We start from the raw sequence: 242,026 nt of genomic DNA on the forward strand, positions 1-242,026 counted from the left end.
TGCAGTGTCGTGACACCAGCACCAGTGCCTAAGGCCCAATTTTTCAGCCCCTATTTAACAGGGGCATGTAATTACAATTCTTGATATAATAGTTCACAGGAGGGCCTGTTCCTGTGCCCACCCAGAGTAACTGTGAGGACTTATAGTGTCGTGGCACCAGCACAAGCAACACAACCACCAAAGGCCCAATTTTTCTACCACTGTTCAACAATGGCATGTAATTACAATTCTTGATATAATCATTTACAGCAGGGCGCTCCAGCACCCACCAAGAGTCACTTTGAGGGCTTACAATGTTGTGGCAACACCATGTTCCGCCATTTCTGCAGAGCATATAGGGCAGGCCCCTACTTTCAAACATCCAACTTACAAACGTCTCCTACTTGCAAATGGAAGGAGACAACAGGAAGTGAGACGAAAAAAGACGGACGACAAACCAAATTATACAGGGGTGATAACCCTTCCCTATGTTTTCCAAAAAGCTTAAAAATAGATTTTTTGACTGGAGCAACATTTTAAAAATTTACAAGTTGAAAATTACAAACAGATTCTACTTAACAAAACAAACCTACACAGTCCCTGTCTTGTTTGCACCGCCTGTACACTGCTGTTCTGAGTATATAGGGCCTGGGGGCCACACGTATTTCCTTCTTTTAATATGGGTACGGGTTTCCCCTTAATATCCGTACAAGACCCAAAGGGGTTGGTAATGGGCAGGGAGGGCTACCCATGCCATTTTTCTCAATGATTTTCATCCATATTGCCGGAACCAGATATAACATTAAAACCGCAAACAGTTTTAAATGACGTTATTTCCGTTATATGTCATTTTGTGCAGGGACTGTTCTAAACACGGGAAACACGTGGCACTTCACAGGCATACTATAGACACCCCCCAGGCATGATATTTAAAGGAATATTTCACTTTTTTTTCACTTTAATCGTCATTAAAATCAGTGCTCCCGCCAAAATGGCCATTTTTAAAAACATTTTAGGCATTGACCCATGTCCCCTGGGACAGGAGCCAGGTCCCCAAACCCTTTTTAGGACATTATCTTGCATATTAGTAGGGATGAGCCGAACACCCCCCTGTTCGGTTCGCACCAGAACCTGCGAACAGACCTAAACTTCGTGTGAACTTTAGAACCCTATTAAAGTCTATGGGACTCGAACGTTCACAATCTAAAGTGCTCATTTTAAAGGGTAATATGAAAGTTACTGTCCTAAAAAGTGTTTGGGGACCTGGGTCCTGCCCCAGGGGACATGGATCAATGCAAAAAAAAGTTTTAAAAACGGCCGTTTTTTCAGGAGCAGTGATTTTAATAATGATTAAAGTGAAACAATAAAAGTGTAATATTCCTTTAAATTTCGTAGCTGGGGGGTATCTATAGTATGCCTGTGAAGGGGCGCATTTTTCTGGTGCTTAGAACTGTCGCTGCAGAAAGTGTCATTTGTGCAGGAAAAAAAGTCTTTTAAAATCACTTGCGGCTAAATTGTCGGGTCTCCGTAATACAGAGAACACTCAATGAGTGTTCTCTGTATTAGCCGACAATTCATTCATTCATTGATAAAAATAAAAAAAAAGCGTGGGGGTTCCCCTAAATTCAATCAAAAGGCCCTTCAGGTCTGACATGGATATTAAGGGGAACCCCGTGTCAAATTAAAAAAAAAAATTGACGTGGGGGTCCCCCCAAATATCCATACCAGACCCTTCAGGTCTGATATGGATATTAAGGGGAACCCCGCATCAAATTTTAAAAAAAAATTGACGTGGGGGTCCCCCTAAATATCCATACCAGACCCTTTATCCGAGCACGCAACCTGGCAGGCCGCAGGAAAAGAGGGGGGGATGAGAGAGCGGCCCCCCCTCCCTCCTGAACCGTAACGGAAACCTGCGTTACATCAGAGGGGGCGGGGTCACCCACACGTCACTGGGGAACCCCTGGCTTCCCTCTCCTGCGTCAGAGGGGCGGGGTCAGGTGACGGGTGGCCCCGCCCTCCCAATATAAGAAATGTCAGCGCTCGGCTCTCTGCAGTGTCTCCACAGTGGAGACAGAAGAAGGAGGTATGGACAGCGCTGGACTGAGAGATCACCCGTCGCTGGATATGATCATCCATCGCTGGACCCCGGAGACCCGTCGCTGGATAGCAAGAGTGGATTAGCACCGCTGGAATTTTTTTTTTATTTTTTTTATTTTTAATAAAGGAATTTTTCAAAAGTGTGTTTGTCTTATTTAACCATTTTGACACTTTCTTTGTGAAATGGTAGGGGTACTTTTGTACCCCCTTACCATTTCAAACAGGGGGGGGGCCGGGATCTGGGGGTCCCCTTGTTAAAGGGGGCTTCCAGATTCTGATAAGCCCCCCGCCCGCAGACCCTCACAACCAACGGCCAGGGTTGTGAGGATGAGGCCCTTGTCCTTATCAACATGGGGACAAGGTGCTTTGAGGGGTCACAGACCCCCAAAGCATCCTCCCAATGTTGAGGGTATGTGGCCTGGTACGGTTCAGGAGGGAGGGGGGGCCGCTCTCTCGTCCCCCCCTCTTTTCCTGCGGCCTGCCAGGTTGCGTGCTCGGATAAAGGGTCTGGTATGGATATTTAGGGGGACCCCCACGTCAATTTTTTTTTTAAATTTGATGCGGGGTTCCCCTTAATATCCATATCAGACCTGAAGGGTCTGGTATGGATATTTGGGGGGACCCCCACGTCAATTTTTTTTTTAAATTTGACACGGGGTTCCCCTTAATATCCATGTCAGACCTGAAGGGCCTTTTGATTGAATTTAGGGGAACCCCCACGCTTTTTTTTTTTTTTTTTTTTTTTTAATCAATGAATGAATGAATTGTCGGCTAATACAGAGAACACTCATTGAGTGTTCTCTGTATTACGGAGACCCGACAATTTAGCCGCAAGTGATTTTAAAAGACTTTTTTTCCTGCACAAATGACACTTTGTGCAGCGACAGTTCTAAGCACCAGAAACATGCGCCCCTTCACAGGCATACTATAGATACCCCCCAGCTACGAAATTTAAAGGAATATTACACTTTTATTGTTTCACTTTAATCATTATTAAAATCACTGCTCCTGAAAAAACGGCAGTTTTTAAAACTTTTTTTTGCATTGATCCATGTCCCCTGGGGCAGGACCCAGGTCCCCAAACACTTTTTAGGACAGTAACCTGCATATTACCCTTTAAAATGAGCACTTTAGATTTCTCCCATAGACTTGTATAGGGTGTTCCGGCTTTTCGAATTTGCTGCGAACAGCCCAAATTGTTCACTGTTCGCTGAACAGGCGAACAGGCAATGTTCGAGTAGAACATGAGTTCGACTCGAACTCGAAGCTCATCCCTACATATTAGCCATTAAAATTAGCACTTTTAATTTAGAACGTTCGCGTCCCATAGACTTCAATGGGGTTCTAAAGTTCGTACGAATTTTCGGTCCGTTCGAAAGTTCTGGTGCGAAACGAACTGGGGGGTGTTCGGCTCATCCCTACTGAGACAGAAGTACAATCAAATCACACTTGTTTATTAATAAAAATTAAAGGTTAAAAGCGTAGTCAAGCATAGCCAGAGTCCAGTAGCCAGATCGGGTAGTCAGCCAGTCCAAAGTTCATTAACCAGATTGGGTAATTAGCCAGGCCAGAAGTCAGGGATCCAAGGAGAGCAACCGCAAGCAGGATAAGAAGCCAGGAGGAAAGTCAGCAAGCCAGTCTTTGAAACAAACAGCAGGAGATGGTTCCTTGTGATGTGACCAACGCGAAGGCAAAGGAAAAGTGAGCTGGAAGGCTTTAAATAGGCAGGTCAGACAAGCATCATCAAGAACAGCTGGTAACTGTGGAAAGAGAAGAGAGCTGGCAATTAGCCGACAGCTGAGCGGCCAGCCCAGAGGAGGAAGGGCTAAGGCAGCCCTGACAGCACCCCCCCTCAATGACCCCTCTCCCTCGGAGGGCCACCGGGCTTGAGGGGAAACCATCTATGGAACTCGCAGAGGAGGACAGGGGCATGTACGTCAGAGGATGAAACCCAGGAGCGTTCCTCCGGACCGTACCCCTTCCAGTGCACCAGGTACTGTGTGCGCCCACGGAACCTACGGGAGTCAACAATGGATTGTACCTCATACTCCTCATGGTTCTCAACCAGAATAAGGTGAGGATGTGGCACCGAGGTGGTAAATCGGTTACAGACCAACGGGTTCAATAAGGAGACATGAAACACATTAGAGATGCCCATACATGGAGGAAGGTCAAACACGTAGGCTACTGGGTTAATCCTGCGAAGGAAACACAAAGGCCCAATAAACCAAGGTGCAAACTTCAGTGAGGGAACACGAAGCCGGAGGATGCAAGATGACAGCCAGACCCTGTCCCCAACCTGGTAGGAAGGCGCAGGCAGGCGTCTGCGGTCAGCATGGAGTCTGTACCTATCATTAGCATGACGCAAAGCCTCCTGGACTTGTACCCAAGTGGAACGAAGACCACGGAGATGCTCCTCTAACGCAGGAATACCCTGCGGAACAAAACGAGTCAGGCAACATGGAAGGTTGGAAACCATAATTCACCATAAATGGAGACAATCGGGAGGCAGAATTCAAGGCACTGTTGTGAGCAAACTCTGCCCAAGGTAATAGGTCAGACCAGTTGTTATGATGATCAGAAATATAGAAACGTAGGAATTGCTCCAAAGACTGATTGGCTCATTCTGGGGCCCCATTAGACTGCGGGTGATACGCAGAAGAGAACGCTGGATAGCCAACTGTGTACAAAAGGCTCTCTAGAACCGGGAGACAAACTGACTGCCCCTATCCGAGACAATCACCTTGGGTAGCCCATGTAAGTGAAAGATCTCCCAAGCAAAAATGGAAGCCAGTTCCTTAGAGGTGGGCAACTTCTTAAGTGGAATACAATGACACTTCTTTGAGAACCGGTCAACCACCATAAGGATAACGGTGTTGCCTTGGGATTTGGGCAATTCCACAATGAAATTCAAAGACAGGTGAGTCCAGGGCCTCTCTCCATTGGGTATGGGTTTTAGGAGGCCCACTGGAGGGTGTCCTGGAGTCTTACTCTGAGCACACACAGGACAGGCAGCTACGAAAGCAGTAACATAAGCCCATAGACTAGGCCACCAGAATTGTTGGGAGATGGCCCAAATGAGTTGATTCTTCCCAGGATGACCAGCTGCCTTGAGAGAATGATAAGTCTGAAGCACTGCAGTACGGAGACTCTCTGGGACAAAGCAGCAGTCACAAGGTTTATCAGGAGGAGCATGGACCTGCGCAGCAAGAATTTTGTCACCCAAAAGAGGAGGAAGACTGGTGCGAACCGTAGCCAAGACACGATCAAGAGGAATCATAGGAACCGGAACCGACTCCGACTTGGAAGTAGAGGAAAATTGTCGTGACAAGGCATCAGTCCTTACATTCTTAGTACCGAGTAAGAATGAGACAATGTAATTAAAGCTTGACAAGAAAAGAGCCCATCGCGCGCTTCTGGGAGAGTGTCGCTTAGCCTCAGACAAGAATGTAAGATTCTTATGGTCAGTAAGAATAAGAACGGGCACAGTGGTACCTTCAAGGAGATGTCTCCATTCTTTCAGGGCTAAAATGATCGCCATCAGCTCTCTGTCACCAATCTCATAATTGCACTCAGCGGATGACAATTTCTTGGAAAAGTAGCCACACGGATGCATAGCGCTCTCAGAGTTAGGACGTTGAGACAGAAGGGTGCCAACTCCAGTCTCAGAAGCATCAACTTCTAGGATAAAAGGCAACGTAGGATCAGGATGTGCCAACACAGGAGCAGAAACAACGGCAGCCTTGAGAGTCTCAAAGGCCTTAATGGACTCCGGAGACCAACTCTGTGGGTAACCGTCCTTTCTGGTCATGTCAGTCAGAGGCTTGACCAGAGACGAGAAGTTATGAATAAACTTCCCACAGTAGTTGGCAAAGCCCAGGAAACGTTGCAGAGGACGTAAACCCACAGAGCGAGGCCACTGTAGGACTGCCGACAGTTTCTCTGGGTCCATCGAAAAACCAGCAGTGGAAATGACATAGCCCAGGAATGTAACCTGTTCACAATGGAACTCGCACTTCTCCAGTTTACAATAGAGATTGTTCTCTCTTAGTTTCTGAAGTACACGACAGACATCTGTGTGGTGGCTCTCCAGGGACTTGTAAAATATGAGGATATCATCGAGATAAACCACCACACACAATTGCAACAAATCTCGGAGGACATCGTTAATAAATTCCTGGAAAACTGCCGGGGCGTTACAAAGGCCAAAAGGCATTACCAGGTATTCATAATGGCCTGTTCTGGTATTAAACACAGTTTTCCACTTGTCGCCCTCCTTAATGCGAATGAGATTGTATGCCCCTCTCAGGTTAAGCTTTGTGAAAACCGTTGCTCCCTTGAGGCGGTCAAATAACTCAGTAATCAATGAAATCGGGTAAGCATTCTTAATCGTAACATGATTGAGACCCCTACAATCTATACAAGGTCTCAGTTCACCGCTCTTCTCTTTCACAAAGAAGAAACCAGCACCAGCAGGAGACAAGGACTTGTGGATGAAACCTCGAGAAAGTGCGCCAGCAACATACTCCTCCATGGCCTTATCCTCCAAGACCGACAAAGGGTAAACCCGGCCACGAGGAGGTATGGCACCAGGTTGAAGGTCAAATGCCCAATCATAAGGTCGGTGTGAAGGCAAACTACCGGCTTGACTTTTATCAAAGACATCGCCAAAATCATGGTACTCCTCCGGCAGGGAGGGGAGTGAAGAGGTCCACAGGACCTTGGATACCTTCAGGAAGCATGTCTCACTGCATTGTGGTGACCAGGAGAGAACCTCAGCATTGAGCCAATCAAAAGAGGGGTTGTGCCTCTGTAACCAAGGATAACCAATAACCAGCGGAAATCTGGGTGAGGAAATAACTTGGAATTGGATTATCGCATGGTGAAGAGCCCCTACGGCCATGGACAATGGAACCATCTCATGAGTCACATGGGCAGGCTGTAAAGGTCTCCCGTCAAGAGCCTCAATGGCAAGTGGAGTGTCACGCAGCTGCAGTGGAATCGAGTGCTTCAAAACAAATGCAGCATCAATGAACAGGCCTGCAGCCCCAGAGTTGATTAGAGCCTGTATCTCGATGGACTACTCAGCCCAAGAAAGGGTGACCAAAACCAGGGGCTTATCCTTCTGGATAACTGGGGACGAAACAACACCATCTAAGGTCTGTCCATGAAAGGACCTCAAGGTTCGGGCGTTCCCTGGACGAGTAGGACAAGACTTCAAAAAGTGACCTGCCTGGCCACAATAAAGGCACAATCTCTCCCTCCTCCTAAAGGCTCTCTCATCCACAGAGAAACGTGTGAAGCCCAGGTGCATGGGTTCATCTTCACTGACCAACTCGGTACCAGGAGGCATGGGAGGTGAGGGAGGCATGGGTGGGACTACAAAGCTCAGAGGCAAACGTACAGGAGGCTTCCGCAAGCGCTCCTTAAGAGAAAGTCTTTCTTTGAGTCTGGAGTCAATGAGGATGGCAAATGAGATCAAGCTCTCCAGCTCAGTGGGTATATCTTGGGCTTCTATCTCATCCTTGATGGAATCCGAGAGACCATGAGAAAAAGCAGCCACGAGGGCTTCATTGTTCCAAGCAACCTCTGCTGCCAGAGTACGGAATTCAATGGTGTAGTCGGCAACAGTTCTCGTACTCTGTTTGATGGACATGAGGCACTTGAGAGCAGAAGCGTAGCATGCGGGAAAGTCAAAAATCCTTTTAAAGGAGGCCACAAGCTAAGGGTAACTCAAGACAACAGGTTTTTGCGTCTCCCATAGAGGGTTAGCCCAGGCCGAGGCTCTCTCAGAAAGCAAAGATATCATGAAACCTACTTTGCTTCTGTCTGTGGGAGACGCCTGGGGCAGCATTTCGAAGTAAACCCTCTGCATTGAACTTGATCGCCCCCAAATCGCTGTGGAAGCGGAGCGGAACCAGACATACCTCTTATAGAGGTAATACTCAAGGCGGGTGCCTGCACAGAGACTAGTTGTAGCAGCAGGGACGGCCTGCGACTCAGGTTGTACCGGAGTAGCCACCGTGGGTGGATTCCAGGTGAGCCGCGCGATTCAGGAGCGTTCAATCCAATCTGGAAAAAATATTACCAACAAGTGGATTGACTGTATCTTCTGAATTCATGGCCTTCGCGTACTGTCAGAAACCATGAAACAGACAGAAGTACAATCAAATCACACTTGTTTATTAATAAAAATAATAGGTAAATAGAAAAAAGCTTAGTCAATCATAGCCAGATTCCAGTAGCCAGATTGGGTAGTCAGCCAGTCCAAAGTTCATTAACCAGATCGGGTAATCAGCCAGGCCAGAAGTCAGGGATCCAAGTAGAGCAACCGCAAGCAGATTAGGGAAGCCAGGAGGAATGTCAGCAAGCCAGTCTTTGAAACAAACAGCAGGAGATGGTTCCTTGTGATGTGACCAACGCGAAGGCAAAGGAAAAAGTGAGCTGGAAGGCTTTAAATAGGCAGGTCAGACGAGCATCAACGGGAACAGCTGGTAACTGTGGAAAGAGAAGAGAGCTGGCAATTAGCCGACAGCTGAGCGGCCAGCCCAGAGGAGGAAGGACTAAGCCAGCCCTGACAGGAAGCCAATATCGTGGCCTCCATGGTGAGATTGACACTTCACTAGCCCCGTCACCTGGTATGGACTTAAAGGGGAAGCCCTACACCGAATAAACGGAGTGGGGGTCCCCCCAAAGTCCATAGCAGGCACTTATCTGAACATGCAGCCCAAAACACTTTGTCCCCATGTTGATGAGGACAAGGGCCTCTTCCCGACAACCCTGGCCGTTGCTTGTCTAGGTCTGCGGGCGGGGGGCTTATCGGAATCCGGGAGCTCCCTTTATAAAAGGGGGCCCCCAGATAACGGTCCCCCACCCTATCTGAATGAGTATGGGGTATGATGTTCCCCTACCCATTCACCTGATGAAAAAAGTGTAAATAAAAGAAAAAAAATTACACAAGTTTTTAAAATAACTTATTAGACAGCTCCGGTGGTCTTCCATCTTGGGGGGTCTTCTTGCCGGACTCCTCTGCTATCTTCTGCTCTTTTGCTAGCTCTTTTACTAGTGGAGGAGCCCGGCTTTCTTCTTCGACACCGCCTCCGTCCAGGGGTCTTCTTCCGACTTTGGGGTCTTGTCCCGCTCTTCGGGGGTCTTGTCCTGTTCTTCGGTTCTTCTTGCCGGGCCTCCACTATCTTCTTCCAGCTTTTCGACTAGCGGTGGCCCGGTCTTCTGTCGCTGTTGCCGTGTAATGTACCTGGAGCCGTGTTCAAAATTAACAGACTTTTCTCTGTGTGTGGACAAGTCCATTCATTTCAAAAGTCCAGCGGGCTAGCACACAGATGGGCGGATTATTGGCAGTCCGGCGAGTCAAAACTTATTTCTATGTCTGCCAGACTTTTGGGAACAAAAAGTCCACCGGAGCCCACACACGGTTGGATTGTCCAGTGGACCATAGTCCAATTGTGTGTACGCGGCATAACAATCCCAGTAGCCTTGTATATTCTGTCTTGTGAAAAAGACGTCTAAACATTTTTTGAAGTATAGTTCTTTACTTACATGGCTCCTTTTATGTGACCTCAAATATCCTGATCAGAACAACTTGTAATACTATGCAGCTTCTGCCTGAAGACTAGACATGGGCGCCGTCAATAAATTAGTTTCGTTCTGTTCCGTTTCGATTCATAATAAAATTAATTCGTACTTCGTATTTCGTGTCTGAAATTCCGTTCTGTTTCTTACGAAATACGAATTGTTGTTAGGTTTGTTAACGTGTATGAACGTTCTTTACGATGAATTTAAAGGCAAAAACATTGCTCATTATGCTTATTATGACTTGCAAAAGACTTCTGTAATAGAAGTCAATGTAAGTTGCCTGAAGACATCAGTGAAGGACTTTCCTCCTCTCTGGGCAGGCTGCCAAGAAAAGATCAAAGTGATACAATGTTTCTTCTTCAATGGGCTGAACTCCCTGTGTAGAAGTTCTCAGTTTAACCATTTAAAGACTAAATATTTTCTGACACTTGTTGCTTACAAGTAAAAATCCAGTATTTTCTGCTAGAAAATCACTCAGAAGCCCCAAAAATTATATATATATATTTTTTTAGCAGAGACTCTAGGGAATAAAATAGCGGTTGTTGCAATATTTTATGTGACGTGGTATTTGCGCAGAGGTCTTTCAAATGCAAGTTAGCCCTTTTTTTTTTTCGGTCGACCTCTAGAGAGCACTGACATTAGCAGCGTGACATACAGCAATGACACCTGCACCATGATAGAGTGATCTGACACCAGCACCGTGATAGAGAGCACTGACATCAGCAGCGTGACATACAGCAATGACACCTGCACCGTGATAGAGTGATCTGACACCAGCACCGAGATAGAGATCACTGACATCAGCAGCGTGACATAAAGCACTAACACCAGCACCGTGATATACAGCACTGACACCAGCACCGTGATATACAGCACTGACACCTGAACCGTAAGCAGCCCCAGGAGGAAGTCAGCACATCACAGGCATGGTGAACTTTACAAACCTACAGGTCATATTTGCAGCCACAAAATAATTACTAGCTGTGCACACATAGTCCCACCACATGGCCAATGACATAACACATGTATGAGGTGAATCTGGGATCGACAACTACAAGCATTCTTTTTTATATGTGAAATTCTGAAAATTCAGGACTCTTGAGACAATGGAGGCGAGGGAAGGTGAGCGTAGGCAAAGAAGAGGGTGCAGGAGATGATCACCAGCAGCAGCACCGTGATATAGAGCACTGACACCTGCACCATGATAGAGTGATCTGACACCAGCACCGTGACATAACACATGTATGAGGTGAATCTGGGATCGACAACTACAAGCATTCTTTTTTTTATATGTGAAATTCTGAAAATTCAGGACTCTTGAGACAATGGAGGCGAGGGAAGGTCAGGGTAGGCAAAGAAGAGGGTGCAGGAGATGATCACCAGCACCAGCACCGTGATATAGAGCACTGACACCTGCACCGTGATAGAGTGATCTGACACCAGCACCGTGACATAACACATGTATGAGGTGAATCTAGGATCGACTTCCATTTCACTCTTCACTGAGGACACACACAGCTGTGGAGATTGCTTGCTGTGTCTCATTACTTTTATACTTAGGATATTCACCTTACTCAGCCTATACTTTTTATCGACCAACGAGGACCCTAGGGATACATCACTACATCTTTGCCATGCCTGATCTCTGTTTGGCCCTGGGTGGGGTCCCATTTGACTCTGCCCCCTCAGCTCCCTGGGGAGGCATCTGCTGCCGCCGTCTCGAGGCCGCACACCTGGAGCCATGGCCAAGCTCAGTGGTACATTGTTACACACATCCACCCCTGAAGAGCGAGCTGGATCTCACGAAACTAGTCGGGTAGTATGATGCCCGTGTACCATGTACTACTTCTACATTTATGTACCAATACTCCTTGTTTATATATATTTTTAATTGGCAACCGTTGGTGTTATCTATCCATGTAAACAATTGTATTTGAATAAACCATATACTATATTTACTACTGTTATGTTCACTGGCGGAAACAGGACCCACTTCATTTAAAGTCCCAGGGCGAATCCTTTGTTGTTAGAGATCATCAAAGATTTTGATTTTTTTATAACCTAACCCTGACTTGTACTTCTCAACAACATTGTCCCTTACTTGTTTGGAGAGTTCCTTGGTCTTCATGGCAGTGTTTGTTTAGTGGTGCCTTTTGCTTAAGTGTTGCAGCATCTGGGGCCTTTCAAAGAGGAGTGTATATGTAATGACAGATCATGTGACACTTAGATTGCACACAGGTGGATATCATTTCACTAATTATGTCACTTCTGAAGGTAATTGGTTGCACCAGAGCATTTTATGGGCTCCATAACAAAGGGTGTGAATATATACGCACATGCCAATTATCAGTTTTTTTATTCCTGAAAAATTGTTTTATGTATATATTTTTTGAATTTTACTTCACCAACTTAGACTATTGTTTTTTGATCCATCACGTAGAATTCAGATTTAAAAAAAACATTGAACTAAAGGCTGTAATAAAACAAATAGGTAAAAAGCCAAGGGGGTGAATAATTTTGCAAGGCACTGTATAAACATATTATAGAATCAAAAACATATAACTAAAGAAAGTCACCTTTTGTGATAATGTAAACATTTACTTTTTAGTTTCTATGATGTGTATATCTAATTAATATTTAAAGTCATTTATTTGGTATGCTCTTTACAAAACGTAGTTTATTTATTATATATACACTGTGATATTGGAGCCAGAGATCATCAGTCAAGCAAACAGTCACTTTTACGATCAAAAACAGGCCAACAGAAAAAAACAGCTGGTCCTCCAGAAGAAAAAAATGTTGATCAATTGTTGGTACAAAACATAAACGCTCGGCTCACTGCCAGTCACACTTTTACTTTAACAGGGTGATTGAAATCTCCTGGATGTCTAAGGGGTCCCAAAGAGAAGGTCATCAGAGTTCAGCAACCTTGTCTCAGCCATGCGCTAGCCCACATTGCTCATTTAGTTGTGTTTCTTCTCCACTTCACCTCACAGACGGGAGTGTTTCCTCCTCCTTTTCTGGGCTCTGATGCAAGCGGGTGAACCCTTTCAGGGTAAAAGTTCCTGTATTGAGGTATGGAAGTTCCTTTCTAACCTAAATATCTCTCTGAAACTCCAAATTTTGGGTCCCAAATGAGGACTTATCGATCCAGAGGGGACCATAAGTCAGTCCTCTTTTCTCCCTCGGGTTCAGACTCACTGATTACAGTTTGGGTTAGAGGGCCAATCACAGCGGTCCTTTACCATTTGATCATCTGTGCCCAATGACAGCTGGTCATGGATGTAAACACAAGCCGGTCATCTGTGTTTCTTTCCTCACACTGACAGCCCTAGGAGAGAAGAAGGAAGCCAAAAAATGGCTTGTGTTAAAGGGACATCAACACTGATAATCAGGGCACTGATTATCATTGTACTGATTATCAATACAGTCCCAACAGTGTCCACCAGTGCCTCATCATCAGTGCGACCTATCAGTGTTACCTACCAGGGCCCATCAGTGTCACCTATCAGTGCTGCCTATTAGTGCCACCTATCAGTGTTATCTACCAGTGCCAATCAGTGCTGCCTATCAGTGCCATCTAACAGTGCCACCTATCAGAGTCCATTAGTGCCACCTATCAGTGCCTATTAGTGCCACCTATCAGGGCAGCCTCATCAGTGCCCACCAGTTCTACCTATTAGTGCCCATCAGTACCACGTATCAGTGCCATCTATCAGTTCCCATAAGTGCCGCATCATCAGTCCCCATCAGTGCAACCTAATAAGTGAAGGAGAAAAATTACGTTTGGCAAATCCTATAACAAACTATGAAAAAAAAACCTTTTGAAAAATGTTCGTTCTTTTTTCGTTTGTTTCGAAAAAAAAATATAAAAACCCAGTGGTGATCAAATATCACCAAAAGACTCTATTTTAATGAAAAAAATGATAAAAATGTCATATGGGAAAAATGTAGCATGACCGTGCTGAATTGTCATTAAAATTGTTATTCAAAGTGTGACAGCGCAGAAAATTGGCCTGGGCAGGAAGAGGGTAAAAGCACCTAGTAAGCAAGTGGTTAAAGGGACCACAACCCAAAATAGTAAGGAAATATAACTGTCATCCTGGACCCATCCCTGTACAACACTTATCAATTTAATCTCTTCTGTACTTTTTTCTCCTCATAAACGTTTAATAATGTTTAGGTATTGAACCTGATAATGTTATTTTTTACATTTTCTAATATATTATCCATACACTGTATCTGATATTGTATTTTTATATAATCTTTATCCATATTCTGATGAAAGGCACACAGTAAATGTCCTCAAATGCATTGGTTATCAATAAATAGATATATTGTAAACATAAAAGGTTTACAATATTGCTCCAAGACAAGTCAACACACATTTATAATCTTAATGATCTTTATTAAGATAGTGATATTTTTTAACACAATTTAACACAGATTAATGCAAAATAACATTGCTTTAGTGCAACTTCTGTGATTTCTGACTGCCATTAGTAGGTCATTACATAATTTTTTTTGGCTCTATTTGGCTCCAATCATCTACTCCCCTTTGCGTCCTACAATGAATAGAACAGCTTTATAATCAGTGAGATTGCTGACATTGCGTCTCCTCTGCACTGCATAGTAATCAATGACTAAACCCACCTTACCAAAGGCGTTTTTCACAAACTCCTCATTACATTTAAAACTATGGAACCGTTCTGCTCCAGCAATCCAGTAAGTTGCATCTACTAGCGAAATAAGTAACAGTTGGCCTCCAGGTTTTAGCAGCTTTATGATCTTCTCCAGATTCTTCATGTATTCATCTTCATTTTTACTGATAATTTCCAATATCAACATACTGACAATGCAATCAGCAAGTGGTAGTAGCACCGGGGAAGTTATCTCTTCCTGTTCAAAATCACATTTCAAAATCTGCTTGACGGATGACCTTAGGTGCATTTCCTTTTCCTGAAGTTGATCTCTGAAAGAAAAAAAAATAGTATGGACATTACAGGAAATATTTCAATATACAGTGATGTGGTGTGATAAGCAATTCTGCCAACATTCAGTTAGTGTGTAAATTTGACAAGTTAAAATAAAATTGTCGTACAAATATTAAAATAATATTGTTAATTGTCATAGTGTAGCATTTCTCCCATAGGAGTTGCTAATGGCATTGTTCCCCACTACTGCACATCCGGTCACAGCATTTCCTTTTTGTATCCAAACAGTGTTCAGACCTGGCTTGTGTTTTTGTTGTTTTATTAGGGGATGATAACTTGAATGGGGGAAGGGCAGGGCCGTCTTAATAGCATCATGGGCCCCTGGGCAAAGTAATGCACTGGGGCCCCTATCAGCTTGCCTCAATTTATCACCTACTTTCAAGAAATAAAGTAGAAATAGTTAATAGAATTAAACATAGATTCATTGGTACTTTAAATATGCAAAAAACTAAAACATTCCATAAATCAAAGACTAATCAACACAAAGGGCACAGTACAGGGGGAATGCAGTAGACATGTGCACAGTGAAATATTTTACTTCGGAATTTCGTTTTCGTCCGAAAAACACATTTATTTAGTTACTCCCGAAATTCGTTTTTTTATTTATTTTGTTATTCGTCAAAAATTGCATTTGTCCGAAAATCCAAATAAATCTGTCATTGAAGGCTTATGCTAAACTGTATGACTCCGTATAGTTTAGTTGCTGCGTCGAATCTTCTTAGAACTTTCGACCGACACCATAAGCCAAAGATTCAACATTTGTATGTTTTTCGCTGCTTTGTCGAATCTTTGTCGTTCATGTTGAATGTATATATTTCAAACAGAAAATGGACTGGAGATAGTGATCACTGATCAGACAGGTAACAAGACAGGGTATATAGAATCTATATAGAATCTCAATCTATAATATAGAATCTATAATAAGAAATCCCCCCCCCCCCCCCACAACACGGGCAGCCTCTGAGGCTATCACAACACTAGCAACACTAATATCACTAATATCACTATCAGGTTCACAACACTAACACAATAGCAGCAGATTATTATGAAAAAGTTAAGTTGAACTGTAGCTTGCTTCACTATTGTTCTGCTGTTCTTATGCTTAATTACTAAACAATTTAGGTTCTCTGACAAACGGACCAGCTAAGATTGATTGACTTTGTTCTGAAATGATTCAGTGTGTGTGTCTCTCTCTGCTAGCAATCGTTAAGTGAAAGTAAGTTGGATGTACGAGTGTACTTAGTTCTAGCTATTTTACTGCTCCTCCTCTTTGGTTACAATCAGCCAATAACATTTATCATCATCATCATTTTTACTTTACTTCCCCCACCCAATTCCAGCAGTGATCTTTTCTCTCTGTGTCAAATCTTTTCTCTCTCTGTCGAATCTTTTCTCTCTCCGTCAAATCTTTTCTCTCTATGTAGAATAATCCTGGACTAATAGAGTTAAGGTTAGGCAAATTCGACCACAGGTTTGATAGAAATAGATTGTTATTGTCAGCGCCATGTCGAATCTCCTATCTGTATCAAACTGTTGTCACAACGAAAACGAAAATAATGCATTTATTGACGGATCTTTCGTTTTTCGGATTCTGCACTTTCGTTATTGTTTGTTAAAACGATAACGAAAATACCTGAAATTCGGACGAAAATGTATTCGGACGAAAACTAATGCACATGTCTAGAATGCAGAAGGGCACAGTACAGGAGGGGTCAGGAGGGCACAATGTTAGGATCCAGAGGGCACAGTATAGGTTCTGGGATGCTTCCTGGGACACAGCCATCTTGGGACAGTTTAGTAAAAAGCCAGACTGTCCCAGAAAATCCGGGACAGTTGGTAAGAATATTGGGGGGGCCCCATACACCTGGGGCCCCTGGGCAGTGTCCAGGAGCGCCCTTGCATTAAGATGGATATGGGATTATGGAATACTCAACTTGAAAATGTCCAACAACTTCATCCCTATTTACAGATTTATCTTCTTCCTTCTACCTGCACTAACTTGGTTCCCTTGTACAGCTCCCCTGCTGGTTCACTCCTGGAGGAACTAACAGTCTTCACTTAGTTCAGCAACAGACCGTTACAGGCTAGGAATAGGGATAAGCTTGATGTTCGGGTCAAACACAGTTTAACTTGAACATCGGGTTCACAGAAAAACAAACATTTTGGGGTGTTCACGGAAAATTTGAGTGCCGCGGAATGCCCCATATATATATATCTTGTGTGTGTGTGTGTGTATGTGTATATATATATATATATATATATATATATATATATATATATATATATATATATATATATATATATATATATATATATATATATATATATATATCGCCTGAAGTGTATTAGAAACAGTACACTACAGAATGTCTACAGTGCTTTTGGTGGTGTACTGTTTTTAATACACTTCAGGTGGTGTACACAGTATCTAATACAGTGTGTACAGTTTCTAATAAACTTCTGGTGGTGTACACAGTACATAATACATTGCAGCCATTGTACAGTTTCTATTACATTGCAAGTGATGTACACAGTATCTAATACAGTGTGTGCAGTTTCTACTACACTTCTGGTGGTGTACACAGTACACAATACAGTGCATCTGTAGTACAGTTTCTACTACTTTTCTGGTGGTGTACACAGTATCTAATACAATGTGTACAGCTTCTACTATACGTTTGGTGGTGTACACAATACAGTGCAGCCATAGCACACTTTCTAATACAGTGCAGGTGATGTACACAGTATCTAATACAGTGTGTACAGTTTCTACTAAATGTCTGGTGGGGTACATAATACAGTGCAGCCATAGTACAGTTTCTAATACAGTGCAGGCAGTGTACACAGTATCTAGTACAGTGAGTACAGTTTCTACTACACTTCTGGTGGAGTACATAGTACACAATACAGTGCAGCCATAGTACAGTGTCTAATACAGTGCAGGGGGTGTATACAGTATCTAGCACAATGTGTACAGTTTCTACTACGTCTGGTGGGGTACACAGTACACAATACAGTGCAGCCATAGTACAGTTTCTAATACAGTGCAGGCGGCGTACACAGTATCTATTACAGTGTGTACAGTTTCTACTACACTTCTGGTGGGGTACACAGTATCTAATACAATGTGTACAGTTTCTACTACACTTCTGGTGGTGTATATAGTATACAATGCAGTGCAGTCATAGTACAGTTTCTACTATTTTTCTGGTGGTGTACACAGTACACAATACAGTGCAGCCATAGTACATTTTTTACTACACGTTTCTAATACACTGCAGGCGGTTTACACAGTATCTAATACAGTGTGTACAGTTTATACTATACTTCTGGTGGTGTACACAGTACAGTGCAGCCATAGTACAGTTTCTACTACACTTCTGGTGGTGTACACAGTATCTATTACAGTGTGTACAGTTTCTACTACACTTCTGGTGGTGTAAACAGTATCTAATACAGTGTGTACAGTTTATACTATACTTCAGGCAGTGTACACAGTAACTAATACAGTGTAGGCCGAAAAGGCCACCAAGGAGAGGCAGAAGCTCACAGGCCACTAAAAGAGGGCAAGCAGCCTCTGTGTCTACAGTCAACAGTGGTGGTCGTGGACATGGTGCATCCTCTGCAGGTGGCCATGGGGCAAGCTTGTCCTTTGTTTCTGGTGCAGGCTGTGTTTTTGAGCCACAAGATGCAGAAGATTTGGTGGAGTAGATAACAAAGCTGTCCTTGATCTTCTGTCACCCAGGCTCAGAGTAGTTTGCCTTCCAATGCAGCTGCCAAAGCAGCCTATTCCACCGGCTCCTTGTCCACAGTCACACCTTCTGTAGCCCCACCATCATGCACGGAGGGGTACCCAGAATTATTTGACCACAGTGTCGGTACTTGCTGTTGGAGGATGTGCAGCGATTTGAAGGCTCTGATGATGATTCCCACGTTGAGGAAGGGAGTTACGTGATCCTAGAGAGAGGGGGTGTCACAGAAGGACAAGAAACTGACAGTCATGTTCCCCCAGCTGCAGAATACTGTCAAGTTTTCTCCAGTTATGAGGATGGAGGGGATGATGAGGTTACTGACTGTACTTGGGTGCCTGAGAGGAGGAGGCACAGCCCCAATGAGGCAGGATGTCCTCTAGGTTGCAGCTTAAGGACAGCTACCCTTTTGCATCACACCGCAGAGCTCCGTAGATGCGGGGATCTGCTGACTCCCCACTGACTTTTAAAAAGTCCTTGGTGTAGGCCTTTTTTGAAACTTATGCAGCAGATCCCACCGTTGCTGTTTCCAAACTATGCCTGAAGTGGATTAATTGTGGCAAGAACAGCAGCCGTTTGGGCACCACATGCTTAAGCAGACATAAGACGACCTGCCATTTAGTCCTCTGGTAACAGCACTTGAAAGACCCACATCAAAGAAAAAGGCAGACTTCTCCTTGCTCCTCATCTGGGATCTCCAACCCTACTATACCTCCATTCCTCTCAAAAACCTGTACTGAGAGGAATGAAGGTGTAGCAATAGGTGTCCCAAGTACTTACAGCCAATCTGCTAGCAGTCCACCACCATCTGATTTTATCTGGCAAATTTCCCTACCCCAGTTGCTGAACTATAAAAAGAAATTCAGTCTCAGCCATCTACATGCTCAGCATCTAAATTCTAGCTTGGCCAAATTGCTAGCACTGCAACTGCTGCCTTTTCAGCTGGTAGAATCTGTCCAATTTCATGAATTTGTGGAATGTGCTGTACCTCAGTGGCAGATTCCAAAAATCTTTCTTTTCACGGAAGGCCATTCTAGCTCTCTTCTGGTATGTAGAACGCAATGCTTTGGCCTCGTTGGACAGGGCAGTCATCAGTAAGGTTCAGATAACTGCTGATAAATGGTCCAGCAGGCATGGGTAGGGATGTTACCTTTCCTTCACGGTGCACTGGGTAACTCTGCTGGCAGCTGGGAAGGATGCAGGACAGGGTTCGGTGTTGTTGGAACTTGATCCCTCACCTTGCATCTAAAATGCTAGTGGTGATTCTGCCACAGCTCTCTCCTCCAACACCTCCTCTTTTTCTTCCTCTATGAACTCTTCTGCAGATTTGTCCTCTGAACCAGCGGTGCTCCGTAAGCGTTCAAGGGGCTACGCTAGGAGACAGGAGCCACACTGGTGCAGAGATTCTGTCAGCTCTGCAGGAGCAGGCTCAGAGGTGGTTGACACCACACCAGCTTCAGCCAGGAATGGTTGTATGTGACAATGGTACTAACCTTCTCTCCGCACTCCGACAGGGACACTTGACCCATGTTCCATGTTTGGCACACATCCTGAATTTGGTGGTGAATCATTTCTTGAGCAGGTACCCAGGCTTATAGGATCTCCTGAGGCAGGCCAGAAAAGTCTGTGGTCATTTTCCGCTGGTCATACAATGCCAGTGCTTGGCTGGCTGACATACAAATGGATTTCATTCATTCATTTGTGACACAAGATGAAACTCAATGTTGGCAATGCTGCAGTGGCTACACACACAGCAGAGGGCCATCAATGAGTATCTGTGTGGGTATGGCACCAGGACAGGGTCAGACGAGCATGGCTTCTTTTTGCCACGCCAGTGGCTACTGATCAAGGATGCATGCACTGTCCTGTTACCAGTGGAGGAGACCACAAGGATGGTGAGCAGCAACAATGCATGCATCAGTGACACTGTCCCTCTAGTCTTCCTGCTGGAGCACAAACTTCATGGAATCACGGACAGGGCACTGGAGGCATAAGAGCAGGAGGAAGAGGAAGGCTTCCTTTCCTCTCAAAGCCCCCTTTATCCAGATAGAATTCCTGCGGGCCTGCCAAACACACAGGAAGAAGAAGAAGAGGAGTATTGTGTCAGTATGGATGTAGAAGATAACACTCAGCAGCAGTCTTTAAGGGATGGTTTTCAGTCCCCAGAAACCCAAGGAGTTGTACGTGGCTGGGAGGAGGTAGTTACGGATCATGTGATCCTTAGTGACCCAGAGGACTTAGACTTGAATGCCTCTGCAAACTTATGCTGCATGGCCTCCCGGATTCTGCAAAGCCAGTGAAAGGATCCTTGAATTCATGATATCAAGGAGAGGGATAATTACTGACTGGCAACCCTTCTTGATTCACGTTACAAGGGTAAGGTTTCAGAACGCATGTTTCCTTCGCAGAGTGAGCAGAGGATGAAACATCTTCAGGAGGCCTTGAAAAAAGTTTTATGCAACGCATTTCCAGACCCTGGGAGGTTACAATTTCCTGGTACTGGACAACGTGTTGCTGAGGCTTCATTCAATCAGACGAAGAGTGGTAGAGAAGGTGGCCGGCTGATCGATGCCTTTAAACAATTTTTAAGTCCTCAGAGCCAAGGTCTGATTGGTTCAAGCAACCATTGCTAGATTCTGCATTACATGGTGCAGGAATATCTAGGGGCAAGATCAGACTTGGAGACCATTCCAACAGAGCATACACTGTGTTACTGGAACTTGCAGATGGACCACTGGTCAGAACTTGCTCAATATGCAATTGAGCTACTGGTCTACTGGCCTGTCCTGCATCCAGCGTGCTTTCTGAATGCACATGCAGTGCTGCTGTAGGATTTGTAATGGATCAAAGAGTGCACCTGTTCACAGACTCCGGTTCTAGGCTGACATTGATAAAAATGAATCAGTCTTGGATCAACAGCTATCAAGCACCTGATGCTGAAGTAACTGATTGAATTTGGTATGGATGTGTGATCACTTGAAGACTGCCTATGCTGACTATTCTATGCCTCCTGCATCTTAATGATGCTAGCTTCCAACAATATGTTTGGTTTAGGGCACCACCACCACCACCCAAGGCCTATTTTTTTGCCCCTGTTTAACAGTGACATGTAATTACAATTTATTTATATAATATTTCAATGCAGGGTCCATTCCTGCACCCAACAAGAGTAACTGTAAGGCTAACAGTGTTGTGGCACCACCCCCACCCAAGGCCCAATTTTTCTACCCTTGTTTAACAGGAGCATGTAATTACATTATTTTTTATCTAATATTTCACTGTAGGGCCCATTCCTGTGCCCATCAAAAGTATCTGTGAGGGTTTACAGTAGGGCCCAATTTTTCTGCTTCCATTTAACAGGGGCATGTAAATTAAAATTTTTGATATAATATTTCACAGCAAGGCCCATTCCTGCACCCAACAAGAGTATCTGTGAGGGGTTACAGTGCTGTGACACCACAGCACTGTAACTGTGAGGGCTTAGCCCTTGTACACACGGTCAGACATTCCAATGGAGAGTGTACGATCGGACCGTGTTGTTGGATAATCCAACAGTGTGTGGGCTCCATCGGACTGTTTCCGTCAGAATATCCGATGGACCAAGTTTGAGAGCTTGGCTATAAAACTTTCCGACAACACGATCGGATCGGACTTTGTCCGATCATGTGTAGAGAATTCCGATCGGACAAAGTGCCACGCATGTTCAGATCAAATTCCTAGACCAAAGCTATTGGCTACTAGCCTGAACGTAGTCCCGTCATAATGAAATAACCTCATCACGTTCTGAACGATTGGATTTTCCGACAACTTTGTCCGGCCGTGTGTATACAACACAAGTTTCGGACAAAATCCATCAGACAAAATCCGACGGATTTTGTTGTCGGAATGTCCGACCGTGTGTACAAGGGCTTAAAGTGTTCTGGTACCACCAAAACCTAAGGCCCAATTTTCTGCAGAGTATATAGGACAGGCCATATAGTATATATACTGCTGTTCAGAGTATATAGTGCCTGGGGCACTGGGGGACCCCCATGCCATTTGTTGAAAAATTTGGGTGCAGGGTTCCCCTTAATATCCATACTAGACCTGAAGGGCCTGGTATGGATTTTGGGGGTGACATCCATGTGATTTTTTTTTTTTGTATTTTTGGTATTTTTATCTATATTGCTGGGATCCGAAAATACATTACATCTGTGAGCAGTTTTAAATAAAAAAATTTTCCTTTAGAAATTTCATTTTACTGTGGCATTGTTAGTAGAGATGGACGAACTTCCGACAGGACGTTTCGTGAACGCGGCCGGAAGTTCGCGAACCGCAAAGTTTGCGGCAGGCCCCATTGACTTCAATGGCAGGCGAACTTTAAAAACCTACAGGTCATATTTTCAGCCACAAAACAATTACTAGCTGTGCACACATAGTCCCACCACCTAGCCACTGGCATAACACATGTATGAGGTGAATCTGGGATCGACAACTACAAGCATTCTTTTTTTATATGTGAAATTTTGACAATTCAGGACTCAAGAGCGCAGGAAGGCAATGGAGGAGAGGAAAGGTCAGGGTAGGCTATGAAGAAGGTTCAGTAGAGGATCACCACACAGTGATATAGAGCACTGACACCAGCACCCTGATGGAGTGCACTGACACCAGCACCGCGATAGAGTGCACTGACACCAGCACCGCGATAGAGTGCACTGACACCAGCACCGCGATAGAGTGCACTGACACCAGCACCGCGATAGAGTGCACTGACACCAGCACCGCGATAGAGTGCACTGACACCAGCACCGCGATAGAGAGCACTGACACCAGCACCGCGATAGAGAGCACTGACACCAGCACCGTGATAGAGAGCACTGACACCAGCACCGTGATAGAGAGCACTGACACCAGCACCGTGATATAGAGCACTGACACCAGCACCATGATAGAGTGCACTGACACCAGCACCGTGAGAGCACTGACACCAGCACCGTGATAGAGTGCACTGAAACCAACACCATGATAGAGAGCACTGACACCAGCACCGTGATAGAGAGCACTGACACCAGCACTGTGATAGAGTGCACTTACACCAGCACCGTGATATAGAGCACTGACACCATCACCGTGATATAGAGCACTGACACCATCACCGTGATATAGAGCACTGACACCATCACCATGATATAGAGTGCACTGACACCAGCACAGTGATATAGAGTGCACTGACACCAGCACCATGATATAGAGCACTGACACCATCACCGTGATAGAGTGCACTGACACCATCACCGTGATTTAGAGCACTGACACCAGCACCGTGATAGAATGCACTGACACCAGCACCGTGATAGAATGCACTGACATCAGCACCGTGATATAGAGCACTGACACCAGCACCGTGATACAGAGCACTGACACCAGCACCGTGATATAGAGCACTGACACCAGCACCATGAGAGCACTCTGACACCAGCACCGTGAGAGCACTCTGACACCAGCACCGTGATAGAGTTCACTGATACCAGCACCGTGATACAGTGCACTAACACCAGCACCATGATAGAGTACACTGACACCAGCACTGTGATATAGAGCACTGACACAAGCACAGTGACAGCACTGACACCAGCACTGATACCAGCAACTCGCTGCTGGGCCCCAAAAATATAACACCACTCAACCTCTTCAAACAGGAGGGTTGGGGCATATAGTACGGTGTGCTTTTTTTGTACAAGGAAGTGAGCCAAAGGTAGAAAAAAGGTCTGTGTGCTCGATTAAATAAATTGTTTATAGAGATATACATGGTCTTCTGGTCACATGTGTTTAATTCCTCCAAGATCCATGCCTCATTCATTTTTAGAAATGTGAGGTAGTCAACACTGTCGTGAGCTAGGCGAGTGCGCTTATCGGTCACGATCCCCCCTGCTGCGCTGAACGTCCTTTCGGACAGGACACTGAAGGAGGGGCAAGCCAACAGTTCCATTGCAAATTGGGCAAGCTCTGGCCAGAGGTCAAGCCTGCCCACCCAGTAGTCCAGGGGTTCATCACTCCTCAGAGTGTCCACATCAGCCATTAACCCGATGTAGTCGGACACCTGACGATCTAGGCGTTCCCTGATGCTGGATCCGGATGAGACCTGTCGATGGGTCGGCTGAAAGAATGACCTCATATCAGAAATCACCAACACATCTTCAAACTGCCCTCTTCTTGCAAGTGCTGTTGGATTGGTACCCGCAACTCTTTCCTTGCGAGTGGGAATTCCTCCTCTGCCAGCGCGCGCAAAAGCAGAATGCAGCATTTCTCGAAGCAAGGCCTGGAAATGCTCCATTCTGATAGCCCTCTGTGACTGTGGTAACATTTCATATGCGGTCAACGGCGATATGCCACGAGTGGCAGCTCCCATGCACATGCGCGGGAGTGACATAATCGCGGCTTTGCCGAATGACAGTGCGGAGCAGCGAGACCCACTGAGAAGATGGATGCGCCACACTACAGGGGACAGCGGTGACTTCGCTGGCTCCTGTGTCAGGTAAGTGACACATAATGGACTACTATGCATAGTAGTCCATTATGCTTTACCTTTGCAGGGAATGAAAGAGGAAGTAAACCCTCTTTAACAGCATATTAAATAAGGGCATTAGCCAATGCATCCCATTGGGTAATACATTTAATCACTTCAGCCCCGGACCAATAAACACCCTAAGGACCAGAGGTCTTTTTACAATTTCGCACTGCACTGCTTTAACTGGTAATTGCGCGGTCATGCAATGATGTACCCAAACGAAATTTGCGTCCTTTTCTTCCCACAAATAGAGCTTTCTTTTGATGGTATTTGATTGCCTCTGCGATTTTTATTTTTTGCGATATAAATGGAAAAAGACCGAAAATTTTGAGAAAAAATGATATTTTCTACTTTTATTAGAAAAATCGAATAAACTCAATTTTAGTCAAACATTTAGGGCAAAATTTATTCAGCCACATGTCTTTAGTAAAAAAAATGTCAATAAGCGTATATTTATTGGTTTGCGCAAAAGTTATAGCGTCTACGAACCAGAGTACATTTTCTGGAATTTACACAGCTTTTAATTTACGACTGCCTATCTCATTTCTTGAGGTGCTAAAATGGCAGGGCAGTACAAACCCCCCCAAATGACCCCATTTTGGAAAGTAGACACCCCAAGGAAGTTGTGGAGAGGCATGTTGAGCCCATTGAATATTTTTTTTTTGTCCCAAGTGATTGAATAATGACACAAAAAAAAAAAAAAAGTTTACAAAAAGTTGTCACTAAATGATATATTGCTCACACATGCCATAGTTATATGTGGAATTGCACCCCAAAATATATTCTGCTGCTTCTCCTGAGTACGAGGATACTACATATGTGGGACTTTTTAGGAGTCTAGCTGCGTACGGCACCCCGAAAACCAATCACTGCCTTCAGGGTTTCTAAGGGTGCAAATTTTTGATTTCACTCCTCACTACCTATCACAGTTTCGAAGGCCATAAAATGCCAAAATAACACAAAACCCCCCCAAATGATCCCATTTTGGAAAGTAAACACCCCAAGCTACTTAGGCCGCGTACACACGGGCAGATTGCCTGCCCAACTAAGTTCGTCAGACAATCCGACAGACAGTCCGTCCAACTTTTGAATGAACGGACTTGACCACACACGATGAACAGACAGTCCGCTGAAAGCTTGCGCGATGACGTGTACAGCACGTACGACGGGACTAGAAATACGACGTCCAATACACTGCAATGCAACCTTCAGCGTGTAAATCCTTTCTGAGCATGCGCCATACTTAGTCCGTCCAACTTGCCTACACACGAGCGGACTGTCCGCTGAAACCAAGTTTGGACGGACAAAATTACGGAAATTCCGAAAGACTGTCCGCTGAAAAAGTCCGCTGAAGCCCACACACGAGCGGATTGTCCGCTGAAACACGTTTCAGCGGACTAAGTTGGACAGACAATCCTCTCGTGTGTACGCGGCCTTACTGAGAGGCATGTTGAGTCCATGAAATATTTTATATTTTGCCACAAGTTGCAGGAATTTTACAATTTTTTTTTTTTTGGACAAAGTTGTCACTAAATGATATATTGCTCACACATGCTATGGGCATAAGTCAAATTACACCCCAAAATAAATTCTGCTGCTTCTCCCGAGTACGGGGATAGCACATGTGGGGGACTTTTTGGGAGCCTAGCCACGTACGGGACCCCAAAAACCAAGCACTGCCTTCCGGATTTAAATATAAAATGCTACCAAAAAAACTGTTAGCGATCGCAGGGATCAGGCCTGACTCTGCGATCGCTGCAGTTATGTGTTTAGTGTTTTGTAAGTGACAGTGATCGATCGATACTGCACTTGGGTGGGCTGGGCAGAGGGGCAAAATGCAGGTGCTAGCAGGTATCTGGGCTGATCCCGCTAACAATGCGTTTTTTTGTAACCCTAAACTGCTGGGGATGCTAGTATAGATCTGATCAGATCAGATATTGATCTGTTCAGATTCTATACCACTACGGGAGGTTTATGCTTTGCATGTGGGTGTTAGCGGTACTGGCACTAACCTAGCGCTGCCTGGGGCGACGCAGACCCTGACCCTAAAAATTGATATCACCCGCCGGGTGATCAGGGGGTTAAACCTTTATTGGGTAATAAATGGTGGGTGCCCTGATGCTATAAAAAGCAAACTAACCAGAGTCACCCATAACACTTATACGGTGATCACTGGTGAAAGGGTTAACTAGGGGCAATCAGGGGGTTCAAATTTTTATTAGGTAGTATATGGGGGTCCCTGGTGCTATATCAAAACCTGACGGGGAACCTAAATAACTTACTGGCTAACCAGCGTCACCAGTGACACTTATACTGTGATCGCTGGTGAAAGGGTTAACTAGGGGCAATCAGGGGGTTAAAACCATTATTGGGTAGTATATGGGGGTTTGTGTGCCTGTGTGTACCTACATGTCAGTGTAGTGTTGGTGCACACTTACTTTCTGTCTTCTCCTCGTAGTCCGGTCAAAAAAAAACCCAGAGGAGAATGACATCACTTCCTCCTTCCTGTGTATACAATACACAGTGGGAGGAAGCTTCTCATTGGCCAGGAGCGATCGAGAGGGGGTGGCCAGAAACCAACGGCCATCCCCTCATCACGGATCGCTCCTGCAGCGAACCGGACCGCCGTATCCAGCGGGAGGGGGTCCGATCGGACCCCCCAACCGCTGGAAGGCAGGCACGTACATGTACGTGCTTGTGCCTGCCTGTGCCATTGCGATGACGTACAATGGCAATACGGCGGTCCTTAAGTGGTTAAAAGAGAACAAAAGACCTGGATGGCTTAACTCCAATGTAAAAATGCATATAAGGACGGCTAAGATAAAACATGAAAGACACATAGCGGAGGAGAGCAAAAAAAAAAATCCCAAGAAAGAAAGAAAGCATGTAAACAGTAAAAAAGGGAGGACAGACCATATTGGCCCCATAAAGAATGAGGAAAGACATCTGGTTACAAAGGATGGGGAGATGGAAAAGGTATTGAATTAATTCTTCTCAGTCTTCATAAGGGAATCTGGGGACTTCAGTAACCAAAACTGCAGTGTTTATCCTGATGACACATCACAGGAAGCACCTCAGTGGTTAACAGAGGACAGAATTAAAATTAGACTTGGGAAACTTAACATTAATAAATCACCGGGACCATATGGCTTGCACACGAGGGTACTTAGGGAACTTGGTCAAGTAATTGCCAGACCATTGTTCCTAATTTTTACTGAAGTCTACTGACTGGAATGGTACCAGCTGATTGGAGAAAAGCCAATGTAGCACCAATATTTTAAAAGTGCCCAAAATACATCCCTGGGAATTACAGACCAGTTAGCCTGACATCAATAGTATGTAAACTCTTGGAGGGGATGATAAGGAACAATATACAAGATTTTAGTAATGAGAACGGTATCATTAGCCGTAATCAGCATGGATTCATGAAGAATCATTCTTGCTAAACCAATCTACTAATCTTCTATGAGGAGGTGAGTTTCCAGCTAGATAAAGGAAGGCCCGTAGATGTGGTGTATCTGGATTTTGCAAAAGCATTTGACACAGTTCCCTATAAACGTTTATTGTACATAATAAGGTCCGTTGGCATGGACCATAGGGTGAGTACATGGATTGAAAACTGGCTACAAGGACGAGTTCAGAGTCTGGTGATAAATGGGGTGTACTCGGAATGGTCAGGGGTGGGTAGTGGGGTCCGCCAGGGTTCTGTGCTAAGACCAGTCCTATTTAATTTGTTATTTGTTAATACTAAGCTAAGCAGGATGTGAGGGGTTAGCTCGGCAGCGGGTGTGTGTGACCCCCTGGATGGGTTCACAACACAAAGTCAGGCACAGCAGACAGCGGTGTAGGTTCAAAAAACAAAAGATCCGGTTTATTTATGCTCCATGCAGTGATACATATAACAGCCAAACAAAATAAAACAAGAAAATAAATCCTGGTCAGCTTGACCTCTAACTACACACATAGACTCCCTGTCTAACAACTGGGTACAGCCTTGTGCTGCCCCAGTCCCTGTCCCTATTGTAGGGGTTTGCCACACAGGCGTTAACTCACCGCACAGAACAGATCTCAGACTCCCCAGTCTATACACACAAAACTGGTTCCAGGATGGAGCATCTCCCTATGCATGCTGGGGTTTTTTGTAGAGGTCTTAATGAGCCCACTTACTTCAGCTGGGCTCATTAACTCTTCCCCTCTAATTGTAAAAGTCTGCATAAAGCCTGAATCTAGGACACACATATTTACCATCCTGGATACAACCAGGTGACTTTACCTGCCTGCTGCCACATACCCCCCCCTCTTGTTTCAACCTTGGGGTTGTAACACCAGCAGTCAGACACGCATGTATCCGAGACAAAGCATCCACATTCCCCATTTTAACACCAGGGCGATGCTTAACTGTAAAGTTAAATTCCTGTAGGGCTAGGAACCACCTATTTACCCTTCTATTGGTCTCCTTGTTCTGAGCCATCCACTTTAAAGGAGCGTGATCAGTCACCAGGTCAAAGTGCCTACCTAGCAGATAGTACCGAAGGGAATCTAGAGCCCACTTCACTGCTAAACATTCCTTCTCAATCGTGGAGTAATTTACCTCATGGGACTTTAACTTCCTGCTGAGGTAAATGACTGGGTGCTCTTCCCCGTTCCAGACCTGGGATAACACTGCTCCTAACCCAACGTCTGATGCATCAGTTTGTACAACAAAGTCCTTAGAGAAGTCTGGTGAGTACAACACTGGCTGGCTACATACGGCTGTTTTTAAGGACTGAAATGCTTCCTCAGCCTCTGGGGACCATTTAACCATAACCGACTCTTTCCCTTTTGTCAGGTTGGTGAGGGGCACAGCCTGAGAAGCAAAATGGGGAATGAATCGTCGATAATAGCCAGCGATTCCCAGAAAGGCTCGTACCTGTTTCTTGCTGTTGGGACGTGGCCAACTCTGTATGGCCTCGACTTTATTGACTTGGGGTTTTATCACCCCCCTCCCAATAGTGTACCCAAGATATTTGGCCTCCTCCTGTCCAATGGTACACTTCTTTGGATTGGCCGTAAACCCAGCTTCCCGGATAGAGTCTAGGACTGCTTGTACTTTTGGCAAATGTGAGACCCAGTCTGTGCTATGGATAATCACATCATCCAGGTAAGCTGCAGCATATTTCTGATGGGGCCTCAGAATCTTATCCATTTTCCGCTGGAATGTTGCCGGTGCATTCTGTAACCCAAACGGCATTCTCTTATATTGGAATGCCCCATCTGGGGTTACAAACGCAGTTTTCTCCTTGGCCGACTCGGCCAGGGGAATTTGCCAATACCCTTTGGTGAGATCAAGAGTTGTCATATATCGGGCTGTTCCCAGCCGGTCAATCAACTCATCTATACGTGGCATGGGGTAGGTGTCAAATTTTGTAACTTTATTTAATTGTCTAAAATCATTACAAAACCGCCAGCTCCCATCAGGTTTGGGCACTAGTACGATAGGACTGGACCAGTCACTCTGGGACTCCTCTATCACACCCAAATCCAACATCCTTTGAACCTCCCCACGTATTGCCTCCCGTCGGGCCTCTGGTATTCTATAAGGTTTTAGTTTTACCCTTTCTCCTGGCGGGGTGATAATGTCATGCTCTACGCCAGATGTTTGTCCCGGAAGCTCAGAGAAAATCTCTTTGTTACGAAGTACAAACTCTTTAACCTCCTGTTGTTGGGCTTTCGATAAGGTGTCTGCTATTCCAACCTCAGGAACTAAGCAATCAGGCTGTACTTGTGACAAAGTCTCTGCGACTAGGGATTCCCTATCCCTCCAGGCTTTCAGCAGATTGACGTGATAGATCTGCTCCGGCTTTCGCCTTCCTGGCTGTCTAACCCTGTAGTTCACCTCACTAATTTTTTCAATTACTTCATATGGACCTTGCCATTTGGCCAGAAATTTGCTTTCAACCGTAGGGACTAGCACCAAGACCCTATCCCCCGGGGAAAAAGTACGTGTCTTGGCCCCACGGTTGTACACTCTCTGCTGTGCTAACTGCGCTTGGGTTAAATGTTCCTTTACAATTGGCATTACCTGTGCAATTCTATCTTGCATCAGGGCAACATGCTCAATCACACTCCTGTGAGGAGAACTCTCATTTTCCCAAGTTTCCTTGGCGATATCCAGCAGCCCTCTTGGGTGTCTCCCATAGAGCAACTCGAAGGGTGAGAAACCCGTAGAGGATTGGGGTACCTCCCTAATGGCAAACATCAGATAGGGTATTAGACAATCCCAATTCTTTCCATCTCTATCCACCACCTTCTTTAACATTTGTTTTAGGGTTTTGTTGAATCTTTCAACCAACCCATCTGTTTGGGGGTGATACACAGATGTACGCAATTGCTTCACTTTGTACAACTTGCATAATTCTTTCATAACCCGGGACATAAAGGGTGTACCTTGGTCCGTAAGCAGTTCCTTATAAATACCCACGCGGCTAAAAACAAGAGATAGCTCTTTGGCTATGGTTTTGGCCGAGGTATTTCGAAGAGGAATTGCTTCCGGATAACGGGTGGCATAGTCCAATATAACCAAAATGTACTGATGCCCCCTAGCGGACTTCATTATCGGACCTACCAAATCCATTGCGATCCTTTCAAAGGGGACCTCAATGATAGGAAGAGGTACCAGCGGGTTACGGAAATGTGGCATAGGTGCCGACTTCTGACACACAGGGCAGGAGGAACAATAATTTTCTGTTTCCTTCATGACCCCAGGCCAATAGAATCTCTGCAGTACCCTCTCTCTGGTTTTTTCGGTCCCCAGATGACCTCCCAGAATGTGTCCATGAGCCAATTCTAACACCAACTTCCTGTAAGGTTTGGGCACTACAAGTTGCTCAATGGTTTCTTCTGCCCTTTGAGCCACTCGATATAGCAGGTCCCTTTCCATAGTGAAGTAAGGATAAGGGCAAGTCTTATCTGGGTTCACTAACTCGCCATCTATTTTCACCACATTTTCCCGTGCCTTTATTAGGGTGGGGTCTTTTAACTGTTCTGTGGCAAAATTTTCCCTGTGAACCTCAAGATCCGAAAACTCCACAGACGGCATGTTTTCATCTGAGGATGTTGGCTCCTCCCCAGTTTCTCGAGTTTCCCCCGCCAATACCGACAAGGGAAATTCAGGAGAGTCCTCACCACTCCCAGAGGAATTCTGGTCATCTTCCTGGTTTATAGGGGCACCAATGGGGGCCTCAGGACAATCCCAGAGTTCCCAGAATTTTGGAAAATCCCTTCCCACAATAGCATCATGTGGTAAGTGAGACACTAACCCCACCTGATGAGAGAGGTTACCTTTGGGGGTCTCAAAAAACACTGAAGTTACAGGATACTCTCGGGTGTCCCCATGCACACAAATAACAGCCACCCTGTTCTTCCCAGAGACCTCTGTAGTAACTAATTCAGCTTTTATCAATGTTACCAGGCTACCTGAATCTAGCAACACATCAACATGTCTACCATTAATACACATTTTACATAAATGTTTCTCAGGTCCCCGAATGGCAGTGCATGCAACTGTCGCAAACAGCGACTGACGTCTCTCCCTTATAAAGTCACATTGCATAGGCTCATCCACAACTGGGCAATTGGCTGCAATATGTCCCTCTTGCCGGCAGCGGTAGCAAATAATCTTTTTCGCTGCCTCTTGCAGCATGGGCTTCCTGGGCTGCTCCCGCCAGACCTTAGGTAGAACTCCCACCCTCTCACTCTCTCCACCCTCACCCCTTGGAGTCATCTTACCCGTCACTGGGGATGTTCTGGTCTTAGGGGGGAAAGTCCGTGAGTCCCTGGAAGAGGTGGTCAGGTTCTCTGTAGCCAAGTACCTCTCAACCAGATCCACAAGTTTATCTGCATTTTCTGGGTCTCCATGGCTTACCCATTTTTGGATGGCAGTAGGAAGAGCTCTCAGGAAACGATCCATAACCACACGTTCCACAATGTTTGGTGCAGTCAAAGTCTCTGGCTGCAGCCACTTCCTGCTCAGGTGAATGAGATCATACATTTGAGACCTGGGAGGTTTTCCAACCTGAAAAGTCCAGTTATGCACACGCTGAGCCCGGACGGCCAGGGTGACACCCAGCCGTGCCAATATTTCTGCTTTTAGCACCACATAGTCTTTTGCTTGGTCAGGCTCTAGGTCATAATAAGCTTTCTGCGATTCCCCAGTTAACAGAGGGGCCACCAGTCCAGCCCATTGCTCCTTAGGCCACTTTTCCCTTTCAGCAGTCCTTTCAAATGTGGTCAAAAACACCTCCGGATCATCCTCTCCAGTCATTTTTGTCAGTAAACGGCTCACACCAAAGGATGCGGTATTATTGTAACCACTTGCTTCATTGGTCTGCGGACGTTGCTGTATTAATGTCTCTATTTTCTGTTGAAAATTCTGCTCTTGCTTCTGCAACAGGTCTATGAAGCGGGCTTCAGATCGCTGCTGGGCTTGTTGCTGAGCTTCCAAACTCTGCTGGTGAGCCTTCTGCTGATTTTCCAAACTCTGCTGCAAAGTTGCATTTATCTGCTGCTGGGCTGCAAGGTTCTGTTGTTGAGCTGCAAGGCTCTTTTGTAAACCTGCATTTGTTTGCTGCTGATTTGCATTTGCTTGTTGCTGGTTTGCATTTGCTAGAGCCAGCTGTCTCAGTATCTCCTCCATGCTGGCCTTAACAAAAAAAAAAGTGCCAAAATTCTCCACCAACTGTGAGGGGTTAGCTCGGCAGCGGGTGTGTGTGACCCCCTGGATGGGTTCACAACACAAAGTCAGGCACAGCAGACAGCGGTGTAGGTTCAAAAAACAAAAGATCCGGTTTATTTATGCTCCATGCAGTGATACATATAACAGCCAAACAAAATAAAACAAGAAAATAAATCCTGGTCAGCTTGACCTCTAACTACACATGTAGACTCCCTGTCTAACAACTGGGTACAGCCTTGTGCTGCCCCAGTCCCTGTCCCTATTGTAGGGGTTTGCCACACAGGCGTTAACTCACCGCACAGAACAGATCTCAGACTCCCCAGTCTATACACACAAAACTGGTTCCAGGATGGAGCATCTCCCTATGCATGCTGGGGTTTTTTGTAGAGGTCTTAATGAGCCCACTTACTTCAGCTGGGTTCATTAACTCTTCCCCTCTAATTGTAAAAGTCTGCATAAAGCCTGAATCTAGGACACACATATTTACCATCCTGGATACAACCAGGTGACTTTACCTGCCTGCTGCCACAAGGACAATAACTTCTCCGCAAGATGTGGAAACCTTGCAAGAAGATCTGAACAAATGAATGGTATGGGCAACTACATGGCAAACGAGGTTGAATGTATAAACATGGAAAATAATGCATTTGGGTGGCAAAAATATGAATGTAATCTATACACTGGGGGGAGAACCTCTGAGGGAATCTAGGATGGAAAAGGACCTGCGGGTCCTAGTAGATGATAGGCTCAGTAATGGCGTGCAATGCCAAGCTGCTGCTACCAAAGCAAACAGAATACTGACATGCATTAAAAAGGGGATCGACTCCAGAGATAAAATGATAATTCTCCTGCTCTACAAGACTCTGGTCCAGGCGCACCTGGTGTATACTGTTCAGTTCTGGGCACCAGTCCTCAGGACGGATGTACTGGAAATGGAGCCAGTCTAAAGAAGGGCAACAAAGCTAATTAAGGGTTTGGAGGATGTTAGTTATGAGGAAAGGTTGTGAGCACTGAACTTATTCTCTCTGGAGAAGAGACGCTTGATAGGGGATATGATTTCAATATACAAATACCATACTAGTGACCCCACAATAAGGATTAACCTTTTTTTGCAAAAGGTAGTTTAGCAAGACTCGTGGCCACTCATTAAAATTAGAAGAAAAGAGGTTTAACCTTAAACTATGTAGAGGGTTCTTTACTGTAAGAGCAGCAAGGATGTGGAATCCCCTTCCACAGGTGGTGGTCGCAGCGGGGGGCATTGATAGTTTCAAGAAACTATTAGATAAGCACCTGAACGACCGCAACATACAGGGATATACAATGTAGTAATGACATATTATCACACACATAGGTTGGACTTGATGGACTTGTGTCTTTTTTCAACCTCACCTACTATGTACCTATGTAACTATGTATAAGGGATCGAGCGGCTGACCGAGACAGAACAAGGGGGTTTGTGCAGCCCTAACAGTACGGTAAGCATATTTATTCTTACCGCTGTACGACTTGTCTCTGTCTGGGCTGGCTGCTTGATCTTGGCTTTCTAAGACTGTTCAGAGGCAGCCAATATATTCCTCGCCTGGGGCCGTTTTAACGAACCTGTCATTGGGTCTCTGCTGACTGTGTATTATCTGTTTAGTAATAAAAACTAAAGAAAAATACTGCGCTAGCCTAAAAACCAATCACACAGAAAAAAGTTAGTTATTCTAAATACTTGGAAGCAGTGATTATTCTGATGTGATACACACCCATAAAATACATAAAATAAAAAGTATAACCGCACTCTCCCATAAACTAGTCCCTGGCGAGCATTCAAAGACTCCAACCAAATTCAGCCACGATCTATTGTGACTGCTATAATAAAAGTAAGCAAATGAAAAACAAAATCAATAGTGACATATATACGAAATTAATACATATACAGCGCTAAACAGTTTCACTGAAAATATCAAATAAATATTAAATATCGAATAAATAAATAAATAAACAAATTCAATGAAATATCAAATAAATAAATACATAATCAAATAAATATAAACGTTAATAAACTCATATAATTAATAAACTCATATAGTGCTTTACCGCTTCGCGCCCGCCCTATAGCCGAAAGACGGCCTCCTGTTTACTTCCACAATGCTCGCTCCCGCGAGCGCGCATCGGGGAAGTTATGTGCTGGCCGTGTCCCTCGGACACAGCCAGTCACAGATCGCTGTAAACGGCCAATCACAGCGGCCGTTTACAGCGCGATCGGCGTGTTCAATGAGAGATGATCTCATATGTAAACATATGAGATAATCTCTCATCGCCGCTCTCCCTCCTCACAGAGACAGCGTGTGAAAAGGGAGAGATCAACGGCTGCAGCAGCCGTAAGTAAAAAAAAAAAAAAAGGAAAAAAAGTGCCAGCCGCCCCAGTGCCATCCTCCCCCAGTGCCATCCACCCCAGTGCCATCCTCGCCCAGTGCCATCCACCCCAGTGCCATCCTCCCCAGTGCCATCCTTGCCCAGTGCCATCCTCGTCCAGTGCCATCCTACCCAGTGCCATCCTCCCCAGAGCCACCTGCCCCCAGTGCCACCCGTTAGTGCTATCTGTTCCCAGTGCCTCCTGTTAGTGCTATCTGTCTCCAGTGCCACCTGTTGTCAGTGCCATTTGTCCCCAGTGCCATCTGTCATCAGTGCCACGTATAAGTGCCATCTGTCATCAGTGCCATGTGTCATCAGTGCCACATAGTGCCATCTGTCATAAGTGCCACATATTAGTGCCATCTTTCATCAGTGCCACGTATCAGTGCCACCTGTCAGTGTTACGTGCCATCTGTTGTCAGTGTCACGTGTCATCAATGCCACTTATCAGTGCCATCTGTCATCAGTGTCATGCGTCATCGGTGCCACGTATTAGTACCATCTGTCATCGGTGCTACATATTAGTGCCATCTGCCATCAGTGCCATGTATTAGTGCCACATGTCATCAGTGCCACGTATTAGTGCCACGTGTCATCAGTGCCACGTATAAGTGCCATCTGTCATCAGTGCCACATATTAGTGCCATCTGTCATCAGTACCACGTGTCATCAGTGCCACGTATAAGTGTCATCAGTGCCACGTATCAGTGCCATCTGTCATCAGTGCCACATGTCATTGTCCTGGTGCTCCAGGGCCTTCAAAAGTGTAATAGGTAGTCAACAAGTTAGATGTGTAATTTATGCTCCTAAAACATGTGACGGCGCTCCCTGCATGTTGGGCCTCTCTATGTGGCCAGGCTGTGAAAAAGTCCCACACATGTGGTATTGTAATACTCAGGAGGAGTAGCAGAATTTTTTTGGGGGTGTAATTTGTGGTATATACATGCCACGTGAGAGAAATAACCTATTACAATGACAATTTTGTGGAAAAAAAAAATCTTAAAAAATGACAACATCAAAAAGCTCACTATGCCTCTTACTAAATACATTGGAATGTCTACTTTCCAAAAAGGGGTCATTTGGGGGGTATTTGTACTTTCCTGACTTGTTCGGGTCACAAGAAGTGAGATAGTCCACCAGTACGTCAGATGTGATCAATTTTGTATTACTCGCACCACAGCTTGTAGACTCTCTAACTTTCTCAAAGACCAAATAATATCCACTAATTTGGGTTATTTTTATCAAAGGTATGTAGCAGTATAAATTGTGGCCAAAATTTATGAATAAAAATTAATAATTTGCATAATTGTGTGTTGCATGACTGAGTAATTGTCATTCAATGTGTGAGAGCACCGAAAGCTGAAAATTGGTCTGGGCAGGAAGGGTGTTTAAGTGCCCAGTAGGCAAGTGGTTAAAAAGAGAAACGTGCAACCATCAATGAATAAAATAAACAAACGTGCCCAATAAAGTGCTCACAAAAAAAAAAGAAAGAAAAATAAATAAGTACGACAGTCCGTTGGATTGAAGATATTCCTCCAGCCAGAATCTTTATAAAATATAGGCTTCCTCCACCACCACTGTGTTGGTTAACAATCTGATTGCGCGCTTACCAAAAAGGAATCTGAGCATATATCATTAAGATTCCCAAGGGACCATCGGATCAGGACAGCATCAACCCCTTCCAAACGACCTTCAATAGCAGGATCGCTCATAGAATATAGATGAAAGAAACTCCCATAGCGTAAATCCACGTAAAAAGTGTTTTATTAGAACATAGAAAACATACTCACAAGTAAATCAATTACAACAGCGTTAAATGCCGGCCGGCAAAACAAGCGCCCAATAGTCACATGATGGCGTCAACACGTCGAGACCACCCTACGTCCGTTTCGTCATATGTGACGTCATCTGGGGTGTGGGCGACAAGCTGACGCATCACGTTAATATACACACATCAATATTAACCAAGCCTCGTTCTGAGCTGAGGGGAGGAAAACCGGAAATGCACCATATCGACATGGCGGCGCATGAAGCTACAGGCAGCATGTTAAATAAGGGCAAGAGACAACAGAAAACCACTAGCAAAAGCATAACGGCCTCAGATAGCATATTGAATGGTAACACAAGCAACAATAGACCACTAGCAGAATGTGACGCCCTCATAGGCACAAGGATATATATGGCATAAAAAACATATAATAAAACGAATCAAAATGATCACCATATGTAGAACAACATATTAAATTATAAAAAACAAAAATAAAATTAAAATTAAAAACAAAAGCAAGGACAGTCTGTCAAAACAGCCTGCTCACTGTTAATCTTCACATCTATAAAAAGGAGATTTTTTATTTATTGTTTATTATTTATGGTAAAGGAGATAAAAAAATAAAAATAAAATTAAATATAAATGAAAAATAAAAATAAATATAAAAATAAAAATAAATATAAAAATAAAAATAAAATTAAATTAAAAACAAAAACAGATATCATATTGGGAAAAAAAGGAAAAACTTCACATCCTCCCATCAATTCAAATCGAGTTAACAAACGGAAGGAACCCTCCACTGATACTATCATGTATTTCACATATTAACAGCAGGTGACAGGAAAAAATTTTTTTATGAGTTATCTATAAATGCATTAACATCAACATCTACATTAAGCCCAAAAGGGGCATAACACTTAATTTTATGGATCCAGGAGATTTCTAATCTCAATATACCCCTAACTACGGAGCCCCCTCTCCAAGGTAGATTCAATTTGTCTATACCCAAAAATATGGTTTTAGCTGGATTTTTGTTGTGGAATTCCAAATAGTGCCTAGATACAGAATGCTTCGGGAAGCCATTGATGATATTAGTTATATGCTCATTCAAACGTGCATTAAGTGCCCTTTTTGTCCTCCCAAAAAATTGAAGCCCACACGGGCATTGAAGTAGATAGACAACTCTTTTGGTGGTGCACGTAATAAATGGTCTAATATTATGTACACGTGACGTGCTAGATGATACAAATGAATGGGTGCGCCTCTGCGTGCACCCACTTGTAGAGCAAACTCGACATCTACGACATTGGTAGTAGCCCGTCAGATGCTCAAAGAAACTAGCTATAAAAATGGGGGGATTCAAAACATTGGGTGCTAACTTATTCCTAAGGGAAGGGGCACCCTTGTATACCACCCGTGGCCTAACTGGTATAACTTCATTTAAGATTGGATCGTTACCCAAAATATGCCAGTGCTTGCTAATAATCTTTTTTATAGCCTGATGTTGGACTGAAAATGTTGTTACAAAAGGGACAAGACCCATCTGCTCATCCAAATTCGTCTTTACTCTCTCCTTTAGTAATTCCCTTCTGTCAATAACTTTAGCAGCTTGTAAGGCTGGTCTAAGTACTTTATCCTCATAACCCTTATCTACAAAGCATTTAGAAAGGATATCGGCTTGTTTATCAAAAAGATCAGAATCTGTGCTGTTCCTTCTAATTTCTCAAATACTGACTCTTAAGCCGCGTACACACGTGGCGGACTGTCTGGCTAACTTAGTCCGTCAGACAATCCGACGGACAGTCCGTCATACTTTCGAATGAACGGACTTGCCCACACACAGCACTTTTTGAGCGGACTAATACGGCGGACTAAGTCCGCCATACTATCCGCCCTACTTTTGAAATGAACGGACTCGCCCACACACGCGGAGGAAAGTCCGCTCATTTTGAGCGCGTCTCCAGGTAGGCGGGGCCCGCGAGGGAGACGTCGCTGACCCCGCCGCCTGGTATGGACTTAAAGGGGAACCCCAACGCCGAAAAAAACGGCGTGGGGGTCCCCCCCAAGTCCACAACAGACCCTTGTCCGAGCACGCTACCCGGCCGGCCAGGAAAGGGGGGGCGAGCGAGCGCCCCCCCTCCTGAGCCGTACCAGGCCGCGTGCCCTCAACATGGGGGGGTGCCTTGGGGAAGGGGGGCCGCGCGGCCCCCCCACCCCAAAGCACCTTGTCCCCATGTTGATGAGGACAAGGGCCTCTTCCCGACAACCCTGGCCGTTGGTTGTCGGGGTCTGCGGGCGGGGGGCTTATCGGAATCCGGGAGCCCCCTTTAATAAGGGGGCCCCCAGATACCGGCCCCCCACCCTATGTGAATGAGTATGGGGTACAATGTACCCCTACCCATTCACCTGTGAAAAAAGTACAAAAAAAAACGCAACACAGGGTTAAAATATTTTATTGCACAGCTCCGGGGGTCTTCCGTCTTCGGGGGTCTTCTCGCCGGACTCCTCCGCTATCTTCTTGTAGCTCTTTTGCTAGCGGAGGAGTCCGGCTTTCTTCCTCGCCGCCGGCCTCTTCTCCCGACTTCGAGGGTCTTGTCCCCCTCTTCGGTTCTTCTGCCGGGCCACCGCGCCTTCTTCTAGCTCTTTTACAGGCGGTGGCCCGGTCTTCTGTCGCCGCCGCCGCCGCCCGTTCTTCTTCTTCTTCTTCTTCTTCTCCAGGAGATGTTGACACGACACTCTCTCCGGCCACAATGCCAGGGCCGCGCTCCGCTGCCACTTATATAGGGACAAGGGGCGGTGTCACATGGCTTTATGTCACATGGGTTGGTGTCACATGGTGACCCTGCCCCCTTACGATGTCATAGTCCCCATGTGACATCAACCCATGTGACCAACCCATGTGACATAAAGCCATGTGACACCGCCCCTTGTCCCTATATAAGTGGCCACGCAGCGCGGCCCTGGCATTCCGGCCAGAGAGATTGTCGTGTCAACATCTCCTGGAGAAGAAGAAGGAGAGAGGTTGAGGGCACGCGGCCTGGTACGGCTCAGGAGGGGGGGGGCGCTCGCTCGCCCCCCCTTTCCTGGCCGGCCGGGTAGCGTGCTCGGACAAGGGTCTGTTGTGGACTTGGGGGGGACCCCCACGCCGATTTTTTTCGGCGTTGGGGTTCCCCTTTAAGTCCATACCAGGCGGCGGGGCCAGCGATGTCTCCTTCACGGGCCCCGCCTACCTGGAGACCCGCTCGAAATGAGCGGACTTTTCTCCGGGCGGGAAAAGTCCGCTCATTTCAAAAGTACGGCGGACTGGCACACACACGGCCGGATTGTCCGCCGAAATGCGAGTCCAGCGGACAGTATTTCCAACATTCCGAAATACTTAGTCCGCCAGACTGCACGCTGAAAAAGTCCGCTGAAGCCCACACACGAGCGGACTGTCCGCTGAAATGTGTTTCGGCGGACTAAGTAGGCCAGACAGTCCACCTGTGTGTACGCGGCTTTAGGTATAGAATTCAGCCAAACTTGATGATGGCAGCTATCCTTTGGAATATATGAATTTCTATCTGTGCTTTTGAAAAAAGTGGAGGTGAAGAAATGCTCCTCAGATTTATGTATAGTCAAATCTAAGAAATTAATACTGGTTTGGCTAGCTTCAAAACTCAACTTAATTCCTCTCTGATTGGAATTCAGAGAATCCATGAAACTGTTCAAATCTTCACGGTCTCCATCCCACAGGAGGAGGATGTCATCAATGTACCGAACCCACAGCTTCAGCTGGGGCTTATGGTCAACATAGATGACATCCTCCTCCCACTGGGCCATAAAAAGGTTTGCCAAACTGGGGGCGCACTGTTCAGTGTCTGTCATCCTGAAGGATTGCAACTCAGCAGACAGAAAGTGCAGTTGCAAGAGTGTGTGTCTTGATCCCCAGATGAGCTGTCTGTCTCTGGGAAGAATTGGAACCTTGCAACAAATGTCTATGGACGGGTTACTCAGGTGAGCTGTTGGCCCCTGTTAGTTTTTTTCCCTCAGAGCGCTATGAGTCCCACCCTTTGGAATTCCTGTGTAGAACGGGGGTGTAGAACCCTCAAAGGGATAAAACAGAGCAGCGGAGGAGAAATATTAACCCATTAGTTGTCTGTAGTCTAGTCTGAAGCCGTCAGCTGAAACTGCTGTGGAGAAACAGAAGAAAGAGAGAGAGAGAGAGAGAGAAGGGAATGCTAACATGTGATATTGTGAAGAATGTGATATTGTGAACCGATTAAAAAGTTGTACAAAGTAGTGAAGGTTACGTTGCTAAAGAAACAGCGAGGAATCCTGTGTGATAAAGAGGGTTGCATGGAGGAAATTAAGAAAGATGGCAGTTGCATCATGTATGTGTACAACAAAGTTGATCTCTATGATAGAATCTAGAAGAAAGGAGGGGAGAGGCAACCCTGCCCTCCATCTAACGTCCACTCCCTTCTCACCACTCCAGCCCAAACACAACCCACTGTGACAACTTTTTTGGAAGCCATCTTAGTGCACCCAGGCCTTCACGTCCCACCCAGCTCAGTGCACTTTCTGCCAGTGGCCATCTTGGTACACCCGGAAAGGCTCAACCACGGCATATACCCAGTTCTCCCTGTTCTAAACCAGGATGGTTCCTACCACACACCTGTCTTTCCCAATACGGAAGCTCCACATGCACAGGCCAGATATGTTAATGATGAATAAGTGTCCAAGTGGGAAGACCAACAACAGGCAGCAAGGCCACCCATTGATTTAACCCCCAATCCGGCTCTGGACTCACAGTTCCGAGAGAATCTTAAACGTATGTTAGCAATCGTAAGGAACAGTGCCCCTTCTCAGCCCCCGCCCTAACACCAGTCTCAGTTACCAGAAGATGTATGTCACTTTTACCCCATCACAAGCAGCAGCCTTAGTGACAAGTCTTCCTGACCCAGAGAAACAGCCAATGCCCTTCTACCACAGGATAGTGCAGATACAAGAAACACACTCGGCTGCCTGGAGAAACTTGATCAGCCTATGCCAAATCAAAACAGGACATGTCTGTTGGCCAGTCAAGCAGGCAGCCTTTAATGATGTCTGCTTGACAAGTGCCACTTCCTATAGCTCAGGCATGGGGTTCTGTGCCCAACTACGTGACTCGGTAAAGGAGAAATTGGCAGATCAGACCACCACAATCCAAGATATTGCACAAGAAAAAGGGGCAGTCTGTGGAGAAGTATCATGCTAGACTCATACAGGCCTTTGATGATCTGGGCTTCTACCACTATGAAAAGGCACACACACGTTATCAACTGCTTTTTATCTCAGGGCTCAGGAAGGATACACAGGAAGTACTTGACAGAATCCCTGCGTGCCTATGGTCTACAGAACTGGAAGACATCGGTCACTTAAAGGTGCCACCAGTTTCAGTCAAGCTCAAAGAGGGCGCATCATTGCCCTGGAAACCACAATACCCTCTAAAGTTAATATAATCTGCAGCTATTTCAAAGCATGTCAAAGCCCTTGTGTCAAATGGAGCCCTTATATCCTGTACATCTCTATGCAACACACCTCTGTTCCTTGTGAAGAAGAGAAGCCTAAAAATGAACCAGCTACTTGTGAGGGGGTGCCTCTGACCGCAAAGTACCTCACAGTAATGGACCTTGCAAACTCTTTCTCCAGTGTCCACCCTCACCCCTCCTGCTGGTACCTTTTTTCATTCACCCACAAAAAGAAACAGCAACATACCTAGACAGTTATGCCACAAGAGGCACAGAGCTCTCCAAGCCAGTTTGCAAAAGCGATATCATCCTTGATACATGACAAGAGGATCACCCGGAAGTGATTCTCCTCCAATATGTTGATGACCTCAACCTCAAAAAGCCTGTTGTGCTATCTTGCCAACCAGGGTTGCAAACCCTCAAAACCCAAATTGCAGTGGTGCTCAACATCTGTAATTTTCCTTGAACTACCTTATTTATCGGGGGAAAATCGTGGGGGCATTTTATATGCTGATCCCCACTGTCTGTGAGCCAAAAAAGAGTGAGTGGTGCATAAAAATACTGAGCGGCGCCGAATAAGACCGGGCGCCACCGAAAAAGACTAACCTGAGTGCCCGGCTCCGCCGTCCCGCCTGCCTGCTGTCTCTGGAGCGTGCGCTTCTGAAAAAGAGTGAGCAGTGTGTACTCGGCTCACAGTCCTGCCCAGACTGGGTGGGACTGCGAGCCAAGACGAGTACAGCCGAGTACACAGGCTCTGTCTATCTCAGCGTTGGGAAATTTAAATGTGCCACAAAAGACACTGGGCAAGGCTGCAAACGGCGCTAGTCAAGGCTATTTACATAGAAATGACACTGGGCAAGGCTGAAAAAGGCGCTGGGCAAGGCTGCAAATGACACCGGGCAAGGCTGCAAATGACACCGGGCAAGGCTGCAAATGGACACTGATCATCCTGCAATGATGGACAAGGCTGCAGATGGACACTGATAAGGCTGCATTGATGAGCATTTAAATGTAAGTTTTTTCCTTAAACTTTCCTCCTAAAAGCTTTTTTCCTTAAAATGCCCTCCTAAACTTTGGGTGCGTGTTATACGCCGGGGCGTGTTATATCACGGTAAATACGGTAATTTCCTATTGAAGAGCATGGATTTCCAGAAGCCTCCCTACTGACACAACCTTTGTATGATGCTCTGAAATCAGACCCCTTCCAGATGTCTCCTGAAGCAATATCTAACTTTGAGGCCCTCAAGCGCACCATCTCCTCCACCCCGGTGCTAGGGCTCCCAGACTATGACAAAATGTTCAAGCTCTTTGTATCCGAACGTCTTAGCCCTTGTACACACGGTCGGAGATTCCGATGGAATGTCTCCATTGGACTGTTTCCGTCGAAGTATCCGACGGACCAATTTTTCCAACTTGTCCGTAAAATTTTCAGAAAAAAATGCTCTGATCGGACATACTCCGATCATGTGCAGCCTACTCCGATGGACAAAGTGCCAGGCATGCTCAGATCAAATTCCTAGATCAAAGCTATTGGCTACTAGCCTGAACGTAGTCCCGTCGTAAGAAAATAACGCCATCACGTTATGTACAATCGGATTTTCTGACAACTTTGTCCGACCGTGTGTATGCAACAGTTTCGGACAAAATCCGTTGGACAAAATCCAACGGATTTGGTTGTCAGAATGTCCGACCGTGTGTACAAGACATCCTGCAGGTGTGCTCACCCATTCATATGGCATCCACCTACTATACTCCATAGGATATTATTCTTGTCAACTGGATGCGGTAGCAAGAGGAGGCCCATCGTGTCTGCGAGCTGTCTTTGCTGCACAAGCCTTGCTTGACAAAACTTCAGACTTGGTCCTCGGACACTGTCAGACACTTGAGTGCTTGAGTGCTGACTTGTCACCTCATGTAACTGGAAACCAAGCATCTCCCCATCGTGAATGAAATACCCCTGCAGAATCCAGACAGTGAAACATAGTACAGCTATAAAAGACTTTGCTTCTCCCAACCCAAGTGGCTATTCTGAAAGTAAAAGTACACAACAAACTGAACTCGAAGGAAGTATGAGGCAATCATCAGATGCCAAAAAGACAGCCAGTGGTCCAAGGGAAGTGGACAGCAGGGTGGTAGAAGAAGACTACCCCGTGCTTGCCCTACAGACTCTCCCAGTGGACAGAGTTTATTTGAAACAACTACAGCAAGCAGCAAGTCCAGATGAGAAAGAAAGCTGGAAGCGGAGAGGAGCAACTCTCAGAGATGGACTTGTCTACCCAGGAGTATATACCCAGCCATGGTGCAGTGGGCACATGGAGCTGCCCACTTGACAAGTGTAAGGCTGACCCCAGGTATTTGTATTTGTAGGAGGAGTCAGGCTGCATAAAGCCTGCCCTCCTCTGCCTCCTCCTCTTGTGGACGCTGGCTCTCGTGTCTATGTTCTTTGTTGCTCTTTGTTCCTTTCCTTACTATCCACAGATTGACTCCGAGTACAAAGACTTTTATGAACTCTCTGATCAACAACTACTACTATACAGCACCAGGAGTTACTCCATTGACCAACAATTTCTGCAGCTCTGTGTCAAATGTAACCCAGGATGCACAGAAAAGGCACAGAAGAAGCACCTGGCAAAAGCCCTAGATGCCTTCACAAGTTGATCACATCCAAATGTCAAAAAAGTGTCAGATTTGAATACTCCCTAGTGGAAGTGGTCATGACTGCCAGGACCATGGCTAAAGCCACGTACACACGGGCGGACTGTCTGGCCAACTAAGTCCGTCAGACAATCCGACAGACAGTCCGTCCTACTTTTGAATGAACGGACTTGACCACACACGATGAACAGACAGTCCGTCCAACTTGCCTACTCACGAGCGGACTGTCCGCTGAAACCAAAGTTGGACGGACAATATTACGGAAATTCCGAAAGACTTAGTCCGTCAGACTGTCCGCTGAAAAAGTCAGCTGAAGCCCACACACGAGCGGACTGTCCGCTGAAATGTGTTTCAGCGGACTAAGTTGGACAGACAGTCCGCCCGTGTGTACGCGGCTTAAGAAACTAGGTGATAGAGAGCGAAGAGGGCCAGGCCTTCACAGCAACCCTTACAAAAGAGATTTGGGTAGCACTGGGAGTTAAGTTGGCTCTACACAACCCATACCACCCTAAAAGTAGCAGGAAGGTAGAAAGGATGAATGGGACACAAAAAAAACCAGGATGTTAAACATTGCCCAAGAGACTAACATGAGTTGGCCAGACAGTTTTCCCTTTGCCCTGTTCAGTATCAGACACACTCCCCAAGGGAAACATGCCCTATCCCCTTATGAAATATTGTTTGGTTCAGCCCCCAGACTTGGTTGTTACTTTCCACAACAGTTATAGTTGCAATCTGATGTGTTGACTAATTATGTAACCACATTATCACGAGAATTAACCAGAATGCATGTTCAGGTATTTTCTCCCATTCCAGAAACTGAATTAGATACAGGAAGCACCCCCTTGATCCAAGATATGATGGTCCCTATACAGGAAGCACACCCTTGATCCAAGATATGATGGTTCATTGCAGGTTTTGCTGAACACAGCCACCTCAGTCAAATTGGCTGGGAAGAACACCTGAATACACGCATCCCACTGCAAGAACACTCTAACCCCTGAGGACAAGATCCCGCCCCCACTTCATGACGACCATGCTGCATATCCTTTTTCTGTTTGGTCTGGGGGGGGGGGGGGGGGGCAGGAGGTGGCCATCACAAAAAATTATAACATAATCACACTTTGGTATAACTTTTCAGGTACACATGGCCACCTTTACCTTTGATTACTGTGACATAGTGCCTTATCCGTTTGACCGTTCATGGCAATGCCATTGGTACAGTGACATCCCTGATGGTATGGATATATAAGTGTGTATCACAGACAGTTGCTGGGGACAGAGTTGTGGTTCCTGGGGGCAGTGGGTTGGAACACAGGACCAGATTAGAGAGAATCTGGACCAGTAAATATGCCCTTGTGAAGGTCATTATGCCCCTCTATATCCTCACAAAAGATACCCCTGATACATACACTGACCCAGCACACAATCAGAGGAGGAAGTGAGCAGTTCTCTCCAGAAGCTTTGACCCTCATGTGTACATAGATGCCATAGGAGTTCCAAGGGGGGTCCCTAATGAATTCAAAGCCAAAGACCAGGTAAAACCTGATTTTGAGTCTTTGATCCCCATAATAACTGTCAACAAGAATGTAGATTGGATCAACTACATATATTATAACCAATAAAGATTTGTAAATTAGACTAAAGATGCCCTCCAGGGAATTGCTGACCAGTTAGCCCCCACTTCCTACCAGGGGCGGATCCAGGGGGGCAACGGGGAAATTGCACCCCCCCCCCCCCCCCCCCCGAGAAAACATTAAAGACTGAGGCTGAGCAGATCTGGTTACCCTTCCAGCGCACGGGCAACTCGCAGCCATTCTAAGCATGAATTGCTGCTCAGAAACCTTGGGACTGCACTCTCTGCCCCCTGTACCTCCCCCTGCAGTTTTTCAGCCTCTCTCCTGCAGGCTGTTGCTTGAGTGGGCGGGATGGGGATGTGCCTTTCTCCAAGATCACGCTTGTCTGGAAGAGGGAGATGTGTGCAGCTGCTGAGCAGAGAGATCCATGTGAAAGTTCCTGGAGGTGAGCTCTGCTGCTAGCACTACATTGTGGATTAGTTTCAGGCACCTCTATGCTCAGTCTGCTGAGTTACAGCAGCTTACCATAGAGGTGCTGTTAGGTGACAAATTAGATTTTCAATCTTCTTTTCATGACAAGTAAGGATGAGCCGAACACCCCCCTGTTCGGTTCGCACCAGAACCTGCGAACAGACCTAAACTTCGTGTGAACTTTAGAACCCTATCAAAGTCTATGGGACTCGAACGTTCAAAATCTAAAGTGCTAATTTTAAAGGCTAATATGCAAGTTACTGTCCTAAAAAGTGTTTGGGGACCTGGGTCCTGCCCCAGGGGACATGGATCAATGCAAAAAAAAGTTTTAAAAATGTCTGTTTTTTCAGGAGCAGTGATTTTAATAATGATTAAAGTGAAACAATAAAAGTGTAATATTCCTTTAAATTTCGTACCTGGGGGGTGTCTATAGTATGCCTGTGAAGGGGCGCATGTTTCCCGTGCTTAGAACTGTCCCTGCACAAAGTGTAATTTCTGCAGGAAAAAAAGTCTTTTAAAATCACTCGTGGCTATAATGAATTGTCGGCTCCGTAATACAGAATACACTCCATGAGTGTTCTCTGTATTACGGGAGACGACAATTCATTCATTGATAAAAAAAAAAAATTTTAAAGCGTGGGGTTCCCCTAAATTCAATTACCAGGCTCTTCAGGTCTGGTATGGATATTAAGGGGAACCCCGCGTCAAATTTAAAAAAAATTGACGTGGGGTCCCCCTAAAAATCCATACCAGACCCTTTATCCGAGCACGCAACCTGGCAGGTCGCAGGTCGCACCGTACCAGGCCACATGCCCTCAACATTGGTAGAATGCTTTGGGGGTCTGTGACCCCTCAAAGCACCATGTCCCCATGTTGATGGGGACAAGGGCCTCATCCCCACAACCCTGGCCGGTGGTTGTGCTGGTCTGCGGGTGGGGGGCTTATCAGAATCTGAAAGCCCACTTTAACAAGGGGACCCCCAGATCCCACCCCCCCTGTTCAAAATGGTAAGGTGGTACAAAAGTACCCTAACCATTTCACAAACAAAGTGTAAAAAATGGTTAAATAAGACAAACACACTTTTGAAAAATTCCTTTATTAAAAATAAAAAAAATAAAAAAAGATTCCAGTGGTGGTAATTTGCTCATTCCGGCCAAAAAGTTATATTTTAACCTCATCAGTCCACAGAACTTGTTTCTAAAATGCCTCAGGCTTGTCTATATGTTCATTTGCAAAGTTCAAATGCTGTGGTGAGGACGTAGAAGAGGTTTTCTTCTGATGACTCTTCCATGAAGACCATATTTGTACAAGTATCTCTTTATAGTGAAATAGTGTACCACAACTCCAGTGTCTGCCAGATCTATCTGGAGGGATCGTGCAGTCAAACGTGGGTTTTGAATTGCTTTTCTCACAATCCTGCAAGCTGTTCTGTCTGATATTTTTGTTGGTCTTCCAGATTTTGCTTTAACTTCCACTGTTCCTGATGACTGCCATTTCTTAATTACATTCCGAACAGAAGATATTGACATCTGAAAACGCTTTGCTATCTCCTTATAGCCTTCTCCAGCTTTGTGAGCGTCAACTATTTTCAGTTTCAGTTTTCTAGACAACTGCTTAGAAGAACCCATGGTGCTGATTGTTGGGGCAAGGTCAGATGAGTCTGGCCATTTAAAACCTTTGAGATTGACATCACCTGGTCTTCCCAGACGATGATTGAGAACAATTCATGACACTGGGAGGTCTCAGCTTTGCAAAGGGGGCAGTGCATGCTATAAATTCTGCAGGGTGCCCAAACTTTTGCAGATGCCATTTTTTTGTTTTCTGTCATTTTGAAAGTATAAATGATGGAAATAAAACCTAACTTTTTTTTGACATGTCTAATCTGTAATTTGATGCCATTTGGAGATTTTTCCATCTTTCCTTGTCTTCGTTGTGCACATTAACCACTTTCAGACCGGACCATTTTGCTGGTAAATGACCAGAGGTCTTTTTACACTTTGGCACTGCGCTGCTTTAACTGGTAATTGCGCGGTCATGCAATGTTGTACCCAAACAAAATTTGCGTCCTTTTCTTCCCACAAATAGAGCTTTCTTTTGATGGTATTTGATTGCCTCTGCGATTTTTATTTTTTGCGATATAAACGTAAAAAGACCGCAAATTTTGAAAAAAATGATATTTTCTACTTTTTGTTATTAGAAAAATCCAATAAACTCAATTTTAGTCATACATTTAGGCCAAAATGTATTCAGCCACATGTCTTTGGTAAAAAAAAAGTCAATAATTGTATATTTATTGGTTTGCGCAAAAGTTGTCACATCTACAAACTAAGGTACGTTTTCTGCAATTTACGCAGCTTTTAGTTTACGACTGCCTATCTCATTTCTTGAGGTGCTAAAATGGCAGGGCAGTACAAAACCCCCCCAAATGACCCCATTTTGGAAAGTAGACCCCCTAAGGAAATTGATAAGAGGCATGTTGAGCCCATTGAATATTTTATTTTTTTGCCTCAAGCGATTGAATAATGACAAAAAAAAAAATTTTTTTTTTTTTTTACACAAAGTTGTCACTAAATGATATATTGCTCACACATGCTATGGGCGTATGTGAAATGACACCCCAAAATAAATTCTGCTGCTTCTCCTGAGTACGGGGATACCACATATGTGGGACTTTTTGGGAGCCTAGCCGCGGGCTTTCTAAGGGCGTACATTTTTGAGTTCACTTCTCACTACCTATTACAGTTTTGAAGGCCATAAAATGCCAAGATGGCACAAAACCCCCACAAATGACCCCATTTTAGAAAGTAGACACCCCAAGCTATTTGCTGAGAGGCATGTTGAGTTCATGGAATATTTTATATTTTGCCACAAGTTGCGGGAAAATTACAAACTTTTTTTTTTTTTTTTTTTTTTTCACAAAGTTGTCACTAAATGATATATTGCTCACACATGCCATGGGCATATGTGAAATGACACCCCAAAATAAATTCTGCTGCTTCTCCTGAGTACGGGGATACCACATATGTGGGACTTTTTGGGAGCCTAGCCGCGTACGGGGCCCCGAAAACCAAGCACCGCCTTCAGGCTTTCTAAGGGCGTAAATTTTTGAGTTCACTTCTCACTACCTATTACAGTTTTGAAGGCCATAAAATGCCAAGATGGCACAAAACCCCCACAAATGACCCCATTTTAGAAAGTAGACACCCCAAGCTATTTGCTGAGAGGCATGTTGAGTCCATGGAATATTTTATATTTTGCCACAAGTTGCGGGAAAATTACAAACTTTTTTTTTTTTTTTTTTTTTTTTCACAAAGTTGTCACTAAATGATATATTGCTCACGCATGCCATGGGCATATGTGAAATGACACCCCAAAATAAATTCTGCTGCTTCTCCTGAGTACGGGGATACCACATATGTGGGACTTTTTGGGAGCCTAGCCGCGTACGGGGCCCCGAAAACCAAGCACCGCCTTCAGGCTTTCTAAGGGCGTTACAGTTTTGAAGGCCATAAAATGCCAAGATGGCACAAACCCCCCCCAAATGACCCCATTTTGGAAAGTAGACACCCCTAAATTTAGGGGTACACTAGTGAGACTAGGTAATAAATGGCGGGTGCCCTGAAACTATAAAAAAATAACTAACCAACCAGCGTCACCTGTAACAGTTATATGGTGATCACTGGTGAAAGGGTTAACTAGGGGGCAATCAGGGGGCTTTATGCGGTAGTATATGGGGGTCCCTGGCGCTATAAAAAGCTGCGGCGAACCTAAATACCTACCTGCCTAACTAGCGTCACCTGTGACACTAATACAGCGATCAGAAAAACGATCGCTTATTAGGCTGGGTTCACACTGGAGCGATGCGGGAACGCCACGAATGCGCGGCGGGTTCCCGCATCGCATGCCTCCCGGCGGCAGTTCACACTGCCCTATGCGAACTGCTGGGAGTGTCAGTGAAATGTTACTGACACCCCCAGATCAGTTCGCATATCGCAGTGCGATCTGCAAACTCGGATCGCATGGTGTGAACACCCATGCGATCCGATTCTGCTGCGGGCCAAAAAAAGGGTCCCGTGCGAATTTGCGGCGGGTGCGGCGGGTGTGGCGGGTGCGGCGGGTGCGGCGAATGGCTGAACTCGAATCGCACAGAGATCGGATGTGATTTGCACTGCAGTGCGGTGCGAATCACATCCGTTCTCATAAACCGCTGCAATGTGAACCCAGCCTTAGTGACACTGGCGACGGGGGGTGATCACGGGGTTAAACCTTTATTGGGGGGGTTAGGGGGGTACCTTAGAACTAAAGGGGGCTAACCCTAACTGCCCTAACAGTTATTAGTCACAAATGACACCCGCCGGGTGATCAGGGGGTTAAACCTTTATTAGGTAATAAATGGCGGGTGCCCTGAAACTATAAAAAATAACTAACCAACCAGCGTCACCTGTAACAGTTATATGGTGATCACTGGTGAAAGGGTTAACTAGGGGGCAATCAGGGGGCTTTATGCGGTAGTATATGGGGGTCCCTGGCGCTATAAAAAGCTGCGGCGAACCTAAATACCTACCTGCCTAACTAGCGTCACCTGTGACACTAATACGGCGATCAGAAAAATGATCGCTTATTAGGCTGGGTTCACACTGGAGCGATGCGGAAACGCCGCAAATCCGCGGCGGGTTCCCGCATCGCATGCCTCCCGGCGGCAGTTCACACTGCCCTATGCGAACTGCTGGGAGTGTCAGTGAAATGTTACTGACACCCCCAGATCAGTTCGCATATCGCAGTGCGATCTGCAAACTCGGATCGCATGGTGTGAACACCCATGCGATCCGATTCTGCTGCGGGCCAAAAAAAGGGTCCCGTGCGAATTTGCGGTGGGTGCGGCGGGTGTGGCGGGTGCGGCGGGTGCGGCGAATGGCTGAACTCGAATCGCACAGAGATCGGATGTGATTTGCACTGCAGTGCGGTGCGAATCACATTCGTTCTCATAAACCGCTGCAATGTGAACCCAGCCTTAGTGACACTGGCAACGGGGGGTGATCACGGGGTTAAACCTTTATTGGGGGGGTTAGGGGGGTACATTAGAACTAAAGGGGGCTAACTCTAACTGCCCTAACAGTTATTACAGTCACAAATGACACCAATGCAAAAAAAAAAAAAAAAAAATGACATTGGTGTCACTGTGACTGGGGGGCAGGGGTAATTGGGGGGGTGATCGGGGGGTAAAGGGGGGGTGTGAGTGTGCCTGGCATGTTCTACTGTGTGTGTAGAGTGTTGGTGCAACTCACCGATCCGCTCTCCTCCGTGTCGGAACGGAAAATACCGACACGGAGGAGAGAATACATCACTTCCTCTCCTGTGTTTACATTACAGGAGAGGAAGTGATGTCACGGGGGATTCCTATTCGTCGGGAGCGATCGCGAGGGGGTGGCCATGAACGAATGGCCGTCCCCTCGTCCGGGATCGCTCCCGCACGAATACCGACCGCCGCAGGCACCGGGCGGGGGCCCGATCGGGCCCCCGACCCGCGGGAGGCAAGGGACGTACATGTACGCCAATATGCCTGCCCGTGCCATGCTATCGACGTACATCGTCGTGCGGCGGTCGGCAACTGGTTAATACACATTTTTACCTGGGGTGCCCAAACTTTCGATCCCCACTGTAAATGTCAGTGTAGGTAGGTCAGTGTGTGTAAATGTCAGTGTAGGTAGGTCAGTGTGTGTTAATGTCAGTGTAGGTAGGTCCAGGGCCGTCTTTAAGGCAGAGCAAAAGGGTGCAGCTGCCCTGGGCCCCGTCATTGTTGTGGGGCCCAAAACAGCTGCCTCATACTTGCCAACTATCCAGGTTTAAATTCCCTTGTCACTTGAAGTTTTATTCCTGTGCTGTGTCCCAATATCTCAGTGTGAAGTGCTGGTACTAATGCTGCCCAGCTCTGCCCTATTGTTGTGTGCAGATGACTCACCTGCAGATCCTGTGTTTACATGTAAATAACCGGCATTCTTATGTAAATAGCGGCGACAATAATAAGTAAATAGCTGAGGCCGGCGGCATTGGTATGCAAATAAAGGCGGCATTCATATGTATATCATGCTCCCCTGCTGTGAGGAGGTGATGTGCTGTAACCTCTAGCAACTAATTAGTGAGCCGTAATGTGTGCTGTAACCTCTAGCAACTAGTTAGTAAGCAATAATATGTTGTAACTGCTGGCAACCAATCTCAATATCAATCTCAATCTCAGCTGCCCTATCTGATACAGAAAACTGATTTTAAGTCTAGCTGCTATTTATTGTATGTCTCAGAGTAGGTGGAGAGGAAAATTGCACGGGGGGCCCCAAGAAAATTTTTGCCCAGGGTCCAATCTATACTAAAGATGGCCCTGGGTAGGTCAGTGTGTGTAAATGTCAGTGTAGGTAGGTCAGCGTGTGTTAATGTCAGTGTAGGTATGTCAGTGTAGGTAGGTCAGTGTATGTTAATGTCAGTGTAGGTAGGTCAGTGTATGTTAAGGTCAGTGTAGGTATGTCAGTGTAGGTATGTCAGTGTAGGTATGTCAGTGTGTGTTAATGTCAGTGTGTGTTAATGTCAGTGTAGGTAGGTCAGTGTGTGTTAAGGTCAGTGTAGGTATGTCAGTGTAGGTATGTCAGTGTAGGTAGGTCAGTGTGTGTAAATGTCAGTGTAGGTAGGTCAGTGTGTGTATAGGTCAGTGTGTGTTAATGTCAGTGAAGGTAGGTCAGTGTGTGTTAATGTCAGTGTAGGTAGGTTAGTGTGTGGTAATGTCAGTGTAGGTAGGTCAGTGTATGTGTAGGCCAGTCAGTGTAGGTAGGTCACTACCATTAGTGTATGTGGGTCAGTGTATGTGTATGTCCAGTATATGTAGGTCAGGCAGGTGAGTGTAGGTAGGTCACTAGGACAGTAGTAGGACAGGTCAGTGTGTGTTAAGGTCAGTGTAGGTAGGTCAGAGTAGGTAGATCAGTGTATGTAAATGTCAGTGTAGGTAGGTCAGTGTGTGTTAATGTCAGTGTGTGTTAATGTCAGTGTAGGTAGGTCAGTGTAGGTAGGTCAGTGTATGTAAATGTCAGTGTAGGTAGGTCAGTGTGTGTTCATGTCAGTGTAGGTAGGTTAGTGTGTGTAAATGTCAGTGTAGGTAGGTTAGCGTGTTTAAATGTCAGTGTAGGTAGGTGAGTGTGTTTTAATGTCAGTGTAGGTAGGTCAGTGTAGGAAGGTCAGTGTGTGTTAATGTCAGTGTAGGTAGGTCAGTGTGTGGTAATGTCAGTGTAGGTAGGTCAGTGTTTGTGTAGGTCAGTCAGTGTAGGTAGGTCACTAACGTAAGTGTATGTAGGTCAGTGTATGTATATATCCAGTGTATGTAGGTCAGGCAGGTGAGTGTAGGTCACTATCGTCAGTGTAGGTAGGTTAGTGCATGTAAGTCACTACCGTCCGTGTCACAACCCAGCCCAAAAAAACGTTGCATACAACACCCCCCTCCGTTCAGGCCTTGGCTGAAGCCCCTGGTCCTTTTGCCACCTAGCAACGCCCCTGGTGTTTGCCCTCCTGAATCCCCCCCCCAGTGTATCAGTGTATGCCCTCCTGAATCCCACACCCCCAGTGTATGCCCTCCTTATCCCCCCGTGTATGCCCTCCTGATTCCGCCCGCAGTGTATGTCCTCCTGATTCCCCCCCCCCCCAGTGTATGTCCTCCTGATTCCCCCTCTCCCAGTGTGTGCCCTCTCAATCCCTCCCAGCGTGTGCCCTACTGTTCCCTGCACACTGCCCTACATTCTACTGACCTCTGTAAACTACCCTTCCTCCTAGTGACCTCTGTACACTACCTTACATACTATTTACCTCTTTACACTACCTTACATACTACTTACCTCTGTACACTGTATTACACAATATTATACATTAAATTCAGTTCAGTAAGCAACACCTTATTTTCTGGCAGTGCCCCTACTGAGACTAGACTCTGGATCCACCGCTGCTTCCTACATGACATTCCAGAACTGGATGGCCTTAGACATGGTGTTAGCTGAGAAAGGAGGTGTCTGTAAAATTATAGAAAAAACGGGAACCTGTTGCACCTACATTCCTGATAATAATGGCCCAAATTGTAAATAACTCTAGCTATAAATTTTTTTTTAGAAGATCTGTCATTGGAGTTGAAGAAAAAATCAGGTATTACAGACCCATGGGATCAATATTTTAGCTGGATAAGTGGGTGGCAAAAGGTGCTCACCCAGATAGGGGTAACGGTGTTAATAATCCTGGTGTCAGAAACCTTGAAACAGACTAAGACAGAAGTACAATCAAATCACACTTGTTTATTAATAAAAATAAAAAGTTAAATAGAAAAAATCATAGTCAAGCATAGCCAGAGTCCTGTAGCCAGATCGGGTAGTCAGCCAGTCCAAAGTTCATTAACCAGATCGGGTAATCAGCCAGGCCGGAAGTCGGGGATCCATGGAGAGCAACTGCAAGCAGGATAAGAAGCCAGGTGGGATGTCAGCAAGCCAGTCTTCAAACAAACAGCAGGAGATGGTTCCCTGTGATGTGACCAATGCAAAGGCAAATGAAAAAGTGAGCAGGAAGGCTTTAAATAGGCAGGTCAGATGAGCATCATCGGGAACAGCTGGTAACTGTGGAAAGAGAAGAGAGCTGGCAACTAGCCGACAGCTGAGCGGCCAGCCCAGAGGAGGAAGGGCTAAGCCAGCCCTGACAGTACCCCCCCTCAATGACCCCTCTCCCTTGGAGGGCCACCGGGCTTGAGAGGAACCGTCTATGGAACTCGTGGAGGAGAACAGGGGCATGTACATCAGAGGATGAAACCCAGGAGCGTTCCTCCGGACCGTACCCCTTCCAATGCACCAGGTACTTTATGCGCCCACGGAACCTACGGGAGTCAACAATGGATTGTATCTCATACTCTCCTCATGGTTCTCAACCAGAATAGGGTGAGGACGTGGCACCAAGGTGGTAAATCGGTTACAGACCAACGGTTTCAATAAGGAGACATGAAACACATTAGAGATGCGCATACTAGGAGGAAGGTCCAACGCATAAGCTACTGGGTTAATCCTGCAAAGGATACGGAACGGCCCAATAAACCGAGGTGCAAACTTCAGTGAGGGAACACGAAGCCGGAGGTTGCGAGATGACAGCCAGACCCTGTCCCCAACCTGGTAGGAAGGCGCAGGCAGGCGTCTGCGGTCAGCATGGAGTCTGTACCTATCATTAGAATGACGCAAAGCCTCCTGGACTTGTACCCAAGTGGAACGAAGACCACGGAGATGCTCCTCTAATGCAGGAATACTCTGCGGAACAAATGAGTCAGGCAACATGGAAGGTTGGAAACCATAATTCGCCATAAATGGAGACAATCGGGAGGCAGAATTCAAGGCACTGTTGTGAGCAAACTCTGCCCAAGGTAATAGGTCAGACCAGTTGTTATGATGGTCAGAAATATAGCAACGTAGGAATTGCTCCAAGGACTGATTGGCTCATTCTGCGGCCCCATTAGACTGCGGGTGATAGGCAGAAGAGAACGCAAGCTGGATTCCCAACCATGCACAAAAGGCTCGCCAGAACCGGGAGACAAACTGACTGCCCCTATCCGAGACAATCACCTTGGGTAGCCCATGTAAGCGAAAGATCTCCCGAGCAAAAATGGAAGCCAGTTCCTTAGAGGTGGGCAACTTCTTAAGTGGAATACAATGACACATCTTTGAGAACCGGTCAACCACCATAAGGATAACAGTGTTGCCTTGGGAGTTGGGTAATTCCACAATGAAATACATAGACAGGTGAGTCCAGGGCCTCTCTCCATTGGGTATGGGTTGTAGGAGGCCCACTGGAAGGTGTCATGGAGTCTTACTCTGAGCACACATGGGACAGGCAGCTACGAAGGCAGTAACATCAGCCTGTAGACTAGGCCACCAGAATTGTTGGGAGATGGCCCAAATGAGTTGATTCTTCCAAGGATGGCCAGCTGCCTTGGGAGAATGGCAAGTCTGGAGCACTGCAGTACGGAGACTCTCTGGGACAAAGCAGCGGTCACAAGGTTTATCAGGAGGAGCATGGACCTGAGCAGCAAGAATTTTGTCAACCAAAGGAGAAGTTAGACTGGTGCGAACCGTAGCCAAGATACGATCAGGAGGAATCGTAGGAACCGGAACCGACTCCGACTTGGAAGTGGAGGAAAATTGTCGTGACAAGGCATCAGCCCTTACATTCTTAGTACTGGGTAAGAATGAGACAATGTATTTAAAGCTCGACAAGAAAAGAGCCCATTGCGCCCTTCTGGGAGAGAGTCGCTTAGCCTCAGACAAGAATGTAAGATCCTTATGGTCAGTAAGAATAAGAACGGGCACAGTGGTACCTTCAAGGAGATGTCTCCATTCTTTCAGGGCTAAAATGATCGCCAACAGCTCTCTGTCACCAATCTCATAATTGCACTCAGCAGGTGACAATTTCTTGGAAAAGTAACCACATGGATGCATAGCGCTCTCAGAGTTAGGACGTTGAGACAGAAGGGCGCCAACTCCAGTCTCAGAAGCATCAACTTCTAGGATAAAAGGCAATGTAGGATCAGGATGTGCCAACACATGAGCAGAAACAAAGGCAGCCTTGAGAGTCTCAAATGCCTTAATGGACTCCGGAGACCAACTCTGTGGGTTACCGTCCTTTCTGGTCATATCAGTCAGAGGCTTGTACAGAGATGAGAAGTTACGAATAAACTTCCGATAGTAGTTGGCAAAGCCCAGGAAACGCTGCAGAGGACGTAAACCCACGGGTCGAGGCCACTGTAGGACTGCCGACAGTTTCTCTGGGTCCATCAAAAAAACAGCAGTGGAAATGACATAGCCCAGGAATGTAACCTGTTCACGATGGAACTCACACTTCTCCAGTTTACAATAGAGATTGTTCTCTCTTAGTTTCTGAGGCACACGACAGACATCTGTGTGGTGGCTCTCCAGGGACTTGGAAAATATGAGGATATCATCGAGATAAACCACCACACACAATTGCAACAAATCTCGGAGGACATCGTTAATAAATTCCTGGAAAACTGCCAGGGCGTTACAAAGGCCAAAAGGCATTACCAGGTATTCATAATGGCCTGTTCTGGTATTAAACGCAGTTTTCCACTCGTCGCCCTCCTTAATGCGCACAAGATTGTATGCCCCTCTCAGGTAAAGCTTTGTGAAACCGTTGCTCCCTTGAGGCAGTCAAATCATTCTTAATCGTGACACGACTGAGACCCCTATAATCTATACAAGGTCTCAGTTCACCGCTCTTTTTCACAAAAAAGAAACCAGCACCAGCAGGAGACGAGGACTTGCGGATGAAACCTTGAGAAAGTGCATCAGCAACATACTCCTCCATGGCCCTATCCTCCAAGACCGACAAAGGGTAAACCTGGCCACGAGGAGGTATGGCACCAGGTTGAAGGTCAATTGCGCAATCATAAGGCCGGTGTGGAGGCAAACTACCAGCATGACCTTTATCAAAGACATTGCCAAATTCACGGTACTCCTCCGGCAAGGAGGGGAGTGAAGCGGTGCACAGGACCTTGGAAACCTTCAGGAAGCATGTCTCACTGCATTGTAGTGGCCAAGAGAGAACCTCAGCACGGAGCCAATCAAAAGAGGGGTTGTACCTCTGTAACCAAGGATAACCAATAACCAGCGGAAATCTGGGTGGGGAAATAACTTGGAATTGGATTATCTCATGGTGAAGAGCCCCTACGGCCATGGACAATGGAACCATCTCATGAGTCACATGGGCAGGCTGTAAAGGTCTCCCATCAAGAGCCTCAATGGCAAGTGGAGTGTCACGCAGCTGCAGCAGAATCGAGTGCTGCGAAACAAATGCAGCATCAATGAACAGGCCTGCAGCCCCAGAGTCGATTAGAGCCTGTATCTCGATGGACGACTCAGCCCAAGAAAGGGTGACCAAAATCAGGGGCTTATCCTTCTGGATAACTGGGGATGAAACAACGCCACCTAAGGTCTGTCCATGACAGGACCTCAAGGTTCGGGCCTTCCCTGGACGGGTAGGAAAAGACTTCAAAAAGTGACCTACCTGGCCACAATAAAGGCACAATCTCTCCCTCCTCCTAAAGGCTCTCTCATCCGCAGAGAGAGACGCGTGAAGCCCAGGTGCATGGGTTCATCTTCACTGCTATCTCATCCTTGATGGAATCCGAGAGACCATGTGAAAAAGCAGCCACGAGGGCCTCATCGTTCCAAGCAACCTCTGCTGCCAGAGTACGGAATTCAATGGCGTAGTCTGCAACAGTTCTTGTACTCTGTTTGATGGACATGAGGCACTTGGCAGCAAAAGCGGAGCGTGCGGGAACGTCAAAAACCCTTTTAAAGGAGGCCACAAACTGAGGGTAACTCAAGACAACAGGTTTTTGTGCCTCCCATAGAGGGTTAGCCCAGGCCAAGGCTCTCTCAGAAAGCAAAGATATTACTAAACCTACTTTGATTCTGTCCGTGGGAAATTCTGTCCGTGGGCAGCATTTTGAAGTATATCTCAACCTCATTGAGAAACCCTCTGCATTGAACTGGATTGCTCCCAAATCGCTGGGGAAGCGGAGCAGAACCAGACATACCTCTTATAGAGGTAATACTCGAGGTGGGGGCCTGCACAGAGACTGGCGCAGCAGCAGGGACGGCCTGCTGGGACGGCCTACTCGGGTTGTACCGGAGCAGCCACCGTGGGGGACTCCAGGTGAGCCGTGCGATTCAGGAGCATTTGTAACACCAAGGCAAACTGATCCATGCGGTGATCTTGCTCATCCAATCTGGAAAAAATATTACCAACAAGCGGATTGACTGTATCCTCTGAATTCATGGCCTTCGCGTACTGTCAGAAACCATGAAACAGACTGAGACAGAAGTACAATCAAATCACACTTGTTTATTAATAAAAATAAAAAGGTAAATAGAAAAAAGCGTAGTCAAGCATAGCCAGAGTCCTGTAGCCAGATCAGGTAGTCAGCCAGTCCAAAGTTCATTAACTAGATCGGGTAATCAGCCAGGCCGGAAGTCGGGAATCCAAGGAGAGCAACCACAAGCGGGATAAGAAGCCAGGTGGGATGTCAGCAAGCCAGTCTTGAAACAAACAGCAGGAGATGGTTCCCTGTGATGTGACCAACACGAAGGCAAATTAAAAAGTGAGCAGGAAGGCTTTAAATAGGCAGGTCAGACGAGCATCATCGGGAGCAGCTGGTAACTGTGGAAAGAGGAGAGAGCTGGCAATTAGCCGACAGCTGAGCGGCCAGCCCAGAAGAGGAAGGGCTAAGCCAGCCCTGACACCTGGTTCTTTTAGCCCTGATTGTATGCTGTATTCTACCTTTCGTAAAGAAGTTAATGAGCAAGGCTGTAGACAACAGCAAACCTACATTTCTCTACCTAGAAGAGGAGGACCACTTTATGATGGAAAATGATAAACCCTTCACCACTCTACAGTCACTCCCTGTCCAAAATCTAACAATCATAAAGGGTTATAGTGATAGATAGCACCTGATTGCACTGCTCCAGCTGTATCGAGGGGGGAAGTAAACTAGTTGCTGCCCGTCTCTATATACAGCCTAAACAAGTTGCTAAGGCCATTGGCCAGGTGAGTAGGACCTTTAGATGAGGGATAGAAGAAAATAGCCATTTTAGGGGGACTGTGAAGGAATGTAATGTACATAATGATAATCAGAAAATTTATATTTGCTTATGTGTATACATGTTTCTATGCAACTCCTTACTCATTAAATAGTATACAGATTAGTTACTAAAATGGCAGCTACCCCCTGATTCCACCACACTAGAAGAATGCAGAAGTGAAGAGAGAACCAGCTTCAACCAAGCTTCAAGCATCAAGTTTCTGTATTTCTCTTGTATTTCAGCCAATAATATGTATACATAGCAATGACATATAATCCATTATCCCCTCTGTATAAAACATTAGCACCGCCCTGCCATAAACCAGAAGTGTAGACGTAACCGAGCGGAACATGTGTCAGAGTGTTTGCTTCTGAGTGCATGCACATTCACACTTTTTAATTAGAAACAGCAGCTGATAACCTTGAACTCAACTGAAGTTCTTATCTATTACAAATCACAGTGCTCTATTACATTAGAGTGCCCTTCATGTCATAGTGCCCCTTTACACATCACAGCACCCCAATTACATTGCAGCTATTTTCACATCACAGTGTATATTAGTGCATTATGACCTAAACCTGCAGTGTTTTAATTTGTAAATGACTTTACTACCGCTTTAGGCCTGGTTCACCTGTATGTGAGTTGGCGGCCCAGACGAATAGGAATCCCCCGTGACATCACTTCCTCTCCTGTAATGTAAACACAGGAGAGGAAGTGATGTATTCTCTCCTCCGTGTCGGTATTTTTCGTTCCGACACGGAGGAGAGCGGATCGGTGAGTTGCACCAACACTCTACACACACAGTAGAACATGCCAGGCACACTCACACCCCCCCCATCACCCCCCCAATTACCCCTGCCCCCCAGTCACAGTGACACCAATGTCATTTTTTTTTTTTTTGCATTGGTGTCATTTGTGACTTTAATAACTGTTAAGGCAGTTAGGGTTAGCCCCCTTTAGTTCTAATGTACCCCCCTAACCCCCCCAATAAAGGTTTAACCCCGTGATCACCCCCCGTCGCCAGTGTCACTAAGGCTGGGTTCACATTGCAGCGGTTTATGAGAACGAATGTGATTCGCACCGCACTGCAGTGCAAATCACATCCGATCTCTGTGCGATTCGAGTTCAGCCATTCGCCGCACCCGCCACACCCGCCGCACCCGCCGCAAATTCGCACGGGACCCTTTTTTTGGCCCGCAGCAGAATCGGATCGCATGGGTGTTCACACCATGCGATCCGAGTTTGCAGATCGCACTGCGATATGCGAACTGATCTGGGGGTGTCAGTAACATTTCACTGACACTCCCAGCAGTCCACATAGGGCAGTGTGAACTGCCGCCGGGAGGCATGCGATGCGGGAACCCGCCGCAGATTCGCGGCGTTTCCGCATCGCTCCAGTGTGAACCCAGCCTAATAAGCGATCATTTTTCTGATCGCCGTATTAGTGTCATAGGTGACGCTAGTTAGGCAGGTAGGTATTTAGGTTCGCCGCAGCTTTTTATAGCGCCAGGGACCCCCATATACTACCGCATAAAGCCCCCTGATTGCCCCCTAGTTAACCCTTTCACCAGTGATCACCATATAACTGTTACAGGTGACGCTGGTTGGTTAGTTATTTTTTTATAGTTTCAGGGCACCCGCCATTTATTACCTAATAAAGGTTTAACCCCCTGATCACCCGGCGGGTGTCATTTGTGACTAATAACTGTTAGGGCAGTTAGGGTTAGCCCCCTTTAGTTCTAAGGTACCCCCCTAACCCCCCCAATAAAGGTTTAACCCCGTGATCACCCCCCGTCGCCAGTGTCACTAAGGCTGGGTTCACATTGCAGCGGTTTATGAGAACGGATGTGATTCGCACCGCACTGCAGTGCAAATCACATCCGATCTCTGTGCGATTCGAGTTCAGCTATACAGATAGTATGGCTGAATTCGTGTCGCACCCGCCGCAAACTCGCACGGGACCCTTTTTTTGGTCCGCAGCAGAATCGGATCGCATGGGTGTTCACACCATGCGATCCAAGTTTGCAGATCGCACTGCGATATGCGAACTGATCTGGGGGTGTCATTAACATTTCACTGACACTCCCAGCAGTTCGCATAGGGCAGTGTGAACTGCCGCCGGGAGGCATGCGATGCGGGAACCCGCCGCGCATTCGTGGCGTTCCCGCATCGCTCCAGTGTGAACCCAGCCTAATAAGCGATCGTTTTTCTGATCGCTGTATTAGTGTCACAGGTGACGCTAGTTAGGCAGGTAGGTATTTAGGTTCGCCGCAGCTTTTTATAGCACCAGGGACCCCCATATACTACCGCATAAAGCCCCCTGATTGCCCCCTAGTTAACCCTTTCACCAGTGATCACCATATAACTGTTACAGGTGACGCTGGTTGGTTAGTTATTTTTTTATAGTTTCAGGGCACCCGCCATTTATTACCTAGTCTCACTAGTGTACCCCTAAATTTAGGGGTGTCTACTTTCCAAAATGGGGTCATTTGGGGGGGGTTTGTGCCACCTTGGCATTTTATGGCCTTCAAAACTGTAACGCCCTTAGAAAGCCTGAAGGCGGTGCTTGGTTTTCGGGGCCCCGTACGCGGCTAGGCTCCCAAAAAGTCCCACATATGTGGTATCCCCGTACTCAGGAGAAGCAGCAGAATTTATTTTGGGGTGTCATTTCACATATGCCCATGGCATGCGTGAGCAATATATCATTTAGTGACAACTTTGTGAAAAAAAAAAAAAAAAAAGTTTGTAATTTTCCCGCAACTTGTGGCAAAATATAAAATATTCCATGGACTCAACATGCCTCTCAGCAAATAGCTTGGGGTGTCTACTTTCTAAAATGGGGTCATTTGTGGGGGTTTTGTGCCATCTTGGCATTTTATGGCCTTCAAAACTGTAATAGGTAGTGAGAAGTGAACTCAAAAATTTACGCCCTTAGAAAGCCTGAAGGCGGTGCTTGGTTTTCGGGGCCCCGTACGCGGCTAGGCTCCCAAAAAGTCCCACATATGTGGTATCCCCGTACTCAGGAGAAGCAGCAGAATTTATTTTGGGGTGTCATTTCACATATGCCCATGGCATGCATGAGCAATATATCATTTAGTGACAACTTTGTGAAAAAAAAAAAAAAAAAAAAAGTTTGTAATTTTCCCGCAACTTGTGGCAAAATATAAAATATTCCATGAACTCAACATGCCTCTCAGCAAATAGCTTGGGGTGTCTACTTTCTAAAATGGGGTCATTTGTGGGGGTTTTGTGCCATCTTGGCATTTTATGGCCTTCAAAACTGTAATAGGTAGTGAGAAGTGAACTCAAAAATTTACGCCCTTAGAAAGCCTGAAGGCGGTGCTTGGTTTTCGGGGCCCCGTACGCGGCTAGGCTCCCAAAAAGTCCCACATATGTGGTATCCCCGTACTCAGGAGAAGCAGCAGAATTTATTTTGGGGTGTCATTTCACATATGCCCATAGCATGTGTGAGCAATATATCATTTAGTGACAACTTTGTGTAAAAAAAAAAAATATATATTTTTTTGTCATTATTCAATCGCTTGAGGCAAAAAAATAAAATATTTAATGGGCTCAACATGCCTCTTATCAATTTCCTTAGGGGGTCTACTTTCCAAAATGGGGTCATTTGGGGGGGTTTTGTACTGCCCTGCCATTTTAGCACCTCAAGAAATGAGATAGGCAGTCGTAAACTAAAAGCTGCGTAAATTCCAGAAAACGTACCTTAGTTTGTAGATGTGACAACTTTTGCGCAAACCAATAAATATACAATTATTGACTTTTTTTTTACCAAAGACATGTGGCTGAATACATTTTGGCCTAAATGTATGACTAAAATTGAGTTTATTGGATTTTTCTAATAACAAAAAGTAGAAAATATCATTTTTTTTCAAAATTTGCGGTCTTTTTACGTTTATATCGCAAAAAATAAAAATCGCAGAGGCAATCAAATACCATCAAAAGAAAGCTCTATTTGTGGGAAGAAAAGGACCCGACAATTTAGCCGCAAGTGATTTTAAAAGACTTTTTTTCCTGCACAAATGACACTTTTTGCAGGGACAGTTCTAAGCACCAGAAACATGCGCCCCTTCACAGGCATACTATAGATACCCCCCCAGCTACGAAATTTAAAGGAATATTACACTTTTATTGTTTCACTTTAATCATTATTAAAATCACTGCTCCTGAAAAAACGGCCGTTTTTAAAACTTTTTTTTGCATTGATCTATGTCCCCTGGGGCAGGACCCGGGTCCCCTAACACTTTTTAGGACAGTAACCTGCATATGAGGCCGCGTACACACGCGGGGACTGTTCGCCCAACTTTGTCCGTCAAATAGTTTCAGCAAACAGTCCGCTCAAAATTAGCATGGACGGACATGGCCACACACGACGAACGAACAGTTTGCTGAAACCGTGCGCGATGACGTGAACGGCACGTACGACGGGACGAAAAATACGACGTCCTATACACTGCATTATAACTTTCGGCGTGTAAATCCTTTCTGAGCATGCGCAGAACTTAGTTTGACGAACAAGCCTACACACGAGGGGACTGTTCGCTGAAACAAAGTTTCAGCGGACAGTTTTTCGGAATTTCCGAAAAACCTTGTTCAGCGGACTGTTCGCTGAAACTGTCCGCTGAAAGCCCACACACGGGCGGACTGTCCGCCGAAACACTGTTCAGGAAGTTGGCCGAACAGTCCCCGCGTGTGTACGTGGCCTTACCCTTTAAAATGAGCACTTTAGATTTCTCCCATAGACCTGTATAGGGTGTTCCGGCTTTTCGAATTTGCTGCGAACAGCCCAAATTGTTCACTGTTCGCTGAACAGGCGAACAGGCAATGTTCGAGTAGAACATGAGTTCGACTCGAACTCGAAGCTCATCCCTAGTAAAGAGCCTATGTCATAGGCTCTTTACCTAGATCAGAGATTTGGTGTGTTGGATTGACACACCGCACCACCAATCGCCGCACTCAGAGGCGTACTAAGTAGGGGGCGGGGGTGCGGGCCGCCCCGTGTACCGCACACTTGCGGGGATGTCAGGCCGGCACCCCCCTCCGCAATTATAGGGGTGGCAGCGCCGCTGATAGGCCAGCCAGTCACAGTGGGCGCGGTCACGGCCAGCCAGTCACAGTGTGTGCGTCCTCTGTAGTGCCGCCCCCCCGGCGCCGTGGAGTGATTCCTTCCTGTCTCTCCACGTGAGCCGGGAGAAGTAGCAGTAAGGCGGTGACACAGCCACAGGCGAGCAGCGGCAGCTGGCAGCAGAGGATCGGGCTCACTGGCTCAGCATCGGCATCTGGCATCTGGCTTCTGCACAGTGCACACAGTGAGTAAGTTGAGGTCGGTGTTACAACTTACAACAACACGGAAGAGATAGGGGAGAGGACTGTCACTGCTTTACTGAACATCCAGAAATGTCCTTTACACTGTAAAATGGCTGTAAAGTACAGGCTCATTTTTAATTATTTCATCAGCCATTTCCATATGCTCAAACTGTTTATCCCTGAGGACCAATACTGTCATCAGTGTCACCAATACTGTCATCAGTGTCACGTGTCATCGGTGCCACGTATTAGTGCCACATGTCATCAGTGCCACGTATAAGTGCCATCTGTCATCTGTGCCACATATTAGTGCCATCTGTCATTAGTGCCCCACATTAGTGGCATCTGTCATCAGTGACACATCAGTGTCATGTGTCATCAGTGCCACATCGTTGTCACATGTCATTGTCCTGTGTTCCAGGGCCTTCAAAAGTGTAATAGTTAGTCAACAATTTAGATGTGTAATTTATGCTCCTAGAACACGTGACGTGCTCCCTGCATGTTGGGCCTCTCTATGTGGCCAGGCTGTGAAAGAGTCCCACACATGTGGTATCGCAATACTCAGGAGGAGTAGCAGTATTTATTTGGGGTGTCATTTGTGGTATACACATGCCATGTGAGAGGAATGACCTATTACAATGACAATTTTGTGGAAAACAATCTTTATCATCTTTATCCGGCTCTTGGGACAATATTCCTCTCACTGACGCCAACAATGAGTCACCATTCCTTCCATTGACACCAACAATAGGGCATGATTCCTCCCATTGACATAAATAATGGGGCACATTTCTTCCCCCTGACATTAACGATGGGGCATTCCTACCACTAATATCAAAGATGGGCGCTATTCCTCCCACTGACATCAATTATGGTGCACTATTCCTCCCACTGACACCAAGGTTTGGTGCCATTTCTTCCACTCACACCAACAACGAGGCACTATTCTTCCCACTTATACTACTTATGGGGCACTATTCTTCCAGCTGACACCAGTTATGGGACACTATTCCTCCCACTAACACCAATGTTAGGAACTATTCTTTCCATGGACACCAATGATGGGACACTTTTCTCCCCACTAATACCATTGATGGGGCACTATTTATTTTCCTACTAACCATAGGTGCTACGTATTTTTTTTTTACTCCCAATGACCACCAAGCCTGAGGCACTGTTTACTCCCACTGATGCAGGGGAATTTTCTAACACCACTGGCCACAGCCCCTAAAGTCTGAAGGATAGTGAACCCTTCCTTTTCTTAGAAAGTTTAGATACAGTGCCTTGCGAAAGTATTCGGCCCCCTTGAACTTTTCAACCTTTTGCCACATTTCAGGCTTCAAACATAAAGATATAAAATTTTTATTTTTTGTGAAGAATCACCAACAAGTGGGACACAATTGTGAAGTGGAACGAAATCTATTGGATAATTTAAACTTTTTTAGCAAATAAAAAACTGCAAAGTGGTGCGTGCAAAATTATTCGGCCCCTTTACTTTCAGTGCAGCAAACTCACTCCAGAAGTTCAGCGAGGATCTCTGAATGATCCAATGTTGTCCTAAATGACTGATGGTGATACATAGAATCCACCTGTGTGTAATCAAGTGTGTGTAATCAAGTAATCAAATTTTAAAACGTTGCCTATGGAGATTTTTAAGTACCGTCATTTGTCGCCATTCCATTGGTGTACACAATTTTAAAGCGTGACATGTTTGGTTTGGTAAGACACTGCAGGGATTCCGGCGGCCTGGCATTTGTTATATGCGGAGGGCGGGGCCACCCGTCACCTGACCCCGCCCCCTCTGATGCAAGGGGAAACACGGGCTTCCCCCGTGACGTATGGGTGACCCCTGCCCCCCTCTGATGTAACGGAAACCTGCCTGTGTTACATCAGAGGGGTGCGGGGTCACCCATACGTCACAGGGAAGCCCGGGTTTCAGGGGGGGCGGGGTCAGGTGACCGGTGGCCCCGCCCTCCGCATATAACAAACGTCAGGCCGCTGGAATCCCCGCAGTGTCTCCTCCGTGGAGACAGAAGATGGATGGATTCGCTGCACTGATTCAGATGAGCCATCGCTGGACACCGGAGAGATGATCGTCCGTCGCTGGATAGCAAGAGTGGATTACCACCGCTGGAATCATTTTTTTATTTTTTTAATTTTTAATAAAGGAATTTTTCAAAAGTGTCTTTGTCTTATTTAACTATTTTTTACACTTTCTTTGTGAAATGGTAGGGGTACTTTTGTACCCCCTTACTATTTCAAACAGGGGGGGGCTGGGATCTGGGGGTCCCCTTGTTAAAGGGGGCTTCCAGATTCTGATAAGCCCCCCACCCGCAGACCCCCACAACCACCGGCCAGGGTTGTGGGGATGAGGCCCTTCTCCGCATCAACATGGGGACAAGGTGCTTTGAGGGGTCACAGACCCCCAAAGCATCCTCCCAATGTTGAGGGCATGTGGCCTGGTACGGTTCAGGAGGGAGGGGGGGCGCTCTCTCGTCCCCCCTCTTTTCCTGCGGCCTGCCAGGTTACATGCTCGGATAAAGGGTCTGGTATGGATTTTTAGGGGGACCCCCACGTAAATTTTTTTTGTTAATTTGACGCGGGGTTCCCCTTAATATCCATACCAGACCTGAAGGGTCTGGTATGGATATTTAGGGGGAACCCCACGTCAATTTTTTTTTACATTTGACGCAGGGTTCCCCCTAATATCCATACTAGACCTGAAGGGCCTGGTAATTGAATTCGGGGGACCCCCACGCTTTTTTTTTTATTTTTTATTTTTTTATTGTTATCAATGACTTTCAATGAGTGTTCTCTGTATTATGGAGCCGACAATTCATAATAGCTGCGAGTGATTTTAAAGGACTTTTTTCCTGCATAAATGACACTTTGTGCAGGGACAGTTCTAAGCACCAGAAACATGCGCCCCTTCACAGGCATACTATAGACACCCCCCGTACGAAATGTAAAGGAATATTACACTTTTATTGTTTCACTTTAATCATTATTAAAATCACTGCTCCCGAAAAAACTGCCGTTTATAAAACTTTTTTTTGCATTGATACATGTCGCCTGGGGCAGGACCCAGGTCCCCAAACACTTTTTAGGACAGTAACTTGCAGAATCTTTTCTCTCTGTCAAATCTTTTTTCTCTGTCGAATATTTTCTCTATATAATCTTGGACTAATAGAGGTAAGGTTAGGCACATTCGACCACAGATTCTATAGACACAGATTGTTATTCTCAGAGTCACGTCGAATCTCCTATTCTATATCGAACTGTTGTAACAACGAAAACGAAAATAAAGCATTTATTTATGTCGGATCTTTCGTTTTTCGGGTTCTGTGCTTTCGTTATCGTTTGTCAAAACAAAAATAGCTGAAATTCGGACGAAAATGCATTCGGACGAAAACGAATGCACATGTCTAATAAATACAAATAAGAAGGATATTGTAAATTTAAGCTACTGTGGACCCACTTATTAAGTTAAGAGGGTTGTGGAGGTCTGGAGAGTGCACAATTTGAGTATAAGCACCAAAAGTGCATGGGTTTTGTATTAAGAGGAGTTGTTTTCTAGTCCACCATGCACAGTTAGCTGGTGCACAACTGCACATATTGAGATTTGGAAGAAGAAACACTGGACTTTTTAGAGACATATATTTGTGCTTACGATCAAAGTATATTTTTCAGAAAACACCAATATGAAGCGAAATTGACCTAGTGGGTTTCAGCAACGAAAAATTAAGAAGGCAAAAGAACAGTCAGCTGAGGCAATGTCTGGATCCATTTTAAAATATGTCACACCTTCAACATCTACTGCAGTAGGAGACAGTGCTGAAGGCATTCAGACTTTTGAATTCAAGAGAGAAATACCAGAAGTATCTTCTCAAGAATATTCATATATAAAAAGGCAAGAATTGGAGAAGATCAACTTATCTTCAAGCAGTGAGAGTGATGTCGCGGAAGGAGATGCCAGAAGAAGCCTCCCCCAGCAAGACTCTGATGAAGAAGCAGAGCAGACTGATAAACTATCAGTTTATTCTGATGTTGCTGCTTGGCCAGTTCCAGCTCCAAATGAGTTAAGAGTGGACCTTATTAAGAGGGGAAGTGAACCTTTAAAAAATAGAGATGGGCCTTTCAGTGCTGTTGAAAGACAAGGAGAGAAATCGAAAGGGAAAAGTCGACAGCTCACCACTGCACGGTTCTATAAGGCTTTTTCAAATGGTGAGACAATTCTTAGAACTTGGATGGAGTATTCTCCATCAAAAGAAAGTTTGTTTTGTTTTTGCTGCAGACTTTTTGCGCTTGATGAAAAACTAACTGTAACATCCAGTTTTGTTACCGGGTTTCAGTTGTGGTGGAAGCTGAATCCAAAGGTATCTGATCATGAAGCTTCTGAACAGCATCTTACATGCTTGGAGAAATGGAAGACCTTGAGAACAGGACTGAGGCTACAAAAATGCATTGATCATGTCCACCAAACAACAGTGGACAATGAGAAAAAGAAATGGAGGGATATTTTGCATTGCCTCTTGGATGTAACCTTGTTTTTGGCTCACCAGAATCTTCCTTTTTGTGGTCATAGAGAGATCATGTCATCAGTAAATAAAGGAAACTTCCTGAAATTGGCAGAATTGAGTTCAAATTATGATCCAGTTTTAAAGGAACATTTCAAAAGGCTGAAACGTTCTATTGAATCTGGGAAGAGAATGACCTCTTATTTCTCGCCAAAAATTCAAAATGAATTTATTTGTCTTCTGGGGAATCATGTGAAAGAGAAAATAGTGGCTGATATCAAGAAAGCAAAGTACTTTGGTATTCTTTTTTGACAGTACCCCTGATGTGTCACACATTGATCAGATGTGTGAAGTGATCAGATATGTCCATATTGAAGGTGATATTGTTGAAGTAAAAGAATCATTCTTGGGCTTCTTTCCTATTACTGGAAAGACTGCTGCGGAGCTCACAGAAAATATCCTGCAACATCTGGAGGAAGCTGGACTGGACATAAGCCTTTGCCGTGGTCAAGGATATGATAATGCTGCAACTATGGCAGGGATTTATGGTGGTGTTCAGGCAAAGATAAAAGAGATAAATCCCAAGGCTTGTTTATCCCATGTGCAAACCATTCTCTGAACCTTTGTGGGGTGCACTCTTTTGGAAGTGTTGCTTCCTGTGTTACTTTTTTTGGAACATTGGAGAAAGTGTATTTGTTCTTTTCTTTTTTTTTTTTTACAGTCAAAAAAGGTTTTATTGAGAGTATGTTCAGGTTTACAATTGGCATAGAATTATAAATGTTATCAACAATGGTATGTATACAAACATTGATACAATTAGGTAGCAGTAGTGTTGTAACTTAGTATCTCAATTAGAACGAAAAAAAAAAAAAGAAAGCAAAGATAAATAGAGAAGCGTATAAACTAGTGATATCACAAGGTAGGTTATGTATTGGAGGAAGGGTGAAGGGGGGGTACAGGATAAAGGGGGTTGGTAGTCACGGGGGGGGGGGGGGGGGTACCATCGCACTAGGGTTCATTTCCTTAGGTTCAGTGTGTGTCCAATAGAGACATGTATAACACAGCCCTTCTATTTCCTCCTTACTATTACCGTCTTTTCTGTAGAGTAATGGATAAGGGAAGTTTAGCTCATGAGTAATTGATAATCTGGCGAGAGTGTAAAGGCCAGCCAAGGTTGCCAAGTTCTATTGAAGGATAAGCTGTTCTCTTTTTTCATTGCCGCTATTTCCTCCATTTTAAAAATGTACTGTACCCTATTTAACCAGTCCTTAACTCCTGGGACTGTGGAGGTTTTCCAGTGGATGGGTATGAGCGTTTTAGCCGCCACTAGTAGGTGTCGAGAGAGTGATTTTTTGTAGCGACTTAAGGTAGTTGGGACTAAATTGATCAGGCAGGCGGCTGCGTTTAGTTCTATATTGGTTTCCGTTATATGTTTTATCCAGATCTTAATTTCATCCCAGTAGGCACTAATGAGAGGACATTCCCACCAAATATGTAGAAGTGAGCCTGTGCAAGTTTTACATCTCCAGCATTTATCTGAGGTGGAGAGAGACCATCTCCCGGCCTTTTGCGGTGTCAGATACCATCGAGTGAGGACCTTATAGGAAATCTCTTGGTATTTGGAGCTTAATGAGCATTTGTGTGTCAAAATACACGCCTTTTCCCATTGCTTTGCAGAAATGTTCATTTTAAGATCATGTTCCCACTTTCTTTTGTGTTTATTGTTATCGGCGTGTGGTATACAAATTAGCCATGAGTATGCAAGAGATGTGGTGTGGGCTACCGGTGATCTGTTGAAGCATATGGACTCCAACTGTGTCAACGGGAGGCAGAGTTTGGATTTGTGTTTACCGTTTACCACAAAGTCCCTTAATTGCATGTAAAACCACAGACCAGGAAATGTCTCGCCCACCTCAGAGCTAAGTGCGTCAAATGTTTTGATTTTCGAGTTTGTCATGCAGTGGTGAATAAGGAGGTCATGTGGTAGTTTATGGTGCATACCCGGTGGGAAATCAGGGTTATTAGCAAGTGGTGTCAGTGGACCTGGGATGGATGCAATGTTGTGTAGGCTCGCTATTTTGTGCCAAATAGTGATTGTGTTTGCAACCAGTGGGTGGCCTATCTGTTTATCTTTTTTGGAGTGTTTGGACCATGGATAATAAAGCGTTTTATGTAAGGTTAAATTGCTTTCCAACTGGACCCAATCTTTGTTAGGGCCATGGCAGTGCCAGTCTATGAGTCTGGTGATGTGCGCAGCCTGGAACTATTTCTTAAAATCCGGGAGGCCTATACCCCCTTTGCTTTTGGGAAGCGTTAGTAGAGCAAAATTGATTCAGGGTTTTCTATCTGCCCAGAGGAAGTCTCTCTGTGCTTTAAGGAGAGTGCTAAAAAATGTTTCCGGGATTCTTATGGGTAGAGCATTAAATAGGTATAAAAGTCTGGGTAGTATCGTCATCTTCAGAATGGATGCTCTACCAAACCATGAGAATTTTTTCGGGTGCCACCTAAGTAGGTCTTTTGTTATAGCGGATAATAGTGGTTTATAGTTGGCGTTATATAAGGCGTCGAGGTTGCTAGTTAAGTTTATACCTAGGTATTTGAGTGCGGTTTGTTCCCATTTATAAGGGAAGTTGTCTTTCAATCTCTGGAGTTGGTCAAGCGGGAGGGTGAGGTTGAGTGCTTCAGATTTTGATTGATTCACTTTAAAATTGGAGATGAACCCAAAGGTTTGAAACACTTTCTGAAGATTTGGTAGGGATATATGTGGATTGGTGATGAAGAATAAGAGGTCATCTGCATAAGCGGCTATTTTGTATTCTCTATTGTTTACTGTGAAGCCCTGAATATCTCTATGTAAGTTGATTGTTCTTATCAGGGGTTCTAGGGTGAGAATAAAGAGAAGTGGAGATAGAGGGCATCCTTGGCGTGTTCCATTGTGAATCAAGATGGGGTCAGATAGTGTGTTATTTACTTTAATTTGGGCTTGGGGTTTCTGGTAGAGTGCTGAGATCCATGACAGCATGTTTTCCCGTAGTCCGATATGGGCACAGGTGTCCATCATGTAGTCCCAGGAGACCCTATCGAAAGCCTTCTCTGCATCGGTAGAAAGCAATATTCCGGCTGTTTTAGAGTTTTGGGCAAAATGGATTAGATTCAGAGCCTAAGGCCGCGTACACACGCGCGGACTGTTCGCCCAACTTTGTCCGTCCAACAGTTTCGGCAAACAGTCCGCTCAAACTTAGCATGGACGGACATGGCCACACACGACGGACGAACAGTTTGCTGAAACCGTGCGCGATGACGTGAACGGCACGTACGACGGGACGAAAAATACGACGTCCTATACACTGCATTATAGCTTTCGGCGTGAAAATCCTTTCTGAGCATGCGCGCAACTTTGTTTGACGAACAAGCCTACACACGAGCGGGCTGTTCGCTGAAACAAGGTTTCAGCGGACAGTTTTTCGGAAATTCCGAAAAACCTTGTCCGTCCAACTGTCCGCTGAAACTGTCCGCTGAAAGCCCACACACGAGCGGACTGTCCGCCCAAACACTGTTCAGCGGACAAAGTTGGGCGAACAGTCCGCCCGTGTGTACGCGGCCTTAGTAGTATTGTCACGAGCTTCTCTACCGGGCATGAATCCCACTTGTTCAGGGCCTATAATCTGTGCTAGGAGGGGTTTTAATCTGTTGGCAAGTATTTTGGCCAGTATCTTGAGATCAACATTTAGAAGGGAGATGGGTCTGAAGTTTGCGCATTCAGAGTGGTCTTTGTTAGGTTTGGGGATCACAGCTATGTGTGCCATTAGGAATGAGTTGGAGTTAATTCTATTTTTTGCTAGGAAGTTAAAAGCAGATTGAAGGGGTTTCAAGAGAGATATTGTGTACATCTTATAGTATTGTGATGTAAAACCATCAGGGCCAGGGCTCTTTCCTGTTTTTAAGTCAGATATTGCGTCTGAGATTTCTGATATAGCTATAGGGTCATCTAGTTTGCGTGTGTCGTCGCTTGACAGGGAGGGCAATTTACTATTTTCCAAGAAGTCTGTAATTGCTTCTTGTTTTGTCTGTGTTATATGGGGTGGTTTGTGTTGAGCCGGCAGATCGTATAATTTGGCATAATAATTGTGAAACAGGTCTGCCATTTCTTTAGATTTGTACTTCAGAGTCCCCTCCTTATCCTTTATGGCATGGATATGGCTTGATAGTGTTGCTTCCTTCAGGGCCCTAGCTAGTTGTTTCCCACTCTTATCCCCCTGTTCGTAAAAAATGTTTTAAAAAAAAAAAAAGGGATCTTTTGATTTTGAGATCTAGTAGAAGGCGTAATGCCGTTCTGCAATCAGTCAGTTGCTCTTCTACCCTGAGAGATTGAGAATGTTTGTGTTGCAATTCCAAGTTAGCGATTTTTTGGGCTAGTTTTGTAATTTCTCCTTCTCTTTCACTTTTCTTCCTGGCGCCCCATTTTATAAATTCACCTCTCACCACTGACTTGTGAGCTTCCCAATTAGTCAGCGGGATCGTGTCAGTGTCATTGTTGTTGTGAAAGTATGTATTAATCGTGTTGTGGATGTCATCTTTCACAATTTGATCAGTAAGGAGTGCAGGGTTGAGTCTCCAATTAAATGCAGATTTGCGGTGTGCACCCAGTTCTATTGAGATAGCTGTGGGTGCGTGGTCAGAGAGGGCAATAATTCCTATCTCAGCTGCGAGTAAGTTGCTCAGATCCCTTTGTGAGACAAATATCATGTCAATTCTTGAGTATCGTTTGTGAGGTGCGGAGAAAAAGGTGAAGTCCCTCTCTGATGGATGCACGGATCTCCATGCATCAACCAGAGCCAGAGACTTCAGCAGCGATTTCATTCGTTTAAGAAGCCTATAACTGACATGGGTGTGTCCAGAAGAAGTATCCCTGAGGGGGGAGAGCGGAATGTTAAAGTCTCCACCCAAAAGGACACATCCCTCCGCAAACCATTTAAGTTCTTCAATTATTTTGCTACAAAATGGCACATGGGAGGTATTCGGGAAGTACACATTGGCAAGTGTTACAGGGGATCCCTCCCAGGTGCCCTTCAGAAACAAATACCTTCCCTCGGGGTCAGTAAGTTGGTGCTTCAGTTCAAAGGGTGCATCTTTGTTCAGCAGGATGGACACTCCTTTCATTTTGGCAAGAGGGTTGGTAGAATGGTAAACTTTTGTGAATACATTGTCAGTGAGTTTAGGAATACTCTTGTCTTTAAAATGGGTTTCCTGTAGAAATACGACTAGAGGGCGCACTTTTTTAAGTTCTCTCAACAGTTTAGACCTTTTTTCAGGTATATTCAGACCATTTACATTATGTGAGATAATAGTTGGTGTCTTCCCTAGAAAAGCATATGCCATTTTGGCCGTTGGGTTAGGATGGGTGGTTTCTGGAGATGCTGTGTCTGTGGATGGTTTTCACAAGAGATATTGGTGACTTAGAAAGTGCTAGGGTGGAGTGTTTTGGGACTGAAAAGGAGAGTGCGTACGTGCGTGGAGGAGGGGAGAGAGAGGAAGAAGGGGAAAAAAAAAAAAAGGGGGGGTAAGGTATGGGGGGAGGGGAGGGGAGGATGTAACTAGATAAGGGATAAGAAGGAAAGTACCCACTAGTCACCAGTTGGTGGTGGGTCAATTTGGGATTTAAGTAATGCGCGTAAGAGTTAGTATTTTCCCTTTGGGGGAGAGTGGGAGGTGATCAATGAGCAGTCTAAAAGCGTCTATTTCCTTTAACCGCTCTGTAGCAGTAATGGAGGTGACCAATAGAGGAGCCCGGCACATCACACGGTTCTAGACCCCATCAAGAGGTTAACTGTAAGCAAGGTGTCTGAGACCATCCATTGGCATTTATTATAGACTATAGAGGACTTGAGTAAAGGGGTGGAGGGAGGAGAAGGGGTTGTGCGAGTCACAATTAACCAGTTTGCAGAATAAAATAACATTATAAACACTTTGTAAAACCGTTCTTAAGAAACTGTGGCCTAAGCGCCAAGCTGTATAACAGATATTAGCTTAAATAACTGTAAACTTTCAACCCATATCCTGAGCATTTAACTTCAACTCTCCTCAGCACATAGTGAGGAGTATACACCCCTGTATAATTGAGGGGTAGTCTAGACCCCAAACGAACGGTGAGTGTACCACAGCATGCAGGGGCGTCACAGGAGCAGTAACAAGTGAATTTCTGCAGTAAGGCGCAGTTTGGTTTCCGTCCTGCATAGGCCCTATCCACTCCTACAGTCTTAGAGCGAAACATATCATAGCGAGACAGTGAGTGTTATCTACGTTAGTAGTTGCCGGGGCTGTACGTAAAAAGGTAGAGACATGGTCCATTAAATGGTGTCTTTAGGATAGGCCTGTTGCTACGTCCTGCCGTGAGCCTCTAGGATATGTCTTTCCCCTTTTTAATTTTTGAGAGGGAGAGGAATGTAAAGCGGTGTCCCGGGTAATGTTACTCACAGTTCCGCAGTCAATAGAGAAACACCATCTTGAGGAAAGTAGAGGAGTGTGATACGTGCAAACGGCAGTATTCAAGCCACTTAACAAAGTTGCCATTCTCAGAACCTAAATAAAAGACAAAAATTAGAGCATAACAGGATAGAAGCATATGGTGTTGCCGCAGGTCATTGTAGTCTCTCTGCAGGGTGCGGTTCTCAAACCTTGGTTGGGGAAGAAAGAGGTAAACAAAAAGAAAAAAAGCCCCTCTTGTAGATAGGTTGACATAGGTGCAGATAAAAGTCTCAAGGAGTAGCCTCAGGAGTTTAACTTTTAACCTTTAAGGTAGTGTGCCCCCTCGTTACCATAAAATTGTGACAGCCGTCTGGATGAGATAATGGGCGATTTATCCAAAAAAAACAAAACAAAGTGGGTATCATCTTAGCAAAGAGCTGTATTGGGGAACTGGGTAACAGCAACTCGCATCAGGCCAAGATGTATATTGCAGAGGGTCTTTCCATTTCAGTAGTCTCTTGGCTCCCTTCCTCTCGGGCTCCTAGCACTCTTAGAGGATGTCGGGGACTCAAAGTTGTTTCTGTCAGTACTTCTGCGATGCTTACCAAGTTGGTAAGGAGATCGTGTGTAGCGGGGTTCCGCTGAGAATTGTGGGTTGTTAATTGCTGGTGGCGTGAGAAATTCAGCATACCAGTCCGGGAGGTCCATCGGTGTAATCTGTAGGTCCTCACAGAATTTTTTGAGGTCATCGGGGGCTTTTAGCACATGTTGTTTTCCCAGGAAGTTTGCTTGCAGTGCAAATGGAAATTTCCATCTGTAGTTGATACCTTTTTGTTTCAGCACTTCTAAAAGAGGACGTAGTGCTCTTCTATTTTTAAGTGTGATGGGTGAAAGGTCTTGAAAAAGTTGAATCGTGGCTTCCTCGTGCACTATCCTTTCTTTCATCCGCGCTTTTTGGAGAATATCTTCTTTCAAGCTAAAGTTGGATAGACAACATATGATGTCTCTGGGGGGGATTCCGTCTTGTGCCCTGGGTCTGAGAGCTCTATGTGCCCTGTCAAAGTCAATGGGAGATTGTTCCGGCCGTTCAATGAGAGTATTAAAGATGGCTGTTAGAGCTGGTCTAATTTGGTCCGGGGGCACCGTTTTGGGTACTCCTCTGATTCTGATATTATTTCGTCTACCACGGTTGTCCAGATCTTCAATTTGTCTGTTCATATCGATCAAATGTTGGGAGTGCGAGTACGTAATATCGTCCAGTCTGACCAGTGCTCTGTCCCTCCTTTTCCCAGCTCTGTCTGAGATTGCCATTTGCTCTGTTAGCCTCATTAGCTCTGTTTTAATATCTGTTATTGCTGCCGCAAAAGAACTTTTAATATCAGCAGCAATGTCTGTCATAGCTGCGTAGGTAAGAAGTTGGTCTGTTTTACCGTTGCCTGCGGCTGAATCTTCAGATGCTGGTAGGGAGACTTCGTCGTCATCCATATCCTCAACAATATTGTTTCTTTGTGACAGAGCCATTTTGGAATTTTTGCTCCCTTCACAGTATTTAAACTTGCTAAGGTTTGCTGGCGAGTTCTTTTTTTTCCTCTGGGGTGTCCCCAAAGAGCGGAGGATGTGGCTGTGCGTGCTTTTCCTTGATTGTGTTGACATATTCGTCTGTCAGGTCTGTTTTCAGTGCACAGGCCCCTCTGGTCACCAAGGTTCCTCTACATTACAGTCATGTGCGCCGATCACCAGGCCACTTCCCCTGTAATAATGTTTGCCAGTTCTTGGGTAGTAGAACTGTACTGTTAGTGGGGTGCGCACCTGTATTGGGGTTTTGCTGGGGTAAGGTTAGGTGATTACAGTTCGAGCTGGGTTAGTTAGGGAGGTGCAGGGTGTAGTTGGAGTAGCAAGATGGCCGCTGTCTCCAGTAGGTAGGCCGGAGCCTCAGGCTTTCCTAACTCTGGTGGCCGTATAGCTGCATTCCGCCCTATTTGCTTCCTGTGCCCCCAGATTCTGCCCCCAGGATCTGCAGGTTCCCACTAAATATAGCAAATATGGTGTAAAAGAGTCCGCTGTGGGGGGGGGGCGCCGTGGGTGTACTCACTGCGGCCTGTTGTTGGGTATGGGCCGGTTCCTAGGCCTGGATGGTCGCGCCGACCGTATCCGGGGATCTGCTGGATGCTGCGCTCTGCTGTTCCGGCCGTGTAGTCCCCGGGTGAGCGGTGGCGTGTGTCCGCCCGGAATGCAGCCTCTTCGCTCCGGCGGCGCTGCGGTAGAGGCTAGCGTGGGCCGTTGATTTGGTAGGCCGCAAGATGGCGCCGGATGATCCGCTGTGCGGCCGGGTATGTGCGCGCCGTTAAGGGTGGATATATCTCCTCCGATGGCCTCCGGGAGACGGCGCCGCAATCCCCAGGCTCAGCACAGGTCTAGCGTGCTGTGATCTTTGATCGAAAGGGATGGATGGCGGAGGATGGCGGTGGATTTCTCCCTGCCTGTGTGGAGCTCAGCCGCCGCACGTCCTCCTTGCTCCGAGTCCGGACACGCCCCCCTGTTCTTTTCAGTTTCTACACATCGTTGGGAATTGCTGATGGAGAATGTAGGTGTGACAGTGAAAAGACTTTCCCAAACAAGATGGAGCACTCATTATGATGCTGTGAAGCCAGTGAGGGCAAATTTTGAAAAACTTACTTCAGCCCTTGAAAAGCTGAGTGATCCCAAAGAAAATGTGGACACAAGAGGATCTGCTCAGATGTTGCTGCCTGCTGTATGCGATTTTACTTTTTTACTTTTTTAGTGTTATCTTTCTTTCTGGTGTGACGTTCTGGGAGAAGTTAATATCACACAGAAGTATTTGCAAACAGTGGGACTCACTCTTCCAAAGTGCATTGTGAAGCTACAAGCTCTAAAAGCATTTCTTGCAGGTCAACGAAATGAAATTGTGGAAAAGGCAATTCATTATGCAACTACCATGTGTGAGAAAATGGGCATTTCAATGGAGAGAAGAGGGCGAGTAAAGCTCCGGAAAACAATGCCAGGAGAGAAGGCAAAGGATGCTGGTCTCACATTGCCAGAGGAAATTAAAAGGGCTATGTTTGAGTGCCTTGATCGGTTTCACCAGGAGTTGGAAATTCGTACTAAGGCGATTGAAAAAATCCTCTCAATGTTTGCTGTTATTCAGCCAAACACTCTGGTTGTTGCAAGAGAAAAAGATCTACAGAATTATACTCCAAAATTGACTGAGGTTTTTTGATGAATTCTCTAATGAAGACATCTATGTGGAGATTGAACGCCTTCGGAGGCATTTGGAAGCTGCCAAGATCCGTATTGAAGAGGCAAAGAAATGGACGGTTTTGCAATTCCTGCAGTTCATTATTAACCACTTTAATACCCAGCCATAGTCATATGACGGCCACAGATGGGATCTCCCATCCTGGGTGGACGTCATATGATGGCCTCGGTATTGCGCCGCTCCTACGGGCCACCGAGGGCCCGCAGCGCGGCAATCGTGGATGAGCTGTGTCCCTCGGACACAGCTCATCCACGATCTGTGGGATTTTCCTCCCCATCGACCCCCCCCCCGATACATGTGACCAGCCGTGTCCAATCACAGCCGGTCACATGTACTGTGCCGTTATAGGGCTCATGCACACGCCTAGGGTGCGTGCAGAGTGCCGATCAGGAATGCGGCTTGCCACCCTGACACAGCCCAACCCCGATCGCAGTAAAGAGCCAATGAAATTGGCTCTTTACCATGCGACCGGCTGTGTCCAATCACAGCCGGTCACAGAATGTAAACAAACCGTGGTAACGAGATGTTACCAGGTTCTCCTCCTCACACACTGATCATGTGTGAGGAGGAGATTGCGGTAACATCTCGTTACCGCTCAGTGTACACCAACACACACTGATTACCCCCCCAATAAAGAGGACCTGTCACCACCCATCAAAGTACCTGTCACCACCCATCAAAGTACCTGTCCTCACCCATCACAGCCCATGTGAGAACCCAAGTACCTGTCAGCCCATGTGAGTACCCGAGTACTTGTCAGCCCATGTCAGTACCCGAGTACCTGTCAGCCCATGTGAGTACCCGAGTACCTGTCCCAGCCAATCTGAGTACCCGAGTACCTGTCCCAGCCCATCTTTGTACCCGAGTACCTGAGTACCTGTCCCAGCCCATCTGAATACCCGAGTACCTGAGTACCTGTCAGCCCATCTGAGTACCTGAGTACCTGTCAGCCCATCTGAGTACCCGAGTACCTGTCACAGCTCACCTGAGTACCTATCACAGTCCATCTGAGTATCCGAGTACCTATCACAGTCCATCTGAGTATCCGAGTACCTGTCACAGTCCATCTGAGTATCCGAGTGCCTGTCACCAGCCCGTCGGAGTACCCGAGTACCTGTCACCAGCCCGTCGGAGTACCCGAGTACCTGTCACCAGCCCGTCGGAGTATCCGAGTACCTATTTGCAGCCCATGCCTCATAGAATACACATTGGGGTGCTTGCTTTCCAAAATGGGGTCATTTTGCGGGTAATTCTATTGTCCTGGTGTTCCAGGACCTTCAAAAGTGTGATAGGTAGGAACAAAATGAGATGTGTAATTTATGCTCCTAGAACGCCTGAAAATACCACTTCCATGTTGGACCTCTGTATATGGCCAGGCTGTGTAAAAGTCTCACACATGTGGTATCGCAATACTCAGGAGGAGTAGCCAAATGTGTTTTGGTGTGTCATTTTTGCTATATACATGCTATGTGTTAGAAATATCTTATAAATGGACTACTTTGTGTAAAAAAAAAAAAAAATATTAATTTTCTTTCCACGTTTTCTGAAGACTTGTGTAAAAAAAATTAACTGCTCAAAAGACTCATAATGCTTCATAGAATATACTTAGGGGTGTTTGTTTTCCAAAATGGGGTCATTTTGTGGTAATTCTACTGTCCTGGTGCTCCAGGGCCTTCACAAATGTAATAGGTCGTTAGGAAATTAGAGGTGTCATTTATGCTCCTAGAACCCCTTACGGTGCTCTCTGCATTTTGGACTTCTCTGTGTGGCTAGCCTGTGTAAAAGTCCCACACATGTGGTATCGCCATACTCGGGAACAGTTGCAGAATGTATTTTGGGGTGTAATTGGAAGTATGCATATGCTGTGTATGAGAAATAACTTATTATTATGACAATTTTGTAAAAAAACAAAAACATTATTTTTCCCAAGAATTGTGGGAAAAAATGACAACTTCAAAAAACTCACTATGCCTCTTACTAAATACCTTGGACTGTCTACTTTTCAAAAAGGGGTCATTTGGGGGGTATTTGTACTTTCCTGACATTTCAGAGCCTCGAGAAATGAGATAGGCTGTCAGTGCATCAGGTGTGATCAGATGTGATCAATTTTCAATGATTTGCACCATAGCTTGTAGACTCTATAACTTTCAAAGAGACTAAATAATATCCACTAATTTGGTTTATTTTACGAAAGAGATGTAGCCGTATAAATTTTAGCCCAAATTTATGAACAAAAATGACTTATTTGCAAAATTTTATCATAGAAACTAAAAAAAAAGTGTTTTTTTTTTTTTTTCAAAATTTTCACTCTTTTTTCACTTATGCCGCAAAAAAAAAAAAATCCCTGTGGTGATTAAATACCACCAAAAGAAAGCTCTATTTGTATGAAAAAAATGATAAAAATTTTGCTTGGGTAGAGTGTTGCATGACTGAGTAACTGGCATTCAAAGTGTGAGAGCACTGAAAGCTAAAAATTGGTCTGGTAAGGAAGCTGTATAAATGCCCTGTATTGAATTAGTTTCATGGGATTTTTGTGAATCTTTGCCTAATTTGTCACTGTGTTTTAGATTCTTTTTGACTCTCTGTGTGAGCATTGCTTCATGTGAAAGAAGTTTTTCAAAATTAAAATGAATAAAAAAACTACTTCCGCTCTACCATGAGTGAGGCAAGATTGACAAATCTGGCCATACTTTCAATTGAACATGAATATGCAAAGACGATTAACTTGATGCAGTCATTGATCAATTTGCAGAACTGAAGGCTCGAAGGCAGAGAATGTGAATGACTCCTTTTTCAATATAGACTGAGCGGTCACTTTGGAGTTTGGATCTGTTTTTTGCTTAAAATAAGTAGACATGTGCATTCGTTTTCGTCCGAATGCATTTTCGTCCGAATTTCAGCTATTTTCGTTTTCGTTTTCGTTTTGACAAACGATAACGAAAGCACAGAATCAGAAAAACGAAAGATCCAACATAAATAAATGCTTTATTTTCGTTTTCATTGTTTTTTGTTTAATTTGTGTTTATTAGAGAATAAAGCATAAGAAAACAGTGACATACAGTGTAAGGTCAGCAATATACCATACAAAGTGAGTAACATCAGGGTTACAAAAGATACATGTGACGGAACCTATAACTATAACTTGCCAACCACACACTTCAACTAGGGAGCATCTAAATACCAGCGAAGCACACCCGATATGCATAACGGAAGTGCTCTCCAACCCAAGCGCTTGGGTAGCAATTATAACAATCCCGCAACCCTTGATAGACCAACCATCGTGTTTTGAACCAAGTCACTGAAGAAAAAGAAAGAGATGAAAGAAAGAGCAGAAGACAAAGAGAGAGTATAGTCTGAGAAATTAAGGAGAGGGGGGGATGAAGAAAGAAAAAAAGAGGAGAAAAAGGAGGGGAGACAAAGAGGGGGAAGGAAAGACGAGGGGAGCTGCCTGGTCCTGTCTCGAGCCAAAAAATAAATAACACTCAAGAAAATAAAAAATAAGAAAGAATAACATCCGAACCTAAGGGTTCACCCAGGGTGCGCCATTATTTGCACATAATCTGATGAGTACTTAAAGGCTACCCAGCAGGCCCAAATCCGTTTCCCCAAGTCCGCTTTTCCTCGGAGGGAGTAGGTAAGATCTTCCAGGTGATACGTACGATCCACTTCCAATAGCCATTGGCGAAGGGATGGGATCGTGGATTGCTTCCACTGACGTGGAATAAGCGCTTTTGCAGCGTTAAGCAGATGAGGGGTCACAGACTTCTTATAGGCCCCTGCTGGGGAGCCTGTGCAGTGAAATAGTATTACCCAGGGATCATTCGGAACCTCATACCCTAAAATAACCTTCAGCCAGTGTAAAACCGCTACCCAATACGGTCTGATCAGGGGACAAAACCACCAGATATGGGCGTGAGAGGCACATTCCCCACAACCTCTCCAGCAGAGAGGTGACGTTTGCGGGAAGAGTTTATGCAGGACAACCGGGGTATAATGCCATCTCGTTAACAACTTATAGTTCACCTCTGCAGCCCTTGAAGCCGTAGAAGACAAGTGGGCCATAGACAAGATAGTGAATTTTTGTGCCTCCGAGATCGTGCTGTGCAAATCATGCTCCCAATTGGCCAAGAAGGTGGGGAGACCTTTAGACGACAGAAGCTGTAGGGCGTGGTAAAAAAAGGACAAGGGCCGCTCCACCGGTTGGTCTTCTATAAAAGCAGATTCAATGGGGGTTAAATCCGAAAGAGAGCGAAGAGGTTTCGGGAGGGAATGAACAAAATCCACTAGTTGTCTGTAAGTCCATTGATCCATAAGAGTCGCCCTCGCAGAGGGAATCAGTAGCGACAAGGGTAGAATACCCGCATGGTTGGTAACATGGTGCAAAAGGGGAGAATCCGCCAGCTGCCAGGAATAGATTCTGGGGTCAATATTTCCCGGAGGGAAGTAGTTATGTCCGGTCAAAGGCATGATGGGGGAGTTTGAGAGCCACCCATGTTTACTACAGAGCAAGTCCCAATTCCGGAGAGTAGAGAGGGTCAGAGTGGAGGTATTAGGAGCCACCGACCTATATTTCCGGGGAATCCAAACTAGAGTGTATAAGTCAGTGCCACTGAGTGCATGGTCGAGAGCAACCCACAGTTTTGAATATTTATGAAATTTCCAATCCGAAATCCTGCATAAGACAGTAGCCATATAATACAATTTAACATTCGGCAGAGCCAACCCCCCCAGCCGCTTGGGCCTATATAAAAGAGCTCTGGACAACCTCGGACGCCTTCTGCTCCACACGTACTGACCAATCAGAGACTCCAGGATCCCGAAGAAACTCGCCGGGATACCCATAGGGACCATCTGGAAGAGGAACAACACCCTGGGCAGGACATTCATTTTAATCACCCCAATCTTACCTAGCCATGAATGAGCAACCTGTGACCATCGACGTAGATCAGATCGAATGGCGTTAAGGAGGGGAATGTAATTAGCACTAAAGAGGGCTTGTGGCTTGGAGGTAAGATAAATACCAAGGTACTTCATTTTGTGGGCTTGCCATGTAAATGGGAAGGAAGCTTGGAGACGATGAACCTCCTCCACCGGGACAGTGACATTTAGAATTTCCGACTTGGACATGTTGATTTTAAAATTGGATATAAGGCCGAATTGTGCGAAGGCAGACATCAAATTGGGGAGGGTAATCAGGGGTTGTTGGACATAAAACAGGATGTCATCGGCATAGGCCGCATATTTGTGTTCGGTACCTGCAACAGTGATCCCATGAATGTTTGGGTTATTTTTAATTGTAGAGAGGAAGGGTTCTAAAGAGATGGCGAAGAGGAGCGGGGAGAGGGGGCACCCCTGACGCGTACCATTATATAGCGTAAACGAGTCGCTTAAGGAGCCATTAACCCGAATTTGAGCCGTTGGGGATTGATATAAAGCTGCGATGTGGGACAAGAGAGTCCGCCCGACTCCCAGATGAGATAGGGTGGCCATCAGATACTCCCAGTCCACCCTGTCAAACGCTTTTTCAGCATCCGTGGAAAGTAACAGGGTGGACTGGGAGGTCTTCCGCACAAAGTCCATCAAGGAGAAAGTGCGAAGGGCATTGTCACGTGCCTCCCTACCCGGAATAAACCCAGTCTGCGCATTAGAAACCCAGCGCGGGAGGAGAGGAAGTAACCGATTCGCGAGAACTTTAGCGTATAATTTAGCATCTACGTTCAGGAGGGATATTGGGCGATAGCTCCCGCATAGGCTAGGATCTTTCTCCGGCTTAGGAAGCACAGAGATATGTGCGTGCAAAGTTTCAGGGCGAAAAGACCCCCCCCTCGATATCGTGTTCGCGTAAGAGGCCAGGCGGGGCAGCAAGGTCCCTGCAAAGGTCTTATAATACAAGACCGTAAAGCCATCTGGACCAGGGGCCTTGCCACTCGCCATAGCCCTCAGTGCCACACTGAACTCCTGGACCGAGAGTTCCCCATCCAAAGAGTCAAGGACCGCCGGGTCCAGCTTGGGCAAATCCGCCTGCTGTAAATACTCCCGGATTAAAGACTTTTTAGTCTCCACATCCGGCACCGCTGAGGGAACTCGGTAGAGAGCTTGATAAAATGCCTGGAATTCTTTGGCAATTCCGGAGGTCTCATACCTAAGTGTATCAGAAGGGGTTTTAATTTTTTCAATATACGTCCTAGTCTTAGTCAGACGTAGAGAGCGCGCCAGAAGCCTCCCCGGCTTATTACCCCATTCGTGATAAGTTTGGGACACTCTACGGGCTTCTCGCTTCCACTGCTCATGAAATAAACCCTTCAATTCCTCCCTTTTCTCCGTTAGTAAGTGAAGGGTAGCTTGCGCCAAGCTGGCCTTATGTTGGGATTCAAGAGAAGCAATGTCCGACAATAGCTTAGACTGTCGCAATACCGCTTCCCTTTTCCTCCTAGCCCCTAATTCCATAAACTTACCCCGTATGTGAGCCTTATGGGCCTCCCAAAGTGTTCCCGGGGAAATGTCCGGTTGGGCGTTATCAAGAAAATATTGGGTGAGTTCATCCCGCATAGATATGATGTCTGCCTCCTCACTAATCAGGTTCTCATTCAACTTCCAGTTGGTAGCTTTATGGGGCAGTGAAGAAATATTAAGGGTAAGTAAAATAGGGGCATGGTCAGACAGGGGCGACGATGCTATATTGGAATTTGCCAAGAGAGAGAGATGGTGATGGTCAAGGAAGAAATAATCAATCCTGGAGTAAGATTGGTGAACACTCGAGAAATATGAGTAGTCCCTCGCCCTCGGATGCATTGTCCTCCAAACCTCAATTAACTGAGCGTCAAAGAGGCGTTTACGGATAAACGCCAGGCTTTTATATGAAACCGAGGACCTTCCCAAGGAGGTATCAAGCAGGGGCTCCAACGGTGTATTAAAGTCCCCGGCTAGGACAACGCATCCGCTAGCAAAGTCCCTCAGCCCTCTCAGCGTTGCAGCTATAAAGGTGGCTTGGTCACGGTTCGGTGCATAGAGGGTCGCCAGCGTACACTGCAGTCCCCCTAGGCTACCTTTAAGGAACAGAAAGCGTCCGAGTGGGTCACATAACATGTCAATCAACTGAAAAGGAGTACCCCTGCGGAACCCTATGGCCACACCCTTTGCTTTGTGCACATCAGATAAGCTATAATACCACGTGGGGTATTTCGGCGAGAACAATTTCACCGACGAAGTGTGAGTAAGATGGGTTTCCTGCAGGAAGACCACGTCCCCCCGCAGGCGATCCAGCTCACGGTATAAGTTATGGCGTTTACCAGGGGCGTGTAAGCCCCGCACATTAAATGATAATAATTCTAACGTGGCCATAGGTTACCGCCAGGGTCTAGAACAAATACACTGCAATCACGAGACAGGACCAGAGGCAGAGGGGTAGGGAGACAGAGGGGTAAAGAGAGAGGGTAAGAAAAAGGCGGAAGAGAAGAAATAGAGAAGAGAGAAGAGAGAATGAGCAGGTCAGCAAAAGCAATAGCCATCATCTCCTCGGCACCGGAGGCCGAAGCCCCAATCAGTCCGAGGGCAACACGAGCTCGCAGCCGCCTGCACCGAAGCGCGGGGGCAGTCAGACAAACCCCCACCCCCCATCCCCCCGCCGAGAGCCCGGCAGAGGTCCGGAGAGAAGGATCCATCCGATGCCCCCCCTCCAGGCACAAGGAGGGGCCAGCCAGCAGCAGCAGTCCACGGCCACCCATAACAGGAGTGACATGCCGCAGCCCCGACCCCGACCCCCACATAACAAACATATAATCACACTTATACATATAAGCACCTTGCGTAAGGAAACACTAAAGTAAATGAACCACCCCCTGTAACTAAACATAGAACCAGAGGCAAAAGTGGAAATAAGGAGCTCAAGCTTCCCACATACACATTAATCTTATGATATAAGGAAGGGAGTAAGTAAGTAACCGCCAGACATAAGTCTCACAAGCACTTGTTCCACGAATCCCGGGCAGCTCCAGGCCCCCCTACGTCGCATATCACGTGCAACGCAGCAAGTAAGGGCGTAAGTGCAAAAAATAAAAAAATAAAAAATAAAATTGTGAACCAAAAATAGAACCGAAAAACAGAGAAAAAGAACAAACGCCATGCAAAAAGGAATGAAGGCACGGTAATGCACTAAAATGTACTTGCGAAACCAGGTACGACCGGTCGATAGGACCAAACATCCGATCTAAAGGCAATAGCCAGCATGCACACTACGGCTGACTAGCCGGCAAGCCGAAGGATGGACCACGTTGCTTGCGAGACACCTTTTGCCAAGTCGCCTCAGGGACGTTCTCCAGAGGCGGGATGCCTTCCTGCCAGCCCGGGAGCTCAGGCGGAGAGATGTTAAGGTCTGCACAGAATTTCTCAAGGTCCTCAGGGAACCGCAGAAGCACCGTTTTCCCATCTCTACGAGCAATTAGGGCAGCCGGGAAGCCCCATCTGTAATTGATGGAGGCCGAGCGCAGTTGTTCAGTTAGGGGCCGCAGGGCCCTGCGGCGTTCCAGTGTCTCCCTGGCCAGATCGGGGAAGAAAGAAAGCGATGCTCCGTCAAAGTCCAACACCTGCGTTCCCTTAAGCTTCTGCATAATGCGATCCTTTTCCTCAAAGTAATGAATCCTGCAGATCACATCCCGCGGATTGTCCACATCCATGTTACGTGGCCTAAGGGCCCTATGCACGCGGTCAATTTTTAAGGGATGATCTGCTGCATTCCCTAGGAGGCCATTGAAAATACCCCGGACCGTAGGGAGAAGATCCTCATCACCGGTTGCCTCCGGCAACCCCCGGATACGGATGTTGTTCCGGCGGTTCCGATTTTCCTGGTCCTCGATCTTGTAGAGGGCCGACCGGTGTGCTATAGCAAGGGAACGGGTGGTCGCCTGCAAAGATCTAATGGCGGTTGCATGCTTGTCCAAGCGTAGCTCCGTCTCCTCTACGCGGTCCAACACTTGCGCCAGGTCCGAACGGACAGCGGACACTTCCCGCTTAATAGATTTTTCGAGCCCCATGAGCATGGAGGCCAGCTCAGACTTGGTGGGGAGCCCGCTCACCAGTGCTGCTACCTCCGAATGTCGCGGATCACGGTCTTCATCCGCAGATCCCACCGACGAGGCCGGGGATTGAGCTCTGTGTTCAGGCCTGAGGCGGTGGGCGGGGCCGGCAAGCCCGCTCGAGCTCAGGGGAGAGCGGCCTAGACCATCCATGTCACCCACCTCGTCCGGCTCCGCTAGAAAGCGCTTAATCGACCCGTCGGGAGCTCCCTTTTTCGGCAGGGACTTGCCGGTTTTCCTGCCCATCGTGCCCGAGTGTGCTGAGGGGTTCATGCGGTGATAAGGTGCGTTAGAAGCGGGGTCAGGGCCGGAGCTCAGAGACGACACGTCTTCACTGCTGCATAGCGAAACCACGCCCCCTTTTCGTTTTCATTGTTACAACAGTTCGATATAGAATAGGAGATTCGACATGACTCTGACAATAACAATCTGTCTATAGAACCTGTGGTCGAATGTGCCTAACCTTACCTCTATTAGTCTAAGATTATATAGAGAAAATATTCGACAGAGAAAAAAGATTTGACAGAGAGAAAAGATTCTGCAAGTTACTGTCCTAAAAAGTGTTTGGGGACCCGGGTCCTGCCCCAGGGGACATGTATCAATGCAAAAAAAAGTTTTAAAAACGGCAGTTTTTTCGGGAGCAGTGATTTTAATAATGATTAAAGTGAAACATTAAAAGTGTAATATTCCTTTAAATTTCGTAGGGGGGGTGTCTATAGTATGCCTGTGAAGGGGCTCATGTTTCTGGTGCTTAGAACTGTCCCTGCACAAAGTGTCATTTATGCAGGAAAAAAAGTCCTTTAAAATCACTCGCAGCTATTATGAATTGTCAGCTCCGTAATACAGAGAACACTCATTGAAAGTCATTGATAAAAATAAATAAATAAATAAAAAAAAGCGTGGGGGTCCCCCAAATTCAATTACCAGGCCCTTCAGGTCTGGTATGGATATTAAGGGGAACCCTGCCTCAAATTTAAGAAAAAATTTGACGTGGGGTTCCCCCTAAATATCCATAACCAGACCCTTTATCCGAGCACGCAACCTGGCAGGCCACAGGAAAAGGGGGGGGGGGACGAGAGAGCGCCCCCCCTCCCTCCTGAACCGTACCAGGCCACATGCCCTCAACATTGGGAGGATGCTTTGGGGGTCTGTGACCCCTCAAAGCACCTTGTCCCCATGTTGATGAGGACAAGGGCCTCATCCCCACAACCCTGACTGTGGTTGTGGGGGTCTGCGGGCGGGGGCTTATCAGAATCTGGAAGCCCCCTTTAACAAGGGGACCCCCAGATCCCCCCCCCCTGTTTGAAATGGGAAGGGGGTACAAAAGTACCCCTACCATTTCACAAAGAAAGTGTAAAAAATTGTTAAATAAGACAAACACACTTTTGAAAAATTCCTTTATTAAAAATAAAAAAAAATAAAAAAAAGATTCCAGCGGTGGTAATCCACTCTTGCTATCCAGCGACGGACGTTCATCTCTCCAGCGATGGCTCATCTGAATCAGCGCAGCGAATCCATCCTTCTTCTGTCTCCACGGAGGAGACACTGCAAGGATTCCGGCGGCCTGACGTTTCTTATATACGGAGGGCGGGGCCACCCATCACCTGACCCCGCCCCCCTCTGACGCAAGGGGAAACCCGGGGTTCCCTGTGACGTATGGGTGACCCGCACCCCTCTGATGTAACACAGGCAGGTTTCCGTTACATCAGAGGGGGGCGGGGTCACCCATACGTCACGGGGAACCCCGGGTTTCCCCTTGCGTCAGAGGGGGGCGGGGTCAGGTGACGGAGGCCCCGCCCTCCGTATATAAGAAACGTCAGGCCGCCGGAATCCCTGCAGTGTCTCCTCCGTGGAGACAGAAGAAGGATGGATTCGCTGCACTGATTCAGATGAGCCATCGCTGGAGAGATGACCGTCCGTCGCTGGATAGCAAGAGTGGATTACCACCGCTGGAATCTTTTTTTTATTTTTAATAAAGGAATTTTTCAAAAGTGTGTTTGTCTTATTTAACTATTTTTTACACTTTCTTTGTGAAATGGTAGGGGTAAAGTACCCCCTTACCATTTCAAACGGGGGGGGGCCGGGATCTGGGGGTCCCCTTGTTAAAGGGGGCTTCCAGATTCTGATAAGCCCCCCGCCTGCAGACCCTCACAACCACCGGCCAGGGTTGTGGGGATGAGGCCCTTGTCCTCATCAACATGGGGACAAGGTGCTTTGAGGGGTCACAGACCCCCAAAGCATCCTTCCAATGTTGAGGGCATGTGGCCTGGTACGGTTCAGGAGGGAGGGGGCCGCTCTCTCGCCCCCCCCTCTTTTCCTGCGGCCTGCCAGGTTGCGTGCTCGGATAAAGGGTCTGGTATGGATTTTTAGGGGGACCCCCCACGTCAATTTTTTTTTTAATTTGACACGGGGTTCCCCTTAATATCCATACCAGACCTGAAGGGCCTGGTAATTGAATTTGGGGGACCCCCACGCTTTTTTATTTATTTATTTATTTATTTATTTATTTATTTTATCAATGACTTTCAATGAGTGTTCTCTGTATTACGGAGCCGACAATTCATAATAGCTGCGAGTGATTTTAAAGGACTTTTTTTCCTGCATAAATGACACTTTGTGCAGGGACAGTTCTAAGCACCAGAAACATGAGCCCCTTTACAGGCATACTATAGACACCCCCCCCCCCTACGAAATTTAAAGGAATATTACACTTTTATTGTTTCACTTTAATCATTATTAAAATCCCTGCTCCCGAAAAAACGTCAGTTTTTAAAACTTTTTTTTGCATTGATCCATGTCCCCTGGGGCAGGACCCGGGTCCCCAAACACTTTTTAGGACAGTAACTTGCAAATTAGTTTTTAAAATTAGCACTTTAGATTTTGAACGTTGGAGTCCCATAGACTTTAATAGGGTTCTAAAGTATGCTATATACTAGCTCCGTCTAATCCTCTTTATACATTCGACAGACACCATAAGCCTTCAAAGACAGATTCGACCGTAATTCATGTGGATTTTCGGACGAATGCAATTTTTGAACGAAAAACGAAATAAATAAAAACGAATTTCGGGAGTAACTAAATAAATTAAGTTTTCAGACGAAAACGAAATTCCGAAATGAAATATTTTACTCTGCACATGTCTAAAAATAAGCAGTATTATCTGTTCATTAAATGTTATAAATAATTGAAATAAGTTTAAGTAAGTTAATAACTTATTTTCCAATGTTTTTTTTTTTTTTAAGTTGATGGAAAGTTTACAAATTTGTGCAATAAATATTCTCAAGAAAATGAAAAAAAATTGTGGGTGTTTTTTCATTTAAAAGTTGGGGGGGGGGGTGCCAGGTGTAGGATCTGCCCCAGGTGCCAAACACTCTAGGTACGCCCCTGGCCGTGCTGCATGCCCCCCAGGGATGTGCAAGAGCATCTTATCCTGCTTGACGTTATATTATGCCCAGTCAGACTAATGCAACCACTTTATGACCATCATTCTGCTATATGGTGGGCAGGAAATGGTTAATGCAGTTGCCTTGATATCCATTCTGCTTTTGCACCAATGCGACTTGCCTGTAGTCTCTGCACACACAAACACACTGTGTTTTTAAAAGTGTGGCCCACGCATCTAAAAACGCAGCAAGTTTGCCGGGGCAGGAACTGCAGGTATGTCACATGGTGCAAAAGCAGAAAGGATTTCAAGACCAGTTCATTTTTAAAATGCTGCATGCAACTTTTTTCTGCAGGAAACGCAGGCATGACAGCCCATTCAAATGATTGTGCTGTTGTGCCTGGGAAAACTCACATACATGTAAACCAGGCCTAAAATAAGGCCACCAGGCAGTAAAATACAGAACTTAAATATGTTAGAGTCTTCTGAGCTACCCAAAAACCAAAAATAACTATATATGTACTAAAAAAACACAGTGGTTGAGTTACTAAAGGAAAATCCACTCTGCGCTACAAGTGCACTGGTAGTGCACTTAAAAGTTCACTTGGAAGTGCAGTGAATGTAGTTCTGAGGGGTAGATCTAAAATGAGGGGAAGCTCTGCTGATTTTATCATCCAATCATGTACAAGCAAAAATGCTGTTTTTTACTTTCATTGCATGTCCCCCTCGGATCTACAGCGACTGCACTTCTAAGTGCAATTGTAGTGCAAAGTGTATTTTCCTTTAGTAAATAACCCCCACAGTCTGTGAAAGGTATTCAAAAGACCAGCTTCTAGCACTGATCACATCCCCATATGCATGTGCACCAAAAAGTACAGCGCTAAATCATTAAATAAAAACAAATATCAAAATCATTGAATCAAACAACATATAAAGTACATAATAAAACGTCTTTATAATAAAGCGCAAAAAAGTCCATAATAAAACAGTGAAAATTCCACAAATGTATGATTGATGAACAACTAAATGTAATTGTAAAAACCTATATGTATAACTTCCAGAGCACCAACGAATCTCCTCACTCATGCTCCCCATCGATGGGTATAGGCTCACCTCTGGGACTGCGACCCCCAATTTAGCAGGGTCAAAAATGCCTGTAAGCCACCCCAGGACTCAGTGAGTTATCCAACACAGCTCGCTCCTAAACTTCTCTCAAGATCTCCTCCTTAGTATGTCAGCAGCAGAGTATATGCAGAGAGAAAGACTCCAATAGTGCTTGAATTGTTTAAAATACTTTAACATGTGTTTATTAAAATCTACAGGGTACTCACAATATGCGGGTGCTTCCAACTCACCACACTAATAAGAGCATGGGTTTAAAGCGCAACATAGAGCCGCACATCCAAAATCTTGATCATCTCCTAAAATCACTATAGAGCCCCGAGTGCCTTCAACGTCCTAGCCCCTCCCCTCTGCGTGTTTTTTACACAGGGTCACGTGTCTTCCTCAGGGGATCTCTGTATGGTCTGGTGGACCATGCTGCCTGCTCTGTAATAAATACAGCCCCAGCCTGGACTGGTCAGGGTTTTGAAAAGCTATATATGGGGAGTCAGAGGAGGAGAAAGACCTACCTGGTACTCCTTGCCAGTTCAGCTCCGATCACCATCCGCGGGCAGGCTTACACCAGTGGTGTTGGCTGCCACACTTTACCACCCAGCACTCAGATTTCTGTTCCACTCTGTGGTCCTACCCGAGGCCTCCAATGTACAGCCAGCACAGCATGCATAGCAAGGGACGGGGTCAGAGCATCAGTGGAGCACAAGGCCCCGTACGCTCATGGCCCGCTCCTTGCTCAAGAATATGCAGCACTGTGCGCTGATGCCGGCTGCCTGCATTGCTGTCTGCAGCATCGATGGGGGTCCCAATTTGTGGACAGTGCAAGCTTAAGGGGCAGTTCTGCTTTGGGCCTCAAAACAATGACAGGGCCCTGGGCAGTTGCCCCATTTGCCCTACGGTATAAACAGACCTGTGAGTGTTCCATGCTTTTATTTCCATGCTTTCAAACAGGCTTCCTGAGCCAATGCATATGGAGATCATTACTTTAGATAAGCCAAATTGGCTCTGGGTATTGAATCTGCAAAAGGAACTGGAAGTGGGAGCTTGGATCACAATATGTCAGATGTCAGCACTCAAGGCTTCAGAGCTCATTTTCAGGATATTCTAGTCCAAGGCAAATAGCCAAGGTCAGAAATAGTAACATGACAAACATTGAACTTCTTTGTTTCTCTAATCAGGAGGAATAAAACTCGAATTCAAACAAGCAAGATGGTAGTGTTTTATTTTCCGAAGCAAGGGAGAATGAAATGCAACGCCATCCTGAAGGAGGCCAAGCCAATTTTTCTCTGAGCACAGAACAATCTCTTATGCCGCGTACGCGACTGGACTTTTCATCAGAATAAACTCTGACAGTCTTTCTGACAGAGTTTCCAATGGAGTTTTCGACCGATCTGACTTGTATACACACGATCACACCAAAGTCTATTTGTTTCGAAACACGATGACGTACAACAAGAATAGAAAAGGAAGTTCAATAGCCAGTAGCCAATAGCTGCCCTTGCGTCGTATTTGGTCCGTCGGACTATCATACAGACAAACGATTTTCCCAATAGGAGTTGATACCTTTGGAAAGATTTAAAACGTGTTCTATTTCTAGGTCCATCAGACTTTTTGAAAAAAAGTCAACTGAAGCCCACACACAATCGGAATATCCCATGAAATGATTCCGTCTGACCTTTTCTGACGGAAAGTCCGGTCGTGTGTATGCAGCATTAGACCTTAAGGTTTACTGCACGCCAGTTCCTTGAATTTTTTAGCAGACTTTTTTTAGTACTCTATTGAAAGTCTGGAAGTAAACAACAAAGCTCTGTTGTTGTGGGACACAGATCGCTCTGTAATGCAGGCTCAGCTGCTGCCAGCTGCTGGGGAAACTGAAGGAGGGAGGGCTCTGTTGCTGGGGGACGCAGATCGCTCTTTAAGGCAAGCTCAGTTGCAACAACCATGGTACTGGGATAATTGAAGCATTAACACCAAGTGCTTGGAGTAGCTTTATGTGCTGATTTGTTAAACTCTGGAATACACATTTCTATTGTGGTGTAGGATCTGGGCCTGCTGTCCCTCCATCCCTCTTTCCTTTCCTTCTCTCTCCTTCCCCCTTTGTTTCCTTCTCTCCCTCCCTCTTTTCCCCTCTCATTCATCTCAGACTCTAACCACACCCCCATTTGAACCATGCCCATAAAAGCCATGCCCTCTAGTCCATGTAAACCACGCCCATTTTTCTTTTTTGCTATATTACGTCTACAAAAACATGCCCCGCCCCTAATTATAATAAGACTCCTCCTTCCGCCAAAAAAAGTGTCCCTATAATTTTTTTTACAATGTTGGCAACTATGCGCATGCACAGTAGGGACCAGGCTCTGAAACCGAACAGCTTCACTGCCATATTCCCTTACCTGGAATGGTGGTGGCTGCACCTGACACCACAGGCTCCCTTGACAGATAAGTGTCCATATATCAAAGTTAGGAGCTGCCGTATTTGTAGCTACTGACTTTTCTTTTTTTTTTTGGGGAAGCCGGCCCCAGCACACTTAACAACCGATGAGTCAGCTCAGTCAATGGGTTAAAATGAAAAGTGCCAGTTAAAACATGGTATAAAAAGGCATGGTCTGGTATGGGTTCGGAGGGGAACCCCACACTAAATTAAAAAAAAATGGTGTGGGGTCCTCCCAAAATCCATACTAGACCCTTATCCAAGTATGCAGCCCAGTAGGTCAGGATAGTGGGGGTGAGCGAGCGCCCCCCCCCCAGACCATACCAGCCACATGCCCTCAACATGGAGAGTGGGTGCCTTGGAGCCACCCCAAAGCACCTTCTCCCCATGTTGATGGGGACAAGGGCCTCATCCCCACAACCATTACTTATAAGAATATGCCCCCCCCCCCCCTTGTGAATGAGTCTCGGGTACATAATAACACTACCCATTCACCAAAAAAAGTGAAAAACTTTTATAAAAACAAGTTTTTGATCAATCCTTTATTAAAAAATGTAAAAAAAATTGTGTAAATGATGTAAATCCATCATCATTCAGCCCAGCATGCACCAGTCTGTGAAGTCATAAGAGGGTGGTGCCGCTGGGTGATGTAGGTAGGTGGCTCCACCCCTTACCGATATAAGAAATGTCAAAGCACAGAGCAGGCATTCAGTGGGAGTCTGGAGCATTTTTTATTTTTTGGGTCTGCGGGCAGTTTTATTGACAATGGATTTACCTTGAGGGATACTCCTTTTTTATTTTTTAACATGGGGGGGCATGATCTGGGGCTCCCTTGTTAAAGGGGGCTTCCAGATTCCAGTAAGCCCCCGCACGCGGATCCACACAACCACCGGCCATGGTTTTGAGAATGAGGCCCTTTTATTTATTTATTTCAATGGCCTGGTGTAACTGCGAGTCATTTTAAATGGCATTGAACTTGTTTTTTTTTCTTAACCACTTGAGATCCGCGCTATAGTCAAATGACGGCTACAGCGCGGATCTCAATTTCCGGGACTACGTCTATTGACGTCGTCCCCTTTAAGAGCTCCCCGCGCGCTCCCGGGAGCACGCATCGGGGAAAATCTGTGGACACAGATCGCTGTAAACGGCCAACCACAGCGGCCGTTTACAGCGCGATCGCCGCCTCCAATAGGTGATGATCTCAAATGTAAACAAATGAGATCATCACCCATTGCCGAATCTGTCTCCTCACACAGCGATAGCGTGTGAGGAGAGAGATAGTGTGAGTTAAAAAAAGTTGACTGTTTTGTGCTATCTGTTGCCAGATATACCCTGCCAGTGCCCATATATACCCTGCCAGTGCCCAGATCTACCCTGCCAGTGCCCATCTCTACCCCACCTGTGCCCACCTGTGCCCACCTGTGCACTGCCAGTGCCCACTTGCGCACCGCCAGTGCCCCATCTGTGCACCGCCAGTGCCCGCCAGTGCCCGCCAGTGCCCATCTGTGCACTGCCAGTGCCCGCCAGTGCCAATCGGTGCCCATCTGTACCAATCGGTGCCCATCTGTGCCTCAGCAGTGCCCATCTATGCCGCCTCAGCAGTGCCCATCTGTGCCGCCTCAGCAGTGCCCATCTGTGCCGCCTCAGCAGTGCCCATCTGTGCCCATCTGCTGCCTCATCAGTGCACATCCCTGCAATAAATCTGCACATCTGTGCAATAAATCAATGCACATCTGTGCCGACCCATCAGTGCCCATCTGCCGACTCAGCAGTGCCCATCTGTGCCGACTCAGCAGTGCCCATCTGCCGCCTCAGCAGTGCCCATCTGCCGCCTCATCAGTGCACATCCGTGCAATAAATCTGCACATCTGTGCAATAAATCAATGCACATCTGTGCCGACCCATCAGTGCCCATTTGTGCCACCTCAAAAGCGCCCATCTGTGCCACCTCAAAAGCGCCCATCTGTGCCACCTCAAAAGCGCCCATCTGTATAATCAGTGCACATCTGTGCCACCTCATCAGTGCACATCTGTGCCACCTCATCAGTGCCCATCAGTGCTACCATGGCTAAACGTGTCTTTTCCGCTGAGGAGGCGTACCAAATTATTTCCACGGGCCGACGAGAGCAACGGGGAGCTCTCCTCTTCAGATTCCTTTTCAGATTCAGATTCTGAAGCCGACGTAAATTATGAGCCAGTCCTCAGCAGTGAAACACTGACTGAATCCGAGGAGGAAGATATCCGGCCCATCAAACGAATGCGTTCTAGTGAGGCAGTGCCGTCCACCAGCACCGCAGTGCCGTCCACCAGCACCGCAGTGCCGTCCACCAGCACCGCAGTGCCCCAGCAAGAAAGGCCAAGTACCAGTGGGGTGTCATCTCAGCCCCAAAGGGTTAGGAGCCATGCTGGCCTTCCCTATGCCTTTCAGAACCCCTTGTGGCTTCCTCCTAATTCGGGAGAGGCCAATGTTCCCCCTTTCACTGCCCAGCCAGGAGTCCAGGTGGACACGGAGAATTTTACGCCAATAGATTTTTTTAATTAAATTTTTACGGAGGATATGTTGTCGTCAATTGTGGCCCAGTGCAACCTGTATGCACAACAATTTATTTTACAAAATCCGACCTCTTATTATGCCCATCCCTACGAATGGAGAGACCTAACGGTGGAGGAGTTCAAGGTTTTTTTAGGCCTCACATTTAATATGGGACTCAACAAAAAAAATCAATTACGTACCTACTGGTCAACCCACCCCCTCCACCACTCACCGCTCTTCTCCGCGGTAATGCCCAGAACCAGGTATCAGATGATCCTGAGGTTCTTACATTTCAGTGACAATTCCCAGTGCCTTCCACGAAATGATCCAAATTATGACCGGATTTACAAAATTAGACCAATACTGAATTATTTTTCAGAAATATTCCCCAAATTGTTTACCCCGGACCAACACATATGTGTGGATGAGTCCCTTATTAAATTTAGCGGCAGGCTTAGAATGAAGCAATTTATGCCCAGCAAAAGGGCCCGCTATGGGGTGAAGGTCTACAAATTATGTGACCGAGCCACAGGGTACACATATTCATTCATGGTGTACGAAGGGAAGGACACCCAGCTGCAGCCCCCTAATTGTCCGGACTACTTGGGATCCAGCGGAAAAATTGTTTGGGACCTCATATACCCCCTACTGGATAAAGGCTACCACCTGTATGTAGATAACTTCTACACATCTCTGCCCCTGTTCCACAACCTTCACCGGAAGAAGACGCCAGCATGTGGCACCGTAAAAAAGAATCGGAAGGGCTTTCCTCAAAGTCTTGTGAACAAGAAGCTGCGAAAAGGAGAAACCGCAAGTCTGAGAAACAAGGAGGTTCTGGCAGTGAAGTGGAGGGACAGAAGGGATGTGTATATGTTATCTTCTATCCACAACGATACCTTCGTGGAAATCCCCAGAAGGAATGGCCCCGTAAAGAAACCCAAATGCATTTCTGAATACAATTTGTTCATGGGAGGAGTCGACTTCAACGACCAAATGATGGAACCATATCTTGTCACAAGATGGACATACCATTGGTACAAAAAAGTAGCAATTTATTTTTTTCAATTGGCCATTTATAATTCCTATGTCATTTACCGCAACGCCACCCAAAACCCCAAACGTTTCTTTGGCTACCAGGAGGAAGTTTTCACTGCCCTTATTTTCCCAAACGGCCCACCAGAAAATATCCGATCAGACGTTGTTAGTCGACTCTCCGAGCGCCACTTTCCCGATAAAATCCCCCCCAAACCAACAGGCCAAAGACGTCAAAAAAGATGTAAGGTGTGTACCAGAGCAGGAGTCAGAAGAGACACATCTTATTATTGTGCACAATGTCCTTCCCAACCAGGTCTCTGCATAGGCGACTGTTTTCGGCGTTACCATACTTCAATAAATTTTTAGTGAAGTATGGTAAACATAATCCTCAGTTCCTGCCTTCATACACCTTCACACCCCTTATGCCACTGCCTGCTCTGTAACTGACCTTGGCTTGTTATTTGACCCTTCTTATGCCTGCCGATTCTGTACATACCGCTGCCTGATCTGGAACTGACCCTGGACTGTTATTCGACCATGCTTCTGCCTAACGATTCTGTACATACCTCTGCCTGATATGGAACTGACCCTGGACTGTTATTCGACCATGCTTCTGTCTAACGATTCTGTACATATCTCTGCCTGATCTGGAACTGACCTTGGACTGTTTGACCACGATATTTGCCTGCCTCTTGGACTGATCTTGTATTCTGCAACTGGACTAGTGGGATTCAACACAGGGTCTCACATATGTGAGGGGCTCCAGTATAGTTTTTCTGGAAGAAGAAAACAATTTTCTTTGTTTTCTTATTCCTAGATTAGGGTCTGGAGACTCGGAGGCTTCAAAGAGATTTGGGAGGGAGAAGCCTCTACCCCTATCCCCATTCTGTCCTGAACGAGGCTCTACTTCTGTCTGCTGCCTGTAGGACTTACTGCCATCATGCCGCAATGACCACACCACAAGGACCTGCCTACTACCAGGACCAATATTTTTGGCACTGCTGACATCTCTGCACTGACCCTGGACTGTAATATGGACAGTATCCCTGCCTGCTGCCTAAAAAACTGTGTTCGCTGTTGCTGACCAAGTCCCTGCCTGCTGCCTGGACCAGTGATATCCTCCTGTGGACAACTGCGCTTCTAAAACCACAGGTAATCTTTTCTTTACCCTTTGCTCAGCATAATGTATTTGGGGGTGTAATTCTTGGTATGTGCAGGCTATGTGTCCCTGGAACGCTGACAGTGTTTCTTGCATGTTGCGCCTCTGTATGTGGCCAGGCTGTGTAAACGTCTCACACATGTGTTATTTCCATACTCAGGAGGAGTAGTAGAATGTATTTTGGGGTGTTATTTTTGCTATGTAAATGCTATGCGTTGGAAATATCTTATAAACGGACAACTTTGTGTAAAAAAAAAATGCGTTTTCATTTTTTTCCACATTTTCCAAAAACTTCTGGAAAAAAATGAACCATTGAAAAGACTCCTTATGCCTCATAGATTATACGTTGGGGTGTTAGCTTTCCAAAATGGGGTAATTTTCTGGACGTTTCCATTGCCCTGGTGTTCCAGGGCCTTCAAAACTGTAATAGGTGGTTGAGAAATGAAATGTGTAATTTATGCTCCTAGAATGCCTGAAGGTGCTACTTCAAAATTAGGCCTCTGTATGTGGTCAGGCTGTGTAAAAGTCTCACACATGTGGTATCCTTATACTCAGGAGGAGTAGGAGAATGTATTTTGGGGTGCTATTTTTGCTATGTAAATGCTATGTGTTGGAAATATCTTATAAACGGACAACTTTGTGTAAAAAAAAAAGCGTTTTCATTTTTTTCCACATTTTCCAAAAACTTCTGGAAAAAAAGGAACCATTGAAAAGACTCATTATGCCTCATAGATTATACGTTGGGGTGTTAGCTTTCCAAAATGGGGTCATTTTCTGGACGTTTCCATTGCCCTGGTGTTCCAGGGCCTTCAAAACTGTAATAGGTGGTTGAGAAATGAAATGTGTAATTTATGCTCCTAGAATGCCTGAAGGTGCTACTTCAAAATTAGGCCTCTGTATGTGGTCAGGCTGTGTAAAAGTCTCACACATGTGGTATCGTTATACTCAGGAGGAGTAGGAGAATGTATTTTGGGGTGTTATTTTTGCTATGTAAATGCTATGCGTTGGAAATATCTTATAAACGGACAACTTTGTGTAAAAAAAAAATGCGTTTTCATTTTTTTCCACATTTTCCGAAAACTTCTGGAAAAAAATGAACCATTGAAAAGACTCATTATGCCTCATAGATTATACGTTGGGGTGTTAGCTTTCTAAAATGGGGTAATTTTATGGACGTTTCCATTGCCCTGGTGTTCCAGGGCCTTCAAAACTGTAATAGGTGGTTGAGAAATGAAATGTGTAATTTATGCTCCTAGAATGCCTGAAGGTGCTACTTCATAATTAGGCCTCTGTATGTGGTCAGGCTGTGCGAAAGTCTCACACATGTGGTATCGTTATACTCAGGAGGAGTAGGAGAATGTATTTTGGGGTGTTATTTGTGGTATGCACATTCCGTGTGGGAGAAATAAGCTATTACAATGAAAATTTTGTGGAAAAAAAAAATCGTAATTTTGCAAAGAATTGTGGGAAAAAAATGACAACTTAAAATAACTCACCATGCCTCTTATTAAATACATTGGAATGTCTACTTTCCAAAAAGGGGTCATTTGGGGGGCATTTGTACTTTCCTGGCTTGTTAGGGTCTTAAGAATGGAGATAGGCCTTAGTACATCAGATGTGATCTTTTTTTGCAAATCTTTATGATTTGCACCATAGCTTGTAGACTCTATAAATTTCACACAGATCATATAATATGCAAAAATTTGGGTTATTTTTACCAAAGATGTGTAGTAGTATAAATTGTGGCCAAAATTTATGAAGAAAAATTGCTAATTTGCTAAATTTTGTCACAGAAACGAAGAAAAATTCATTTTTTTTCAAAATTTTCGGTCTTTTTTCATTTATAGCACAGAAAATAAAAAACCGAGAGCTGATCAAATACCACCAAAAGAAAGCTCTATTGGTATGAAGAAAAGGACAAAAAAATAATTTGGTTACAGTGTTGCATGACTGAGTAATTGTCATTCAAAATGTGAGAGCACTGAAAGCTGAAAATTGGTCTGGGACTGAGGGGGGTTTAAGTGCCCAGTAAGCAAGTGGTTAAGAATGTTTTATGCATGCTACAGATACGCCACTTTACAGGCATATTAAGGGGACTCTCCAGGCACAATATTTAAAAACGTTTTTCATTTTTATTGTTACACTTTAAGCATAATTAAAATCAGTGCTCTTGAAAAAACAATTGTTTTTTAAAAACATTTTTTATTGATTCATGTCCCCCAGGGCAGTACCCAGACGCCCATACTCCGTTTATGGCCAATTACTTGCATATAAGCCTTCAAAATGGGCACTTTTTTCCTGTTCGGCTCCCTTAGGCCGCGTACACACGGGCGAATTGTCTGCCCAACTTAGTCCGCTGAACCGTGTTTCAGCGGACAATCCGCTCGTGTGTGGGCTTCAGCGGACTTTTTCAGCGGACAGTCTGACGGACTTTGTCTTTCGGAATTTCCGTAATTTTGTCCGCTGAAACTTGGTTTTGTCCGTCCAAACTTGGTTTCAGCGGACAGTCCGCTCGTGTGTAGGCAAGTTGGACGGACTAAGTATGGCGCATGCTCAGAAAGGATTTACACGGCCGAAGGTTGCATTGCAGTGTATTGGACGTCGTTTTTCTAGTCCCGTCGTACGTGCTGTACACGTCATCGCGCAAGTTTTCAGCGGACTGTCTGTTCATCGTGTGTGGTCAAGTCCGTTCATTCAAAATTTGGACGGACTGTCTGTCGGATTGTCTGACGAACTTAGTTGGGCAGACAATCCGTCCATGTGTATGTGGCCTTAGACTTCAATGGGGTTCATCTTTCGGGTTAGAACATTTCCCCTGTTTCAGATTTCCTATCGCAACTGAACTTTAGTTACAAGCAAGCCATCCATTGTAATTACCTCTATAAACTTTGATCCTTCCTCACATCAATGGTGAATAGCTTCTTCATGTAAGGTGGATTGTGTATCTAAAAACATTATATGCAGATAAGAGCACTCTGGACACTTTTCAAAACTGTTTTGCAATTAAATCAATACAACTTACCATAGTTACAAGTCCATTTCTGGATAAGCTTGTATAATCAACACACCAACTTTAAAGCCACTCCCACTATACCACCCAAATCTGGAATCACACTCAACTTGGAGGGATACTACATTGGAATATCTCTTCAGTACACTTTTGCGCACCTGGTTACCCTTGTGCGAATAGGCGTTGATTGCATGGTGAACAATGTATGGATAGCTAATGTGTGTGTACAATTATAGAAAACTGCAATACTTGTGTTTATATACTGTGATCTGTCTCAACATACATACATACATACAAAGACTGCTGCCAAATCATAATCTTTCATATCCAACACATCTTATTTTTAATGGTTTTAAGTTTTTGTCATCTAGTCTGTATTAAGAGAAATGTGAATAACGATTTGTATATTTGTAAAATATATATTTGTAAATTGTCCTTCAGGGGTTATCTCTACTAGGGAACAATTATATTGAATAGTAGGGATGAGCCAAACACCCCCCGTTTGGTTCGCAGCAAAACATGCGAACAGGCAAACAATTTGTTTGAACACGCGAACACCGTTAAAGTCTATGAGACAGGAACATGAATAATCAAAAGTGCTAATTTTAAAGGCTTATATGCAAGTTATTGTCATAAAAAGTGTTTGGGGACCTGGGTCCTGCCCCAGGGGACATGTATCAATGCAAAAAAAAGTTTTAAAGACTGACTTTTTTGGGAGCAGTGATTTTAATAATGCTTAAAGAGAAACAATAAAAGTGAAATATTCCTTTACATTTCGTACCTGGGGGGTGTCTATAGTATGCTTGTAAAGTGGCGCATGTTTCCCATGTTTACAACAGTCCCTGCACAAAATTACATTTCTAAAGGAAAAAAAGTAATTTAAAAGTACTTGTGGCTATAATGAATTGTCGGTCCGTGCAATACACATAAATGTTATTGAAATAAACGACATGGGATTCCCCCACAGTCCATTGGGTCTGGTATGAATATTAAGGGGAACCCCGAACCAAATTTTTAAAAAAAATTGCGTTGGGGTCCCCCCAAATTACATACCGGGCCCTTCAGGTCTGGTATGGATTTTAAGGGGAACCCTGTGCCATTTTGTTTTTTAAAATGGCGTTAGGGTCCCCCCAAAAATCCATACCAGACCCTTATCCGAGCACGCAACCTGGCAGGCCACAGAAAAGGAGGGGGGGAAGAGAGAGCACCCCCCCTCCTGAACCGTACCAGGCCAAATGCCCTCAACATGGGGAGGGTGCATTGGGATAGCCCCCCAAAGCACCGTGTCCCCATGTTGATGGGGACAAGGGCCTCATCCCCATAACCCTTGCCCGGTGGTTGTGGGGGTCTACAGATTGGGGGCTTATTGCAATCTGGAAGCCCGCTTTAACAAGGGGACCCTCAGATCCCGGCCTCCCCCCTGTGTGAAATGGTAACAGGGTACAAATGTACCCCTACCATTTCACAAAAAAAGGGTGAAAATTGTAAAAATTACATGACACGGCTTGGGACAAGTCCTTTATTAAAAAATAAAGAAATAAAAATGTCCCACAAAGTCTTCCTCTTCTTCTCTTGCTCCGCCGACAGATCAAAAAAGAAAAAAATGCGACTGACCTGCCTCCATGGGAGGCTCCTGCTGTATGATGCGTCTTTGCTTTGACAGTTCTTTTGTAACTGAGGGCGGGGCCACACCGTGAGGTTCCCAGGTGACCCCACCCCCTCTGATGCACAGGGACTTCCCTATGGCTTCAATTTAGTCAGAGGGGGTGGGGCCACCCGGTTACCTAAACAGGTTGCCCCGCCACCTCTGATGCTTCGGTTTGTCATTGGGATGTCCCTGTGCGTCAGAGGGGGACGGGGTCACTCGGGGATGTCATGGAGAACTGTCAAAGCAAAGATCCGTCATATGGCGGGAGCCTAGCGTTGTGCGGCGACTTATATAGGGACAAGGGACAGGGTCATCGGGTGATGTCACATGGTGACCCCGCCCCTTATGATGTCACAGTCCCAGAATCCTCCTGGACTGGACTTTGATGGACCCAGAGAAACTTTCAGCGGTCATACAGTGGCCTCAACCCATGGGTTTACGTCCTCTGCTACGGTTTCTTGGCTTTGCCAACTATTAACGGAAGTTTATTTGTAACTTCTCATCTCTGGTCAAGCCCCTGACTGATATGACCAGGAAAGATGGCAACCCGCAGAGTTGGTCTCCAGAGTCCATTAAGGCCTTTGAGAGTCTCAAGGTTGCCTTTGTTTCTGCTCCTGTGTTGGCACACCCTGCTCCCACGTTACCTTTTATCCTAGAAGTTGATGCTTCTGAGACTGTCAGAAACCATGAAACAGACTGAGACAGAAGTACAATCAAATCACACTTGTTTATTAATAAAAATAAAAAGGTAAATAGAAAAGAGCGTAGTCAAGCATAGCCAGAGTCCAGTAGCCAGATCGGGTAGTCAGCCAGTCCAAAGTTCATTAACCAGATCAGGTAATCAGCCAGGCCAGAAGTCAGGGATCCAAGAAGAGCAACTGCAAGCAGGATAAGAAGCCAGGAGGGATGACAAAAAGCCAGTCTTGAAACAAACAGCAGGAGATGGTTCCTTGTGATGTGACCAATGCGAAGGCAAAGGGAAAAGTGAGCTGGAAGGCTTTAAATAGGCAGGTCAGACGAGTATCATCGGGAACAGCTGGTAACTGTGGAAAGAGAAGAGAGCTGGCAATTAGCTGACAGCTGAGTGGCCAGCCCAGAGGAGGAAGGGCTAAGCCAGCCCTGGCAGAGACTGGAGTTGGCTCCCTTCTGTCTCAACGTCCTAACGCTGAGTGTACTGTGCATTCATGTGGCTACTTTTCCAAGAATTCCGAGATTGGTGACAGAGAGCTGTTGGCTGTTCATTTTAGCCCTGAAAGAACCTTGAAGGTACCACTGTGCCGGTTCTTATTCTTACTGACTATAAGAATTTCACATTTTTGTCTGAGGATAAGCGCCTCTCTCCTAGAAGGGTTCGATGGGCTTTTTTTTGATTTATCCTGATTGTATTCTGGCTATGGTTTGCACCAGTCTTACCTTTTGGGTGACAAAATTCTTGCTGCTCAGGTCCATGCTCCTTCTGAGAAACCTTGTGACTGCTGCTTTGTTCCCGAGAGTCTCCGTACTGCCTTGCTCCAGACTTACCACTCTCCCAAGGCTACTGGCCATCCTGAGAAGAATCAACTCTTTTGGGCAATTTCCCAACAATTCTAGTGGCCTAGTCTACATGCTGATTACACCGCCTTTTGTAGCTGCCTGTTCCATGTGTGCTCAGAGTAAGACTCCACAGCACCTTCCAGTGGGCCTCCTACAACCCATACCCAATGGAGAGAGGCCCACCTGTCTATGGATTTCATTGTGGAGTTACCCAACAGTTTGTGTCCTGGTTCTGGTGAGCCTTTTGTGCACAGTTGGGTATTCAGCTTGCTTTCTCCTCTGCGTATCACCCGCAGCCTAATGGGGTGCAAAACGAGCAAATCAGTTCTTGGAGAAATTCCTACGTTGCTATATTTCTGCCCATCATAACAACTGGTCAGACCGTGGATGGAGTTTGCTCACAATAGTGCTTAGAATTCAGCTTCCCATTTGTCCCCGTTTATGGCAAACTATGGTTTCCAACCTTTCATGTTGCCTCCCTTATTTCTTCTGCAGCATATTCCTGCGTTAGAGGAGCATCTCAATGGTCTTCGTTCCACTTGGGAACAAGTCCAGGAGGCTTTGCGACATGCTGATGATAGGTACAGATTCCATGCTGACTGCAGATGCCTTCCTACCAGGTTGGGGACAGGGTCTGGCTGTCATCTCGCAACCTCCAACTTCATGTTCCTTCTTTGAAATTCGCACCTTGGTTTATTGGGCCTTTCCGTATCCTTCACAGGATTAACCCAGTGGCTTATGCGTTGTACCTTCCTCCTGGTATGCGCACCTCTAATGTGTGTCATGTCTCCTTATTGAAACTTTTGGTCTGCAACCGCTTTACCACCTTGGTGCCATGTCCTCACCCTATACAGGTTGAGAACTATGAGGAGTATGAAGTACGATCCATTGTTGACTCCCGTAGGTTCCGTGGGCGCATACAGTACTTAGTGCATTGGAATGGGGTACGGTCCAGATTAACGCTCTTGAGTCTCATCCTCGGACGTACATGCCCCTGTCCTCCTCCGTGATTTCCATAGATATTTTCCCCTCAAGTGGTCCTCTGAGGGGGAGGGGTCATTGGGAAGGGGGTACTATCAGGGCTGGGCTCAGCCCTCTGAGCTGGCTGCTCAGCTGTCGGCTAATTGCCAGCTCCATTCTCTCCACAGTGACTCTGATGTTGATAATCTGCTCGTCAGTCCTACCTACCTAAAGCCGTCCAGCTCACTTCATCTCTGCCTTTGCCTTTGGTCACATCTCTGAGACTTTCTCCTGTGTTCCTGTTAAAGACTTGCTCAGCTGATGTCCCTTCTGGCTCCTGATTTTGCTTGCTGTACTACTACGTTGATCTCTGGCTATCTGACATTGGCTGACTACTCGATCTGGTTACTGAAATCTGGCTATGTATTGACTACGCTTGCTCTGTTTACCCTTTTATTATTATTAAACAAGTGTGATTAACTGTACTTCTGTCTCAGTCTGATTCATGGTTTCTGACAGTCCCTCCACTTGACGGCCAATAGCTCCTGGTTCCACAAAGATGCCATCTCCCCTATCTCTATCTTTGATTGATGAGTTTTTGTGATAAGCCCTTTCTATTGGCTCTTAACCACTTGCCGACCGCCGCACGACGATATACGTCGGCAGAATGGCACGGGCAGGCATATGGGCGTATATATAAGTCCCTGCCTGCCCGCGGGTGGGGGGCCCGATCGGGCCCCCCCCCGGTGCCTGCGGCGGTCGGAATTTCTTCGAGAGCGATCCGGGATGAGGGGGCGGCCATTCATTCATGGCCACCCCCTCGCGATCGCTCTCGACGAATGGAAATCCCCCGTGACATCACTTCCTCTCCTGTAATGTAAACACAGGAGAGGAAGTGATGTATTCTCTCCTCCGTGTCGGTATTTTCCGTTCCGACACGGAGGAGAGCGGATCGGTGAGTTGCACCAACACTCTACACACACAGTAGAACATGCCAGGCACACTCACACCCCCCCTTTACCCCCCGATCACCCCCCCAATTACCCCTGCCCCCCAGTCACAGTGACACCAATGTCATTTTTTTTTTTTTTTTTTTTTTTTTGCATTGGTGTCATTTGTGACTGTAATAACTGTTAGGGCAGTTAGAGTTAGCCCCCTTTAGTTCTAATGTACCCCCCTAACCCCCCCAATAAAGGTTTAACCCCGTGATCACCCCCCGTCGCCAGTGTCACTAAGGCTGGGTTCACATTGCAGCGGTTTATGAGAACGAATGTGATTCGCACCGCACTGCAGTGCAAATCACATCCGATCTCTGTGCGATTCGAGTTCAGCCATTCGCCGCACCCGCCGCACCCGCCACACCCGCCGCACCCGCCGCAAATTCGCACGGGACCCTTTTTTTGGCCCGCAGCAGAATCGGATCGCATGGGTGTTCACACCATGCGATCCGAGTTTGCAGATCGCACTGCGATATGCGAACTGATCTGGGGGTGTCAGTAACATTTCACTGACACTCCCAGCAGTTCGCATAGGGCAGTGTGAACTGCCGCCGGGAGGCATGCGATGCGGGAACCCGCCGCGGATTTGCGGCGTTTCCGCATCGCTCCAGTGTGAACCCAGCCTAATAAGCGATCATTTTTCTGATCGCCGTATTAGTGTCACAGGTGACGCTAGTTAGGCAGGTAGGTATTTAGGTTCGCCGCAGCTTTTTATAGCGCCAGGGACCCCCATATACTACCGCATAAAGCCCCCTGATTGCCCCCTAGTTAACCCTTTCACCAGTGATCACCATATAACTGTTACAGGTGACGCTGGTTGGTTAGTTATTTTTTTATAGTTTCAGGGCACCCGCCATTTATTACCTAATAAAGGTTTAACCCCCTGATCACCCGGCGGGTGTCATTTGTGACTAATAACTGTTAGGGCAGTTAGGGTTAGCCCCCTTTAGTTCTAAGGTACCCCCCTAACCCCCCCAATAAAGGTTTAACCCCGTGATCACCCCCCGTCGCCAGTGTCACTAAGGCTGGGTTCAGATTGCAGCGGTTTGAGAACGGATGTGATTCGCACCGCACTGCAGTGCAAATCACATCCGATCTCTGTGCGATTCGAGTTCAGCCATTCGCCGCACCCGCCGCACCCGCCACACCCGCCGCACCCGCCGCAAATTCGCACGGGACCCTTTTTTTGGCCCGCAGCAGAATCGGATCGCATGGGTGTTCACACCATGCGATCCGAGTTTGCAGATCGCACTGCGATATGCGAACTGATCTGGGGGTGTCAGTAACATTTCACTGACACTCCCAGCAGTTCGCATAGGGCAGTGTGAACTGCCGCCGGGAGGCATGCGATGCGGGAACCCGCCGCGCATTCGTGGCGTTCCCGCATCGCTCCAGTGTGAACCCAGCCTAATAAGCGATCGTTTTTCTGATCGCTGTATTAGTGTCACAGGTGACGCTAGTTAGGCAGGTAGGTATTTAGGTTCGCCGCAGCTTTTTATAGCGCCAGGGACCCCCATATACTACCGCATAAAGCCCCCTGATTGCCCCCTAGTTAACCCTTTCACCAGTGATCACCATATAACTGTTACAGGTGACGCTGGTTGGTTAGTTATTTTTTTATAGTTTCAGGGCACCCGCCATTTATTACCTAGTCTCACTAGTGTACCCCTAAATTTAGGGGTGTCTACTTTCCAAAATGGGGTCATTTGGGGGGGGTTTGTGCCATCTTGGCATTTTATGGCCTTCAAAACTGTAACGCCCTTAGAAAGCCTGAAGGCGGTGCTTGGTTTTCGGGGCCCCGTACGCGGCTAGGCTCCCAAAAAGTCCCACATATGTGGTATCCCCGTACTCAGGAGAAGCAGCAGAATTTATTTTGGGGTGTCATTTCACATATGCCCATGGCATGCGTGAGCAATATATCATTTAGTGACAACTTTGTGAAAAAAAAAAAAAAAAAAAAAAGTTTGTAATTTTCCCCCAACTTGTGGCAAAATATAAAATATTCCATGGACTCAACATGCCTCTCAGCAAATAGCTTGGGGTGTCTACTTTCTAAAATGGGGTCATTTGTGGGGGTTTTGTGCCATCTTGGCATTTTATGGCCTTCAAAACTGTAATAGGTAGTGAGGAGTGAAGTCAAATATTTACGCCCTTAGAAAGCCTGAAGGCGGTGCTTGGTTTTCGGGGCCCCGTACGCGGCTAGGCTCCCAAAAAGTCCCACATATGTGGTATCCCCGTACTCAGGAGAAGCAGCAGAATTTATTTTGGGGTGTCATTTCACATATGCCCATGGCATGTGTGAGCAATATATCATTTAGTGACAACTTTGTGAAAAAAAAAAAAAAAAAAAAAAAGTTTGTAATTTTCCCGCAACTTGTGGCAAAATATAAAATATTCCATGAACTCAACATGCCTCTCAGCAAATAGCTTGGGGTGTCTACTTTCTAAAATGGGGTCATTTGTGGGGGTTTTGTGCCATCTTGGCATTTTATGGCCTTCAAAACTGTAATAGGTAGTGAGAAGTGAACTCAAAAATTTACGCCCTTAGAAAGCCTGAAGGCGGTGCTTGGTTTTCGGGGCCCCGTACGCGGCTAGGCTCCCAAAAAGTCCCACATATGTGGTATCCCCGTACTCAGGAGAAGCAGCAGAATTTATTTTGGGGTGTCATTTCACATACGCCCATAGCATGTGTGAGCAATATATCATTTAGTGACAACTTTGTGTAAAAAAAAAAAAAAAATTTTTTTTTGTCATTATTCAATCGCTTGAGGCAAAAAAATAAAATATTCAATGGGCTCAACATGCCTCTTATCAATTTCCTTAGGGGGTCTACTTTCCAAAATGGGGTCATTTGGGGGGGTTTTGTACTGCCCTGCCATTTTAGCACCTCAAGAAATGAGATAGGCAGTCGTAAACTAAAAGCTGCGTAAATTCCAGAAAACGTACCTTAGTTTGTAGATGTGACAACTTTTGCGCAAACCAATAAATATACAATTATTGACTTTTTTTTTACCAAAGACATGTGGCTGAATACATTTTGGCCTAAATGTATGACTAAAATTGAGTTTATTGGATTTTTCTAATAACAAAAAGTAGAAAATATCATTTTTTTTCAAAATTTGCGGTCTTTTTACGTTTATATCGCAAAAAATAAAAATCGCAGAGGCAATCAAATACCATCAAAAGAAAGCTCTATTTGTGGGAAGAAAAGGATGCAAATTTTGTTTGGGTACAACATTGCATGACCGCGCAATTACCAGTTAAAGCAGCGCAGTGCCAAAGTGTAAAAAGACCTCTGGTCATTTACCAGCAAAATGGTCCGGTCTGAAAGTGGTTAATGTACCACATGCTGGGGTGTCCCTCCAGTGAAGATTGCGGAAGAGGGGCACGCTTGTATAAAAATTATCCACATAAAGATGGTATCCCTTTCCAAGGAGTGGATAGACAAGCTCCCAGACAACTTTTCTGCTGGCTCCAATATACTCTGGGCATTCAGGGGGATGCAGTTGGGAGTCCTTCCCTTCATACACCAGGAAGGCGTAGATGTACCCGGTGGCTCGGTAACAAAGTTTGTACATTTTAACCCCATATCGGGACCTTTTGCTGGGAATTAACTGTTTGATGCCCAGCCTAACTGAGAATTTTACAAGGGCCTCATGCACAGAGATATTCTGGTCAGGGGTATATAACTGGGGGAATTTTTCAGAGAAATAATTTAGGAGTGGCCGAATTTTTAATAATTTGTCAAAAGCTGGGTCATTTTGGGGAGGGTACTCGGTGTTGTTATTATAGTGGAGGAACCGCATAATCATAAGGTATCTTAATCTTGGCATACTGGATGAGAAGAGTGGCATGGGTGGATGGGGTTGGTAGACCAATAGGAGTACAATTTGTCCCATAGTAAAAGTTAGGCCTAGAATTCCTCTATGGTAATTTCTCTCCACTCAAAGGGACGGGCATAACTTGAACCAGGGTTGCTTACTATGTACTGATGTGCATAGAGGTGGCACTGGGCCACAATAGTAAGTCTTTGGTGAAAATCAAATGAAAAAATCAAGCCTGGCAAAATCATCAGTGTTCACCTTGACACCTGGTACACGGTACTTTGGATGTTTTGGATGCAGGCTCATTGAATTGTATTACATGCAAAACGCTGCATTTTGTGGGAAAAAAGTCCCCGACCCTTTCCAAAAACGCAGAGGCACAAAAATGCATTGATGTGAACATGTTCCATAGGAACCCATGTTAAAAAAAATTCCCTGCATTTCTGAAAAATGCAAAATGCATCAAAAAACTCATTAGCATGAATCGAGCCTAATAGTGGAATAGATTATAATCCAAAAAAACGTCAAAATGGCTCAAATATCCAAATATTACTAGTGCAAATACAAGAACACCCTCTCAATGTGCTACACCGGTGGGGAAGTTCAAGTGCAAAAAAGCAGGTCCGGGACAAGGGGTGGGCAAGATGAACGGCTGCCCTGGGCACTGTGGGTTCATGTGAGGTGGGCTGGGAGGGGCACTGCAAGGAGGTGGAGGGAGAGGGTATGTGTACTTGGAGGGAATTTTGAGGGGTAGAGTATTTGTGGTAGGAGGCATGACTTTTTTGGGGGAGGGGTATTTGGGTTGGGGGGATTTAGGGGATGGGGGGCAAAGATTTGTGCTCGGAGGAGGGATTTCAGCAGTGGGGCAGATATGTACTTGTGGGGTTTATGCTTAGGGGTAAGCATGTAGATTAGTGCTCAATTTTGTGGTGGGGGGTATTTTTGCCACCATCAGGGGGGTACAGCCCATATACTTGCCCCAGCGTCTGGACGGGCGCAGCCGACTGGCAGGGATATGAGAAGACAGGGTTGGGTGAAAAAGAGCTCCATGGATGCTCCTGTATGTGTGATTTAAAAGGCTGCTGCTCTGTCATGAGCTGACATTTGGCTTTTTGCTGCCACCTCTGGCCATTTCCTGGGGAGTCTGTGTGTGTGACTGTGTACATGCCTGTGTGTGTACATTTCTCTGTGTGTACATGTGTGTGTGTGTGTGTGTGTAGTACATGCCTGTGTGTGTACATGCCTGTGTGTACAAGTCTCTGTGTGTGTACATGCCTGTGTGTACATGCCTGTGTACATGTCGCTGTGTGTGTGTGTACATTCCATGTTTGTGTGTGTGTGTGTGTGTGTACATGTCTGTGTGTGTGTGTGTGTGTGTACATGCCTGTGTGTTAGGGTGACCACGTTTCCAAACTGCCATTCAGGGATAATCATCGGACCTGTGTGCAAGATCAAAAGTGGGCCGTAGACATTAAGAACAACAACAATATAGCACGCAAAGTGTGTCGTGGTGAACAGTGGACGTCTTAAATTGCGCTTAATATTGGCTTAAAGGGGGTGTTGTTAAAGAGAGTCTGAGATGACTTATATAGTGCATAATGTGGTAATGTTAAATAGTCAATGCGGAGTGTATGGTGGTGAGTAGTATGTACAGGAGAGGAGTGCAGAATGTATGGCAGGGGGTAATATGTACAGGAGAGGAGTGTGAAGTGTATGGCGGGGGGTAATATGTACAGGAGAGGAGTGCGGAGTGTATGGTGGGGAGGGTAATATGTACAGGAGAGGACTGTGGAGTGTATGGAGGGTGGTAATATGTACAGGGGAGGAGTGTGGAGTGTATGGCAGGGGGGTAATATGTACAGGGGAGGAGTGAAGAGTGTATGGCGGGGGGTAATATGAACAGGAGAGGAGTGCAGAGTGTATGGCAGGGGGTTAATATGTACAGGAGAGGAGTGTGGAGTGTATGGCGGGGGGTTAATATGTACAGGGGAGTAGTGCGGACTGTATGGCGGGGGGGGGGGGGTAGTTAGTGGAGAGAGGAGGAAGAGGAGTGCAATACCACCTCCTGATAGTCTGTCAAAGTTCCCAGGATACCAGACAGTACAATTATCCAGTTTGTCTTTGAAGATGGGGAAGGGGGCAAGTTGTCAAAGAAGAATACTTGCAGTGATTTGGGGGGATAAGAGCATGCTGTGTGTGCTAGGAGGGCACACTTTGGGAGGGGAGAGAAATTGTGCAGGAAGGGGGGGTGAATAAAAAATCTGCCCCTCCCCCAGCACAATTTCTCTCCTCTGCTAAAGTGCCTCCTAGCTCACACAGCATGCTCTTATTCCCCCCCCCCCCCCCCAAATCACTGCAAGTATTCTTTTTTGACAACTTGCCCCCTGTCTCTGTGTCTCCTTCTCCTGCAAGTGCCAAGCATTAATATTCTGTACAAACCTCAGATCAGCACATCCCGTCCTGTTGTGTCCATTCTCCCCCCCCCCCCCCTCCTTCTCCTGTCTCTGACATCCGAGCCGAGGAAAAGGGGGAGGGGACTTCAGTCCATGTGTTAGTGTGAGGTGGGCAGGAGGGGGGAGGAAGGGAGAGATGCCATGCAGTACACACTGTAATTGCAGTGTGTGGGAACAGAAACACCCCACATAAGCTGCAAGCCAGCCACTGGAGCCAAGTGCGGAGGTGAAAGAACCAGCAGTGATTCCCAGCAGCACTAGCACGGAGGATGTGAAATCCTCCTCCTCATTCAACGCTGGGCAGTGACGTCACTGGTTGCCAGACACAGGGCGGCTATAGCAACCAGTGAGGAGGTGGAGGCGGAGCTAGAGCCAGTGCTCCACTGCATTCAACGCTGGGCAGTGACGTCACTGGTTGCCAGACACAAGGCGGCTATAGGAACCAGTGAGGGGGTGGAGGCGGAGCTAGAGCCAGCGCTATGGATGCTCAGTCCGCCCCTGTTCCCAGATTGTCAGTTTCATTCCGGGACACTGTATTGTCCCGGAATGAAGGTGCCCGGGACAAAGATATAAATTACGGGATAATCCCGGGCAATCCAGGACACGTGGGCACCCTACTGTGTGTGTGTGTGTGTGTGTGTGTGTGTGTGTGTGTGTGTGTGTACGTGCTTGTGTGTATATGACATAAGTGGTGCTAGGAGCATACAGGTATGGGGGACTGAGAGCGTACAGGTGGGAGGGGCTGAGAGCGTACAGGTGGGAGGGGCTGAGAGCATACAGGTGTGAGGGGGGTTGAGAGCGTACAGGTGTGAGGGGGGCTGAGAGCGTACAGGTGTGAAGGGGGGCTGAGAGCGTACAGGTGTGAAGGGGGGCTGAGAGCGTACAGGTGTGAGGGGGGCTGAGAGTGTACAGGTGTGAGGGGGGGCTGAGAGCGTACAGGTGTGAAAGGGGGCTGAGAGCGTACAGGTGTGAAGTGGCTGAGAGCGTACAGGTGTGAAGGGGCTGAGAGCGTACAGGTGTGAAGGGGCTGAGAGCGTACAGGTGTGAAGGGGCTGAGAGCGTACAGGTGTGAAGGGGCTGAGAGCATACAGATGTAAAGGGGGGCTGAGAGCATACAGGTGTGAGGGGGCTCAGAGCACACAGGTATGAGGGGGGCTGAAAGTGCACAGATGTGAAGGGGCTCAGAGCATACAGGTGTGGGGGGGCTCAGAGCGTACAGGTGTGAGGGAGGCTGAGAGCGTACAGGTGTGAGGGGGGGCTCAGAGCTTGCAGGTGTGAGGGGGGGCTCAGAGCTTGCAGGTGTGAGGGGGGGCTCAGAGCTTGCAGGTGTGAGGGGGGCTCAGAGCGTACAGGTGTGAAGGGGGCTCAGAGCGTACAGGTGTGAGGGGGGGCTCAAAGCGTACAGGTGTGAGGGGGGGCTCAGAGTTTGCAGGTGTGAGGGGGGGCGCAGAGCATACAGGTGTGAGGGGGGCTCAGAGTGTACAGGTGTGGGGGGGGGGCTCAGAGCGTACAGGTGTAAGAGAAGTCTAAGTGGAAGCAATAAGCTAAGTGTTTGGGATTCAAAATATAATATGATAATCCCTGTAAGGATGTGCCAAAGTACAGAAACCTCTACCAAAACAATGTGTAAAACATTGTACATGATCACTAAAAAGTGAACATATGAATGAAAGATAAAATAATCTAATAAATTTAGACCCCCTAAACAAAAGCCAATTGTGCAGGAAATTGCATCTAAAGGGTTAAGAAAAAGTGCTCTAGCTGTGTATCTTAATAATATCAGCCATGGCTCACACATTTAGCAAAATGTCAGATTGAAACATCCAAGGAGTCATTATACTTGCAGATAAACCATCAAAAAGTTTCAAAAAAGGTCATTTGTCCAACTGTTCACAAACAGTCCCTATGATCCGGTCAAAGACAAGAACTTCATTGCTGAAATTGTTTAGACCTGTGTATATGCTGGGATGTGCCCCAGCTGACAACTCATTCACCAAAGTAATGCCTTCAGATGAGGCATAAATCATAAGCAATGAATAAATATAAATATAAACGGACCAAGCAGCAAGATCCTGTATAGAAATCAGGCTCTAAAGTGCAGCTTCAATAAGTACACAATGTACCAAAGCCGAGACCAGGGAACCCATACTTACTCACTGTGACCCATGATAAATGCTTAAGAGTACCCGCTCATGTTGTCAAGGTCCCATGAGATGCATGCTGCTGACTAGGGATGAGCCAAACACCCCCCGGTTCGGTTCGCACCAGAACTTTCGAACGGACCCCAAATTCGTACGAACGTTAGAACCCCATTGAAGTCTATGGGACTCGAATGTTCGAAATTAAAAGTGTTAATTTTAACGGCTAATATGCAAGATACTGTCCTAAAAAGGGTTTGGGGACCTGGCTCCTGCCCCAGGGGACATGGGTCACTGCAAAAAAAACGTTTAAAAACGGCCGTTTTGGCGGGAGCACTGATTTTAATGACGATTAAAATGAAAAAAAAGTGAAATATTCCTTTAAATATGGTGCCTGGGGGGTGTCTGTAGTATGCCTGTGAAGTGCCACGTGTTTCTGGTGTTTAGAACAGTCCCTGCACAAAATGACATTTAACGGAAATAACGTCATTTAAAGCTGCTTGCGGTTTTAATGTTATATCTGGTTCCTGCAATATGGTTGAAAATCATTGAGAAAAATGGCATGGGTAGCCCTCCCTGCCCATTACCAGCCCCTTTGGGTCTTGTACACATATTAAGGGGAACCCCGTACCCATATTAAAAGAAGGAAATACGTGTGGCCCCCAGGCCCTATATACTCAGAACAGAAGTATACAGGCGGTGCAAACAAGACAGGGACTGTGTAGGTTTGTTGTGTTAAGTTGAATCTGTTTGTAATTTTCAACTGGTACATTTTTAAAGTGTAGCTCCAGTCAAAAAAATGGAAAATTGTATACTCACCTTTCCGTAATTTTCCTTTTCTGACGCATCTTCATGGCAGCACACACTGGGTTGTGACTCCGCCCCCACAACCTGACAGGATTGGATTAACTATAAATTTGAAGGGGAGACACCCTGCTGCATTCTCTGTAAATATCATCACAAAAGAAACAGGGAGGGCAACTGTGTGCTGCCATGAAGATGCGTCAGGAAAGGAAAATTACGGAAAGGTGAGTATACAATTTTCCATTTTCCTGATGCCTTTATGGCAGCACACACTGGGAAATAACTCGCCAGTCGGGTGGGTGCAAGTAAAATAATATTTATTCCTTATAATGCTGAAGAATTGGCTCTAATGACGGATCTGCCGAAGTCGGCCATGGATAAATTAGCAGAATCCACCTTGTAGTGGGAAATAAAGGTATTCCTGGAGGACCACGTTGCTGCCCTGCATATTGTCTCTGGTGAGACCCTGCAATACGCTGCCCAAGAGGCCATATGCTGGGTGGAGTAAGCTTTTTTAATGGTTCTGACTAACCAGGATGCAATAGTGCATGAGGAGGCGGCTTGCCCACGCCTGGTTCCATGGGGAATGATGAAAAGAGAGTTAGTTTTCCTAAAAGAGGTGGTAGCAGTTAAGTAGTTCATGATGGTTGTTTTGACATCTAGTGGATGAGGATTACCCTGATCGTCCGTGAAGGATGGAAGGATGATGGTTGTAATGGAAGGAAGTTGCCACTTTGGGTATGAAGTGTTCGGAAGGTCTGAGGACTACTTTGTCAGGAAAGAGAACTAACTTAATGCTTGGATCTCCGACACTCTCCTAGCTGATGTAATCACAATGAGAAAAGACAGTTTTAAAGTCAAGTCCCATAAAGAGATAGTTTCAAATGGAACAAACGGAGGAGAAGCGAGAGCATGGAGAACTATTGAAAGATCCCATGATGGAAAGACTGGCCTCCTGGGGGTTTAATGTTTAGGCTCTGTAAATTGGATTACCAATGGGTGGAATGCCCACTTAGTATCTGTTTTAGCTGACAGAGCTGATACCTGAACCTTTAGGGTACTTAAGCTTAGACCCTTGTTGACCCCTTTTGAAAGGCCGGATGAATTGGTATATGCAGATAAGCGTCTGATAAATCTATTGAAAGCATCCAATCGCCCAGATTTATTGCTAGTATGGATTGAAGGTTTTCCATTTTGAAAGCCTCCACTTTGATATCCTTGTTGAGCATCTTGAGGTCTAATACAGGACGCAAATCCCCTGTCTTTTAGCAGAAACAAGGAAGAGTAGAACCCTCTTCCCTTTTGGCATGATGGGACCTCCAGGATCGCTCCCTTTTGTTTAAATTCTGCTACGTACTTTACTAGCAGAATCCTTTGGGGTACTGAGGATGGTACTCTGGTTGCCTGGAAATGATTTGGTGGGAGTCTGTTTTTGAATTTCCACCTGTGTCCGAATCGGATTGTGGACAATGTCCATAAATCCTTTATATGGTCTGACCAGATCTTGGTGAAGTTCCTTCTGTTGCCCTGCCGGGGTGGCCTTAGATTTCTGTATCCTTAGAAAAGAAGGTTTTGTGTTTTTCCAGTCCCTTCTAAATTCCCTACCAGGAGAGTAGGATCTGGACTCTCTATATTTGTCCGGAAGATTACGTCTGTAAACAGGTCCCTTCTGCGTCTTGGGTCTCCTGTCGGAGGGGATCAGGCCTGACTTCCCTCCTGTTACCTTGGATATGGCAGAGTCTAACTTGGCACCAAACAGATTTGCGCCATCATATGGAATTCTGCACCAATTTATTTTTGATGCTGTATCGCCATCCACGGTTTTAGCCATAGCGCTCTTCTCGCTGTTACGGAGGCCAGCATAGCCTTGGCTGAAGATCTTATAATATCTACTGATGCCTCTGCTAGCTTGACTTCTTGCAGAGAGGAAATAATCTTTCCCATTTTAATGCCATCCTGTAGGTCTTTTTTCTATTTTAGATGCCCATCCTGAGATGGCTGTGGCCACTGCTGCTGTGGTAATTGCTGGTCTACAGGCTCCCCCAGCCATGGAATATGCCTTCTTCAATTCTAGGTCCATCTTTCGGTCGAGCACATCCCGAAAGGAAACAGCATCCTCGATTGGTAGTGTGGCGTGGCGGGTGAGGCACATTAATGAGGAATCGACGATGGGAGCATTGATTAAAGGCTTCACTTTTGACTCTTTTAAAGGGTACATCTTGGCTAATCTGTCTGTAAGACTAGATCTTTTGTCAGACCTCTCCCACTCGTCTTTAATGAGATCCTCCAGCTCCTCTATAAATGGGAAGGATAACGGATCTCTTTTTAGGTTTGGAAAATATTTCTGAATTTTCTGAGGTTCCGCCGCATCATCTTGCCAGCCGAATGCTTCTTTAACGCCCTTTGCAAATGGTTCCACCAGGGAAAAATCAAAGCCCACTGACATCTCCTGACCCTCATCTTCAGAGTAAGATTGGGATGCCTGAGTGTGATGGGGGTCTGCTGAAGACGTACTGGGAGCAGCTCTATCTAATGCTGGTGTTGTTGTTTCCAGTATGGACTCCCGCACTGATTCTCTTATGAGGTCTGTAGCAATTCTTGCATCTGCGAACGGCAAGTTATCTGGCAGTGCCGGAGCGCCGCATACCCAGCAAGCAATTGCTGCAGGTTGGGTGTGGCAGCTTTGACATTGAGAGGAAGGAGATCTCCTGCGACTTGATCAACTGTGGCGTGAGTAGCTATGTTGTGAGTGGCTGTGTCTTCAGTGCCATGAAGGAGATCTTGAGCGGCTCCTGCGGGACATCCTGCTAGACGTATGGCTAGACCTTCTCCCATGGCTGGAACTTGCGCCTCTTGATCTAGACGGGCTGCCAAAAAAATGCAGCATTTAACGTCTGGCACTCTTTTTTTCTCCCCTTCAATACTTACCTTGCCCGGTAAAGCCTCTTACCTAACTTGCTGATGGTGGTCTGCGTGGGCAGTGGACTCCATAGAAAAAAAGGGGTGAAGGACAGTCTGAGATATAGAGAAATAATGTGTACATATATATATATATATATATATATATATATATATATACACACATATACACATACAATTCACTTATAAATATATATATTATTTATTAACAAAGTTTATCTGCAAGAAACAATATAATAACAATAATAATATATATAGGAGTCCCACAGGGACTTACCTGGAGACTGCAGAGTGATCTACATGCAGAGGCAGCAACCTTCCTTAAGTTTTGCAGATTGCACAGCAGAATCACAGAGAAATACAGCTCTGTATTTGAAAATAGCGCCATTGCGGCGGCTAATTGACGCTCTGCGCATGCACAGAAGCGTCCCGAGTGTTCCGGCGCCATTTTGGATAAGGGAACACACATTAAAAACATAGGGGGAAAAAAAAAACACTAGCACTGCACGTGCTCAGAGTGGCCGAACGGCGCCATCTAGGCTGGAATTACAGCATAGAGAAAACACCACTGAAGGAGAAACAAACGGCGGCCATGACAGGGGACTACAAGAGACAACAATTCCAAAGGTAGAGAAAAAAAGGGAATATAAACCACCACTTACTATAGGAATAAAAGATGGATATTATTTAAATAAGAGGAATTAATAGGCAAAAGAAGGGGAGTCCACTGCAAAGGTAAAAAAGCTTCTTTAAAGCTTTGGTAATGCCAGAAATCCAGTAGCCCCTTGAGACCACCAGAGCGGGGGTTCCCTCCATAGAAGCTCCTTTAGAGACTGTACAGGAGGGACTTCCAAACAGGAGAGGCTTGAACCTGCTGGGGCGAATGCGGTAGAGGCTTATTCATCTGTAACAGGAAAACTCCGTCCGTTCTACCTGTCAGGTGAGGATAAAAAAGAGAATGCAGCAGGGTGTCTCCCCTTCAAATTTATAGTTAATCCAATCCTGTCAGGTTGTGGGGGCGGAGTCACAACCCAGTGTGTGCTGCCATGAAGGCATCAGGAAAACTATTTTTAAGCTTTTTGGAAAACATAGGGAAGGGTTATCACCCCTGTATAATTTGTTTTGCCGTCCGTCTTTTTCAGAGCACACAGACAGCATGCACAATCTCCTAACACTGACTGAGAGCTCTATTTAAAACGAGCAAGATATTTAGCTAGATAGGTGGATATAGCGGTGTATACTGCGTTCAGAGCACGCAGATAGCATGCACAATCTCCTAACACTGACTGAGAGCTCTATTTAAAACGAGCAAGATATTTAGCTAGATAGGTGGATATAGCAGTGTATACTGCGTTCAGAGCACGCAGACAGCATGCACAATCTCCTAACACTGACTGAGAGCTCTATTTAAAACGAGCAAGATATTTAGCTAGATAGGTGGATATAGCGGTGTATACTGTGTTCAGAGCACGCAGACAGCATGCACAATCTCCTAACACTGACTGAGAGCTCTATTTAAAACGAGCAAGATATTTAGCTAGATAGGTGGATATAGCGGTGTATACTGCGTTCAGAGCACGCAGACAGCACGCACAATCTCCTAACACTGACTGACAGCTCTATTATAAAAGATAGATATATCGCTAGATATATAGGTGAATATAGCGGTGTATACTGCGGTCAGGGCACGCAGACAACAACCACTACAGAAGAGCAAGAACGAAAAATCGGCCGATAACGATCGGTGTATACTGTGTTGAAGGTACACAGAACACCCATTAACTGCTACAGATGCCAACACACTACACAAGGCCGCCGCGCTGGCGGCCTTATATAGTGTGGGGCGTGTACTACACAGCCTGAGCTATGATTGGCCATAGGCATCCTGCCTGTGGCCAATCATGGCTCTCCTCGCTGCCGGCGCTGTGATTGGCCAAGCATGCGGGGTCACAGTGCATGCTTGGCCAATCATGAGCCAGCAATGCACTGCGCCATCGCAGTGCATTTTGGGCCGTGAGCGCCACACGAATTTGGTGCGAACGGCCCTTAACGTTCGGAATTCGCCGAACGGGCGAACAGCCGATGTTCGAGTCAAACGTATGTTCGACTCGAACACGAAGCTCATCCCTACTGCTGACTAGTGAAGGTGCAGACTGAGGAGAGGTCCGCCCAGACCCAAAGCATACTGCAGAATTAGGAAGAGATAGTCCAGCCGCCGCACACATCACCCGACCCAAGTGGTTAGCAGGTAAAAGGTAACTGTAACTTTAAACAAGTAACCTGTAAAGATGTTTAAGGCCTATGGAGAATTTTTTAGTACTGTAGTTAGGAAACATATCACGGGCGTATGCAATTTTAAAGTGTGACATGTTATTTATCTACTAGGCGTAACATCATCTTTTATATTTTACCAAAAATTATATTGTGTTTGTGTGCAAGTAAAATCATTAATTATTTCTTTCCAATAAAAAATTTGTTTGAAAATCCTCTGCACAAATACCCATTATTTTATTCTATAGGGCCTCTGCTAAAAAAATATATATATACATTATATACAATGTTTGGGAGTTGTAAATAATTTTCTAGCAAAAACAAATATAGATTTTTACACGTATGTGAGAAGTGTCAGAATTGGTCCGGGAAGGAAGTTGTTAAATCAAGAAATAGTCTTGCCAATTTTCCCAAACTTATCATAGACCAACTTCATGCTCTTACCATCCAAATTTACCTAAAAAAGAGCAGAATATGGTGCCACAGAAAATGTATTTGTGCTAACATGAAGGAAAAAAAATGTGTAGCGCTATGATAAAGACAAAGATATAAGATTATACGTGTCACCATATAAATCCTTGGAACGAAAGAACCATATTTCCTAGTGTTAGGTAAACATAAATCCCCAAAGCCACATTTAAATAATCAAATAGACATTTGAATTATAAATATAAGTGAAAAAATATAAGTGAATAATGATCATTAGCAGATAATAATCAGAAAAAAGTGCATGTACTAAATGAGTCCCAAAATGTGAAGTCCAATGGTGAATTTGTAGGAAGATCAACTTTCCCAAAAACAACTTTCAAAGACAATACGTGCTCTTCTTACATGCAACACCCCCACCACCGTGAGACTGGGGAGGCTTACCAGAGGACTTGGACTTAGTCAGGCGTATGCCTTGCAAGTCTTGTAGGCTTTATATATGAAATCTACCCAATGGGTGTAGATATTCCTCGGACTCAGCTTGCACCACCACGTCAAATAGGTGAAAAATTTGTTATTGTCCAATGAGAGATGGGGTAGTAGTCTCGTACATAGAACCATAGAAACAAAAGCCCAACATAGCGTAATATTGTCACGAAGAAATTTTAATGAATAAAGATAAAAAACCTCACATTTTGATGATATCAAAAAACGGCATGTACATGAATATAGGAATAGCGATGTCTGCAGAGGAGTCCACCAAACGCGTTTCGACTACGGAGTCGTCCTCTGGGGTGTGGATCCCCCCTGCCAGCATCGCTTATAAGAGAATAGTGACCCCCACATCGTTTAGGATGCGAAAAAGGACTTTCGCCTGACGTCACTTCCGATAATAGACCGGAAGTGTTTGTCTCGTAAAAATAAATAGTTTAAACGTTAAATATCCCCTTCAGAATTAGTCAACTGCGTCCTGAGTCATTGACATTTAATTTCTTGATGACCACTTGTGTCGAAACGCGTCAGTCAGCATTACTTGCACCCCATATTGCTTTTTCTTATACAATTTGTTTTTTTGATCACTTTTTATCTTTGTCCAATATGTATATTTTTAATAAAACCAACTTTTTTTTTTTTTTTTTTTGATCTACGCCATCTGGAGCCCTCTTTTTTTCTTTTTCATGCCACCTTTATGAGCCTTCCTTTTTTGATATTTCAACGCATCTGGCCTCTGGGATATCATCACTTTCAAAAGCGAGTATAACATCGGTCGGCAAACCTTGGCCCACTCACCTCCATCCGGAATTGAGGACATCTATAGCAGGTCTCTACATTACGATCCAGCCTATCAGAAGCCGGGATATATCCCTCCGGGATTTCAAGCTCTTTTGACCCACTGTCGTAGGGAATGCAGGTCCAACAGCTCTGGTAAGAGTACCTACCTTATATTTGTAAAGTGCCGCTAAGAGTGCTACAGACAAATAGATTACTGCTGTTGGTGTCCATACTATCCTGGCTGATACGGGAAGAGTGGCCTTAGAAGGAGATTTACGCTTAGACTGATGAACTGTATATACTGATGAACTGATAATAGTTTGCCCATAGAGGATTCATGTTATGTGATCCCATTGTCGCCTTACTATTTAAGTACTGTTTTTGTTACATTGCACCAATCACTGCACTTTGGGTATGATGTAGTTTACACCTTTTTTATAAGTCTAGAACATTTTTGTTTTTATTTTTATTTTTTGAAACATATGTCAATCCTATTTATCAGGAAATTTTTTCTAGCTTCCACAGAATAATCACTCTATAAATGCTACATTTTTTGTTTTCACATTTAATTTGTTAGCCCAGAATCTTAAATACAGCACTGTTTGTATGGGTATGAACATCTGATATACTCTGTGGCTGATCGTGCTATCCAAGCCTCGTTTTCGACGTATTAACAGTCAATCACTGGTCAATATTCAAGCCTCGCTTTGAGAGCGAGGTACGGCTAGTTTCCTTTCCGGTCTGGAATTCCAATCGTCCAAGCCTCAGTATGAAAAAGAGGCTTGGCTCTCTTCCTTACACAGCTTTACGTAAAGTAAAACCGGACAGTGTCATTTACTTATGTCACCGCCATGCAGCATTTTTTGTGGCACAAGTGCAAAATTGTTTAATCTCATAAGTCCGACCAGTAACAGATGATCTAAAATCTTTTGTGGTCTTACGCCCACATGTATTGTATTTTTTTTCCTTTAGTTATTTACGCTTTTTTGTCTAGAAGCTGTGTTGGCGGCTCGATGAAGTTTATCGCCACAGCGCAGTATATATTAAACCACGAGTGCTACCATGAAGACCATTGCAAAAGACAGCCACTGACTTCTAGAAACATTTTCCTCATGGCTAGAAAAAAAAATCATCAAAAAGGCATACTCTGTCCAGGGCATGGAAGTTCCAATTGGTATTATAGAATATTCATGAGAGCTTTATCTTTGTTTATAGCAGTGATCTCCAAACTGTGACCTGAGGGGCAGATTCGGCCCTTTGCCCACTGTTATCTGGCCCTTCGGGCACTCTTTCATCCGCTGATACCAAAAATAGGGCATCATTTCTCCATCTGACAACAATGAAGGGGCACAATTGCTCCCAATGACACCAGTGACGAGGCACAATTTATCTCCGATGTCACCAACAATGGGGATCATTGACACCAATGATGGGGCATAATTCCTCCCACTAACTAACCAAAGATAAGGGCATTGTTTTTCCCACTGATGTTGGGACCTTCTCTACTCCCAATGTCCACAGTCCTGCCCTCCTAAAGTCTAAAGGACAATAAACTGGCCCTTAGTTTAGAAAGTTTGGAGACCATTGGTCTATAGCAGGGGTCTCAGAACTATGGCCCTTACCATGGTGGACTTTGGAAGATCTGTAGTTTTCTCTTCTACTTCCAATATTAATGATTAACCACTTGCCTACCAGGCACGAACACCCCCTTCCTGCCCAAGCCATTTTTCAGTTTTCAGCACTGTCGCACTTTGAATGACAATTGTACGGTCATACTACACTGTACCCAAACACATTTTTTATCATTTTCTTCAGACAAATAGAGCTTTCTTTTGCTGGTATGTAATCACTGCTGTTTGTTTTTTTTTTTTACAAAAAAAAGCACTGATATGTGACACTGATGAGCACTGATGGGTACTGTTAGGTGGCACTGATGGGCACTAGTAGGCGGCACTGGCAGGTACTGATAGGCAGCAGTGGCAGGCACTGATAGGCGGCACTGGTGGACTTGGATAGGTGGCATGGATAGATGGTACAGATGAGCACTGCTGGGCATTGATGGGTGGCACTGCTGGGTGACACTGCTGGGCACTGATGGGCAGCAGTGATGGGCATTGATGGGCAGCACTGATAGGTGGCACTAATTGCCAGCACTGACTGGCATGGCTAATGGGCACTGATTTGTAGCACTTGTGGGTAGTGTGGGCACTGATTGCTGCCATTGGTGGGCTCTGATCACTGGCATTGGTGGGCACTGTATGCTGGCATTGGTGGGCATGGGATTTTTACACTGTATTTATATATTGTAATCAGGGCACTGATGATCAGTGCCCTGATTACTTCCCTAGCTGTCCCCCTGTGAGGGGATGCCACTGATCGGCTCTCCTCTCCTCATACTTTGTCAGTGTGAGGCGAGGAGAGCTGATTACCAGCATCTCCGTGTTTACATGTGACCGGCTGTGATTGGACACAGCCGATCACGCGGTTAAAGACACACAAAGTTTGAGAGCAGGATCTAAAATTTTCCAACAACAAAATCTGATCATTTAAATTCCGATCGAGTGTAGACAATTCCGACTGACAAAGTGGCACGCATGCTCAGAATAAATTACAAGATGAAAGCTATTGGCTACTGGCCCATTTATAGTCCTGTCATATGTGTTCTACGTCACCACGTTCCGAACTATCGGATTTTCCGACAACTTTGTGTGACCATGTGAATGCTAGAAAAGTTTGGGACAAAATCCGTCAGAAAAAATCAGACAGATTTTGTAGTCGGAAAGTCCGACCGTGTGTACGGGGAATTACACTTACCTCGGTGGATGCAGCATTAAACAAGCTTTGGCTGGACTTCTCCTTTAAATTTTATAGATCATTTTTACCCTGTTTTTAGATTGTTGTGTACTATCTATGCCATACATATTCTACGTGTTAATAAAGGAAAATGACCACAGGTAAGTATACAGTTTTTGATTTGTATGTGTCATTCAATATTTTATATTTAAGTATTAGGAATGAGGCCGATGTTCGAGTTGAACAAAATTTTTACTCAAACATTGGATGTTCGCCTGTTCGCCGAACAGCGAACATCATGGGGCTTTAGCGACAAATTTGAGCGGTGCAGAATGCCCAATAATGTACAGCGAGATTGTGCAAATAGTTATAGTCTATGGGACAGAACATGAAAAAACAAAAGTGCTAATTTTAAAGGCGTACATGCAAATTAATACCATAAAAAGTGTTTGGAGATACGGGTCCCGCCCCAGGGGACATGTATCAATGCAAAAAAAAGTTTTAAAAACGACCACTTTTTTAAGGAGCAGTGGTTTTAATGATGCTTAAAATGAAACAATAAAAATGAAATATTCCTTTACATTTTGTGCCTGGGAGGGTCTACTTATTCTGCCTGTAAAGTTGCGCATCTGTGTAATGTGTTTTACTTTGCCACAGCAAAATTACATTTCTAAAGGAAAAAATGTAATTTAAAACTGCTCGTGGCTGTAATGTATTTAATGTATCGTCCGATCCCAGCAATGTACATAAAAATCATTGGAAAAAAAAACAGTATGGGATTCATACTAGATCCAATGGTCATGGTAATGGACTGGGAGGACAGTCCGTTACCAGGCCCTTTGGGTCTGGTGTAAATATTAAGGTGAACCCCGCATAAAAGAAAATGTGTTGGGGTCCCCCAAAATCTATACCAGGCCCTTCAGGTCTGGTATGAATATTAAGGGGAACCCTCTGCCAAAATAAAAAAAAAATGGTGTGGAGGTCCCCCCAAAATCCATACCAGACCCTTATCCGAGCACACAACCTGGCAGGCAGCAGGAAAACAGGGGGATGAGAGCACCCCCCTTCTGAACCATACCAGGCCACATGCCCTCAACATGGGGAGGGTGTTTTGGGTTCCCTGGGAGGCTCCCACTGACTGCATGCAGGCTTTGTGCTTTGACAGCTGTTATACAGCCAAGGGTGAGGCCACCCAGTGACATAAACTGGTGGCCCTGCCCCCTCTGACCTTAAGTGACGTCACCAGGTGTCCCTGCCCTCATCTATATAACAACTGTTAAAGCGAAAAAGAGCGACGCCTCCCATGGAGGCAGAGTTTTTCTAGTTTGTTGGGTTTTTTTTTCTCTGGAACGTGACACTGAAATTGAAGATGAAAAAACTGTCTACTGTCATTTTTACTTTTTTGACACTTTTTTGGTGAATGGGTTAAGAGGTACAATGTACCCAATACCATTCACATAGGGGGGACCCCAAAACACCCTCCCCGTGTTGAGGGCATGTGGCCTGGTACAGTCCAGGATGGGCACAGTCTCTCACCCCTCCTTTAGATGCGGCCTGCCAGGTTGCGTGCTTCGATAATGGTCTGGCATTGATTTTGGGCTGGGAACCCCATACCATTTAAAAAAAAATAATTGGTGCAGGGTTTCCCTTAATAACCATACCAGACCTGAAGGGCTTGGTATGGATTTTGGGGGGACCCCCACGCAAGTTTTTTAATAAATTTTGGTGTGGGGTTCCCCTTAATATTCATACCAGACCCAAAGGGCCTGGTAATGGACTGGGGGGGACACATGCCCTGATCCGACAATACATTACAATTGCGAGAAGTTTTAAATAAAAAAATTTTGTTTAGAAATGTAATTTTCCCCAGAGGACGGCTGTTTAGTTGAAACGCGTCGGGTGGACCCCCTTACAGACATCGCTACTTTCTGACTATGTTATTACGATTGAACCAAATGTGAGTGTAATTTTATTATTATTTTTTAATAAATTGGATGTTAAAACGGTATCACGCTATGCTAGTTTTCTACTTCCATGGTCTTTGATACCTGAGCCCCCTATTTTCGTGGGATGAGCACTATAGGAGGATCGCTACGGATGATTTCATGACCTGAAGACTTGCGGGAGATTACATACTAGATCTACGATTATCTGGTTTGCTTACCTACAGGCCCATATGACTCGAGAGGCGTAAGCCTTCCTCTGAGTCCACGTCATTTGGTAAGCCTCCTCTCCCCTTCTTTATCACGGTGGTGGTGGTATTATTCTACACATCAGAAGTTGAATTTCACCTTTTTTCACGTCACCTCAAGTTTGGAATTGTGATTGATATTACACATTTCAAGGACTGTTAGACGTTCACTTGATGGACTGTATATGTTAAATTAATTTTATTTACCTTAATCTTTTGTGTGCATGAGGTTCATGCACTCTTCCACCTGGGAGTAAGATCTCTTAATATACAACGGAATTTACACATAATTTCTTTTTTTTTGAAGTGTATGTAATTTTCTTTGCTTGAATTAGTGCCTTACTGGTTCATGTGGTTTGTTGCCACCTAAGCGCCACACTTTTTTGTTTTAATTTTAGAAATGTAATTTTGCTGTGGTACTGTTCTAAACACAGGAAAGATGCGCTACTTTACAGGCATACTAAGGACACCCCAGGCACAATATTTAAAGGAATATTTAATTTTTATTGTTTCACTTTATGCATTATTAAAATCACTGCTCCTGAAAAAAAGTCAGTTTTTAAAACTTTTTTTGCATGTCCCCTGGGGCAGGACCCGGGCCCCAAACACTTTTTATGGCAATAATTTGCATATGAACATTTAAAATTAGCACTTTTGATTTTTCATGTTTGTGTTCCATAGATTTTATATGCACAAATTTTTTGCCTGTACTCAGTTCTGAAGCGAACCGAAACGGGGGGTGTTTGGCTTATCCCTATTCAGTATCTACTATCTAAAGCTGGCCATACATGGATTTAAATTTTATATATATATATATATATATATATATATATATATATATATATATATATATATATATATATATATATTACACAGCATTACATATAGTGCGGATCCCCCTTACATCAGGGTCTCCAGAGATCTCCCACTTACATCAGGGTCCCCAGAGCCCCCCTCATTACATCAGGGTCCCCAGAGAGCCTCCCCTTACATCAGGGTCCTCGTAGAGCCCACCCCTTACATCAGGATCTCTGGAGAGCCTCCCTTTACATCAGGGTCCCCGGAGAGCCTCCCTTTACATCAGGGTCCCCAGAGAGGCTCCTCTTACATCAGGGTCCCCAGAGAGCCTCCCCTTACATCAGGGTCCCCAGAGGTCCCACCTTACATCAGGGTCTCCAGAGAGCCCCCGTTTACATCAGGGTCCCCAGAGAGCCCCCCTTACATTAGGGTCCCCAGATAGCCACCCCCTTCCAGAGGTTCCCTGTGTACCTGGCTGGTCTCCGCTGTCTGTGTACCTCCAACCCCCAGCACAGGAGGAGGTGGGAGGGGGTGACCACGTGATCTCCCTGGGGCTTGTAGTTCTCCTCCCGATTGTATACAGTGGAGAGGTGAGGGGTCTCTTAACTGGGCAGCTATCAGCAAGAGTGTACATGCAGAGCAACTCATTTGTACACTGAAGAGTGAAACTGATAACTGCCTGGGTCAGAGGCCCCTCCCTTCTCCACTGTATACACTCGGGTGGAGAACTACTAGCCCCGCAGACACCATAGAGCTCCCAATCGCCACCTCCCACTCCCCTCACTGCATCCCAAACTGAAAGCCAGAGTTGCAGGGGCAGATGCCAGGTCTTGGGGGGGGGCCCCCACAGCGGCAGAACGGCAGGGCCCAGTCGCAAGTGCAACTGCTGCGACCCTGAAAGTTTGCCACTGGTATGGGCACTGTAGTTGTACAGAAGTTGATCTACTGATCGACTTCTGTACAACCACCCTGTTTAATTCTCTTAAATCTTATAACAAACTAAGAAAACCCCAGTGGTGATTAAATACCACCCAAAGAAAGCTCTATTTGTGTGAAAAAATGCTAAAAATGTCATATGGGTACAGTGTTGCATGACCGCACAATTGTCATTCAAAGTGCAACAGCACTGAAAGCTGAAAATTGGCCTGAGCAGGAAGGGGGTTTAAGTGCCCAGTAAGCAAGTGGGTAATGAGCAATTACAGTGAGTACATGATCTCTGTACTTTTTTTCTTCTACATGTTAATGGGCTAATACCAGCTGCTTATGAAACACAAGTCTGCTGGGATTTTTTAATACACAAAGGGCCAAAAGTGACCACCAAGAAAATGTACCCCTATTGAATTCAACACAGTTAAAATCTTTGGATTAGTGACTTCTCAACTCCAAGAAGTGACTGATCTAAGTTCTATATATAAGTTATAGATTGAGCTATTGAAGTAGAAGTCCAATCAAAAACTCTCTAAACTTGAACATGCTCCCACCTCCATTCTAAGCCCTATATTATCTGCCCTGTACTGGGCCATCTTTAAGGCAGGGCAAAAGGGGGCAGCTGCCCTGGGCCCTGTCATTGTTGTGGGGCCCAACTAAAGCAGCTGTCTCATACTTGTCAACTATCCCAGTTTATATTCCCTTGTCCCTTGAAGTATTAGTCCCATGCTGTGTCCTGATATCTCAGTGTAAAGTGCTGCTACTAATGCTGCCCAGTTCTGCCTTATTGTTGTGTACAAATTACTCACCTGCAGACCCTGTGTTTACATATAAATAACTGTCATTCATATGTAAATAGCAGCATTCATACATAAATAGCTGCATCCGGCGGCATAAATCTGTAAATAGGGGAGGCATTCATATGTATATCATGCCCCCTGCAGTGAGGAGATAATGTGCTATAACCTCTAATCAGTGAGCAGTATTACAGTAATCTCTAGCAACCAATGAACAAGTAGAAATCTTGTACTGTAACCTCTAGCAACCAGTCAGTAAGTGGTAATGATACACTGTAACCTCTGGCAACTAATCACAATTGCTGCTTTATCTTATACAGTAAACTGATTTTAAGTCTAGCTGCTATTTATTATATGTCTCAGAGCAGGCGGAGAGCGAAATTCCATGGGGGGGGGGGGGGGAGCCCAAGAAAACATTCGCCCAGGGTCCAATCAACATTAAAGACCGCCCTGGCCCTGTAAAGGAAACATGTCTATACGTACCTATTCTGAAGGTGCTCTGGTCTGTTTTTTTTGCTAGAAAATTACGTAGAATCCCCAAATATTATACTTTTTTTTCTAACACCCTAGAGAATAAAATGGCGGTCATTGCAATATTTTTTGTCACATCGTATTTGCACATCGGTCTTACAAGCCCACTTTTTTTGAAAATAAGACAACAGTAAAGTTAGCCAAATGTTTTTTATATTGTGAAAGATAATGTTACACCGAGTAAATTGATACCCAACTTGTCACACTTCAAAATTGCGCCCATTCGTGGAATGGCGTCAAACTTTTACCCTTAAAAATCTCCATAGGCGATGTTTAAAAAATTCTGCAGGTTGCATGTTTTGAGTTACAGAGGAGGTCTAGGGCTAGAATTATTGCTCTCACTCTAACGATTGCGGCGATACCTCACATGTGTGGTTTAATCACCGCTCTCATATGTGGGCGCTACTCACGTATGCGCTTGCTTCTGCGCATGAGCTTGTCGGGACGGGGCACTTTAAAAAAAAAAATTCTTATTTATTTTACTTGATTTTATATATTTTTTCACAGTTTTTTTTTTTTTTTAATTGGGTCACTTTTATTCCTATTACAAGGAATGTAAACATCCCGTGTAATAGCATGACAGGTCCTCTTAAATATGAGATCTGAGGTCAAAAAGTCCTCAGATCTCATACTTGGACATAAACGCAAAAACAAATTAATAATTGTCATTTGAAAAAAATAACAGAAAAATTGCACTTTAAGACATATGGGCGGAAGTGACGTTTTGATGTCACTTCCACCCTGCTATAGTATGATGGGTGGGGGCCATCTTCCCCTCGCTCGTCTCCATACCCACCCAGCTTAAAATGTTGATACCCCGGTTGTGGCAGCAGCTGCTGCTGTTGCCGAGATATCCATCTTTAAACTGCCGAGGTATATGTACAGGAGCCGGTCGGCAAGTGGTTAAAGCGGTAGTAAACCCGCACATTTATTTATTTATTTTTTTAAACCTGCAAAGCAAAAGGCATAATGAGCTAGTATGCACTGCATACTAGCTCATTATGAAATACTTACGTTAGAACGAGGCCCCGAGATCTGGCCCGATCCACGCCGAGGGAGCTGACATGCTCCCTCTGCGTTTCTTCCGGGTATCGCGGCTCTGGCGCTGTGAGTGGCGCTGTGAGAGCCGTGATATCGTCACTCCCGCGCATGCGCGCGGGAGATTTCATTCCAGCCGCCGGCCACTGCCGGATTTTCAGGCCGAGAATCCCCTTGTGCGCATGCGCCGCTGCAGTCAGCGGCGCATACCGAGGGGGATATCTCCTAAACCGTACAGGTTTAGGAGATATTTTTTTACCTACAGATAAGCCTTATTATAGGCTTTCCTGTAGGTAAAAGTTTAAAAATCGAGTATATAACCACTTTAAGGTGATTTTATCAGATGTGCGGCCAACCAGACCTTTTCTTTTCTTCCACTGTGAAGCATGTAATGGACAGGGCCAGCACCTGGTAGTGTGCAGTGGAGGTGGTACAGCTGGAGACCGACCTTGAGCGGTGATTGCTCTTCACCCATAGCCTTACTATGGGGCATCCGTAGTCAGATCGGACTGGAGGGCCCTCAGAATAGGTAAGCATAGACATCATTCCTTTACAGGGTAGTTAGTATAAGGTTTAGAATAATTTAAACAATGTGAATAGATTTTATCAGCACAGCAGATAAGGAAAGCGGGAATAAAAACATTTATAAAGAGCTGAGATTGTCATCTGCTGGATGAAAGCAGAGATCTGAACTTTTGAAATACAATATTTCAAAGTTACCTGACTAAAAACATGAAAAAAAGTTTGTATTTTAAATAACTTAATAAATGAAATATACTGAATAACAATAGAAAAAAATCAGGAAGGGGACAAGTCACCTTATTCCTTCTAACTGAGCTGCGGCTGATGATGTATGCGACCAATCATATGCTCCGGTACGGTCATGTAGCCATCTGTTCAGTTCCATAATACATTTCTCTTGGAATCTTAATATGACTGTTTTTTTGAAAAACTTAGAGGCAGAAAAAAGATTGTGAATGATTGATCCAAGGCTGATGTCAATCAAAAGTGTACCCACAGTTTGACCTGGAGGAATATTAGAGATTCAGATGTTATCTTACCCGAAACTAATTTTACTGCCAAAAAAGAGATTTCACACTTTCATAACATTTGGCATTTAACGACAGTGCTAGATGAAAATTGTTTTACAAATTTATTCTCAATGAACGTATAATATGGCATGGGGATGTCCTGCTAGGCCCAGCCTTATATGTCACATTATCCTCCATATATGAAAGCACCAGATGAGCAATGAGCTGAGAGAGAGAGAGAGAGAGAGAGGGGGGGGGGGGGGGGTAATGAGAGTATAAAGGCATCAAAGGGCCATTTGCAGAGAAACAGTCACTTTACATCTGTTCATTTAGGCTCCATTAACACTTGTGCAACTTCAAAATTGTGTGATTTCTACTGCGACTTTACAGTGTGACTTGATTCAACTTTTATGCCACGTTGGACAAGTGCAACTTTGTTGCAACTTTGGCTTAGACCATGTGACTGTGTGTGCTCTACAAAGTCGCACACACATGTATATGATTCAGGTGCAACTTTCACGTGACTTTTGAGTGTTCACATTGAAGTCTATGGCACTCATGTTGCATGAAAATCTGACCAAAGTAGTACAGGAACTACTTTAATGTCGCTGTGACTTTAAGGCCTCGTGCACACAGGGCATTAAAAAAACAAGCTTCAAAGCCAGGAAAAATGCACCTTTAGAAGTGTTTTGCATTGGCGTTAATGGTGTTAATGCACACATAGCTCCTCTTTACATCAGAGTTTGCAGGATTCCCCCTTACATGCTGTGTTAGCATTTAGCAGTGTTTCTCTGCTCTCTATTTTTTACTCCCAAATCCAATTACTACAGCTTAAAAACACTTGACGTGGCTTAATGCTGTATACAGCATTAACATGTGTAGCAATGACCCCCGAAGGAGCTGCTGGTTTTATTTGGGGCTGCACTCTGATAATAAACCCCACTAACTTGACTCAGTCCCCTTGACACAGCTGTGGTGCAATACAATACAGTATAATATAATATAACATAATATACCTGTATTGACACTTCAGGATCCACTGGTTCCACCTGCTGGGGGAAACTAATACTCCACACAACGGTGTACTTAACCAAAGTATATTTTACTATAAGTATTGGCAAACAGGTGGTTACAATAATTGCGCTGTCATCCCAACATAGAATGACAGAACAATGACTTTTGATATAACAATTATAAACAATATAATTACAAGGGAGCTCCTCCTACTTTTATAGCTATGTGTGAGATCTCACTTAAAGTACTCCGTCTTTTTGGTCTTCTTATCTTCGCTAGCAATGATAATTCCTTATAATTTGTAATCCAAGGGTTAAAGTAATTAAAGTTGAGTTAAGGATGATCTTAGTGTTGCTTCCATAATTATAATACAATACTTGAGATGCGAGGCCTTAATTAGGCCTTATGCCTGCCTAGTGTCAGTTGCTATACTCCTCCTCCATGGGACTATGGATCCCAGCGAGGCCTGTATATAAGTCTGACTAGGTGCAAAGTTTAGTAAACTGTGGACCGCAACCCGCTCACCAACTGGATCAAAAGCTCGGTATGGTAACTTTGGTCCGGTGTTTGCTGCTTGCTTCTATGTCAGCCGGCTCCGTCACTTCGTTCCTTTCTGATAGGTGGACCTGGTCTTCCAATGCTCAAATGAGTGTCTCTGGATCTTCCCAATCCAATCACTGTGTCTCTGGCACTTCAGGTCACTCACACAACCAAGCAGGGTTGCGCTCCGCAAGGGCAATAGGCCACTTCCTTCGGGAGGCCTCCTAACAAGTTCTCACAGGCAGGCCACGGGTTCCCAAGAGACCTAAGATGGCCGCTCGGGCTCCTTTTATGTCCTACCCAGAATGCACTGTCAGAGAGAGTGTCCATGGGTAGGTCACCCGGCATCCTGGGTAAAAAGGTAAACTCTCCAGTGTAAATAACAGTCACTTCCTGTACCAAGTTCAATGCTTTGATAAAGAAAAAATCATTTAAGTCCACTATCCGTGTTTGGCCGCTAGATGGCGCCAAACACTAAGCCATAGTAATGTCCATAGACTTTCATTATGAATGCTAACATAATTTAGTAGGCAAGGATGCCAGCGCTACACACTCCCCCTACTTTGTCTCTTTGGTCCCCAAAGATGTTCCAAATCTTAACTCTATCCTGTATTCTTGTCTCTATATGGTTACACAATACAGACAGAGGAGCTTTCCACCAATTCTCATGTGGTTGGGAGCTGTCCTGTGCACTACTGGCTGACACTATAGTGTCTGATACAGATGTGTCAAGGGGTGAGTTGGGGTTGTTCTTTACTGAATCAGAAGTAGAGGGACCGGGCATTTCAGAGTTTTTTTTGCTGGCAATTTAAGTTGCTTCAGAGCATTCACCCAGTGTATCATAAGTCAGTCTCTTTGATGGGTGAATGTCTCTCTTTGCTCTTTGCCTTTTTGGTGTATCCACCATTCTTGAACAAGTATCCTCATTCCTTATTTCAGATGCTGGTAATGGGGGGTAGACAGGAGTATTCTGTTCTTCCGCTTGTTGTGTTATTGGCACAAATTCTGGGGCTTCTGCCTTAAGAGTCCCCTTATTATCTTCTCCTGTCTTTGGGGAAACATCAACTTTAGTCTCTGATGTCTCAGGTGGCCACAGCCAACTCATCTCCATTTCCTCATCCTCATCTCCAGAGGGGGCAGGCTGAGACCTAGTTGCTGGTCTGCACCCAGCAGTGGATGTGGAGGGGAGATCCTCTTCTGGATTTACCCTAACTTCTTCTGTGAGGGGTAAGAGATGATTTTGATGCCAGGTTTTCACTGGCCCAATGTTTCCTTCTGGCTTGATTTCGTACACTGGAAGTCCTGGGAGCTTCCTGCACACAATATATGGCTGTGGTCTCCAGCGGTCAGCCAACTTATGTTTGCCTGGGATGCCCATATTCCTTAGTAGGACACAGTCACCTGGTTGGAGATCCCAAACTCTTACTTTTAAATGAAAGTTCCTCTTATTCCTATTTTCTCTGGGGTTCAAGGTAGCTTGAGCCTGCTCATAAGCTATCTTCAAGTTCCTCTGCAGTCTGTCCACGTACCCTCGATGAGAGGTCTCTGATGTGTGGTCCAGAGAGGTCCCAAAGGCTAGATCTACTGGTAGCCTGGCTTCACGCCCGAACAGCCTATACGGTGAATATGCAGTGGCGTCATTCTTGGTACTGTTGTAGGCATGAACCAATGCAGTGATGTGCCTACTCCAACAGGGTTTCTGCTCTGCAGTCAAAGTCTCCAATATGTTCAGGAGAGTTCTGTTGAACCTTTCTGGTTGAGGGTCCCCTTGTGGGTGGTAGGGAGTAGTCCTGGACTTCTATATGCCTAGTAGATGCAACAGTATTTTTATCAGTGTGCTCTCAAAGTCTCTTCCTTGGTCCTAATGTATCGGTCGAGGTAGACCATAATGGACAAATAACTTTTCTACAAGAGTCTTTGCTACTGTGGCTGCTTGCTGGTCTCTAGTAGGGAACGCCTGGGGATAGCAGGTCAAGTGATCTGTAACTACTAAGATGTCCCCTTGCCCACTCAGGTCTGGTTCCAAACATAGAAAGTCTATGCAGACCAGATCCATTGGCCCAGTGCTCTCTAAGTGACTCATTGAGGCAGCCCTTTGGGGCAAGGTCTTCCGTTGTATGCACCTGAGGCAGGAATGACAATAGATCTCCACTTCAGTCCTCATGTAAGGCCAGTAGAACCTGTCCCTTATGAGTTGAAGAGTCCTCTCATCTCCCAAATGACCATGGTGGCCGTGCAGAGCGATCAGCACCCTCTCTCTGTGTTTTTCCGGCAGGAGCAGTTGCCACTTCTCTTTGGGATCTTCAGAGGGGCCCCTTCGGTAGACCACCCCCTGTTGTAACTGCAACCGATCCCACTCTTTCTGTAGTAGCCAGGCTTCTTTCCGGGGGCTCTTCTGCAGCAGATCAGGCGGTTTGTTCTCCAACGCCTTCAGTACTAGCCCACAGAGTGAATCTTCCTCCTGGTCTCTCCTGAGATCCTTTTTAGATAGCTTGGGAAGACCCTCTTGCATAATCTGGGAGATGTTACAATAACACCTGGGCACTACCACTTCTTCAGTTTGGGCCCCACCTTTTCCTTGATGGCCTGTCCCTTCACAGAGAGCTCTTACTCCTTCAGGGGTAAGGTGAGTCCAATGGGGCCTTCTTGACAAGGCGTCCGCATCTCAGTTACCAACTCCTGGTCTGTACTTCAGGCTGAAGGTAAACACAGAGCAGCCAGCCACCTGTGGCTGGTGGCATCCAGGTTTGAGGTGGTGAGCAAGTATGGGAGGGGGTTGTTGTCCGTCTTTACGACAAACTCTGCCCGTAAAGATAATCCTTCAACTTGTCCACCATTGCCCACTTCAGAGCCAGAAATTCAAGTTTGTGAGTGGGATAGTTTCTTTCAGCAGGAATTAGACTTCTGCTCACTTAGGCAATGGGCCGCAGATATCCATCACATTCTTGGTAGAGCACTCCTCCTAGCCCGTCTCGGCTGGCATCCACATGCAACTCGTAGGGTTTGGCAGGATCTGCATAGGCCAAAACCGGAGCAGTGGTAAGGCTCCACTTCAATTGCCTGAAGGCTTCCTCACATTGTGGAGTCCACTGGTCCAGACTGATCTGGGTCTACACCAGCTTCTTCCTGGTTCTTCAGGAGCTCAGTGAGTGGGTGGGCTATTTTGGCAAACCCTTCCACGAACCTCCTGTAGTACGAGCAGAAACCTAGGAATGATCTGAGTTCAGTCACATTTGTGGGCCTGGCCTAAGAAGTGACAGCCTCCAATTTCTTGGGATCTGTTGCCACTCCCTCCTCTGACACAATGTGTTCTAGATAGTTCACTGAGGGTTAATAGAATTGGCATTTTTCCATGGAGAGCTTCAGGTCTTCATCATTAAGCCTCTTCAGGACTTTCTCCAGGCGTTCTTCGTGCTCCTCCAACGTTCTCCCAAATACTATGACATCATCATACTATGACATCATCCAGGTATACCAGCACTTCAATCAGGTTCATGTTGCCTACTTTCTTCTCCATCAATCTCTGGAAGGTTGCTAAGGCTCCAGACAGACCTTGCGGCATCCGACTGAACTCTAAGAAACCCACAGGGGTGATAAAAGCGTTTTTTTCCCTATCTTCAGGACACATGGGGATCTGATAGTACCCACTTTCTAGGTCCAGCACACTGAACCACTTCGCCCCCAACAGGCTCTGTAAGGCATCCTCTATCCGAGGTGTGGTGTACTGGTCAGGAATGGTCCTCCGGTTCAAGGTCCTGTAATCAATGCACAGCCATAGGGATTCATTCTTCTTCCACCATTATTGGAAAGGCGTAAGGACTCTGGGACTCTCTAATAAAGCCCACCCTCTTGAGTTCAGCCAGCTTCCCTCAAGTCTTCAAGATCCCCCAGTGGGATTCGTCTGACTCTCTCCCAAAAGGCCTCGTCTTCTTCCAGCTGAATTCGGTGGGTCGCACTCTTTGCCAGCTCCACATCAAACTCACTTTTAGAGAAAGCTGACTTCCATCTCAGGAGTTTGGCCTTGGCTCTCTCCATCCAGGCAGGGGTAAGAGGTGTTTTCTTCAGGGAGAATTTTTCCTGGGGAGTCTCTCCGGCTTGTTCTCCCATTGAGCCACACAACGAGACTGGGGTTTCTGGGCTGACCTGTCCTAACATTGTGCTTGCTGGCATCCTCACTGGCACAGCTGCTGCGTTGCGGACACTGACTGACTGAAATCTTGCCATGGTTCCTCTTCAATGCCTTGGTTGGCAATACTTCAGGGATAAGTTCTAATCCTTTATGTTCTTCCTGGCTTGAAGTCTCAAGGACAATGAAAGGGCCCGTTTTTTTTCCAGCTTAACTTGATGGAGGCTCTCAGGCAGACTACTTCACCTGGCTGGACCAGTCTCTCTTTCTTGTCCAGAAGCCAGATTTCCAAAACGACTTTCAGGACAGCCACGCGAGAGATCATGGCTCCACCACCCAAAAGGAAACACCACCTCCATCAGAGCTTTTTAAGAAAAGCCTCCACGCAGCCTCCCCAGTTTTTTGTGTTTCCTCCAACTCGGAGGAACACCTCTGGTGGGAGCCATGATCTCTGAGGCTGGTCCTGGGAGAGGGAAGGTTCTCATCTGTATTTTTCTCTGGGGCTGGTCCTCCCATCTGCCTCCCAGTGGGGGACGGTGCCATCGGCTCTCTCTCCCCCTTCAGTGCTAGGAGAGAGCCAGGACACCGGTTGTCCTCTCCCCTATTTTTCTTTTTGCAGATCTGGCGGCTACAGGGTTTGTTTTTTCCACGTGCAGCCCACGTTGCATCGTTGGAGTGGGCGGCCGCCATCATTCTGGTGGCCATGAGAGCCTTCGGCCACGTCCTCCGGGAAAGGGGCAGGACTTCCAGATGGTGTGTCATTTCTGGTCATTGGAACACAGGGGGAGAGAGGAGGACCACCTGGCACCTTATTTCCGGTTCCGGGTCGACACAGCAGCGTTTTTGAATCCTGGGACCAGCGGTGACTGATACCACACGTTCTGCTGAGCTACCGATCTCCATCTTGTCTACTTCATTAACTTTCTCAATGAGTACCTCATCTGGAGTTGAGGGATCTTCAGTCAATCAGAGTCAATCCCCTTTTCCTCTCCAACATGCCCCTGACATATAAACCTGGGCTAATGGCATGGATTACAGCCTCTCTGATTTCGGACTCCAAATATCCTTTTTGTAGCCCCAAATCAATTTGATGCAGGAGGTTGGTGTTTATCTGTTTATCTTTCTGCGCTCTCTCTCCTATTTGGCCATCAATGCTGAAATCTTTCCAGATAATCACTTCCTGCAGGTGGCCATGAGTATGCTTCTTCATTACTGACCCAGGTTTGGGCGTTGTCTGGCTGTCTTTCTGACCTCCGCATGCGACACGTAATCCATTAATGTGCTTGGCTATCATGCTGGAGGTCTCCTGAAACCTCTCCTGTATGTCACTGTATTGCGGTTTCAGGTCAGCCAACTGTTGCTCTGACTGTGATTTAGCAGCGGTCCCTACTTTCTTGTCAAGGGGTTCTATCTGCTTCTGACTAGGACAGTCCTTTCTGACAATTTTACATTGGCACCTTGAAAGTTTTCGGGGACACCCTTCCTCCACTCTAGTAATGCGTGTCATAAACCATGAATCAGACCGAGACAGAAGTACAATGAAATCACACTTGTTTATTTTAATAAAAATAAAAGGTAAATAGAGTAAGCGTAGTCAAAGCATAGCCAGAGTCTAGTAACCAGATTGAGTAGTCAGCCAGGCCAGAAGTCAGGGATCCAAGTGGAGGAACAACAAGCAGGATAAGGAGCCAGAAGGGATGTCAGCGAGCCAGTCTTTAAACAGGTAGCAGGAGATGGTTTCTTGTGATGTGACCAAGGCAAAGGCAGAGATGAAGTGAGCTGGACAGCTTTAAGTAGGCAGGTAAGACGAGCAGGATCAGGAACAGCTGGTAACTGTGGAGAGAGATGAGAGCTGGCAGCCAAGAGAAGGAAGAGCTAAGCCAGCCCTGACAGTACCCCCTCCTCAATGACTCCTCTCCCTTGGAGGTCCACCGGCTTGAGGGGAAAACGTCCATGGAACTTGCGGAGGAGGACAGGCCTCCCCAACCTGGTAGGAAGGCGCAGGCAGGCATCTGCGGTAAAAGCATGGAGTCTGTACCTATCATTAGTATGACGCAAAGCCTCCTGGACTTGTACCCAAGTGGAACGAAGACCACAGAGATGCTCCTCTAACACAGCAATACTCTGCAGAACAAACGAGTCAGGCAACATGGAAGGTTGGAAACCATAATTCACCATAAATGGAGACAATCGGGAGGCAGAATTCAAGGCACTGTTGTGAGCAAACTCTGCCCATGGTAATAGGTCTGACCAGTTGTTTTGGTGGTCAGAAATATAGCAATGTAGGAATTGCTCCAAGGACTGATTGGCTCGCTCTGTGGCCCTATTAGACTGGGGGTGATACGTAGAAGAGAAAGCAAGCTGGATTCCCAACTGTGCAAAAAATGCTCACCAGAACTGGGAGACAAACTGACTGCCCCTGTCAGAGACAATCACCTTGGGTAGCGAAAGATCTCCCGAGCAAAAACGGAAGCCAGTTCCTTAGAAGTAGGCAACTTCTTAAGTGGGATACAATGACACATCTTTGAGAAGCGGTCAACCACCATAAGGATAACAGTGTTGCCTTGGGAGTTGGGCAACTCCACAATGAAATCCATTGACAGGTGGGTCCAGGGCCTCTCTCCATTGGGTATGGGTTGTAGGAGGCCCACTGGAAGGTGTCGTGGAGTCTTACTCTGAGCATACACGGCACAGACAGTTATGAAGGCAGTGACATCAGCCCGTAGACTAGGCCACCAGAATTATTGGAAAAAGGCCCAAATTAGTGTATTCTTCCCAGGATGGCCAGCTGCCTTGGGAGAATGGTAAGTCTGGAGCACAGCAGTACGGAGACTCTCTGGGAAAAAGCAGCGGTCACAAGGTTTCTCAGGAGGAGCATGGACCTGAGCAGCAAGAATTTTGTCACCCAAAGGAGAAGTAAGACTGGTGCGAACCGTAGCCAAGATACAATCAGGAGGAATCACAGGAACCGGAAACTGACTCCGACTTGAAAGTGGAGGAAAATTGTCGTGACAAGGCATCAGCCCTTACATTTTTAGTACCGGGTAAGAATGAGACAATGTAATTAAAACTAGACAAGAAAAGAGCCCATCGCGCCCTTCTGGGAGAGAGGTGCTTAGCCTCAGACAAGAATGTGAGATTCTTATGGTCAGTAAGAATAAGAACCAGCAAAGTGGTACCTTCAAGGAGATGTCTCCATTCTTTCAGGGCTAAAATGATCGCCAACAGCTCTCTGTCACCAATCTCATAATTGCACTCAGCAGGTGACAATTTCTTGGAAAAGTAGCCACACAGATGCATAGTGCTCTCAAAGTTAGAAAGTTGAGACAGAAGGGCGCCAACTCCAGTCTCAGAAGCATCAACTTAGGCAAGGCAACGTAGGATCAGGATGTGCCAACACAGGAGCAGAAACAAAGGCAGCCTTGAGAGTCTCAAAGGCCTTAATGGACTCCGGTGACCAACTCTGTGGGTTACCATCCTTTCTGGTCGTATCAGAGACGAGACGAGAAGTCACGAATAAACTTCCGATATTAGTTGGCAAAGCCCAGGAAATGCTGCAGAGGACATAAACACATGGGTTGAGGCCACTGTAGGACTGCCAACAGTTTCTCTGGGTCCATCAAAAAACCAGCAGTGGAAATGACAGGAATGTAACCTGTTCATGATGGAACTCGCGCTTCTCCAGTTTACAATAGAGATTGTTCTCTCTTAGTTTCTGAAGCACATGACAGACATCTGTGTGGTAGCTCTCCAGGGACTTGGAAAATATGAGGATATCATCAAGATAAACCACCATACATAACTGCAACAAATCTCGGAGGACTTTGTTAATAAACTCCTGGAAAACTGCCGGGGTGTTACAATGGCCAAAAGGCATTACCAGGTACTCATAATGGCCTGTTCTGGTATTAAACACAGTTTTCCACTCGTCGTCCTCTTTAATGCACATGAGATTGTATGCCCCTCTCAAGTCAAGCTTTGTGAATACCGTTGCTCCTTTGAGGCGGTCAAATAACTCTGTAATCAACAGAATCGGTTAGGCATTCTTAATTGTGACACAATTGAAACCCCTATAATCTATACAAGGTCTCAGTTCACCGCTCTTCTTCTTCACAAAGAAGAAGCCAGCACCAGCAGAATACGAGGATTTGCGGGTGAAACCTCGAGAAAGTGCGTCTGCAACATACTCCTCCATGGCCTTATGCTCCAAGACTGACATAGGGTAAACGTGGCCACAAGGAGGTATGGCACCAGGTTGAAGGCCAATTGCGCAATCATAAGACTGGTGTGGAGGCAAACTACCAGCTTGACCTTTGTCAAAGACATTGCTAAAATCGCGGTACTCCTCTGGCATGGAGGAGACTGAAGAGATGCATAGGACCTTGGATACCTTCAGGAAGCATGTCTCACTGTATTGTGGTGACCAGGAGAGAACCTCAGCACAGAGCCCATCAAAAGAGGGGTTGTGCCTCTGTAACCAAGGATAACCAATAACCAGCGGAAACCTGGGTGAGGAAATAACTTGGAATTGGATTATCTCATGGTGAAGAGCCCCTACGGCCATGGACAATGGAACCGTCTCATGAGTCACATGGGCAGGCTGTAAAGGTCTCCCCAAATGTTACTACACTGTGCAAACCCTGCCCCGAGCATACAGAAAATTAATTAATAGTTTGTATCAAAATTAATTAACACAAATTATTATATAGTGCATGTCACCAGATGAATAGTGATAATTTATACGATCTGTTGAAAAAAATAATATCCTGTGACTAAATATTATTCAACACTAAAAATAAATAAACAAATAACGAGAATCAAATGCATTGTTTCAAGTTCTATCAAGCAATGTCCACTTCCTAACAACATTGTTACAAACACCACTGTGAACGCTCCTGAGACTATAATGTATCCCAGTAAAATTATAGTCCATACGTTGAATCTTCAAATCATAATCCAAATAATGGAATGGTGAAACAAACGTTTAACCAGTGTCTCTTGAATAAACAGCAGATTACATCTACACTCCTCCACCACACCGCTCTAGATGTGACTCCTTTCCCCTTATGTGATTACACTCACCAGCTGTATATGCCTCACACTTTCGTGTTTGGCTGGATGTGCTTTTTCCTTTACAGGGTTTAAATGGGGTATCCAGGTTTCCACTCCAGAATGCAGGGCTAATGCCATGGCTGTTCTCATAGCCGCCACGAATGTTTCCATAGGTGTCACGGCTGTTCCCATAGATATTCTCATGCAACACAGAAAAGATTTGCTTCCATAGCGTGATACAGTATAAAACTTTTTAATCACACTTAAAAAACTCTCACATTGCACTCACATCAAAGGATGAATAAACACGCCAAATATGAAAAAATTCACAGCACTCTTGAGTAACCCATACTGAAGCATAGGTGGTCACGGCGGACCCAGGATATGCGGGAATGATGGATAGTCTCTCACCGCTCCTTAACTGTACCGCCAATTTACAGGGATCAATGTAAGATGTTCAGCATCCTATATGTATCTCTCTCATTCGCCTAGTAGCCAAAATCCGACATGTTTCGTCATAGAATTGACTTAATCAGGTCCATGATTAAGTCAATTCTATGACGAAACATGTCGGATTTTGGCTACTAGGCGAATGAGAGAGATACATATAGGATGCTGAACATCTTACATTGATCCCTGTAAATTGGCGGTACAGTTAAGGAGCGGTGAGAGACTATCCATCATTCCCGCATATCCTGGGTCCGCCGTGACCACCTATGCTTCAGTATGGGTTACTCAAGAGTGCTGTGAATTTTTTCATATTTGGCGTGTTTATTCATCCTTTGATGTGAGTGCAATGTGAGAGTTTTTTAAGTGTGATTAAAAAGTTTTATACTGTATCACGCTATGGAAGCAAATCTTTTCTGTGTTGCATGAGAATATCTATGGGAACAGCCGTGACACCTATGGAAACATTCGTGGCGGCTATGAGAACAGCCATGGCATTAGCCCTGCATTCTGGAGTGGAAACCTGGATACCCCATTTAAACCCTGTAAAGGAAAAAGCACATCCAGCCAAACACGAAAGTGTGAGGCATATACAGCTGGTGAGTGTAATCACATAAGGGGAAAGGAGTCACATCTAGAGCGGTGTGGTGGAGGAGTGTAGATGTAATCTGCTGTTTATTCAAGAGACACTGGTTAAACGTTTGTTTCACCATTCCATTATTTGGATTATGATTTGAAGATTCAACGTATGGACTATAATTTTACTGGGATACATTATAGTCTCAGGAGCGTTCACAGTGGTGTTTGTAACAATGTTGTTAGGAAGTGGACATTGCTTGATAGAACTTGAAACAATGCATTTGATTCTCGTTATTTGTTTATTTATTTTTAGTGTTGAATAATATTTAGTCACAGGATATTATTTTTTTCAACAGATCGTATAAATTATCACTATTCATCTGGTGACATGCACTATATAATAATTTGTGTTAATTAATTTTGATACAAACTATTAATTAATTTTCTGTATGCTCGGGGCAGGGTTTGCACAGTGTAGTAACATTTAGTAATTCATGTTCACTGGACTGGGTCTATAATCTTTAATACTTTTGAATTCACTGGTGTGGATTTATATTTAGCGCTGCTTATCCTACTGTTTAGATAAGGAATATTGCACATATATTGTTTTTTTTAAAGTGGCGGCTTAGTTTAAAGTTTTTTGTTTAGCGCAGTGGTGATACACAATAGATGGGGGAAAGAGTAAGTGTATCCTTGTTTTACATATGTAAAGGTCTCCCGCCAAGAGCCTGCACAGAGACTGGCGCAGCAGCAGGCCTGCGACTCAGGTTGTATCGGAGCAGCCACAGTGGGGGATTCCAGGTGAGCCGTGTGACTCAGGAGCGTTTGTAACGCCATGGCAAACTGATCCATGCGGTGATCTTGCTCATTCAATCTGGAAAAAATATTACCAACAAGTGGATTGACTGTGTGTTCTGAATTCATGGCCTTCGTCTACTGTCAGAAACCATGAATCAGACCAAGACAGAAGTACAATTAAATCACACTTGTTTATTTAAAGGTAAATAGAGTAAGCATAGTCAAAGAATAGCCAGAGTCCAGTAACCGGATCGAGTAGTCACAAAACAGGGGGAACAGTTCCACCCAAGAAGAACAGTGAGAGAACTGTTGCTTGATTCTATAAAGTAAATTTAATGTATATCAAAAAAGACCACTATAATAATAATGCACAGCAAACAGAGTTCAAAATCACAGTCCACAAACAGTTAAAATAAGACAACTTTGTCTGGTTAAAAAAGGGGGAGATGTGCAGCTGCACACATTCTTACACACATCTCACCATTCTAAATTCACATGCACACCTATGAAAAAAAGCCCAGATAGGCTATTGTACAAAGGGACATATAGCTATTAACCAGTAATTGGTGATGTGCAAGTGTGGTTAACCAAAGCTCAAAAACGGACACCATGGAAAAAATTGATTGGTATATTATACTCATTCATAGTCATCACAGATTTCCCTTCCATGGCAATTCCCAGATTGGCTTTGTTGAAATGAATGGTTTTAGGCAGACTCGGTTAATAGAGATGGACGAACTTCCGACGGGACATTTCGTGAACCGCGAACATGGCCAAAAGTTTGCGAACCGCAAAGTTTGCGGTGGGCCCCATTGACTTAAATGGCAGGCGAACCATGAAAACCTACAAGCCATATTTTCAGCCACAAAATACTTACTAGCTGTGCACACATAGTCCCACCACATGGCCACTGACATAACAAAAGTATGAAGTGAATCTGGGATCGACAATGACAAGCATTCTTTTTTTATCTGTGAAATTTTGACAATTCAGGACTCAGGAGCGCAAGAAGGCAATGGAGGAGAGGAAAGGTCAGGGTAGGCTATGAAGAGGGTGCAGGAGATGATCACCAGCACCGTGATAGAGAGCACTGACACCAGCACCGAGATAGAGAGCACTGACACCAACACCAGCACCGAGATACAGAGAGAGCACTGACACCAGCACCGTGATAGAGAGCACTGACACCAGCACCGTGATAGAGAGCACTGACACCAGCACTGAGATAGAGAGAACTGACACCAGCACCAGCAATGAGATACAGAGAGAGCACTGACACCAGCACCGTGATAGAGAGCACTGACACCAGCACCGTGATAGAGAGCTCTGACACCAGCACTGAGATAGAGAGCACTGACACCAGCACTGTGATAGAGAGCACTGACACCAGCACTGTGATAGAGAGCACTGACACCAGCACCAGCACCGAGATAGAGAGAGAGCACTGACACCAGCACTGTGATAGAGAGCACTGACACCAGCACTGTGATAGAGAGAGAGCACTGACACCAGCACTGTGATAGAGAGAGAGCACTGACACCAGCACTGTGATAGAGAGCACTGACACCAGCACTGTGATAGAGAGCACTGACACTAGCACTGTGATAGAGAGCACTGACACCAGCACCGAGATAGAGAGAGAGCACTGACACCAGCACTGTGATAGAGAGCACTGATACCAGCACTGTGATAGAGAGCACTGACCCCAGCACTGTGATAGAGAGCACTGACACCACATCAGCACCGTGATAGAGAGCACTGACACCAGTACCATGATAGAGAGCACTGACACCAGCACTGTGATAGAGACTGAGCACTGACACCAGCACTGTGATAGAGACTGAGAACTGACACCAGCACCGTTATAGAGAGCACTGACACCAGCACCGAGAGAGAGCACTGGCACCAGCACCGAGATACAGAGAGAGCACTGACACCAGCACCATGATAGAGAGGACTGACACCAGCACAGAGATAGAGAGCACTGACACCAGCACCGAGATAGAGAGAGAGTACTGGCACCAGCACTGTGATAGAGAGCACTGACACCAGCACCGAGATAGAGAGCACTGACACCAGCACCGAGATAGAGAGCACTGACACCAGCGCCGAGATAGAGAACACTGACACCAGCACCGTGATAGAGAGCACTGACACCACACCAGCACCGAGATAGAGAGCACTGACACCACACCAGCACCGTGGTAGAGAGCACTGACACCACACCAGCACCGTGATAAAGAGCACTGACACCAGCACCGAGATAGAGAGCACTGAGACCACACCAGCACCGAGATAGAGAGCACTGAGACCATACCAGCACCGAGATCGAGAGCACTGAGACCACACCAGCACCGAGATCGAGAGCACTGACACCACACCAGCACCGAGATAGAGAGAGAGCACTGACACCAGCACCGAGATAGAGAGCACTGATACCAGCAACTCTCTGCTGGGCACCAAAAATATGACACCACTCAACCTCTTCAAACAGGAGGGTACGGGCATGTAGTATGGTGTGCTTTTTTTGTACAAGGAAGTGAGCCAAAGGTAGAAAAAAGTCTGTGTGCTCGATTAAATAAATGGTTTATAGAGATATACATGGTCTACTAGTCACATGTGTTGAATTCCTCCAAGATCCATGCCTCATTCATTTTTAGAAATGTGAGGTAGTCAACACTGTCGTGAGCTAGGCAAGTGCGCTTATCGATCACGATCCCCCCTGCTGAGCTGAACGTCCTTTCGGACAGGACACTGGACGAGGGGCAAGCCAACAGTTCCATTGCAAATTGGGCAAGCTCTGGCCAGAGGTCAAGCCTGCCCACCCAGTAGTCCAGGGGTTCATCACTCCTCAGAGAGTCCACATCGGCCGTTAACCCGATGTAGTCAGACACCTGTTGGTCTAGGCATTCCCTGATGCTGGATGCGGATGAGACCTGTCGATGGGTCGGCTGAAAGAATGACCTCATATCAGAAGTCACCAACACATCTTCAAACCGCTCTCTTCTTGCGCAACTCTTTCTCTGGGAGTGAGAATTCCTCCTCTGCCAGCACAAGCAAAAGCAGAATGCAGCATTTCTCGAAGCAAGGCCTGGAAGTGCTTCCATTCTGACAGCCCTCTGTGACGGTGGAAACATTTCCGCCATTTTGTGTTTGTACCGGGGGTCTAAGTACGTTGCCACCCAGTACTGGTCCTTGACCCTTATGCTTTTTATACGGGGGTCCCTCTTAAGACACTGGAGCATGAAGGCCCCCATTTTCACTAAACTGGAAGCGGTGTGGTGGCCTGGCTCCTGCTCATCCAGGATAATGTCGTCCTCCTCGTTCTCCTCTCCCCATCCACGCACAACAACAGGGATCCCAGAAAGGTTTAAAGCATGCTCTTCTTGCTCCTCCTCATCCGCCTCGGCACCATCCTCCTCTGACTCCTCTTCAGACTCCTGTTGTTGACTTGTCTCAGATAGAGTAGCCCCCCCTAGGAATTCATCCAGCATTGCGACTTCCTCATGTTCCTGCTCCTCCACGGCTTGATCAATGACACGACGCAATGCACGCTCCATAAAGAAGGCATAAGGTACCATGTCACTGATGGCGCCATGGCTGCGACTGACCAGTTTGGTGATCTCATCAAATGGCTGCAGAGGTCTGCATGTGTTGCGCATGAGCAGTCACTGGCACGGTGAAAAAAACCAAGCTCCCCAGAATCTGTTCTGCCGCAGAGTTCGTACAGGTAGACGTTAACTGCACGTTTCTGCTGGAGCAGCCTATCAAGCATATATAAGGTTGAGTTCCATCGCGTCGGGCAATCACAAATCAGACGTCTGACCGGCAGATTGTGTCGCTGCTGAATGACAGCAAGGTGAGCCATGGCCATGTAAGATCTTCTGAAATGGGCCGAGATTTTCCTTGCCTGCCGCAAGATGTCCTGGACCCCAGGGTATTTGACAACAAATCACTGCATGACCAAGTTTAAGACGTGTGTCATGCATGGCACGTGCGTAATTTTGCCCTGTTTCAATGCGCTAAGCAGATTGGCACCGTTGTCACACACCACTTTACCAACTGTCAAATTGAACGGTGTTAGCCACTGATCTGCCTGTGAACGCAAAGCTGAAAGGAGTGCAGGGCCAGTGTGGCTGTTGGCTTCCAGGCACAACAGATGCAGCACAGCATGGCAACCTCTCACCTGGCATGTTGAATAAGTTCTGGGGAGCTTGGACGGCGCAGCGGAAGAGACGCTAGCAGCGGAAAAAGGAGGAGTCAGCCTAGGAGGAGAGGAGGATGGAGTAGGAGGAGGAGAAGAAGAGCCAGGCCTGCATGCAATCCGTGGCGGTAAAACCAAATCTACACAGTTGCCACACAGGTTACAGGCTTGATGGCCGTCAGAAGGTTCACCCAGTGGGCAGTAAAAGTGATATACCTTCCCTGCCCCTGTTTGCTAGACCACGTGTCTGTGGTCAGATGTATCTTGGCTAGGGATGAGCCGAACACCCCCCGGCTCGGTTCGCACCAGAACTTTCGAACGGACCCCAAATTCGAACGAACTTTAGAACCCCATTGAAGTCTATGGGACTCGAACGTTCGAAATGAAAAGTGCTAATTTTAACGGATAATATGCAAGATACTGTCCTAAAAAGGGTTTGGGGACCTGGCACCTGCCCCAGGGGACATGGGTCAATGCCTAAAATGTTTTTAAAAATGGCCGTTTTGGCGGGAGCACTGATTTTAATGACGATTAAAGTGAAAAAAAAGTGAAATATTCCTTTAAATATGGTGCCTGGGGGGTGTCTGTAGTATGCCTGTGAAGTGCCACGTGTTTCCCGTGTTTAGAACAGTCCCTGCACAAAATGACATTAAACGGAAATAACACCATTTAAAACTGCTTGCGGTTTTAATGTTATATCTGGTTCCTGCAATATGGTTGAAAATCATTGAGAAAAATGGCATGGGTAGCCCTCCCTGCCCATTACCAGCCTATTTGGGTCTTGTACGCATATTAAGGGGAACCCTGTACACATATTAAAAAAAGGAAATGCGTGTGGCCCCCAGGCCCTATATACTCAGAACAGCAGTATACAGGCGGTGCAAACAAGACAGGGACTGTGTAGGTTTGTTGTGTTAAGTTGAATCTGTTTGTAATTTTCAACTGGTACATTTTTAAAGTGTAGCTCCAGTCAAAAAAACTATTTTTAAGCTTTTTGGAAAACATAGGGAAGGGTTATCACCCCTGTATAATTTGTTTTGCCGTCCATCTTTTTTCATCTCACTTGCTGTTGTCTCCTTCCGTTTGCAAGTAGGAGATGTTTGTAAATTGGATGTTTGAAAGTAGGGGCCTGCCCTATATGCTCTGCAGAAATGGCGGAACAAGGTGTTGGTTTTGCCACAACATTGTAAGCCCTCAAAGTGACTCTTGGTGGGCGCTGGAGCGCCCTGCTGTGAACGATTATATCAAGAATTGTAATTACATGCCATTGTTGAACAGTGGTAGAAAAATTGACCTTTGGTGGTTGTGGTGCTGGTGCCACAACACTATAAGTCCTCACCGTTACTCTGGGTGGGCACAGGAAGGGGCCCTCCTGTGAAATATTATATCAAGAATTGTAATTACATGTCCCTGTTAAACAGGGGCAGAAAAATTTGGCCTTAGGCACTGCTGCTGGTGCCACCACACTGCAACCTCTTCCATATACTCTAGTTTTATTGCAGGAATTAGCCCTGCTGCAAAGCATTGCATCAAAAATTGTACTTAAATGCCCCTGTTAAACAGGGGCAGAAAAATTGGGCCTTAGGCACTGGTGCTGGTGCCACCACACTGCAACCTCTGCCATATACTCTAGTTTTATTGCAGGAATTAGCCCTGCTGCAAAGCATTGCATCAAAAATTGTAATTAAACGCCCCTGTTAAACAGGGGCAGAAAAATTGGGCTGATGGCATCAACCAGAACCAGAAATGTTCTTCCAACATATCAGCGGAGGAGGAAGAGGATAGACAATCAACATAACAGGACAGTCACTCAGCATCAGCATAGGCAGTCTTGAAGGGATGTGGTATTTCAAAAAAAATTATTCTGTTACATCAGCTTCAGGTGCTTGGTAGCTGTGGGTGATCCAAGACTGATTCATCTTGATGAAGGTCAGTCGATCAACTGATTCGGTGGACAGGCGCACCCTGTGATCGGTAACGAAGCCACCAGCAGCACTGAAGGTGCGTTCCGAAAGAACGCTGGATGCAGGACAGGCCAGTAGCTCAATTGCATACTGTGCAAGCTCTGGCCAGTGATCCATCCTCAAGACCCAGTAAGCCAGAGGATTTTCGGTGGGAAAGGTGTCCAAGTCTGACCTTGCCCCTAGGTATTCCTGCACCATGTAAATCAGACGCTGGCGATGGGTGCTGGAACCGATCATACCTTGGGGCTGCGGACTAAAAAATTGTCTGAAAGCATCAGTCAGACGGCCACCTTCTCCACCGCTCCTTCTGACCGATGCCTCAGCAACACGTTGTCCAGGACCAGGAGTTTGTAACCTCCCAGTCTCTGGGAACGCGTTGCACAGACCTTTCTGCAAGGCCTCCCGGAGATGTCTCATCCTCTGCTCCCTCTGCGATGGCAAGATAAGGTCGGCAACCTTACCCTTGTACCGTGGATCAAGGAGAGTGGCCAGCCAGTAATGGTCCCTCTCCTTGATCCGAAGAATACGAGGATCCTTCCGCAGGCTTTGCAGGATCAGGGAGGCCATGCAGCGTAGGTTAGCTGAGGCATTCGGTCCGGAGTCCTCTGGGTCACTAAGGACAACATGATCCGCAGCTACCTCCTCCCAGCCACGTACAAGTCCACGTGTTTCTTGGGACTGTAAATCATCCCTACAAGACTGCTGCTGCTGCTGCTGATGCTGATGCTGAGTGCCAGCCTCCACCTCCATGCTGACACAATCATCCTCCTCCTCCTCTTCCTCCTCCTCATCCTCTTCCTGTGTGATGGGTGGCACAGCAGGAACACTGTCTGGATAAAGGGGGCCTTGAGAGGCAAGGAAGTCCTCCTCTTCCTGCCTCTGTTCTGCCTCAAGTGCCCTGTCCATTATTCCACGCAGCGTATGCTCCAAGAGGTTGAAAAGAGGTACAGTGTCACTGATGCATGCACTGTCACTGCTCACCATCCTTGTGGCCTCCTCAAACGGTGACAGGACAGTGCATGCATCCCTGATCATGCCCCACTGGCGTGGTGAGAAAAAACCGAGCTCCCCTGACCCTGTCCTGGTGCCGTAGTCGCACAGGTACTCATTGATGGCCCTCTGCTGCGTGTGCAGCCGCTGCAGCATGGCCAATGTTGAGTTCCATCTGGTGGGCATGTCACATATAAGGCGGTTCTTGGGCAGGTTCAACTCCTTTTGGAGCTCAGCCAGCCGAGCACAGGCATTAAATGATCGGCGGAAATGCACACAGACTTTCCTGGCCTGCTTCAGGAAATCCTGTAAGCCTGGGTACCTGCCCAAGAACCGCTGCACCACCAGGTTAAGGACGTGAGCTACACAGGGCACATGGGTCAGTTGTCCCTGTCGGAGGGCGGAGAGGAGGTTGGTGCCATTGTCGCAAACCACCATTCCTGGCTTAAGCTGGCGTGGCGTCAACCACCTCTCGGCCTGCCCCTGCAGAGCTGACAAAACATCCGCCCCAGTGTGGCTCCTGTCCCCCAAACAAACCAGCGCAAGCACGGCATGGCATCGTTTTGGCTGCGTACTTGCGTAGCCCCTGGAACGCCTACGGAGCACCGCTGGTTCTGAGGACAGAGCACTGGAAGAGGCCATGGAGGAAGAAGAAGAGGAGGGGGTGGAGGAGAGAGGTGTGTCACAACCAATAGTAGCATTTTGGAGGCGTGGTGGCGGAACAACCTCCAACACTACTGCACCTTGTCCTGCATCCTTCCCAGCTGCCAGAAGAGTGACCCAATGGGCCGTGAAAGACAGGTAACGTCCCTGTCCATGCCTGCTGGACCATGAGTCAGCGGTAATATGCACCTTACCGCTGACCGCCCTGTCCAGCGAGGCAAGGACATTGCCTTCCACATGCTGGTAGAGAGCCGGAATCGCCTTCCGTGAGAAAAAGTGGCGTTTGGGGACCTGCCACTGAGGAACCGCACATTGTACAAACTCACGGAAGGGGGCCGAGTCTACCAACTGAAAAGGCAGCAGTTGAAGTGCTAGCAATTTAGCCAAGCTAGCATTCAACCGCTGGGCATGTGGATGGCTGGGAGTGAACTTCTTTCGCCGGTCCAGCAGCTGGGGCAGGGACATTTGCCTGCTATAATCGGACGTGGGTGTACCGCTAGCAGAGTTCCCGGAAGCACTTGGCTGTGACACACCTAATTCTACACCTTCATTCCTCTCAGAGCAGGTTTCAGAGAGGACTGAAGGTCTAGTGGGGTTGGAGATGCCAGCTGATGAGGAGCAAGGAGAGGTCCGCTTTGTTCTTTGGTGTGGGTCTTTGAGGTACGCTTGCCAACAAGCTGCATGGCAGGTCAACATATGTCTGGTCAAGCATGTGGTGCCCAAGCGGCTGATGTTTTGGCCACGTGAGATACGCTTGAGACATATGTTGCAAATAGCAGCGGTGCGATCTGATGCACTCGTATCAAAAAAGGCCCACACCAAAGAACTTTTAGAATAACGCGCAGAGGCAGCGCTCTGCACAGGCGGAGCTCTGCGGTGTGATTCAGTCGGTGTGCTGCCCCTAAGCTGGCCCCCGGAGGGCATCCTGCCTCGTTGGACATGTGCCTCCTCCTCCTCCTCCTCTCTCCTTCCAGGCACCCACGTGGAGTCAGTGCCCTCATCATCCCCTCCCTCTTCATCGCTGTAGCAAACCTGGCAGTATGCTGCAGCTTGTGGAACATGACTGCCAGATTGCTGTCCTTCTTGATCATCCCTTCTCTCTGCGCTCATGCTACTGCCTTCCTCTAGCTGAGTGTCATCATCAGAGCCCACAAAACACTGGGCATCCTCCTGGAGCATGTACCCAACACTGTGCTCAAAGAGTTCAGGAGACTCCTCAGGAGGACGTGGTGGGTCTAGGGAAGGAGTCACTGATGATGACGACATTGAGAGGAGGGAAGACGATGCGTTGGCAGCTGCTTTGCTAGTACCCTGAGACTGGGTGAGAGAGGATGAGGAGGATGAAGAGGGCTTGGTCATCCACTCTACCAAGTCGTTGGCATGTTGCGGTTCAACATGTCCAGCTGCCGAAAAGAAGGACAAGCGTGTCCCATGGCCACGTGCTGATGACAATGCACCGCGTCCATGACCAGCACTGTTGTCTCTAGACACAGAGCCTGCTTGCCCTCTTTTATCGGCTCGCGCCTGTCTGCCTCTCCTTGCTGGCCTTCCAGACATGGTAATGGTCTGAAGGGAGTTGGGTAAAAAAGCAGTTGGGTAGTGTATATTGTGCTAGAGGCACACAACACCCACTAACTCCTGCAGATGCCTTTATTATAGAACACCAGAGATAAAGGGGTATATACAGATGTATACTGTGCTGTGCTGGAGGCACACACAACTTCCAATAACTCCTGCAGATGGCAAGTGGGCTCAAATAGAGAACAGCTATGTAGGTGGATATAGCGGTATGTACTGGGTACAGAGCACGCAGACAGCACGCACTATCTCCTAACACTACTGACTGCAAGCTCTATTATAAAAGATAGATCACTAGCTATATAGGTGAGGTGAATATAGCGGTATATACTGCGGTCAGGACACACAGACAACAACCACTACACAACAGCAAGATCGAAAATCGTCCGAAAACGATCGGTGTGTACTGTGTTGAAGGTACACAGAACACCCACTAACTCCTGCAGATGCCTTTATTATAGAACACCAGAGATAAAGGGGTATATACAGATGTATACTGTGCTGTGCTGGAAGCACACACAACTTCCAATAACTCCTGCAGATGGCAAGTGGGCTCAAATAGAAAACAGCTATGTAGGTGGATATAGCGGTATGTACTGGGTACAGAGCACGCAGACAGCACGCACTATCTCCTAACACTACTGACTGCAAGCTCTATTATAATAGATAGATCACTAGCTATATAGGTGAGGTGAATATAGCTGTGTATACTGCGGTCAGGGCACGCAGACAATAACCACTACACAACAGCAAGATCGAAAATCGGCCGAAAACGATCGGTGTGTACTGTGTTGAAGGTACACAGAACACCCACTGCTTCAGACGCCAACACACTACACAAGGCCACCGCGGCCTTATATAGTGTGGGGCGTGCACTACACAGCCTGAGCTATGATTGGCCACAGGCATCCTGCCTGTGGCCAATCATGGCTCTCCTCGCTGCTGGCGCTGCGATTGGCCAAGCATGCGGGGTCACAGTGCATGCTTGGCCAATCATGAGCCAGCAATGCACTGCGCCATCGCAGTGCATTGTGGGCCGTGAGCGCCACACGAATTTGGCGCGAACGGACCAAAATGTTCGGACTTCGCCGAACGGACGAACAGCCAATGTTCGAGTCGAACGTATGTTCGACACTGTGTGCCAGAGATACATTCACTTGCCGCTGAACATGCCCATATAGCTCTGGGATGACCTTCTGTGAGAAATACTTCCTTCCTGGGACCTTCCATTGTGGTGTTCCAATGGCCACAAATTTTCGAAAGACCTCGGAGTCCACCAGTTTATATGGCAGTAGTTGGTGGGCTATCAGTTCTGACAAGCCAGCCGTCAACCGTTGGGCAAGAGGGTTATCCGGCGTCATAATTTTTTTGCGCTCAAACATTTGGCCCATGAAAGCCTGGCTTTTTCCAGAAAAACGTGAGGATGGCATGATAGAAGGTGGAGCGGAGGACAATTGTGAGGAGAGAGGAGAAGGTGAAGTAGAAGACGAGGCTGGGCGGTGAGAGCCTGGAGTGTGGCTTTGTGTGTTCTGTTGCACTCACTGGGCTCGGTGATGGCAGCTTATGTGCCTTCTTAAGGCGGTCGTCCCTAGGTTAGTGTTGGGCTTGCCGCGACTTATGCGTTGACTACAAAGATTGCAGATGGCAACACTATTGTCAGCAGCGGACACGTTAAAAAAAAAGCCCACACTGCAAAGCCATGTGCCGGCGTCCTGGGAGCGCTAGATGTGACCGTACATGGTTGATGCCTCGCTGATACATTAGCAGTCTGCTTTGGCCCTCCTGTGCAATGTATGTTCTTCCTGCTTCTCCTCCCTATCTGCTGGTCCATATCTCCCTCTAAACTCCACTCCTCTTCCTCTCTTGTGGGCACCCACGTGACATCACTAGACACGTCATCATCGATGTCACCTTCCCCACCGCTATAATTAGAGATCTCGGAGTAGGCAGCAACAGCTGGGACCAACCTCCTCCTTGGGCTGATCTGGGTACTGTCGTCAGACTGTTGAGTGATGGTTGTTGCTACCTCCTCTTCCTGATCCAATGCCAAGAGTGGCTGCGCATCGGAAATGTCTTGATATGGATCGGAAACTAATTCCTGTGACTCAAGTGGAAGGTATATGGTGGTGGTGGTGGTGTTGGTGGTAGTGTCTTTGGGGGTGCACACAGCAGAGAGTGAAGAAGAGGGTGCAGATCGAGAGGATGAGGAGGGTGCAGAAGAATAAGGCTGAGTGAGCTACTCAACCAAGTCTGGTGCGTCCTTTGACGTAATCGCACACACCTTTTGCAATTTGCCACTTTTGCTCAAGCCTGTTGCTCCTGCCCTACCCCTACAACCCCTGCGGAAGGGCCTGCCTCTTCCACTACCTGTCATTTTTTAAATGACCCTGTGACAAAAGTCTCTAGAAAAGTGGAGTATGTATGTGGAAGAAGGTATATAACACCCCGCTTCAATCTGTCGTTTTTGGGGGCCACTGGTCTATCACACCAGTTATAATACTTTTTTTATTTTTATTGCGTTTGTCACTCTTTGTAGTATCGCTGCAAAAGTAGATTTCATTCAATGAATTTTACTAAATCAGACGGCGGCTGGTTGCTCCAGAGGAAACCCAATTTTTTTGTGTTGATCTTTTTTATTTATTTACAAATTAAATTTAAATTTAGGTACCTAGTGTTATAAAATATCAACCAAATCAATTTCAATTGCAGGTTGTAACACAACAAAATGTGGAAGAGTCCATAGTGCGGTGAAAATGTTTCTTTTTTTATAGAAACAGCTTGATTTTTTTTTTGTAAGAAATAAAGCATTCCCCCTCTACCAGAAATTGGAAGCTGTGAGGACAGGGCTATGGGGACTCCCATGTATGTTAGTGATACTCATAACCCTCGTACACACAATCAGATTTTCAGCAGGGTATTGTGTGATGACAGATTGTTGGCCTAAAAATCGAATGAACAAACGTTAGTATGCTCCATCAGACAATTGTTGTCCAACTTTGCGGTTTGTTGTCAGATTTTAGTTTCATCTGTATACAAGTTACAAGTTCTTCACACAAAAGTCCAAAGTACAAACACACATGCTCAGAATCAATGCTCACCAAACATGACATTAGCAGAAGGCGCCCAAATGGTGGCGCTCAAGAGCTGAAATTCCACGTAGTACGTAACTACGTTCGTGTTTGTTGGCTGACAATTGTGTGCCGTTAGTATGCAAGACAACTTCCTGGCACACGCCCTTCGGACAAAAGTCTGAAGCTCTGTTGGCCAACAATCCTATTGTGTGTACGAGGCTTTAGATTTATTAACATTAGTCTTTTTTGTTAAAAACATCAATTTATGCTGTACATACCTGTGCTAAGATGATAGTGAATCATCGCCATTGGAAATTTTAAAGAATCATCTGCAAAGACCATGCCCTCCTTATTAGAAAAATATAAATCCAGATGACTTCTGGAATCCATTCCGTGTACATGATAGAGTTTATGTGTTGTGCAATCCATCGTCCTGCAATGATGAACCTCACCTCTTTGATTTCAGCTTTCAACTAAGCATTAATATTTGAGTTCTATTTATATTCTTTTGAAATAAGGTGGTTACAAATTTTTTCTAATATCATCATAAATATATTTATAAAGCAGTCATGTGGATAGTGCTGACTGAGGTATGATTGTCATCTGAGTTTGCAAAGGTTTAACCACTTTAAGACCAGGCTTTTTTTTTACATTTGTTGTTTTCAAATAAAAATCTGCATTTTTTGCTAGAAAATTACTTAGAACACCCAAATATTATACAGTGGAGAAAATAATAATTTGATCCCCTGCAGATTTTGTAAGTTTGCCCACTTACAAAGAAATAAAGGGTCTACACTACAGAGTGAATACACTAACGTAATGCCGCGTACACACGTATCAGACTATCCGGCGGACTTAGTCTGGAGGACAAACCGCCAGACTGTCCGCCGGACAAACCGCCAGACTGTCCGCCGGACTTTTCGAACCAGCTACCTGCCCAAACACGGCACTTTTGCGGCGGACTAGGAATATCCGCCGTACTTTTGAAATGAACGGACTCGCCCACACACACGGAGGAAAGCCCGTTCATTTTGAGCGCGGCTCCAGGTAGACAGGACCAGCGAAGGAGGCGACGCTGGCCCTGTCACCTGGTATGGACTTAAATGGGAATCCCTATGCTGAAAAAATGACGTGGGGGTCCCCCCCAGGTCCATATCAGACCCTAATCCGAGCACGCTACCCGGCCGGCCAGGAAAGGGGGTGGGGACGAGCGAGCGCCCCCCCCCCCCTCCTGAGCCATACCAGGCTGTGTGCCCTCAAAATAGGGGGGGGGGCCTTGGGAAAGGGGGGCGGGTGGCTTATCGGAATAAGTGAGCCCCCTTTAATAAGGGGGCCCCCGGATCCCCAAGGTCGTTTTTTTGTTGTAGGGATTCCCCTTTAAGTCCATACCAGGTGACGGGGCCAGCGACGCCTCCTTCGCTGGTCCCGGCTACCTGGAGCCGCGCTCAAAATGAGCGGACTTTTCTCCGGGCGGGAAAAATCAGTTCATTTCAAAAGTATGACGGATTTTCTGCCGAAATGCGAGTCTGGCGGACAGATTGATGTGCAAAACTACAATCTTAGCTGGACTTTTGGGTAAAAAAAAGTTCGCTGAAGCCCACACACGGGCGGATTGTCCGCCGGACTTTTCCACCGGATTGTTTGATCGTGTGTACTCGGCTTAAAGGGGGATTACTGATATAAAGGGGGACCTTTACATCAGTGTCCCATTACATTATTGTATTCACTCCCCCCTTACACCAGTGACCCCACCTCAAACTGGCCTGACGGTGCTGTCACTGACCTCTTCTCAGGTGCTCCATGCAGGGCTCAGTCAGTCGGCTCCAGCTTGGTGGCTCTGTTTTTATACTATAGTCTCCTTTCCACAGTCCACACGTCTCCTCCCGTAATCCCCATATCGGCGGTGTTCTCAGTTTCAATGCCTCTCCAGGCTCCCCCTCAGAGACTGCAGATATGATACAAGACATGAGATGGTCAGAGATTGCAGACATGAGACAGGAGATGGTTAGTGGCTTGACCGGAAAAGGTCTGCTGATCACCACCCCAGACAATGGCTGAGAGCGCCGATCATTGAGTTCTGGCAGGGAAACCGTCCATAATGTCTGCAAGACACAACACAAGACAAACCCTAATGTCAGGCTAAACTCCACTAATGCAGGCCTCAATCTAGAAGCAGTATAACCTAGTGATGTACCAAGTTCAAAATTTTACCTTCGTTTGCACGATCGTCGCGTCAGCTTCTCCCTCTGTTCACAGATCGTATGGACGACACACGCGTGTTGCGTTTTATATACAGTGCGCATGCGTGAGCACACGGCGGAGAGAACGCAGGTGCGCAATCAGAGTTCCACTAACGAGGAGGAGAATGAGGAAAGCCCGGAGCCTGAAACGTCCCGATCCAGGAAGAGAAGATTTAAGGCCTCAAATATGTCTTTTGTAGAGATGCTGGAGATGGTGGACATATTGAACAGGACCGACTATGATGGGAAGTATGGACCTTACCCAAACCCAAATATCAGAAAGGCCAAGATCATGAATAAAGTTGTGAAGAGTCTTCAGAAGAATTTTGGGGTACGCCGATCCATGGATCAACTGAGAAAACGCTGGTCAGACCTGAAACCTGAGGGAGCACGAGCAGTACAGAAGGATCAAGCATGTTTATGAAAAAAGTAAGTAGTTGTCGTGTGTTCATATGATTATTCTTGCTTGCATACATGCTCCATGTGCTTTGATTTCATGTTGTGCATTTTAAAATGGCTACTTTCAAGTTCATGGTTTCATTCGTTCGTAAGAAACATCGTTCTGCAGGTAAGTATTCCAGCTTAACAAAGTGTCCACAATAATGTTCTCACCTTTGAACTCTGCCAAAAAACACAATTGTACAACACTTCCAAGCAATGTTTCATATTCCTATTTCTGCCCTCTATGTGCTGAAGGGACCACCCTAGACACAGGATTAACCCTTTCAGCGTCCTTCATGTGCTAATTATTCTTTTTTTACATTCTCATAGGGGAGAGAAGACTCGGCAAGTATGAGGACACCAGGGACCCCACCCCTCCCAAAGAAGGCAAAATTCCAAAACCAGAAGCAGAGGAGCAGGAGGAGGAGGAGGAAGGGGAGATCATTGAAGTTGGACAAATTGTCACCACAACAGGTGAGTGTCGGAGAACACAGCTTCCGGTAAGCTCATCAATGTATGTCACCATATTTATAATACATGGTGTGTTTTTTTGCTTTGTTTTGTAGGTGATGTGGAAGAAGAATCCCATTTTACCAGTGAAAGTGCCCAGATCCTGATTGGGGAGATAATGGGGTGCAATCAGGATTTAGAAAATATACAGCAAAACATCAATGATGTTAAAAATAAAATGAAGAATATCACTGATGTTTTGGGGAGAGTGTGAAACAGCCCAAACTAGCTAGGGTTTTATTTTTTGGCTTTTAAACCACAACTTTTGTATTTTATAAAAATTAAAATTTGGAAGATGCACAGAGTGTGTCAACATGCGCTATCTTCCATCTTGGCGGATCAATGTACGTGTTTTGTGGAAAGTGGCTGAGATGAAGGGGTTGCAGCCCCAAAACGTACATTAATCCCCCATGATGGGAGATAGCACATGTTGACACTCTGTGCATCTTCCAAATTTGGATTTTCCAGGGGTGACACCCCATGTGATGAAGGCAATATCAGCCCAGTTTGTACATACTCATGTCTGATATTGTCTTCACTTTTCAAAGTTTAACTTTGTAAGTTCCTGTGTTCTGTATGTTACGCTTTGATACATGCCTGTTTACACAAAAAGACAAAGTTAAAAAAAATTACCTGAAAGAATGTTTTTGATACACCCAATTTGTTGGTTTGTTGTAAAACCCTTTTCTAAACGCACATGTGAATGTGCTTTGATTAAAAAGTTAAAGTTATTTACTAAAGGTAACTCCACTTTGCACTCCAAGTGCAGTTTCAAGTGTACTTTTGCAGTGCACTTGTAGTGCATAGTGGATGTGCCTTTAGTAAATAACACCAGCAGTGATGTGTTAATTTTCACAATCATGCCATTTTCCTGCCATGCTGCTGAAAATGAGCACAATTTTGGTCAGTAATGCACTACATACATTAGTTACCAAAAAACAAGGTGTGTGTGTGTGTAGCAGACCCACAACATAATAAGATTATCTGAAGAAGAGACTGTCCCCTCATCTCGCTCAGAACTTGGGTTTGCACTGTTGTTGAAAAAGGCACAACAAGAAAAAACATAAATTTACATAGGAGACACCTAAAACCAAGCCAAGCAGTAAATGAAAACAAATATTGGAGTTTCAAAGAAAAAGTTATTCCTAAAATGCTGCTCAGACATTGTTTGGCATATCAATGGCCCCCCTACCCACAAAGTAGTCCATGTATTGGGTTTTGACCTCACAAGCGCTTTGGGGGGGCAAGCCAGGACGAGCAGCTTCAAGGCCCATGAGGTTCTCATTTTCCAGCAAGTCTGCTTCTTGGCCAACTGAGACCGCATAGTTTGCAGAATGTCTTTTTAGGAAATTGTGAAGAACACAGCACGCCAGCACAATGTGATTGATTTTGTATTCCGCCATGTGGATAGGCGTTCAAAAAAGGCGGAACCGGCTGGCCAGTATTCCAAAGGTGTTCTCCACCACTCTTCGGCCTCTGGACAGGCGGAAATTAAAAATCCTCTGGTCCGGCATCAGATGGGGTGGAGCACCATGAGGTAGGCGTGTGCTGAGGACGACTCCCTCCCCTCTAGCCGCCAGGATCCCCGCGCTACATCGCAGCCCCATGACGAGCGGCGGAGAACGCGATGAGCGTAGCCGACGCCGAGATCGAGACCGAGGCTGAGACGCTCGGAAGGACCCAGCAGTAGCACACTCTGCGGGAGCCAGCAACAGCATCCCCAGATCCACCGGTCGGTGGAGGGGGGCGGAGAGTGCGGAACAGCCCGGCGGACGGGCGAAGGAGTGAGCGACACAGGAGCCAGCCGCCGGGGAGAACGGCGCAAACACCATATTTGAACGGCAGCTTGCAACCCGCTGGGACTCAGACGTGAATGGGAGTTCCGCTGAGTGATTAGAAGAGCGGCGGAGCGGAGTCAGGAGCCAGTGGAGCCAAGCTGCAGAGGACAACACTGCAGAGGAAAGGTACCGGACGGGGAAGGGGTGAATGGCTAGGCGCATGAAGTGAATAGACTGTCTGAAAAGGGCTATAACAAATGGATGATTGTCACAGAGATGGCGTTTGGGAACGCTGATGGACTATAGTCAAATTGACTGATTTAAGTAAGCTAGCAAGAAGGGAGAAGGTGTCATATCCCCCACAGGCTGCTTGAAGGTATTATTATATTTAGTATACTGCTATTTCCCACATGCCTATGTGGTCCGGATATATCAAGCAATAAGCAATAAAGCCAAAGACTGTGGCTAGCCCTGATAATATATAGGCCGTTCCGGGCGTATACCGGCGTATACTAGCCTCTGTTTACGCACCTAGAAGGGTTCAAATTACACTCCGACTGGACTTAACCCCAAGAGTAAGGGTACTATATATGTTTGAAAGGTGAGAGAAGGAAGGACTGTGGCAATTACAAGGAAGCGGCCCCTGGGTTCATTAAAGTGGGGAGTCAGAGCACCTACATTCTTCCTGGCCCTTCGTGGATTAGAGGGCCTCCCTAACATCGCATTCCTAGGCCTGGACTTAGAGGATTTTTTCTTGGGGTCTTTTTTTTTTTTTTTGGTACGTCCTTCGCGCCCTCCTGGGTCACCCGAATGGGAAAGCCCCCTCTGGGTCGACATGCGTTAAACAATAGAATAGTTCTTAATGGTCTTGATTAATGTGGTAACATATAATGTGAGGGGACTAAACACCAACGAAAAAAGATACAAAATTAATAAAGAACTCCAATTTATGGGGGGAAATATCATTTGCCTCCAAGAAACATACATTACTAGTAACTCAGGGATAAAAATGTCATCATCCCAATTCCAAATGTGGTTCTATGGAGACTCTCCCTCTGCGCACTCCAGAGGGGTAGCCATTGGTTTTGACAAATCAGTAAGATTTGAAATAGAGGAACGACTGACGGACCCAGAGGGGAGATATTTATTTTTAAAGGGTAACCTGGGAAATATGCAATGTACCATTGTCAATGTATATGCACCAAATAGAAACCAAGAGAAATTTCTATTGAGAGTATTAAATAAACTGGATGAATTTAGAAAGGGTATGGTAATTCTAGCAGGCGACCTAAACTGGTGTTTAGACCCGAAGTTGGACTCCTCGGAAGGGGGTACACGGGGGGCTGAACAGCGGTATAGAAAAATAAACAAAGCACTGATTAACGCCCAGCTCCAAGATGTTTGGAGAGTTAACCATCAGAAAGAACGGGATTACACCCACTTCTCCTCGGTCCATAAAACCTTCACAAGATTGGATTATATATTCGTAGGACAACAACTAATGGCTAATATAAAAAAATCTGAAATTAAATCAATCACCCTTTCCGACCATGCCCCGGTGAAAATTCAACTAGAAATACAGGGCCATATGGGGACAGGAAGTGCCTGGAAATTGAACGATTCTCTCATTCAAGACCAGGAAGTTAGTATAAAAATTCTGCAGGAATTAAAGGATTTTTATGAAGTAAACGACACAGGAGAATATTCAAAGGCTACTATCTGGGAGACACATAAGGCAGTCATCAGAGGGATGTTAATAGGAATTGGCGCAGGGAAGAAGAGAGTTAGGGAAAAGGAGAAGGCCCAGCTTTACAAAGAAATAGAGGATCTCGAACAAATGACTAGACCTAGAGGGCTTCAAGACACCCAGGAATTATCGAAGAAAAAAAGAGAGCTAGAAGAAGTATTAGAGCAAGAGAGGAGAACGGCTTTCCATAAAATAAATAGAGAGAGACACCTATGGGGGAATAGGTCAAGTAAGTGGTTAGCAAGAAGAATAAAAGAACAGAAAAATAGGACCTATATACCGAAGATCAGAGACAAAAAGGGTGAGATGAAATTCGCTACACCGGAGATTGCAGAGAACTTCCACTTATATTTCAGCGCCTTATACAATATAGGTATAAGAAGGGAGGAAGGGGGGAAGAGGAAAGAAGCAATCAGGGAATATCTAGAAAAGCTCGACCTTCCAAAAATCACATGGGACGAGAGGCAGGAATTAGAGGCCCCGATTTCAGGTATGGAAGTGGAAAAGGCAATCAAAGACACAGCTTTAGGGGGAAGCCCGGGCCCCGACGGATACTCTATTTTATACTACAAGAAATTTCAAAATTTTTTGGCACCTAAACTATGTGAATATTTCAATGAGGTAGGGGACGGGGGGGCCTTTCGTGAAGAGGCCCTGCTCGCCCATATCACATTGATTTTAAAGGAAGGTAAAGACCCCGCAGCATTGGAAAGCTATAGGCCGATATCATTGTTGAATACGGACGTGAAAATCTATGCGAAAATTTTGGCCGAGTGACTGAAAATCCTCCTCCCCGAGAGGATTCACACCGATCTGGTGGGATTCGTTCGGGGACGAGAAGGGAGAGACAACTCTTTGAAATCAATAATGTTGATACAAGAAACATCTAGAAGAGAGACTCCCACTCTGTTATTGTCGGTAGATGCTGAGAAAGCCTTTGACAGAACAGATTGGGAGTTCATAAATGAGACCTTAGAACACATGGGCTTGGGCGATAGAATGATGAAGTGGGTTAAAGTGCTTTACAATAAACCGACAGCAAAGATTAAGGTGAATGGCTCCCTGTCCCGCCTCCTTGAATTGTTCAACGGGACGAGACAGGGATGCCCTCTATCCCCGATTCTCTTTGTGATTGCCTTGGAGCCGTTACTGGCAGCGATCCTGGGAAATCGGGATTTACGGGGAATTGAGGTGGGAGGAAGAGAGTATAAGGTCTCTGCATTTGCAGACGATCTGCTATTATATATCACATACCCCAGAATATCGATCCCGGCGGCAGTGAAGGAAATGGAACAGTACGGTCGACTATCAAATTTCAAAGTTAACTTATCCAAAACAGAAATATTAAATCTAAACATATTGGAAGTGGAGCAAAGAGACTTGGCTGCTAGTTTACCTTTTAGATGGAGTGGAGGGGAACTGAGCTATCTGGGGATAAAATTAACAGCAAAAAGAGCGAATTTATTTGAAGCTAATTATATTCCCCTGCTCAATAAAATTAAAGCCCAATTGAAAAACATGAAACACAAAGGAATATCCTGGATAGGAAGAGTAAATGTAATAAAAATGTTCATATTACCTACAGTACTATATACATTTCAAATGATCCCCATCCCCCTCCCGGGAAGTTTTTTTAGAAAATTAAAATCTTTAGTCCTCACATATATATGGCACCCAAAAAAAGCACGTATTGCATACAAGGTCCTTGCGAGGGAAAAGGAAGAAGGAGGAGTGGGTCTCCCAGACTTCAACAAATATTATGAGGCCACAATGCTATCTAGTATAGCAGATTGGATCCATAATCTAAAGGAGAAGAGCTGGGCGGGGCTTGAAACAAGATTAAGTGGGACGGATTTAGCTAAAATGATTTGGATACCGGCTCAGGTGCGGAATTTAGGAACAGGCACTAGTATAATCACAAGACACACACTTAGAATATGGGATAAAATAAATAAGTTACACAACTGGACATATAATTCTCCACTTATGTCACTACTTGACACAAAATACTTTTTACCAGGATTGGAGGAGCGGCTGTATTATAGTAGATGGGCACAGAAAGTAGAAATCACATTAGGAGAGGTGATTAAAGGGAATAGGATTGTAACGTTTAGGGAAATCACACAAGAATGGGGACATAGAACATTAGACAGATGGAGATATACCCAAATAGTACATTTTACACAAGGGCTCCCACAGCCTCTACGAGGAATGAAGGAGTTAAGGCCATTAGAAAAATTATTTAAAGATGCACACTGTATAGTGAAAAGGGTTTCCAAATTATATAAAATATTACGAGGTGAGGGTGAGGGGGAGTTACCGGAATATGTAAGGAAATGGGAAGGGGAATTAGGGACACTTAGAAATGATGAACACAGAAGGAAAATATTGAAAATGACATACGCACTAGCGAAAGACGCACAAACCCATGAAATGGCATATAAATTAATAGCAAGATGGTATATGACACCCACTAGAATGCAGAAGCTAGGAACCGGAGAGGAAGCGATGTGTTGGAGGGAATGTAAGGAACAAGGATCGTTTAAACATATATGGTGGGATTGCCCGAAAATAAGACCTTTCTGGGATAAGATAATTCAAAATATTTTTCTGATAACCGGAAGGAGGATTAGGACATGTCCATGGGCTTGTCTGTTCCACGACACAGACATGGGAGTAAGGCAGTACAAAGCTACACTTGTCCCTTATCTTTTGAATGCAGCCAAAGCCTTAATACCAAATCATTGGGGAGACCCGCAGGAGCCGACAATTCTGGAGTGGGTGAAGAGGGTGGAGCATTAGTAGGAGAAGGTGACAAGGAGGAGGACGAAGGATATAGGAGGAGATGGGGGGGGCACTTCTCTTCCTTTTTTTTTTTTTCTTGCCCAAGGGGGGAGGAGGGGGGTTTGGGGGTTTTAAATGTATTTCTTAAAAGGAGAGGCGGAAGTAGTTTACGGTCTGTGAAATATATTATAAAATATTCTCATCCGCAAGAATTGTAAAACATGTTTGAATACTGTATTAAAAAGATAAATAAAGAATAAAAAAAAATTTAAAAAAATAAAAAAAAAGAAGAAGAATCCCATTTTACCAGTGAAAGTGCCCAGATCCTGATTGGGGAGATAATGGGGTGCAATCAGGATTTAGAAAATATACAGCAAAACATCAATGATGTTAAAAATAAAATGAAGAACATCACTGATGTTTTGGGGAGAGTGTGAAACAGCCCAAACTAGCTAGGGTTTTATTTTTTGGCTTTTAAACCACAACTTTTGTATTTTATAAAAATTAAAATTTGGAAGATGCACAGAGTGTGTCAACATGCGCTATCTTCCATCTTGGCGGGTCAATGTACGTGTTTTGTGGAAAGTGGCTGAGATGAAGGGGTTGCAGCCCCAAAACGTGCATTAATCCCCCATGATGGGAGATAGCACATGTTGACACTCTGTGCATCTTCCAAATTTGGATTTTCCAGGGGTGACACCCCATGTGATGAAGGCAATATCAGCCCAGTTTGTACATACTCATGTCTGATATTGTCTTCACTTTTCAAAGTTTAACCACTTGCTTACTGGGCACTTAAACCCCCCTCAGTCCCAGACCAATTTTCAGCTTTCAGCGCTGATGCACTTTGAGTGACAATTGCGCGGCCATACAACACTGTACCCAAATGAATTTTTTATCATTTTTTTCCCACAAATAGAGCTTTCTTTTGGTGGTATTTAGTTACAGCTCGGAGTTTTATTTTTTGCTAAACAAACAAAAAAAGATGCAAAAAAAAAAAAAAAAAAAATCATGTTTTAATAGTTTGTTATAAAATTTTGCAAACGGGTCATTTTTCTCCTTCATTGAAGTGCGCTGATTAGGCGGCACTGATAGGCTGCATTGGTGGGCACTGATGGGCTGCATTGGTGGGCACTGATGGGCTGCATTGGTGGGCACTGATAGGCTGCACTGGTGGGCACTGATAGGCATAGTTAAGGCGGCACTAATAGGCACAGATAAGGCGGCACCGATGGGCACAGATAAGGTGGCACTGATGGGCACAGATGGGCACAGATAAGATGGCATGGATGGGTGGCACGGATAAGTGGCACGGATGGGTGGCACGGATGGGCACTGATAGGTACCACAGATAGATGGGACTGATGGGCACTGATAGGTGGCACTGATAGGTGGCTCTGATAGGTGGCACTGCTGGGCACTGATGGGCGGCACTGCTGGGCACTGATGGGCGGCACTGCTGGGCACTGATGGGCGGCACTGGGGTGCAGCACCTGAGGCAGATTTTGGGTGGCACTGTGGGTGGCACTGCTGGGTGGCACTGTGGGTGGCACTGTGGGCACTGCTGGGTGGCACTGTGGGCACTGCTGGGTGGCACTGTGGGCACTATGGGCACTGCTGGGTGGCACTGACAGGGGGGCACTTACTTTATTTCAGGATGGCACTGCGGGTGGCAGGTGGGCACTGGCAGGGGGCAGGTGTCCTTTTAAATTGCTGGCCGTGATCGGGACTGATGTCCCGAACACGGCCGCCGGCGATCGGCTTTTTTTTTTTCTCCTCGCGCTGTCAGCGCGAGGAGGAATACTAGCCGATTACCGGCTCCGTTTTATCACATGATCAGCTGTCATTGGCTGACAGCTGATCACGTGATAAGGGGTCGGGATCGACCCCTTACACGGATCGGTGATCAGGCGAGTCTCACGGACTCGCCGATCACAGAGCGCGCCGCGCGCGCCCCCCAGGGGGCGCGCAGGCCGCTCGTAACCGGGACTACGTCAATAGACGTAGTCCCGAAAATGTGGGTCCGCGCTATTGCCGTCATTTTGCAATAGCGCGGATCCCAAGTGGTTAACTTTGTAAGTTCCTGTGTTCTGTATGTTACGCTTTGATACATGCCTGTTTACACAAAAAGACAAAGTTAAAAAAAATTACCTGAAAGAATGTTTTTGATACACCCAATTTGTTGGTTTGTTGTAAAACCCTTTTCTAAACGCACATGTGAATGTGCTTTGATTAAAAAGTTAAAGTTATTTACTAAAGGTAACTCCACTTTGCACTCCAAGTGCAGTTTCAAGTGTACTTTTGCAGTGCACTTGTAGTGCATAGTAGATGTGCCTTTAGTAAATAACACCAGCAGTGATGTGTTAATTTTCACAATCATGCCATTTTCCTGCCATGCTGCTGAAAATGAGCACGATTTTGGTCAGTAATGCACTACATACATTAGTTACCAAAAAACAAGGTGTGTGTGTGTAGCAGACCCACAACATAATAAGATTATCTGAAGAAGAGACTGTCCCCTCATCTCGCTCAGAACTTGGGTTTGCACTGTTGTTGAAAAAGGAACAACAAGAAAAAACAGAAATTTACCTAGGAGACACCTAAAACCAAGCCAAGCAGTAAATGAAAACAAAAATTGGAGTTTCAAAGAAAAAGTTATTCCTAAAATGCTGCTCAGACATTGTTTGGCATATCAATGGCCCCCCTACCCACAAAGTAGTCCATGTATTGGGTTTTGACCTCACGGGCGCCAGGACGAGCAGCTTCAAGGCCCGTGAGGTTCTCATTTTCCAGCAAGTCTGCTTCTTGGCCAACTGAGACCGCATAGTTTGCAGAATGTCTTTTTAGGAAATTGTGAAGAACACAGCACGCCAGCACAATGTGATTGATTTTGTATTCCGCCATGTGGATAGGCGTTCAAAAAAGGCGGAACCGGCTGGCCAGTTTTCCAAAGGTGTTCTCCACCACTCTTCGGCCTCTGGACAGGCGGAAATTAAAAATCCTCTGGTCCGGGGTGAGGGTCCTCATCGGGAAAGGCAGCATCAGATGGTTTGCCAGGGCAAATGCCTCATCCCCGATGAAGACGAACGGGAGTCCTTCCTGATTCTCTTCTGGGGGTGGCAAGCCCAGACTGCCACTCTGGAGATGCCAGTAGAACTCCGTCCGTGCGAACACTCCACCATCCGACATCCGTCCATTTTGCCCCACGTCCACATACAAGAAGTCATAGGTCGCAGACACCACCGCCAACATCACGATACTATTAAGTGGGAGGCCACAGTCTGCCATTCCTGTGGCGTTGAAGGACACTGGAGTGAAACAAGACCAAAAATTTGTAATTTTGCACATCAACATTGCAAGCAGATTAGACACCAACATTTTTGGCCAAGATCAGTATAACATTTTGGGAACTGAGTATTTAAAGCCTAAAGTATAAGGTCCCCTTATCAGAGTCATCATCCCCCCCATCTGATGGGCCCTTGCTAAAAAATGAGGGGGGGATGTTTTGGACAGGTAACCCTCTCCACTTGATTGAGAGCTGAATGCCTAAATAATTTGTGATACTTTGGGAAGCCCCTCCTTACTTACACTATTGGCAGCCCACCGGACAAGTAATAAGTGTCATAATAACAAAAAGAAAACAAAATGGAAGCACATTTTGACATTCTGCTATTACATATCAAGATAATAATAGGGGAAAAAAAAATAAAAATGACAGCATTTGAAAGTATTGAGGCAGGCCCTTGCACTACATGCTTTGGTGAATTCGTCCATAAATGTGACCATCAAAAAGGTAGATATAGTGTGTATTGGGTTTGGTAAAGTCAGAGGATTGCTATCAGCTGAGCTAGCAGTTGGGGGGAGGGGGGTTCCTAATGAGTTTGGCACAACCAAAAAAAAAAAAAATTTCACTCTGCATGAATTGAAGCACACACATAACATTTGTAGACATTTAAGGGGGTGTTTAGGGGAAAGCAATACTATGGAGCTGACAAAAGACATTGGTAAGTGACTAGACTATAGTTTTATGGGCCAAGAAGAGCATGGTGGGGAAGTTAGTGAGGCAAATATGCATGAGGACAAAGGGGCAGAGCATATGAATTACAGCATATTGCAATTATGGTAATTAGGGAATGAGGAAAGAAATGCAAGACATTAGCAATCATGAAATACATAGAATGTGATGTTAAAGGAGAAAACGTACCTTCATATAGTCCTTCTGCAGGACCTGAATGATGGCAGAACAGGTCTCTGGAATAATGATCCCTAGAGCCTGGGGGGAGATGCCTGTGGAGAACTTGAGGTCCTGAAGGCTTCTCCCTGTCGGCAAGTAGCGCAACGTGGCGACGAGCCTCTGCTCCGGAGTGATGGCTTGCCGCATGCAGGTATCCTGCCTGGTGATATAAGGGGTCAGCAAAGCCAGCAGATGGTAAAAAACGGGGTCCGTCATCCGGAGATAATTCCTGAAATCATCAGGATTATTCTCCCGGATCTCACGGAGCAAAGGCATGTGCGAGAACTGGTCACGCTGGCGCAACCAATTGTTGGTCCACAAACGCCTCCCCTCCCTGTTCATGGACCGGGCTTGTGTCAAAGTAAGAACCCCAACACGAAGCCCCTGCACAGCACAAACTCTACGACGAGTACGTAGACAAAACATGGTTTGAAAGCGGTCGGCTGGTCAGAACGGACAACAGAAAGCCCCGATAAACAGCAATGCCTGAAAGAACGACCTGAATAGCAGAAGCAAGCAGACAATAAGCAATGCAAATCAAAGCGTACTATACCAAGATATAGTCCACAATGAGAAACAAATACTTACTGACTACACGCACTGATTATCAGATACGCAAAGACAAGCAGAAACTGAAGAGCAGTAGCGAACTGAATCACAAATCTGAAAAGCGCGAATCGTCTCTCACCAAACTTCTACTAACACGCGATACACACAAGGTCAGCAGAAAGACCCAAAGGGTGCCTGACGTGGTGCTGAACTTCCCTTTTCTAGTGCCACCGTACGCGGCTTATGTCACCGCGTTCTTGGCAACCGTAAATTCCGGCAACTTGGTCCGACCATGTGTATGCAACATCACTTCCAGACCTCGTCCGGAATTATTCTGTCTGAATAACTCAGATGGATTTGGTTGTCAGAATCTCCGACCGTGTGTACAAGGGCTTAGTGTGTACCAGGCTTTATAGACAGAAAAATTAGAAAGTTGGAAATGCTTGTCTCCTGACTCATTCAGTTCTGCAGTAAATTTCTGCTTGAGATACTGAGCTGTATAAAAGAAGCTGACATCTTTATATGTGGCTACAAATATTATTAGTAAATATTAAGTATGTGTATGCAATATTTCATATTTACCCAACTAAAAGTTTAAGGTGTGTAGTTCATTTTTTTTTTTGGGGGGGGGGGGAGTATGGGAAATAGCAATCCCAAACAGGATATTGCATTAAACCTCTAGGAAAATAAGAGAGACAGAATCGTTGGTAAGTGGAAGTGTGAGTTTCATAATAAAGTTGGCAGTGCCTCCACCCAGGGCAGGGCCTCTGTGAACAGCGGGGACTCCCTTATTGAAATAAAACAGAAATCGAAACATAGTAATCTGGAGCAGAGGAACTACTGCAACCAGCATATACCATTATTAATCTCTATCCACAGCGCTGTCCTTCTCATGCTAATATTATCACAGCAATCTCATATACTGTAAGCATTTGTGCATTAAATACAAAACTAATGGAACTGATATAACAAGAAATACAAAATGATTATACCAATTTCATACATTTTGTAATAAATGCGCAAATGCATATATGATGAGATCATGTATGGTAATATTGATGTGATAATATTAGCATGAGAAGGACAGCACTGTGGATAGAGATTAATAGTACAAACAACTGCCTAAAATTCTGGTACTTGATAAACAGCAAGCAGTCCAAGGCAAATATTCATGCTTTTAAAGTGACAGCTCTGTGGTAAATGTATCAGCATATACTATTAACCATAGGTATAAAGATAAAACCACAAAACACAATACACTACAGCGCTAACTCTGTGCCAATCCCATGGTCATAGGATATAATTAAGCAACTGAATAAAATAAACAGCCAAAGAAAAAAAGTTTTATTTCCGGAGGTATAGGAATAAATGTCAATAATAAAAAAAGAGGTTGTTGAAGGTTGTGTGGCTTGCTTCCGAAACGCATTTCCATTGGTCTTCATGGCAGACGGACTGGCAGTTCCTCTCTACACTCCCGCTAGAGATACATACTTTGCACAGATATCCGAACACCGGATGGACCATCCCGGCTATACAGGCCAGCTCGACACCGGCTCCCTCTGGATAGATCTCATGCTGATCTCACTCCCTCTGTACAGCTTGCCTTCTTCTTATAATGGATAAAGACCATAGCTCCTGGTTCACACTTGGACTTCCCATCCACTGCAAACTTCATCCCCCACCACACCCGCTTGTGAGTGCCATTGCTGTTTATATCTTTTTTTATCCTTTAACAAATTGTGCTTCACAATGCCTGCTTGGAGATTTTTTCCTTTTCATAAGTATAAAGATGCACACCTGTATGGAAATAATACAAGCTTTATAGAAGAAAAGGTTATTAACATTACATACATCCAATATACAAAAAGGTATATCACCAAAAGGAATTTTGCACATGTAGTAAATAAAGAATACCGCGCTAACACAGGTCAACCTCTAAAAATAAGCTGCAGCTAGAAAGTGAGATTCACACAAACAAGAAATAAAAAGAAATAAAGCTGCGCTATAACAATGACATGAAAATCATATACAGTGATTATATGAGTGAAAGGTAAAAATTTGAAATAAATTCATAAGTGAAAATGATTATAACATTAACATAGAATTCATATACAGTGATTAAGTGAGTAAAGAATGTGAAAAAAAGTCAGTGAGTGAAATTAATCCAATGAATAACACCATATGAATAGAGTCAGTCCATAAATCACCAGAAGGTAAACCAGGGCGGTCTAGTATACACCAAGGGACTAGTGCACCTCCACCACACAGATTGTAAACTTAACAGAAAGCAAGCTTTAAAAAAAGGCTGCAGGTATAACCCAGCCAAGGTCCTTTTTTTTTTTTTTATTCCTTTATTCATTCATGGCAATAAACTGTACTATGCATCTAGACATTAACTTTTTCATCTGTATAAACATAGTGTCCATACATTACAGGTAATAAACACAACGTCTCAACACATTATGAACTCTATTAACAGCTTCAAACAATATTGTGGCAGTTATATTTGCAATTAGAGAGAATGATAAACAGGAGGCCTTCGGGGCCCAACCCCCCCCCCCCCCCCCCCCCTCGAAGTGGCCCAAATTTAAACATGTCTTAATATCCTCTCACTAAAGTCTAAGGTATGTGACTAAGTCTACAAGACCACCTACTCCTCCGTCTTTCATATTCGCTGTACTTTACCTCCATCTGAATATAACGGGTGGGGTCTTCGGCTATATTTTAGAATTAAGAGGTAGATGAGACAAGTTAAAGCGGGAGTCCGCCGGGAGTCCGCGTTTTTTTTTTTTTAAAGCCAGCAGCTACAAATACTGCAGCTGCTGACTTTTAAAATAGTGACACTTACCTGTCCAGCGCGCCCGCGATGTCGGCATCCGAAGCCGATCTCTCGATCGTCTCTCGGGTGCTGCCGCCGCCATCTTGGGTATGAGAATCAGGAAGTGGAGCCTTTTGGCTTCATTTCCCGGTTCCCTACTGCGCATGCGAGTCGCGCTGCGCAATAAGGATGGACCCGCTGCCTCTGGGATCTGTGTGTTTCCCAGCAGGCAGCGGGGGACTTTCGGAAAGGGGCGTAATCTACGCCCCTTTCCGCAGAGAGCTATCCCGGAAGTGGGTGCAGATACCTGTACTGTACAGGTACCTGCACCCCCCTCCCCCCTGAAAGGTGCCAATTGTGGCGCCGGAGGGGGGGAGGAGTCCAATGAGTGGAAGGTCCACTTTAGGGTGGACCTCCGCTTTAAGAAAAAAAAAAGGGGGGGAGGGAGACTGACAGTTCTCATGCAAGTTTAATGCACCAAACTCACTGAGCGCTATTTGCTCAGAATGTCTGTTCAGTTTCTAGGGTGGTAGCTAGGGTCATCTCTCGTAGATACTCATGTGTACTAGTGAAATACCTCCAGGGCCTCCATTTGGCGTGAAATTGTTCCTCTGTGTTATAGAGGGAGGCTGTCAATTCTTCCATCCGGAGGATGTGATTAACTTTAGAGTACCACAGGACACTGGACGGGGGCTGGGGCTGTCTCCACATCGCAAGGATACATGCCCTTGCCGCGTTAAGGAGTTGTCTTTTTGTACTTCCGGATAGTCTTTTTATACTTCCGGATAGGAAGTGTCTTTTTATACTTACGGATAGGTCTCTCTGTTAGGTGGAGAAGGCACGCAGCTGGGTTATCTTTTAATTCCACAGAGGTTATGCTCTTAATTGTCGCCATCACCCCCTCCCAGAACACCCCTAGTGCCGGGCACGTCCAGAAGATATGACCCATGGTTCCCACTTCTGTGTTGCACCTCCAGCATTTATCAGGGATTGTTTTACTTATCTTATTGAGTAGGTAAGGGACTCTGTACTAACAGGAGACTATTTTCTACCCAGATTCCTGATATTGATTTGCGATGGAGGCCTTATGTGCCAGTAAAAGGATTTTTTCTGTTTGCTGTGGAGTGAAGCGGGTCCCTAGATCTTTTTCCCACTGATGGATGAATGTCGGAGTCGATGTCTCGTCTTGGTTAGTCAAGAGGCTGTACAGAAGGGAAAGGGTATGCCGTACAGTTTCGCTTTTGGACATAGGGACTCAAAGGGGGTCAAGTCCCGTGGTATGTAAGGACTCTTCTGTATTGCTTGCAGGAAGTGTAGGAGTTGATAAGTGCTGAAAGCATCAAGTGGTGGGTCAGTGAGTTCAGTGATAACCCGTAATGTCGGGAGCCTCCGTGATGGCCACACTCCCCCAGGCGGTGTCTCCCAGTTACTGTCTCAGTCTTTTATTGGTGAGGCCTGGGGAGAAGTCTGGATTGCCGATTATGGGAGTCATAGGGGAGGGCGGTGACGAGATACTTGTGTCACGGAACAGTCTCCTCGCAAACAATCAGAGTAGCCCCTATCAGGGGATGATCCCTGGTGTCTTTTGGGATAGATGTCATGAGCCACGGGAGGTTAATAGAGGGATATATGTGTCCTCTATCTCCATCGCCACCCACTGTTTGTGTTCTTTGTTGCATTGCCAGTCAACTACCCTTGCCAATTGCGTCACCCTGTAGTATCTACACAGATCAGGGAGACCTAAGCCTCCCTTTTCCTTTGGTCTGGATCATGTTTGCAGCTTTGTTCTGGGTGGTTTGTGTGCCCAAATAAGGTTTCTAATGAGCGCTTTCAGTTGAATAAAACATTTCAGGGGAACTCGGATTGGTAACATCTGGAATATATACAAAAACCTCGGGAGGGCAGTCATCTTGAAGGCACTACATCGCCCGAACCAAGTCAGTGTTAAAGAGTGCCAATTCTCCAGGTCCACTTTTAGTTTGCGTAGAAAAGGAATATAATTATGGAGGTACAAATGCGCCAAGTCCGAGGTAATGTCAATGACCAGGTAACGTATCGATTTGTCTGCCCAGTGAAATGCAAAGGATGTGTGTAGACTGTGAGCTTCAGCATCTGGGACAGAGATGTTCAAGACAGCGGACTTAGCGCAGTTGACCTTATAATTTGAAAGATCGCCATATACCCATAGGGCTTCCAAAATGTTAGGGAGAGAGATGCGGGGGTTAGATACAAAAAAAATTTAAATCGCCGGCATAGGCCGCGATTTTGTGGTGTGCTTGTCGTTTCTGTACACCTATAATATTTGGGTCGTTCCTGACATGACACATCAGCGGTTCCAGTGTCAAAATGAAAATGAGGGGGGACAGGGGGCACCCCTGCCTCATCCCATTCGCAATTGTAAAAAATTCAGAACGCCAGTCATTTACTCGTATGGCAGCTAACGTACAGTGATAAGATCCAGCTCAGCATATTGGAACCTAGCCCTATATGGTCCAGGGTGGCCCTCATAAAGTGCCAGGCCACCCTGTCGAAAAGGCTTTTTCCGCATCTGTTGAGAGTAGGAGAAAAGGCCTTCCCTGGGTGCGTGCCGCATGGATTAGATTAAGGACCCGGGTAGTATTGTCCCTAGCCTCTCTCATTGGCACAAACCCTACCTGATCTAAGTGTATTAAGTTTGGGATATGCGGTATTAGTCTGTTTGAAAGAATCTTCGTGAAGAGTTTCAAGTCTACATTTAGGACTGCGATTGGGCGATAGTTCCCACTTCCCACACTGTGACAGGTTCTTCTCCTCTTTAGGTATCAAAGATATATATGCCCTCAGTGAGTCCAATGGCATAGTATTGTTCCCCTTTAGCTTATTATATGCGTTCAGGAAATGAGATGTCAAAGAAGTCGCGTATGTGTGATAATAGGTCAGGGTGAAGCCATCAGGCCCCGGCGCTTTCCGTGGTTTTGTTTGAGCAACGGTCGCCTGAAATTCATCAGCCGTGATGTCCGATTCTAAAGAGTCTCAGATTACAGTCGGTAAAGTAGGCATGCCGGAGGCCCTGATGTAGTCACCTGCTGATTTCATCTTAGAGACTATCGTCTCCACAGGTTCCCCTGTGTGAATGTTATAGAGTTTCCGGTAGTATTCATAAAATTATTTTGCTATGTCTTTGGATGTGTAGTCTTTGGATCCCTGTCTAGTCGTAATGTACGGAATAAAGGTGTGCTTTCTCTGACCTCTTAGAGCTCTTGCCAACATTGCGTCTGGTTTATTCGAGAATTCGAAGAGCGAGCGTTTCGCCCATGCCAAGCTCTGAACCGTCTTCTGATAAAGTAGGTCCTTCAATTCTTTCCTAGTTTTTACCAGGGATTCCAAATGAGCTTCCGTAAGCGACTGCTTATGTAATAGTTTGAGGGAGCGCACCTTGGTTATCAGTAAGTCAATTTGCCTGGTTCTCTCTCTTTTTTTCTGGGACCGATCTGGATTAACATTCCCCTCACGACGCATTTGTGTGCCTCCCAGATGGACATTCGGTTCAAGCTCGGGTTTGTATTTTCTCTGAAGTAGTTTATAATAGCTTCCCCTACTTCTTTATGAACCTCGGGGATCTGTAAGAAAGACTCATTGAGTTTCCATGTGGGCGGTGAACGGGAGTCAGATTCCCAGCTCAAAGTCATGTGGATAGGGGCATGATCTGAAAGGGAGATATGATCAATCTGGGAGGAGGTGACCAGTAAGGATGAGCCGAACACCCCCCTGTTCGGTTCGCCCCAGAACCTGCGAACAGACCTAAACTTCGTGTGAACTTTAGAACCCTATTAAAGTCTATGGGACTCGAACGTTCACAATCTAAAGTGCTAATTTTAAAGGCTAATATGCAAGTTACTGTCCTAAAAAGTGTTTGGGGACCTGGGTCCTGCCCTAGGGGACATGGATCAATGCAAAAAAAAGTTTTAAAAACTGCAGTTTTTTCAGGAGCAGTGATTTTAATAATGATTAAAGTGAAACAATAAAAGTGTAATATTCCTTTAAATTTCGTACCTGGGGGGTGTCTATAGTATGCCTGTGAAGGGGCGCGTGTTTCCCGTGCTTAGAACTTGTCCCTGCACAAAGTGTCATTTCGCAAGGAAAAAAGTCTTTTAAAATCACTTTCTATTGTCGGTTCTGTAATACAGAGAACACTCAATGAGTGTTCTCTGTATTAGCCGACAATTCATTCATTGATAAAAAAATAAAAAGTTAAAAGCGTGGGGGTTCCCCTAAATTCAATTACCAGGCCCTTCAGGTCTGGTATGGCTATTAAGGGGAACCCCGCATCAAATGTAAAAAAAAAATTGACGTGGGGGTCCCCCTAAAAATCCATACTGGACCCTTTATCCGAGCACGCAACCTGGCAGGCCGCAGGAAAAGAGGGGGGACGAGAGAGCACCCCCCCCTCCTGAACCGTACCAGGCCACATGCCCTCAACATTGGGAGGATGCTTTGGGGGTCTGTGACCCCTCAAAGCACCATGTCCCCATGTTGATGTGGAGAAGGGCCTCATCCCCACAACCCTGGCCGGGGGTTGTGGGGGTCTGCGGGCGGGGGGCTTATCAGAATCTGGAAGCCCCCTTTAACAAGGGGACCCCCATATCCCGGCCCCCCCTGTTTGAAATGGTAAGGGGGTACAAAAGTACCCCTACCATTTCACAAAGAAAGTGTAAAAATGGTTAAATAAGACAAACACAATTTTTGAAAAATTCCTTTATTAAAAATAAATAAAATAAAAAAAAAGATTCCAGCGGTGGTAATCCACTCTTGCTATCCAGTGATGGATGATCATCTCTCCGGGGTCCAGCGATGGCTGATCTGATCCAGCGACGGGGGATCTCTCAGTCCAGCGCTGTCCATACATCCGTCTTCTGTCTCCACTGCGGAGACACTGCAGGGATCCCAGCGCTGACGCAGGTGTGTTACATCAGAGGGGGGTGGGATCAGTGTCAGAGGGGGGCGGGGTCAGGTGACGGGTGGCCCCACCCTCCTAATATAAGAAACGTCAGCGCTGGGATCCCCGCAGTGTCTCCGCAGTGGAGACAGAAGACGGATGTATGGACAGCACTGGACTGAGAGATCCCCCGTCGCTGGATCAGATCAGCCATCGCTGGACCCCGGAGAGATGATAATCCATCGCTGGATAGCAAGAGTGGATTACCACCGCTGGAATCTTTTTTTTTTTTTTTAATAAAGGAATTTTTTAAAAGTGTGTTTGTCTTATTTAACCATTTTTACACTTTCTTTGTGAAATGGTAGGGGTACTTTTGTACCCCCCTTACCATTTCAAATGGGGGGGCTGGGATATGGGGGTCCCCTTGTTAAAGAGGGGCTTCCAGATTCTGATAAGCCCCCCGCCCGCAGACCCCCACAACCACCGGCCAGGGTTGTGGGGATGAGGCCCTTCGCCACATCAACATGGGGACATGCTGCTTTGAGGGGTCACAGACCCCCAAAGCATCCTCCCAATGTTGAGGGCATGTGGCCTGGTACGGTTCAGGAGGGGGGGTGCTCTCTCGTCCCCCCCTCTTTTCCTGTGGCCTGCCAGGTTGCGTGCTCGGATAAAGGGTCTGGTATGGATTTTTAGGGGGACCCCCACGTCCAATTTTTTTTTCAAATTTCACACAGGGTTCCCCTTTATATCCATACCAGACCTGAAGGGCCTGGTAATTTAATTTAGGGGAACCCCCATGCTTTTTTTTTTTATCAATGAATGAATTGTCAGCTTATACAGAGAACACTCATTGAGTGTTCTCTGTATTATGGGAGCCGACAATGGAAAGTGATTTTAAAAGACTTTTTTCCTTGCAAAATGACACTTTGTGCAGGGAAAGTTCTAAGCACGGGAAACATGCTCCCCTTCACAGGCATACTATAGACACCCCCCAGGTACGAAATTTAAAAGAATATTACACTTTTATTGTTTCACTTTAATCATTATTAACCGCTTTGCGCCCGCCCTATAGCCGAAAGACGGCTACAGAGCGGACGCTAACTGCCGGGAGGCCGTCCCTGGACGGCCTCCTGTTTACTTCCGCAATGAGTGCTCCCGCAAGCGCACATCGGGGAAGTTCTGTGCTGGCCGTGTCCCTCGGACACAGCCATTCACAGATCGCTGTAAATGGCCAATCACAGCGGCCGTTTGCAGCGCAATCGGCCTATCCAATGAGGGTTGATCTCATATGTAAACATATGAGATCATCACTCAGCGCCGCTCTCCCTCCTCACACAGACAGCGTGTGAGAAGGGACAGATGAACGGCTGCAGCGGCCGTAAGTAAAAAAAAAAAAGTAAAAGAAAGTGCCATCTCCCCATGTGCCATCCTCCCTCAGTGCCATCCTCGCCCAGTGCCATCCTCCCCAGTGCCACCCTCCCGAGTGCTACCTGCCCCCAGTGCCACCTGTTAGTGCTATCTGTCCCCAGTGCCACCTGTTAGTGTTATCTGTCCCCAGTGCCACCTGTTGTCAGTGCCATTTGTCCCCAGTGCCATCTGTCATCAGTGCCACATATAAGTGCCATCTGTCATCAGTGCCACGTGTCATCCGTGCCACATAGTGTCATCTGTCATCAGTGCCACATATTAGTGCCATCTGTCATCAGTGCCACGTATCAGTGCCATTTGTCATCAGTGCCACCTGTCAGTGTCACGTGCCATCTGTTGTCAGTGTCACGTGTCATCAATGCCACTTATCAGTGCCATCTGTCATCAGTGTCATGCGTCATCGGTGCCATGTATTAGTGCCATCTGTCATCGGTGCCACGTATTAGTGCCATCTGTCATCAGTGCCATGTATTAGTGCCACGTGTCATCAGTGCCACGTGTAAGTGCCATCTGTCATCAGTGCCACGTATAAGTGCCATCTGTCATCAGTGCCACATATTAGTGCCATCTGTCATCAGTGCCACGTGTCATCAGTGCCCCGTATCAGTGCCATCTGTCATCAGTGTCACGTGTCATTGTCCTGGTGCTCCAGGGCCTTCAAAAGTGTAATAGGTAGTCAACAAGTTAGATGTGTAATTTATGCTCCTAGAACACATGATGGCGCTCCCTGCATGTTGGGCCTCTCTATGTGGCCAGGCTGTGAAAAAGTCCCACACATGTGGTATTGTAATACTCAGGAGGAGTAGTAGAATTTTTTTGGGGGTGTCATTTGTGGTATACACATGCCATGTGAGAGAAATAACCTATTACAATGACAATTTTGTGGAAAAAAATAACAAAAAAACAAAAAACTTAATTTTGCAAAGAATTGTGGGAAAAAAATGACAACATCAAAAACATCACCATGCCTCTTACTAAATACCTTGGAATGTCTACTTTCCAAAAAGGTTAAATTTGGGGGGTATTTGTACTTTCCTGACTTGTTCGGGTCGCAAGAAATGAGATAGGCCACCAGTACATCAGATGTGATCAATTTTGTATGATTCACACCACAACTTGTAGACTCTCTAACTTTCACAAAGACCAAATAATATCCACTAATTTGGGTTATTTTTACCAAAGACATGTAGCCGTATAAATTGTGGCCAAAATTTCTGAAGAAAAATTAATAATTTGCATAACTTTGTCACAGAAACAAAGAAATATGCGTTTTTTTTTCAAAATTTTCGGTCTTTTTTAATTTATAGTGCAAAAAATAAAATCCCCAGAGGTGATCAAATACCACCAAAAGAAAGCTCTATTTGTGCGGAAAAAAGGACAAAAAATTCATTTGGGTACAGTGTTGCATGACTGAATAATTGTCATTCAAACTGTGAGAGCACCGAAAGCTGAAAATTGGTCTGGGCAGGAAGGGTGTTTAAGTGCCCAGTAAGCAAGTGGTTAAAATCACTGCTCCTGAAAAAACGGCAGTTTTTAAAACTTTTTTTTGCATTGATCCATGTCCTCTGGGGCAGGACCCAGGTCCCCAAACACTTTTTAGGACAGTAACTTGCATATTAGCCTTTAAAATTAGCACTTTAGATTTCTCCTATAGACTTGTATAGGGTGTTCCGGCTTTTCGAATTTGCAGCGAACAGCCCAAATTGTTCGCTGAACAGGCGAACAGGCAATGTTCGAGTCGAACATGAGTTCGACTTTAACTCGAAGCTCATCCCTAGTGACCAGCGACAAATCCCTATGCTGAATCTGGAAATAGTCGATCCTGGAGTACGTACGGTGTACCGAGGAGAAGTAGGTATAATCCCAGTCCCCCGCATGCATAACCCACCAGATTCAGACCAAATAGTTCTGCCTTAAATTTTTTGAGGTGGGAGTATGTGAGGTGCGACGCCCCTCTTCAAACTTCTAACAAAGGTTCCTGGGCGTAGTTAAAGAGGAAGTAAAGGCACTTAAAAAAAATGCAACCTGTAAGGCAAAGGCATAATGAGCTAGTATGCATAGCATACTAGCTCATTATGAACAACATTATGAACAAAGCCCCCAAAGCGGTCCTCCTCCTTTATCTTCACCGCTGCCTATCCTGGAGTGACTTCCGGGTCTTGCTGCTCCAACGCTGTGATTCGCTGGAGCCGCGATGACGTCACTCCCGCGCACAGGAGCCGACACGAGTGGCATATCACCGTGATTTGCGGGGTGCTCAGTGCGCCTGCGCACCGCTGTCTACGGCACATGCACCATAGACAGCGGTGCCTGTCTTTTTGTAAATATCTCCTAAACCGTGTAGGTTTAGGAGATATTTCTTGGACCTACAGGTAAGCCTTAATCTAGGCTTACCTGTAGGTCAAAGTGGTTTGTAAGGGTTTACAACCACTTTAAAGTCTCCACCCATCAGAAAAACACCTTCTCTTGCTTCTAGAATAATTGGGGTTAGAGATCTCATAAAAGTGAGGTGATCCAAATTCGGAAAATATACCTTCATCTGGGTCACTTTGGTACTTCTAATTTTACCTTTGACAAGTAAATAGCGGCCCTGCGGGTCAGCCTTCTCCTCCAATAGGGTCCATGAGAGCGACTTCGCGTTCAGTATACTGACCGCCTTGGATTTTGAAATGGGGGAGGGTGCATGGTATACGATGGGGAAATTTCTGTTACCAAACCTGGGGACCGCCTGTTGCTTAAAATGCATCTCTTATAAAAACGCTATCTGGGTGTGTGATTTTTTGAGATCTGAGAGAAGCCTGGAGTATTTCTCTGGTGTGGACAGGCCACGAGTGTTTAGCGATGTGAGTTTTTGAGTGGGACCCATTGTATTGCTCAGAGGGGGTGTCATGTTGGGAGGGGGAGAGAGAGAAAAAAAGGGGGGGGCAGAGGATGCAGGGTAAGGAAGCGGGGGGGATAGTAGAGAAAGGAAAAAGTGAAGTAAGAAGCGAAACAGAAAAGAGAGGAGTGGAACAAAAGTAAATTAATTGCAGGAGCCTTCGCCCTATTACCATCCGGTATTGAGTTCCCTCACCGTCTGGGGGTGACCAGACACTCCCCCACGCCACCTATACAAAAAGTCCAACTATGATGAAACAAAAAGTGTGAAACAAAACAACAAGTCCATGGACTGGTAGCGAAGGTAGGTGCAGCCCGGCCTGCCCCATCTAGCTCCGGAACCCAGTTCAGAATCTCTGCCCAATTAACTATGTGGTTAGCATTTTGCAAGTAAATCAAACAAAGCATGCAACACATTGAGAGATGAGCAATCCCAATAACCTCTGTTTGTTCAAATAGTTTCCATTCTATCCAGACCTTACCCCCAGTCCAGGGAAACTCTAACACACAGTCTACTTATCGTAAGTATTGTCAGCCTTGCATTGTCCATTGCAATCGGAAAATCCAACCAATCCAGGATGGGAGTCTCTGGCACCGCCAAGGACGCAAAGAGTTCTGAAAGCTGGTCCGGGCATCGCAGGGTAAAAGATTTGTTGCCTTTGAGGACTGTGAGGTGGAAGGGGTATGCCCATCGGTATGTGGCTCCTGCATTTCTCACTGCTTCCAATAATGGGCGCAACATGCCTCTCATCCTCAACATGAGCCGTGAGAGGTCCGGAAACACCTGAACAGTGGCACCATCAAAGTCTACTGGGCCTTTGGCCCAAGCTTGCTGCATTATTTCCTCTTTAATGGAGTAGAAATGGACCCTGGTCAGTACGTCTCTCAGAGCAGTTGTGTCTCCGCCTCTGAGACCCTGCACTCTATGGACCCTATCTAATTCCTGTTCAGCCGTCGGGGGTTTATCAAGCAGCCGGTTAAAAATGGCCGTGACAGTGGCCCTGAGGTCCCCACCTGAGGTACTTCAGGGAGACCGCGTAGCCTGATATTGTTTCTGCAGCTGCGGTTTTCCCCATCATCAACTGAGTGCTGCAGCATTATCAGGCGGTGTTTATAGTTCATTTGTGCTTCCTCCACCACCATCAACCTAGCCTCAAGGGCACATGAGGAAGTCTCCACCAACCTTACTGTGTGCCTTTCATCAGAATATTGGTAAAGATGATATAAACACAGTAAGGTTGGATTCACATATATGCAGTTTTAGTGCTTTTTGCATTTTGCAGATTTTCACTCTAGTCCATTTAACATGGTTTCCTATGGAACACGTTTTGTAGTGCAAATCTGCAAAATGCAAAAAGCACTAAAAATGCATAGGTGTGCATATATGTGATCCATCTAACCTAAATGTCCTGAAATATGTTGGTTATCAATAAATATATAAAAAGATATGTTGTATACATAAAAAAGTTTACAATATTGCTCCAAGACAAGTCAACACACATTTATATTCTGAATGATCTTTATTAAGATAGTGATATTTGTTAACACAATTTAACACAGATTAATGCAAAATAACATTGCTGACTTTAGTTTAGTGCAACTGCTGTGATTTCTGACTGCTATAGAACCTGGGGGCCAACATAATTCTATTTGGCTCGATTTGGCACCAGATGAATGCTATTGACTCCAATCATCTACTCCCCTTTGCATCCTACAATGAATAGAAAGCTTTATAATCAGCGAGATCGCTGACATTGTGTCTCCTCTGCACTGCATAGTATTCAATGACTAAACCCACTTTACCAAAGACGTTTTTCACAAACTCCTCATTATATTTAAAACAATGAACTGTTCTGCTCCAACAACCCAGTAAGTTGCATTTAATGCTACAAAAAGTAACAGTTGGCCTCCGGGATTTAGCAGCTTTATTGTCTTCTCCAGATTCTTCATGTATTCATCTTCATTTTTACTGATAATTTCCAGTATCCCCCCACCGATAATACAATCAACAAGTGGTAGAAGCACTGGGGAAGTTATGTTATCCTGTTCAAAAGGTCAAAAGTTGACCTTTAGTTAGTTAGTTAGTTCAGCAATAGCCCATTACAGGCTAGGAACAGTCCCTTGGTAAACTTGCAATGTGGAGTGAACAGCATCTCACACAACCTTCTGCCTCTTCATAGACACTTATCCCAGTTCTACTTCTTGCAGAAATACATTTCAGTCAATAGGAGGTCATATTTTATGTTTAAATTAGGTCCTCTGCAGGGCTGCTTGACAAGCTATTGTCACTTAAATGACATGTTTGTGTTTGCTTGTTGTTCCTTGAACTGGTAAGCCCTTGTACACACGGTCGGAGATTCCGACAGAATGTTTCCGATCGGACCGTTTTGTCAGATATTCCGACTGTGTGTGGTATGCATCGGACTGTTTCCATCGGAGTATCCGACGGACCAACTTTTCCAACTTGCTGGTAAACTTTTCCGACAAAATGCTCCGATCGGACATACTCCGATCATGTGTAGCCTACTCCGACGGACAAGGTGCCACGCATGCTCACAATCAAATTCGGACACGGAAGCGCTCGTTCAGGTAAAACTACTGCTCGTAATTGATATAGCACATTCGTCACGCTGCAATGTTAAAAATTCTTTCATGCAGCGCATTCTCTTGTTCTTTACAATGCTGCAAGAATGAACTTGTTTTGATGCTCATATTCACACACACTTCTCCCAAACGTATTTCTTCAGTCTTTTTTACTCATTTCAGCAATACAATATTTTAAATTGTCACATCTACACATTTTTTTTTTGTTTGTTTTTTTTTTTTTTAGGGGAATTTTGTGTTTGGTTTTTTCATCAACATCTCCTTTTTTGACAGTTTGCTCATCTTTGCATTTTTTGGGGTGTGTTTTGTGTGTCAACTTACCACAACACCATTATTATCTTTTTTGTATTTTGGTTTTCTTTTTTAATCTACAGGAGGTTGTTGGTGCCCCTTGTTATTCATTTCACTTTGTATTTTTGAAATTTACCTGCCTGCTCACAAATAAATTGTCCTTTTTGAAGTAAAACACATACGCAAGTATTTCTTCAAACAAAAAAACAGAAAATTGTTTCATACTTAGCGTAATTTTCCTTTCCTGGTGCCTATCCATGGCAGCATACCAGTGATAACTCCGCCCCGGAGTCCTCCCCTCAGGATAGTTACTAGCTTATAAAAAGGAAACCCATATCCCCCCCTAGCATTCTCCAATTATATCGAATACCAGGGAGGGTATGTATGCTGCCATGGATAGGCACCAGGAAAGGAAAATTACGGTAAGTATGAAACAATTTTCTGTTTTCCTGGTGCCTCCATGGCAGCATACCAGTGATACAATGAATAGCTAAAACCAGGGTGGGTAATGCTTCAAAGGAAAACTTTATTTAAGGCAATGCCAGGGCTGACTCAATAGTCCTACCAAATTCCACCGAAGTTAGTGCCCCTGGGTCAATTCTGTAGTGACGCAGAACGTATTTGAAGATGTCCATGTGGCTGCCTTGCAGATAGTCTCTAAAGATACGCATGCCCTTGCCCATGAGGACAAAACAGCTCTAGTGGAATGAGCTCTGACCGCCGGCGGATCCAACCCTCTTGCCCTATACACCTTTTGAATAAATTTTCAGATCCAAGAGGCCATAGTCCTAGATGTGGCTTCTTTCCCTTTATTCCTACCCCATGGTATTATGAATAGCCTATTCAAGGACCTAAAGGGACTCGTGACCTGTAAGTAGCGTGTTAAAACTTTTGAAATGTTCAGTTCTTGTACCGCCCCAGAGTATGGGTCTGTAAAGGTTGGTAGTGCCCAGGCTTTAGAGAGTGTGGCACGGGAAGAAACTGTCGGGACAAAAGCATGCACTGTTCGTAGTTCTACCCTGTCTGGAAAAAAGGCTATGTGCTCTTTTTCTGCCCCCAACACTTGCAATTCTGAAGCTCTTCTTCCTGAAGTAATAGCCACCAAGAAAACCGTTTTCAGGGTTAGGTTCCAAAGTGAAGCAGAATCCAATGGGATGAACGGTTGAGACTTTCTAGAACCAGAGGTAGATCCCCAGCTGGAAAAGAACGTTTTAGCGGTGGGCGAATCTTCTTGACTGCCTTAAGGAACTGTACGATGAGTACATCTTCTGCCCATCTTTTCTGGGTACTCGCTGAAATAGCTGCCACTTGGACCTTTAGGGAGCTTAGGCTGAGTCCAAGCCTGATTGTAAGAATTCTAAGATTACTGAGGTGGACGGCACAGCTGGGTTCAACTGTATGTCTTCCACAAACTGTTTGAACTTATCCCATATCTTTGAGTAAATGTAATCAGTAGAGGGCTTCCTTGCCTTTAATAGGGTTGAAATTACACCCGCCGAACATCCTAGGGATTGGAATCTTTTCCGTTCAAGATCCAGGCATGTAAGTTCAGCTTGTGTGGGGCTGGATGAAAAAAACTTTCCCTGTGAGAGCAGTTGCGGGAATACTGGGATCTTGACCGGAGGAAGTACACTGAGGCTCATTGTCCATTAGAACCATGGCCTCTTTGGCCAATAGGGAAGAACTGTCACAACCCTGACTGGCTCCCTCGATAATCTGAGCAGAAATTTCGCAATCCATGGTCTGGGAGGAAATGCATATGTCGTCTTGCAGTGCCATGGGCACGATAAGGCATCTACCGCCTCTGCTCCAGGGTGAGGTAGGCGGGACAGGAACCTTGGCAACTTCGCGTTCATTGGGGAGGCGAATAGGTCTGTTTCCGAAGGTTTCTGTAACTTCGCAATCCACCTGAACACCGCCGGATGGAGCGACCATTCGTTGTTGTCTGGGAAACAGCGAGATAGGAGATCCGCCTGTTGATTCAAATGGCCCGGGAGATAGATTGCCTTCAAATCCACCAGATTTCTCTCTGCCCACAACATAATAGGCTCTACCTCTCTCAACAGCATGAGGCTGTAAGTTCCCCCTTGACGTTGTATATATGCTACTGCTGCTTTGTTGTCCAGACGGACTAGCACCTGTTTCTGACGTACATGTTCCTCCAAATTTATCAGTGCCAGATATACCATTCGCCACTCCAGGATATTGGATACTATTCCCTCCGTGGGGATATCCCATCTCCCTTGTACCTCCAGGTGACCACAGTGTGCCCGCCACCCCTTCGCGCACGCATCGGTGGTAAGGATGGTCCAAGAGGGCCCTGTAGGAGGCAAGGCCTCGAGATGTTGTCTTCTTTTGTTCACCATAGCAGACCCCTTTTCATGGATGTTAATCGCTATCCTTTAAAACAGTGAGTTCCTTTTCCATTGTGTCAAAAAGCCCCATTGAAAAGTCCTCAGATGCCAATGGGACCAGGGCACCATCGGTATACAGGCTGACATGGTCCCTATCAGACTTAGGCAATTTGACACCGACAGGTGAGATAGCATTCTTACGTGGCCCATTTTCTGAGCGATCGCTGTCACTTTCTGGGGTGGGGGCGCACTGTGCCTGCCTTGGTGTCGAAGAGAGCACCTAGATAAACCATTGCTTGCGTCGGGATCAGGACCCTCTTCCCTGTGTTTATTAGCCACCGGAACTCTTTCAGAGTGGACAGAAGAATTTGCCTGTGCTCTGTATGCTAGCAATAGGATGTCGTCCAGACAATGGAAAACTCAAAGTCCCTTCTCTCTGAGGGATGCTAGAACTGCAATCAACACCTTCGAGAATATTCTTGGTGATGTGCACAGACCAAAAGGAAGGCACTGAAATTGAACGTGAGTTGATCTTACTGCCACCCTCAAAAACCTTTGGAAGGCAGGCAGCATGGGCACATGGAAATACGCATCTTGCAAATCCACCGAGATCATGCAGTCTCCTGGTTGAACTGCCTGTATGATCGTCTGTAATGATTTCATCTTGAAGGATTCCAACTGAATAAAATAGATTTAAACTTTTAAATCCACTACCGACCTCCACTCTCCACCCCTTTTGGGAGTAAGAAAGAGAGGAGAGTAGAACCTTGTGAATCTTTCGGAGGGAGGGACAGGTATCACCGCTTGTTGCACCAGCAGGAGTTGAAGGTAATTTTGCAGAGCTTCTACCTTTTGAGGTTAAGTTGGGATCTTTGTTTGAATGAATGAGTCTTGTGGGGGCTGTTCTTAGAACGTCCAAAAACGTCCGAACCTGACCGTAGATACCACCCACGGGTCCCTGCATCTGTGCAGCCAGGCTTCTGCAAACTCCTTCAAACTGGCCCCTACTGGTGGGGATGACCTCTTGTCAAAAGGACCTCGCACCCTCCTGGGTGCTGGGGAGACTTCTTTGCTTATTTGTTTTCAAGAAAGTAGCCTGAGTGCTTCTCCAAGTCCTTTTGGAGTCCCTACTTTGCCGGAAGTTGGTGGAATTTCTATTTCTAGACCACTGATATTTAGACGACACCCCTCGAGAACGCCTAACCCTTCTATCCTGGGGGAGCAACCTTGATTTTCCCCCAGTCACTCTCGAGATTGCCTTTCCCAGCCTCTCTCCGAAGAGGGCCTTCCCATCAAACGGGATTTTGCACCAAATTTGTTTGGATGCCGCATCTGCTGCTCACTGCTTTAGCCACAATGCTCTTTTGGCCATGTCAGCATGGAACATTGCCCTGGCTGAATATCTCATGGTGTCTATTGCAGCCTCTTCAATAAAATCTGCCGATATTTTAAGCTCATCCAAAGCTTTAATAATATCTTTGGGGACATCTTCTCAAATAGCCTCCTCGGTATTCTCTGTCCACACTTTGACTGCATTGGAGACTGAAGCCAGGGCCACCGCTGCTCTGCAGGCTCCGCCGGCCAACTGGTAGGCCTTCTTCAGGTCCGCATCTATTCGTCTATCCAATGGGTCTCTAAAGGAAGCCGAATCTTCCATAGGAAGGGTAATTTTCTTTGCTAGCCACACTACCGCAGGAGTGTCTAGGAAAGCCGCATCTGAATCTGCCAGAGGATATAAATTCTGTAGCCTATTCAAGGAAAAACGTTTGTCCACTTTTCCCATTCACCCTCCACTAGATCTTTCAATTCCTCCAGGAAGGGGAAACAATTTTGTTTTTTATTTAGGAAAGGAAAGAAAGTTTTTTTTTGGAGGCTCTACTGCTTCTTCCCAACTGATGGCTTGTTTAACCGCCAATAAAAATGGTTGCGCTAGCGAAAAAATGGAATCCACACGGATCCGATTCATCTATGGAGTCCGAGTCACTTTTGTCTCCAGCTCGGGTAGGTGGGCTTAAAGTAGCGCCTGCAAAAGATGGGCCAGGAACGGATAACTCAGGAGACTGAACCTGGCCGCCAGAGGAACCCTGCGGAGAGGGGTTCACCTGCATTAGTTCAGTTAAGGAGTCTTTGACTACTCTTTTAATAAGGTCTGTGACCTGCTCAACTTCACTCCCCTGAATCGCATAACCCTGCAAGCAATTTTGGCAGATATGTTTATCTGGTAAAGGCGTCACTCCGCATGCCCTACAATCTTTGATCTCTCGTCTGGATGGGCTGCTTGACCACTGCCCTTTGGAGGATGACCTTTTAGACTGATGATGAGAGTTAGACGAACGGCTGTGTCTTGAGCTTGGACGGGAGCGTCCACTTCGGTGGCCAGAAGTCTGGTTAGACGTGTTTCATAGTTTCATAGTAAGTAAGGTTGAATAAAGACACCAGTCCATCCAGTTCAACCTGAGTGAGTGTCTACAATTATCCCTATCCCTGTACAGTACATTGCACACTCACATCGGTCCCTACCCTCAAGGAGCCACAATCCAAGGTCCCCATTCATATTCTATGGACAATTTTGGACAGAAGCCAATTAACCTACCTGCATGTCTTTGGAGTGTGGGAGGAAACCGGAGTACCCGGAGGAAACCCACGCAGACACAGGGAGAACATGCAAACTCCAGGCAGGTAGTGTCGTGGTTGGGATTCGAACCAGCGACCCTTTTTACTGCTAGGTGAGAGTGCTAACCACTACACCACTGTGCCGCCGTGTTCTGGTGTATAGGGCTGAAACGAGTGTAACAGCCCAAGGCACTCTTTTAGTCTAATTCCTTTCTTCGTTTTTTTTTTTTTTTTATAAAGTATGTATGTGCCCTTGCCTAAGAAAACGAGAGTCTTGGTCAAACGGCGCCTGGCTCATAATTGTGAAGGCAGTTAAGGGCGGAAAAGGCGACTGAAACAGAAGCTAAAAGAATGGACAGGAAAGAAATAAAAAAGTCTCTTAAAAAAAATTGTCATCTAATTCTACCAATTTTTTATTTTTTTAAATATTATTTTTCTTTATTACAGATGATATATATATATATATATATATATATATATATATATATATATATATATATGTATATGTATTTTTAACTAACTGCAAGCGAAAAAAAGGAAATATTCCCCAAAGACCCCATATTCCCTAGAATTATATAGATAGATATATATATATACATATATGTACCAGAAAAAAAATTTTGGTCCAATTTTTTTTGGTCCAAATCACTTACTGACACCCGAAAAAAGTAGGCACCTCATGCCCTGCTATATATGAATTTAGCATAACCAGGGAAGGGAAAAAGGGGGGAAGAAAAAGGGGGATTTTTCAGCGGTGCTAGATATAATGCAACTTAAACAAAAAATACTAAAATTTCATAATAATTTATTGATGTACATTAAAAAACACTGTGACATCGCATGTAATACACAAGAATATAGAAAACAGTATACGCATTGCTAGTCGTCAGGAGGAATCCCAGAGATATACATATATGTACATCATTCACAAACATATTGACTAATCCTTACCACATACCAAAGTATACAAACTACACAAAGGTTTAATCACTCAATTAAATTAAATAAATTAAACACATACATACATACACATATACACACACATACATATATACATATACACATATATGTACACGCACATGCACATGCATACACATATACACACATACACATCCCTACCCACATACATCCCTGAGAAAGGTAAGGAATAGACCACTTACTAAGTTAAAATGGTAGAGTTACAGGAGCACTCCCAGGCAGGACAATTTTATCAGAGCCTGCCACCTTTAGCTTGTTTGAGCTTAAATGGAGAGGGGGGAGGGGAAAAGGGAAGCACAGGAAAATAGACTCAGAAAGAGCCCCTACCTGCCTTCAAAGACCAGCACAGCCTGTCTGCAGAACTGAAGCCCCAATTTAGGAAGCTGTTGCTGCTGCCCCAAAAGACCTCAGAAGGGGCTCCCCTCTTTTCAGTGCTGTTAGCAACCCAAGACAGGGGATTGCGTTTGGGAGAGGCCGGAACCCAGACGGACGCTGCGCCAGACAGAGATAAGAACACATACAAAACTATCCATCAGGTATGAGGAAAAAAAGGAGAATGCTAGGGGGGGATATGGGTTTCTTTTTTATAAGCTAGTAACTATCCTGAGGGGAGGACTCCGGGGCGGAGTTATCACTGGTATGCTGCCATGGAGGCACCAGGAAAAACCTTTATTTAAGTGTCATTAACAAATAAAGAGGGAGGCAGCGCTGGAGAAACTGGGGAGATTAGCAAAGCCTTTGGCCCCCAGGGCACACATCAACTATTTAAATGCATAAATTGGTGGCCTGAGGAGTACATGTCTGAGGGAGAGAAGTCTGGTCCTGAAGTCCAAGAAACCCGGAACAGCAGCAGATGACATCTATGTTCCCAGGCTGTGGTACTACAAGAGGCTGCATCTTCTGTCAGACCAGACTGAATCCAGGTTCTCACACTCTGGTCTTCCTTCTACGCTTCCTTAAAGGCTGTGGCTGTGGTGCTGGAGGTATGGCAGAAGGAGGAGGAGGAGGGGCATGGGCCAAATCACACAAGTGTGTTGCTTGTGGGATTTGGCCCAACAGACCCTTGTTGAGGGTGTGGAGAATTAGCTCCTCGCACAAGATCTTTTGCCCCTCCTCCATTTGCTCGAGTTTACATGCAGCCAAGGCGGCAAAGGCCTCTTGATAGGTGGGGGTGGCTTTGAGGGCCACAGAAGCCTCCCCGATCAGTCTCAGAGCCGACTCCTCCACATTCCCCCCCTTTCTTGCCCTTTTGCGTGGAAGGCTGAGGGGAGGCACCTGGCATTCCGTCAGGCTCCTCCGCCCGCCCACCGCCTGGCTGCCGCTTACCCCCGCCTCCCCCTGGCTGCCACTTTCCACAGCCACCTCCTGGCTGCTGCATTCCACACCCTCCTCTTCCTGGCTGAGGTCTTCCTGTGTATGAAAAAGGGACATAGTTTTAGTTTTTTAGTCATCAAACACACACAATTCTCACATCAAGACTGTTGCAAATTGTTAACCAATAGAAAAGACTATCATTCTGAGCCCAGCATTTTTCATTCTTGTCCCAAAGGTTTTGGCCACTACTGTCTATTGGTATGTGAAACACTTTCTAAAATCATCAATTAGTGAGCACAAATCAAGTTAACATCATTCATTTTTACTCCCAAAATATGTACAACAATACTATACCCGGTTCAAGCTGGGCTCCTCCAGTTCTTCCTGAGTGGAAGGCCCAGGTTGGGCGTCGGAAGACTCAGCGGGTGTGGAATGTAGCATAGGATGCGTGGAAGGAAGGGTAGAGAGGGATTCTCTGACCTCAGCCTGGTCTGACAGAAAATGCATCCTGTCATAATACCACAGCCTGGGGACATAAACGTCATCTGCTGCAGCTCCAGATTGCATGGACTTCAGCACCTTCTTCCTCTCCTTCAGATATGTACTCCTCAGGCCACCGATTTTCACTTTTAAATAGTGGATGTCTGCCCTGGGGACCACCGGCTTCACAAACTCAACCAGTTTCTCCATCGCTGCCTGCCTCTTTAGTTTGTTTTTGTATTGAGGGTGCGTTGATTGCCACAGGCAGGGCAGCTCCCTGTATTGATCGATGAACAGAGGGAGGAAACTGTGATGGTTGAAACCGTCCATAATCTCTGCAAGACACAACACAAGACAAACCCCCAATGTCAGGCTAAACTCCACTAATGCAGGCCTCAATCTAGAAGCATTATAGACTAGTGATGTACCAAGTTCAAAATTTTACCTTCGTTTGCACGATCGTCGGGTCAGATTTAAGGCCTCAAATATGTCTTTTGGAGAGATGTTGGAGATGGTGGACATATTGAAGAGGACCTACTATGATGGGAAGTATGGACCTTGCCCAAACCCAAATATCAGAAAGGCCAAGATCATGGCTAAAGTTGTGAAGAGTCTTCAGAAGAATTTTGGGGTACGATGATCCAAGGATCAACTGAGAAAACGCTGGTCAGACCTGAAACTGAGGGAGCACGATCAGTACAGAAGGATCAAGTGTGTTCTTCAAAAAAGTAAGTAGTTGTCGTGTGTTCATATGATTATTCTTGCTTGCTTACTGCTCCATATGCTTGATTTCATGTTGTACAGTTTAAAATGGCCACTTTCAAGTTCATGGGTTCAATCGTTTGTAAGAAACATCGTTCTGCAGGTAAGTATTCCAGCTTAACAAAGTGTCCACAATAATGTTCTCACCTTTGAACTCGGCCAAAAAACACAATTGTACCACACTTTCAAGCAATGTTTCATATTCCTATTTCTGCCCTCTGTGTGCTAAGTATTCCTTTTTTACATTCTCATAGGGGAGAGAAGACTCTGGAAGTCTGAGGACACCAGGGACCCCACACCTCCCAAAGAAGGCAAAATTCCAACACCAGAAGCAGAGGAGGAGGAGGAGGAAGGAGAGATCGTTGAAGTTGGACAAATTGTCACCACAACAGGTGAGTGTCGGAGACCACAGCTTCCGGTAAGCTCATCAATGTATGTCGGCATATTTATAATACATGGTGTGTTTTTTTTGCTTTTTTTTGTAGGTGATGTGGAAGAAGAATCCCATTTTACCAGTGAAAGTGCCCAAATCCTGATTGGGGAAATAATGGAGTGCAATCGGGATTTAGAAAATATACAGCAAAACATCAATGATGTTCAAAATAAAATGAAGAACATCATTGATGTTTTGGGGAGAGTGTGAAACACCCCAAACTAGCTAGGGTTTTATTTTTGTGTTTTCAAACAACTTTTGTATTTGTCACGCACCTTCAAGGTACCCGGATTGCGGAGAGAGGCCTCCTTTACAACTCCCACCACCGGTTTCCTGGCAATGTAACAGGGAACACGGGAGTAAGGAGGGGTACAGGTGCCTGGCAGGATCAACAGATGGGTAGGCGAAGTTCAGTGGAGCAGGTAATCACAGTGAAGGGATCAGCAGGAAGTTTATAGCAGATACACCGTTCAATGGAGCAGGTAACCAGTGGAACAGGTAACCAGTGAAGGGATCAGCAGGTAGTTTATAGCAGATACATAGTTCAATGGAGCAGGTAACTTGGTGATAAGCAGTGCAGGAAAGCAGGCCACTTGTAGCAGGTGAACAGTGTAATATACACAAGTGCTTGCAGCAGATAAACAGTCAATATGAGCAGGCACTTGAAGCAGATGAACAGTGCAATACTAGCAGGTTACTTGCAGCAGATGACACAGTTCAGTATAAGCAGGTTACTTGCAGCAGATTACACAGTTCAGTATAAGCAGGTTACTTGCAGCAGATGACACAGTTCAGTATAAGCAGGTTACTTGCAGCAGATGACACAGTTCAGTATAAGCAGGTTACTTGCAGCAGATGACACAGTTCAGTATAAGCAGGTTACTTGCAGCAGATAGGTAGTTCAATATGAGCAGGCACTTATAGCAGATGAACAATTCAATACTAACAGATTACTTGTAGCAGATGACACGGTTCAGAATAAGCAGGTTACCCCTTTAGCAGACGGATGGTCAGAGCAAGCCGGATCGGATACCAGACAGGAACGAAGTACAAGGGAACAGGCAGGAGAATAGTCACAACAAGCCGAGGTCGGGTGCAGGCGGATAGCAGATGGGTGACAGGCAGACCGGGTCAAACAGGAACAAACAATACGGATCAGGTCTCGCACCTGTGTACGAACGTAAGGGCGTTCGTACAATCGTGCGTACCCGCGACGATCGTAAATCAGAAGACCTGGAGGACAAGGGGCAGCCTCCGGATGCCCTTTCTGGCAAACTTTTCCGGATGGGCCCTTTTAAAGGATCGAATCAAGTTTTTCGCATGAATGTTGTCCTCGGGCTCCCAGGAGTTCTCTTCAGGACCATATCCTTTCCATTTGATTAAGAACTGGTTCTGGTTTCCTCTTCTTCTGGATTTAAGGATGGCTTCAATTTCAAATTCTTCTTCACCATCAACCAAGATCGGATCAGGAGGAGTGGTTTTTCGGTTAGGAAATGTGTCACGTACCTGGTGGTAGAGCCCGACTTGCAGAAGGAGACCTCTCTTGCAGCTCAGACTCGAGGGCCCTGGTAGTGTATACAGGTGACACAAGAGTCAAGAGGGGCACGAGTGTCTGGCAGGATCAACAGCTGGGTCAAGGAGTGCTGGATCGGAGGGGAACTGGAACAGCAGGCAGGTGCAGGAGGCTGAAGCAGGACAGCAGGCAGAGAGGCTGAAGCAGGACACAAGTGCAGGAGTTCTGGCAGAGGTAGGACTTCAGGCAGGTGCAGGAACCACTACAGGAGATGGAGCAGCAGATGGCACCGGAACAGAAGGCTGGAAGCAGAGTAGTCAGGCAAGCCGGGTCGGAGGTCAGGCGGTCAGCAGAAGTACCAAGGATCAGGCAGGTGGATGGTCAGACGAGCCGGGTCGGTAAACGGACAGGCAGCAAGGCACCGAAGGGACAAACAGAAGGGAGGTCAGGCAGGCCGAGGTCAGATGCAGGCGGATAGCAGGAGCAGTAGGTAAACAAGCCGGGTCAACAGGTCACAGGAAGCAGGTTCTCAGGATCAGGGTACTAGCACGCTGTAGATCAGACAGCAAGAACTGGATGTGACCAACTGGACTAAATAGCCCGCCTGGCGCCAACGAGCGCACACACGCGCGCACGACCGCGCGCGCACGCGCACGGACGCGCACGCGCACGGACGCGCACGCGCGCACCCGCGGATGCGCGGCGGAAGGTCCGGGCTGACCGCTGCTGGCAGGATCTTCATGACAAAATGGATTGGGAGTGAAAGGTTTCAATAAGGATACATGGAATACCGGATGAACCTTTAGTGAGTCTGGAAGTTCTAGTTCAAAAGCAACTTCGTTAATCTTCCTTTTGACTGAGAAAGGTCCTAAAAACTTGGGACCTAGTTTCCTTGAAGGACACGCCATCTTCAAGTTTACCGTGGATAGCCACACCAAATCACCAGGTACCAGTACTAACTCCCCTCGTCTCTTCCTGTCAAAGGTTGCCTTGTTGTGCTCTTGAGTTCTAGTTATTGTTTATTGCAGAAGTTTGTTGTTGGTTGAGAAAAAGTTCATCTTTTCCTGGACCGCTGGTACTGAACATTCAGGAAGGGAGTTGGGTAAAAATGAAGGGTGGAAGCCATAATTGGCAAAAAAGGGTGTCTGTTTGATGGCGGAATGGAGAGAATTATTATACGCAAATTCAGCTACTGGAAGCAGGGAGATCCAATCATCTTGTGCAAAAGAGGAAAAACAGCGTAAATATTGTTCGAGAGTTTGGTTTGTCCTCTCAGTCTGCCCATTGGACTGAGGATGATAGGCGGATGAGTAAGATAGCTCAATATTCAAGGCCTTGCAGAGGGACTTCCAGAATCGAGAGGTGAACTGTACTCCTTGATCCGAAACTATATTGGCTGGTACCCCATGGAGCCTAATTATTTCCTTGATAAACACTTGTGCAGTTTCAGAGGCTGAAGGGATACCCTTCATGGGAATAAAATGTGCCATCTTTGACAGACGATCGACCACCACAAAGATAGTGGTATGATCGTCTGCCGGAGGCAATTCAACAATGAAGTCTAGAGATAGCATTTTCCATGGCCTGTCCGGAACAGACAACGGTTTAAGGAGGCCCCAGGCCTTGATTTTACAGTTCTTACTCCTAATGCACGTAGTGCAGGTGTTCACGTATTTCCTGCAATCCTCCCGTAACTGAGGCCACCAAAAAGTACGCTGTACCAAATCAATGGTTCTAGCGATACCAAAATGTCCGGCGAGTGCGTGGTCATGACACAGCTCTAGAACAGATACCCGCAGAGTTTCGGGGATGTAGATCTTGTCTTTATACCACAGTAACCCACCTCTGGTTTGTAATTCTGGTTCTGAGAAAGGTCTTTGTCCCATGGAGGCTTGTCTAAGCCGGGAGAGAAGATCTTCCTGAAGCAGAAGGAAATTCCCAGGAGCGAGAATGGTATCCGGAGGAGAATTCTCCTGGGACTTGTGGAACATCCATGACAAGGCATCTGGTTTTATATTCTTAGACCCTGGGCGATACGTCACATGGAAAGAGAACCGGGAGAAGAAGAATGCCCATCTGGCTTGTCTTGGTTTTAGTCTTTTTGCAGATCTTAAGTACTCCAGGTTTTTGTGATCTGTAAATAACAGAATTGGATGAGAAGCTCCTTCCAACAAATAACGCCATTCTTCTAATGCGGATTTAATCGCCAACAGCTCCCGGTCTCCGACATCGTAATTTTTCTTGGCTGCAGATAACTTACGCGAAAAGAAAGCCACAGGATGAAGCAGGGCCTTAGTTCCTTGTCTTTGGGATAATATAGCTCCTACGGCAATTTCGGATGCATCCACTTCTTAAACAAATGGCAGGGAGGAATCTGGATGTCTTAAAATAGGAGCAGAGGTAAAAAGTCCCTTGAGAGTCTCGAATGCTTTTTGAGCTTCAGAGGTCCAATGAAAACGGGTTCCTTGTCTAGTTAGTTGTGTGATGGGTGCAACAATAGCTGAGCAACCTTTAATAAATTTGCGATAGAAGTTGGCGAATCCAATAAAACGTTGGATTCCTTTCCTGTCTACAGGAGTCGGCCAGTCCAAAATCGCAGCAATCTTCTGGGAGTCCATTTTTATACCCTTACTAGAGATGATCAGCCCCAAGAATGGTATACTTTCCTGTTCGAACAAACACTTGTCTGCTTTTGCATATAGTCCGTGTTGGCGGAGCCGACCCAACACGCTTTTGACGTGCTTGCGATGGGCTTCAAGGGAGGAAGAAAAGATCAAAATATCATCTAAATAAACTACAGCAAATAAGTCCAAAAAGTCCCGGAGCACATCATTGATAAAGTATTGGAAAGTGGCGGGGGCATTACACAAACCGAAGGGCATCACCAAATACTCGAAGTGTCCGAATCGGGTACGGAAAGCAGTCTTCCACTCATCTCCGGCCTTGATACGGATCAAGTTGTAAGCCCCACGGAGATCGAGTTTAGTGAACACCGTAGCAATTCCCAGTCTTTGAAATAACTCTGGAAAAAGAGGGAGAGGGTACCGGTTCTTTATAGTGATGTTGTTTAATTCACGGTAGTCTACGCAGGGTCGGAGAGTGTGGTCCTTTTTCTCAACAAAGAAAATACCTGCACCTGCTGGGGACGTAGACGGGCGAATGAACCCCTTCTTTAAATTTTCTTCGAGGTATTCTTTAAGTTTCTCCTGCTCTACCTCTGTTAAGGGAAAAACCCTTCCAAACGGAATCTTGGCTCCAGGAAGTAACTCAATGGGGCAATCATAAGCCCGGTGGGGCGGGAGCACCTCTGCCTTTTGTTTACTGAACACATCCAAAAATTCATGGTAGACTTCGGGAGTGGCTTGACGTAAATCGATCTCTGAGTCAATAGATAATAAAGTTGCTGGTCTCAGAGAACCGGATGAACCACAGAACTTCTGGCAATAAGGTGAAGAAAAGGTAATTTCTCCTGTAGTCCAATTTATGGTTGGATTGTGAGCCTGTAGCCAGGGCATCCCAAGGATTACAGGAAAAAGAGGGGAGGTGATAATGTCCATCCGGAGAAGTTCTCGATAAGAACCAGAGATAACAGTAGGTAGAGGTGCAGTTTCTCGAGTTACAGGACCAGATTTAATAGCGGAACCATCGGCCAAATGAATAGAGAGTCCACGGGTCTTAGGTAGGAGAGGAATCTGATGTTGGGCAGCAAAGGATGAATCCATAAAACAGCTGCATGCCCCGGAATCAATAATGGCGGGTGTCTGTAAAGTCTTTCCTGGGAACTGAAAGGAGACAGAAATGATAAGGTGAGATGAAAACTTTATTAAAGAGTCTGGGAGATCAGGAGGCATGGGAGGACACTTACGAAGTTTAATAGGACAGTTCCTGACGTAATGTCCAGATTCCCCGCAATAGAGACATAAATTATTATTCCGCCGACGTTGACGTTCTTCGGGGGTAAGAGATGGCCGCAAGACTCCAAGTTGCATTGGCTCAGGTGTGTCAGACGTGGGTCGGGCGGCAGGTGCTGGATGTAAATGGCTTGGGGCCTTTGGAAGCATCCAGGTTGGACGAGAGAAACCAGTGGCCCTCTCAGCTCTCCTCTCTCTCAGACGACGATCGATCTGTATCGCCAAGTCAATTAGTGCATTTAATGTCTGTGGAACACCGACTCTAGCAAGCTCATCCTTCAAAGAATCAGAGAGTCCCATGCGGAACTGATGGCGAAGGGCAGCATCATTCCAGTTCGTATCCGCACCCCATCGCCTGAACTCGGCCACATAATCTTCCACCGCCCTTCGTCCCTGCTGGAGGGTCCGCAAGGCGGTTTCTGCAGTTGCTGAAAGTTGAGGATCTTCATATAATTGAGCCATAGCATCAAAAAAGGTAGAAAGATTAGCCAACGCTGCGTCCTTGTGTTCTAACAGGCGGTGGGCCCAGGTCTGGGGGTCTCCAGAGAGTAAAGATACCACAAAACCCACCTTGGTAGCCTCTAAAGAGAAGGTCCGTGGTTGGAGGGCAAAATATAATTCGCAGGAGTTGCGGAAGGCCCTGAAGCCACTGCGATTCCCAGAAAATCGCTCGGGTGTGGGAACTTTAGGTTCTGGTGGTAACATCACAACTGTAGGTGTTGGACCTGCTTCAGCTGAAGAAACTGATGGTTGAGGGGCCCCCAAGGATCCGGAGGGGTTGGAAAGAGCAATTACCCGTTCTTCCAGCCGAGTGTAGCCTTGTTGAAGGCCCTTAACTGCCTCAGACAGTCCTGCCAGGTGTTGACAAAGTTCTTCCATGGCGGAGGCTCCCCGCTCGGGCTCAGATATTGGCTGTCTGCTACTGTCACGTACCTTCAAGTAGCGAGCCCGGATTGCGGAGAGAGGCCTCCTTTACAACTCCCACCACCGGTTTCCTGGCAATGTAACAGGGAACACGGGAGTAAGGAGGGGTACAGGTGCCTGGCAGGATCAACAGATGGGTAGGCGAAGTTCAGTGGAGCAGGTAATCACAGTGAAGGGATCAGCAGGAAGTTTATAGCAGATACACCGTTCAATGGAGCAGGTAACCAGTGGAACAGGTAACCAGTGAAGGGATCAGCAGGTAGTTTATAGCAGATACATAGTTCAATGGAGCAGGTAACTTGGTGATAAGCAGTGCAGGAAAGCAGGCCACTTGTAGCAGGTGAACAGTGTAATATACACAAGTGCTTGCAGCAGATAAACAGTCAATATGAAGCAGATGAACAGTGCAATACTAGCAGGTTACTTGCAGCAGATGACACAGTTCAGTATAAGCAGGTTACTTGCAGCAGATGACACAGTTCAGTATAAGCAGGTTACTTGCAGCAGATGACACAGTTCAGTATAAGCAGGTTACTTGCAGCAGATGACACAGTTCAGTATAAGCAGGTTACTTGCAGCAGATGACACAGTTCAGTATAAGCAGGTTACTAGCAGCAGATAGGTAGTTCAATATGAGCAGGCACTTATAGCAGATGAACAATTCAATACTAACAGATTACTTGTAGCAGATGACACGGTTCAGAATAAGCAGGTTACCCCTTTAGCAGACGGATGGTCAGAGCAAGCCGGATCGGATACCAGACAGGAACGAAGTACAAGGGAACAGGCAGGAGAATAGTCACAACAAGCCGAGGTCGGGTGCAGGCGGATAGCAGAATCTGTCACAGGCAGGCCGGGTCAAACAGGAACAAACAATACGGATCAGGTCTCACAGATATAACGCTGTAGAGCAGAGAGCAAAGACTAATGGCAAGAGGCTGGTTTAAATAGGCCGTTTGGCGCCAACACGGACGCACGCACGCGACCGTGCGCGTGCCTGCGCACGCGCACCTGTGTACGAACGTAAGGGCGTTCGTACAATCGTGCGTACCCGCGACGATCGTAAATCAGAAGACCTGGAGGACAATCTGTTCATGCGATTTTCATGACAGTATTTTACAAAAAGCCAAATTTGGAAGATGAACACATGGTGTCAACTCATTAGGAGGGATCTCCCATCATGGGGGATCAATGTACGTGTTTTGTGGAAAGTGGCTGAGTTGAAGGGGTTGCAGCCCCAAAACATGTACATTGATCCCCCATGATGGGAGATAGCACATGTTGACACACTGTGTGCACATTCCAAATTTGGCTTTTCCAGGGGTGACACCCCATGTGATGAAGGCAATATCAGCCCAGTTTGTACATACTAATGTCTGATATTGTCTTCATTTTTCAAAGTTGAACTTTGTAAGTTCCTGTGTTCTGTATGTTATGCTTTGATACATGCCTGTTTACACAAAAACACCAAGTTACCCAAAAATGACCTTAAATAATGTTTTTGATACAACCAATATGTTGGTTTGTTGTAAAACCCTTTTCTAAACGCACATGTGAGTGTGCTTTGATTAAAAAGTTAAATTATCAACAATGTGTGGCTTTCTTTTTCAATGCGCAAAAGCAGTATTTGGAGTAAAATTGTTGTTTTCGGTGACAATGGGTGTTATTTACTAAAGGCAACTCCACTTTGCACTCCAAGTGCAGTTTCAGGTGTACTTTTGCAGTGCACTTGTAGTGCATAGTGGATGTGCCTTTAGTAAATAACACCCACAGTGATGTGTTAATTTTCACAATCATGCCATTTTCATGACCCCACATATTTCTGCCATGGTGCTGAAAATGAGCAAGATTTTGGTCAGTAATGCACTACATACATTAGTTAACAAAAACAAGGTGTGTGTGTAGCAGACCCACAACATAACAAGATTAGTGAGGGACGAACTTCCGACGGGACGTTTCGCAAACGCGGACCGCAAACGCGGCCGATAGTTCGCGAACCGGAACGTTCACGGCGGGCCCCATTGACTTCAATGGGAGGCGAGCTTTGCAAACCTACAGGTCAAATTTGCAGCCACAAAATAATTACTAGCTGTGCAAACATAGTCCCACCACATGGCCAATGACATAACACATGTATGAGGTGAATCTGGGATCGACAACTACAAGCATTCTTTTTTTATATGTGAAATTGTTGTGACAATTCAGGACTGTGGAGCGCATGAAGGCAATGGAGGAGAGGGAAGGTCAGGGACCAGGGTAGGCAAAGAAGAGGGTGCAGGAGATGATCACCAGCAGCGTGACATACAGCAATGACACCTGCACCGTGATAGAGTCATCTGACACCAGCACCGTAATAGAGAGCACTGACATTAGCAGCCTGACATACAGCAATGACACCTGCACCGTGATAGAGTCATCTGATACCAGCACCGTGATAGAGAGCACTGACATCAGCAGCGTGACATACAGCAATGACACCTGCACCGTGATAGAGTGATCTGACACCAGTACCATGATAGAGAGCACTGACATCAGCAGCGTGACATAAAGCACTGACACCAGCACCATGATATACAGCACTGACACCAGCACCGTGATATACAGCACTGACATCAGCAGCGTGACATATAGCAATGACACCTGCATCGTGATAGAGTGATCTGACACCAGCACCGTGATAGAGAGCACTGACATCAGCAGCGTGACATAAAGCACTGACACCAGCACCGTGATATACAGCACTGACACCAGCACCGTGATATACAGCACTGACATCAGCAGCGTGACATACAGCAATGACACCTGCACCGTGATAGAGTGATCTGACACCAGCCCCTTGATAGAGAGCACTGACATCAGCAGCCTGACATACAGCACTGACACCAGCACCGTGATATACAGCACTGAGACCTGCACCGTAAGCAGCCCCAGGAGGAAGTCAGCATAGCACAGGGATGGTGGGAGCCCCTCATAATGAGCATAGCACAGGGATGGTGGGAGCCCCTCATAATATGCACAGCAGAGGTACAGCCCCAGGAGAAAGTCAGCACAGCACAGGGATGGTGGGAGCCCCTCATAATAAGCAGCCCCAGGAGGAAGTCAGCACAGCACAGGGATGGTGGGAGCCCCTCATAATAAGTAGCCCCAGTAGAAATATGACACCGCTCAACCTCTTCAAACAGGAGGGTACAGGCATATAGTACGGTGTGCTTTTTTTGGACAAGGAAGTGAGCCAAATGAAGAAAGAAGGTCTGTGTGCTAGATTAAAAAAATCATTTCTAGACATATACATGGTCTACTGGTCACATGTGTTGAATTTCTCCGAGATCCATGCCTCATTCATTTTTAGAAATGTGAGGTAGTTAACACTGTCGTGAGCTAGGCGAGTACGCTTATCGGTCACGATCCCCCCTGCTGCACTAAACATCCTTTCGGACAGGACACTGGACGAGGGGCAAGCAAACAGTTCGATTGCAAATTGGGCAAGCTCTGGCCAGAGGTCAAGCCTGCCCACCCAGTAGTCCAGGGGTTCATCACTCCTCAGAGCGTCCACAACGGCCGTTAACCCGATGTAGTCGGACACCTGACGGTCTAGGCGTTCCCTGATGCTGGACCTGGATGACACCTGTCGATGGGTCGGCTGAAAGAATGACCTCATATCCGAAGTCACCAACACATCTTCAAACCTCTTCTTGCAGGCGCTGTTGGATTGGTACCCGCAACTCCTTCTCTGGGAGTGGGAATTGCTCCTCTGCCAGCGCACGCAAAAGCAGAATGCAGCATTTCTCGAAGCAAGGCCTGGAAGTGTTCCATTCTGACAGCCCTCTATGATGGCGGTAACATTTCCGCCATTTTGTGTTTGTACCGGGGGTCTAGTACGTTGCCACCCAGTACTGGTCCTTGACCATTATGCTTTTTATACGGGGGTCCCTATTAAAACACTGGAGCATGAAGGCCCCCATTTGCACTAAACTGGAAGCGGTGTGGTGGCCTGGCTCCTGCTCATCACCCAGGATAATGTCGTCCTCTTCATTCTCCTCTCCCAAATCCACACACAACAACAGGGATCCCAGAAGGGTTTAAAGCATGCTCTTCTTGCTCCTCCTCATCCGCCCCGGCACCATCCTCCTCTGACTCCTCTTCAGACTCCTGTTGTTCACTTGTCTCAGATAGAGTAGCCCCCCCTGGGAATTCATCCAGCATTGCGACTTCCTCATCTTCCCGCTCCTGCTCCTCCACAGCTTGATCAATGACATGACGCAATGCACGCTCCATAAAGAAGGCATAAGGTACCATGTCACTGATGGCGCCATGGCTGCGACTGACCAGCTTGGTGATCTCCTCAAATGGCCGCATAAGTCTGCATGCGTCGCGCATGAGCAGCCACTGGCGCAGTGAAAAAAACTCCAGCTCCCCAGAACCTGTTCTGCCACAGAGTTCATACAGGTAGACGTTAACTGCACGTTTCTGCTGGATCAGCCTATCAAGCATATAGAAGGTTGAGTTCCATCGCGTCGGGCAATCGCAAATAAGACATCTGACCGGCAGATTGTGTCGCCGCTGAATGTCAGCAAGGCGAGCCATGGCCGTGTAAGATCTTCTGAAATGGGCCGAGATTTTCCTTGCCTGCCGCAAGATGTCCTGGACCCCAGGGTATTTGACAACGAATCACTGCACGACCAAGTTTAAGACGTGTGCCATGCATGGCACGTGCGTGATTTTGCCCTGTTTCAATGCGCTAAACAGATTGGCACCGTTGTCACACACCACTTTACCAACTGTCAAATTGAGCGGTGTTAGCCACTGATCTGCCTGTGAACGGAAAGCTGAAAGGAGTGCCAGGCCAGTGTGGCTCTTGGCTTCCAGGCACAACAGACGCAGAACGGCATGGCAACGTCTCACCTGGCATTTCGAACAGGTTCTGGGGAGCTTGTGCGGCGCAGCGGAAGAGACGCTAGCAGCGGAAAAGGAGGAGTCAGCCGAGGAGGAGAGGGAGGAGGATGGAGTAGGAGTAAGAGGAGGAGGAGGAGAAGAACAGCCAGGCCTGCATGCAATCCGTGGCGGTAAAACCAAATCTACACGGGTGCCATGGGTTACATGCTTGACGGCCGTCAGAAGGTTCACCCAGTGGGCAGTAAAAGTGATATACCTTCCCTGCCCGTGTTTGCTAGACCACGTGTCTGTGGTCAGATGTATCTTGACACCGAAACTGTGTGCCAGAGATACATTCACTTGCTGCTGAACATGGCCATATAGCTCTGGGATGCCCTTCTCTGAGAAATACTTCCTTCCTGGGACATTCCATTGTGGTGTTCCAATGGCCACAAATTTTTGAAAGGCCTCCGAGTCCATCAGTTTATATGGCAGTAGTTGGCGGGCTATCAGTTCTGACAAGCCAGCCGTCAACTGTTGGGCAAGAGGGTTATCCGGCGTCATCATTTTTTTACGCTCGAACATTAGGCCCACGGAAGCCTACCTTTTTGCAGAAAAACGTGAGCTTGGCGTGATGGAAGATGGAGTGGAGGACAATTGTGAGGAGAGAGGAGAAGGAGAAGTAGAAGACGAGGCTGGACGGTGAGAGCCTGGAGTGTGGCTTTGTGTGTTCCGTTGCTCCCACTGGGCTCGGTGATGGCTGCTCATGTGCCTTCTTAAGGCGGTCGTCCCTAGGTGAGTGTTTGGCTTACCGCGACTAATGCGTTGACTGCAAAGATTGCAGATGGCAACACTATTGTCAGCAGCAGAGACGTTAAAAAAAGCCCACACTGCGGAGCCATGTGCCGGCGTCCTGGGAGCGCCAGATGTGACCGTACATGGTCGATGACTCGCTCCTGATACATTAGCAGTCTGCTTTGTCCCTCCTGTGCAATGTAAGTTATTCCTGCTTCTCCTCCCTATCTGCTGGTCCATATCTCCCTCTGAACTCCCCTCCTCTTCCTCTCTTGTGGGCACCCACGTGACATCACTAGACACGTCATCATCGACGTCACCTTTCCCACTGCTATAAGTAGACATCTCGGAGTAGGCAGCAACACCGGGGACCAACCTCCTCCTTGGGCTGATCTGGGTACTCAGACATCAAAAAACTTAGTCGTCAGACTGCTGAGTGGCGGTTCTTGCTACCTCCTCTTCCTGATCCAATGCCAAGAGTGGCTGCGCATCAGAAATGTCTTGATATGGATCGGAAAATAATGCTTGTGACTCAAGCGGAAGGTATGTGGTGGTGGTGGTGGTGGTGTTGTTGGTGGTAGTGTATTTGGGGGTGCACATAGCAGAGAGTGAAGAAGAGGGTGCAGATCGAGAGGATGAGGAGGGTGCAGAAGAGTAAGGCTGAGTGAGCCACTCAACCAAGTCTGGTGCGTCCTTTAAAGTAATTGAACGCACCATCTGCAACTTCCCACTTTGGCTCAAGCCTGTTGCTCCTGCCCTACCCCTACCACCCCTGCGGAAGGGCCTGCCTCTTCCTCTGTCTGTCATTTTTTAAATGACCCTGTGACAAAACTCTCAGTCCCTATACTGATAAAGGACTGCTGCAGTATAGGGCAGCAGTCAGCAGTAGTGCACCTCAACCCTATATATTGCGGACCTATACCAGTCCTTAAGGAATAGCAGACTGTACCTCACTCAACCCTATGTACTGTAGTACCCTAGACCTTACCAGTCCTTATAAGGACCTTTGTGCAACTAGTAGGTTGTGATTAGCAGACTGTACCTCAGTCCCTATACTGACAAAGGACTGCAGCAGTATAGGGCAGCAGTCAGCAGTAGTGCACCTCAACCCTATATATTGTGGACCTATACCAGTCCTTAAGGAATAGCAGACTGTACCTCACTCAACCCTATGTACTGTAGTACCCTAGACCTTACCAGTCCTTATAAGGACCTTTGTGGAACTAGTAGGTTGTGAATGATTAGCAGACTGTACCTCAGTCCCTATACAGATAAAGGACTGCTGCAGTATAGGGCAGCAGTCAGCAGTAGTGCACCTCAACCCTATATATTGTGGACCTATACCAGTCCTTAAGGAATAGCAGACTGTACCTCACTCAACCCTATGTACTGTAGTACCCTAGACCTTACCAGTCCTTATAAGGACCTTTGTGCAACTAGTAGGTTGTGAATGATTAGTAGACTGTACCTCAGTCCCTATACTGATAAAGGACTGCTGCAGTATAGGGCAGCAGTCAGCAGTAGTGCACCTCAACCCTATATATTGTGGACCTATACTAGTCCTTAAGGAATAGCAGACTGTACCTCACTCAACCCTATGTACTGTAGTACCCTAGACCTTACCAGTCCTTATAAGGACCTTTGTGCAACTAGTAGGTTGTGAATGATTAGCAGACTGTACCTCAGTCCCTATACTGACAAAGGACTGCTGCAGTATAGGGCAGCAGTCAGCAGTAGTGCACCTCAACCCTATATATTGTGGACCTATACCAGTCCTTAAGGAATTGCAGACTGTACCTCACTCAACGCTATGTACTATAGTACCCTAGACCTTACCAGTCCTTATAAGGACCTTTGTGCAACTAGTAGGTTGTGAATGATTAGCAGACTGTACCTCAGTCCCGATACTGATAAAGGACTGCTGCAGTATAGGGCATCAGTCAGCAGTAGTGCACCTCAACCCTATATATTGTGGACCTATACCAGTCCTTAAGGAATAGCAGACTGTACCTCACTCAACCCTATGTACTGTAGTACCCTAGACCTTACCAGTCCTTATAAGGACCTTTGTGCGACTAGTAGGTTGTGATTAGCAGACTGTACCTCAGTCCCTATACTGACAAAGGACTGCTGCAGTATAGGGCAGCAGTCAGCAGTAGTGCACCTCAACCCTATATATTGTGGACCTGTACCAGTCCTTAAGGAATAGCAGACTGTACCTCACTCAACCCAATGTACTGTAGTACCCTAGACGTACCAGTCTTTATAAGGACCTTTGTGGAACTAGTAGGTTGTGAATGATTAGCAGACTGTACCTCAGTCCCTATACTCATAAAGGACTACTGCAGTAGAAGGGCAGCAGTCAAGTATAATATTCTTTCTATATTTGGAAGAAAGAATATTATATGTGTACAAGCCTATTACCATACCAGTCCTGAAAAGAACCTTTGTGGACCTAATAGTAACAGCTAATGATTAAACTGACTTCCCCTGCTGCACACAGCGTCCTGTCCCTTTCTCTACACTGACAAAAGACACTCAGGCTGCTGCAACAATCACTAGCACAGCAGTGCCTCAAACCTATATCCTGAACTACACCTAACACCTATACCATGATACCAGTCCTTAAAAGAACTTTTGTGGACCTAATAGCTAGCGATTTGGGTCACTGAAGTCTCTCCCTGCTCCACACAGCAACCTCTCCCTATAGTGACAGTAGAAAGAATGTAAAATGGCTGCCGGATCGGGTCTATTTATAAGTTAGGGGGAATGTCCAAGTGTCCATGTGCTGTAATGTCTCAATTGGCTGTCCTATACCCCATGATGGATGTGTCATCATAGGTCAAAGTTCTTTTACACAGTAAACACGGAAGTCCCCTGGGCGAACTGCGGCAATAGTCCGCCGATAGGGCGGACGGCGAACAGCTGAAATTCGCAGCGAAAAGACCGCCGGGCGAACCGTTCGGCCATCCCTAAACAAGATTATCTGAGAAGAGACTGTCACCTCATCTCGCTCAGAACTTGGGTTTACATTGTTGTAGAAAAAGGCACAACAACAAAAAGCAAAAATTTACCTAGGAGACACCTAAAACCAAGCCAAGCAGTAAATGAAAACAAAGATTATTGTAGTTTCAAAGAAAAATGTATTACAAAAATGCCTCTCAGACATTGTCTGGCATATCAATGGCCCCCCTACCCACAAAGTACTCCATGTATTGGGTTCGGACCTCACGGGCGCTTTGGGGGGGGGGCAAGCCAGGACAAGCAGCTTCAAGGCCCGTGAGGTTCTCATTTTCAAGCAAGTCTGCATCTTGGCCAACTGAGACCACATAGTTAGCTGAATGTCTTTTTAAGAAATTGTGCAGAACACAGCAGGCAAGCACTATGTGATTTATTTTATATTCCGCCATGTGGATAGGCGTTAAAAAAAGGCGGAACCGGCTGGCCAGTATTCCAAAAGTGTTCTCCACTACTCTTCTGGCTCTGGCCAGCCGAAAATTAAAAATCCTCTGGTCTGGGGTGAGGGTCCTCATCGGAAAAGGCCGCATCAGATGGTTTGCCAGGGCAAATGCCTCTTTAGCGACGAAGATGAAAGGGAGTCCTTCCTGATTCTCCTCTGGGGGTGGCAAGCCCAGACTGCCACTCTGGAGACGCCAGTGTCCGTGCGAACACTCCACCATCCGACATCCGGCCATTTTGCCCCATGTCCACATACAAGAAGTCATAGGTCGCTGACACCACCGCCAACATCACGATACTATTAAACCCCTTGTAGTTAAAATAGTAGGACCCCGAGTTGGGGGGTGGGACGATGCGGACATGTTTCCCATCAATTGCACCTCCACAATTGGGAAAGTCCCAATGACTGGCAAAGTGGGAGGCCACAGTCTGCCATTCCTGTAGCATTGAAGGAAACTGTGGAGTGAAACAAGACAAAAAATTAGTAATTTTGCAAATCAACATTGCAAGCAGATTAGACACCAACATTTTTGGCCAAGATCAGTATAACATTTTGGGAAATTAGTATTTAAAGCCTAAAGTATAAGGTCCCCTTATCAGAGTCATCACCCCCCATCCCCCGCATCTGATGGGCCCTTGCAAAAAAAGAGGGGGGGGGGTGTTTTGGACAGGTAACCCTCTCCACTTGATTGAGAGCTGAATGCCAACCTAAATAATGTGTGATACTTTGGGAAGCCCCTCCTTACTTACACTATTGGCAGCCCACCGGACAGGTAAGAAGTGTCATAATACCAAAAATTAGAAAAAATGGAAGCACATTTTGACATTCTGCTATTACATATCAAGATAATAATAGGGGGGAAAAATTATAGCATTTGAAAGTATTGAGGCAGGCCCTTGCACTACATGCTTTGGTGAATTCATCCATAAATATGACCAGAAAAAAGGTAGGTAGAGTGTGTATTGAGTTTGGTAAAGTCAGCAGATAGAGGATTGCTATCAGCTGGCCTAGCAGTTGGGGGAGGGGGGTTCCTAATGAGTTTGGCATAACCAAAAAAAAAAAAAAAAAAGTCACTATGCATGAATTGAAGCACACACATGACATTTGTAGACATTTTAGGGTGTGTTTATGGGAAAGCAATACTATGGAGCTGACAAAAGACATTGGTAAGTGACTAGACTATAGTTTTATGGGCCAAGAAGAGCATGGTGGGGAAGTTAGTGAGGCAAATATGCCTGAGGACAAAGGGGAAGAGTATATGAATTAGAGCATATTGCAATCATGGTAATTAGGGAACGGCGAAAGAAATGCAAGACATTAGCAATCATTAAATACATAGAATGTGATGTTAAAGGATAAAACTTACCTTCATATAGTCCTTCTGCAGGACCTGAATGATGGCAGAACAGGTCTCTGGAATAATGATCCACAGAGCCTGGGGGGAGATGCCTGTGGAGAACTTGAGGTCCTGAAGGCTTCTCCCTGTCGCCAAGTAGCGCAACGTGGCGATGAGCCTCTGCTCCGGAGTGATGGTTTGCCGCATGTAGGTATCCTGCCTGGTGATATAAGGGGACAACAAAGCCAGCAGACGGTGAAAAACGGGGTCCGTCATCTGGAGATAATTCCTGAAATCATCAGGATTATTCTCCCGGATCTCATGGAGCAAAGGCATGTGCGAGAACTGGTCACGCTTCTTGGTCCACAAAGGCCTCCCTCCCTGTTCATGGACCGGGCTTGTGTCAAAGTAAGAACCCCAACACGAAGCCTGTTATATTCTTAATATCTAAATTTTAATTGGCTTTATTATACTTTATTCAGAATATAATTCTCCATATGGTGTGAAAGAAACTTTGAGACAATAAATTCTATGTTATGACTTGCGATAATTGAAGAAGTAAACATTTAAAACCTGTCAGGATTTTGAGGAATATTGTATATTTTATATAAGCTTTTCTTAAATGTAAGTGAAAGTTTGCATAGTCTGAAATTCTCCCTTCCCCCTTACATCCGGTCATTTTAGGCTGGGGAGCTGTGTTTTAAGTGTTAAAGTGATAGCAGATGTTACTTTGCTATAGTAACCACTCATTAGCCCACACTTTTGTAAAGGAGGAGCTATCTTTCGGCGCCAAAATTAGGAATTTCGGCTGATATAGTTAAGATTTGGAGAGTGAGACTTCCTCTTGAAGACCCAGCAGCCTAGCAGACACATCTCTTATACACAGCATACAAAGGGTTATTCCGCCATTTTAGCCACATGGCATAATCTCATATTTTTCATAAGACAATTTTTAAAGATATTATTGTACTATTTTTTGTAAGTATTCTTTTCTATTTAAATGTGTACAAATAAATACACATTTTTGAATTACGCTGACTCAGAAATAATTAAGGAAATTCGTCTCACAAGATTAATCGATCTCAACATATATACTTAAGACTTTGAAATATTTTACTTTACAAGTATATTTTTACATTGGCTCAGCCATCCAGTCAATCATAAGTTGGAAGTTTTTTTTTCAACTTCCATCCTTTGATCAGAGGGGAAGTGATGAACAGAGATTAAACTTCGCAAAGATTGAAAAAGAACCTAGAAGAAAAATTGATCGATTGAGTTTTATATTTGGTGAGTAGAAAAGTAATATGGAATTTGTAGATGTTTTAGCTGATGAAAGTACATTAGAATTTAAAGGTTTATCGAAACAGGTCTCTGATGCTGTTTTATGGAAATTAATGTATGATCAATGCTTTCAGGCAAATGCTGACATTGAGAAGGATAGATTATCATTAGTTAAAACAAAGAAAAATGTACGTACCGTATTTTTCGGACTATAAGGCGCACGTAAAAGCCTAAATTTTCTCCCAAAAACGACCGTGCGCCTTATAGTCCGGTGCGCCTTATATATGACCTGTTGACATCGCTGGAGTTCTTTGTTAACAGTATCTGTCATCTTGACGTAAACCTTCGGACTATAAGGCGCACGTAAAAGCCTAAATTTTCTCACAAAATCGACCGTGCGCCTTATAGTCCGATGCGCTTTATATATATGGAAATATCCATTTTATCAGCCGGTCGTTGCTAGTGCGCCTTATAATCCGGTGCGCCTTATAGTCCGATGCGCCTTATATATGGAAATATCCATTTTATCAGCCGGTCGTTGCTAGTGCGCCTTATAATCCGGTGCGCCTTATAGTCCGAAAAATACGGTAATGTAATGAAACTTGTTAAAAGTTATAATACTATGGTGTTTGATATGCCAGGAAAACAAAGTCAAAGTGTAACTGAAAATGTACTTTTTGAACCTAGTTGTTCAAGTTGTGAAACTTTTTGCACGTATATTGAGCATTTAGAGAATGCAATAGAAATTGCAGTAAAGCAGGAGAAGAAATATACTGAACAATTATTGACTGAAAAAATTGAATTGGAACATAAAATGAATGCATTATTGCAATCTCTTAAAGAAAATGAAAATCAAATAGTTTTTTTGACTCAAGAAAACTGTGTGCATGAGAATATTTTAAATTTGCTTAAGACCCAATTACTGCAAGCTGAGATTCCTGCACATGCTCAGTGTTTAAAAATGGAGGATGGTGAACATGTGACAAAGGCAGACTTGAACGTCATATCCTGTAATGAGTCAAATGTTAATATTTCCTCAGACAATGAGAGTGGGAAGTCAGTTGACTTAAATAATATTGATAGTGAGCAGAAATGTAAATTTTCATCGCCATATGCTCAGAGGAGAGTTTATAAAAAGTTGATTAATAATAATACACAAAAGAGGTTGTATTATCCGAAAATTTTGCCCAGGCGTCAAGAGGTTTATTCTGTACGTTGGCACAGTAATCTGAGGTATAGAGGTCATAATAAGCAAATTTATTTTTCTTCTAAGACCCAAAGACAAAGATTGCAAACTGAAAATAGTCCATTAAGACAGGAAAGCTTTAATTATGTAGCATATAACACTCTGAAAACAGTCAGCAGTCCTTAAATTAACTGCAGATATGGTAAGAATTTTCTGGTTGATGTTTATTGGCTATGAATAAAGGATTGATTTGAGTTTAAGAGATTTGGTTTTGACGTTTGGAATATTATTGAGGACTTTGATATAATTTTTAATATTTTCAAGGATAATTCATTGGATTATTATTTTTTTATCAATGTTTCATTGTCATGAGTATTAAGTTTTTATTTTAGTTTTGTTCAAGCTGAACATTGAAAGGTTTAGTTCACTTGAAAAGAAGAGTAAGAATAGTTTTGTATTCAGTAACTGAAGACCATTTTCAGCATGGTACTCAATTAGCAATTGAATGAATAAGACAACAAAGAGAGACAGAGAAAATTGATGAGCTTGTATTTGTTGATGGTTCAAGATATTGTATGTCAGGCAATTATTGCAGTAGGTATTACATTTTTCAGCTCAACGAGCAGAACTTGAAGTAGTAAAAACTGCATTGATTATTGACAAGGAAGAGAAGAAAGGTTCACTAGTGATTTATAGTGATAGTTCATATGTTGTATGTTACCTATTTGGAAATGTAGAGGTTTTGTGGATTCATCCAATAAGACTCTTGTGCAGAAAGAGACATTAGAAGCAGTTTTTGACCTTGCAGAGAGTAATTCTTTTGCATATGCTATTGTAAAATTCCAGCATATAAAAAAGATAGTGAGTTATCTGTAGGTAATAGAACAGCAGATTTATTGGCAAAGGAAGCAGCTTTTGCATGGAGAGTTAGTAGTTCAACCTGAAATGGTATCAATTAATGTTGTGAAGAAAATGGACACACATATTCCTTTAATTTCAGAGGGAAAAAAAAGGTCACAATCTTTTTTGTCTTCATCGGATGTCACAAAATTATCATTTTGGTCATTAGACCATAAGTTTGTGTCATGACTAAAAAGGATTGTGTTTTTATATTTCACAGCACCTACAGGTGGGATTCACTAATGATGATGCTTTAAATATTGTTTAGATGTTGATTAATCATGTTTTTCTAGTTTGGGGTATATCAGCAAACCTCAGTAGTGACAGAGGATGTGTAATATCTTGGGAATAGAACAGAGATTTCATGTATGATAGCATCCACAGTCTGCAGGTATTATTGTGAGGATGTATTGGATAATTAAATTTAGAATTGCAGGGGGCGGAGCCGGCCGGCGGAGTGAATGGCTGTGTAAGCGTATAGCTCTCGCCGTGTCTTCCTTCCGGAGCGAAGCTTAGCAACGTGGGGCACCGATTTTCCACACAAACAGCCCAAGGAGGACCCGCTGACCACAACGAACATGCCGCGGAAAAGAAAAGACCGGAGGGAACCCGGTAAACTTACTAACTTTTTCGCCCGTGCAGGCCGCGCCGTCAGCCAAGATGGCGCCGGCCATAGCTCCAGCGCTGTTCGTCCGTCCTCCCCGCAGGCCAGAGGGGGATGGAGAGGAGATGGATCACCAGCGGCAGAGCGGAATCAACGATCCCCGGATTCCAGAGCCTCGTCCGCTTCAAATAGTCCAGCTAAAGCCAGGCAGAAAATGACAGATGTATCTCCTGCAGGCTCAGACGCTGAAGGTAAAGATGCAGCACTAGATGATACCCTAGAGTTTAAAGACGCCATTGCGGCCTTCCCCACTAATAACGCCCCAGTAATGGATTCTACTATGAAAGAGATGTTGTTAACCCTGAGAGGTGCAATACACACGGATATGCTGCAATTGGTCAAACAGTGTAAATCAGAAGTTAAAGGGGTCAGCAGCAGAGTGTCCCATATCGAGAATAAAATGGGTGAATTTACTGAAACTTTTAATGCAATGGTGGACGCACACAATGACCATGATGATGATATTCAGTGGCTGAAGTCAAAGGTCGCGGACCTCGAGGACCGCTCTAGAAGGAATAATATGAAAATAAGGGGGATCCCCGAAACAGTTAAATCGCAGGAGCTTGTGTCCTTCCTAAGTAAAGTGTTAAAAGATACGCTGCCAGATTTAACTGAGGAAGAGTTGATAATCGACAGGATCCATAGATTACCGAAACCCCGCCACATTCCTGAACAACTTCCAAGAGACACTATAGCCCGTATTCATTACTTCCATGTTAAAGAAAAATTCATGGCAGTGACGAGAAATGCGACCCAACTACCTGACACCATGCAAGGACTGTCTTTCTTTGCAGATCTTTCTGCCCACACAATGCAGCGCAGACGCAATCTGGTGACGATCACCAAACCATTAAGGAATCACAAAATTCCATACCGTTGGAGCTACCTGGCTAAATTGGTGGTGATGAGAGGCGACCGTGATTACACGATTACTAATCTGGAAGAAGGCATCCAGTTGCTGGAAAAGTGGAACATCGTTCCTCGCCAGAACGAAAATCAGCAAGAGGTAATGGACGGTAAGCGTAGCCCTGATCATCACACCTGAACTTTCTTCAAGTTGGTGCCCATAATTTTGTTTCATTTTTCTGCTCCGGAGGGTTGTACCGGCGTTATGGTCAAGTTCATCGTTCCCCAAAGAATAGCAGGCGTATACCTGTTCAGATTTCGTAAGAAATCGCATCTTTTTATTCTAAGTGCCAAAGCACATTTGTGTGTTTAACTTGTTCTTCAGTTTTTCTTTTGTTTCTCATCTTTTACCTTTTCAGACATTTCTGGATCGTGAGTTTCGGTCTACTAAGACAATCACCGACAGACTACTCATAAGGCAATATTTTTGAACTACCGTACGAAGGTACATCATACCCCTGAGATTGCCACTCATCCTGCTAGGGTGTTATGACTTACTGTATTATCCCACTAGTAGCGTTTCATTTTTCTTCTTCTAAGGTACTACTGGTTTAACGTTAATTTTAGTATTTCCTTCCTGTGTATCAGGAGGCCCGCTTCCTTACTTGTATTGCTACCCTATTTACGAAAATGGCGTTTAAAATCACATCTCTGAACGTAAATGGTTTAAATATTCCCTTTAAACGGCATATGTTGTGGAAAGAAGCTCGACACCAAAAATGTGATATACTATGCCTACAAGAGACTCATCTTAAGGAAAACGGGCATCCTCTCCTGTCTCATAGCCAATTCCCCCATTGTTATCTAGCCTGTGTGAAATCGAAATCAAAGGGAGTAGCTATTCTAATTAAAAAGTCAATAGAATTTAAATACAAAGCTCACTACAGTGATGTAGAGGGCAGATATATTATTTTGACATGTGAGATAGGGGGAGTTGCCTATACTATTGTCAATGCATATGCACCTAACTGTCATCAAATATCTTTTTTGCACAAATTGTGGAAAAGAGTAAAACTTCATTTGTATGGTCATATTATACTCTGTGGGGATCTGAACGTCGTTGCCGACCCCCAGATGGATGTGTCTAGATCTGGGGGCGGAGGGGCGGTTAGATCTTCCTTAAGTGATTTCATGTGTAAAAATGATCTGTATGATGTCTGGAGATGTCAGCACTCCAATGAAAAAGATTTCTCCTTTTATTCAAAAGTTCATTTGTCATACTCTAGAATAGACTTTTTTCTAGTGGATAAATTTCTACTGCAAAAAATATCCAGTTCAGACATAGGTCAAATCTCCTGGTCCGATCACGCGCCGGTATCTGTGACAGTAGGCACTCAACAGTTTACTACTAGAGCAAATAGGTGGCGTAATGACACCCTGCTGTTTGCAGACCCGGCGCTTGCATCGGACTTGGAAAACTCCATCAAAGAGTTTTTTAAATTCAACGACAAACCCAACGTTAACCCATTCACCCTATGGTTATCCCATAAGGCATTTATGAAGGGAATCTTGCTGAAACATAGCGCAGCCCTGCGGAGGAAAAGGAGGCATAGACTGGAAGAATTACTGAACGACATTAAACGTTTAGATTCCCTGAACAAATTGTCACCTTCTGTGGATACTAGCTCCAAGCTTTATAAGGCGAGAGAAGATCTCAGAAACTTATTGATTTCCCAACATACCAAAACTCTACACAGAATTAAAGCGAACTTTTACATGCATGGTAACAAAGCAGGTAAACTACTAGCAAACCAACTGAAGGATAAAATTATCAGACAAAAAATTCCCTTCATAACTCATCATAAGACTAGAACTAAACACATTAACCCTAAGGACATAGCTGACGCTTTCAAAGACTATTACGAGGCCTTATATAATATCGGTAAAGACCCTAGTGTTGCCCAACCGTCTTTGAACTCAATCAATTCATTCTTGAAAGATATTTCACTCCCGGTGGTTCAGCCTGGGGACTTGGACATACTAAATTCCCCATTTACCGAGCTAGAGATCAAAGACGCTATAGCTAGACTTCCCAATGGTAAATCGCCAGGGCCAGATGGATACTCCCCCGAATACTATAAACAATTCAAAGATACATTGGTCCCATACCTTCAGAAGGTCTTCCAGGATGCTGCCTCCTTAGCCTCCTTTCCTGAAGAAATGTTGCAAGCCACAATTATTACTTTACCAAAACCAGAAAAGGAACCAAACTGTGCCCAAAACTTCAGACCCATATCGCTACTAAACGCGGATGTTAAACTGTACGCAAAACTTATAGCAAATAGAATAGCAAAGGTTCTCCCATATCTTATCAAACAGGATCAGGTGGGTTTTATAGAAGGTAGGCAATCCACAGACGCTACGAGACGTATTCTTAATATTATACACAGTGCAAATGTTTCCAGTCAACCCTCTGTTCTCCTGTCATTAGATGCCGAAAAGGCATTTGACAGGATACATTGGGGTTACATGTCAAATGTGCTCGATAAATTTGGCATTGAGGGGCAAATCAAGTCAGCCATCAATGCATTATATTCCAATCCATCAGCCATGGTATACACAGAGGGTGTTTTCTCTGAATCATTTCCATTGACTAATGGCACGCGTCAGGGGTGCCCCCTGTCGCCTTTAATTTTTGTGCTCATGATGGAACCGTTAGCGGAAGTAATTAGACAGCATCCACAAATCAGCGGTATACTTATAGGAAGGGAAGAACATACCATTACATTATTTGCGGACGATATTATACTCTCACTGTCCAATCCTAATCAGTCACTCACATATATCCAAGACCTTCTCTCTCAATTCAATGCGATTTCCTATTATAAAGTGAACAAATCCAAATCCAATATCCTGGGTTTAGCTTTGACCTCGGAGATGGAACTCTCACTGAAAAACTCACTACCATTTACATGGGTGGAGAGCTCCTTTCCATATTTGGGCATTTCTATTACAAAACATATTTCCCAACTATACCATGCCAACTTTGAACCTTTAATCGCAGAATTCACACAAGAAATGGGGAAACTAAAACGTTACTATCTATCTTGGTCAGGAAGATTAGCGACATATAAGATGATCCTGCTTCCTAAATTATTATATTATTTTAGAACGCTCCCTATCCCAGTGCCAGCCTCATTCTATTCTAAAATGCAAACTGTTTTCTCTCATTTTCTGTGGGATGGAAAAAAGGCTAGATGTCATCGAAATCTACTTATAAAGCATAGAGAAGCAGGAGGTATGGGAGTTCCTTTATTAAGAGACTACCATGTGGCGGCTATTCTATCGCAAGCCGCGACATGGTATGACTCTTCTGACCCAATACATTGGTGCAGGGCTGAACAAACTTATGTGAAGAAGGGAGTAATACATAACCTTCTGGGGATCACAACAATAACACACTTACCTAGATGTGACAGTCATCCCATGATTCAGGCTACTCATGACGCATGGGTCTACTTCCTGAAAGTTAAAAATCCCTACGTCAAACACGTTCCACCACAGATCCCCATTAGTTCTCTTCTTTTATGCATGCCAGACCTGAACCTCCAAAATTGGGAAAAGGCAGGGATTCTCTTTGTAGCTGACCTTTATGTTAAGCAAACACTGAAATCTTTTACACACCTACAAGCTGAATACTTTTTACCGCCCGCAGAGTTTTTGACATTCGCTAGAATCTCACATACTCTGAGAACGTCTTCTTCTTTTGTAACTAATATTCCATGGGAAGTACATAAACTTTGGGCAGCTGGTCCCTTTAGAAAAAAAGGCATCTCATGCTTCTACATCCTGCTCAATAGTAAAAAACTCTTAGAGATTCCTAGACAGTTTCATCAATGGGAATCGGACTTGAAAATCAACATCTCTCGAGAACAATGGCTTCAAGCCATAAGATACAACAATAAACTTACAAAGTGCGCAAATTATAAAGAAACCACGCAAAAACTAATGCTTAGATGGTATAAAACTCCGTACATAATCGCAAAATTCGACAAAAAGCAGAATAACTTATGTTGGAGAGGGTGTGGTCTAGTAGGTAACCTTGAACATATGGCCTGGTCTTGTTTATCTTTAAGAAGTTTCTGGGCGGTAATATCAAACCTAATAGCTGGTGTAACAGGTATATTAAATAAACTGACCGCCGCACAAGCCCTTTTAAGTGTTGGTCTTGACATCTATCCAGGGAGCTGCCGCTTTATAGTTCTGCATATTCTATGTGCTGCACGGTTGGTGATAGCCCGTCATTGGAAGTCAACAACCCCTCCACTGATCAAAGAGGTTTTACAATTGGTCACAGACTCGTGTGCATATGAAAAAACAATTGCGTGGAAGGAGGGCAATCACAAGAAGGCCCTTGCCCAGTGGTCTCTTTGGGATAAATATAGTAAAACTAACTAAGTTCAGTGTATAAACTGTTTTCTGGCCTTACTCTGCAAAATGAGTGTTTTTATATATTTCGAAGATATCTGTTTATGAAAATTTATGTTTGTACTACAAATAATAGTGCACTTGGTTCTGCTAATGTTTATGTCGATTTATGATTGTCGCAATGGATCTTTTGTGCCTTTCTGTACTTATGTATAACCTACGTGCATAATCAGCAGACGTTGTATGATTCCATTGCTTGAGTTATGTATACATATGAGGCGACTGAAATGTCTACTTTCTTTTCTAATTTGTTCTTCTTTTTCAACTACTCTTTTTGTACCTATTCTTGAAAATTTTAATAAAAAATACTTTTAAAAAAATTTAGAATTGCATAAATGTTGTTGGACAAAGAAAATATTTGGGTTGATGTTGTTACAGTTATTTTTAATGGATGTAAGAAGCACAATTTCTGATGCTACAAAGTATTCTTCTGTTGAGTTTAAAAGAGAGAGGAAAATGGCGTTTGTGTTGCCTCGTGGAGTCAAAATTGGTTGAAGAAGTTATACAAAATGGTTTCTCTATAAATTTTCAGTGGAGAAAGGAAAATGGAGTTTGTGTTGCCTCGTGGAGTCAAAATTGGTTGAAGAAGTTATACAAAATGGTTTCTCTATAAATTTTCAGTGGAGAAAGTAAAATGGCGTTTATGTTGCCTCGTGGAGTCAAAATTGGTTGAAGAAGTTATACAAAATGGTTCTTCCTCATATTTCTAAGTTTGAGAAAGGAAGTTAATTCATGATAAAAAGTGTCTTTGTTCTAGCTAAAAATATAAGTTTTTATATTACAATGTTTCTTGATTAAGAGATTAAGAAATAATTTGTATATATATTGATAAGGTAAAAAGGTTTGTGTATGTTTAAAATGGTTTTATACAAAGGGTTATTCATAGCAACCCCTAGGAATTTAGAATGAGTAACACCCATTATTTTAGAAAGGTGGGAGGGAAAATGCTCATTCTGTGGCACTATCCTGCTCAGGAAAACCTTAGGAGGGAAATAAGGTGGGGGCTGGTTTTTTGTTTAGGAGTGGACACAGACAATTAATGGAGTACACACATTCCAGTGAAAGTTTCATTCCAGTACACATAAGACATATATTTATATATATCATGAAGGATTGTTATTAAATCCACGCACATATCGGATTTAATCTTCATTGTAAGAATAATCTATTTTTTTGATATTTTACAATTGATATTGTTTTTTGTAACATTTTGTTATTTTGTTGTTAAACCAAAAATTATCTTTTATACAAGATAAGCGGTCTATCAAGTAGACCAGGAACAGAAAGGTTTATTTAAAATAAAATTAAATATTGTTGGCACAAGTCTAAGACAGAAAAGATAAAGATGATTAAAGAATTGTTACATGTGAGGTCACGCCTAGAGATGGTGAAATGCACTCACAGGCAGAGCTAGAGTTTCAGGAGTTGAAACATGGCAAAGTAGTTGGGAAGGTCCATGGACATTTTGGGATGTTCAAGGGGTACAAATACTTTCTCAAGTTCAGTGAAACATGTATGTAGAAAAATGTGGGTATAACAAATTTTATATTCCGAGATAATGATGCTGCATTCCTTTTTTCAGGAATGAATCATAAAAATCTAATCTGGAGGAATCATGGATCCCAAAAAGAGGAAAAGATGTCGGATCAACAAAAGAAAAGTTTTAAAGAGAGAAAGTGTATCATCACTACAGGATGCATCTTTTCCCTAGTGACAATTTTATTTGTGATAAGATATATCAAGAACTGCTCAAGTTATGCAAAGACTAACAGGAATGAAGAATTACACAACAAAAATCATATGTTATTCAGAAATAAGAGAGATGTAGACATTGATATCAATGCAGATGAACTGAAAAATAAGAACATTGATATCATTACAAAGGACAAAAATGATAGAGTTATTGATATTAGTGCATATGATAAAAATCATAATTTTAGAGATGTTGATATTAATACAGCAGAAGATTTGTATGGATTTTTATGTATTGGAGATGGATATCATTGTTGTTTACAATTGTATTTCATTCACAGCAATGATATTGAAATCAAAGTTAAAATAGAATCCAAAACAAAGTTTGTTAAAATGCAGGGATCTTATAGACTAAATAACAAAACCGGAACTTTTGAGTGTAACATATTGTTGAGGAGTTTCTGGTCTATATATTTAAAAGGTAATGAGTCAACAATTTGGTCTGGAGATGTTACTAATATTATGACAAGATCTGGGAAAATACTTTATTCCTTTGATCAATTTTATTATCTTTTTCAAAGTTTTGTAAAGATATTAAATCCAAAATATTTAAACATGATTGGAGATGAAAAAGGAGACGTTGTAAGAACATGGGATTTTAAAGTAACAAGGAAATTTACTCAAATAAGGGTCAAAATTGATATTTTTATAGTTGACAGGATTGTTCCAGAAATTTATATTTTCCCACAATCTTTAAAAATTATGGAAGATAAAGATAATTTGCATTTGATATGTGATACAAAAATATCTTTACCTCAAAATTCATTGTTGACTTGGAAAAGGAATGATGAGTTTTTGGGTAGTTTTCTTTATAGTTCTACTATCATAATTCATAAAGGAATTTTTGGTAGTGTGAATTGGATCAATGATACATTTGTTTATCAACAAATGAGAGTATCTTTGAATGATACTGGCATATATGAATGTTGCATATCAATAGAAAATTATCCGGTGAAATGTGCAAAGGCAAGTGTTATTGTTATGTCTCCAAGGAAAACTCCATGTGTCAATAAGAAAAGTTTCTCTGCAAACCCTTTTCAGATTAACCATTTCCAATCCAGAACTCTTTTGAGAGAAGGAAAATTTGTCATTATTTTGTGGAACTTTAATGTTTCAGAATGGAAAATTTCTACAAGGTTTCCACAATGTCAAGGACATCTGGTTAATATGGAATTGGGTATTGAGAGATGGTTTGGAATTAATAATAGAAATTATAACAGAAATAAGCGTGGTATTGTTGAAGGTATTTTAGGAGGGATTGGCACAATTGGGAGTATAACAAATGGTATGGATATTAATACTTTAAAGTCTGATCTAGAAACCGCTGGTTTAGTGGGAAGTAATGGTATTAAAATACAAAGACATTTAAATCAGATTTTTTAAAATATGGTAATTAAAACTGCTAATATAATGGGTCCATCTATTTTACATCTTCAAAATATTACTCTTGATTTGATGAGAAGTGAACAACATTCTCATATAGCCAGAGCATGCTTAGAGATTCAAACAGAATATTCCACTAATTTTAAAATAATTGCGCAAGCATTTCAGAGTGGAATAACTCCTCTTGGCATTTTACAGTATTTACCCAAAGAATATTTATATGCGATAAATCATACAGATTTATGGGTAAATAAATGGATAGGATGCAAGCAGGACATATGTTATAGTTCTTCTATGATTCCAATAGCCGGAAAAGAACACATTTTGGTTCCAATTACTGTTTTGGGATTACCTGTCAGTAATACACAATTATTATACTATAAATTACAGTATACAGATTTTGTATTTAACAATGAAAATTCTGAATTAGAACAATTAGATTTGTCATCATGTTTACAATTCCAGTCTAAAATTATATGTTTACCTAATCAAGATAAAAGCATATTTCATTCTTGTTATCATAATCATACATTATGTTCAGCAAGAATTGAAAATAGAATTAATTCTGAATTAATTACTCGTGTAGATAAAAAGAAGGTTTGTTTTCAGATTATGTCAGATACAGAAAGGGTTAAAACTTTTTTCTCTTCTTGTACAAATACAGAAAACCTAAATCAAGGGTTGTACTGTATAGAAGGAGATATTGTTGCAATAAGTATTAATGGGTTGAGAACAAATTTAACAAATATGTTTATGAAAAATATTAGCGCTCTTCCTACACAGTATAATATTTCCCAAATAGATGAATTTCCATGGGAAAAATGGGCAAATATAATTCAAAAGGATCAAGGTTTATTAATAGCTTTGGCTAAGGAATTGCAGAATGCAGAAGTATTGTTTAAACATGAACAAGGTAATTTGCAAGAAATATCGCATCAATGGTCAGAATTTTCAGGAAGTAATTGGTGGAAAAAATTTAGTAATAGTGTATCAATGTGGGGAAAAACTTTGATAATTACAGCAGCAGGAAATATTTTATCACATCCTATTGTAATTATTTTTATTATTATCATGTTATTTCTTATATTCCAGTTATGTTTGATGTTTAGAATGAAAAAATTATATTATCGAATTAGAAGTGATATTAAAGCGGAGGTCCACCCTAAAGTGGACCTTCCGCTCATCGGAACCCTCCCCCCCTCCGGTGCCACAATCGGCACCTTTCAGGGGGGAGGGGGGTGCAGTTACCTGGATAATCCAGGTAACTGCACCCACTTCCGGGATAGCTCTCTGCGGAAAGGGGTGTAACGTACGCCCCTTTCCGCAAGTGCCCGCCCCTTCCCGCAAGTGCCCCGCTGCCTGCTGGGAAACACACAGATCCCAGAGGCAGCGGGGAGCGTCCTTATTGCGCAGCGCGATTCGCGCATGCGCAGTAGGGAACCGGGAAATGAAGCCGAAAGGCTCCATTTCCTGATTCCCATACCCAAGATGGCAGCGGCAGGACCCGACAGGCGACCTAGAGATAGGCTTCGGGTGCCGACATTGCGGGCACGCTGGACAGGTAAGTGTCACTATTTTAAAAGTCAGCAGCTGCAGTATTTGTAGCTGCTGGCTTTTAAAAAAAAAAAAAACGCGGAGTCCCGGTGGACTCCCGCTTTAAGAAAGGAGATGATTTGTTACAAAATAAGTTGAAAAGAAAAATGGGTTTTGAAGGTACGAATCCAATTGTACATGACAAAACATTTGGAGTTATTGAATCAAAGTTTGTTTGAATGTGACATGAATGGTGATGAATGAATTTTTAATCTGAAAAATATGATTAGTATTCATATTTCAGAGGGAAATGTTATATTCTTAATATCTAAATTTTAATTGGCTTTATTATACTTTATTCAGAATATAATTCTCCATATGGTGTGAAAGAAACTTTGAGACAATAAATTCTATGTTATGACTTGCGATAATTGAAGAAGTAAACATTTAAAACCTGTCAGGATTTTGAGGAATATTGTATATTTTATATAAGCTTTTCTTAAATGTAAGTGAAAGTTTGCATAGTCTGAAATTCTCCCTTCCCCCTTACATCCGGTCATTTTAGGCTGTGGAGCTGTGTTTTAAGTGTTAAAGTGATAGCAGATGTTACTTTGCTATAGTAACCACTCATTAGCCCACACTTTTGTAAAGGAGGAGCTATCTTTCGGCGCCAAAATTAGGAATTTCGGCTGATATAGTTAAGATTTGGAGAGTGAGACTTCCTCTTGAAGACCCAGCAGCCTAGCAGACACATCTCTTATACACAGCATACAAAGGGTTATTCCGCCATTTTAGCCACATGGCATAATCTCATATTTTTCATAAGACAATTTTTAAAGATATTATTGTACTATTTTTTGTAAGTATTCTTTTCTATTTAAATGTGTACAAATAAATACACATTTTTGAATTACGCTGACTCAGAACTAACTAAGGAAATTCGTCTCACAAGATTAATCGATCTCAACATATATACTTAAGACTTTGAAATATTTTACTTTACAAGTATATTTTTACAAAGCCCCTGCACAGCACAAACTCTACGACGAGTACGTACACGAAACATGGTTTGAAAACGGTCGGCTGGTCAGAACGGATAACAGAAAGCACCGATAAACAGCAATGCCTGAAAGAACGACCTTAATAGCAGAAACAAGCAGACAATAAGCAATGCAAATCAAAGCGTACTATACCAAGATATAGTCCACAATGAGAAACTAATGCTTACTGACTACACGCACTGATTATCAGATACGCAAAGACAAGCAGAAACTGAAGAGCAGTACCGAACTGAATCACAAATCTGAAAAGCGCAAATCGTCTCTCACCAAACTTCTACTAACACGCGATAAACACGAGATCAGCAGAAGGAGCCCAAAGGGTGCCGGACGTGGTGCTGAACTTCCTTTATGTCACCGTGTTCTTGGCAACTGGAAATTCTGACAACTTAGTCCGACCGTGTGTATGCAACATCACTTCCGGACCTCTTCCGGAATTAATCCGTCGGAATAACTCCGACGGATTTGGTTGTCGGAATCTCCGACCGTGTGTACAAGGGCTAAGACAATGGGGTTGGTTTACTAAAGGCAAAAAGGCTGTTGACTTTGAAAGTGAACTTGTACTTTGCAAGGGCATTTTTCCCAGAGCCTAGTGAATGAGGTGATATTTCACTTTGCAAACAATACACAATCAGGCACAAATAAATTTAATAAAATGTTTTACCTGCATATGATTAGATTATGGAAGTCAGCAGACCTTCACCTTATTCGCTAAGTGCAGGGTAAAATTTCCTTGCAAAGTACAACTTCCCTTGTAATGTCTATTTGTCTTTAGGAAATTAACTCCAAAAAGTGTTATAATGGCACCCTAAAAAACAAAGAGGCAGTATAATGTGTGCATTTATTTTAATGTTATTTGATATTTCTTACCACATAGCGTACAATACATCCAAGTGCAGTAAATGTCTCTTGCTGTCCCTTTATCACACACAATTTGTTTCTTTGGTCAGCCCCTGTTAAAGCAGAATTCCACTCAAAAGTGGAACTTCCGCTTATCCATCTTCTCCCCCCCTTCATTACCACATTTGGCACCTTTTAGGGGGGAGGGGTGATTGGTTACCTGTTTTTGACAGGTACTGTTTCCCACTTCTGGGAGACGGGGCCACGACCCCATCTGTCGGGAGTTTGGCCCCCTCCTCCTTCCTCCACCGACGGGCCAATTAGAAAGCACAGTGAGCTACACACATGCACAGTAAGGACCTGGCTGTGAAGCCAAAAGCCGGGTTCCCTTACCTGGAATGGTAGCAACTGCACTCGACAGTCGAACAGAAGATCGGCTTGGGTGTCGACATTGCAGGCTCCCTGGACAGATAAGTGTCCATATATTAAAAGTCAGCAGCTGCAGTATTTGTAGCTGATGACTTTTCATTTTTCAGGGGCCTCCTCTTTAAGTTCATTTTCATAACTGATTATTCACTGTGATTGTATTTCAATACATTTTACCTTCGACTAAATACATTTCTCATTTTTTCAGCCTCCCTAATAGTCCTTTCCTGTGCATGACATGGCAGCATACTGATGGGCCAAACCTTACAAGGCTACAAGACTATTCCATTAAAAAAAAATTCTACCTAGCATCAGAATCCTTTTTTTAATCACAGTAATAGGATGCAGCTATTGTCCCTAGCAAGAAATGAGTTACTAATTAATTGTATTTTTGTACTATTTTTACCCTTACCTGACTGCTTCCTTTGGTCATTTCCAAGCAGGTACTCTTAACCCCTTGCCGCCGAGCGTAAGCAGATGTGCGTACTCGGCTTCCGGGGGTTATACCGGGATGATGCCCGCACCTGCAGGCATCATCCCGGTACTGATTTTTACAGCGGGCGATCGGCTTTCCAGACATAACAACCGATGTGGCTAAAACCGATGTGGCCGCTTGGCTGTTATGCCGGAGAAGCGGGAGGGGACGTCCCACCCTCCCGCCACCTCCCACCGCTCTTACCGGTGCTCCCGTTCAATCGGGAGCACCAATCGCACATCCGCCGCTTCTAGCGTCTAGGGAGGGACTGGAATGAAGCCGTAAGCGGCTTCATTCCAGTCTCCTTATTGTAAACATGGAAGCGACGTCATGACGTCACTCCCCGTTTACTCGGCTGTCAATGGCGCCGGATTTCAAAATATATACAGTATTCAGAATCGCCAAAAATGGCGATCTGAATACTTTGAAGTGTAAAGGAGGAATCGGGGGTCTTTTAGACCCCCGATCCCTCCATAAAGAGTACCTTGTTTACAATGTTTACATTCCTTGTGACAGCAATAAAAGTGATCAAAATGTTTAATTTTTTTTAAAAACAATTTATTAATTTTAAAATAAATAAAATAAATAAGAACAAAAATAATTTTTAAAGCGCCCCCCGTCCCCGTGAGCTTGCGCAGCAAAGAAAACGCATACGGAAGTCGCGCCCGCATATGTAAACGGTGTTCAAATCACACATGTGAGGTATCGCCATGATCGTGAGAGCGAGTGCAATAATTATAGCACTAGACCTCCTCTGTAACTCTAATCTGGTAACCAGAATTTTTTTTTAAAGCATCACCTATTGAGATTTTTAGGTACCGTATTTTGTCATCATTCCACGAGTGCGTGCAATTATATAGTGTGACATGTTTGGTATCTATTTACTCGGCGTAACATTATCTTTCACATTATGCAAAAAAATTTGGCTAATTTTACTGTTTTTTTTTTAAAATTCATTGAAAGTGTCCCTTTTCCCAAAAAGTTGCGTTTAAAACACCGCCGCGCAAATACCGCGTGACATAAAATATTGCAACAATCGCCGTTTTATTCTCTAGAGTCTCTGCTAAAAATATATACATATAATATTTGGGGGTTCCAAGTAATTTTCTAGCAAAAAATATGGATTTTAACTTGTAAACACCAAATGTCAAAAATAGGCTTAGTCATGAAAGGGTTAAACTCCCCTCCCTGAATTCTTCATACCACAGATGCTAAAGGGGTCCCTCATGAGCAACATATTCTGGTGTTTGTGGGGGTAATGTCCGGTAAGACTGTAACAGAGTAATGTGGTGTTCTATCAATGAAACACAGGACATGTGTCCCATGCTTTCTTCCCTGTGCTTTCAAACAGACTTCCTGAGCCATTGCATATGGAGATCAATACTTCAAATAAGCCAAATTGGCTCTAGGTATTGAATCTGAAGAAGCAGCTCGACATGGGAACTTGGATCACAATATGTCAGATGTCAGCACTCAAGGCTGCAGAGCTCATTTTCAGGATATTCTAGTCCAGGGCAAATTGCCAAGGTTAGAAATAATAACAGTCTTCAATATTCTGGAACTTTGAGCAGCATGACAAACATTGTACTTCTTGCTTTCTCTAATTAAGAAGAAGAAAATTCTAATTCAAATAAACACCAAGATGGTAGTGTTCTATTTTCTGAAGCAAGGGATAATGAAATGCAATACCACCCTGAAGAAGGCCAAGCCAATGAGCGCTGCATTCTGCGCCCTGGTTGGGCAAAGCTTTGCCCAATCATGATGCAGTGTAAGATGGTTATTTAGGGTCCTTTCACACGGGGCGGATCAGTTCTGATCCGCCCCGTGGATATCCGTTTGCTCAGCGGGGATCACTCCGTCGATCCCCGCTGAGCAGGGAGATGACAGGTCCGTCTCTGCACACTGCGCAGTGACAGACCTGTCACAGCGCCGCTCTCCCCTATGGGAGATCGGATGACGACGGACCGCAGTGCCCGTCGTCACCCGATCCGATCCGCAGACGGATGGAAAAATAGCTTTTTCCTCCGTTACACTTTTTCGGATCGGAGCGGGTCAGATGTCAGCGGATATGTCACCGCTGACATCCGACGCTCCATAGAGCTCTATGGAGCACCCGTTCAGGTCCGCCTGAAAAACTGACAGGCGGGACTGAACGGGACGTCAGTGTGAAAGGGGCCTAAAGCAGAGTTCCCATTAGAAAAAAACATTAAAATTCAGCAGCTACAAATACTGCAGCTGCTGACTTTTAATAATCAGACACTTACCTGTCCCACAGTTCAGCGATACGGGGGATCGAAGCCCTGCTTGTCTCCCCCCACTTGGCGGTGGCGGCATTTTAACTGCCGGCACCCACTGCGCATGCATGAGCCGAGCCGTGTGCCATGACTGGCCGCGCAATCATCTGGGATATGCCACGTGTCCCAGATGATTGCCTAGAGGGAGGGGGGAGAGGGACCCGCTAGCAACAGGCATTTAGAGGTGAATAAAAAACTTTTTTTTTTGTGTGTGGAACTCTACTTTAAGGAGCAGGGCCGGGAAGCCAGCTGCAGCATCATTAACAACCAATGAGCCACCAGCTGTCAAGGGGTTTCCCCCGCTGACAGCTGAGCAAAAAAAAGTGCCAGTTAAAACTGGTATGGGTTTGGAGGGGAACCCCATGCCAAATAATAATTTAAAAAATGGCATGCGGTCCCCCCAAAATCCCTACTAGACCCTTATCCGGGCATTCATCCTGGCAGGTCAGGAAAAGGGGGATGAGTGAGTGCCCCCCAACCATACCAAGCCACATGCCCTCAAATGTAGGGTGGGTGCCTTGGGGTCACCCCAAAGCACCTTGCCCCCATGTTGATGGGGACAAGGGCCTCATCCCCACAACTGTGGCCGTTGGTTGTGGGGGTCTGCAGATGGGGGCTTATAAGACTATGGAAGCCCCATGATCAAAGGGGGCCCCAGATCTCCCCATGTGAATGGGTATGGGGTACATAGTAACACTACCCATTCACCAAAAAAGTGTAAAAATTTAATAAAAACAAGTTTTTGACAAATCTCTTATTAAAAAAAAATGGTGTCCATCCATGTAAATCCATCGTCAATCACACCACCTACTGCACCGCCGACCCCCAAAAATAAAAAAATTTATTGAAATTGTGATGCCTCCTGTGACGGCCTCCTGCCAAATGCCTGCTCTGCACTTTGACATTTTTTAAGTAGGAAAGGGGTGGGGCAACCTGTCTATATCACAGGCCCAGCATGCACATGCATCAGTCCATGAAGTCATAAGAGGGCAGTGACACTGGGTGATGTTGCCAGGTGGATCCACCCCTTATCTATATAAGAAATATCAAAGTGCAGAGCAGCCATTCAGCGACGAGGGGCATCCTAGGAGGTGGGAGTGTTTTTTTATTTATTTATTTTTTCAGGTTGGCGGGTGGAGTTATTGACAATGGATTTACATTGAGGGACACAATTTTTTAGGTTTTCACATGGGGGGCAGGATCTGGAAGCTTCTAGATTCAGAAAGCCCCCGTCTGCAGATCCCCACAACCACTGGCCATGGTTTTGGGGATGAGGCCCTTGTCCTCATCAAACTGGGGACAAGGTGCTTTGGGGTGGGAGGGAGAGCCCCCCTGCACAAAGCACCCACCCCGCCCATGTTGAGAGCATGTGGCCTGGAATGTTTTAAGAGGGGGGCACTCACTCATTCCTCCCCCCTTTTCCTTACCTGCCAGGCTGCATACCCGGATAAAGGTCTTTTATGGATCTTGGGGGGAACCCAAACCATTTTTTATTTTGGTGTGGGGTTTCCCACAAAATCCATACCAGATCCAAAGGTCCACTTTACAAGCACATTTAGGGGACTCCCTAGGCACTATATTTAAAGGAATTTTTCATTATTATTGTTGCACTCTGAGCATAATTAAAATCACTGCTCCTGAAAAAAACAATAGTTTTTTTAGAAACATTAATTAAGAATTCATGTCCCCCAGGTCATGTGTGGATGGCTAATGCCGCGTACACACGAGCGGACTGTATGGCGTACTTAGTTCGTCATACAATCCGACGGACAGTCCGTCGTACTTTCAAATGAACGGACTTGACCACACACGGATGCACAAACAGTCCGTTGAAAGCTTGCGCAATGACGTGTACAGCACGTACGACGGGACTAGAAATAGGAAGTCCAAGACACAGCAAAGCACCCTTCTGCCGTGTAAATCCTTTCTGGGCATGCGCCATTCTTAGTCCGTCGAACTAGCATACTGACGAGCGGATTGTCCGCTGAAACCAAAGTACGACGGACAGAATTTCGAAAAATCCGAAATACCAGACTGCACGCTGAAAAAGTCCGCTGAAGCCCACACACGAGCGGATTGTCTGCTGAAATGTGTTTCGACGGACTAAGTACGCCATACAGTTCGCCCGTGTGTACGCGGCATAATGGGTGTGTACAATTATAGAAAACTGCAATACTTGTGGTTATATACTGTGATCTGGCTCAATATACCTACAAAGACTGCTGCCAAATCATGATCTTTCATATCCAACACATCTTTTTTTTAAATGGTTTTAAGTGTTTGTCATCTAGTTTGTGTTAAAAGAAATGTGAATATAGATTTGCATATTTTTTTAAATACATATTTGTAAATTTAGTTGTCCTTCAGGGGATATCTTTACTAAGGCATGGTAATATTGATAAGTATTTATCAATATTTGTCTGGGACATATTCATAGACCATATAGGAAAAAACAAAAACTCAGTCCAATCAATTCAGGTGCAAAGCAAATTTTAAGTTTTCTTCAAATTGCCTGGATATGAATCAAGGGGAAAATACCTTGAGAGTTCATATTTTGGCTGTGTCATCCAATTGTAATTCTAACACCTATATGATGAGTAGATCTTAATAGGAGAGCTTTGGAACATTGTGGGATTTGAATGTTGTTCTTTAACCACTTCGTGTCCGCGCTATAGCCAAAAGACGGCCGCAGCGCGGACGCTAACTGCCGGGAGGCCGTCCCTGGACGTCCTCCCTTTAACTTCCCCTCTGCGCACCGCCGCGGGCACGCATCGGGGAAGTTCTGTGCTGGCGGTCTCCCCCGGACACAGCCAGTCACAGATTGCTGTAAACGGCCAATCACAGCGGCCGTTTACAGCATGATTGGCGTGCCCAATGAGAGATGATCTCATATGTAAACATATGAGATCATCTCTCATCGCCGGCTCTCCCTCCTCACACAGACAGCGTGTGAGGAGGGAGAGATGAACCGCTGAATCTCTGCAGCGGTCAGTGTAAAAAAATAAAAATAAAGTGCCCATCTGCCCCCACTGCCACCTGTCCCCACTGTCCCCACTGCCATCTGCCCCCACTGCCACCTGTCATCAGTGCCATCTGCCCCCACTGCCACCTGTCATCAGTGCCATCTGTCATCAGTGCCACATGTCCCCAGATGAGAGATGAACCGCTGCATCTCTGTCATCAGTGCCACATGTCCCCAGTGCCACGTATAAGTGCCATCTGTCATCAGTGCCACCTGTCATCAGTGCCACATCAGTGCCACGTGTCATCATTGCCACATAGTGCCATCTGTCATCAGTGCCACATCAGTGCCACGTGTCAGTGCCACATAGTGCCATCTGTCATCAGTGCCATATCAGTGTCACGTGTCATCAGTGCCACATATGAGTGCCATCAGTCATCAGTGCCACGTATCAGTGCCATCTGTCATCAGTGCCACGTATCAGTGTCACGTGCCATCTGTTACCAGTGTCACGTGTCATCAATGTCACGTGTCATCAGTGCTACGTATTAGTTCCATCTGTCATCAGTGCCACGTATTAGTGCCACGTGGCATCAGTGCCACGTGTCATCAGTGCCACGTATAAGTGCCATCTGTCATCAGTGCCACATATTAGTGCCATCTGTCAGTGTCACGTGTCATCAGTGCCACGTATTAGTGGCATCTGTCATCAGTGCCACGTATCAGTGCCATCTGTCATCATTGCCACGTTGGTGTCACGTGTCATTGTCCTGGTGCTCCAGGGCCTTCAAAAATTGAATAGGTAGTCAACAAGTTGGATGTGTAATTTATGCTCCTAGAACACGTGATGGTGCTCCCTGCATGTTGGGCCTCTCTATGTGGCCAGGCTGTGGAAAAGTCCCACACATGTGGTATCGTAATACTCAGGAGGAGTAGCAGAATTAATTTTGGGGCATTATTTGTGGTATACACATGCCACGTGAGAGAAATAACCTATTATATTGATAATTTTGTGGAAAAAATTAAAATAAAATAAAAAATCTTCATTTTGCAAAGAATTGTGGGAAAAAATTACAACATCAAAAACCTCACCATGCCTCTTACTAAATACCTTAGAATATCTACTTTCAAAAAAGGGGTCATTTGGGGGTATTTGTACTTTCCTGGGTGTTCGGGTCGCAAGAAATGAGATAGGCCACCAGTACATCCGATGTGATCAATTTTGTCCACAGCTTGTAGACTCTCTAACTTTCACAAAGATCAAATAATATACACTAATTTGGGTTATTTTTACCAAAGACATGTAGCAGTATAAATTGCCGCCAAAATTTATGAAGAAAAAATAATAATTTGCAAAATTTTATTACAGAAACAAAGAAAAATTTGTTGTTTTTTTAAAAAATATCTTTATTTTTTCATTTATAGCGCAAAAAATAAAAAACCCCAGAGGTGATCAAATACCACCAAAAGAAAGCTCTATTTGTGGGAAAAAAAAGGACAAAAAATTCATTTGGGTACAGTGTTGCATGACTGAGTAATTGTCATTCAAAGTGTGAGAGCACCGAAAGCTGAAAATTGGTCTGGGTAGGAGGGGGGTTTAAGTGCCCAGTAGGCAAGTGGTTAGGATACTGAATATAGCACCCTCCTAGTTAGGTTGCTATATTTAGGTACATTTAGTTTTTGGCTCCTATTGGAGCTTGATTGGATTTTGGTTGTTCTGGGTTCTGCCGGTTGCAGGCTCAACTACTTCTCCCTGTATTCTAGAATGTTCTGGAACATAGTGGGTTGGAAGAGGCAGACCCTCCCTGGGCTGAATATTCATGCAGCCTCAACCAATTCCTGGTCAGAGGTAGACTAGAGGTCCACCTTAAAGAAGTTACCTACTACTAGAGGGTGTCATCTGTTAAAGTGTGCACTAGATTTGGAGTATCCCAAGGCTCATCCTACACCCTATGTATGTTATTCAGGCAATAAATCCTAAAAAGATACTTTCTGCCTGGATATTGCATGGTGAGACTGAAAACGGCTGTGTGCCTGGCTGCTATGCATCCAGTAAGGAATATAACCTGGGACAAATAGTGAGACTGGTTTGGGGTCTGTGCTACACAACATTTGGAACTTAACCTCGAAAACAGCATCTTTCATAGCTATAACATCTAGTCTCAGAGTTTCTAAAGCACAGGCGCTAGGCCATAAAGAGCTTTGCCTATTTGTTTTGTTGTTGAAAAATTTGATCTTTATTAAATCATCACACATGGGAGATTATATAGAACATACTGTTTACAAGATACAAATACAAGTAAATGCTGAGGAAGAATCTCCCAATAGCACAACACTATACAGTACAATGGAAAGTGTAGTACAATATTGCAACAAAGAGGTTGATTCTTAAACAAGATATCCATGCCAACTGGGTACAAATAACAGTAGTGGAAGTGGAGCATAGGTGTGATAAGGCCAATAGAATTTTACTAATAGAAGGCATGTAGCCCATTACTAAAGCACCCTTTTATTGGGCAACCATAACATGGGGCAAAGCAGTACATAAGTTGGTCCATTATCCTTCATGTGGCATAAAAACACATATTCTAAAGTCATCCAGATGTTGATTACGACTGGAACCATCTATCCCACATTTTATTGTATTTGGACAGGCAGTCTCTATGGACATAGATAAACTTCTTATAAGGCAATATATTATTAGTTTCACAAAACTAGGGGTTGCGTGTAGGGGATCAGCCCTCATCCAACTTCTTGCAATTCGTTTTCTAGCTAGGAATAGGGTTTCATATTTAATCATTTTAGTGAACTTATCCATATCGGGATTAGGACCATGTTCAAGCAGACACAACTAGGAGTTTAGGGTCAGTGGGGAGCCCATGGTATCATGAAAACTCCTAAATACTCCTAAATAATATGACAGACCCATAGCAGGTGATAAAATGTGCCTGAGGTAACTTCTGATCCTGAAGCATGTCATAGGTACCCCAACAACCACAGCCCAGGGCTGTTGGGAAGAAGCCCTTGTCCCCATCAACATGGGGACAAGATGCTTTGGGGCAAAGGGGCAGAGCCCCCACCCTCCCATGTTGAGGGCATGTGGCCTGGTATGATTCAGGAGAGGGGCTCACATGTCCTCTCCCCTTTCCCCTGACTGACACTGCATGCCCGGATAAGGGTCTGGTTTGGATTTGTGGGGTTCTATGTTTAATTAAAAATGTTGGCATGGTATGGGCCTGTTATGGACTAGCGAGGACACCATACCATTTTCTCTTTATTTTTTCAATAGCTGGGTGTCAAAAATTTTAACCGCAAGTAATTTTAGTTTTATTCTTTAGAAATCAAATTTTTGCTGTAGCATGTTTTATGCATGTTACAGATGTGCCACTTTACAGGCACATTAAGGGGACCCCCCCAAGCACTGTATGTAAAGGAATTTTTCATTTTTATCATTGCAATTTAAGCATAATTAAAATCACTGCTCCTAAAAAACAATAGTTTTTAAAAAGAAAAAAGTTATTGATTAATGTCCCCCAAGGCAGTACCCAGACCCCCATACCCCTTTTATGGGCAATTACTTGCATATAAGCC

At 45.2% G+C, this 242,026-nt stretch overlaps 1 protein-coding gene across 1 annotated transcript; it reads right to left on the reverse strand.

Annotated features, from left to right (window-relative positions):
* Positions 1-14,156: 14,156 nt before the first annotated feature.
* Positions 14,157-161,815, reverse strand: LOC143933278 (nicotinamide N-methyltransferase-like). Its single transcript, XM_077456163.1, has 3 exons — positions 161,665-161,815; positions 136,148-136,355; positions 14,157-14,644 (listed from the first exon to the last, which is right to left on the reverse strand). Exons 1-3 carry the CDS (start codon positions 161,813-161,815, stop codon positions 14,221-14,223), a joined length of 783 nt encoding a protein of 260 aa, XP_077312289.1. The 3' UTR covers positions 14,157-14,220.
* Between the last annotated feature and the right edge of the window lie 80,211 nt (positions 161,816-242,026).

Source organism: Lithobates pipiens, unplaced genomic scaffold (assembly GCF_037356315.1).
Source record: "Lithobates pipiens isolate NorthernLeopardFrog02 unplaced genomic scaffold, aLitPip1_a1.2 Scaffold_27, whole genome shotgun sequence".
Classification (NCBI taxonomy): domain Eukaryota; kingdom Metazoa; phylum Chordata; class Amphibia; order Anura; family Ranidae; genus Lithobates; species Lithobates pipiens.

Coding starts and splice junctions, on each gene's coding strand:
- LOC143933278 (XM_077456163.1), bottom strand. CDS start 161,815: ATGGATTGCACAACACATAAACTCTATCATGTACACGGAATGGATTCC. Junction 136,356..161,664: donor TCACTATCATCTTAGCACAG/GTATGTACAGCA, acceptor ATATTCCTCCAG/GTCAAACTGTGGGTACACTT. Junction 14,645..136,147: donor GCTCAGTTAGAAGGAATAAG/GTGACTTGTCCC, acceptor TTTTTCTTTCAG/AGATCAACTTCAGGAAAAGG.